Below are 272,195 nucleotides of genomic sequence, written 5' to 3'. Positions count from 1 at the left end.
ATTCAGGTAAATTGTATTCTACTTTTAAACCATTTTCTTTCATTTAGACATGAACATCTTTTCAACATATAAGCGTTATTTTTAGCACAACTTTACATATTCAGTCACCTTTAGACTTGACCCTAACCATGAACTTCTTGATCCTTTGCAGACCTGTGCCCCGTCTCGGTCAGGATCCTAACACAGAGGTGGAGTTGGAACTGGAGTTCAATGCGACCTCCACTGTACCTGTCCCCAAGGGCAGTGACATTGTTGATACATTGAAAGAGGCTGTGACCAATGCAAACTCTACCTTCAACTTCTCTGTGGATCTGAACTCCATCACTGTGATAAGTAAGCAAACCCAATCAATAGGTGCTCCAAAATGATCCATTGACATGTAACGTTCAGTTGTGGCAACTTTGAAGTTAAATCACGCTGCTGAATTGATCAAACAATTGCAGCTACATCAGCAACATTTCATTGTCCTCCCCCCAACAGCCCACGTTATCAAGTTGTACACACTAGCACATCACCAGTACAGTTTAAACACACTTTGCAATTGGAGCACCTTTCAAATTCTAAAAGAGTGTAATTTTGTATTATTTTCAGATGCCCCTGCAACAACAACTGTTCCTGCTACAATTGCCATAACAACGGCACCTCCTCCAGTAGTGGAATTACAAGTCACCTTGCAGCAAGTCTTTGTACCAGCCTTGACTGACCCTCAAAGCACAGAATTCAAAACACTATCATATACCATTACCACAATTGTAAGTCCTCGAAATCCAGATATGACCATTCATTTGTGTCTTTGTTGATGTGGTTATTGACTTTACCTAAGGTTCAAGTGACAATGACTTCGGGCTTAAAGAGCGTTGAGCTATGGGAATAAGGGATTGTTAAAAAAAATGGCCTAATAATGTTATATATATTCTGTTTGGAAAATCTCTCATACTATCTGATAGTTTATTAAAGGTGTCTCTTCTCTCCCCTACTCCTTACAGTGTGACACAATCTTCCGACAAAGATATGGGCTTAGTTACGTTCACACGACTGTTACTCAATTCAGGTAAAATTGTATTCTACTTTTAAACCATTTTCTTTCATTTAGATATGAACGTCTTTTCAACATATAAGCGTTATTTTTAGCACAACTTTACATATTCAGTCACCTTTAGACTTGACCCTAACCATTAACTTCTTGATCCTTTGCAGACCTGTGCCCCGTCTCGGTCAGGATCCTAACACAGAGGTGGAGTTGGAACTGGAGTTCAATGCGACCTCCACTATACCTGTCCCCAAGGGCAGTGACATTGTTGATACATTGAAAGAGGCTGTGACCAATCCAAACTCTACCTTCAACTTCTCTGTGGATCTGAACTCCATCACTGTGATAAGTAAGCAAACCCAATCAATAGGTGCTCCAAAATGATCCATTGACATGTAACGTTCAGTTGTGGCAACTTTGAAGTTAAATCACGCTGCGGAATTGATCAAACAATTGCAGCTACATCCGCAACATTTCACTGTCCTCCCGCCAACAGCTCACGTTATCAAGTTGTACACACTAGCATATCACCAGTACAGTTTAAACACACTTTGCAATTGGAGCACCTTTCAAATTCTAAAAGAGTGTAATTTTGTATTATTTTCAGATGCCCCTGCAACAACAACTGTTCCTGCTACAATTGCCATAACAACGGCACCTCCTCCAGTAGTGGAATTACAAGTCACCTTGCAGCAAGTTTTTGTACCAGCCTTGACTGACCCTCAAAGCACAGAATTCAAAACACTATCATATACCATTACCACAATTGTAAGTCCTCGAAATCCAGATATGACCATTCATTTGTGTCTTTGTTGATGTGGTTATTGACTTTACCTAAAGTTCAAGTGACAATGACTTTAGGCTTAAAGAGCGTTGAGCTATGGGAATAAGGGATTGTTCAAAAAAATGGCCTAATAATGTTATATATATTCTGTTTGGAAAATCTCTCATACTATCTGATAGTTTATTAAAGGTGTCTCTTCTCTCCCCTACTCCTTACAGTGTGACACAATCTTCCGACAAAGATATGGGCTTAGTTACATTCAGACGACTGTTACTCAATTCAGGTAAAATTGTATTCTACTTTTAAACCATTTTCTTTCATTTAGATATGAACGTCTTTTCAACATATGAGCGTTATTTTTAGCACAACTTTACATATTCAGTCACCTTTAGACTTGACCCTAACCATTAACTTCTTGATCCTTTGCAGACCTGTGCCCCGTCTCGGTCAGGATCCTAACACAGAGGTGGAGTTGGAACTGGAGTTCAATGCGACCTCCACTATACCTGTCCCCAAGGGCAGTGACATTGTTGATACATTGAAAGAGGCTGTGACCAATCCAAACTCTACCTTCAACTTCTCTGTGGATCTGAACTCCATCACTGTGATAAGTAAGCAAACCCAATCAATAGGTGCTCCAAAATTATCCATTGACATGTAACGTTCAGTTTTGGCACATTTGAAGTTAAATCACGCTGCGGAATTGATCAAACAATTGCAGCTACATCAGCAACATTTCATTGTCCTCCCCCCAATAGCCCACGTTATCAAGTTGTACACACTAGCATATCACCAGTACAGTTTAAGCACACGTTGCAATTGGAGCACCTTTCAAATTCTAAAAGAGTTTAATTTTTTTTGAATTTCAGATGCCCCTGCAACAACAACTGTTCCTGCTACAATTGCCATAACAACGGCACCTCCTCCAGTAGTGGAATTACAAGTCACCTTGCAGCAAGTCTTTGTACCAGCCTTGACTGACCCTCAAAGCACAGAATTCAAAACACTATCATATACCATTACCACAATTGTAAGTCCTCGAAATCCAGATATGACCATTCATTTGTGTCTTTGTTGATGTGGTTATTGACTTTACCTAAGGTTCAAGTGACAATGACTTCGGGCTTAAAGAGCGTTGAGCTATGGGAATAAGTGATTGTTAAAAAAAATGGCCTAATAATGTTATATATATTCTGTTTGGAAAATCTCTCATACTATCTGATAGTTTATTAAAGGTGTCTCTTCTCTCCCCTACTCCTTACAGTGTGACACAATCTTCCGACAAAGATATGGGCTTAGTTACGTTCAGACGACTGTTACACAATTCAGGTAAAATTGAATTCTACTTTTAAACCATTTTCTTTCATTTAGACATGAACATCTTTTCAACATATAAGCGTTATTTTTAGCACAACTTTACATATTCAGTCACCTTTAGACTTGACCCTAACCATTAACTTCTTGATCCTTTGCAGACCTGTGCCCCGTCTCGGTCAGGATCCTAACACAGAGGTGGAATTGGAACTGGAGTTCAATGCGACCTCCACTGTACCTGTCCCCAAGGGCAGTGACATTGTTGATACATTGAAAGAGGCTGTGACCAATGCAAACTCTACCTTCAACTTCTCTGTGGATCTGAACTCCATCACTGTGATAAGTAAGCAAACCCAATCAATAGGTGCTCCAAAATTATCCATTGACATGTAACGTTCAGTTGTGGCAACTTTGAAGTTAAATCACGCTGCGGAATTGATCAAACAATTGCAGCTACATCAGCAACATTTCATTGTCCTCCCCCCAACAGCCCACGTTATCAAGTTGTACACACTAGCACATCACCAGTACAGTTTAAACACACTTTGCAATTGGAGCACCTTTCAAATTCTAAAAGAGTGTAATTTTGTATTATTTTCAGATGCCCCTGCAACAACAACTGTTCCTGCTACAATTGCCATAACAACGGCACCTCCTCCAGTAGTGGAATTACAAGTCACCTTGCAGCAAGTCTTTGTACCAGCCTTGACTGACCCTCAAAGCACAGAATTCAAAACACTATCATATACCATTACCACAATTGTAAGTCCTCGAAATCCAGATATGACCATTCATTTGTGTCTTTGTTGATGTGGTTATTGACTTTACCTAAAGTTCAAGTGACAATGACTTTAGGCTTAAAGAGCGTTGAGCTATGGGAATAAGGGATTGTTCAAAAAAATGGCCTAATAATGTTATATATATTCTGTTTGGAAAATCTCTCATACTATCTGATAGTTTATTAAAGGTGTCTCTTCTCTCCCCTACTCCTTACAGTGTGACACAATCTTCCGACAAAGATATGGGCTTAGTTACGTTCAGACGACTGTTACTCAATTCAGGTAAAATTGTATTCTACTTTTAAACCATTTTCTTTCATTTAGATATGAACGTCTTTTCAACATATGAGCGTTATTTTTAGCACAACTTTACATATTCAGTCACCTTTAGACTTGACCCTAACCATTAACTTCTTGATCCTTTGCAGACCTGTGCCCCGTCTCGGTCAGGATCCTAACACAGAGGTGGAGTTGGAACTGGAGTTCAATGCGACCTCCACTATACCTGTCCCCAAGGGCAGTGACATTGTTGATACATTGAAAGAGGCTGTGACCAATCCAAACTCTACCTTCAACTTCTCTGTGGATCTGAACTCCATCACTGTGATAAGTAAGCAAACCCAATCAATAGGTGCTCCAAAATTATCCATTGACATGTAACGTTCAGTTTTGGCACATTTGAAGTTAAATCACGCTGCGGAATTGATCAAACAATTGCAGCTACATCAGCAACATTTCATTGTCCTCCCCCCAATAGCCCACGTTATCAAGTTGTACACACTAGCATATCACCAGTACAGTTTAAGCACACGTTGCAATTGGAGCACCTTTCAAATTCTAAAAGAGTTTAATTTTTTTTGAATTTCAGATGCCCCTGCAACAACAACTGTTCCTGCTACAATTGCCATAACAACGGCACCTCCTCCAGTAGTGGAATTACAAGTCACCTTGCAGCAAGTCTTTGTACCAGCCTTGACTGACCCTCAAAGCACAGAATTCAAAACACTATCATATACCATTACCACAATTGTAAGTCCTCGAAATCCAGATATGACCATTCATTTGTGTCTTTGTTGATGTGGTTATTGACTTTACCTAAGGTTCAAGTGACAATGACTTCGGGCTTAAAGAGCGTTGAGCTATGGGAATAAGTGATTGTTAAAAAAAATGGCCTAATAATGTTATATATATATTCTGTTTGGAAAATCTCTCATACTATCTGATAGTTTATTAAAGGTGTCTCTTCTCTCCCCTACTCCTTACAGTGTGACACAATCTTCCGACAAAGATATGGGCTTAGTTACGTTCAGACGACTGTTACTCAATTCAGGTAAAATTGAATTCTACTTTTAAACCATTTTCTTTCATTTAGACATGAACATCTTTTCAACATATAAGCGTTATTTTTAGCACAACTTTACATATTCAGTCACCTTTAGACTTGACCCTAACCATTAACTTCTTGATCCTTTGCAGACCTGTGCCCCGTCTCGGTCAGGATCCTAACACAGAGGTGGAGTTGGAACTGGAGTTCAATGCGACCTCCACTGTACCTGTCCCCAAGGGCAGTGACATTGTTGATACATTGAAAGAGGCTGTGACCAATGCAAACTCTACCTTCAACTTCTCTGTGGATCTGAACTCCATCACTGTGATAAGTAAGCAAACCCAATCAATAGGTGCTCCAAAATGATCCATTGACATGTAACGTTCAGTTGTGGCAACTTTGAAGTTAAATCACGCTGCTGAATTGATCAAACAATTGCAGCTACATCAGCAACATTTCATTGTCCTCCCCCCAACAGCCCACGTTATCAAGTTGTACACACTAGCACATCACCAGTACAGTTTAAACACACTTTGCAATTGGAGCACCTTTCAAATTCTAAAAGAGTGTAATTTTGTATTATTTTCAGATGCCCCTGCAACAACAACTGTTCCTGCTACAATTGCCATAACAACGGCACCTCCTCCAGTAGTGGAATTACAAGTCACCTTGCAGCAAGTCTTTGTACCAGCCTTGACTGACCCTCAAAGCACAGAATTCAAAACACTATCATATACCATTACCACAATTGTAAGTCCTCGAAATCCAGATATGACCATTAATTTGTGTCTTTGTTGATGTGGTTATTGACTTTACCTAAGGTTCAAGTGACAATGACTTCGGGCTTAAAGAGCGTTGAGCTATGGGAATAAGTGATTGTTAAAAAAAATGGCCTAATAATGTTATATATATTCTGTTTGGAAAATCTCTCATACTATCTGATAGTTTATTAAAGGTGTCTCTTCTCTCCCCTACTCCTTACAGTGTGACACAATCTTCCGACAAAGATATGGGCTTAGTTACGTTCAGACGACTGTTACACAATTCAGGTAAAATTGAATTCTACTTTTAAACCATTTTCTTTCATTTAGACATGAACATCTTTTCAACATATAAGCGTTATTTTTAGCACAACTTTACATATTCAGTCACCTTTAGACTTGACCCTAACCATTAACTTCTTGATCCTTTGCAGACCTGTGCCCCGTCTCGGTCAGGATCCTAACACAGAGGTGGAATTGGAACTGGAGTTCAATGCGACCTCCACTGTACCTGTCCCCAAGGGCAGTGACATTGTTGATACATTGAAAGAGGCTGTGACCAATGCAAACTCTACCTTCAACTTCTCTGTGGATCTGAACTCCATCACTGTGATAAGTAAGCAAACCCAATCAATAGGTGCTCCAAAATTATCCATTGACATGTAACGTTCAGTTGTGGCAACTTTGAAGTTAAATCACGCTGCGGAATTGATCAAACAATTGCAGCTACATCAGCAACATTTCATTGTCCTCCCCCCAACAGCCCACGTTATCAAGTTGTACACACTAGCACATCACCAGTACAGTTTAAACACACTTTGCAATTGGAGCACCTTTCAAATTCTAAAAGAGTGTAATTTTGTATTATTTTCAGATGCCCCTGCAACAACAACTGTTCCTGCTACAATTGCCATAACAACGGCACCTCCTCCAGTAGTGGAATTACAAGTCACCTTGCAGCAAGTCTTTGTACCAGCCTTGACTGACCCTCAAAGCACAGAATTCAAAACACTATCATATACCATTACCACAATTGTAAGTCCTCGAAATCCAGATATGACCATTCATTTGTGTCTTTGTTGATGTGGTTATTGACTTTACCTAAGGTTCAAGTGACAATGACTTCGGGCTTAAAGAGCGTTGAGCTATGGGAATAAGGGATTGTTAAAAAAAATGGCCTAATAATGTTATATATATTCTGTTTGGAAAATCTCTCATACTATCTGATAGTCAATTAAAGGTGTCTCTTCTCTCCCCTACTCCTTACAGTGTGACACAATCTTCCGACAAAGATATGGGATGAGTTACGTTCAGACGACTGTTACTCAATTCAGGTAAAATTGTATTCTACTTTTAAACCATTTTCTTTCATTTAGACATGAACATCTTTTCAACATATAAGCGTTATTTTTAGCACAACTTTACATATTCAGTCACCTTTAGACTTGACCCTAACCATTAACTTCTTGATCCTTTGCAGACCTGTGCCCCGTCTCGGTCAGGATCCTAACACAGAGGTGGAGTTGGAACTGGAGTTCAATGCGACCTCCACTGTACCTGTCCCCAAGGGCAGTGACATTGTTGATACATTGAAAGAGGCTGTGACCAATGCAAACTCTACCTTCAACTTCTCTGTGGATCTGAACTCCATCACTGTGATAAGTAAGCAAACCCAATCAATAGGTGCTCCAAAATGATCCATTGACATGTAACGTTCAGTTGTGGCAACTTTGAAGTTAAATCACGCTGCTGAATTGATCAAACAATTGCAGCTACATCAGCAACATTTCATTGTCCTCCCCCCAACAGCCCACGTTATCAAGTTGTACACACTAGCACATCACCAGTACAGTTTAAACACACTTTGCAATTGGAGCACCTTTCAAATTCTAAAAGAGTGTAATTTTGTATTATTTTCAGATGCCCCTGCAACAACAACTGTTCCTGCTACAATTGCCATAACAACGGCACCTCCTCCAGTAGTGGAATTACAAGTCACCTTGCAGCAAGTCTTTGTACCAGCCTTGACTGACCCTCAAAGCACAGAATTCAAAACACTATCAGATACCATTACCACAATTGTAAGTCCTCGAAATCCAGATATGACCATTCATTTGTGTCTTTGTTGATGTGGTTATTGACTTTACCTAAGGTTCAAGTGACAATGACTTCGGGTTTAAAGAGCGTTGAGCTATGGGAATAAGGGATTGTTAAAAAAAATGGCCTAATAATGTTATATATATTCTGTTTGGAAAATCTCTCATACTATCTGATAGTCAATTAAAGGTGTCTCTTCTCTCCCCTACTCCTTACAGTGTGACACAATCTTCCGACAAAGATATGGGATGAGTTACGTTCAGACGACTGTTACTCAATTCAGGTAAAATTGTATTCTACTTTTAAACCATTTTCTTTCATTTAGACATGAACATCTTTTCAACATATAAGCGTTATTTTTAGCACAACTTTACATATTCAGTCACCTTTAGACTTGACCCTAACCATTAACTTCTTGATCCTTTGCAGACCTGTGCCCCGTCTCGGTCAGGATCCTAACACAGAGGTGGAGTTGGAACTGGAGTTCAATGCGACCTCCACTGTACCTGTCCCCAAGGGCAGTGACATTGTTGATACATTGAAAGAGGCTGTGACCAATGCAAACTCTACCTTCAACTTCTCTGTGGATCTGAACTCCATCACTGTGATAAGTAAGCAAACCCAATCAATAGGTGCTCCAAAATGATCCATTGACATGTAACGTTCAGTTGTGGCAACTTCGAAGTTAAATCACGCTGCTGAATTGATCAAACAATTGCAGCTACATCAGCAACATTTCATTGTCCTCCCCCCAACAGCCCACGTTATCAAGTTGTACACACTAGCACATCACCAGTACAGTTTAAACACACTTTGCAATTGGAGCACCTTTCAAATTCTAAAAGAGTGTAATTTTGTATTATTTTCAGATGCCCCTGCAACAACAACTGTTCCTGCTACAATTACCATAACAACGGCACCTCCTCCAGTAGTGGAATTACAAGTCACCTTGCAGCAAGTCTTTGTACCAGCCTTGACTGACCCTCAAAGCACAGAATTCAAAACACTATCATATACCATTACCACAATTGTAAGTCCTCGAAATCCAGATATGACCATTCATTTGTGTCTTTGTTGATGTGGTTATTGACTTTACCTAAAGTTCAAGTGACAATGACTTTAGGCTTAAAGAGCGTTGAGCTATGGGAATAAGAGATTGTTAAAAAAAATGGCCTAATAATGTTATATATATTCTGTTTGGAAAATCTCTCATACTATCTGATAGTTTATTAAAGGTGTCTCTTCTCTCCCCTACTCCTTACAGTGTGACACAATCTTCCGACAAAGATATGGGCTTAGTTACGTTCACACGACTGTTACACAATTCAGGTAAAATTGTATTCTACTTTTAAACCATTTTCTTTCATTTAGATATGAATGTCTTTTCAACATATGAGCGTTATTTTTAGCACAACTTTACATATTCAGTCACCTTTAGACTTGACCCTAACCATTAACTTCTTGATCCTTTGCAGACCTGTGCCCCGTCTCGGTCAGGATCCTAACACAGAGGTGGAGTTGGAACTGGAGTTCAATGCGACCTCCACTATACCTGTCCCCAAGGGCAGTGACATTGTTGATACATTGAAAGAGGCTGTGACCAATCCAAACTCTACCTTCAACTTCTCTGTGGATCTGAACTCCATCACTGTGATAAGTAAGCAAACCCAATCAATAGGTGCTCCAAAATTATCCATTGACATGTAACGTTCAGTTGTGGCAACTTTGAAGTTAAATCACGCTGCTGAATTGATCAAACAATTGCAGCTACATCAGCAACATTTCATTGTCCTCCCCCCAACAGCCCACGTTATCAAGTTGTACACACTAGCACATCACCAGTACAGTTTAAACACACTTTGCAATTGGAGCACCTTTCAAATTCTAAAAGAGTGTAATTTTGTATTATTTTCAGATGCCCCTGCAACAACAACTGTTCCTGCTACAATTGCCATAACAACGGCACCTCCTCCAGTAGTGGAATTACAAGTCACCTTGCAGCAAGTCTTTGTACCAGCCTTGACTGACCCTCAAAGCACAGAATTCAAAACACTATCATATACCATTACCACAATTGTAAGTCCTCGAAATCCAGATATGACCATTCATTTGTGTCTTTGTTGATGTGGTTATTGACTTTACCTAAGGTTCAAGTGACAATGACTTCGGGCTTAAAGAGCGTTGAGCTATGGGAATAAGGGATTGTTAAAAAAAATGGCCTAATAATGTTATATATATTCTGTTTGGAAAATCTCTCATACTATCTGATAGTCAATTAAAGGTGTCTCTTCTCTCCCCTACTCCTTACAGTGTGACACAATCTTCCGACAAAGATATGGGATGAGTTACGTTCAGACGACTGTTACTCAATTCAGGTAAAATTGTATTCTACTTTTAAACCATTTTCTTTCATTTAGACATGAACATCTTTTCAACGTATAAGCGTTATTTTTAGCACAACTTTACATATTCAGTCACCTTTAGACTTGACCCTAACCATTAACTTCTTGATCCTTTGCAGACCTGTGCCCCGTCTCGGTCAGGATCCTAACACAGAGGTGGAGTTGGAACTGGAGTTCAATGCGACCTCCACTGTACCTGTCCCCAAGGGCAGTGACATTGTTGATACATTGAAAGAGGCTGTGACCAATGCAAACTCTACCTTCAACTTCTCTGTGGATCTGAACTCCATCACTGTGATAAGTAAGCAAACCCAATCAATAGGTGCTCCAAAATTATCCATTGACATGTAACGTTCAGTTGTGGCAACTTTGAAGTTAAATCACGCTGCTGAATTGATCAAACAATTGCAGCTACATCAGCAACATTTCATTGTCCTCCCCCCAACAGCCCACGTTATCAAGTTGTACACACTAGCACATCACCAGTACAGTTTAAACACACTTTGCAATTGGAGCACCTTTCAAATTCTAAAAGAGTGTAATTTTGTATTATTTTCAGATGCCCCTGCAACAACAACTGTTCCTTCTACAATTGCCATAACAACGGCACCTCCTCCAGTAGTGGAATTACAAGTCACCTTGCAGCAAGTCTTTGTACCAGCCTTGACTGACCCTCAAAGCACAGAATTCAAAACACTATCAGATACCATTACCACAATTGTAAGTCCTCGAAATCCAGATATGACCATTCATTTGTGTCTTTGTTGATGTGGTTATTGACTTTACCTAAGGTTCAAGTGACAATGACTTCGGGCTTAATTAAAGAGCGTTGAGCTATGGGAATAAGGGATTGTTAAAAAAAATGGCCTAATAATGTTATATATATTCTGTTTGGAAAATCTCTCATACTATCTGATAGTCAATTAAAGGTGTCTCTTCTCTCCCCTACTCCTTACAGTGTGACACAATCTTCCGACAAAGATATGGGATGAGTTACGTTCAGACGACTGTTACTCAATTCAGGTAAAATTGTATTCTACTTTTAAACCATTTTCTTTCATTTAGACATGAACATCTTTTCAACATATAAGCGTTATTTTTAGCACAACTTTACATATTCAGTCACCTTTAGACTTGACCCTAACCATTAACTTCTTGATCCTTTGCAGACCTGTGCCCCGTCTCGGTCAGGATCCTAACACAGAGGTGGAGTTGGAACTGGAGTTCAATGCGACCTCCACTGTACCTGTCCCCAAGGGCAGTGACATTGTTGATACATTGAAAGAGGCTGTGACCAATGCAAACTCTACCTTCAACTTCTCTGTGGATCTGAACTCCATCACTGTGATAAGTAAGCAAACCCAATCAATAGGTGCTCCAAAATTATCCATTGACATGTAACGTTCAGTTGTGGCAACTTTGAAGTTAAATCACGCTGCTGAATTGATCAAACAATTGCAGCTACATCAGCAACATTTCATTGTCCTCCCCCCAACAGCCCACGTTATCAAGTTGTACACACTAGCACATCACCAGTACAGTTTAAACACACTTTGCAATTGGAGCACCTTTCAAATTCTAAAAGAGTGTAATTTTGTATTATTTTCAGATGCCCCTGCAACAACAACTGTTCCTGCTACAATTGCCATAACAACGGCACCTCCTCCAGTAGTGGAATTACAAGTCACCTTGCAGCAAGTCTTTGTACCAGCCTTGACTGACCCTCAAAGCACAGAATTCAAAACACTATCATATACCATTACCACAATTGTAAGTCCTCGAAATCCAGATATGACCATTCATTTGTGTCTTTGTTGATGTGGTTATTGACTTTACCTAAAGTTCAAGTGACAATGACTTTAGGCTTAAAGAGCGTTGAGCTATGGGAATAAGGGATTGTTAAAAAAAATGGCCTAATAATGTTATATATATTCTGTTTGGAAAATCTCTCATACTATCTGATAGTTTATTAAAGGTGTCTCTTCTCTCCCCTACTCCTTACAGTGTGACACAATCTTCCGACAAAGATATGGGCTTAGTTACGTTCAGACGACTGTTACTCAATTCAGGTAAAATTGTATTCTACTTTTAAACCATTTTCTTTCATTTAGATATGAACATCTTTTCAACATATGAGCGTTATTTTTAGCACAACTTTACATATTCAGTCACCTTTAGACTTGACCCTAACCATTAACTTCTTGATCCTTTGCAGACCTGTGCCCCGTCTCGGTCAGGATCCTAACACAGAGGTGGAGTTGGAACTGGAGTTCAATGCGACCTCCACTATACCTGTCCCCAAGGGCAGTGACATTGTTGATACATTGAAAGAGGCTGTGACCAATCCAAACTCTACCTTCAACTTCTCTGTGGATCTGAACTCCATCACTGTGATAAGTAAGCAAACCCAATCAATAGGTGCTCCAAAATTATCCATTGACATGTAACGTTCAGTTGTGGCAACTTTGAAGTTAAATCACGCTGCTGAATTGATCAAACAATTGCAGCTACATCAGCAACATTTCATTGTCCATCCCCCAACAGCCCACGTTATCAAGTTGTACACACTAGCACATCACCAGTACAGTTTAAACACACTTTGCAATTGGAGCACCTTTCAAATTCTAAAAGAGTGTAATTTTGTATTATTTTCAGATGCCCCTGCAACAACAACTGTTCCTGCTACAATTGCCATAACAACGGCACCTCCTCCAGTAGTGGAATTACAAGTCACCTTGCAGCAAGTCTTTGTACCAGCCTTGACTGACCCTCAAAGCACAGAATTCAAAACACTATCATATACCATTACCACAATTGTAAGTCCTTGAAATCCAGATATGACCATTCATTTGTGTCTTTGTTGATGTGGTTATTGACTTTACCTAAAGTTCAAGTGACAATGACTTTAGGCTTAAAGAGCGTTGAGCTATGGGAATAAGGGATTGTTAAAAAAAATGGCCTAATAATGTTATATATATTCTGTTTGGAAAATCTCTCATACTATCTGATAGTTTATTAAAGGTGTCTCTTCTCTCCCCTACTCCTTACAGTGTGACACAATCTTCCGACAAAGATATGGGCTTAGTTACGTTCAGACGACTGTTACTCAATTCAGGTAAAATTGTATTCTACTTTTAAACCATTTTCTTTCATTTAGATATGAACGTCTTTTCAACATATGAGCGTTATTTTTAGCACAACTTTACATATTCAGTCACCTTTAGACTTGACCCTAACCATTAACTTCTTGATCCTTTGCAGACCTGTGCCCCGTCTCGGTCAGGATCCTAACACAGAGGTGGAGTTGGAACTGGAGTTCAATGCGACCTCCACTATACCTGTCCCCAAGGGCAGTGACATTGTTGATACATTGAAAGAGGCTGTGACCAATCCAAACTCTACCTTCAACTTCTCTGTGGATCTGAACTCCATCACTGTGATAAGTAAGCAAACCCAATCAATAGGTGCTCCAAAATTATCCATTGACATGTAACGTTCAGTTGTGGCAACTTTGAAGTTAAATCACGCTGCTGAATTGATCAAACAATTGCAGCTACATCAGCAACATTTCATTGTCCATCCCCCAACAGCCCACGTTATCAAGTTGTACACACTAGCACATCACCAGTACAGTTTAAACACACTTTGCAATTGGAGCACCTTTCAAATTCTAAAAGAGTGTAATTTTGTATTATTTTCAGATGCCCCTGCAACAACAACTGTTCCTGCTACAATTGCCATAACAACGGCACCTCCTCCAGTAGTGGAATTACAAGTCACCTTGCAGCAAGTCTTTGTACCAGCCTTGACTGACCCTCAAAGCACAGAATTCAAAACACTATCATATACCATTACCACAATTGTAAGTCCTCGAAATCCAGATATGACCATTCATTTGTGTCTTTGTTGATGTGGTTATTGACTTTACCTAAAGTTCAAGTGACAATGACTTTAGGCTTAAAGAGCGTTGAGCTATGGGAATAAGGGATTGTTAAAAAAAATGGCCTAATAATGTTATATATATTCTGTTTGGAAAATCTCTCATACTATCTGATAGTTTATTAAAGGTGTCTCTTCTCTCCCCTACTCCTTACAGTGTGACACAATCTTCCGACAAAGATATGGGCTTAGTTACGTTCAGACGACTGTTACTCAATTCAGGTAAAATTGTATTCTACTTTTAAACCATTTCTTTCATTTAGATATGAACGTCTTTTCAACATATGAGCGTTATTTTTAGCACAACTTTACATATTCAGTCACCTTTAGACTTGACCCTAACCATTAACTTCTTGATCCTTTGCAGACCTGTGCCCCGTCTCGGTCAGGATCCTAACACAGAGGTGGAGTTGGAACTGGAGTTCAATGCGACCTCCACTATACCTGTCCCCAAGGGCAGTGACATTGTTGATACATTGAAAGAGGCTGTGACCAATCCAAACTCTACCTTCAACTTCTCTGTGGATCTGAACTCCATCACTGTGATAAGTAAGCAAACCCAATCAATAGGTGCTCCAAAATTATCCATTGACATGTAACGTTCAGTTGTGGCAACTTTGAAGTTAAATCACGCTGCGGAATTGATCAAACAATTGCAGCTACATCCGCAACATTTCACTGTCCTCCCCCCAACAGCCCACGTTATCAAGTTGTACACACTAGCATATCACCAGTACAGTTTAAACACACTTTGCAATTGGAGCACCTTTCAAATTCTAAAAGAGTGTAATTTTGTATTATTTTCAGATGCCCCTGCAACAACAACTGTTCCTGCTACAATTGCCATAACAACGGCACCTCCTCCAGTAGTGGAATTACAAGTCACCTTGCAGCAAGTCTTTGTACCAGCCTTGACTGACCCTCAAAGCACAGAATTCAAAACACTATCATATACCATTACCACAATTGTAAGTCCTCGAAATCCAGATATGACCATTCATTTGTGTCTTTGTTGATGTGGTTATTGACTTTACCTAAAGTTCAAGTGACAATGACTTTAGGCTTAAAGAGCGTTGAGCTATGGGAATAAGGGATTGTTAAAAAAAATGGCCTAATAATGTTATATATATTCTGTTTGGAAAATCTCTCATACTATCTGATAGTTTATTAAAGGTGTCTCTTCTCTCCCCTACTCCTTACAGTGTGACACAATCTTCCGACAAAGATATGGGCTTAGTTACGTTCAGACGACTGTTACTCAATTCAGGTAAAATTGTATTCTACTTTTAAACCATTTTCTTTCATTTAGATATGAACGTCTTTTCAACATATGAGCGTTATTTTTAGCACAACTTTACATTTTCAGTCACCTTTAGACTTGACCCTAACCATTAACTTCTTGATCCTTTGCAGACCTGTGCCCCGTCTCGGTCAGGATCCTAACACAGAGGTGGAGTTGGAACTGGAGTTCAATGCGACCTCCACTATACCTGTCCCCAAGGGCAGTGACATTGTTGATATATTGAAAGAGGCTGTGACCAATCCAAACTCTACCTTCAACTTCTCTGTGGATCTGAACTCCATCACTGTGATAAGTAAGCAAACCCAATCAATAGGTGCTCCAAAATGATCCATTGACATGTAACGTTCAGTTGTGGCAACTTTGAAGTTAAATCACGCTGCGGAATTGATCAAACAATTGCAGCTACATCCGCAACATTTCACTGTCCTCCCCCCAACAGCCCACGTTATCAAGTTGTACACACTAGCATATCACCAGTACAGTTTAAACACACTTTGCAATTGGAGCACCTTTCAAATTCTAAAAGAGTGTAATTTTGTATTATTTTCAGATGCCCCTGCAACAACAACTGTTCCTGCTACAATTGCCATAACAACGGCACCTCCTCCAGTAGTGGAATTACAAGTCACCTTGCAGCAAGTCTTTGTACCAGCCTTGACTGACCCTCAAAGCACAGAATTCAAAACACTATCATATACCATTACCACAATTGTAAGTCCTCGAAATCCAGATATGACCATTCATTTGTGTCTTTGTTGATGTGGTTATTGACTTTACCAAAGGTTCAAGTGACAATGACTTCGGGCTTAAAGAGCGTTGAGCTATGGGAATAAGGGATTGTTAAAAAAATGGCCGAATAATGTTATATATATTCTGTTTGGAAAATCTCTCATACTATCTGATAGTTTATTAAAGGTGTCTCTTCTCTCCCCTACTCCTTACAGTGTGACACAATCTTCCGACAAAGATATGGGCTTAGTTACGTTCAGACGACTGTTACTCAATTCAGGTAAAATTGTATTCTACTTTTAAACCATTTTCTTTCATTTAGATATGAACGTCTTTTCAACATATGAGCGTTATTTTTAGCACAACTTTACATTTTCAGTCACCTTTAGACTTGACCCTAACCATTAACTTCTTGATCCTTTGCAGACCTGTGCCCCGTCTCGGTCAGGATCCTAACACAGAGGTGGAGTTGGAACTGGAGTTCAATGCGACCTCCACTATACCTGTCCCCAAGGGCAGTGACATTGTTGATACATTGAAAGAGGCTGTGACCAATCCAAACTCTACCTTCAACTTCTCTGTGGATCTGAACTCCATCACTGTGATAAGTAAGCAAACCCAATCAATAGGTGCTCCAAAATGATCCATTGACATGTAACGTTCAGTTGTGGCAACTTTGAAGTTAAATCACGCTGCGGAATTGATCAAACAATTGCAGCTACATCCGCAACATTTCACTGTCCTCCCGCCAACAGCCCACGTTATCAAGTTGTACACACTAGCATATCACCAGTACAGTTTAAACACACTTTGCAATTGGAGCACCTTTCAAATTCTAAAAGAGTGTAATTTTGTATTATTTTCAGATGCCCCTGCAACAACAACTGTTCCTGCTACAATTGCCATAACAACGGCACCTCCTCCAGTAGTGGAATTACAAGTCACCTTGCAGCAAGTCTTTGTACCAGCCTTGACTGACCCTCAAAGCACAGAATTCAAAACACTATCATATACCATTACCACAATTGTAAGTCCTCGAAATCCAGATATGACCATTCATTTGTGTCTTTGTTGATGTGGTTATTGACTTTACCTAAAGTTCAAGTGACAATGACTTTAGGCTTAAAGAGCGTTGAGCTATGGGAATAAGGGATTGTTAAAAAAAATGGCCTAATAATGTTATATATATTCTGTTTGGAAAATCTCTCATACTATCTGATAGTTTATTAAAGGTGTCTCTTCTCTCCCCTACTCCTTACAGTGTGACACAATCTTCCGACAAAGATATGGGCTTAGTTACGTTCAGACGACTGTTACTCAATTCAGGTAAAATTGTATTCTACTTTTAAACCATTTTCTTTCATTTAGATATGAACGTCTTTTCAACATATGAGCGTTATTTTTAGCACAACTTTACATATTCAGTCACCTTTAGACTTGACCCTAACCATTAACTTCTTGATCCTTTGCAGACCTGTGCCCCGTCTCGGTCAGGATCCTAACACAGAGGTGGAGTTGGAACTGGAGTTCAATGCGACCTCCACTATACCTGTCCCCAAGGGCAGTGACATTGTTGATACATTGAAAGAGGCTGTGACTAATCCAAACTCTACCTTCAACTTCTCCGTGGATCTGAACTCCATCACTGTGATAAGTAAGCAAACCCAATCAATAGGTGCTCCAAAATTATCCATTGACATGTAACGTTCAGTTGTGGCAACTTTGAAGTTAAATCACGCTGCGGAATTGATCAAACAATTGCAGCTACATCAGCAACATTTCACTGTCCTCCCCCCAACAGCCCACGTTATCAAGTTGTACACACTAGCATATCACCAGTACAGTTTAAACACACTTTGCAATTGGAGCACCTTTCAAATTCTAAAAGAGTGTAATTTTGTATTATTTTCAGATGCCCCTGCAACAACAACTGTTCCTGCTACAATTGCCATAACAACGGCACCTCCTCCAGTAGTGGAATTACAAGTCACCTTGCAGCAAGTCTTTGTACCAGCCTTGACTGACCCTCAAAGCACAGAATTCAAAACACTATCATATACCATTACCACAATTGTAAGTCCTCGAAATCCAGATATGACCATTCATTTGTGTCTTTGTTGATGTGGTTATTGACTTTACCAAAGGTTCAAGTGACAATGACTTCGGGCTTAAAGAGCGTTGAGCTATGGGAATAAGGGATTGTTAAAAAAATGGCCGAATAATGTTATATATATTCTGTTTGGAAAATCTCTCATACTATCTGATAGTTTATTAAAGGTGTCTCTTCTCTCCCCTACTCCTTACAGTGTGACACAATCTTCCGACAAAGATATGGGCTTAGTTACGTTCAGACGACTGTTACTCAATTCAGGTAAAATTGTATTCTACTTTTAAACCATTTTCTTTCATTTAGACATGAACGTCTTTTCAACATATAAGCGTTATTTTTAGCACAACTTTACATATTCAGTCACCTTTAGACTTGACCCTAACCATTAACTTCTTGATCCTTTGCAGACCTGTGCCCCGTCTCGGTCAGGATCCTAACACAGAGGTGGAGTTGGAACTGGAGTTCAATGCGACCTCCACTGTACCTGTCCCCAAGGGCAGTGACATTGTTGATACATTGAAAGAGGCTGTGACCAATCCAAACTCTACCTTCAACTTCTCTGTGGATCTGAACTCCATCACTGTGATAAGTAAGCAAACCCAATCAATAGGTGCTCCAAAATGATCCATTGACATGTAACGTTCAGTTGTTGCAACTTTGAAGTTAAATCACGCTGCTGAATTGATCAAACAATTGCAGCTACATCAGCAACATTTCACTGTCCTCCCCCCAACAGCCCACGTTATCAAGTTGTACACACTAGCATATCACCAGTACAGTTTAAACACACGTTGCAATTGAAGCACCTTTCGAAATCTAAAAGAGTGTAATTTTGTATTAATTTCAGATGCCCCTGCAACAACAACTGTTCCTGCTACAATTGCCATTACAACGGCACCTCCTCCAGTAGTGGAATTACAAGTCACCTTGCAGCAAGTCTTTGTACCAGCCTTGACTGACCCTCAAAGCACAGAATTCAAAACACTATCATATACCATTACCACAATTGTAAGTCCTCGAAATCCAGATATGACCATTCATTTGTGTCTTTGTTGATGTGGTTATTGACTTTACCTAAAGTTCAAGTGACAATGACTTTAGGCTTAAAGAGCGTTGAGCTATGGGATTAAGGGATTGTTAAAAAAAAAAAGAAGAATGTTATATATATTCTGTTTGGAAAATCTCTCATACTATCTGATAGTCTATTAAAGTTGTCTCTTCTCTCCCCTACTCCTTACAGTGTGACACAATCTTCCGACAAAGATATGGGCTTAGTTACGTTCAGACGACTGTTACTCAATTCAGGTAATATTGTATTCTACTTTTAAACCATTTTCTTTCATTTAGACATGAACATCTTTTGAACATATAAGCGTTATTTTTAGCACAACTTTACATATTCAGTCACCTTTAGACTTGACCCTAACCTATGAACTTTTTGATCCTTTTCAGACCTGTGCCCCGTCTCGGTCAGGATCCTAACACAGAGGTGGAGTTGGAACTGGAGTTCAATGCGACCTCCACTGTACCTGTCCCCAAGGGCAGTGACATTGTTGATACATTGAAAGAGGCTGTGACCAATCCAAACTCTACCTTCAACTTCTCTGTGGATCTGAACTCCATCACTGTGATAAGTAAGCAAACCCAATCAATAGGTGCTCCAAAATTATCCATTGACATGTAACGTTCAGTTGTGGCAACTTTGAAATTAAATCACGCTGCGGAATTTATAAAACAAGTGAGGCTACATCAGCAACATTTCACTGCCCCAACCACCCCCAACAGCCCACGTTATTAAGTAGTCCACCAAAATCGGTTGAAATTTCGTACAATGTATTCTTGGTTTGATCTCTAATTACATGCATTTTCCATTCACAGGGACCCCAAGCACAGCCACAGATGTCTCGACAAATACAACAGCTCCTCCTGTTGCAAAATCAACAGCAAGAGGAATCACAACCACTACTTCCATCTCAGTCGGTAGGTGATTTGTTGCGCAATCTGCACATATTATCAGAAAATAGTACTTTAAAGGCACACACTAGTACTTCACCAGTACAGTTTAAGCACAAGTTTCAATTGGAGCACATTTCAAATAGTAAAAGAGTGTTCTTTTTTTTTCAGGTGCCCCTGTAACTTCAACTGTTCCTGTTACCACAGTACCTGGTTCTGCCATCACAATACCAACTGGAGAACCTGCCACTGTTCCTGTTACTGGGACCCCAATTATAACCACAAATGTCACAACAAATACAATGGCTACTCCTATCATCATCATAACCGATAAGAACACAATGACTGCCCCTACCACCACAACTGCTGTGACCGCAACGACCACGCCATTCACCACAAGCGCTCCAACCACCACAAGCGCTCCGATCACCACAACCGTCGCAGCCACCATTACACTTACTACAATGACTGTGGAGTTCACTTCTAGAGAGACGTTTACCTCCGACCTATCAAACTCATCCTCTCAGCTCTTTCAAACTCGAGCATCACTGATTAAAACACAGGTGAGCCTCCTAATTGAATGAGAACACAAATATGTGAATGTCCCGATGAGAAGGGGAGATTACTGTAACATACACATTCAGACGTCTGTTGACATGTGAATTGTTTGTCTAAACTTAACCCGTTTTTGCCTTGCAGCTTGAACCTTTCTATCAATCAGCTTTCACATCATTCAACAGTTTGACAGTGACCAAATTCAGGTGATTTGTTTGCATTCAATTGATCATGTTGATTTTAATGAATTCAACCTTACAGACAAAATACCATATGTGCATTTTACTTAACATTGTGATAAACATGATTATTATTCAAAATGTAAAAACAAATGTTTAAAGATGCAGATGTTGACGATAATGTCCTTGTGACTTTTGAAGGATGCGGCTCAGAATGGTTGCAATGGTTCAATTGCAAGTCTTCTCTATGTAGCTTTAACATATTTTTCTCTCTTTCATTCATTCACAGAAATGGATCAATCATCAACACTATGAATTTAGCATTTAGATCTTCTGTCCTCAATTCCACGAAGATTGGGACCATTTTAATAAATTCTGCACAGAAAATCACAGCTTTCAACATTGACACCACCACAATTAAGTTCAATGGCACAGGTAAATCCTTATCTGTTAAATGTATATTTTGCAATCCATTATCTAGAGGTTGACTGCTATATTTTCTGACTATAATTTTCCCTTAACCTTTCTGGGACCGGGGGCAGTACTGAGAAGTTTGGATGAATGAGGTGCCCAATGTAAACTGCCTGTTGCTCAGGCCCAGAAGCTAGGATGTGCATATAATTGGTAGAGTTGGATAGAAAACACTCTAAAGTTTCCAAAACTGTTAAAATAATAACAGAATTGATATGGCAGGCAAAAATCTGAGGAAAATCCATCCAGGAAGTGGCATTTTTTTTAATTGAGTGTTTTTCCATTGAAAGCGTATCCACCATTTAAACGGATGGGACCTAGATTGCAGTTCCTATGGCTTCCACTACATGTCAACAGTCTTTAGACATTGTTTCAGGCTTTTATTCTGAAAAATGAGTAAGAATGACAACATTTTCTGAGTGGTCGCTAGAATGAACAAGAGCTTTTTGCTCGACTGGGAGCGCGCCCTCCGTTCTTTTTCCTTTGTATTGAATACTCTATTGTCCGGTTGAAATATTATGGATTATAAAGACAATAGACAACCTGAGGATTAATAAAAAACAACGTTTGACATGTTTCGACAAACTTTACCGGTACTATTTGGATCTATTCGTCTGCCTGTTGTGACCGCCTTTGAGCCAGTGGATTACTGAACAAAACATGCCAACAAAACAGAGTTTTTTGGATATAAAGAGGGCCTTTATCGGAACAAAACAAACATTTATTGTGTAACATGGAGTCTTGTGAGTGCAACCATATGAAGATCATCAAAGGAAAGTGATTAATTTTATCGCTATTTCTCACTTTCGCGACTAATCTACTTGGCTGGAAAATGTTTGTATGTTTTTGTAAGCGTGGCGCTGTCCTCAGATAATCACATGATATGCTTTCGCCGTAAAGCCTTTTTAAAATCTGACACAGCGGCTGGATTAACAAGAACTTAAGCTTTATTTTGATGTATTACACTTGTGATTTTATGAAAGTTAAATATTTATAATACTGTAGTTTGAATTTGGCGCTCTGCAATTTCACCAGATGTTGTCGAGGTGTCCCGCTAGCGGCACGCCTTTCCCAAACTTAATAACTATCATATTGCAAGTACACAAAAGTACTTTTTCTACCTAGTCATATGGTCATACCATGGATCATTTAGCTAATTGATTTTGAATTTTAGGATCCCTTTGGGTATAATTATTATACACAAATTATTTGATAAAATGTTGAATCTGGCCTTGACTTCTATTGCCCATAGAAACGCATTGAGTAACACATTCATAAATGGCAAAAAGACACACAAAAACGAAATAATGAGGAGTAAGGTTTTGAAGTGTCATATGAGTTTGTAGCCCAAACGGTTCAGACGCTACAGACAGAAGTTGGCACATCAGCATTACAGATTTCAGACGAGTCCCGTGGGGTCAAACCGTTCAGCATTTCCGTGAGTTTCCGCGAGAAGACCAATTTTCAGGATGTCTCATGGTCTGACAAACACTGCTGTAGCTCAGCCACCTTCCACCGCTAATGCGGAAGGCCAACATAAGCGAATGCGGTGGATTGGCACAAATCTCTAGCTTAAACTGATGGATTTTGATGGGGATTTTTTTTATGATGTTACTTATATTGACGAACGGCTGCCTCAGTAGACTCTTAAGGATTAATAATAAGAGATCATTTTAATTTTATTTCAGGTGGTCCTACATCTGCTGTTCTTACTATAACTGCTGTGGCTGGCACAACCATCACACAACCAACTGGAGAACCTGCCACTGTTCCTGTGACTGGGCCTGCAACTACAACAACGTATGTGGCCCTCACAGGGGTCCCAGATACATCCACAGGTGCCACAACAATTACAACGGCTACTCCTGTCATCGCAACCGTTGTCACAGCTGCTCCAACCACTACAACTGCTGCTGCCACCACGACCTCTGTGGCCACAATTACACTCACTACAGTGTCTGTGGAGTTCACGTCCAAAGGAGAGACATTTATCTCCGACCTATCAACCTCATCCTCTCAGGCCTTTCAAACTCGAGCATCACTGATTAAAACACAGGTGAGCCTCCTGAAGGAATGAGAAGAACACAAATGTGGGAAGGTCCTGATGAGGGGTAGAATACAGTAATAAACACCTCTCAGTTTACTTTTATTATGATAGCTAAATACTGCACAATTTTAAAACTTTCCCCCCAATCCCCGCTTCCCCAAAACACGTGTAAATATTTGACTGTAAATTGAGCCTTCGTGTATTATACTTATGCTAATATTATACTCTACAGAGCAATTTACTTTAGGTTTGTATTCTTATCTTTTATTATTTCTTATTGTTATTACATGTCGAGAAGGAACCTGCACGTACGCATTTCGTTGGACATTGTATACCATGTGTATCCCCTACATACGACTAGTATATATGGAATAGCGAGTGGTTCAGCGGTCTAAGGCACTGCATCTCAGTGCTAGAGGTGTAACTACAGACCCTGGTTCGATTCCAGGCTGTATCACAACCGGACTTGATTGGGTGTCCCATAGGGCGGCGCACAATTGGCCCAGTGTCGTTAGGGTTTGGGCGGGTAGGCCATCATTGTAAATAAGAATTTGTTCTTAACTGACTTGCTTAGTTAAATGAAGGTTAAAACATTTTTACTTGAAACTTGTTTGTCTAAACTTTACATGTTTTTTGCCTTGCAGCTTGAACCTTTCTATCAATCAGCTTTCACATCATTCAACAGTTTGACAGTAATACAATTCAGGTGAATTGTTTGCGTTCAATTGATTATGTTGATTTTAATTAATTGAATTCTACAGCCAAAGAACCGTATACTGATTTCATGAAAATGTATATAAACATGCTACATCATAAATAAAAAAACTCATAGTATTCCTTTTTAAAATAAAGAAATATTTCATTATGAAAATATATTGTAGTTCTATATTGCAAGGCTCAACTGTCATTAAAACAATCTCTCATTCGTTCCCAGAAATGGATCAATCATTAACACCATGAATTTAGCATTTAGCTCCTCTGCTGTGCCAAATTCCAAGGAAATTGACACCGTTTTGATAAAGGCTGCACATTACATCACAGCTTTCAACATCAACCCCACGTCAGTTACTGTCAATGGTGAAGGTAAAAAAATATTGTCCATGCTTTATGGTAAATTCATATTTTGTATGCCATTATCTAGAGGTTCTATATGGTGGAAAACAAGGTTATTGTAGCAGTAACTGAATTTGTATTTGTATTTATTATGGATCCCCATCAGCAGCTACTCTTCCTGGTGTCCAGCAAAATTAAGGCAGTTTATACAATTTTAAAAACATTACAATATATTCACAGATTTCACAACACACTGTGTGTCCTCAGGCCCCTACTCCAACACTACCACATATCTACAGTACTAAATCCATGTGTATGTGTGTGTGTAAATATTTAACAGTAAATATGTACAGGCCTTATTCACAATAATCATGTAGCAGGTTGGCAAATACATATTTCCCTTTCATGTTCATTTTCTCTCTCTTTATCTATGCAGTTGTGACCTCAAGTGGAATAAGCAGCAAAACCAGTCTCTTCACTGCCTCCTGTCTGGTGGTGTTGTCGCTGCTGCTGTCAAGCTAGTCTCAGCAGCAAGCAGCAGTATGAAATATATTAACTTTGAATGTATTTACCTCATGCCCCCCACTCCCATCATATATAATGGCAACCTATTTAATCAGTATTTGTTAAACTAAATTGATTCTCATTATAGTTATAGTTATTATACTCATTATTCAAATTGAAATAAACCTATTCTAATCAATTGGAGCTTTTTACTGTGGTATATTTACTTTGTCTTACATTACATTGAAAAGTTTATTTTCCAACAAAATGAGGATTAGCATATTATAATTGAATGTCTTTAATGATTTAGAAGTGCATCCCAGTCATTTTGTACTCATTTGATGTGTGGCCCCAGTGGCAGAAAATGTAATGAAATTTAAGAGTTGACGTTCTTCCATGATCAGATATTCTTTGGTTCTTCTGCATATTGTACACTATGCGTTTTATAAATGTCTAATGATGTCACATGCACAGTGACGATTTTATTATCTAAATTATGGTGGGGCAAACAAACAAAAAAATATTTAGATGCTTGCCAGCAAAGCCACTAAACAACACAACACTAAACAATGCATGAATTGCACTGTAACGGTGACAAACTGTGCCCACACACTGTTAGGGCCTACATAAAACTGTCCCAACAGCAGTCCCAACGCCTTACCACTGCTACACCTGGCTATCGGCGGCGAAACAGTTCATTCAGCCTCATTTACTGCCTTTCAAAAAAACATAGCAGAGATGGCTGACTTGCTTGGTTTCTACTGACAATTGAGATGTACAAACTAAGGGGACGACGAGTGGATAAGAGGCAATCCGTCATTTTGATTATGACATTAATGAGAGCACTAGGACGAGCGTAGTCAATATAACAATTTGTTCAGCACTTTTGAAATGTACAGCAACAGAATTCAGAACATGGGCCGTTCTTACAGTATTCTCCCTGTACACAAAGTCAGAACCATAGGATAAATAGAGGGCATATAAGCAGATAATGAAAGCTCTTACAATATTCGATGATTACCTTTCTCTAAAACAGGTTATAGGCTACATGTGCACCAAGTCAGAACAGTAGACAAAATTAGGAGGGGAAACTGGACCAAATTATTAGGGTGAGGCACATGGGCTACTAACAACTTACTACACAACATACACTTAGTATTATTTTCTTAGCTACAGTATACATATCTCCCTGGCATAACCTAGTGTTTAGAGCATTAGGCCAGTAACCGGAAGGTTGCTGGATCACATCCCCAAGCTGACAAGGTAAAAATCTGTTGTTCTGCCCCTGAGCAAGGCAGTTAACCCACTGTTCACCTGGCACCGTGGATATTAATTAAGGCAGCCCCCCGCACCTCTTTAATTAAGAGGGTTTGGGTTAAATATGGAAGACACATTTCAGTTGAATACATTCAGTTGGACAACTGACTAGGTATCCTCCTTTCCCCATATTACATAATTTATGCAGCAGCATACAATACATGTTTGGACTCACCTTGTTGTGCTGTGCTCACTTGAACAGGAAGGTGACGCGGCAGTCCTTCGTGGGAAAACATTTTCATCAAACTTTGTCATCAAAGTCTGGCATTCTCTGGATTTATGGTGCTTTCTAGATAACTGGGAACTCTGAAAAAAACAAGATTGAATCATGATGATGTCAGTGATCTTCAGGTCGGAGCTCTAGAAAGAGGCTCGAGTTCCCGACATGCAATTCCAAGTTGGATGACCGTTCAAAACGTATTCTTCCAATCTGAGCTCATTTTTTTTTTCAGAGTTCCCAGTTGTCTTGAACTCACTGAAATCAGATTTCCCAGTTCAGAGTTTTCTGTTGTTTTGAGCGAGGCAGAAGTAACGCTGGATTGACACCAGGGCCAATTTTGAATGTTTATCCTTTTAAGCTTGGAAAAGAGACCCTTAAACCCAGACTTGGGAGGGAAGGCTAGTAACTGCATATTGGCTATGCTTGAATTTGCCCTGGCAATGTTGTTGCGTCTTATGGTCAGTCTGAAGGGAGGGAGGAAGAGGAGCAGCAGTGAGGCTGCCTCTCAGCCGACTCACTCTCCCTCCGCTCTCCCTCTAGTGGGCAATCCTGGCTCTTTTCAATGAGCCCGCTCGTTCGGCTCAGCTCACCAAAAAGAGCTGGCTCTTTTGGCTCCCAAATGGCTCTTTAAAAAATATATGTTTTGTATTTTTTAAGTCAAACATTTTGCGATAGTTTGACTATGATTGGTGTTAAAGCAATTCTAATTAAATTATTAAATGAAATCATACTCTACATTAACCACAATGTATTTAAAAAAGCATTGGTTTGTTATGAAAAAGAATGCTATTAAACATTTGCATTTAAAGTATAACTTCTTAATGTATATAAACAAAGTGCATATAAATCTAACCATTCAACAATAATACAATCTAAACAGCATAATAGAATATTGCACCATATCAAAGAAAAATAAATAACAATTTGGAAAACTGCAGCATGCTGACAAATTTAAATAAATGTAAAAAAAAGGATGCTATTACACATGTGCATTGAAAGTATAACTGGGGCTGTCCCTCCCTGCTGCTGAGGTTATTCTTTGAAGAGCCTCATCAATCGCATTGGCATCACTGAAGGCTAACTTCATAAACCTGGGGTCAAGTGCAGCAGTTTCTGATAGCACGTGATTATATTCCAGAGAACAGTAACTTACTAGTTCAGGTTCATGTTTTGTCTACTGATACTACATTCTCATCTACTGCTCATATACATACAGATGAAGTCGGAACTTTACATACAGCTAAGCCAAATACATTTAAACTCCGTTTTTCACAATTCCTGACATTTAATCCTTGTAAAAATTCCCTGTCTTAGGTCAGTTAGGATCACCACTTCATTTTAATAATGTGAAATGTCAGAATAATAGTAGAGAGAATGATTTATTTCAACTTTTCTTTCATCACATTCCTAGTGGGTCAGAAGTTTACATACTCAATTAGTATTTGGTAGCATTGTCCTTAAATTGTTTAACTTGGGTCAAACGTTTCGGGTAGCCTTCCACAAGCTTCCCACAATAAGTTGGGTGAATTTTGGCCCATTCCTCCTGACAGAGCTGGTGTAACTGAGACAGGTTTGTAGGCCTCCTTGCTCGCACATGCTTTTTTGGTTCTGCCCACAAATGTTCTATAGGATTGAGGTCAGGGCTTTGTAATGGCCACTCCAATACCTTGACTTTGTTGTCCTTAAGCCATTTTGCCACAATTTTAGAAGTATGCTTGGGGTCATTGTCCATTTGGAAGACCCATTTGAGACCAAGCTTTAACTTCCTGACTGATGTCTTGATATGTTGCTTCAATATATCCACATCATTTTCCTCCCTCATGAAGCCATCTATTTTGTGAAGTGCACCAGTCCCTCCTGCAGCAAAGCACCCCCACAACATGATGCTGCCACCCCCGTGCTTCACGGTTGGGATGGTGTTCTTCAGCTTGCAAGCATCCCCCTTTTTCCTCCAAACAAAACGATGGTCATTATGGCCAAACAGTTCTATTTTTGTTTCATCAGACCTGAGGACATTTCTCCAAAAAGTACAATCTTTGTCCCCATGTGCAGTTGCAAACCGTAGTCTGGCTTTTTTATGGCGGTTTTGGAGCAGTGGCTTCTTCCTTGCTGAGCGGCTTTTCAGGTTATGTAGATATAGGACTCGTTTTACTGTGGATATAGATACTTTTGTACCTGTTTCCTCCAGTATCTTCACAAGGTCCTTTGCTGTTGTTCTGGGATTGATTTGCACTTTTCACACCAAAGTACGTTCATCTCTAGGAGACAGAACGCATCTCCTTCCTGAGCGGTATGACGGCTGCGTGGTCCCATGGTGTTTATACTTGCGTACTATTGTTTGTACAGATGAACGTGGTACCTTCAGGCATTTTAAAATTGCTCCCAAGAGTGAACCAGACTTGTGGAGGTCTACAGTCTTGGCTAATTTCTTTTCATTATCCCATGATGTCAAGCAAAGAGGCACTGAGTTTGAAGGTAGGCCTTGAAATACATCCACAGATACACCTCCAGTTGACTGAATGATGTCAACTAGCCTATCAGAAGCTTCTAAAGCTTCCAAGCTGTTTAAAGACACAGTCAACTTAGTGTATGTAAACTTCTGACCCACTGGAATTGTGATATAGTGAATTATAAGTGAAATAATCTGTCTGTAAACAATTGTTGGAAAAATTACTTGTGTCATGCACGAAATAGATGTCATAAATGACATGCCAAAACTAAAGTTTGTTGACAAAAAATGTGTGGATTGGTTGAAAAACAAGTTTTAATGACTCCAACCTAAGTGTATGTAAACTTCTGACTTCAACTGTATATTATACTGGATTAAATAATGATGTAATAACTGCTTATTGTACCACTCTCCACTGATATCCACAGTGACCTGCTCAAAGGGTTCCAGGACTCTGTACACCTCCTCCAACACCTCCCATTCCTCTTGGGTCAGAGCATCAACAGGTGCATTGACAATGGCCTGGGTAGAGATGATGGCATCCTTTGACTCAAGAAACCGCTTCAACATATAAAATGTTGAATTCCACCTTGTAGTGCAGTCTTGTTAGGTCTCAGCTCAGGCATCCCCATCTGGTGTTGTGTAGACTTTAGTTTTTCAGCACCTACTGTGCTCCTGTGGAAGTATTCCACAGCTGCTTTCATTTTGTCCACAGTGGGCTTCATCACCTTCATCACCATTTCTTACAATCAGGTTGATTGTGTGGGCAAGACATGGATGATGGGTCCATTTTAACATTTTCATGGCTTTGGTTATGTTATTAGCATTGTCACTGACACAACAGACCACTTGCCATTCTCTGGCCACTCTCACAGTTCCTCTGCCAAGTTCTCTGAGGTGTGTCTGTCGCTGAACTCAAAGCAGTCCAGAAGACAGCTAGACATCAAAGAATGTCTTCAGTGAAGTGACATGTAACCAACATGTAAGAAGTGGTTACCCTTGATGTCCAGCAGTCAGTGGTAAGGCAAACTGCAGTAGCTTTTTGGACTCTTTCCCACACTGAAGCCTGTGTGCTCTAGTACAGTTGTGGAATAAGTGATTTTGAAAGGGTTTTCCTGCATGGAATTGTGTACATTGGATTTAGACTATTGTTATTTCTAAAACCTCTGTCCTCCACCATCGAAAATGGCTGGAAATTGGTGGCAATAATTTTAGGCAATGCAATATCAATTTGGCCTTGTTTCGCTACAGACATAGACTTTGGCATAAACTGGTCCAGAGAAGACTGCGTAGCTGTGGGTCGCGGAGTAGGTCTACTTGACTGAGTGGCTCCACCACTATCACTAGCAGGCCCGCTAGTTTCTCGAAGCTCCGCTAAAGCTAGCTTCACAGTTGGGTGCACAGTTCACATATGCCGGTGTAGGTTGTGCATAGAACCAGCTTTATATGATATTTTGTTTTGCCAAATTCTACACTGTGCAATAACATTGTCTACATTATTAAAATGCATCCAAATGCTACTTTGCTTCCAACTCATTTTCCAGCTGTTGTTTTCACAGCTGTCCTTCCTCTCTCTCCTTGGCTGCTAAGTGTGTGACTGTGAGTGAGTTGGCTCGGCCCTCCCTCACGCATCTTTGGTTCATTGGTTGACACTGCGTGTCTGATTGACAGGAACAACAGGTGAGGCTGTTAGTCTGAGCAGACAGTCAGAACGAATGTGTGTGCGCTTGAGCATTTAGGCCTATATTATTTAATGTATTTTTTCGTTCTTTGAATTAGTTAATTCTATTCATTTAAATATTTTGATTATTCATATATTAATTATTATATATTTTTAAAAATAGATTTGGCTCTTCTGATATGCGAGACGGCTCCCAACGTGTACCTACAAGAGCCAGCTCTTATGGATGGTGGCAGAATTGAGTAGCTTGGATGACTGATGTGCCCAGAGTAAACTGCCTGCTACTCACTCCCAGAAACTAAGATATGCATATTATTAGATTTGGATAGAAAACACTCTGAAGTTTCGAAAACTGTTTGAATGATGTCTGTGAGTATAACAGAACTCATATGGCAGGCAAAAACCTGAGACAAAATCCAAACAGGAAGTGGTCTGTAGGACTTCAATTAATTCCCTATTCAAACTACAGTGTCTGTGGGGTCATGTTGCACTTCCTAAGGCTTCCACTAGATGTCAACAGTCTTTAGAACCTTGTTTGAGGCTTAAACTGTAAAGTGATTATGAATAAGAGCTACTGGAGTCAGAACGCTGCCAGCAGGACATGAGGGCTCACATGAGAGGTACCTCAGTTCCATAGCATTTTTTGAAGGATTTCTCCGGTTGAAACTTTATTGCGGATTTACAATAAAAACATCCTAAAGATTGATTCTATACATCATTTGACATGTTTCTACGAACTGTAATTGACATTTTTGAGTTTTCGTCTGACATGCGTGTCCTGAATTTGGATTTGTGAACTGAAGGCGCGAACAAAAAGGAGGTATTTGGACATAAAGAATGGACTTTATCGAACATAACAAACATTTATTGTGGACCTGGGATACCTGGGAGTGCATTCTGATGAAGATCATCAAAGGTAAGTGAATATTTATAATGCTATTTCTGACTATTGTTGACTCCAACATGGCGGATATATTGTATGGCATGTTTTTGTGTCTGAGCGCCGTACTCAGATTATTGCTTTTTCGGTAAAGCTTTTTTGAAATCTGACACAGTGGCTGCATTAAGGAGAAGTTTATCTAAAGTTCCATGTATAACACTTGTATTTTCATGAACATTTATGATGAGTATTTCTGTAAATTGATGTGGCTCTCTGCAAAATCACCGGATGTTTTTGGAGGCAAAAGATTACTGAACATAATGCGCCAATGTAAACTAAGATTTTTGGATATACATGTGAACTTTATCGAACAAAACATACATGTATTGTGTAACATGAAGTCCTATGAGTGTCATCTGATGAAGATCATCAAAGGTTAGTGATTAATTTTCCCTCTATTTCTGCTTTTTGTGACTCCTCTCTTTGGCTGGAAAAGGGCTGTGTTTTTGTGTGTTGGCGTTGACCTAACATAATCATATGTTTTGCTTTCGCCGTAAAGCCTTTTTGAAATCAGACACTGTGGCTGGATAAATAAGAAGTAAAGCTTTAAAATGGTGTATAATACTTGTATGTTTGAGGAATTTTAATTATGAGATTTTTGTTGTTTTGAATTTGCCGCCCTGCACTTTCACTGGCTGTCGTCATATCGATCCTGCTAACGGGATCAAGCCATAACAGGTTTAAGAGCCGACTCGTTCGCGAACGACTCATCACTATTTCCCTGATGGTGAAACTCAAGTCGAAGTGATTTATTTCTGCCTCATGCACCAATTAATGTTGTTACTCCAATAACCAGAGAAAGTGAAATATTCACCGATATTAAAAAAAGACACACGTCGCTAATAGTAACAAGGCAAGCTTAACGGAACACTTTCATTGCAGCTGCAGTGCTGGTTGTGCAGTAGTACATTTTGACGGTGCTGAATAACAACGTAAACATTAACTTACTCGTAAAAACAGCTGTATTCCTTGTCTCCCTATAGTCATGTTTTTAAAAGCTTTCAAATCTCACAGTAGCAACTTTACTGTGCGTTCAATTTGTTTTTACAGTCTGTGGCACGAGGAAATTGTATAAACACGGTGATCTGAGCTATCTGATTGGCCAGCGGTAGTCCCATAGGTGCACTTGATTTGCTCTCTGGGCCTGCCTGGTAGGCGGAGTTCTACCTTCAGACACATGAAATGGTTAAAAATGGTAAGACTTTGCTTCCTGGCGCTAGGGTTGCTGCATCAAGGGCACCTACAGTACAGGCAAAAGCGCGAAACGATTGAAAAAAAATAGGGACGAAAAGCTTTATCATTGGGTTTTTTACAGACATGTTTGGTGATTGACAGGAATGCCTCGACCGGATTGTGGCCACTGGTTTAGAATACAGAGAACTTGATTATATTACTCCATGGGCCAGCAGGCCACATTTCACACATTTGTCCACTTTGGGGTGGCAAAGTTTAACCTTTTACTGCAGTGGGCTAAACCAGGGTCACATAAAGTGTTTTTTGGTAGTCTTAAACAAATCTACTTTGAAACAAAAGTATAAGGTTATGGGCTTAAAAAAAGAAAACACCTGTATCATGTCAGATATAGAGTTGAAATGGATTCTATTTTGAGTTTGCATCCCAATATTACACTTGATAGACATCACAGAAGACTGAAACATGAAACATGAAACATTTCATATTAATTATGAAAAATATGAAAAACGTTCCACCCATGAGGCCACTAGCTCAATTGGCTGCAGGAAGGGCTACTGATGATTTTCATTAAGGTCCATGAAAGGAGTTTCCATGGGCAAGCAGCCGTACACAAGCCTAAGATCACCATGTGCAATGACAAGCATCGGCTAGAGTGGTATAAAGCTTGCCGTCATTGGACTCTGGAGCAGTGGAAACGCGTTCTCTGGAGTGACGAATCACGCTTTACCATTTGGCAGTCTGACGGACTAATCTGGATTTGGCCGATGCCAGGAGAACGCTACCTGCCGGAATGCATAGTGCCAACTGTAAAGTTTTGTGGAGGAGGAATAATGGTCTGGGGATGTTTTTCATGGTTGGGGCTAGGCCCCTTAGTTCCATTGAAGGGAAAACTTAACGCTTCAGCATACAATGACATTCTAGATGATTCTGTGCTTCCAACTTTGTGGCAACAGTTTGGGGAATGCCCTTTCCTGTTTCAGCATGACAATGGCCCCATGCAAAAAGCGAGGTCCATACAGAAATGGTTTGTCGAGATCGGTGTGGAAGAACTTGACTGGCCTGCACAAAGGCCTGACCTCAACCCCATCGAACACATTTGGGATGAATTGGAACGCCGACTGCGAGCCAGGCCTAATCACCCTACATCAGTGCCGCTCCTTACTAATGCTCGTGGCTGAATGGAAGCAAGTCCCCGCAACAATGTTCCAACATCTAGTGGAAAGCCTTCCCAGATTAGTGGAAGCTGTTATAGCAGCAATGGGTTGACCAACTCCATATTAATGGCAATGATTTTGGAATGAGATGTTTAACGACCAGGTGTCCACATACTTTTGGTCATGTAGTGTATGCAACTTAAACCCATAGTGTCTGCCATGATGAACCCCTTCTACATTTTTCCCTTAACTATGTTTTTTCATACTGTTGCAGCTCAAGTGAAAAAAAAGTAATCCGATGAACCAGGAATTTGTTCAATGGAAGAAAAAAGCAGAATTCCTCCAGCCTCGAGTGAAGACCTGAAGGCATTTCTGGAGCAGCAACTGGGCGAGATGACTGCAGAAAAAAAGGTAGGTGACGTTATTCCAAATTTGGAAGTCTGTTTAATTGCATATATTATATTTTGGTTTATGAGTTCTCTAAAAATAAGCTATGAGGAAAAAACTTACATTTCTTCAGTCACTATATAAAATACCAACAAGACAAAACTATTCAGGTCTATAGCACAATCTCCCACTAACGATATGCCCGCATTCAGCAATTCCTCATACCATGAGTCCAGGACAAACCACGAAACACGATGGTTCGTCCATATTACTTTTGCATGCGAGAAGCAGTAGCACATTTTGAAACATTGCTGACGAGTGGTGACATTTTAGGCGAGTGGTGACCTCAGGAGGCTGAAGAAATTTGGCTTGTCACCCAAAACCCTGACAAACTTTTACAGATGCACAATTGAGAGCATCCTGTCGGGCTGTATCACAGCCTGCAATGGCAACTGCACCTCCCTCAACCGCAAGGCTCTCCAGAGGGTGGTGCGGTATGCATAACGCATCACCGGGGGCAAACTACCTGCCATCTAGGACACCTACAGCACCCGATGTCACAGGAAGGTCAAAAAGATCATCAAGGACAACAACCACCCGAGCCACTGCCTGTTCACACCACTATCATCCAGAAAGGTGAGGTCAGTACAGGTGTATCAAAGCTGGGACCGAGAGATTGAGAAACAGCTTCTATCTCAAGGCCATCAGACTGCTAAACAGCAATCATTAACTCAGAGAAGCTGCTGCCTACATTAAGACCCAATCACTGGACAGTTTAATAAATGGATCACTAGTCACTTTTTAAACAATGCCACTCTAAATAATGCCACTTTAATAATGTTTACAAACAGTTGAAGTCGGAAGTTTACATACACTTGGAGTCATTAAAACTAGTTTTTCAACCACTCCACAAATTTCTTGTTAACAAACGATAGTTTTGACCAGTCGGTTAGGACATCTACTTTGTGCATGACACAAGTTGTTTTTCCAACAATTGTTTACAGACAGATTGTTTCACTTATAATTCACTGTATCACAATTCCAGTGGGTCAGAAGTTTACATACACTAAATTGACTGTGCCTTTTAACAGCTTGGAAAATTACAGAAGATGATGTCATGGCTTTAGAAGCTTCTGATAGGCTAATTGACATCATTTGAGTCAATTGGAGGTGTACTTGTGGATGTATTTCAAGGCCTACCTTCAAACTCAGTGCCTCTTTGCTTGACATCATGGGAAAATCAAAAGAAATTAGCCAAGACCTCAGAAAAAAATTGTAGACCTCCACAAGTCTGGTTCATCATTGGGAGCAATTTCCAAAGGCCTGAAGGTACCACATTCATCTGCACAAGCAATGGTACGCAAGTACAAACACCATAGGACCACGAAGTCGTCATTCCACTCAAGAAAGAGATGCGTTCTGTCTCCTAGAGATTAACCTACTTTGGTGTGAAAAGTGCAAATCAATCCCAGAACAACAGCAAAAGACCTTGTGAAGATGCTGGAGAAAACAGGTACAAAGTATCTATTTCCACATGAAAACGAGTCCAATATTGACCTAACCTGAAAGGCCGCTCAGCAAGGAATTAGCCACTGCTCCAAAACCGCCATAAAAAAGCCAGACTACAGTCTGCAACTGCACATGGGGGCAAAGATTGTACTTTTTGGAGAAATGTCCTTTGGTCTGATGAAACAAAAATAGAACTGTTTGGCCATAATGACCATCATTATGTTTGGAATTAAGAGGGGGAGGTTTGCAAGCTGAAGAACACCATCCCAACCGTGAAGCACGGGTGTGGCAGCATCATGTTGTGGGGGTGCTTTGCTGCAGGAGGGACTGGTGCACTTCACAAAATAGATCGCATCATGAGGGAGGAAAATTATGTGAATATATTGAAGCAACATCTCAAGATATCAGTCAGAAAGTTAAAGCTTGGTCGCAAAAGGGTCTTCCAAATGGACAATGACCTCAAGCATACTTCCAAAGTTGTGGCAAAATGGCTTAAAGACAAGAAAGTCAAGGTATTGGAGTGACCATCACAAAGCCCTGACCTCAATCCTATAGAAAATTTGTGGGCAGAACTGAAAAAGCGTGTGCGAGCAAGGAGGCCTACAAACCTGACTCAGTTACACCAGCTCTGTCAGGAGGAATGGGCCAAAATTCACCCAACTTATTGTTGGAAGCTTGTGGAAGGCTACCCGAAACATTTGACCCAAGTTAAACAATTTAAAGGCAATGCTACCAAATACTAATTGAGTGTATGTTTTTATTTTTAATTTTACCTTAATTGTACAGGTTTTCTCATTGAGATAACATCTCTTTTCCAAGAGAGACCTGGTCCAATAGCAGCAGGGGGAACAACGTTTCAGACAAAACAACTTACATACACTGACACAACATTAAACAAAACTATAAACACACATACAGTACTTCAAAAACATGTTACGTTAAAAACACGAAAGACTTGACTTAAAACAGCTGTCCTAAAGACAATTACACTCTTCAATGATATATACATCGATCAAGTGTTTAAACTCATCCAACAAAACTAGATCATCAAATTTTAAAATGTTTAGGAGAGAATTCCAGGACCACGGAGCTAAGTAACTAAAACTATTTCTACCACGACCTGTTCTGATTTTTGGTACTGTTAGAAGCAAATGAGAACAGGACGGTAAATGATATTTATTTACCGACCTGACTAATTAAGAACAGAGATAAAATGGCATTTTACCCAATATGGCCTTATAAATCAGTGTATACCAGTGTTTAAGCCTATGCAAGGTCAACGACGACCAGCCAACAGCGCTGTAGAGATCACAATAATGTGTTCGACATTTTTGATTTGTAATGAACCTGAGGGCTGCATGTTACACTGAATCAAGTGCTCTCAGGGTAGTGGCGGCGGCTGCATATATATAACATCACTAAAATCTAAAACCGCCAGTGATGTACATCGTACCAGCTCCTTCCTGGCCTCCAAAGAAAAACAAGCCTTATGCCGGTAATAAAAACCTATTCTCAGCTTGAGCTTCCTAATCAAGTCCTCTACATGCAGAGTGAAGCTCAGCTTATCATCAACCCACACACCCAAATATTTGTACACTTTAACTTGCTCTATAGTATGTCCAGCCAATGTAGCAATGACATGATTAGTAACATGCCTGGCATTTGAAAATACCATGCATTTTGTTTTACCCAAATTTAGAATCAGCTTTAAATCATACAGATTCTGTTGTAAGCTAAAGATAAACTACTACCACTTGAATAAAGAACAGTATTATCTGCATAAAAATGAACATGTAAACTTCTGACCCACTGGGAATGTGATGAATGAAATAAAAGCTGAAATAAATCATTCTCTCTTATTATTGTGACATTTCACATTCTTAAAATAAAGTGGTGATCCTAACTGACCTAAGACAGGGAATTTTTACTAGGATTAAATGTTAGGAATTGTGAAATACTGAGTTTAAATGTATTTGGCTAAGGTGTATGTAAACTGCCGACTTCAATTGTATCTTACATTACTCATATCACATGTATATACTGTATTTTATACCATCTACTGCACCTTGCCTATGCCGCTCGGCCATTGCTCATCCATATACTTATATGTACATATTTTCATTCACCCATTTAGATTTGTGTGTATTAGGTAGTTATTGGGAAATTGTTAGATTACTTGTTAGATTTGTGTGTATTAGGTAGTTGTTGGGAATTGTTCGATTACTTGTTAGATATTACTGCACTGTTGGAACTAGAAGCACTAGCATTTCGCTACACTCACATTAACATTGCTAATCATGTGTATGCGACCAATAAAACTTGATTTGATTTTGATTTGATTTTGATACATGGAAAATGTGCCTTGCTTTTTTTATTCTGATTTTCTATTTCTTCAGCGTGCAACATCAAAGACGTTGTCACCAGATACCAGCAGCTGCTGAACCTGAAGAAGAGGAGCTACAATATGACAGTGGCTTTCCGAAAGGCGGTTGTGTCCAGGAACAAACGCAGTGGCCGCCACCACTCCCATTGCTGAGCTCTTCATAGCAGACAGATAGGTGTGTCCTTTCTGTAAACTCACAGATCTGGCAACATTATACACAGAAAAGACAGTGGGTCAAGTAAAGGTCACAGAGATGAAGAGAAAGAGGGAGTTACTTATCTTCCAACTAAGATAAGCGGGCAAACATGTTTTCCTTGTTTCAGGACAACAGTACCTATTTAATGGTACTAAAAAAAATCATATATTTACAATTTTGTCAAATTATGGTATCGGGATACTACTGATGTTTTGGTATATCATGCAACACTTCTGTACACATGCCCCCTGAAAAGTGTTGCGGAGGCACACACACTTCTCAAGAGCAAATTTACAGTAGTGTTGCACGATATACTTTGTGTTGGTTGAATTAAACTACCTTGGTGCTGCAATGTCTCTCTCACACACTCTCTCCTCGGGTAACTGCCCGAATTGCACTCGCAGCCTTATGTCATTAGGCCAAAAATGTTGATATATAATGTTGTGATTTTTGTTCATTAAAATATAGATTTTAACATTATGCCTCTGATGTGTTTCTTCATCACCAACAAATAAGACAAGTTTAAGCATAGTGATTGTTTGTTTGTTTCCCTCTTGATTTATTTCTCCAGGTGCTCCAGTGTCAAAAGGCCATTTCAGTCATCCCAACAACAGTTGGACATTTGAATGTGTTGAGTGATTATTGCATAGGAACTTATTTCAACAGTATTTCACTTTATTGCATAGTCCCAATGCATATCTGTTGAGTGATTATTGCATACGAACTTAATGAAACAGTCTTTCACTTTATTTAGATTGTCCCAATGCAAATCTACAGAGGATTACTTGTCACGTCCTGACCAGTAAAAGAGGTTGTTTGTTATTGTAGTTTGGTCAGGGCGTGGCAGGGGGTGTTTGTTTTATGTGTTTCGGGGGTTTTGGTATATGTTCTATGTTAGTATATTTCTATGTCCGTGTCTAGTTTTTCTATTTCTATGTTTAGGGTTTTTGTTTGACCTTCAATTGGAGGCAGCTGTTTCTTGTTGCCTCTGATTGGAGGTCCTATTTAGGGTTAGGGTTAGGGTTTTTCAGCTTGTGTTTGTGGGTGGTTGTTTTCAGTCTAGTGTTTTGTACCTGACGGAACTGTTAAGCTGTCGTTTGGTTCTTGTTTTGTTTACGTGTTCAATAAAAGTTAAAAATGAGCACTCAACCCGCTGCGCCTTGGTCTACTCCCTTCGACGGCCGTTACATTACTGGAGTGTTAGTGAATGCACTGAACATGCATATCAGTTGATACATATTTGAATGTGAAGTATATAGTCTGTAGACCATCAACTAAAATCAACTGTTGTTTCACTTTATTTGGATAGTCCAAAAGCATATCTACAGATAGAACAATAGAATGAACTTGTTACTGATACACAGTTGAGATGCTGCTGATAATCTCCTGTTTGTTTGTTAATCATCTATAGTCCCGTGTGGCTCAGTTGGTAGAGCATGGTGTTTGCAACGCCAGGGTTGTGGGTTCAATTCCCACGGAGGACCAGTATGGGGAAAAAAAATGTATGAAATGTATTCACTACTGTAAGTCGCTCTGGATAAGAGCCTCTGCTAAATGACTAAAATGTAAATGTAAAAAAAATAGCTGGGTCGTGGCATTGTAAAAGCGAGGGGATATACTGTTGAAATATGACTTACAGGCTACAGATATAGTGTTGAAATTCTGCTGATAGTTTACAGAGGGATTGTAGAGCATCTATAGACTACCTTGATGAAAATGTTGAGATGCTACTGAAAGTCTAAAGATATGTTGATGAAATGCTGCTGATAGTCTAACTGTAGATGAACTACAGACATGCAGTTGACATATTACTGATAGTCTGTAGAGCATCTACAGATGGACTATCCAAATAAAGTGTTACCTTGTGTTAACATCAATACATTTGATGTGAAACCTGCCCCCTGTATGAAATCCTACAGGAATGCATTACATCCAGCAAAGAGGTACAGGTAACCCATTTTTGCTAAACGTCTTCACAATGAGTGCACCAAATTTGACATGAAGCTAGAAATATGGCCGCCAACCAGCTCCATTGGTTTTAATTGGATTGGTATGACATTGCTACAACTCTTCCAATAATGGTGGAATATGCCAAATGATAACTCAAATAGGATTATAGTTATGCAGGTAACATAACCAACTTAGCCAGGTTTGTAAAATACATCTTTGTAAAATATTAGCAAAAATCTTCACAACTTTTGCCAAAAACACATCCTAATTGTTTTTGGTCAGTATTTGTATCACTCATTTATATATTTTATTTAAAAAATGGATCGATAATATTCCTAAAGGGATATTCCTGGTAGCAATTATAATGATATACAATACTATGCCATGTTGTTAAATATAGAATCTACGTCTTGAATCCTGTCATATACACGCATTCCAACATAAAAGTATAACAAAACACCTGACAAGAGCATTAACTTACATAGCTGGTGAAGAGTATAAAAGCCTTAGGTTAGCAGCCTTTATCGATGGTGGCAAGTTACACTATGAAAAAATGGTATATTGTAGTGAAATATGCATTGGTTGTTAAAATTACATGATGCACACCAGTAGTCATCAGTGTTGCATTCACTTGTGGTGAATGCTGCAGGCATTGATGTCTTGAAATGCCTGCAAGGGAAAGGAAAAATGTATTCATTTTACCCCTCAAGCTATGGACTGGGGTCATCGTGACTCGAGAGGCATATTTCTTAATCATAGCCCAAAGGTGGTTTATTAAATTCTTCAAATTCTTCATGACTTTGTCAATCAACTTGTTCTGTGTTTCTGTATCAATATGGACTTATAAAAAGTTCAAGTGGCAACGGCAGTGGTAGTAACGGCTGCAGTAGCGGCACTACAGTTATGGTAGTGGCGGCAGCAGTTGTGGTGGCAGCGGCTGCTGTTGTAGTGGCTGCTGCAGTTACAGTGTGGTGGCATGGGCTGTCGTAGTGCCGGTTACAGTTGCGGTGGCGGCTGCTGTTGCTGTGGTGGCAGGGGCTGTCATAGTGGTGGCTGTAGTTTTGCTGGCAGCAACTGCAGTGGTGGTTGCAGCAACTGTTGTCTTAGTGGCGGCTGCAGTTGTGGTGGCGGCTGCAGTTGTGGTGGCGGCTGCAGTTGGGGTGGCACCGACTGTCGTAGTGGCGGCTCCAATTGGGGTGGCAGCGGCTGTCATAGTTAGCGACTGCTGTTGTGGTGGCAGAGGTTGCTGTTGATGTAGCGGCTGAAGTTATGGTGGCTGTGGCTGTCATAGTGGCAACTGCTGTTGTGGTGGCAGAGGGTGCTGTTGTTGTAGCAGGGGCTGTCATAGTGGCGTCTGTAGTTTTGTTGGCAGCAACTGCAGTTGTGGTTGCAGCGGCTGTTATCTTAGTGGCAGCTGCAGTTATGGTGGCAAGGGCTGTCGTAGCGGTAGCAGCTGTTGTCATAGTGGCAGCTGCAGTTCAGTTACCAGCTGCAGCTGTGGTGGCAGTAGCTTTCATAGTGGCAGCTGCAGTTATGGTGGCAAGGGTTGTCGAAGTGGCAATTGTCGTGGTAGCGGCTGAAGTTGTGTGGCAGGGCCTGTCGTAGTGGTGGTTGCAGTTGTGGTGGCAGCTGGAGTTGTAGTGGCAGCGGCTGCTGCAGTTACAGTGTGGTGGCATGGGCTGTCGTAGTGGCGGCTCCAGTTGCGGTGGCGGCTGCTGTTGCTGCTGTGGTGGCAGGGGCTGTCATAGTAGCGGCTATAGTTATGTTGGCAGCTGTAGTTGTGGTTGCCTCAGTTGTGGTTGCAGCGGCTGCTGTAATACTGGCAGCTGCAGTTGGGATGGCACCGACTATCGTAGTGGTGGATCCAATTGTGGTGACATGGCCTGTCATAGAGGTGGCTGCAGTTGTGGTGGCAGCGGCTGTCATAGTTAGCGACTGTTGTTGTAGCCGCTGAAGGTGTGGTGGCAGGGGCTGTCGTAGTGGCGACTGCTGTTGTGCTGGAGGATGCTGCTGTTGTAGCAGTTGAAGTTGTGGTGGCAGGGGCTGCCGTAGTGGCAGTTGTGGCGTTTACATTTGTGGTAGTGAATGCAGTTCTGGTGACAGCAGATGTGGTGGCATCAGCTGCTGTCATAGCGGAAGCTGCAATTGGGATGGCAGCGGCTGTGAAGTGGTGGTTCCAGTGGTGGCAGGGAATGTCATAGTTGCGTATGCGGTTGTGGTGGCAGGGGTTGTCGTAGTGGTGTCTGCATTTGTGGTGGTAGTGGCTGTTGTCGTAGTGGCAGCAGCAGTTGTGGTAGCTGTGGCTGATGTTATGGAAGTGGCTAAAGTTGTGGTGTCAGGGATTGCCATAGTGGTGGCTGCACTTGTGATTGCAGTGGCTGCTGTTGTGGTAGCGGCTAAAGTTGTGGTGGCCTGGGTTGTCTTAGTGGTGTCTGCATTTGTGGTGGCAGGGGCTGTCGTCATGTGTCCTTAGTTACAGTGGCAGTGGCTGCAGTAGTGGTGGCAGTGGATGTTGTCATGGCGGCAGCTGCAGTTGTGGTGGCAGCTGCGGTGGCAGTTGCACTTGTGGCTGAAGTTGTGGAAGCGGCTAAAGTTGTGGTGGCAGGGGTTGCCTTAGTGGTGTCTGCATTTGTGGTGGTAGAAGCTGTTGTCATAGTGGCAGATGCAGTTGTAGTGGCAGAGGCTGTCATCATAGTGGCAGCTGCTGTTGTGGTAGCAGCTGCACTTGTGATTGCAGTGGCTGCTGTTGTGGTGGTAGTGTCTGCAGTTGTGGTGGCAGGGGCTGTTGTAGTGGCGTCCTTAGTTACGGTGGCAAGGGCTGCAGTAGTGGTGTAAGCGTGTGTTGTCGTGGCGGTAGGTGCAGTTGTGGTGGCAGCGACTGTCATCGTAGGGGCAGCTGCAGATGTGGTAGCAGGTGATGTCTTGGTGGTGTCTGCTATTGTGATGGTCGTGGCTGTTGTCATAGTGGTAGCTGCTGTTGTGGTAGCAGCTGCACTTGTGATTGCAGTGGCTGCTGTTGTGGTAGTAGCTAAAGTTGTTGTGGCCTGGGTTGTCTTAGTGGTGTCTGCAGTTGTGGTGGCAGGGGCTGTCATAGTGGGGTCCTTAGTTATAGTGGCAGGGGCTGTAGTGGTGTAAGCTGCAGTTGTGGTGGCAGTGGCTGTCGTCATATGGGCAGCTGCAGTTGTGTTGGCAGCTGCACCTGTGGTTGCAGTGGCTGATGTTGTAGCTGCTAAAGTTGTGGTGGCCAGGGTTGTCTTGGTGGTGTCTGTAGTTGTGGTGGTAGCGGGTGTTGTCGTAGTGGCAGCTATAGTTGAGGTGTCTGTGACTGCCGTAGTGGCGGCTGAAGTTGTGGTTGCAGTTACTGCTCTTGTGGTACCAGCTAGAGTTGTGGTGGCAGTGGCTGACGTAGTGACGTCTGCAGTTACGGTGGCAAGGGCTACAATAGTGGTGGCAGCGGCTGCTGTCGTGGTTGCAGCTGCAGTTGTGGTGGCAGAGACTTGTGTTGTAGTAGCAAGGGCAGTTGTGTTAGCAGTCGAAGTGGCAGAAGCTGTTGTGGTAGCAGTCGTATTGGCGGCCTCAGTTCTGGTTGCAGATACTGTTCCTGTGGTACCACCTGGAGTTGTGGGGGCAGAGGCTGCTGTAGTGGAAGCTGCAGTATTGGTAATTGTAGTAATGGCATCTGCAGTTGTGGTGGCTGGGTCTGTCGTTATTGCAGCTGCTGTTGTGGTAGCAGCTGCACTTGTGGTTGCAGTTGCTGCTGTTGTGGTAGCGGATAAAGTTGTGGTTGCAGATGCTGCTCTTGTGGTACCAGCTGGAGTTGTGGTGGCAGCGGCTCCTGTTGTGGTGGCTGCTGTAGTTGTAGTGGCATCTACAGTTGTGCTGGCAACTGCTGTTGCTATGGTGGTAGAGGCTGTCGTAGTGGAAGCTGCATTTGTGGTAGGAGTCGTAGTGGTGTCTGCATTTGTGCTGGCAGGTTCTGTCGTTATTGCAGCTGCTGTTGTGGTGGCAGCTGCACTTGTGGTTGCAGTGGCTGCTGTTGTGGTGGCATGATTTGTCTTAGTGGTGTCTCCAGTTGTGGTGGCAGGGGCTGTCATAGTGGTGTCTACAGTTACAGTGGCAGGGGCTGCAGTAGTGGTGGCAGTGGCTGCTGTTGTGGTGGCAGGGGTTGTCTTAGCGGTGTCTGCAGTTGTGGTGGTAGCGGCTGTTATCGTAGTGGCAGCTGCAGTTGAAGCTGCTGCTCTTGTGGTACCAGCTGGAGTTGTGCTGGCAGTTGCTACTGTTGTAGTGGCTGCTGTAGTTGAAGTGGCGGCTACAGTTGTGGTGGTGGCGGCTGCTGTTGCTGTGGCTGCAGGGGCTGTCATATATGTGGCTGCAGTTGTGGTGGCAGGGGCTGTCGTAGGGATGTCTGCAGTTACGGTGGCAGGGGCTGCAGTAGTGGTAGCAGAGGCTGCTGTCGAGGTGGCAGGGGTTGTCTTATTGGTGTCTGAAGTTGTGGTGGTAGCGGCTGTTATCATAGTGGCAGCTGCAGTTGATGTAGCAGCTGCACTTGTGGTTGCAATGGCTGCTGTTCTTGTAGCGGCTAAAGAGTTGGTGGCATGGGCTGTCTTAGTGGTGTCTCCAGTTGTGGTGGCAGGAGCTGTCATAGTGATGTCCTTACTTATGGTGGCAGGGGCTGCAGTAGTGGTGTCAGCTGCAGTTGTGGTGGTAGCGGCTGTTGTCATAGGGGCAGCTGCAGTTGTGGTAGCATATGCACTTGTATTTGCAGTGGCTGCTGTTGTGGTAGCGGCTAAAGTTGTGGTGGCAGGGGGTGTTGTCGAAGTGGCAGCTGTTGTAGTGGCGGCTGCAGTTGTGGTTGCAGCTCTTGTGGTACCAGCTGGAGTTGTGGTGGCAGTTGCTAATGTTGTAGAGGCTGCTGTAGTTGTAGTGGCGGCTACAGTTGTGCTGGCGACTGCTGTTGCTATGGTGGCAGAGGCTATTGTGGCAGAAGCTATTGTAGTGGAAGCTGCAGTTGTGGTAGTAGTTGTAGTGGTGTCTACAGTTGTGGTGGCAGGGTCTGTCGTAATTGCAGCTGCAGTTGTGGTGGCAGGGGCTGTCGTCTTAGTGGCAGCTGCTGTTGTGTTAGCAGTCGTAGTGGCAGCTGCTGTTGTTGTTGCAGATGCTGCTCTTGTGGTACCAGCTGAAGTTGTGGCGGCAGCGGCTGCTGTTGTGGTGGCAGCGGCTGCTGTTGTGGTGGCAGTCGTTGTGGTGGCTGCTGTTGTGGTTGCAGATGCTGCTCTTGTGGTACCAGCTGGAGTTGTGGTGGCAGAGGCTGCTGTAGTCGTAGTGGCTGCTGTAGTCGTAGTGGCATCTACAGTTGTGCTGGCGGCTGCTGTTACGGGAGAGACTGTCGTAGTGGAAGCTAAAGTTGTGGTAGTAGTCGTATTGGTGTCTGCAGTTGTGGTGGCAGGGTCTGTTGTAATTTCAGCTGCAGTTGTGGTGGCAGGGATTGTCGTAGTGGCGTCTGCATTTGTGGTGGCAGTGGCTGTCGTAGTGGCGTCTGCATTTGTGGTGGCAGTGGCTGTCGTAGTGATAGCAGTGGCTGCTGTCGTGATGGCAGGAGTTTTCTTAGTGGTGTCTGCAGTTGTGGTGGTAGTGGCAGCTGCAGTTGTGGTTACAGCTGCTGCTCTTGTGGGACCAGCTGGAGTTGTGGTGGCAGTTGCTACTGTTGTAGTGGCTGCTGTAGTTGAAGTGGCGGCTGCAGTTGTGGTGGCGGCTGCTGTTGCTGTGGTGGCAGGGGCTGTCGTATATGTGGCTGCAGTTGTGGTGGCAGGGGTTGTCGTATATGTGGCTGCAGTTGTGGTGGCAGGGGCTGTCGTATATGTGGCTGCAGTTGTGGTGGCAGGTGCTGTCGTAGGGACGTCTGCAGTTACGGTGGCAGGGGCTGCAGTAGTGGTGGCAGCGGCTGTTGTCGTGGTGGCAGCTGCAGTTGTGGTGGAAGCGGCTGTTGTGACAGCAGTCGTAATGGCGGCTGCAGTAGTGGTAGCAGTCGTGGTGGTGGCAAATGCAGTTGTGGTTGCAGATGCTGCTCTTGTGGTACCAGCTGGAGTTGTGCTGGCAGCGGCTGCACTTGTAGTGGCTGCTGTAGGTGTAGTGACATCTACAGTTGTGCGGGCGACTGCTGTTGCTATGGTGGCAGAGGCTGTCGTAGTGGAAGCTGCAGTTGTGGTAGGAGTCGTGGTGGTATCTGCAGTTGTGCTGGCAGCGACTGTCGTCTTAGTATCAGCTGCAGTTGTGGTGGCAGCTGCACTTGTGGTTGCAGTGGCTGCTGTTGTGGTAGCGGATAAAGTTGTGGTGGCATGGGTTGTCTTTGTGGTGTCTCCAGTTGTGGTGGCAGGGGCTGTCATAGTGGTGTCTACAGTTACAGTGGCAGGGGCTGCAGTAGTGGTGGCAGTGGCTGCTGTCGTGGTGGCAGGGGTTGTCTTAGCGGTGTCTGCAGTTGTGGTGGTAGCGGCTGTTGTCGTAGTGGCAGCTGCAGTTGTAGTTGAAGCTGCTGCTCTTGTGGTATCAGCTGCAGTTGTGGTGGCAGTTGCTACTGTTGTAGTGGCTGCTGTAGTTGTAGTGGCGGCTACAGTTGTGCTGGCTACTGCTGTTGCTATGGTGGCAGAGGCTATTGTAGTGGAAGCTGCAGTTGTGGTAGTAGTTGTAGTGGTGTCTACAGTTGTGGTGGCAGGGTCTGTCGTAATTGCAGCTGCAGTTGTGGTGGCAGGGGCTGTCGTCGTAGTGGCAGCTGCTGTTGTGTTAGCAGTCGTAGTGGCAGCTACTGTTGTTGCAGATGCTGCTCTTGTGGTACCAGCATAGGTTGTGGTGGCAGCGGCTGCTGTTGTGGTGGCAGCGGCTGCTGTTGTGGTGGCTGCTGTAGTCGTAGTGGCGGCTACAGTTGTGCTGGTGGCGGTTGTTGCTGTGGTGGCAGAGGCCGACGTAGTGGAAGCTGCAGTAGTAGTAGTAGTCGCATTGGTGTCTGCAGTTGTGGTGGCAGAGACTGTCGTAGTGGAAGCTAAAGATGTGGTAGTAGTCGTATTGGTGTCTGCAGTTGTGGTGGCAGGGTCTGTTGTAATTTCAGCTGCAGTCGTAGTGGCGTCTACAGTTATGGTGGCAGGGGCTGCGGTAGTGGTGGCAGCGGCTGTTGTGGTGGCAGATGTCTCAGTGGTGTCTGCAGTTGTAGTGGCAGTGGCTGTTGTCGTAGTGGCAGCTGCAGTTGTGTTAGCAGTCGAAGTGGCAGCTGCTGTTGTGCTAGCAGTCGTAGTGGCAGCTGCTGTTGTGCTAGCAGTCGTAGTGGCAGCTGCTGTTGTGCTTGCAGATGCTGCTCTTGTGGTACCAGCTGGAGTTGTGGTGGCAGCGGCTGCTGTAGTCGTAGTGGCTGCTGTAGTCGTAGTGGCGTCTACAGTTGTGCCTGCTGTTGCTGTGGTGGCAGAGACTGTCGTAGTGGAAGCTAAAGTTGTGGTAGTAGTCGTATTGGTGTCTGCAGTTGTGGTGGCAGGGTCTGTTGTAATTTCAGCTGCAGTCGTAGTGGCGTCTACAGTTATGGTGGCAGGGGCTGCGGTAGTGGTGGCAGCGGCTGTTGTGGTGGCAGATGTTGTCTCAGTGGTGTCTGCAGTTGTAGTGGCAGTGGCTGTTGTCGTAGTGGCAGCTGCAGTTGTGTTAGCAGTCGAAGTGGCAGCTGCTGTTGTGCTAGCAGTCGTAGTGGCAGCTGCTGTTGTGCTAGCAGTCGTAGTGGCAGCTGCTGTTGTGCTTGCAGATGCTGCTCTTGTGGTACCAGCTGGAGTTGTGGTGGCAGCGGCTGCTGTAGTCGTAGTGGCTGCTGTAGTCGTAGTGGCGTCTACAGTTGTGCCTGCTGTTGCTGTGGTGGCAGAGACTGTCGTAGTGGAAGCTAAAGTTGTGGTAGTAGTCGTATTGGTGTCTGCAGTTGTGGTGGCAGGGTCTGTTGTAATTTCAGCTGCAGTCGTAGTGGCGTCTACAGTTATGGTGGCAGGGGCTGCGGTAGTGGTGGCAGCGGCTGTTGTGGTGGCAGATGTCTCAGTGGTGTCTGCAGTTGTAGTGGCAGTGGCTGTTGTCGTAGTGGCAGCTGCAGTTGTGTTAGCAGTCGAAGTGGCAGCTGCTGTTGTGCTAGCAGTCGAAGTGGCAGCTGCTGTTGTGCTAGCAGTCGAAGTGGCAGCTGCTGTTGTGGTTGCAGATGCTGCTCTTGTGGTACCAGCTGGAGTTGTGGTGGCAGCGGCTGCTGTAGTCGTAGTGGCTGCTGTAGTCGTAGTGGCGTCTACAGTTGTGCTGGCGGCTGCGGTGGCAGAGACTGTCGTAGTGGAAGCTAAAGTTGTGGTAGTAGTCGTATTGGTGTCTGCAGTTGTGGTGGCAGGGTCTGTTGTAATTTCAGCTGCAGTCGTAGTGGCGTCTACAGTTATGGTGGCAGGGGCTGCGGTAGTGGTGGCAGCGGCTGTTGTGGTGGCAGATGTTGTCTCAGTGGTGTCTGCAGTTGTAGTGGCAGTGGCTGTTGTCGTAGTGGCAGCTGCAGTTGTGTTAGCAGTCGAAGTGGCAGCTGCTGTTGTGCTAGCACTCGAAGTGGCAGCTGCTGTTGTGCTAGCAGTCGTAGTGGCAGCTGCTGTTGTGCTAGCAGTCGTAGTGGCAGCTGCTGTTGTGGTTGCAGATGCTGCTCTTGTGGTACCAGCTGGAGTTGTGGTGGCAGCGGCTGCTGTAGTCGTAGTGGCTGCTGTAGTCGTAGTGGCGTCTACAGTTGTGCCTGCTGTTGCTGTGGTGGCAGAGACTGTCGTAGTGGAAGCTAAAGTTGTGGTAGTAGTCGTATTGGTGTCTGCAGTTGTGGTGGCAGGGTCTGTTGTAATTTCAGCTGCAGTCGTAGTGGCGTCTACAGTTATGGTGGCAGGGGCTGCGGTAGTGGTGGCAGCGGCTGTTGTGGTGGCAGATGTTGTCTCAGTGGTGTCTGCAGTTGTAGTGGCAGTGGCTGTTGTCATAGTGGCAGCTGCAGTTGTGTTAGCAGTCGAAGTGGCAGCTGCTGTTGTGCTAGCAGTCGTAGTGGCAGCTGCTGTTGTGCTAGCAGTCGTAGTGGCAGCTGCTGTTGTGGTTGCAGATGCTGCTCTTGTGGTACCAGCTGGAGTTGTGGTGGCAGCGGCTGCTGTAGTCGTAGTGGCTGCTGTAGTCGTAGTGGCGTCTACAGTTGTGCTGGCGGCTGCTGTGGTGGCAGAGACTGTCGTAGTGGAAGCTAAAGTTGTGGTAGTAGTCGTATTGGTGTGTGCAGTTGTGGTGGCAGGGTCTGTTGTAATTTCAGCTGCAGTCGTAGTGGCGTCTACAGTTATGGTGGCAGGGGCTGCGGTAGTGGTGGCAGCGGCTGTTGTGGTGGCAGATGTTGTCTCAGTGGTGTCTGCAGTTGTAGTGGCAGTGGCTGCTGTAGTCGTAGTGGCGTCTACAGTTGTGCTGGCGGCTGCTGTGGTGGCAGAGACTGCTGTTGTGCTAGCAGTCGTAGTGGCAGCTGCTGTTGTGGTTGCAGATGCTGCTCTTGTGGTACCAGCTGGAGTTGTGGTGGCAGCGGCTGCTGTAGTCGTAGTGGCTGCTGTAGTCGTAGTGGCGTCTACAGTTGTGCTGGCGGCTGCTGTGGTGGCAGAGACTGTCGTAGTGGAAGCTAAAGTTGTGGTAGTAGTCGTATTGGTGTCTGCAGTTGTGGTGGCAGGGTCTGTTGTAATTTCAGCTGCAGTCGTAGTGGCGTCTACAGTTATGGTGGCAGGGGCTGCGGTAGTGGTGGCAGCGGCTGTTGTGGTGGCAGATGTTGTCTCAGTGGTGTCTGCAGTTGTAGTGGCAGTGGCTGCTGTAGTCGTAGTGGCGTCTACAGTTGTGCTGGCGGCTGCTGTGGTGGCAGAGACTGCTGTTGTGCTAGCAGTCGTAGTGGCAGCTGCTGTTGTGGTTGCAGATGCTGCTCTTGTGGTACCAGCTGGAGTTGTGGTGGCAGCGGCTGCTGTAGTCGTAGTGGCTGCTGTAGTCGTAGTGGCGTCTACAGTTGTGCTGGCGGCTGCTGTGGTGGCAGAGACTGTCGTAGTGGAAGCTAAAGTTGTGGTAGTAGTCGTATTGGTGTCTGCAGTTGTGGTGGCAGGGTCTGTTGTAATTTCAGCTGCAGTCGTAGTGGCGTCTACAGTTATGGTGGCAGGGGCTGCGGTAGTGGTGGCAGCGGCTGTTGTGGTGGCAGATGTTGTCTCAGTGGTGTCTGCAGTTGTAGTGGCAGTGGCTGTTGTTGTAGTGGCAGCTGCAGTTGTGTTAGCAGTCGAAGTGGCAGCTGCTGTTGTGCTAGCAGTCGTAGTGGCAGCTGCTGTTGTGGTTGCAGATGCTGCTCTTGTGGTACCAGCTGGAGTTGTGGTGGCAGCGGCTGCTGTAGTCGTAGTGGCTGCTGTAGTCGTAGTGGCGTCTACAGTTGTGCCTGCTGTTGCTGTGGTGGCAGAGACTGTCGTAGTGGAAGCTAAAGTTGTGGTAGTAGTCGTATTGGTGTCTGCAGTTGTGGTGGCAGGGTCTGTTGTAATTTCAGCTGCAGTCGTAGTGGCGTCTACAGTTATGGTGGCAGGGGCTGCGGTAGTGGTGGCAGCGGCTGTTGTGGTGGCAGATGTTGTCTCAGTGGTGTCTGCAGTTGTAGTGGCAGTGGCTGTTGTCGTAGTGGCAGCTGCAGTTGTGTTAGCAGTCGAAGTGGCAGCTGCTGTTGTGCTAGCAGTCGTAGTGGCAGCTGCTGTTGTGCTAGCGGTCGTAGTGGCAGCTGCTGTTGTGCTAGCAGTCGTAGTGGCAGCTGCTGTTGTGCTTGCAGATGCTGCTCTTGTGGTACCAGCTGGAGTTGTGGTGGCAGCGGCTGCTGTAGTCGTAGTGGCTGCTGTAGTCGTAGTGGCGTCTACAGTTGTGACTGCTGTTGCTGTGGTGGCAGGGTCTGTTGTAATTTCAGCTGCAGTCATAGTGGCGTCTACAGTTATGGTGGCAGGGGCTGCGGTAGTGGTGGCAGCGGCTGTTGTGGTGGCAGATGTTGTCTCAGTGGTGTCTGCAGTTGTAGTGGCAGTGGCTGTTGTCGTAGTGGCAGCTGCAGTTGTGTTAGCAGTCGAAGTGGCAGCTGCTGTTGTGCTAGCAGTCGTAGTGGCAGCTGCTGTTGTGCTAGCAGTCGTAGTGGCAGCTGCTGTTGTGCTTGCAGATGCTGCTCTTGTGGTACCAGCTGGAGTTGTGGTGGCAGCGGCTGCTGTAGTCGTAGTGGCTGCTGTAGTCGTAGTGGCGTCTACAGTTGTGCCTGCTGTTGCTGTGGTGGCAGTGACTGTCGTAGTGGAAGCTAAAGTTGTGGTAGTAGTCGTATTGGTGTCTGCAGTTGTGGTGGCAGGGTCTGTTGTAATTTCAGCTGCAGTCGTAGTGGCGTCTACAGTTATGGTGGCAGGGGCTGCGGTAGTGGTGGCAGCGGCTGTTGTGGTGGCAGATGTTGTCTCAGTGGTGTCTGCAGTTGTAGTGGCTGTCTCAGTGGTGTCTGCAGTTGTAGTGGCAGTGGCTGTTGTCGTAGTGGCAGCTGCAGTTGCGGCTGCCGTAGTGGCTGGAGTTGTTGATTCTTTACAAGGAATAAAAGCTCCAGTAGGAATGAATGGGAAGCCCCACAAGCAAAAAGCTCCTAGTGGGGTGGATGCTACAGATGTTGAAGGAACATTGGTGATGACTGGGGTCTGATCTATCATATAGGGTGCAGTGGGAATATTTGGGAATCCCCATAAATCCCCAAAAGGTTCGTCTACATTTCTTGACTTGAAAGGCTGAGGGAAACACGATACCATTGTGGTGGACAACTCTCCAGCAGAGTTCTGATAAACCAGTTGAAGCGAGAGACTGCCATACTGTGGAAGAAGAAATCATTTAAGGGCAACTGCAATCACCAGCACAAGTTCAATTGTATTTATTTTTACGTCTAAAATGTTCAACCGTTGCAACAACGAATCATATGTGCATTTTAGTCCATTTTCAGACAATCCAATACTTACATTTCAGAGCATGATCATTTTTTTATCAGTTTCTATGCAATATTGATAAATGACGCCCCAGGACTTTCTTACCTCCATATTTGATTGGGAAAATTTGACAAACAAGGCATTGAGACTTTTCCACTGAGTTACACTGTATCCATCATGAACGTGCAACAACGCCTCTGGACCTGCAAAACAGCATATCAATCAATATCAGAGCCAACTTTTTAAAATAAAGGATTTAACATGATATTGTAGTTCAGCCTGGTAAGTTATAGTAAGGCACAGCCTTTAAAAAAAACTTCCAGTTTCCATTTCAGTGTTCAAAGGTTTGAAAGTAGACGTAAGCAATATGGTGATGGCACCACCTAACCTTCCAATAGGTCAAGTGTTGCTGCTACCATGTTGCATCCACCTAAGCCAGCGATTCCCAAACTTGGTCCTCGGGACCCCAAGGCGTGCACGTTTTGGTTTTTGCCATAACACTACACAGCTGATTCAAATGATCAAAGCTTGATGATTAGTTGATTATTTGAATCAGCTGTGTAGTGCTAGGGCCGAGTTTAGGAAACCCTGACGTAAGCAGTCTTTTCAGATCTGTGAGCACAAAGGATGAGTTTACACAGGCAGTCTAATTCTGATTTTTTTGTTTTATTATTCTTTTGGCCAATCACATCAGGTCTTTTGCCAATAAAAATATCAGAGTGGGGCTGTCTGTGGTCAAAACAAAGTAATCAACAATCCACACCATGACTTGCTAGTTATCTACTACATGACATAGCAATGCATTTTTTTATCAATCCTTTGCTCCAATATGTGAAACATGTCCTCAGATTAGTATAGACATCAAATAACTACATTAATAATCCGTTCTTACCAAGCACCTTCACATCTATCAGCATTCCAGCAGGTAGTTTAACAGTCATGTCTGTTTTCCCACAGGTGACTTGGGGCAGCCACAATGTTGGTGGAACAGAGGTAGGGGAGGTGGAGATGGGAGTCTGACAAGTTGCCGTGCCAGACACATTCCTCATGAGAAGGCGGTCAAAGTAATGGACTTTCACAGAGTGCTGATGGACGCCACCCTGGATCTACAGAGAGCATGATAATGAGTCCATATGGGAAAAAATTATTTAAAAAAAATATATATATATACATACATTACCGTTCAACAGTTTGGGTTCACTTAAAAATGTCCATGTTTTTGAAAGAAAAGCAGATTTTTTTGTCCATTAAAATAACATAAAATTGATCAGAAATACAGTGTACACATTGGTAATGTTGTAAATGACTATTGTAACTGGAAACAGCTGATTTATAATGGAATATCTACATAGGCGTACAGAGGCCCATTATCAGCAACCATCACTCCTGTGTTCCAATGGCATGTTGTGTTAGCTAATCCAAGTTTATAATTTTAAAAGGCTAATTGATCATTAGAAAACCCTTTTGTAATTATGTTAGCACAGCTGAAAACTGTTGTTCTGATTAAAGAAGCAATAAAACTGGCCTTTAGACTAGTTGAGTATCTGGAGCATCAGCATTTGTGGGTTCGATTACAGGCTCAAAATAGCCAGAAACAAAGACCTTTTTTCTAAACTCATCAGTCTATTCTTGTTCTGAGAAATGAAGGCTATTCCATGTGAGAAATTGCATAAGAAACTGAAGATCTCGTACAACGCTGTGTACTACTCCGTTCACAGAACAGTGCAAACTAGCTCTAACCAGAATAGAAAGAGGAGTGGGAGGCCCCAGTGTACAACTGAGCAAGAGGACAAGTACACAGTGTCTAGTTTGAGAAACAGATGGCTCACATCCTCAACTGGCAGCTTCACTAAATTGTACTCGCAAAACATAGGTCTCAACGTCAACAGTAAAGAGGTGACTCCGGGATGCTGACAGCCTCTGTCACCACAATTAAAGAATGTATTTGAGTATATTTTTACATGTATGTTTCAATATATTTGCTAGATTTTAAAATGTATTTGGAAATGTGTTCTAAAATAAATTCCAACATGTATTTAAATGTATTTTTAAGCAATATATTTTTAGGTCAAATCAGTGATCATGGTTGATACGCATAAACAATTACTTCATAATACATCAGTGCATTATCACCTACAACATATTTGGCTTGACAGCAAATACACTTGATAGCCATTTTTCTCAGTTTCACTGTTTGCCTAGTTACTGCTCTTAGTTTTTGTATGGCAGAGCGGGTAACTGAAGTCAAAACATGTTGGAACAAAGCCATAGTGCAGTAACTTAACTTACTGCTGTTGCCTTGATTTTACTTGGATTTTGTAGTTACTGCAAATTTCACACAACATTTTCTCTGAAACTAAACATAATTGAACCAGGACACGTTGTCACAAGATAAAACAGATATTAAAAAGCCTGATTTCAGTCTTTACTCAATTTTGTCTAAAGTGTAGTTACTGCATTTTGCCTTTGTAGGGCAGTATTGTGGGGCATTGCACGATGCATGTTTTTTGTTTAAATCGATAACTCAAATAAAATAATTATAAAAACATTATTTAATTAAGCTGAAGAGAGGCACTTACTACAATCATTTTTAATTTACCACTTGAGATAGGAAAATGTGTTGTATATGTTGTCTTCATGATGTTTTTTTTCTCACCTTCACAATTGAAATTATATCACTGCCAAAGTTTTGGCTTGGTGGCCAAAATGTTTTCTCTCCATTGATACATTCAGAAGCCGAATTAGGAACCACTTTGGCCACCCTGTAGATTACATTTTATAGCCATACATTTCTGTAATATTGTCAGGCATTACATGTATTTGAGCAAAGATGCAAATGCACAGTGCCTTCAGAAAGTATTCACATCTCTTGACTTTTTCCGAATTTTGTTGTGTTAAAGTTTTTGTCAACGATCTACACAAAATATTTGAATGTGAAAGTGGAAGAAAAATTTGAAGACTTGTACATTTTTGGGGGGAAAAATAAAACACTAATATGATTTAATCTTGATTTAATCTGTAGCATCGAAGGTCAGCATTGTAGCATGATTGCAATGTACTTTCACCGAGACTGCATTCATGGAAATGCTGCATATGTCCGCTCAATCGAAAATGACCATTTCAATCACGCTACAACGCTACGGATTGACTCCATCCCCTAGTGTTGTTCACTGAACTCTGCCTTGTTGAGGATGAGCTTGTAAGTAAGCATTTCACTGTATGGTTTACAGCTGTTGTATTCTGTCATGTGACAAATCAACTTTTATTTGATTAGTGACAGAGAGACATACATTATTTGAGCCGCGCTGAGAATTTGAAAAGTATGAAGCCAATGGTCCAATATTGTAGAAAACAGCTGTGGAAATGCGGACATGTTTTGGACTGATAAGCACTTTGGGCTACATACTCCACCCTATGCACCAGTCAGAAGCTAAACGTGGAAAGATGACACCAACTCGAAATCTGCCATCCCCATTATTATGATCATTCCATGACTTCAAGACTAGTGACAATCTTAAATAGGGTGTAGGTAATAACAACGTACCCAGTGGGTCAGGTCGCAGCCCCAGTAGGACATCTTCAAAAGCAGCCAAGGCCCATGTATCAACTCAACATGGTGGCATTGCTCTGGAAGGTGCATCAATGGAATGGGTGTCATTTCATCTATGAAGGGAAATGTAGACAACACAGTACAGTTTGAGGTTGTAGCCAGTGAGATGGCAACAGGGTCACACAATTCTGTACTAAAAGCCCAATCTGTAATTTTAACTGCCTGAGCAGGCCACTTTTGTGACATACGGGCTGGGGGGAAAATGTAATCACTCAGATTCTTCTGCAGAGATATGGATGAAAGTGTAAACAGTCCATGAAGGCAACAGTTTTAAATATAGTTTGTAGCTATTCACATTGTTTACAAAGACTAAGAAAAAATGGCCTTAGATATTGGGTTATGATGGTGAAAGACATTGTAAACTCATAATCCATTTCTAAACTTTAGTCTTCAAGAATAAACATATATGGCTATGTACTATGATGCTTTCCTAACTAACATACTGCTTGACTAGCTGATTGCAAGCAGGGGTCACAACTGTAAGGCAAATTGAGATTCTGTATAACCAAACATTGAAGGTCCTAGAAAGAAACGGCTACTAGCATTAGCTTTTATCACTGAGCTTGGATAATTATTACAACATTTCAGATGCATGCCTCCATTTTAAGAGACTGAATGACGGTGCTTCTACACTAATAATTTATTAAACAAAACATAGCGTCAGGACGACAAGATCCATTACTAAATGTGCCTAGTGCCTTTCAGGCAGAAAAAATTCAGATTGTTTGCTTTTTCAGATTCCCACTTTTAGAATACCCTATATGGAACCCTGCACCTTGTGTATTCTACTATTCTAACTCTCAACAGTAAGTGGATCCCACTCACCAGAGGTCTGGACCTCAGTGTCCTCATACTGTATGTAGCTACGCCCCTGTCTGTATCCACTAGCAGTCTTCTTATATCCAGCACCATTACACTTCAATATTGTGTGAGTTACTGATTGTATACTGTCCCTTCTAATACATTATACTGTAGAGAACAGCGACAGCCTCTACGGTGATTCCTCATGAAAACAAGACCAAAAATGTCCATGATTTTAAGGGAATTTCACACAAAAAAATTATCCATAGAATGGTCCTTTGGAGGATGGATTGTTGACATATTTGACATTTGCTTCTAAAAGCATAATTGAGAAATAACTAATTGAAGTTGGAATATTTGTAAAATGAATAACAATAATTCAATAACAGTTTTCACCTTTAAAACTCCGTAATGGTTCATCTGAATGAGTACAGATGAGTTACAAATATAAGGAGTGCTGTGATTGGTTACATTGCCTACTGTGTCAATTTGTCTGTATGAAATGGGCCATAACTTTAAAACTATAGAGATGCCACTCTGGAATATTTATATGCCGGTAGTAAAGTATATTATGTTCAACAATATATTGAACAATTAGCTGAATCAAAAATGGCGTCTTTCTACATTCATGTTTATATTCCTAAATTAATGTAAGAAAATTGTTTTTGAAATCGAAATACTACATTACACATCCTGCAAATCACCAGCAGAAAGCGACCATTTTGAATCAATTTTCACATTCACTGTTGGTAATGCTTGAAAATGGGATCATAACCCTAAAACTAGCCGAGATCCCTCTCTGGAACTGTATATGCCTGTAGAACATATTATGTTCAACAATTGAAAAATTATCAAAATACTACTCATATTACAGAGTAAGCGGTAAAGCTTCAAGGTATTAAGCAATTAAAAATGTTTCTAGTCAATAAAAGGATTGATTGCTTCAACAGTTTTGACTTACCTTTTACCAAATAGAGCTCAGCCTGCCAAATGATTGAAAACCGGATGGAGAGATGTGCATGGCCACAATGATACAAAGGTTGGTTGACATGAAACTGCCTTCCACTTTCAGGACTTTTCGGAAAAACTAAAACATGACAAAATAAAATAATTATTTACATCAGGCAAGACATTATTTGAAAAGGTATATGAGAAATGAATGCTACATTTTCTATGAAAGGAAGCAGCCTGCTAATAACCATCATAGTGAAATGTAAACACTTAAATGTAAACCCTTGTTGGAAAATATAGATTTGTAAAAAATTGTATTGTGTCTGACGGGGAAATGGATTTTAATTAGGAGGTTGCTCCTTTTCATTGTTTGAGAGCTGATACAAATATAGATTTGGTAAATATTAAGATTAATGTGAGATGAAAACCCATGCTTTGTCCAGACTTTAAATTATATGTCTGGGCTAGGCGACTATGCAAAAAACTACGTTTGAAACCATACATAACTTAAAACGGACAACTTTGTGTAGTTCAAACCTTAAATTGGACACATTCTCTCCGCACAAGATCAAGGAATGTAGGTCAAATATAGGCCTAACTTACTCAATAGACGGCGTAGCCTAGCCTACTTTATAATGCAATGGCATTTGCCGGCACGTTCTTACCTTTGAGGTATTTCCAAACACGTGGGTCAATGGCCATTTCACTTCCCAGGTCATTCGAGGGCACAGAGGCTTCAGCATTAGAATCAGGAACATCAAATGCCAGACCTTTATCGGCAAAACCTTGGTTGACTTCACCCGCATTAAAGTAGCCTTTTCCAGTGTTGAGCTGGGCTGGTGTTAGACCAATATAAACCCAAGCCAACAATAAAAGTCCCTTTAATGATATGTTTGAGCTCCACAACATTTTTGCAAGGAACTGGAGAATAAGTTGGCACGTAGTAAGAATTTCTAGCTGAACAAGAGAAGAGCAATTGCAGATATAGTCAATCAAAAATATATCCGGTTTATTACAAGTTGCAACAGGCAGACACCTGCAGAGAAAATGTTTAACTGGCCTCTTGGAAACAGGCCCTTTATATCCTAATCAGACAGCACCAAATGTTCTGTAAACACCAGCCCGAGAGGCTTGTATAAAGTCCCAACAAAAAGGCAGTGACTTTGTCAGCTGCTACAGAATCACACAGTGTTCACAGAACGCTATCAATACAATACAGCAGTGAATAATCAGTGTGTCTTCGTTCCATGTACTTGGACTTCCAGTCTGGCATCAATCACTATCAACAGATAATCTGTAACACAATAATCTGTAACTTTTAGTGTCATGTCTAGTGACCATCGACCCACACCTTAAGTGTCACAAATAGAACACTGTAAATCATGTGTATTTAAGAAAGGGAAAAATATATAAATATGCTCAACATTGTATTAATTGTTCTAAATTGAATATGAACTTTAGTGATCTTAGATTTCCCCATTACAAAGCTATCATTGGAAAGGAAAAGGTGTAATGCTCTCTAACCATTAAAAATGCATTATTTTATTCAAGCAAAGTTTAAAGTTTGACATTTAAGCCTTTATCAATGGTCTTCATCAGAACAATGACAGATAGGGAATGGACAAGTACATATATAGTGCCTTTCAGAAAGTTTTCATACCCCTTGACTTATTCCACATTTTGTTGTGTTCCAGCCTGAATTCCAAATAGATTAACTATATATTTTTCTTACCCATCTTCACACAACACCACAATGACAATGAAAACACATTTTTAGAAATGTTTGCTAATTTATTGAAAATTAAATAGAGAAATTTCTAATTTACATAAATTATTCACACTCCTGAGTCAATACATGTTAGAAACAGCTTTGGCAATGATTACAGCTGTGAGTCTCTCTGGGTAAGTCTCTATCACAATATTTGCACATTATTTTTTTAATTCTTCAAGCTCTGTCAATTGGGTTGTTGATCATTGCTAGACAGCCATTTTCAAGTCTTGCCATAGATTTTCAAGCCAATTTAATTCAAAACTGTAATTAGGCCACTCAGGAACATTTAATGTCGTCTTGGTAAGCAACTCTAGTGTATATTTGGCCTTGTGTTTTAGGTTATTGTCCTGCTGAAAGGTGAATTTGTCTCTCAGTGTCTGTTGGAAAGCAGACTGAACTAGGTTTTCCTTTAGGGGTTTGCCTGTGCTTAGCTCTATTCCATTTATTTTTATTACAAAAATACTCCCTAGTCCATGCCGATGACAAGCATACCCATAACATGATGCAGCCACCACCATGCTTGTAAATATGAATAGTGGTACTCAGTGATGTGTTTGTAATGTTTGTATTCTGTACAGGCTTCCTTACTTTCACTTTGCCATTTAGGTTAGTACTGTGGAGTAACTACAATGTTGTTGAAACATCCTCAGTTTTCTCCTATCACAGCCATTTAACTCTGTAACTGTTTTGAAGTCACAATTAGCCTCATGTTGAAATCCCTAGGTTGTTTCCCTCCTCTCCAGCAACTGAGTAAGGAAGGATGCCTGTATCTTTGTACTAGCTGGGTGTATTGATACATCATCCAATGTGTAATTAATAACTTCACCATGCTCAAAGGGATATTTAATGTCTGCTTTTATAATTTTACCCATCTACCAATAGGTGCCCTTTGTTGCGAGGCATTGGAAAACCTCCCTGGTCTTTGTAGTTGAATCTGTGTTTGAAATTCACTGCTCGACTGAGGAACCTCCCAGGTAATTGTATGTGTGGGGTACAGAGATGAGGTAGTCTTTCAAAAATCATGTGAACAATATTATTGCACACAGTGAGTTCATTCAATTTATTATGTGACTTGTTAAGCAAATTCTTACTACTGAACTTTTTTAGGCTTGCCATAAGATAGGGGTTGAATACTTATTGACTCAAGGTAAAAATCTGTCGTTCTGCCACTGAGCAAGGCAGTTAACCCATTGTTCCCCGGGAGCCTAAGATGTGGATGTCGATTACGGCAGCCCCCATCACCTCTATGATTCAGAGGGGTTGGGTTAAATGCGGAAGGCACAGTTCTGTTCAAGGTATTCAGTTGTACAACTGACTAGGTATCCCCATTTCCCTTTAAAGACAATACAGATTTAAATTTTTTATTAATGTGTAAAAATATCTAAAAACATAATTCCACTTTGATATTATGGGTTATTGTGTATAGGCCAGTAACACAAAATCTCAGTTGAATCCATGTTAAATTAAGGCTGTAACACAACAAAATGTGAAAAAAGTCAAGGGGTGTGAATACTTTCTGAAGGCACTGTAGGTTATAGGGCAGAAAATTACGGAGAAAAATATCTTGCACTTGTGGTGCCAATGGGCACATTCGAGTGGATACATTTCGACCATTGTTGGTCACATCTTTCAAAGTCTGTTGCATTAGGAGGATTACATTTTTCAACATGCACCTACAGTACATGTCGACTGCATGAACTTCAAAAAACAATGTGATCAAAGGTCATAACGTTATTGATTAAATCACCTTCAAGTCGCTGCACTTGCTACTCACCGGCTGCACCATGCAGCCATCACCTCACTAGTGGGAGACACTATTTGTCAACCAATCATTACGGTGCTTTTGTTTCAACCACGCAAACATGTCCAAAGACGTGACTGAAACCAGAACCAACTTTGCCATGATATGATAGTTTGAGGCTCTCTCTCACAAATTAATAGTACAATGTACATTGCATTCACAAATTATTCAGATGTAACAGACATTTTTTTTAAATCCTCAACAATCTAGACACAATACCCCATAATGACAAAGGGAAAACAGGTTTTTATAAATCTTTGCAAATGTATTAAAATAAAAAAACAGAAACACCTTTTTTACATAAGTATTCAGACCCTTTGCTATGAGACTTGAAATTGAGGTCAGGTGCATCCTGTTTCCATTGATCATCCTTCAGATGTTTCTACAACTTGATTGGAGTCCACCTGTGGTAAATTCAATTGATTGGACATGATTTGGAAAGGTACAGACATGTCTATATAAGGTCCCACAGTTGACAATGCATGTCAGAGCAAAAAGCAAGCCATGAGGTCAAAGGAATTGTCTGTAGAGCTCCGAGACATGATTGTGTTGAAGCACAGATCTGGGGAAGGGTACCACAACATTTCTGCAGCATTGAAGGTCCCCAAGAACTCAGTGGCTTCCATTATTCTTAAATGGATGAAGTTTGGAACCACCAAGACTCTTCCTAGATCTGGCCGCCCGGCCAAACTGAGAAATCGGGGGAGAAGGGTCATGGTCAGGGAGGTGAAAATGAACCCGATAATCACTCTGACAGAGCTCCAGAGTTTCTCTGTGGAGATGGGAGAACCTTCCAGAAGGACAACCATCTCTGCAGCACTCCACCAATCAGGCTAATCCATTTTAAAATAAGGCTGTAACATAACAAAATGTGCAAAAAGTCAAGGGGTCTGAATACTTTTCGAAGGCAGTGTAGATGGATTTCAGAATTAACCTGGAAGAATCCATTGAAGGGTTTAGGTAAACTGTCTGGGAGGTATTTGTAAATGAAAATGCATAATTGACGTACAATGTCGTTAAATAGACAATGACGTCAACTTACCAACATTACGATCAGGAATACAACTTTCCCGAAGCGGATCCTCTGTTTGGACCACCACCCAGGACAATGGACCTAATCCTAGAAGCCGACCCAAAACAACGGTGTCGCAGAAGGGTCAGATGGAGCGGCCTCCTGGTCAGGCTCCGTAGACGTGTACATCGCCGTCCGCTCCCAGGAATACTACTCGCCAATGTCCAGTCTCTTGACAACAAGGTAGATGAAATTCAAGGAAGGGTTGCCTTCCAAAGAGAAATCAGAGATTGTAACATTCTCTGTTTCACGGAAACATTGCTCTCTCTGGATATGTTGTCGGAATCGGTTCAGCCACCGGGCTTATCCATGCATCGCGCCGACAGATATAAACTCCTCTCTGGGAAGAGGAAGGGCGGGATGTATGCTTCATCATTAACGACTCATGGTGTAATCATAACAACATACAGGAACTCAAGTCCTTCTGCTCACCCGACCTAGAATTCCTTACAATAAAATGCGGCCAAATTATCTCCCAAGAGAATTCTCGTCAGTTATCATCACAGCGGTGTACATTCTCCCTCAAGCAGACACCAAGAGAGCCCTCAAGGAACTTCACTGGACTCTATGTAAACTGGAAACCATATATCCTGAGGCTGCATTTTTTGTAGCTGCGGATTTTAACTAAGTAAATTTGAGAACAAGGCTACCTAAATTCTATCAGCATATTGATTGCACTACACGCGGGTGTAATACACTCGTTCACTGCTACTCTAACTTCTGCGATGCATAAAAAGCCTTCCCCCGCCCTCCCTTCGGGAAATCCGACCACGATGCCAACTTGCTCCTACCGTCTTATAGGCAGAAACTCAAACTGGATGTACCAGTGACAAGAACATTCAACGCTGGTCTGACCAATCGGAAGCCACGCTTCAAGATTGTTTTGATCAGGCAGGCTGGGATATGTTCCAGTCAGCCTCAGGTAACAACATCGATCTATATGCTGACTCAGTGAGTGAGTTTATAAAGAAGTGCATTGGAGATGTTGTACCCACTGTGACTATTAAAACCTACCCTACCAGAAACCGTGGATGGATGGCGGAATTCACGCAAAACTGAAAGCGTGAACCACTGCATTTAACCATGAAAAGAGGTCTGGGAATATGGCTGAATATAAACAGTATAGTTACTCCCACCGCAAGGCAATCAAACAAGCGAAATGCCGGTACAGGGACAAAGTGGAGTCGCAATTCAATGGATCAGACACGAGACATATGTGGCAGGGTCTACAGGAAATCACGGACTCCAAAAAGAAAACCAGCCACGTCACGGACACCGACGTCACGCTTTCAGACAAACTAAACACCTTCTTTGCCCGCTTTGAGGACAATACAGTGCCACCTTCGCGGCCCACTACCAAGGACTGCACACCCCCCCCCATTTTCCTTCTCTGTGGCCGACATGAGTAAAACATTTAAACGTGTTAACACTTGCAAGGCTGCTGGCCCAGACGGCATCCCTAGCCTCATCCTCAGAGCATGCGCAGACCAACTGGCTGGTGTGTTTATGGACATATTAAATTGCTCCCTATCCCAGTCTGCTGTCCCCACATGTTTCAAGATGGCCGCCATTGTTCCTGTACCCAAGAAGGCAAAGATAACTGAACTAAATGACTACCGCCCCATAGCACTCACTTCTGCCATCATGAAGTGCTTTGAGAGACTAGTCAAGGATCATATCACCTCCACCTTACCGCCCACCCTAGACCCACTTCAGTTTGCATACCGCCCCAACAGGTCCACAGATGGGCCCCACAAGGGTGCGTGCTCAGCCCCTCCTGTACTCCATGTTCACCCACGACTGCGTGGCCAGACGACACAACAGTAGTGGGCTTGATTACCAACAACGACGAGACAGCCTACAGGGAGGAGGTGAGGGCACTTGGAGTGTGGTGTCAGGAAAACAACCTCTCACTCAACACCAACAAAACAAAGGAGATGATCGTGGACTTCAGGAAACAGCAGAGGGAGGACCCCCTATCCACATCGAAGAGACAGCCATAGAAAAGGTAGAATGTTTTAAGTTCCTCGGCGTACACATTACAGACAAGCTGAAATGGTCCACCCACACAGACAATGTGGTGAAGAGGCGCAACAGCGCAACAGCGCCTCTTCAATCTCAGGAGGATGAAGAAATTTGGCTTGTCACCCAAAACCCTGACAAACATTTACAGATGCACAATCAAGAGCATCCTGTCGGGCTCTATCACAGCCTGGTATGGCAACTGCACCTCCCTCAACCGCAAGGCTCTCCAGAGGGTGGTGCGGTCTGCACAACGCATCACCAGGGGCAAACTACCTGCCCTCCATGACACCTATAGCACCCGATGTCACAGGAAGGCCAAAAAGATCAAAGGACATCAACCACCCAAGCCACTGCTTGCTCACACTGCTACCATCCAGAAGGCGAGGTCAGTACAGGTGCATCAAATCTGGGACCGAGACAGGCCATCAGACTGCTAATCAGCAATCACTAACTCAGAGAGGCTGCTGCCTACATTGAGACCCAATCAATGCCACTTTAATAAATGGATCACTAGTCACTTTAAACAATGCCACTTTAATCATGTTTACATATCTTACATTACTCATATCATATGTATATACTGTATTTTATACCATCAATTGCACCTTGCCTATGCCGCTCGGCCATCGCTCATCCATATATTTATATGTATTCATTCACCCCTTTAGATTTGTGTGTATTAGGTAGCTGTTGGGAAATTGTTAGATTACTTGTTAGGTATTACTGCACTGTCGGACCTAGAAGCACAGGCATTTTGCTACACTCGCATTAACATCTGCTAACCATTTGTATGTGATCAATAACATTTGATATGTACTGGCCCAGACAATATTACAGTAAATGAGATATGGGTAAATTCGTTGTTTTACATTTAAAAGATAAATTGTTTATCTGGAACAATTCAGAAAATTTGTCCGTGCCTGAGTTGGCTTCATTAATTGGTGAATCAAAATTCTAGTGTGATAAAATCAAATTGGTATCATCAGCAAAGAGAATGGGATGTACGGTAGAAGACACAGCAGCAAGGTCATTGATATAGATTAGGAATAAGAAAGATCAAATTATCAAACCTTGTTGGACACCACAGGATATCTTGTCCCTGGTAAATACACAGACGTTTGCATAAACAAATTGTTCTCTATCATAAACATAACTATATAACCAATTATATGTATAATCATGAATACCGTAATAATGCAATTTAGAAAGTAATATTTCATGATCAACAGTGTCAAACACTTTGGATAAATGTAAAAAGATGCCAAGAGCGCATTCATTTTTGTTAAGGGCAGTAAATATTTTCTCCACAAGTTGCAAATAGCCATATCTGTGGAGTAGTTTTTACAAAAATCATATTGGTGCTCATATAGAATACAGTGTTGATTTAAATGTTTCAACATTCTCTTAAACCCCAATTTGTCTATGATTTTAGAAAAATATGGTAGTACAGATATTGGGCAATAATTTGGATCACCAGATTTATAGAGGGGGATAACTTTGGCAATTTTCAAATCTTTAGGAACAATACCAGTTTGCATAGATTTGGTGAAGATATACGTTATAGGCTCAGTGATCGAGGAAGACCCTGAATTCACCAGAGGCACCAATCTCATCATGACCTGCTGCTGATATCTTTAAGTAAACAATTACCTCCATTACATTAGGAATTTCAAACTGAAACAGAGAAGGGGAATGTCCCTTGATGTAATCCAAGAGATTTCTATCAGTTTTAAAAATGTTCTTTGACAGATAGAAACCCACATTCACAACAAACAAAAACAATTCACATGAAATAACATCAGGATCACTATAGGTCTTATTTCCAACAATACATTGAGATGGGATAGTTGTAGATGCCTTTTTCTTGTTCAACAGTTGATTGATGATTTTCCATGTTGACTTCATATTATTTAAGGATTATTGGAATTTGTTAGTAAAATATATTGTTGGGGATATCCAAACTAGGGGGTGGGATGTTGTGAACGGTGAGTCTTTGTGGAAATTTCTCATTGACAGACACGCAAACCTTTGAAATTCAAGCCTGACTCTACCAACAGGCCCAAGCCCAACCCGAGCCCTACATTAAAGACACATGATTTAACACGAAGGCGTGAATTCTAACTTGATATATGCATGTGAATAACTCGCATATACAGTACCAGTCAAAAGTTGACACACCTGCTCATTCCAGGGTTTATCTTTATTTTTACTATTTTCTACATTGTAGAATAATAGTGAAGACATCAAAACTATGAAATAACACATATGGAATCATGTAGTAACCAAAAAACAGCTAAAACGCACTTTGCACACTCTTGACATTCTCTCATCCAGCTTCAAGAGGAAGTCACCTGGAATGCGTTTAAATTAACAGGTGTGCCTTGTTAAAAGTTAATTTGTGGAATTTAATTCCTTCTTAATGCGTTTGAGCCAATCAGTTGTGCTGTGACAAGGTAGGGGTGGTATACAGGCGGGTCAGCAGGTAGCCCAGTGGCTAGAGCATTGGGCCAGTAACCGAAAGGTTTCTGGATCGAATCCCCAAGCTGATGAGGTAAATATCTGTCGTTCTGCCCCTGAACAAGGCAGGTAACTCACTGTTCCCAGGTAAGCTGTCACTGTAAATAAGAATTTGTTCTTAACTCGCCTAGTTAAATAAAGGTTAAAAAATACAGAAGATAGCCCTATTTGGTAAAAGGTCAGTCAATCCGGAAAATGTAAAGGACTTTGAAAGTTTCTTAAAATGCAGTCGCAAAAACCATAATGAGGACTGCCACAGGAAAGGAAGACCCAGAGTTACAGTTGAAGTTGTATGTAAACTTCCGACTTCAACTGTAACTCTGGGTCTTCCTTAGCCAAATACATTTAATCCTCGTAAAAATTCCCTGTTTTAGGTCAGTTAAGATCACCACTTTATTTTAAGAATGTGAAATGTCAGAATAATAGTAGAGAGAATGATTTATTTCAGCTTTTATTTCTTTCATCACATTCCCAGTGGGTCAGAAGTTTACATACACTCAATTAGTATTTGGTAGCATTGCCTTTAAATTGTTTATCTTTGATCAAACGTTTTGGGTAGCCTTCCACAAGCTTCCCACAATAAATTGGGTGAATTTTGGCCCATTCCTCCTGACAGAGCTGGTGTAACTGAGTCAGGATTGTAGGCCTCCTTGCTCGCACACACTTTTTCAGTTCTGCCCACAAATTTTCTGTGGAATTGAGGTCAGGGCTTTGTGATGGCCACTCCAATACCTTGACTTTGTTGTCCTTAAGCCATTTTGCCACAACTTTGGAAGTATGCTTGGAGTCATTGTCCATTTGGAAGACCCATTTGCGACCAAGCTCTAACTTCCTGACTGATGTCTTGAGATGTTGCTTCAATATATCCACATCATTTCCATCCTCATGATGCCATCTATGTTGTGAAGTGCACCAGTCCCTCCTGCAGCAAAGCACCCCCACAACATGATGCTGCCACCCCCATGCTTCACGGTTGGGATGGTGTTCTTCGGCTTGCAAGCATCCCCCTTTTTCCTCCAAACATAACGATGGTCATTATGGCCAAACAGTTCTATTTTTGTTTCATCAGACCAGAGGACATTTCTCCAAAAAGTACAATCTTTGTCCCCATGTGCAGTTGCAAATTGTAGTCTGACTTTTTGATGGCGGTTTTGGAGTAGTGGCTTCTTCCTTGCTGAGCGGCCTTTCAGGTTATGTCGGACTCGTTTTACTGTGGATATAGATAATTTTGTACCTGTTTCCTTCAGCATCTTCACAATGTCCTTTGCTGTTGTTCTGGTATTGATTTCCACTTTTCGCACCGAAGTACGTTCATCTCTAGAAGACAGAACGCGTCTCCTTCCTGAGCGGTATGACGGCTGCGTGGTCCCATGGTATTTATACTTGCAAACTATTGTTTGTACAGATGAACGCGGTACCTTCAGGCGTTTGGAAATTGCTCCCAAAGAATGAACCAGACTTGTGAAGGTCTACAATTTCTCTTCTGAAGTCTTGGCTCATTTCTTTAGATTTTCCCATGATGTCAAGCACTGAGTTTGAAGGTAGGCCTTGAAATACATCCACAGGTACACCTCCAATTGACTCAAATGATGTCAATTAACCTATCAGTAGCTTCTAAAGCCATGACATCATTTCTGGAATTTTCCAAGCTGTTTAAAGGCACAGTCAACTTAGTGTATGTAAACTTCTGACCCACTGGAATTGTGATACAGTGAATTATAAGTGAAATAATCTGTCTGTAAACAATTGTTGAAAAAGTACTTGCGTCATGCACACAGTAGATGTCCTAAGTTACTTGCCAAAACTATAGTTTGGTAACAAGAAATTTGTGGAGTGGTTGAAAAACGAGTTTTAATGACTCCAACCTAAGTGTATGTAAACTTCTGACTTCAACTGTATTTACACCGAGGAACTTAAATCTTTCCACCTTCTCCACTGCTGTCCCGTCGATGTGGATAGGGGGTGCTCCCTTTGCTGTTTCCTGAAGTCCACAATGATCTCCTTTGTTTTGCTGACATTGAGAGGTTATTTTCCTGACACCACACTCCGAGGGCCCTGACCTCCTCCCTGTAGTCTTGTCGTTGTTGGTAATCAAGCCTACCACTGTAGTGTCGTCTGCAAACTTGATGATTGAGTTGGAGGCGTTCATGGCCACGCAGTCATGGTTGAACAGGGAGAACAGGAGAGGTCTGAGAACGCACCCTTGTGGGTGTTTCCTACCTTTACCACCTGGGGGCGGCCCGTCAGGAAATCCAAGACCCAGTTGCACAGGGCGGGGTCGAGACCCAGGGTCTCAAGCTTAATGAGTTTGGCGGGAACTATGGTGTTGAATGATGAGCTGTAGTCAATGAACAGCATTCTTACATAGGTATTCCTCTTGTCCAGATGGTATAGGGCAGTGTGATGGCGATTGCATCGTCTGTGGACCTATTGGGGTGGTAAGCAAATTGGAGTGGCTCTAGGGTAACAGGTAGGGTGGAGGTGATATGATCCTTGACTAGTCTCTCAAAGCACTTCATGATGACAAAAGTGAGTGCTACGGGGCGATAGTCATTTAGTTCAGTTACCTTAAAATAAAATGAAAAATAACCTTCGCTTTTTTGGCAACAGGAACAATGGTGGCCATCTTGAAAAGTGGGGACAGCAGACTGGGATAGGGATTGATTTATTATGTAAACACACCAGCCAGCTGGTCTGCGCATTCTCTAAGGATGCGGCTAGGGGTGCCGTCTGGGCCGGCAGCCCTGCGAGGGTTAACGTTTAAATGTTTTACTCACGTCGGCCACGGAGAAGGAGATCCCACAGCATTTGGTAGTGGGCCATGTCAGTAGCACTATTGTCCTCAAAGAAGTTTAATTTGTCTGTGAGCAAGACGTCGATGTCTGCGACGGGGCTGGTTTTCTTCTTGTAATCCGCGATTGTCACGCAATGGGCATTAGACCGGTGGAAATCTGTCCTTTGGTCTGATGAGTCCAAATTTGAGAATTTTGGTTCCAACCGCCGTGTCTTTGTGAGACACAGAGTGAAGCATGGAGGTGGTGTGATGGTGCTTTGCTGGTGTTACTGTCAGTGATTTATTTAGAATTCAAGGCACACTTAACCAGCATGGCTTTCTCAGCATTCTGCAGCGATACATCATCCCATCTGGTTTGCGCTTAGTGGGACAATCATTTGTTTTTCAACAGGACAATGACCAAAAACACACCTCCAAGCTGTGTAAGGGCTATTTGACCAAGGAGAGTGATGGAGTGCTGTTTCAGATGACCTGGCCTCCACAATCAGCCGACCACAACCCAATTGAGATGGTCTGGGATGAGTTGGACCGCAGAGTGAAGGAAAAGCTGCCAACAAGTGCTCAGCATATGTGAGAACACCTTCAACACTGTTGGAAAAGCATTCCAGGTGAAGCTGGTTGAGAAAATACCAAGAGTGTAAAGCTATCATAAAAGCAAAGATTGGCTTCATTGAATATAAAATATTAACACTTTTTTGGTTACTCCCGGATTCCATGCGTTATTTCATAGTTGTGATGTCTTTATTACTCTACAATAGAGAAAATAAAGAACAACCCTTGAACGAGGTGTGTCCAAACTTTGGTACTGTAGATATGCACCTACGATCTTAAGTTAAGATTCAGGGTAAAGTGCCTAGGACCAGTCACTTGACTGATGTCCTTCAGTTCTGCCAAGTGATGCGCAGCCATTGGATCGGTACAGCAAGGATGAAACATTCAGAGCCAGGACGAAGCGTTCCCACACAAACACATGCAAGACACACCCTCGACATGAACAACTGAGTGGACACATACGGGTAGTAGTACCAAAACATGGCACATGACAGACAGATATTCATACGATCCCTCAACTCAATCGCATAGTATGACTGACATTTCTATGTTCAGACCAATCAACATATGTCATTCATAATGGCTGAAAACCAACATGATATACAGTATAAAGACATGTAGCACATCAAGACCGATTAAGTTTTTGAAAATGATCAATGAAGATGACTATTCCTCTAAGTGAGCTTAACATTATTGTATGATAGTTATTAGTTGGATAACATGAAAATACATTTTACTTGTGTTAATTGTTTTATGCATGCATCTCTTTGTATGATTTTTTTTTTTTAAATGGTCTAATAAACAAATCAAAAGATGGCTGGCACTCAAGCCAGAGATGGGTCAATTCAATCAAAAAGTCTACACAACAATGAATTGCACTCTAGAGGAGAAACTAACATAGTTAGACGATAGTTTTGTATGACAGTAAAAATCATGGTCTTTATTCAACATCAAAAGTCATTACAATGGAACAAGACAAACAGTGGTTATACACAGTGAGTTTCCAGTTAAAACATTGAGTTAATTATTGGTGTTTTAGTTTAATCCCCTACTAAAAATGTATCGGTTTTTCATCACACTGATCAGATCCCCCACCCATTTTCTATAATTTTCATGGTACTGGCAAGGTGATAGCCATTGATTCTTTTAACCCAAGAACTTCACCATAAACCTGTCAAACTAAAAAGGCTGTTGATACAGGCAGTCCAAACCTAATATTTTTCACACTCATTTGTATTTTGACCAATAAGCTCGGAAAAAGAGCTAATATGAAAAGATCTGTTATGATTGGTCAGAAGAACAATTAGTGGAAAAAACAGAATTGGGCTGCCTATGTAAACACAGCCAAATAATTAGTGTCATACAAGTGCAGCATTGTCTTGTGATAGTGGCTATTGTTTAAGTGGGATAAAACAAAATATCAGGCACAAACACAAATACCTAAGGAATAGGAAAAACACCACCCAATGTGGTTTTGGTCCCAACCTGTATTGGTGTAAGTAGGCAAAATGAGGGATATAGGAGGACAGAAAGATAGTTACATTCTGTACCCTATTCACTAACCCTTTTTGGTGTTAACTAGTCAGAAAGGATTGAATAGGCCTAAGCAATGTGGAAATGGCCCATCACTCTGATAGCGGAGCGTACTCCATCTTGTTTACCCCTTTCAGATCTGTGAACATTCAGTTAGGGGAAGGTGCTAGCGAACAAAAAGAACCAGGCCAGAGTATACAACAGCAGGACAGGAGTAAATAGTCTGATGTAGTAAATGGCTGGTAAAAAGAAAAAATGCTCAGTTTCCCCCTTTTTCTAATGGGCTATAATGGATGAGTGGCCTAACCATGTTCTTGTTAACTTGGCAATAAATCCTTAAAGGCAGTCATGCTAGCACCATTCAAACAAGGAGAAGTTAGAATAATTGACCACACAAGCAAGGAGAAGATAGAAAAAACCACACAAGTACGACAGAGTTCCCCTATTAAACACCATTCCGATGGATAAAGGCAAGAGCTTCCGCAAGATGTCACATTGAAGAACACCTAAAGTTTAACAAGAACAATCAATGCTGTTGAGAATAAAGGTGTCATTGTAAATAGTGGTTTTGGCACCCTCCACTACAGCAGAGTGGGGAGAAATGAGACTGAACGAGAGAGAGGCGGAAAGCGAAGGTCGGCAGAGGAAGGTGGTTTTTCGGAGAGTCCATCTGGGGGTTCTTAGAAGCTGTTGAGGTCCTGCAAAGTCTGGTCCAGGGTGGCATGGATCTTGAGGTTCTCCTCCTTGGCATTGGCCAGTCTCTCTAGAGAGAGAGAGAGATAGAGAGGTTCATATTAACACATCTGGATTCACAGGGGAACACACCAAACATCCCTAGGTTCCACTTTAATGGAGGTCTCTGTCATAAAGGCTAAAGAACACTGCCATAATCAGCCGTTGAGCGCTTATAACTGGCTTTACCCCCAATAATTAAGCCAGTTTTCTAACCGTCCTGATGGTTTCTTATTGTGATGTGGTTATTACGTAGCCCAATATGACTGAGGTTTTGAGTAGATTTACCCTAAAAACAATATAACTGGACATGTCTAAAAATGGGAAATCTTCAGTGGTAGGGTTGCAAAGGGAGGGTATATTACTGGAAACTTTCGAAGTTAAGCAGTAAATTGGTAACTTTCCTGTTTTTTTTGGGGGGGGGGGGGGGGGGATATCAAATGATATCTAATTGCCTTTGAGTACTTCAGATTATCACAGGTGTGTAATTCTGGGCCTCTGGCCTTTTCACATTTAAAATACATTTTTAAATACAAAACAGAACGAAGCTGTACAACATCCTAAATTTAAACCATCAACTAAGTGAATACCATTGGTGTTTAATATGAGGGTTTCAGCTTGTTGTAAATGTTGATGCCAAACTGCTGGCAGTTTACTTTTTTTATAGTTCGAAGACTTGCAGAGTTAATTAATCAAAAATGTCATTTCAATTAGACCATTATCTTGAACCATAACTGGTTCCACTAACTGGTCTTTTGACCAATCACATCTTTACACATCATATATTTTTCAAAGCTGATCTGAAAAATACCAATTAGTTCTAAAAAGATCAGAATTTGGGCTGTCTGTGTAAACAGCCTAACACCGTACCCAAACCGGTCGCGGGCGTGCGCCATCGTGTGAGAATTGATTTTGTCCCCCCACATCAAACGCGATCACGACACGCAGGTTGAAATATCAAAACAAACTCAACCAATTATATTAATTTGGGGACAGGTCGAAAAGCATTAAACATTAATGGCAATTTAGCTAGCTAGCTTGCAGTTGCTAGCTAATTTGTCCTGGGATAAACGTTGAGTTGTTATTTTAGGTCCTCTACGACAATTAATGCACACATAAACCGGTCAACCGAATCGTTTCTAGTCATCTCTCCTCTTTTCAGGCTTTTTCTTTGGACTTTATATGGCGATTGGCATCTGATAGTATTACCATGAGGACGACCGACCTCAGTTCATGTTTCAATCACCCACGTGGGTAAAACCAATGAGGAGATGGCACGTGGGTGTCTGCTTCTATAAACCAGAGATGGGCGAGGCAGGACTGCAGCACGTTCTGTGCCACAAATAGAAACAACTTCTATTTTAGCACCTGGCAACACAGACGCTCGTTGGCGCACGCAAGCAGTGTGGGTGCAATGATTGCATGTAGACACGCATGTTATTCAACGCCTACGCACATGACGCAACCGGTGTGGTCAGCATGTAAGAAGTCTCAAAAACAGCATTCACAGTGGGTCCCCAGGATACATACAGTGGGGGGGAAAAGTATTTGATCCCCTGCTGATTTTGTACATTTGCCCACTGACAAAGAAAGGCTCAGTCTAATTTTAATGGTAGGTTTATTTGAACAGTGAGAGACAGAATAACAAAAATATCCAGAAAAACTCATGTCAGAAATGTTATAAATTGATTTGCATTTTAATGAGGGAAATAAGTATTTGACCCCCTCTTAAATCAGAAAGATTTCTAGCTCCCAGGTGTCTTTTATACAGGTAATGAGCTGAGATTAGGAGCACACTCTTAAAGGGAGTGCTCCTAACCACAGCTTGTTACCTGTAAAAAAGACCTGTCCACAGAAGCAATCAATCAGATTCCAATCTCTCCACCATGGCCAAGACCAAAGAGCTCTCCAAGGATGTCAGGGACAAGATTGTAGACCTACACAAGGCTGGAATGGGCTACAAGACCATCGCCAAGCAGCTTGGTGAAAAGGTGACAACAGTTGGTGTGATTATTCGCAAATGGAAGAAACGCAAAAGAACTGTCAATCTCCCTCGGCCTGGGGCTCCATGCAAGATCACCTCGTAGAGTTGCAATGATCATGAGAACGGTGAGGAATCAGCCCAGAACTACCCGGGAGGATCTTGTCAATGATTTCAAGGCAGCTGGGACCATAGTCACCAAGAAAACAATTGGTAACACACTATGCCGTGAAGGACTGAAATCCTGCAGCGCCTGCAAGGTCCCCCTGCTCAAGAATACATATACATGCCCGTCTGAAGTTTGCCAATGAACATCTGAATGACTCAGAGGACAACTGGGTGTAAGTGTTGTGGTCAGATGAGACCAAAATGGAGCTCTTTGACATCAACTCAACTCCGTGTTTGGAGGAGGAGGAATGCTGCCTATGACCCCAAGGACACCATCTCCACAGTCAAACATGGAGGTGGAAACATTATGCTTTGGGGGTGTTTTTCCTGCTAAGGGGACAGGACAACTTCACCGCATCAAAGGGATGATGGACCGGGCCATGTACCATCAAATCTTGGGTGAGAACCTCCTTCCCTCAGCCAGGGCATTGAAAATAGGTCGTGGATGGGTATTCCAGCATGACAATGACCCAAAACACACGGCCAAGGCAACAAAGGAGTGGCTCAAGAAGAAGCACATTAAGGTCCTGGAGTGGAGGGAGCTGAAGGTTAGAGTTGCCAAACGTCAGCCTCGAAACCTTAATGACTTGGAGAAGATCTGCAAAGAGGAGTGGGACAAAATCCCTCCTGAGATGTGTGCAAACCTGGTGGCCAACTACAAGAAACATCTGACCTCTGATTGCCAACAAGGGTTTTGCCACCAAGTACTAAGTCATGTTTTGCAGAGGGGTCAAATACTTATTTCCCTCATTAAAATGCAAATCATTTTATAACATTTTTGACATGCGTTTTTTTCTGGATGTTTTTGTTGTTATTCTGTCTCTCACTGTTCAAATAAACCTACTATTAAAAGTATAGACTGAATTTCTTTGTAAGTGGGCAAACGTACAAAATCAGCAGGGGTTCAAATACTTTCCCCCCCACTGTATTGAGCAACACTGCTACAAAGTGTAGACAGTCAAGTGGATGTGAGATGGCAAAGTACTGGAGCATAGTAATACTACTAAATAAAATACCAAATAAGCAAAGAGTGCAGAAAAGGTCATTTACCTGAGGATGGAGTAGTTGGAAGACAAAAAGATGGCCACAGGAGGGCAGATTTACTCAGTTAGCCACGAGGGCAGTGTTTCCCAAACTGTCCTTTGGACCCCAAGGGGTGCACGTTTAGTTTTTTGCCCTAGCACTACATATTATTTTAAATAAATAGTAAATAAATAGTCAACTAATCATCAAGCTAGTGTTAATTTTTGCACTCTTTTTTGGGGTGGGGGATTTTGTCTAGTCTTAGTCACATTTGTAAGTTGAATAATGATTTAGTCTAGTTATAAAAATGACTACTAAAATGGCCCACTGTTTTCAACTAAATTCCCTTTCATTTTAGTCACAATTTGTATTGACTCATTAACCTATAGTAAACAAATTACACACACACACAGCCTTGTCCTACCACATTTTTGCTGCATAACATTGTCATTTATGCTGTTGGGAAGAGAATACAAAACATAAGAATAATATATTAGAATTATCTGGCCATGTAAATTCCAAATTGAGCCTACATAGATACTGCACATTACAAAACAGAGGGAGGGGGGGGGGCACAATCACCAGATGGTGCTTCAAAGTAGTATCTGTTGTGTCATTGCCATCAACGTTCTACAGACGCCGCAGCCATATTGATTTCCAAAAGTAGAACGAGGGGTAATGACTATTTTGCCCAGGGCTCGAGTCCTGGTCCAAGTGCTCAAGACTGAGTGACTGGGTCCATATTAACTCAAAATAAAGTTATTTACCCAGTCAGCCTATAGCAGGACTCTCCAACCCTGTTCCTGGAGAGCTACCATCCTGTACGTTATCTAGCGCACCTGATTCTAAGAATTAGCTGGTTGATAAGCTGAATAAGGTTCGTTACAACTTGAGTTGGAGTGAAACTTACAGGAGGGTAGCTCTCCAGGAACAGGGTTGGAGAGCCCTGGCCTATAGCGTACTGGCAAGAGGAATTTAGACAAATTGTTTGCTATCCCTTTTCCTTTCTGTGCCAATGTAATGTTCCCATATAGGCTACTGGTAATGTTACGTTCTTCAACTTTGCAGATAGAAATTCCATGAAGAGCGCCAACATTATTCCTTATTCAACGTGCCAGAGAGGCATGTTTGTTCTAAATAGCATATTTCTATCTGAACGTTCTGTCCTGCTGAACGCGGCCCAGGGCGTTAGCTATAGCTAGCTAATGAGGTAATCTCACTGAACAAGGTGTAGTCAAATGTTTAACGGTTCGGTCCGCAAGTAGCCTAGTTCTAGAGCAGCCCGCGATATGCTTTTTATGAATGCAAAATGTGGCCTGCACAATAGAAAGAAAAACATTGCGCAAGTATTATTGTCATGTCTACTGAAATAGAATCAAGCCGTATTCTCTGAGGAAAAAAAGAGGGACTTGGCTACAGAACCTGTATATGAAATGCAGTGGGAAATGTGGGCAGGTTGAACAAGACTACAATTTAAAAAGACCACCTACTTTTCTACAGCCTACTCAAGGGAGAGAAACAGACTTTCACTATTAAACTCAATGCTGCCATTGTTTTTAAATTTTGTAAAGCAGTGTTTCATAACCAGGCAAATGATCGCTAACTAGAAGGCTAGTTGTGACTGGTTAGCTAAGGTGAAGCAAGAGAGTCGCCTGCACAATGTGTATGACTCGTCCTTCCCACTGCTGAACAGAATTGCGCTGCGCATCTGTGCTGCTAATATTATTTGAAAAGCTCTCAATCCAGTCCACTTAGATTTTATTCACAGAGAATTGTGTCTCGTATCGTTTTAGTCAACTGAAATTAAAGGATTCTGGGTCTATTTAGACAGTTATAGTCTCGTCAATTGCCAGTGAAAAGTAGGTGTGATGAATATTTTAATCACTATTTTTGTAGACAGAAATTAACACAGCATCAAGCTTTGATTCAGCTGTGTAGTGCTAAGGCAACAACCAAAACATGCACCACTTGGGGTCCCCAGGAAGGAGTTTGGGAAACTCTGCACTAGAGACTGAGACAAGGCCTATTACATTAAGTGGTCACTATCTGGAGGAATACTAGGACTGGGCAATATTTTGAATATATTCAAATGTATGTTTCAGCGCGATAGTCCAAATGCGTGTATCACAAAAATTAACTATACACTGTTTTATTAGCGTTTATGTCCACTTATTCTAATGTCTTTATGGCCTCATTTCCCTCGCTGATTCAGTGGTGTGCGCCTTCCCATTTACACACACCAAGCCCCTCCCCCTGCCACTCACAAAGATGAGATCACTTCTTCATCTGACAAGCGGCCCAGTGATTTAATAGAGTCACTAAACCTTCAGTCTGAATCGAGTCCAAAATCCCCTGTGCTCGAGTCCAAATGTAAGTCACCAAGGGTTGAGTCAAGTCCCTATGTCTACAATTTTGGAACGGACCGCATACGACGCTCGGTCGCTCTGTGTAGGGTGTGTATGGCTCTTAAAGCAAGCATTGTAGAACGTTGCAGAAAGACAAAAAGACAGAACTGACCCCTATTCGGAGGCATGTTCGTTCTACATAAAGTTTCAATATAAATATTTCACAATCTTGTGCCCAGTTGAACACGTCCTACAATAGAATCCCTGAGAAAAGTGAATAGAGAGCAGTCTCTTGGAGTAATGTTTTTCTTCAACCACTACATCCTTAAGTTGACGTAAATTCACTTAAAATACAAATCTGATTAAAGTTTTTTTTAAATCTACATAAAAATAAATTATGTAGCTGCTGCTCAGTGATCCGCTGAAGCTTCCCCCTTGATCAGCAACGATCGCCCTTGTCTGTTGTAGCCTACAAAACTTCATGTTATACACAAAGGACATGGTTGACATTTACGAACTATTGCATTCCATGCTTCAGTAGGCTACTAATCATAAATACGATTTTTCAGGGGGGTTATGGAGGAGCTACACTAATTACGCATGCGCAAACGCAGTAATTTCACCTGCTATACCAGAGACGTAAACAGATGTGCACGTGGATGCAGAATCAGTAGCATGCAGTCTCTCCTGCCAGAAATGTATTGACTTTGGGTGCAACCCTCCCATGTGTAACCCTCCCATTGTTGGAGCGGAGACAAGATATCTTGTCATTATATACAGTATCTGACTAAAAATATCTGTATTGGGATTTGCTGGTGTCATACAGCAGTGTGCTTCTCAACTTTGAGAAGCATCCTCTGCCTCAAAAGATAATACAGGCAGATCTGCAACTGCCTTTCCGTTCATCTGGTTTGAATGTGTAATAGTTTCTAAAAAGCAATTAGGAAGTCTACAGTTTTGTTTATATAGTCGTTTTTCATACAGGTAGGCCTACAGCTATAGTATTGATGTAGCCTACTATTATTTCTATTACATTTTCATACTATGAAGCTTAGTGAATGTTTTTAAATTGTCAAAAAAGGATGTATACCAATTGAGGCAAACCTAATTTTACATTGCTGATAGAGCAGCAGTGCAAGATCTACACTTGGACCAATCAGTTGAAGTTTAAGGGGACAATTACTTTTTCCACACAGGAAAATTGGGTGTTGCATAACATTGTTAATAAAATTGTGTTATTTGTAAACTCAGGTTCTTTATCTAATATTAGGTGTTGCTTGTAGATCTGCTAACATTCAGTATCAAAAATAGAGAAAAATCAGTAAGGGAGCAAATACTTCACGGCACTGTAAATACACTGCTCAAAAAAATAAAAAGGAAACACTTAAACACAATGTAACTCCAATTCAATCACACTTCTGTGAAATCAAACTGTCCACTTAGGAAGCAACACTGATTGACAATACATTTCACATGCTGTTGTGCAAATGGAATAGACAACAGGTGGAAATTATAGGCAATTAGCAAGACACTCACAATAAAGGAGTGGTTCTGCAGGTGGTGACCACAGACCACTTCAGTTCCTATGCTTCCTGGCTGATGTTTTGGTCACTTTTGAATGCTGGCGGTGCTTTCACTCTAGTGGTAGCATGAGACGGAGTCTACAACCCACACAAATGGCTCAGATAGTGCAGCTCATCCAGGATGGCACATCAATGCGAGCTGTGGCAAGAAGGTTTGCTGTGTCTGTTAGCGTAGTGTCCAGAGCATGGAGGCGCTAACAGGAGACAGGCCAGTACATCAGGAGACGTGGAGGAGGCCGTAGGAGGGCAACAACCCAGCAGCAGGACCGCTACCTCCGCCTTTGTGCAAGGAGGAGCACTGCCAGAGCCCTGCAAAATGACCTCCAGCAGGCCACAAATGTGCATGTGTCTGCTCAAACGGTCAGAAACAGACTCCATGAGGGTGGTATGAGGGCCCGACGTCCACAGGTGGGGGTTGTGCTTACAGCCCAACACCGTGCAGGACGTTTGGCATTTGCCAGAGAATACCAAGATTGGCAAATTCGCCACTGGCGCCCTGTGCTCTTCACAGATGAAAGCAGGTTCACACTGAGCACGTGACAGACGTGACAGAGTCTGGAGACGCCGTGGAGAACGTTCTGCTGCAACATCCTCCAGCATGACCGGTTTGGCGGTGGGTCAGTCATGGTGTGGGGTGGCATTTCTTTGGGGGGCCGCACATGTGCTCGCCAGAGGTAGCCTGACTGCCATTAGGTACTGAGATGAGATCCTCAGACCCCTTGTGAGACCCTATGCTGGTGCGGTTGGCCCTGGGTTCCTCCTAATGCAAGACAATGCTAGACCTCATGTGGCTGGAGTGTGTCAGCAGTTCCTGCAAGAGGAAGGCATTTATGCTATGGACTGGCCTGCCCGTTCCCCAGACCTGAATCCAATTGAGCACATCTGGGACATCATGTCTCGCTCCATCCACCAACGCCACGTTGCACCACAGACTGTCCAGGAGTTGGCGGATGCTTTAGTCCAGGTCTGGGAGGAGATCCCTCAGGAGACCATCCGCCACCTCATCAGGAGCATGCCCAGGCGTTGTAGGGAGGTCATACAGGCACGTGGAGGCCACACACACTACTGAGCCTCATTTTGACTTGTTTTAAGAACATTACATCAAAGTTGGATCAGCCTGTAGTGTGGTTTTCCACTTTAATTTTGAGTGTGACTCCAAATCCAGACCTCCATGGGTTGATAAGTTGGATTTCCATTGATATTTTTGTGTGATTTTGTTGTCAGCACATTCAACTATGTAAAGAAAAAAGTATTTAATAAGATTATTTCATTCATTCAGATCTAGGATGTGTTGTTGAAGTGTTCCCTTTATTTTTCTGAGCAGTATATTTTCAGCCTAGAACGTCACCACATGCCAGCATGCCATCGTTTACTGAAAAACAGAAACGGCTGGAAAGTTAATGCTCATCTCAGTCGTGAAAAGGAGTGTGTCCACTTGGCCGCCTGAGCAAATTCAAATACGGGGTGCAAACTTATATTTTACCAGAAAATGATCATAATCCAATGGATAATTTCACAATGTTCACTTATATGAGCTAGTCGGTATAAAAACAAGATAGATATGAACATTTTATAAAATGGTACAATAGCATTTCGCAAAATTGCTCCCCCCGTCACCAAGTTTGGTTTTGACCACAAGTTTTACTTCACTACATGCACCACTGCTTTAATTGGTGTAACGTTAACAAGAAACCACAAGTGTCTATCCAGATAATGAAAAGGCACCAGCGAAATAAAATTCAAGGAACATCATTGCAGGTAATTTGCGGCGCGCATGATCGTCAGCAAAGTCATTGAAGCCTATCATTTCACTTCCCAAGTTAGAACCACCTTACTTGACTTCGCTGTACTGCAGCTGAAGCCTTGCTGCAGCCTACCTACCAAAAAGGTTGCACTGTGTCCATTACAAAGTAGAAAAACAGATAAGCCATCTTTCAATAGTCAGCCATATTACCAGAGCCTCGTCACACTCTAACTAAACTAAGCAACAAAAAAAACGTCCCTTTTTCAGGACCGTCTTTTAAAGAAAATTCCTAAAAATGCAAACAGATCTTCATTGTAAAAGGCTTTAAACACTGTTGCCCATGCTTGTTCAATGAACCATAAACAATTAATGAACATGCACCTGTGGAACGGTCATTAAAACACTAACCGCTTACAGACGGTAGGCAATTAAGGTCACAGTTATGAAAACTTAGGACACGAGGCCTTTCTACGGACTCTGAAAAACACCAAGATAAGATGCCCAGGGTCCCTGCTCATCTGCGTGAACATGCCTTAGGCATGCTGCAAGGAGGCATGAGGACTGCAGATGTGACCAGGGCAATAAAAAGCAATGTCCGTACTGTGAGACGCTACAGGGAGACAGGACAGACAACTGGTCGTCCTCGCAGTGGAAGACCACGTGTAACACCAGCACAGGATCGGTACATCCGAACATCACACCTGCGGGACAGGTACAGGATGGCAACAACCGCCCGATTTACACCAGGAACGCACAATCCCTCCATCAGTGCTCAGACAGTCCGCAATAGGCTGAGAGAGGCTGGACTGAGGGCTTTTATGCCTGTTGTCTGGTGAGGACCTGCCTTACATCACCGGCAACAACGTCCACAAACCCACCGTCGCTGGACCACAGGACAGGCAAAAAGTGCTCTTCACTGACGAGTCACGGTTTTGTCTCACCAGAGGTGATGGTCGGATTCACGTTTATCGTCGAAAGAATGAGCGTTACACCGAGGCCTGTACTCTGGAGTGGGATCAATTTGGAGGCGGAGGGTCCGTCAGTCTGGGGCGGTGTGTCACAGCATCGTCGGACTGAGCTTGTTGTCATTGCAGGCAATGTCAACGGTGTGCGTTACAGGGAAGACATCCTCCTACCTCATGTAGTACCCTTCCTGCAGGCTCATCCTGACATGACACTCCAGCATGACAATGCCAACAGCCATACTGCTCGTTCTGTGCATGATATCCTACAAGATAGGAATTTCAGTGTTCTGCCATAGCCAGCGAAGAGACCGGATCTCAATCCCATTGAGCACATCTGGGACCTGTTGGATCAGAGGGTGAGACCTAGGGCCATTCCCCCCAGAAATGTCCGGGAACTTGCAGGTGCCTTGGTGGAAGAGTGGGGTAACATCTCACAGCAAGAACTGGCAAATCTGGTGCAGTCTATGAGGAGATGTACTGCAGTACTTAATGCAGCTGGTGGCCGCACCAGATACAGACTAACTTTTGATTGACACCCCCTTCGTTCAGATACACATTATTTCATTTCTGTTAGTTACATGTCTGTGGAACTAGTTCAGTTTGTCTGTTGAATCTTATGGTCATACAAATATTTACATTAAGTTTGCTTTAAGTAAACGCAGCTGACAGTGAGGATGTTTCTTTTTTTTGCTGAGTTAATTTCCATGGCGGAGTCTGGGCTGCAATTTATGGAAGATGGCAAAACTTGAGATAGATGGTGAAGTCAAAGATAGGCTATTTATTTCCATCTGTGGCAAAGTGTTCCCTAAATCAATGCTTAAGAAAAATAAATCCAGCTCCAAACCAGCCAGAGCTAGCTGGCTAATCTTTCAAATATGTAGTAAAAAAAAAAGAAAAAAAAAAGTAGATATTAGCTAGCTACACTGAAGAAAAAAAAACTGCAACATGTAAAAGTGTTGGCCACAAAATAAAAGATCCCAGAAATGTTCCATACGCACAAAAAGCTTCTCAAATGAAGTTCCCAAATTTGTTTAGATCCCTGTTAGTGAGCATTTCTCCTTTGCCAAAATACTCCATTCACCTTACAGGTGTGGCACATCAAGAAGCTGATTAAAAAGCATGAAAAAGCATCTCGAGCTGATGCCCGAGAATGGAATGTTTATTTCTCTATCATAAGCAAACGCCGTTTTAGAGAATTTGTTAGTACGTCCAACCGGCCTTACAACCGCAGCCCAGGACCTCCACATGCGGGATCGTCCGAGACCAGCCACCCGGACAGCTGATGAAACTGTGGGTTTGCACAACAGGTCATCTGCCCGCTCGTCGTCCTCACCAGGGTCTTGTCCTGACTGCAGTTCGTCGTCATAGCCAACTTCAGTGGGCAAATACTCACCTTCGTTGGCCACTGGCACACTGGAGAAGTGTGCTCTTCACAGATGGTAGACCACATGTATGGCATCGTATGGGTGAGCAGTTTGCTGAAGTCAACATTGTTAACAGAGTGCCCCATGGTGGGGTTATGGTATGGGCAAGCATAAGCTACGGACAACGAAAACAATGGTATTTTACCAATGACAATTTGAATGCACTGAGATACCTTGACGAGATCCTGAGGCCCATTTCCGTGCCATTCATCTGCCACCATCACTTCAGATTTCAGCATAATGCACAGCCCATGTCGCAAGGATCTGTACACAATACATGTATTCCCAGTCATGTGAAATCTATAGATTATTGAATTTATTTCAATTGACTGATTTCTTTATATCAACTGTAACGCAGAAATCTTAGAAACTAATGCATGTACAGTCAAAGCTTAAATGTTTTTGGCTAAGGTGTATGTAAACTCAGTTTCACAATTCCTGACATTTAATCCTAGTAAAAATTCCCTGTCTTAGGGCAGTTAGGATCACCACTATTTCAAGAATGTGAAATGTCAGAATAATAGTAGAGAGAATGATATATTTCAGCTTTTATTTCTCTCATTACATTCCCAGTGGGTCAGAAGTTCACATACCAAATACTAATTGAGTGTAGCATTGCTTTTAAATTGTTTAACTTGGGTCAAACGTTTTGGGTAGCCTTCGACAACCCTCCCACAATAAGTTAGGAGGAATGGGCCAAAATTCACCTGACAGAGCGGGTGTAACTGAGTCAGGTTTATAGGCCTCCTTGCTCACAAATGCTTTTCCAGTTCTGCCCACAAACGTTCTATAGGATTGAGGTCAGAGCTTTGTGATGGCCACTCCAATACCTTGACTTTGTTGTCCTTAAGACATTTTACAACAACTTTGGATGTGTGCTTGGGGTCATTGTCCATTTGGAAGACCCATTTGCAACCAAGCTTTAACTTCCTGACTGATGTCTTAAGATGTTGCTTCAATATATTCACATATTTTCCTTCCTCATGAAGCCATCTCTTTCGTGAAGTGCAGCAAAGCACCCCCACAACATGATGCTGCCACCCGTGCTTCACGGTTGGGATGGTGTTCTTCAGCTTGCAAGCCTCCCCCTTTTTTCTCCAAACATAACGATGGTCATTATGGCCAAACAGTTCTGTTTCATCAGACCAGACGACATTTCTCCAAAAAGTACGATATTTGTCCCCATGTGCAGTTGCAAACCGTAGTCTGGCTTTTTGATGTGGTTTTGGAGCAGTGGCTTCTTCCTTCCTTGATCTGGAATTGATTTGCACTTCTCGCACCAAAGTGGTTTCATCTCTAGGGGACAGAACGCGTCTCCTTCCTGAGCGGTATGACGGCTGTGTGGTCCCATGGGTGTTTATACTTGCGTACTATTGTTTGTACAGATGAATGCGGTACCTTCAGGCGTTTGGAAATTGCTCCCAAGGATGAACCAGACCTGTTGAGGTCTTAAAAAAAAAAAAAATGGAGGTATTGGCTGATTTTCTTTTGATTTTCCCATGATGTCAAGCAAAGAGGCACTGAGTTTGAAGGTAGGCCTTGAAATACATCCACAGGTACATCTCCAATTGACTCAAATGTCAATTAGCCTATTAGAAGCTTCTAAAGCCATGACATCGTTTCCTGGAATTTTCCGAGCGGTTTAAAAAAAGGCACAGTCAACTTAGTATATGTAAACTTCTAACTCACTGGAATTGTGAAATGATCTGTCTGTAAACAATTGTTCGAAAAAGTACTTAGGACATCTACTTTGTGCATGACACAGACTTGCCAAAACTATAGTTTGTTAACAAGAAGTGTGGAGTGGTTAAAAAAAAAACACATTTTAATGACTCCAACCTAAGTGTACGTAAACCTCCGACTTCAACTGTACATATTCACAAATTGGTGTGGGAATTTCCACGTGGAGTTGATTACCAACAAATAGTTAGGGTGCTGACAGCTGCCAGTGTAGCTAACATGCTAATCTTATCTACACTGAACAAAAATATTAACGTAACATAAGTAGCCTTCGTTATTCTTCGGAGGAGGAACCTAAATGTGCATGTCCTTTCTAGGATAGAAAATTACATTGAAATAGTGTCTGCAACTTCCTCTGGGGGAGTGGGGGTAATGTGGCTAATGTGCTAGCTATTTGGTTAATATGTCTAAAAACTAGTTAGACAACCTGTCAGTTGACTGTTAGCTAGTCAAGGACTGGTTTTGAAAGTTGGATCTTTTTAATCAGTCTTTAAAAGTGTACTTACATTTAAACTAATTGGGTTGTTTAGCAAACATGTTCTTGTGACTCCTGTTTTAATACAAAACCAGACCATATTTGATGAAATATGCTAATTAGTTAGCATGACAAGCAACTGATTTTGCTTTGGCAACACCGGCAATCACCCATGCATGCCAATAAAACAGGGATTATCAACTAGATTCAGCTGCAGGCCATTTCTCGAGCGGATGTTCGGGGGCCGGAACATCATAAAAATAAAATTTGGGCTGCAAATTGACCGCAAGAAGCCTAAGCAGATATAAACTCAGCAAAAAAAGAAAAGTACTCACTGTCAACTGCGTTTATTTTCAGAAAACTTAACATGTGTAAATATTTGTTTGAACATAAAAGATTCAACAACTGAGACAAACTGAACAAGTTCCACAGACATGTGACTAACAAATGGAATAATGTGTCCCTGAACAAAAGGGGGGGTGGGTGTCAAAATCAAAAGTCAGTATCTGGTGTGGCCACCAGCTGCATTAAGAACGGCAATTAATCTCCTCATGGACTGCACCAGATATGCCCGTTCTTGCTATGAGATGTTACCGCACTCTTCCACCAAGGTACCTACAAGTTCCGGGACATTCCTGGGGGGGGGGGGGGGGGGGGGAATTGGCCCTAGCCCTCACCCACCGATTCAACAGGTCCCAGATGTGCTCAATGGGATTGAGATCCGGGCTTGTCGCTGGCCATGGCAGAACACTGACATTCCTGTCTTGCAAGAACTCACACACAGAATGATCAGTATGGCTAGTGGCATTGTCATGCTGTAGGGTCATGTCAGGATGAGCCTGCAGGAAGGGTACCACATGAGGTAGGAGGATGTCTTCCCTGTAACGCAGAGCGTTGAGATTGCCTGCAATGACAAAAAGCTCAATCCGATGATGCTGTGACACACCGCCCCAGACCGTGACGGACCCTCCACCTCCAAATTGATCCCGCTCCAGAGTACAGGCCTCGGTGTAACGCTCATTCCTTCGACGATGGCGAGACAAAACCACGTCTCGACAGTGAAGAGCACTTTTTGCCAGTCCTGTCAGGTCCAGCGACGGTGGGTTTGTGCCCATAGGCGACGTTGTTGCCGGTGATGTCTGGTGAGGACCTGCCTTACAACAGGCCTACAAGCCCTCAGTCCAGCCTCTCAGCCTATTGCAGACAGTCTGAGCACTGGAGGGATTGTGCGTTCCTGGTGTAACTCAGGCAGTTGTTGCCATCCTGTACCTGTCCCGCAGGTGTGATGTTCAGATGTACCAATCCTGTGCAGATGTTGAAACATGTGGTCTTCCACTGCGAGGACGATCAGCTGTCCGTGCTCTCTCCCTGTAGCGCTGTCTTAGGCGTCTCATAGTACGGACATTGCAATTTATTACCCTGGCCACATCTGCAGTCCTCATGCCTTCTTGCAGCATGCCTAAGGCACGTTCACGCAGATGAGCAGGGACCCAGGCATCTTTATTTTTTTATCTTTTTTTTTATTTTTAGAGTCAGTAGAAAGGCCTCTTTAGTATCCTAAGTTTTCATAACTGTGACCTTAATTGCCTACCATCTGTAAGCGGTTAGTGTCTTAACGACCGTTCCACAGGTGCATGTTCATTAATTGTTAATTGTACAAGCATGGGCAGTGTTTAAACCCTTTACAATGATCTGTTTAGTTATTTGGATTTTTACAAATTAGCTTTGAAAGACAGGGTCCTGAAAAAGGGACGTTTCTTTTTATGCCGAGTTTGTGTAACTAAAACAATAATTTCAAACCTTGATTATATATTTGGGAATATTGTCCTGCATAGGGTGCCGTCTTTTGGATGGGACATAAATTTCAATCCCATGGTGCTCATTGTAAGAGTAGTGTGTTCACCCCAGTGTCACGGCTACATTTCCAACCTGGCCACATTCCATCATGACCACCTAATCATCCCCCTCATTCCTAATTGGCATATATCACTCCTCACCCCTCCACCTGATAGTTTATGTGTGTTGAGCACAAAATTGGTTGCCATGCAACACTTGAAGTGGGTGCTACACATTTCCCCTTACTATGTCAAGTACCTCAGCTGGTAGAGAAGTGCTATAAAAATCCAATGAATTATATATTTGTTGTATATGATCACGTCTCCATGTGTGGGAATATTTAGGAACAGATTTCCAAAATTAAACACACTTGCAGCTGATTTCCTGGTGTTTTTACCATCTTATGTCCAACAATGAAAATTCTGAAAACTGGGGGGGGGCACTCTAAAACAGACACTAAAAGGGGAAGATATTCACATTGAAATGACTTTATTAAATTACTCTTTAATCACATTCATATCTCATAAGCTGTACTGCTAATCAGCTCTGTATTGTGAATTGCTGAAGTGCACCATTGTGACACATCGTTGTACATGTGAACAAAACCTATCCATTACTTGACCTCATGTTCGAATGAACTTGTTGCGAGTGGCACTAGATGAGTAAATAACCAAAATACAGATGGCACATGTTTAATGAAGTCTTCTGCTTTTCCCTTAAAGTATGTTCTTAATTCTAGTGCTGGCATGATGCTAAACCCCATCGTGGAGGCACCATCCCCTCTGCTCATTAAATCAAATAAAATGTACAATTTCTACCAAGAGTATTTGTGGAAAAACAATGTGCACATGGTAAGAGAACCAGAAACAATTGTGTTTGTTGTCGTCACTTTGAAGCTACCCTAGCTAGCACAGGCCAAAAGAGAATAAAGTAGTCGTGGACAGGTTTTTCCTCCTCCCTTTTAAATGTTTATAGAGAATCACATGTACAGAGTGTAGATAAAGTAGAGAACAGGGTGAAGGCAGAAAAGAGAAAATAGCAATACAACAAGTACAGGCTTGAGCACAGTGCATACAGTGACCCAAAGATACAACAATGACTGTTGCCCAAAAGGAGGGGGAAAAGAGGTGAGGGGAGGGAGGGAAAGATGAGGGTCACAAAGAGTAATGAGAGAGAGTAAGGCAAAAGAAACAGGACAATAGAGTGAAAAGTACAAAAAGGGAACAGATTTAACCACGTAAGGAATGAGTGAATATTGACAGAAGGGAGGGAGAGCGAAAACTGCACAACCGAGATGGATGTTCAGAAGGACTGAGACAAAATTCTTGAAACCACAACGGGAGAGCTTCCCGACAGTTATCTGAAAACAGAGGGGTTGAGAAACCGTGACTACAGATTCTGAGAATCATTACATTGTTACGATTAGTAGGCATTGGGTATCACACTCTTTTCTTGTGGACGTTTAGTGTATTGTTGATACGCAAAATTGCAAGCATTCAGTTACTGAGCTATTAGACTTCATGAACCACCCTTTAATGTCACACCACTCACATCACACTGTTATTAGGTCACAAAAATACATTTTAGTATAAATACAGTCTTGGTTGACAGGTTTTGTAGCATTACTCAAGCTTTGCTTTTTGCATGATCTAGTTTGTCACGGGTCTGCCAGCGCTTAATTTTTAACAAATGATATGCGATGTTGGGTGACGTGTTAGAGCCAGGTGTTTCCTGGACACCTGATTTCCGTGCAGTGTTAGGGGAATATTAGATTTGCAGTTAAGCACCCCCCCCCCCCAGTCCCTGCACGACAACCACACACACAGTAAGCCTGTAGTTACATGGAAGTCATGTCATTGAGAGCGTGGTCCAACTCCTCACTAATGGCCTTGTACTTCAGTTTCTGTGCGTATAGCTCATCTGTTCAAAGAGGCCAAAGAGTGAAGGGATACATTTTTTTTAAAGAATAGGAAGATGTGTATAAAGAAAGGAGAGTGAGGGAAAGAGATGATGTATGCTAATAGTATGATGAAGCCAGAACAGGACTTTTCCTGTAGACAGTGCAGTGGGAAATACAGGAGTTTTAAACAAAGTGGCTGGATCCTACCTTCCAGATCATCGATGGTCTTTTCCAGCTTGGCCACAGACCTCTCAGCAAACTCAGCACGAGTCTCAGCCTAAGAGAAGTCAAAGCAAAGGATTCAATCAAGATACTAGACAACCTAGACTAAACATGTTAACTTGGGACTACGAAAGGAATCGAACCAAACTAATATCACTTTCTGAAAAAATAAAGGTGACTAGACTAAACAAATGCAATGCACAAGACAAACTACAAAACGAGACATCCAGATAAATAACTGATCGAAAACAAAAAATACCCACCTCCGATCCATTAACGACTATCAAACAAATCTCCTTGAGGAATTGAACATTATGAATATTTTCCTCCCCCCCCCCCCATCGTCGCCCCGAGACGCCACACTAGACACTATAAGGGGACGTCATAGACCGACAACGCATGAACTTAGATGGACTTCCCTGAATTTTGCTTGTGTTAGTGTCAACCATGTGCAATTATATCTACCAAATTAAGGAGGCTTTTCCCCATTCTCTACATCAGGGTTCCCCAACTGGTGACCCGAGGGTCAAGATTTTATTTTAACGCTGGACATAAGACAAAAAAAAAAAAACAGCAAATCAGTGCCAAGCAATTTTTGTGTCTGAAATCTGTTCCAAAGTATTCCCACATAGAGATATACAGTATAGATCGTATACAAACGTAAGCAAGGTTTGAAATGATCGTTTTAGTCAGGATTTATATCTGTTGGGGCTTCTTGCGGTCAATTTGCAGTCTACAAATTTGTAATAATGTTTCCGACCCCCTGACCATTCACTCCAAAAATAATAATATCAGCCCGTGTGTGAATCTAGTGATGATGCCTGCTCTACAGGTTATCCACTTACCTCTTTGAGCTTGTCAGTCAGGATCTTAATCTCTTCCTCATACTTGTCCTCCTTCTGGGAGTACTGTAATAGAAGATAGGATTGTCAGTTTAAAGTGCATGTAGAGCACACAGACAAAAACATAAAACACCACCTCAATCTCATGTCAAAGACCAGTTTATCGATGCTGCAATAGGATTCTTAACATGCCATTATAATGCATGCCAATTTAGTTCAATAAAAATACGAATATCAAGGACAACCCCTGTGAAGTCAACAGTGCACGTGTGACTTGCTTGCTTAGATTGCAATGTCTCAATTGCCCAATCACTGATTGCAAACAGAAATATACCGAAATAAAATGGATAAGGCAAATAAAATCCACATAATACATTAAATTGAAGCATTTCTATGCAAAACATTTATTTTGCCAAATTTCTGAATATTTTTCCCCATAGGACAGGCCACTGGTAAAACATAACAGAAGAATACCAGAACACTATAGTCCATAAAAGATGGAAGTAGAATACCACTTATTTAACCTTTATTCCACTGAAACAGCTTTACTTGTAGGGATGTTTACTGTGCATCTGCTCTGAGCACACCTGGACTTGCATATGCAAGAATGTAGAGGGAACAATCATAAACCTGGGTTGTGTTCATTAAGTCAAACAATGGAAAACTTCTTCAAATGTTTTGCAACCAAAAACAAGTCCCAGTAGTCTCCTGTTTTTAGCATTTTCTTCTGGTTGGTGCCTAATGAACAGACCTGGAAGAAGTGTTCATTTGTATTCCACTGCTGGGTCAATGGAAGATAACAATTACAAAGGGGGTGCAAAGGAACAATTCATTATGGCCCCATTGCCTCTTCAACATAAGAGTAACATTACATTTCATCTATATGTTATATTAGACCAAACACTAAACTTAGTATGGGGATGTTTGTCCATGTAGGCCTTTGGTCCAATCAGAAATATGGAAATTAAATGAACTCCATGCCTCATGCAAGTGTGACCTTTCTAGAAATGATAAACATAGGCTGTAAAAGGCACTGACGACAAGACTGGATGTCTTGAAGAGGTAGGGGGTATTCAAGCCTAGAATGGGGGTAAATGCCAAAAGGCAATTAACTACACAGACCAATTAACCCAAGGGTAACTGCCTGGGGTATATGGATAGGTAGTACACACAGCCAATGTTGTTCAAGGCAGCGTCAATACAGAACCTTTGGTGAATACAGCAGCTGCACTCAAATGCACATGCTGCTCACACAGATCCAGAATATATATCTATCAACTGAAACACGTACAAACATTTGTCAACACATTACTTACTAAAATCGCATCCGCAGATAGTCACAAAAAAAACATGCCCACACACAGGTAACATGCTGGTTTAATCTGAGGTTCACACAACCAGGTAAAATATCAACACACACACTACCTTCTCCGCCTGGGCCTCCAGGGACTTAAGGTTATTGGTGACGTTTTTCAGCTCCTCCTCCAGTTCAGCACATTTACTGGATTTGAGGGGAGGGTCGCCATTGAGTTTGTTTCAAGAGAACAAGGAGAGATGGCACAGAGGGTGACGAGGGCGGAGCATTGTAAAAAAAGGAAGGAAAGAGCAGCAGTGTGAAAACATCAGCAATATGGTTTAAGATAACGAGGGCGAGAGATGACAGAAATAGAGTTGGCGGTGTGGCATAGATACAGTAGTTAGGGAACACGAAGAACGAGTGCCTTATGACAGAGAAAGGGCAGAGAAAAGGCATGAGGCTAACCACAGACCGCGGCGGTCACAGACCCTTGACACTACCATATCTCCATATTAAAAAGTGAGCCCACATGTCACAACAGGAAATCAGTTTAAGCAACATCCCTAACGTAAGACGAGCTATACGTGTAATGGTCACGGTCATTAGAACGGCATGCTTTAAGCTGGAGAGGTCCTTATGAGGGCATTAAAAAAAAAGTCAGTAGTGCATGCTCCAGTTCTCATGAGTCAATTCTGAGTTGTGTTCAGTAGGGCACACCTTAGCAAAATGTTTTGCAACAGAAAACTAAAGTGTTTCTTACTGGATGAGTCAAGATGGCATCTCCCATTTCACCCAGTTTCAATCCTACTAAACATGACCCTGAACTCTCCCATCGACTTTACAGCAGTAGGATGTCAATTAATACACACTGGATTTCATGCAAACAGGATGAGAAAAGAGTCGGGAAGGGAAAGGGAGGCAAGGTAGAGACTGACAAGGAAAGAGAAGGCAAGGTTGAAGTTGGCAAGTCCTGGAGTTATCCCAAGACCACCACCTGTTTGTCCGGAGGCTACGCGTCTGATTACTTCTTTCGCCTCCTCACACGCACAAAACACTTTCCCTGTCCAGCTATTGAGATAAATAGTTCCAACACTATCCATAAATCTCAAACCTGATGTTCCACCAACGGTAGATTACACTAAAGCACATCATAGTCAGTTGAGCATGAACACACACTCATACATCTTACACACCCTAAAGTATAGGCATATTCACCAAACACACACACACAGAGTAGGGTGTCCAATCAAAAAATATTTTGACCAATGGGTACATTTATTTTAATTGTGTTGATAATCCTCTAATCCCCCCCACCCCAGGGGGGGGGGGGGGAAAGAGTACAAAAATAAGGAAAATAGCACTGCGTCAGCTAGGCTGGATTCTGTGCAAGAATTAGCCTACTGGCTACCTGACAGGCTCCCTTTGCCATTGAGCTTGTCATCCTTCTCAAATCCATAGGACACAAAAACAATAGAGGTAAAATGGATAGAGTGAGACATGACATGTATTTTTACTTTTTAGTTTTCGCTTTTCATATTCATAAATGCCTGTTATTTATTTTAGAAGATTTCTCACAAAAAAAGAAGCATATCACTGAACTGTCAACGGAGCACTGAGTGTATACCAAGCTTTATATTTTCAAAGATTAGTACATTTAATTCAGCTCGTGTCATGCTAGTTTTGCATATTGTGACCTGCGGAAACAACTTTGAAGACAACCACAAAATGTAGAATCTTCAAACGTTATGAGAAACCTGTACTCCATGTCAACAGAGCTCGGGGCTTATTATCAGATGTATTAGGTAAAGAAATCTGACTTATTGGAGAAAGACCCCATTGAATGACTCAGAACATGAGGCAGTGAAGTTATCACCAAAGCGTGTTTCCATCCACTCTGGGCTGAGTGGGTGGACACCCTACACCCTCCTTTTTAGCGTACACACACTGAAGTGTAGGCATTTGCGCCATACATATTCACACCACAGACACACACAAACGCACTCTCTACCTGGTCTTCAGAGGCCTGCAGGGACTTCAGAGATTGGTCGAAACCCCTCAGCTCCTCCTCCAGGGCCCTGGCTTTGCTGTTAGTGCATGGAGGGGGCGGAATCACGCATAAACATGCGGAGCGGGGGAGTATGGAGGGGTCATGCGTGGAATTTAGGTCGGACCCCCAGAAACATGCACAGAGACAGACAGAGGGAGGTCAATTTTTCATTAGGATACAGAACCATTGTTATGCAAACACTTGTTTATTCTCATGGCTGTGGGAACAGGGAGGATGGGGCCGGCTTGGGATGATACCGGCAGTGGGAAAGGTGTAATGCAGAACCGGATCAAACGCTTTCAAAAACTTGAGCTGTGCTTGATTTCGTTGGAATGATAAAATGGAACCATTGGAATAGTCCCAAATGTGCAAACTAAGCAGTATTTTTATTTTAATATAGCTTCAAGCAGCCATGGCAGGGTTCAAGCTATGGCCCCACCATCAGGACAGATTGCAATACGATTTGCAACATCTGTACTCCTTACCATGCTTATCACATATCAGAACTCAACATCAAACAAATTATGCACTATGCTTTTGATGCATCTTGGACAATTTGTAATAATGTTGACTACTTCAAAATGCCTTCTCCAGAATCGCTGGCACCAAATTTGGTATATAGCATCTATGGACGCACATCTTCAAAATGCTATGTTTTCCAAGACTCTCGCTCAAACAACATGGCCGCTATAAGCCAATAAGCTTGCATGAATGTTTTTTCCTGTCCAACAGTGCCGCCATGTGGCCAAAGAGAACCATACTCTGCAGGTTAGCTAGACTCAAATCCCTGAGCATGTGCCAAATTTCATCAGATCAAGAGCAATAAATAAGTTCCCTTTTATATGTGTGGCCGATTTGAACGTGTTTGCATATGTTGAGTCTTGACAGTGTTATGAACATGTGTGTCAAGTTGTTACAATACAAGTAATCACATCTGCTTTACAATATATGCATTTATGTGCCAGGTCAAGCCCACTTGAATGTTTATTGCTCAGTATGTTTGAGATGCTACCCACACTAGCTCAAATGGAGTGAGGGGCGTGACCTTTAAAAGTTTGCATCTTCCATAACTTGTTATAGCGCCATAATGTGGCCGATTGCATGGCACTGCATGACATTGTGTGGCCCAGCTTTGCCGCTTGAACCTCTAACAATGCATTTGACTCTGGCCTGGTATAATTATGATGTAGACAGGGAATTGTTTAAATATAGTTCACAAATATAATCTACGTGAAAATTCACAATGCATGTGTGCGTTCTGCATGAGTAGTAGTTGTGTGACAACAGTATGTTTAGGACAACAGGGCTACAACGCAGTACATGTTAAATGTTATATAGTATTCTGTGTAGTAGGTGTGTGTACATTCCTTAGAGGGAAAAGGTCAGTATATCTAAATCATTTGACAGAATAATCTTTGGCCGCGTGGAACAGGGGTTAACGTACCACCAGCGTAGTTCTGTGTATACGTGTATGTGTGTGTGTGTGTGTTACTATTCTGCAGTTCAATCATGTGGCAACTCACGCCTCAGCAAGCTCTGCCCTCTCCTCTGTGCGCTCGTGATCCCCCTCGATGATCAGCAGCTTACGAGCCACCTGTAGAGAGACACAGGATTATTTACTGCCAGCTGCAGACGGAAACACTTGCTCACAAGATTGGCGCAGATGGTGTACAGGTGATATATGTGTGTGGAGAGACGCCCATTTTGGATATAAATTGTGTACATATAGGCCAAAACTGTACTAGTGAGCTTACAGCCTTGTGTGAGAGGAAAGGTATGTGATGTCCTCATCGAGACACAGAAGTGGATGAGGTTATTACCTCATTGTGTCCGTGTGTGCTTATGAGGTAGTACTGAAGTGGCATGGCGTGTGTGTACACGACCGTACCAATTTTAACACAGTATTGTATTACCTAACATTCCATTTTCCCAGAAATGTTGTGCAACTATCCAAGGCTAGTTGAGGCACAGCAGGCAGTTCTGTTCATTCTGAGGAGAACTCTGCCGTGTGTGATATCCTCACCTCCTCGTACTTGCGGTCAGCCTCCTCAGCAATGTGCTTGGCCTCTTTCAGCTGGATCTCCTGTAGCTCCATCTTCTCCTCATCCTTCAGGGCCCGGTTCTCAATCACCTTCATGCCCCTGGAACCAACACAGGCACACATATTGTATTGTGTAGGGATTCATTTGGCCTATCCTAACGTGAGAGCCTGCCATTTTGTGGTAAAAGGCCAATACTGGATATTAGACTTTGGATATTTGTCAAACTAAACACTCTTAATATTTCACACTGTCAGCAGCATGTGACACTACATTTCACAGTCTGGGAGGGACAATGGAGGGAGAAACTCAACGGTGTGTCAAAGAAAACACATCCAATCAATTAACATTATTGGCTGGGCCAATAATGACTCATGTGGAGCGATAGCGAGACAAAACACACAATCGTCAAAGATACTGGTAACTAACCTAAGATTTATCATCGGCGTCATTTACAACCGGAGCAAATGAAGCACAACAGGGAGAACAAGCAAGGTGGGAAGAGCCAAGCAAGAGCTAGTGAAATCCTATTGGCGCGTTTAAGCAAGCATTCACATATTTCCGTTAGGGAATAGTCTGAAGTGCACAATAACTCAATTCGCCCTTGCAGTCATACACTTTTTTTTCTTCTTTTAAAAAAAAAATAAAAAATTAGTTCACTCTGTCTAACGTATTTTAGTTTCGGGTACAGAAAACGATATTTCAATGAAAAAAATTGTCGGCCAAGTTTCACGTAGCTACATATTCTCCCACTTCCCGCCACTGGACTTCATATCACCATATTTGAGGGCAAGTTTTAAACAGATTTACACCCCCTGTGATGTGTCTGGGTTTCCCCTTTTGTCTGTGCCATCGTTGCCATGTGCTTTCACTTCCTGACCAACAACGATGATAAACTGACATGGTTAAGACCATAACGACCGAGGCCAAGACCCCTTTTCTCAATATGTTGTCTTACTTCACGGAGCCAATGTTAAAAAGTTACGCTTCCATTGCAGCATAGAGCATTTTATTATAATAATAAATAATTTAGTGGGTGCTTATATTTGTCCCATTTCACACATGCACAAGTGTATGTAAATGAACGCATATGACACTTACGTAAGCCATTCCCAACAGTTGACCAGGCTATGTTAGAGATACAATTCGGACTTTGTTGACTTAGAGAAAGCCCTGGTTGTACATAATGTGGGCAAGACTAAATACATGTTGTAGCATGCTAGCAGACACAGACTTCAAGTCATTACGCTAGCACTAGCTTGTGAAACTACCTCTAACTTTCTTCATACTGGACATAGACATAAAATGGTATCCACAAAGTATCCCTTTAAAACGGTGGTGTTTGGAGCATTAGTGTGTAGGCCTCTTTTCCCTTTTTGTTAATGTGTCCCACTGACCTCTCACTTTCGTCCGCAGCCTTCTCTGCCTCCTCCAGTTTCTGCAGAGCAGTGGCCAGTCGCTCCTGGGCCCTGTCCAACTCCTCCTCAACCAGCTGGATACGCCGGTTCAGGGAAGCAACCTCAGCCTCAGCCTGAATCAGGGGGGAGAGTTGGGCTAAATGTCAGTATACTGCCCAACTTGAAATGGAATTTACCCCAACCCTGCTCTGAACATAAAGTACATAATTGTTTGTATATGCCATCTTATAGGATTTATATAGTGCTTTTTCTAGTGCTCAAAGCACTTAACATTGCATCATATCACACCCCGTTCACCGATGTATGAGGCTAGACAATGTTCCAGTCAGATGGTCATTCATTCACTTTGATTTTCTCAACACAGCCATCCAGTACATGTGTCATGTTCAGTGCAGCACAACACTGCAACCATTCAATATCTGTTACCTTGTATTCTCCAATGAAAATATATTGTGGGGGAAATACAATCTGCATAAATGTTATCCTACCAATTTCTTGTTAGTTTTCATGGTTAACCTTCATTGAATAGAGGTCACTAGACTGGCTATAACAATTTGCCAGTGTACCCAGGTATACAGAGATGACAGGAGAAAAGAGATGGCCATCGATGGACAGATGAGAGAGGGGAGAGACATCGACACGCATTAAATAAAGACTAGCAATATCAAGCTTTACCTGGGGAGGCAGGTAAAGCGTTCTTTTCAAAAGCAATTACTTTTGCATGTGAAAACACAGAATCCAACTCATTACTACAAGTGCTTAATAATTACATCACTTTCGTTTTGAACAGACTTTGCCATCTGCAAAAACGGGGGCTTGGCTCACATCCAGAAGGCAAACTGATTCCAAAACTAATGCCCGGTTCACCCTGGGCATTAAATCAAATCCCCTCAGTATCTTTCTGTTGAAGTACCTGTCAAGTGAAAATCTCACTTAAATGCTCATATTCCGTTAACTCACAACCAAATAATGTTGTTGACTCATCCTATACTCGTGGCCAAAGCATAAATGTAAAAATCTCTACCTCAAACTTGTATCACGGTCACGTTTTTGTAACCGCCACGGAGACCCCTTGCAAATTTATTTTAGTTTTTAAAAGGCAAAATACGTGCATTTTATTTAAATAAATGAGGAAATAAAAGTATTTTATTTTTCTACATTTTTTTAGCATTTAGTCCTTCCCCCCATCCCTGGCTGGGTAAAGTAACAGAAGAATGTTGGTTACCACTGTCCGAGTAACTTCCGGTCGTACCTATATCGAATTGGCAAATCCCATGTCAATAGGCTCCTTGTAGGGCGGAGGTGTAAATGCATGAATCATGACCCAGTCGTATGCTACATTGTTTCTTTTTCAAGTGCACCATCAACGCACTTCGTAGATCGAAACCATGTAGACCTATCGACGTGCACATCTTGTCGAAAAGCCTAAACGAATGTTGATTCATGAATATACTTTTTACCTGTTCTCTTGATGTTTTGTCCACCTCAACCTGTCTCTGGAGAATTACTGCTCTTTCTTCGGCTTCATCTGCCTGTTGCTGTAAAACTTTAATCTTTCGCTTAACCGCGTCGATGCTGTTGTTTCCAGACATTGTCTTGTTTGCGAGCGTAGGCTAAGCCTAGTTAGTTTTTCTTCTCTAAAACGTTTCTTCGAACTTCGACTTCAGCTCGAGTTGTCCTGAAATGAAAAAAAAAGCAGCAACGCCCCACCAAGAAGGGAAAACGTTGATTGTAGTAGATTAGTGGCGTGAAAATACGTTCTTCCTCCTAACAGCAGTGACTCAATAACGCACTAAATTTCACACAGGTCTAACCTACTTTCGTAAAATGTTTTCAAATTAGCCTAACCCCGTGTTAGATGGTTTAGATAGCTCTCCTGCTGCTATAATCAGCTAAGATTTTTTTTTCTACAGACGTGGCAAGTAAGCAAACCTAATTCATTGGCTTCCGCTTTCGAAAATGGGGGGGGATTTCTTTCAATTGCGCGCGGTTCTAACTTAATATCATTCAAACAAACGAATTCAAAATTGCCTTGACAAGCGTTGTGCGGGTCCAGTCTCTCCCTCCCTGACTCCAAATCACTATGCCGGCTCGGTTTCCCTTCTCTTTCCTTTTCAACCCACTTCCGGCTTGCGCCACACCCAGTGTAGTGTAGACAATTGACTGGAATGCTGATCCAGAGTCTGCCCCTACACCTAGTTGGTCCCAAGACGAAAAGCAAAAATGATCGCCTGTCAGCGCATTGAGCACGATGTCTCTTCCACAGGAAGGCACTCCCTGTTATACGTGTCCTGATCAGGTAAAGTGACGTACAATTTATAAAATCACTCGCATTCCAAGCCACTCCCGGGGTAGCATATGAGAAAGTCCATATATGGGGGTATATTTGGGAAACTTCAGCTTTTATTAACAGAAACCAACCTAGGCTGTAGGTAGTGTGCGTGTATGATTATTTCCCCAGTATTTTATCTAAATTGATTTCGTTATTTGTTTGTGTCTGTTCGTGTATGGTTTAAACGTTTGACATAGCCATCATTCTGTCTCTGAGCTGCTATGTCACACTGTATCTATACCCTGTCTAGTCTAATTTAAGTGGAATGCAATTTTCACCTGCATGAGAATGTAATCTCTACATCACGATGTAGTAAACGTTGTACGTGTGTGTATGCCTTCTATCTACAGGCTATTTTGTATTGTATGCCTACTTGTTCATCGTGTGTGACTACAGTATGTGCTTGGTACATGTACATTTTTTTTGCTTGTCATCACATCGTACCTGAAACCTGTTTCAAAGCCCTCCAGACACAGAATATGACGGTTTCTTAATTCCTTCATGTTTCACAACAACTGGATGATGCCGAGACATGCACCAGAACACACACAAATCAAGTCACTACTTGTGAACCATTTATGTGAATTCAGTGTGATATAAAACAATAACATTCGTTTTGTCTTGTAAAATGTTGGTTTAACGATGCGTTAAAATACAATACATATTTTTCTATGAAAATATTGGTTACATTGTTTTGCCACGCCAAGCCTGTGCAGCAGGTCTAGATATTTAAATTATGCCCGAAATAATATTTTCTTGTGAGATGAAATAAGTATTTCGAATGGAATTGAACTCGTTCGTTTCAGTGAATAAACACAGCTGTGAATGCGACTGTTTCAAACAGGGGGGGGGAGACTGTTTCAAACAGCCTTGAGATGCAGAGTATTGAGAAATCCTGCTGTAGTCATCATTTCCTGGCCCTCCCTTCTTCTCTCAATCCACCGTCAATACCAGGATTATGTTTACTAGGGCACACACCTGAAAATTTATTGCAACAGAAAAAGAAAATAAGCGTTTCTTATTGGTCAAATCCAGGTAGTCCCCTCCTCGATTTCTTCCGTTTGGTGCCTAACGAACGTTTGTTGTTCCCTCGTGAATGGTTTCAGTAAGTGGCTCGATTGTCCACTTCCAGTTGTTACCGCCAAGTGTCGCTCCAGCCAGCTATATGCGTTGAGTATCTGTTGCTGCCCATTGATTCTGCATTGCTATGCCCAGTTTATCAATTTATAATTGTATAAATAGGTCGAATTAGACGTTTGTTTATAAGTCTATTAAAAAAATATACAAATTTGGCTACATCTTGGCTATTTCAGGATTTTATATAATGACTGAAATTAAGACATAAAATGTAAATGACGTGAAGAATGATGTGCTTTGGCCGAAAAAGGGCAAAAAATGTGTGCCAAAACGCAGTGTGACTGCAATACTGTGGCAAATCGCTGGGCTCTTCCGAAGCCAAATTTTTGCTACTTCTATGCTAAAATGGTCAGTTAGCACTTAGCAAGGGATTATTAGTTAGCATGAGTTATGCAAAAATCTGTAAACTGTTAGCAGGAGTTGTAATACTGAAATAGGGTGTAGTGGTAGCCTACATGGTAAAATGTGTTAGCTTTTAGTAGAAGCTGGATGCTAAACAATGGGTGTTTCTCAATATGCATACTAACGTCCTCCACATTGTCATGCTCCAAGTGCATTCTCTTGAGTAGGTTCTTGTGCGGACGAGAGTGTGGAGAATGCATAATTAAGTGATAATGCCAGAGAAGCCAGTGTTTGGAGGATATATTGGTACGGGTGTTGTTTGTCGAGGGCCGGCAAACCGTGCCAATATATCCTCCAAACACCAGCTTCGAGGGCATTATCACTTTTATACAACGGGTTACCAACATATTCAAATAATGATTGACATATTTTAATTGAGAACGTTATTTTGATAAATTTATTCATACTATTTCATCCTTCCACAAGATATAGTCCGGACACAAATCTAGGGTTCCAACCCAAGCCGGCTGGTGATTCGTTCTATCGGTTCGGAAGCCAGAGACCAAGTCGTTCAGTCTTTTGGATGCAACCCAGGTCGTTCGTTCTAAATGTTCCATTGCCATATTGCCTGATCACCTGGCATATAAAATGTGCTCTCTCGTCAGGACACTGTTGTTCAGAGGAGCTAGCCAACAACAAAGCTAACACGATCACTTCAAACTGAAGCTGGAAAGACTTCCAACTAGCTGCACGTAGTTTTCTTTGACCTGTTTTCTATTGATAGTTCTTTGTATATATCCATAAAAATTATGCTGATTCATGATTTCGACTGGCTGAGAAAAGCTGCCTACCTGTCTGTCTCATCCTGACACATTCATTACTATGGGACAGCTGGAGAATTTGAATTATTGAAACAATGTTGCAAATGTCGGAGAGAGAGACAGCAAAGTTTATACAAAACTCGGCTGTTGAAAAATAAGAGTCTAAAAGAAATGTGAGATGAATATCTATATGCTTTTTATAGTGGAGATCAAGTTTATAAATTGCCTGGCTGTGCTGATGAGACAGTGGATTGCGCAGTCAGATGGAACAGAGTAAATATGCATTTTAAACTCATAGATTTAGCCGGTGGTCATTTGTGGAATAGACACGGGCTGGATTGCGGTTTTAACCAATCAGCATTCAGGATTAAACCCACCCATTGTATAAAACATTACATTTGAGAAGCACTCGCACTCCCCCTACTGTATTACCTCATGCTTCACCTCCCCATTCACTGAACCTTCTTCCAGCCAGGACAATGGCAACAATAGATGAAACAAGATATACACAAAGCAAACGTTTTACTTCATAATTATCAGCTAGCTATATGTGAATCGTAATAATGTAGCTAACAAGTTAGTTTAACAGGAGAAAATGACCTAAAACTAATGTTATGCAAGGTATATGTACATTTGTCATAGGTAGCTACCAATCCTTTGTGGCTAGCTAGCTATCCTATTGACTTACTTGGGACTTACCCATTCACTGAACCGTCTTCCAGCAAGGACAATCAAAATAGAGTCTTAACAAGATATACACAAAGCAACCGTTTTACTTCATAAATCTCAGCTAACTATATGCGAATCGTAATAATGTAGCTAACCAAATAGTTTAACAGGCAAAATTGACCTAAAACGAATATTATGCAAGATAATGTTAATTCTTCGTGGGTACCTAGCTAACAATTATTCGTGGCTATCTGGCTAGATAACAGTAGTAGCTAGCCAGTTAGCCCTATTGACTTAAAATGGGCTCGCGATCTATGGTCTGTAGGCAGGTAAAAATGTCTAAATTAATTCGAGAAGTGCCCTCTGTGCTCCATTTACCATACTTTGATTTGGACTCATACTCTGACCCTCCCGTGCTCCAATTTGCGTGCTTGGAGCACGGTAGTATGCATTTTAAGAAACACCCTTTGCCTTCAGCAGGTGTTGAATGCACATTTGTTTTAGCCATTAGCCGCTGGTTAAGTAGCGCTGCTGAAGGAGCGGAGCTTAGAGAGCTCCTTAATGTGTGAAGATTGAGTTGCTCTTTACCCTCTTGCTGAAAACTGTGTGCCTGTGATTTAGTGCGTAAGGAGCTAGGCATACCCAGGCAGTCATAAAACTGTCCTTTAGCATGTCTTGTTATGACACTAATCACAAGCATGTGGAGAGAGGCAGACGGGCCACGTAGGTCAAGGAAAGGTTTATCCCAACGACTTAGAACTCTTGACTCCTCTGAGACTTAATGACACTGGAAAAGACACACACACCAATAGAGGCTGCTGAGGGGAGGACAGCTCATAATAATGGCTGGAATGGAGTGGTATCAACCTCATGGAAACCACATCTTTGATGTTTGATACCATTCCATTGACTCCATTCCAGTCATTATTATCAGCTGTCCTACCTTCAGCAGCCTCCACTGACACACACACAAATACACACATTGCACACTCAAAAGGACCACACACACACACACACACACACACACACACACACACACAGAAAGAGCGAGCAGAGCAACATTTGGAGAGATCTGGTTACACTTTAGGGACAAATGTCCTTCACTAATCTCTTTGGCACTATCGCTTCACACTAATCTAGTTGTCTCTATGGAACAAGTATTATATTCTGGCGGAGATATTTAGGACATACCCAGGTAGAGGGGAAAGAAAGTGGGGGCCCATATAATATAGAAATACATGTTATTAAGAAAGGAATAAGGTAGACCTTAAAGGTAAATCCATATTAATTAAGAAGAGAAGTAATTGGATGAAAGGGTTATGTACACTTAACCAGACCACTCGCACTAAATTCTTCCTCTGCTTTGTTGTTCGCTACATACAGTACTTTAGTCTGAGGATGACATCATTGGAGTAATTTCTGGTGATAGGGCACAAGTAGTATTGTACAAAACAAAGTTTTCAGTGATTGGATCTTCTATAACCAACCAGAGTATCAAAGCCAATGACACATTTTCAAACCACCACTTTCCAACTGATGTTCTTACTCTGGCCCAAGCCATCGATTTCTGGACCAATGAGATGGCCCCAAATGTGTTCGCATTCGGTGTAGGGTTGGGGAGGTACTCAGATCCAAACTCATTACAGAGAAGAAACTAGCGTTAGTGGGCGTGGCGTAGCGTTTGGCTGGAACAAGGAGTTTGGGTAACCAGGAAAAAGTACACTCCCCTCGGTATGTATTTGGACAGTGAAGCTAAAATGTTGAATTTAACTCTATTCTCCAGAATTTCAGCTTTGAGATCAAATGTTTTATGAAGCAACAGTACAGAATATTTTATTTGAGAGTATTTTCATACATATCTGTTTTACCGTTTAAAAATGAAGCACTTTATGTATCTGGTCCCACCCTTGTGAAGTCATAGGTATTTGGATAAATTCACTTATGTATCAAAGCGGTCAAAAGTATAGAATTTGGTCCCATGTTTCTTGCACACAATGACTACATCAAGTTTTGTGACTCTACAAACTTGTTGTATGCATTTGCAGTTTGTTTTGGGTTATGTTTTGCCCAATAGTAACTGAATGGTGAATGGAGTCATTTTCTTTCTAATTGAGTAGATAAGATGTTTCTGAACACCTAAATTAATCCTGATAATTCCATGATTAAGAAAAATCATGATTTAATCATGAATAATGATAAGTGAGATGCCGTTCAGACGCTACAACAAAAAATGCTAACCTCTCACCATTACCAAGAAGGGGAGGTTAGCATATTTGGGGAGGTATTCATGAATTTGGGGGCATGAACATCATTACTCATGATTAACTGTAATCAAGGTAGCATCCACATTAATGTAGAAGTGTTCAGAAACATCTTCAATTCTTGTTTACAATCAAATTTACCATTCAGTTCCTTTTGGGGCAAAACATACTGTAATCCGAAACACAACCAAAACAAACTGAAAATGCATCCAACAAGTTTTTAGAGTCACAAGCTTGATGGAGTCATTGCGTGCTAGGAATATGGGTCCAAATACTACACTTTTGACTACTTTTAATACACTATGAGTGAAATTTGTCCAAACACTTATTCAAATGGGGGGGACTAGATATATAAAGTGCTTTCATTTCTAAATGGCAAATGTATGAAAATTCTCTAAAATAAAAGGTGACATTCTGTACTGTCGCCTCATAGGAAACATTTGAACTCAAATCAAAATGCTGGAGTATAGAGCCAAATGAAAATATGGCGCTTCATTGTCCAAATACATACGGAGGGGAGTGTATCCAGTATATAAAGTTTAATATTTTTTTGTTTGTTTAGTAAGTCTGTCCCATTGGCTTCTATGAGACAGCTGTACATCCCCCTCCTCTGGTATTTCTGTTATGCCCCATTCTGTCCCCCTTTCAGACCACTAAACCCCACCCCACCCCCTCAATGGAAATAACCTTGTGGTCATGGCCTTTGTATCCCCTATACACTCCTCATATAGGATTGCTCATGAGAAGAGATTATTTTACATAGGTCTCTGGTCCCCTTTCATACGAATATACCGTATATTCACACATATGCACAAGGACAAGACAGAGAGGTGTATTCAAAGAAAGGTGTCTTCAGAGGTATATGCAAAAGAAAATGCATGCACGCGCGCACACACACACACAATACGGATTTGAAGCTTGCAAAGATGAAAAACACACACATGATTTTACCACATAACTGTACAGACAGTGGAGGGCAGACAGACCACACAAGAGCACATAACACCCGTAATGACCTTGGCCTGTTATAAACCATACAAATCATTGGGTAATCATCACTCCAAGGCACCACACAATACCTATTTACTGTAAAACACACACACACGCACACAAACCTAAGCCGCTCTGGTATTTCAACATGGTCACTCCATGCATTCTCTCTATTGAGAGAAACGATTGTGATGACAGCTGCTGTTTGTTCTATATCTAAAGTCCGGAGAAAAGTACTTCATTACAGTCAACTAGGGGAAATACAGAGAGAGAGAGAGAGAGAAATAGAGAATTACTGAGACCTAAGTTGTTGGAGAAAAAGATACCTAAACCACAAGAAGAGTAAAGAAATACGAAGGGGGAGGGGACTAGGATGAGATTGCCAATCCAAGAATAGAGAGTGGCAACCCAAGTATAGTCTTGGCCGCGGTAGCCTCAAGGTTAGAGAGGCGGGTCGGTAACAGGAGGTTTGCGGGTTCGAATCCCAGTGCTGACTTGAAAAAGTGAGCTGGCAACTGGAGAATTGCAGGCATCAATAACTCACATGCCATCTACAGTTACTGTGCCCTTGAGCAAAGCCCTTAAATCCAAAACTACTCCTGGGGTTCTGCTCTGTTGCTGACCCTGTGCTGCTCCCAGCCTGCTGTGTAGGTTGGGTACTGTCACAGCAAAAATAACATCTGTGCAAATGGACAATAAGGGTCTATTATATTCTATTCCATTCTTTGGGGAGCGTTCAGATAGTAAAGCCTGTGTGCACAATCCAAAATGCGAATGAAAACCAAACCTTTGAATTGTATCTTAGCTTCCTAGCACTAGAGTTAACCCTTAACTCCAGCGGGTTACTGCTCGAAATAAACTGCCAACAAAGGGGACTAAAAGTGTCAGTCAAACTGTCACTAAATTATCATCCCAGAAACAGGCATGGCCCTGTGGTTTTCACATACTCCTTGGCCAAACTAAAGCAGGCCTTTTTTGGCAATGTATGGGTAAAGGCTCTATGGCTCGTGAATCCAAATGTCATGTGTTGTTCAGAAAGTCTGAATGGTTATATTATCTGTTGCTCAAAAAGTCTTTGGAGTTGGTTAGAGTCTTGTGTTTCTATCGCTTGTACCACAACAGCAACTATTTCCAGTGAACGTCATTCCTGTTCCTTTGGACCCACAGGGTCTGCAAGCTTTTGTTTTAGCTCAGCACCAACACTCCTGATTCAACTCAAGGGCTTATTGATTAGTTAAATCAGGTGTGTTAGTGCTGGGCTGGAACAAAAGCCTGCACACCCTGTGGGTCCCCAAGACCAGACTTGACGAATGCTACTCTAGTAAGAATATCAATGTTTATTGTCCCTAAAATGGTAGCATGATTGGTGGGATAGTCATAGCTCGATTGGATGATATCATGGTCAGAATATGGGGATGAAACAGCAGTAGCAGTGGATGTGTGATCAGAGCGAATGAAAGAAATGGGTGCTAGGGGAGACACAAGGCACCAGGTTTAACCTCCTGTGGTCTAAACTTGTCTAACCCTGTAAGAGCAGATTGTGTTTTCATAGCACAAGTGTGCTTGCTTTGTCATACACTATGTAATATGAGCAGGTATGAGGCTTCTGGTACCTTCAAGCTTGGTAAATCCTTAATGGGTCTCCTGCACAGAACCTGCATCGCTCTGGGTTCAAAGCTCTTATCTCTAACCTATTATAACTTTGGGACTTTCTAAGGCATCTAGCTAGACCTATTCTACACCCTCTGCTGTTGATGATGATCATTGGACCAATTTCACCACCGTCTTCAATCTTCACATCGTTTCCAAAGCAACCCCAGCATCCAGGCCATGGCACCAATGTGACCGGCCTGGTGTCACACAAAGATCATCCCTGCTACTCAAGACCATGTAACGTAACAAATAGCCAAGGCATCAGTTCTTGGAGCTAACACAAGTTGGTAGATGTTGCACCTAACCACTGGTCACGGGTCAGCTACTGTATTTTATCGTCCTCCTAATACTTAAGGTTAGGAAAAGTGGGTTGGGTAATCTGATATTAGACCTGTAAGACCTTGGAAGAACACAACACACTTACATCTGCGGCCTTCTTGTCCGCAACCTCCAACTTCTCCTGGGCATCCTTCAAGGCCTCAGAGTATTTGTCCAGCTCATCCTCAGTCCCCTTCAGCTTCTTCTGCATCTGCAGCAACTCATCCTCATGCTGAGAGAGAGAGAGAGCAAGAGTGAGAGAAGGAAGTAGAGAGGGAGGGAGGGCAAGAAGAGGAAAGAGAGATGGCAAAAGGGTGGGTGAGATTTGTACACTCTTTTCACACTATGGTGTGGACCTGAATCATACTGTGCTGACTCTATTTCCTTTTCACCTTGACCTTTCCAGCACTGTTCCAGCAACTACGGTGGATACATTACCAGGCCAGCACAGTAAAGCTCGGCTTAATAGTGTGAAAATAGTATTCATTAACTGATAGCCTCATAGCCTTGTCCATCTCCATTCATAAAGGCATCATGACTGTCACCCAGGCCTGGGTTCAAATAGTATTTGTCTTCTTTCAAATATTTTTTGCGCTTGAGCCTTCGTGGCGTGGCAAATGGACCGGTTTGACACTTTTGGGACTATTCCATTGGCTCCATTGTGCCAGGCAATCTAGGAAAATATTTGAAAGAAAACAAATACTATTTGAACCCATGTCTGCAGCCACCTCACCTGTCCTCTTGTCACAAGTAACCTAAAGCCTGGTGGACATGCCTGCCATGGTTCCACTTCAATGACATCTAGATATAAATACTTGCTCTGGATGGTAACATCCCCCAACAATCACTCAGTGAAAGGATCCGCCATCGTATTCCATCCTAGTGTCTTGCCCTTCGCAATTTCTCTGTGGAGAGATCACTAGCTAAACCATCCCAGCCTTGACTGACAGCCTGTCTGGCCTCGCTAATGAGAGAAATACGTCTAACGTTTCTCTCAAGTTGTCTAGGCATGGTTTAGAATTTTCCAGTTGTCATTTTTTGGGGGACAGATGTCACTTTGGACTCAGTTGTTAAGTCTTGTCAAATCTGTCCTATTCTTAACCGTATTCTAACCTCTAGTATTTATAGTAATGTCATGAACTTGTTACCTTATTTTCAAGAAGAATAAAATGAATGTAAAACAAAACCCTTCAAAATAAAATATTGAAAATAATAAATAAAATATAATTAAATCTGTTACAAACACATCTAGAAAAGCAGGTGAGATGATTCCTTCACCAACCAGTATATTACAATATCAGTAAAAAATGTCACATCTATTTGACCAATTACTTTCTAATTCTATCGTTTAACGATGACCGGCCTAGGAGTTGTAACGGAGTTGTATCTAAGCAGACCATTTCCAATCACACAGCAACATTATGGAAACCAATAAGCCATTTCACCTTTCTAGACTTCCACCCCCGTCATCACAACATTTTCTGGGGGTTAATTGGATTTCCAGTTGTACAGACAATTCAGTGCTCTGGTCAAAATAAGTTCAATATATAGGGACTAGGATGCCATGTGTGACACACCCACACATCTTTTTCTGGTCACTAAAAAATACATCTGAAAAGTCCTTAAAGTCCGCACAATAGGTATACAACCTGACCATGACGTAGACTGCAACCAGTTTTGCTCCCTGGGGTAGTAGTAACCTATAGTTGCCTATTTGACTGCCCAAGGTGCCCATGTCCCCATCTATGATAGAGGATCCCCCCACTCTCTGTGATGTGGTTGGCCCACCTGCTTGCTTCTCTCCTCGGCTGCCTTCTTGTCGGTATCGGCCTGTTCTGCCGCGTCCAGAGCGTTCTCCTTATCCAGCTTCAACATAAGCATCTTCTTCTTGACTGCCTCCATTTTTATGAAGGTCTTTTGGGCTTTTTGACCGAGAAAAGGGGGGAAAAGAGGGATAAAGGGTGCAGGACAGTCCTGTCAACTCAGTGGAATAGGAGAGACAGAGAGAGAAGGAGGGAGGGAGAAAGAGCAGAAGAGAGACCAAACTCTGGGATAGAAAGAGAACATATATATCCCAGAGTAGATGACCACACCCACCAACATGCCCCTCCCATTCTATCCTTCTGGCTCCACCCAACTCAATCCTTTAAAGGTCAATTCTTTAAATTGATCTACTGAGCCTTCCTCTCTTTAATAAAGCAAAGTAGGATGATCTTACCTTGATGTTGCGTTGTTCTCCCTAATGGTTAAGGTCAGGTTTGGAGAACGCATGCTGATTCTAGATCTGTGCATACGGACAACTTCTACCGGCAGATAGAAAGCCTGTTCTCATCCATTTCCTTCTGTCTTCCTGTGTCAGCTGTCATAAATGTAATTTATTCTTTGACATAATTGACATATATTGTGTGTTTCCTGTTGTGTGGTCTTTTACTAATAAAAACAAAGGTGGTGGGAGAGAGAGAGAAGGACAATGAGCGGGGCATAGAGGATTAGGCAGATGCTGTCATAAAACAAAAGAGACGGTTCTATTTCTGTCCTCCACACATGCACACCGCACACACACAGGGTTCAAATTACAGAGGTGTCTATGAGTTCAGGGTAGTGTGGGGAGTGGGCACTCCCATAATACATCAGGAATCCCCCATACCATAGCTCTGGGCACCATTTAAATATTAGCTTCAGGGTTTGAAATGACAACATTGGCAAAAAAACAACAGTAGTAATTTTCCTTATTATTCATCCAAACTACAACATTACATATTGGGTTCCTTACCCTATAAGGAGTCTATCGACAAGGTAAGGCAGCAATCTATCCTTTAGTTTTTACTAGCCGCTGTCTCCAAACACTAACTTTTGTGCATTTTTGTCCAAAAACCAATACAAGTTAATGTCCCCGATATAAGCATTCTTTGCATTTGATGTCCAAATCATCTTAAAAAGTAACTTTGAGGTAGACAATTAATTTGAGACACTTTGCGATCATTTGGACATGAAATGCTAAACATGCTAACAAGGAGAAAGCACATCATTTCAACAGCTTACGCCAAAGATTCATGGCATAGTAAATATTAAGAGGTCATAAACTTATACTACTTCATAACTCTTTTACAACAGCAACACCTACTCATGAGCCTGACACCACTCCTGCAAACTCCAATTCTCTTAAACATCAACTTGACAGACAAAGATACAGAGTGACTGAAAGAGAGACGTCTAGCAATTTTACGTTAGGTTAAAGCAAGGTACAAAAGTCAACAGCACTTAAGATCCGATTCAATCAGCCGACATCCGACATCCGCATAGCTGATGTTTTGATGGTGCCGGAACTGCGAGTTGTCAAATCCACAAGCAGCTCCCAGCATTATACCTAAAGCAGACATTGCCATTGGCTGCACGGACTCGCATTAAATTAAATCCCATGCAGCCTTGTTTACAAGTTCGAACACTGGTATGTGAGATGTAACCTACACCTCGATTAGGCTGATAGAAATCCTCATTATTTTGTTTAATGATTTTCAATATGAACCTTGTTATTCCTATATAGCCTACACTTTCTCGTTCTGAACTTCTAACGTGAGTGGGACGGGTGTGGCTTCGTGACAATGATCAAGAGCAGCTGCTCACCGATTTGACAGCTCCAATGAAGTTACACCTCTGACACCCCGCCAAAACATAAGCTATGCGAGTGTCGGCTATCGCCAGTTAGCGCTTGATCTGATTGAATCTAGGCCTTAGTTTTGGAGGTCAGATCCAAGGTTTCATGTACTCTTCTAATAGTTACCACAGTTGTTAAATGTAAGAACAATTTAAGCCAGTTTGGTTGTACTGTGACCTTCCTAAAATGTTAAGAATACCATAAATCAGGCAATTATTTAAGCGCGAGAGAAAAATAAAGAGAGAGACATGTAGAAAGGGAAAGAGAGGGAGATAGCTTGAAGGGGCCACAGTACAGCTTCCCGGTAACCCCACTCCCCCTGCTTCTCTCCCAGACCACCAGAGCTTGTCGGGGCTTACAGTGCCATGGCATCCCCAATGTTGGTAAATTCCAATGATGAATGGGGTGCAGGCGGGCCATAGAGAGGCGCCCACTATGCCAACTATGTCCCCCAATGGGGATATTTATACATGTTACTTGGCTGACATTGTCCCCAGCATTAGGGAGGGAGGGATAGAGAGAAACAAAAAGAGATGGAGAAGGGAGTGAGATATACTGTATATAGCTAGAGAGAAAGAGAGAGGTAGTGGACAAGAGTAAGAGGGTTAGAGAAGGGAGAGAATACAAGTCATGTGGTCGACAGTGTCCAGGTTTAGACTGTGGAAGGAAGGAAGGGAGAAAGAGAAACGAAGAGATGGCTAAGAGAGTGAGATAGAACCTGTCCGTTAACAACTCCTCATGGAGATGAGACAATTGGACAGGTGGGTAGGGACTAAGGGCTGTTTCTGGATGGAGCCATAGAGTGAGAGAGAAAAAGAGAGGTAGTGGAAAAGAGAGTAAGAGAGATGGACAAAGACGGGCGGTGGAATTCATTTAAAAAAATGGCATAGAGAGAGGAAGTTAAAAAGGGTAAAGGGAAAAGAGAAATGGTGAAGAAGGTGAGAGAGTTAAGTGTGTTGGGGTTTGATAGATTTGACCTGTTTCGGTAGAGGCATCAAGTCACCGTGAGGGGTTTAGGGGGAGGTATTTGGGGAAGCGGTGTCAGCCTACATTAGATAGATATAGAGTGTGAGACAGTGGGATACATGACCTAAGGCCCTCCAAAAAACAGCTGCGTTTTACCACCGAATTGGATTGACGTACTACGGGGATCGTCATAGTCTGATATGAGCTTTGTTAGCCACAGCTAATTGAGTGATTGTCTGTACAATGTGCCAGTTTATAGCAGAGCTAGATTCGATTACCAGAATGCAGTGGTAATGCTTCAGGTAAGAGCAACTGTTGGTAACACTTCCTTTGGACCTTTTTATCACAAGGTCTACCTAACACTGTCATAATAATGACATACAGATGTCATAAACAGTCATGACCGCTTATGACAACTGTTACAAACCTTTTTTAGGTTTACCTAGGCATTAATTCCAAATAGGATAGGGATAATGCCAACAAACTTACCATAATAACGGTTTGTGTCAGGACCATGATAAATTGTGGAAATAAGTCTTCATAACTACACCACCTGTTGTTTTGACAGAGGGCTCAAGTGAGGTGGACCACAACTATCTGTAGTAAGAGCACAAATCAAGAAGACCCTTTTTACACCAGCACAGAACTTGTCAAAACGAGTGGATATATGCCATTGATACATAAATATGACAATATAATTTTGATAACAACTTGAAAGGCAACATTTGGATTTGACATTCATATCTTTAGTATGGGCTTCTATAAACATAAATTGAATATAGTACAGTCAAATAAAGACAGACACAAAATCATTGCCCATGTCATTTTTAGCCAGATTGATACACACTATGCAAGCCAGCAAAATATGGTACATGAGTCAAATTAAGATGACAAGAAATTACAAGAATAAAGAAAGCCTCAATTAAAGCATTTTAGTTTCAAAAGAATTTAAAGGCAAATATAATGGTTGCTCAGCTGTCCGTTGTTCAAAAACAGTCCCCGATGTCATTGGTTTAGTCCTTAATAGAGAAGACTCCGTTTTATAATTCGATGTTGGCAAAAAGTTGTTGATTTCCCCTATCTCTCAATGCATCTCAAAATGGATTACATGGCGTATTGTCTTAGTTCCACCTTCCAATGTCTGTTTTTTTTACTGTTTCTTTTATATAGTCTATCAAGTCCACTAGAGTTAAACTTGGAAACTACATTGCTTATGCTGTAGTGATCCATACAGGGATTAGGTTTATTTTGTCCATTTAGGTAAAACTTTATTTTATGCTCCCTTATTGCCAAGTATTTACTTTGTAACTACATGGTAATAGCATCATTCTTTCTGGTAATTACTTGAAATTAATTATTAACAATTGTCACTTTCTGGTATTTATGATGAAGAATCCCCAAGTAATATACACAGAGTGCACAAATCATTAGGAACACCTTCCTAATATTGAGTTGCACCCCTTTTGCCCTCAGAACAGCCTCAATGCGTTGGGGGATGAACTCTGCAAGGTGTCGAAAGCGTTTCCACAGGGATGCTGGCCCATGTTGACTCCACTGCTTCTAATAGTTGTCAAGTTGGCTGGATGTCCTTTGGGTGGTGGAACATTCTTGATACGCTCGGGAAACTGTTGAGTGTGAAAAACCCAGCAGCGTTGCAGTTCTTGACACACTCAAATCAGTGCGCCTGGCAACTCCTACCATACACGTTCAAAGGCACTTAAATATTTTGTCTTGCCCATTCCCTCTCTGAATGGCACAGATACACAATCCATTTCTCAAGGCTTAAAAATCCTTCTTTAACCCATCTCGTCCCCTACATCTACACTGATTGAAGTGCATTTAACAGAAGACATCAATAAGGGATCATAGCTTTCACCTGGATTCACCTGTTCCTGTTTTTTACACTCAGTGTATACACTACCGTTCAAAAGTTTGGGGTCACTTAGAAATGTCCTTGTTTTTGAAAGAAAAGCACATGTTTTGTCCATTAAAATAACATCAAATTGTTCAGAAATACAGTGTAGACATTGTTAATGTTGTAAATGACTATTGTAGCTGTAAACGGCTGATTTTTAATGGAATATCTACATAGGCGTACAGAGGCCCATTATCAGCAACCATCACTCCTGTGTTCCAATGGTACGTTGTGTTTACTAATCCAAGTTTATCAGTTTGAGAAACAGATGCCTCACAAGTCCTCAACTGGCAGCTTCATTAAATAGTACACGCAAAACACCAGTCTCAACATCAACAGTGAAGAGGCGACTCCGGGATGCTGGCCTTCTAGGCAGAGTTCCTCTGTCCAATCTCTGTGTTCTTTTGCCCATCTTAATATTTTATTTTTATTGGCCAGTCTGAGATATGGCTTTTTCTTTGTAACTCTGCCTAGAAGGCCAGCATCCCAGAGTCACTTCTTCACTGTTGACGTTGAGACTGGTGTTTTGGGGATACTATTTAATGAAGCTGCCAGTTGAGGACTTGTGAGGCGTCTGTTTCACAAACTAGACACTCTAATGTACTTGTCCTCTTGCTCAGTTGTGCACCGGGGCCTCCCACTCCTCTTTCTATTCTGGTTAGAGCCAGTTTGCACTAGTCTATGAAGGGAGTAGTACACAGTGTTGTACAAGATCTTCAGTTTCTTAGCAATTTCTCGCATGGAATAGCCTTCACTTCTCAGAACAAGAGTAGACTGACGAGTTTCAGAAGAAAGTTCTTTGTTTCTGGCCATTTTGAGCCTGTAATTGAACCCACAAATGCTGATGCTCCAGATACTCAACTAGTCTAAAGTAGGCCAGTTGTATTGCTTCTTTAAGCAGAACAACAGTTTTCAGCTCTGCTAACATAATTCGAAAAGGGTTTTCTAATGATCAATTAGCCTTTAAAAATGATTAACTTGGATTAGCTAACACAACGTGCCATTGGAACACAGGAGGGATGGTTGCTGATAATGGGCCTCTGTACATCTATGTAGATATTCCATTAAAAATCAGCCATTTCCAGCTACAATAGTCATTTACAACATTAACAATGTCTACACAGTATTTCCGATCAATTTGATGTTATTTTAAATTGACAAATTTAGCTTTTCTTTCAAAAACAAGGACATTTCTAAGTGACCCCAAACTTTGGTAAGGTAGTGTATGTGCCATGAAGCGAGTTACATTACTTTGAGCATTTAAAGTATATGTATGCGATCCCTGCAGGAAATGAACCACAAACCAGTGGGTAAGTAAGTGTCACGTCCTGGCCAGTATATAAGGTTAATTGTTTTGTAGTTTGGTCAGGGCGTGACAGAGGGTATTTGTTTTATGTGGTTCAGGGTGGTGTGTTTTGTTAAAAGGGTGTTTGTTTTAGTAATTCCGGGTGTTGGTTTATGTTTAGGTATTTCTATGGGGAGTCTAGTGAATGTATGTCTATGTTTGGTTAATTGGGGTTGGGACTCTCAGTTGAAGGCAGGTGTGGTCTATCTGCCTTTGATTGAGAGTCTCATATAGTAGGGTGTGTTTGTGTTTGGGATTTGGTGGGTGATTGTGCTGTGTTGAGCCTAGGCTTTGCCAGACTGTTTTGTTGTTCGTTCGTTTTCGTGTTTTGGAGTGTTCTTTTGATAGTTAAATAAAAGTCAAAATGAGCATACACGTACCTGCTGCGTATTGGTCTACCTTTTCTGATGACGATTTCGCACTATCGTCAGAAGACGAAGACAACCGTGACAGTAAGTAAGTAATTTTGGAATAATAATTGTCATTATGCTGTTGCCATGTGGTTTCTAAGTAAAAACTTGGTAATTAGGGGACAGAAATACAGTGCTACCTCATTCTTACAGTCACTCTAATGTTTGGCCTGTGTCATGAGAGGTCTTAACTTACCTGCTTAAATAAGGAAGAAAGAATAAATAAACAAATCATTAGCATCATAAACAGCGTTGAGAATTAGATAATCCTAATTATGGAAATGTAAAGGACTCAAATATGTGTATGTGAGCATGTATGACTGTGTGTGTCTGTGGTGTGTGTCTGTGGTGTGTGTTTGTGGTGTGTCTGTGGTGTGTGTTTGTGCATATCCATGTGTCTCAGCACAAGCTGCTATATATATCCACATCCAACATCCTAATGCAAAGAAGCAGCTACCCAACCATCATTAATGCAGTGTCCCATTCACTTAGACAAAACCCATCAGGTTTGGTTATCCATTCACTGCTTTTTATATTTGCTGTCCATTTCCTGCATATTCTTCTTTGGAAAATCATCATTGCATAACTCCCTTCCTGTTATTCACGCCACTTTAATAGGTCCTCATTAGTCCAGCATCGATTCCAAAAGGGAGCAGTATAAATCCAAATAATCCCAAGCGAGAAACACAAAAGAATAGCGTAGTCACATATTGCCGCTGGTCGTGTACTGTAAAGCAAAAGCCACGAAACAAATATATATATTTGAAAATTAATATGATACTTCCTTTTAAGTGTAAAAAGAGGAAGACTATTTCAAGTTCAGTTCTGATGTTCTCTTCGGCCTATTTTTGAGAGTAGGGGAGCAGTGTGACACGTCAGGCTCTCGTGGTGGTTCTGCTGTGGCTTCACTCTCCTCTGGAATGTCCTGAAGATCTGAGTAAAGAGACAATTTGCAAATAAACAATTTATATCAAAGCAAACACCATGGCCTTTATTATGATGCCAGAGATGGTGGTTAATGACAGATTCTTTCGAATAGTGACAAACAGGTTATTTTCATGCAAACTTGGAGGGTACTGTAGTCTTTTGTTTCATTGGGCTAGAAATCATTGGTGTAGTGCATTCCTTTACTGGGATCTCTCTCGCTCTTTCTCTCTCAACAGGGAGTAGAATGATGGCGCTCAGTACTAGCCCTGGAAAGACATCTCCACCCACACACAAACACTGAGAGAAGCAGAGGGATGAGTTGTTCGCATGCACACACAGAGAGAGAACATGAGGTGAGAAGGGCAGCGATGGTGTGTGTGTTCCAGAAAGAGACAATTTGTGCCTCATCACAAAATCGATGTGTTATATAAAACTGTGTGTGGGCTTGCATTAGCATTATGGAGAGGAAAGAAGTAAGCCTATCTCTGCTAAAGTACATTTCAATATAATTATACTACAGGGGGATATCCCCTGTTGGGAATTGTGTATTTCTTTATATTTCGTATTTTGCTGCTTTTTGCTGTTTGAATTAATCACGAAAAAACAGGCCTTATTTTAGGGCATTTTCAACCTGCCAGCTCCTATTAGTTAACACCATGGCACCAACTCGCCTTCCGAACGTTCTATTCCCAGTCTATTGTTCTACGTCACAATGCCTGCTTTGCTATTGTTGGCCCACGCTGCTGGTAGTTAAAATGTAAACAACAAAAAGTAACTAATGGAACTCTGAGGTTGTCCCATTGTTTCCTATTGGGAAATATAGGTATGTCTGTCTATTTTGCCAAATATCTCACAATGTGTACATTTAGATTTTTTCAAACTGGACACCATTTTAATCATGAGAATCTCCTCTTTCTAATTATGTAAGGCTGAGCAGCGTACTCTGTTGTCATCAAACGCTACCCCGAAATGCCGTTTGCCCTTGGAACGCTGAGCTCCCCCATTGTTTTCCTATGGAGAGGCATGCTGGTATATTTCACCAAATATCTCGCAATGTGTATATTTTGATTTTCTCAAGTTGGACACCATTTTAAATCAGGATAATCTCCTCTTTGTAATTACATAAGGTTGGGTAGCGTACTCTGCTGTCATCGATCGCCAGACCAGAAATAGTCAAAAGTTGCAATTTCTTCCCTACTTCCTCATTATGCAGACGTAAGCACACTTGGCACCATCGAGGTGCGAATGTTTACTTTCTACACAAGTTGTTATTTTTCAGTTTCATCCCAAGAACAGATTGTGGTGGTAAAATAAAAAGGGATACATTTTTTGGCGCCAAGCTCTGCGAACGTTCGATTCCATTCATTTGCTATGGGCTCGCGCAAGTGTTCCAGCTTAGCCAACGTTCTTTTGCCATTTTTTAGCCTTGGGTGAATTTTGACTTGTTCTATTGTCCAGCCTACAACAAGTGCAGCTGAAAATTCACTCATCAAAACCACTGCTACAGTTGCTGGCGATCATGGCAATGCAGTGACTAGCCCACAGAGTTTGGCTAGCCTAGTCTCTGTCAACGGTGAAGCTAGCAGAGCCCCCTCCCAGTACCGCCACCAGCCTCCTTGCCGCCACCCAGCTAAGCAGCAGCTGCTAGCAATGCTAAATCACACGGGCCAGAGCCACTTACATCCAGAGGAGCAACCCCAGATGACCTTGGGGTTGAGAAGCCCAACCAGGTGACATTAGGTAAGTTTCCAGTAAGATTGTATTCAGGGAAGAAGCTGTCTTTTGGTACGAATTCAGTACAAACTGTTGCAGCCTTTTGTTTCTCATGATGAAATTTCGGTCCAGCGCGTCATCAGATTCAACATTTACCATTAAAGGGTTCTGTGATTGGAAGCATGCTTTACAGAGAGATAAAGGACTGAACGGACATGCCACCTCGAAAGAACACTTAATGTGAGGCTATGGAGGGAGAGAAATACGTAAAGAGACAGGGCAGGAAATATCAACACTGGTTGACACGGATCTGCTTGCACGTCATCGATATTACCTGGGCTCTATTGTTGACATTATTGCATTTCTAGCAGTTAACTTCTCTAGGGTAGGGGGCAGTATTTTGACGTCTGGATGAAAGGCGTGCCAAAATTAAACTGCCTGCTACTCAGACTCAGAAGGTAGGATATGCATATTATTAGTAGATTTGGATATAAAACACTCTGAAGTTTCTAAAACTGTTTGAATGATGTCTGAGAGTATAACAGAACTCATATGGCAGGCAAAACCCTGAGAAAAATCCAACCAGGAAGTGGAAAATCTGAGGTTGTAGTTTTTTTCAAGTGATTGCCTTTACAGTATACAGTGACTTAGGGTTCATTTTGCACTTCCTAAGGCTTCCACTAGATGTCAACAGTCTTTAGAAAGTTGTTTGAGGCTTCTATGGTGAACAGAGAGCGAACAAAGGAAGTTGGAAGTTGTTGACTCAGGTAAGGACATGACTTCATTGGCGCGACTTCACGTGAGAGGGAGCTGTGTTCCATTACATTTTTCAAGACATTGGAATCGTCCGGTTGGAATATTATTTAAGTTTTATGTTAAAAAGGCCCTAAAGATTGATGCTATACATCATTTGACATGTTTCTACGAACGTAAATAGAAGGTTTTTTTGACTCTTCGTCGTGAAATTTTCTGCGCGCTTCCTACATTTGGAGTAGCTTACTGAACGCGCAAACAACAAGGAGGTATTTGGACATAAATTATGGATTTTATCGAACAAAACAACATTTATTGTGGACCTAGGATTCTTGGGAGTGCATTCTGATGAAGATCATCAAAGGTAAGTGAATATTTATAATGCTATTTATGATTTTAGATGACTCCAAAATGGCGGGTATCTGTATTGCCTGCTGTTGTTTTCTGAGCGCTGTACTCAGATTATTGCAAAGTGTGCTTTCCCCGTGAAGCTTTTTTGAAATCTGTCACAGCGGTTGCATTAAGGAGATATTTATCTATAATTCTTTGAATAACAGTTTAATATTTTATCAACGTTTATGATGAGTATTTCTATAAATTGATGTGCTCATTCACCGGAAGTTTTTGAAGGAAAAACATTTCAGAATATTACGGGCCAATGTAAAATGGGGTTTTTGGATATAAATATGAACTTTATCGAGCAAAACATACATGTATTGTGTAACATGAAGTCCTGAGTGCCATCTGATGAAGATCATCAAAGGTTAGTGCTTAATCTTAGCTGTATTTCTGGTTTTTGTGACGCCTCTTCTTGCTTGGAAAATAGCTGTGTGGCTTTTCTTGTTTAGGTGGTGTCCTAACATAATCTAATGTTTTGCTTTCGCCGTAAAGCCTTTTTGAAATCGGACAATGTGGTTGGATTAACAAGAGTCTTATCTATAAAATGGTGTATAACACTTGTATGTGTGAGAAATTTGAATTGTGAGATTTTGGTGGTTTTGAATTTGCCGCCCTGCTATTTCACTGGCTGTTGAATAGTGTGTCCTGCAGGTGGGACGGCCACCTCCCACATACCCAAGAGAGATGAATCAAATCACTCTGAGAAGAGATCACAATGCATTTAAAAGCATGACAGAGGAAGGCAGTGGGTGGTTCTTGTCATTGTTTGAGTATACCCTCCAAAAAGACCAAGAGTTGGCCAAGATAGCATCAACCCTCCCAAGTGGCGCAGTTGCTAGCTGTGCCATTAGAGATCCTGGTTTGAGTCCAGGCTCTGTCGCAGCCGGCCTTGACCGGGAGACCCATGGGGCGGCTCACAATTGGCCCAGCGTCGTCCAGGTTAGGGGAGGGCGGCAGGGATGTCCTTGCCCCATCGCGCTCTAGGGACTCCTGTGACGGGCCGGGCGCATGCACGCTGACACGGTCGCCAGGTGTACGGTGTTTCCTCCAGGTTAAGCGGGCATTGTGTCAAGAAGCAGTGCGGCTTGGTTGGGTAGTGTTTCGGAGGACTCATGGCTCTCAACCTTCGCCTCTCCCGAGTCCGTATAGGAGTTGCAGCGATGAGACAAGACTGTAACTACCAACTGGAAACCACAAAATTTGGGAGAAGAAGGGGTAAAAGTAAAAAAAATAAAATAAGGTAGCACCAACCATTCCCCATAACGCAACCTACACGAGCCACGACGCCCAGAACGACTTAATAAAACAAACGAGAAACTTAGTAACAAAGCATATTGTCGGGGAAGTGGACAGAACGAGGGACCTACTAACAGGCTATGAAAACTTTTCAATTGTATTTCGGTTTGTAGATGGAAACTATGAAATAAAAGAGCCTTCTGACCATAGCCACTGCAGATGCAGGTGATGCCAACACTCTCACAGAAACTGTTACCTCAGAACTGACCAAGGCTGGACTCAGAACTGACAAAATCCTCTGTCAAGTCTACAACAGAGCCTCTGATGTCGGGGAAGCAAGGGGGAGTGCAGAAACGTCTACAGGAGAAATTGGGTTGAGACATACCTTATGTTCATTGCTTTAACCACCATTTTCATCTGGTGGTGGTCCATGCCATGACAGCAGAGATTTTTTTTAACATTTGTAACCTTTACAAATACTTAAGAAAGTCCACTGTTGGAGTTCATTACAAGGGGGAAACACAAACGCCTGCTGAACCAGCCACTGTACAAGTTATCCTTAAGTCCTCCAAGGATATATCCCAGTAGCTGACGCAGGTTGAAAACTAACAAGCTTTTCCTACAGATGTGAAAGTCAAGGAAGTGGGGTTGCTGCGCACCATATCGAGCCCAGCTTCAGATTTATCGCTCTCATGGTAACCAAGATTCTGTTACTTTTTGACCCACCAAACAAAATGCTCCAGTCAGAATAGATGGATCTCGTAACAGCCGTCCAACTGGTGAACAATGCATCAGAGTGTGTTGACGGTCGGGATGGAGGCAGGATAACTAAGGGCTTTATTAATACACTAACGGTAACGACTTATTCTCTTACCTAATTTCAATAAGTACCGCCTTGTAACCAACATCGCAGAAGTCGTGTTAGAAAAAGGACCGTAGTTTACATAGCTAGGTAGCTAGTCTACTGGGGCCGGTTGCACCAGTGGGTCGTAAGTGGGTCGTAACTACCCCCGACGTAAAATGTGCTCTACGCCGGACCTAAAAATGATACCTGTTGCACCACCTGGGCGTAAGCCCTTTATGAGCTACGCCTTGGCATAGATTCTTCGCCTAGTAGCTAGCAGGCGGAGCGCACCAAAGTGTGTCGACTCGCGAACATTCTCGATGGTAACACGATTCTTCTTAGAAACACTATTCAAAAACTGCAATAACGGAGCATGGCGTGTCTTTGTCTATCGGTTTCACAACCAGTGGGCCTTTAGACGGGAACAAATAATAATATATCGGAGCAACACTCTGGATATGTATACAGATGGGGAGTGTATCGTGAGGTTCCACTATAGCAGTTCTGATCAGTTTGAAATAATCGATGAGCTTTCACCGGCGCTGTCCCCGGCTTTGCAAACTCTGATTGCGCTTCGGTTCTATGCCAAAGGTTCATTTCAAAACAGTGGAGGACAGGATAAATGTCAGCAGATCCACAGTCTACGGGATACCAGGCATCATCGGATGTTATTGACGGGTCTCATGTCAGGATACAGACCCCTTCTGACCATGAATCAGATATGTCAACAGATAAGAATTTCACTCCATCAACGTACAGCTTGCCTGCAATGACGGGATAAAGATTACAGACGTGGTGGCCTGGGTCTACCCACGATGCACGGCTCCTACTAGAGAGCGCACTCCAGCGGGAGTTTGTAGAGGTTAGACTTTGTGGCATCCTGCTGGGGGACAGTGGCTACCCACTAAAAAGGTGGCTGATGACACCAATGTTGGCACCCAGGACAGACCAGGAGCGGGGGTTCAACAATGCTCATGCTGAGGTGAGGTGCCTTATTGAGTGCTGCATAGGGGTGCTGAAGCACAGGTTTGTAGCCTACTTTTTCATTAGGCTATGAAATGCACCAAATAACATAAGATGACTGTATTACCACACCGTTTTATTGCATTGTGCTCTCACTAGGATCCACTGCCTACATGGAGAGATAAGAATGGCACCAGAGAGGACCTGCACCATTGTTGCTGCCACAGTGGTATTGCAGAATAGCTGCGTGAAGAAGAGGCTGCCCCATCCCATGACTGAGCCAGGGCACAGGAAAACCATAGGGAACCTGCTGGTCCAGACAACATCAAAGGTCGACTGGTCCGGAATCAAATCATCGATCAAATGTAGCCAATCGGTCTAGGTTAAATGAGAGGCGTAGAAACTTATAACCAGCATAGCCAATCAATAAATATATACGTTGTAATGATCAAATGTAGCCAATCGGTCTAGGTTAAATGAGAGGCGTAGAAACTTATAACCAGCATAGCCAATCAATAAATATATACGTTGTAATGATTAAAAAGCATATCTTCCTTTCCTTCCTTCAGTCTTGAAAGTCTTACAGGCAGTATTTACAAATGCAAATACTACACTTAAAATGATTGTAAATCAAATAGGCCTATTCAATGTACAATTTCTTATTATTGCTCCCGCTCGCGCTAAAATGAACTGCTGCTGTTGTTGCTCAAGGAACCTAATTTCCAAATGTAATTTATTTTTCTCAAGCTCTAATTTGTATTTTTTTCCACTCAGTTTCTAAGTCTCCATCTCTACTCTCTCTATCTCATTCTCTATGAGCATCAGCTGCATCTCATTTAGCTGCTCTTGTGTTGGCACTGACGCACCCTGCTCTCCCACATACATTTTAAAAATACAGTTTACTATAGAATAAATACTACAGTACTTACTATAGAATTCTGTAATAAACTATAGTATACTGTAAAATACTATACTACACATCGATCAGAATTGTGTAGTATACTGTAGAATACTATAGTAAATGCTACAGTATTAACAACAACAAAAAACACTTATAGATACTTGTTTCTTTTTTAATGGGGGAGGGGAATGGGCAGGGTATATGCACATTAAATGTTGTAGTATTTACAATAATATATATATACACACACACTACCGGTCAAAAGTTTTAGAACACCTACTCAAGGGTTTTTCTTTATTTTTACTATTTTCTATATTGTAGAATAATAGTGAAGACATCAAAACTATGAAATAACACATATGGAATCATGTAGTAACTAAAAAAGTGTTAAACAAATAAAAATATATTTTATATTTGAGATTCTTCAAATAGCCACCATTTCCCTTGATGACAGCTTTGCACACTCTTGGCATTGTCCAATCAACTAGTTAGCTAGCTTGATAAATAGTGCTGACAATTCCATTTGGGCTAGCTAGCTAAATTATACAGCCAACATTTTGTCTATATTGATGCTGTTTACAATAACCAAACAGTTGGATAAACAAATCAGTTGTGAAGCCATGAGATGTATGACAGGATTTGATGTTGCTTGCAATATCAATGTTGTTTGAGTTGCTTTGTGTAGAGGCAAATTTGCTTGAGATAATGTTGCTTGACATAGGCGTTTTCAAAGACCCGTCAGTCAAGGTAAGCTCAGCCTACTAGCTCCCCGCCCACTCAGTCGGTCTTTTCAGACTTCCTGGTAGTTTGACATGAGAAAAGGGACTTTTTCTAAATTTTTTTGCATTTTTTATCAGAAAGAATATTATTGGTGATGTTTTAGTCATTTAAAGGGCTATTTAATATTCTGGTGCATTGTCTACTCATTGTTTACAGTCGTGGCCAAAAGCTTTGAGAATGACACAAATATTAATTTTCACAAAGTCTGCTGCCTCAGTTTGTGTAATGGCAATTTGCATATACTCCAGAATGTTATGAAGAGTGATCAGATGAATTGCAATTAATTGCAAAGTCCCCCTTTGCCATGCAAATGAACAGAATCCCCAAAAAACATTTCCACTGCATTTCAGCCCTGCCACAAAAAGACCAGCTGACATCATGTCAGTGATTCTCCCGTTAACACAGATGTGAGTGTTGACGAGGACAAGGCTGGAGATCACTCTGTCATGCTGATTGAGTTCGAATAACAGACTGGAAGCTTCAAAAGAAGGGTGGTGCTTGGAATCATTGTTCTTCCTCTGTCAATCATGGTTACCTGTAAGGAAACAGGTGCCGTCATCATTGCTTTGCACAAAAAGGGCTTCACAGGCAAGGATATTGCTGCCAATAAGATTGCACCTAGATCAACCATTTATCGGATCATCAAGAACTTCAAGGAGAGCGGTTCAATTGTTGTGAAGAAGGCTTCAGGGCGCCCAAGAATGTCCAGCAAGCGCCAGAACTGTCTCCTAAAGTTGATTCAGCTGGGGGATCGGGGCACCACCAGTACAGAGCTTGCTAAGGAATGGCAGCAGGCAGGTGTGAGTGCATCTGCATGCACAGTGAGTTGAAGACTTTTGGAGGATGGCCTGGTGTCAAGAAGGGCAGCAAAAAAGCCGCTTCTCTCCAGGAAAAACATCAGGAACAGACTACTGATATTCTGCAAAAGGTACAGGTATTGGACTGCTGAGGACAGGGGTAAAGTCATTTTCTCTAATGAATCCCCTTTCCGATTGTTTGGGGCATCCGGAAAAAAGCTTGTCCGGAGAAGACAAGGTGAGCGCTACCATCAGTCCTGTGTCATGCCAACAGTAAAGCATCCTGAGACCATTCATGTGTGGGGTTGCTTCTCAGCCAAGGGAGTGGGCTCACTCACAATTTTGCCTAAGAACACAGCCATGAATAAAGAATGGTACCAACACATCCTCCGAGAGCAACTTCTCCCAACCATCCAGGAACAGTTTGGTGACGAACAATGCCTTTTCCAGCATGATGGAGCATCTTGCCATAAGGCAAAAGTGATAACTAAGTGGCTCGGGGAACAAAACATAGATATTTTGGGTCCATGGCCAGGAAACTCCCCAGACCTTAATCCCATTGAGAACTTGTGGTCAATCCTCAAGAGGCGGGTGGACAAACAAAACCCCACAAATTCTGACAAACTCCAAGCATTGATTATGCAAGAATGGGCTGCCATCAGTCAGGATGTAGCCCAGAAGTTAATTGACAGCATGCCAGGGTGGATTGCAGAGGTCTTGAAAAAGAAGGGTCAACATTGCAAATCTTGACTCTTTGCATTAACTTCATGTAATTGTCAATAAAAGCCTTTGACACTTATGAAATGCTTGTAATTATACTTCAGTATTCCATAGTAACATCTGACACAAATATCTAAAGACACTGAATCAGCAAACTTTGTGGAAATTAATATTTGTGTCATTCTCAACTTTTGGCCACGACTGTACACTTGGAAGTGTTGTTTACTAAGACTCTTTACACACCATGGGGACTCTCCGAGCGCGGTGATGCTTTGGCCTCCTCCTCCTCCTCATCTGACGTCACCTCCACCTCCAAGTCACTGCCATCATGATGCCCTTCCGAATGCTCGATTGACTCCTGGCTGGCCAATTGGGTGTCTGCGTTGGTTTCACTTGCTCTGCGAAGGGGTGGAGCCTAGGCAAGATGACAAGTGGAACGATACACCAGATCAATTGTGACACCTACTGACACCTTTCTTTCTATATTTGGCTAATATATAACCTACAGTGCCTTCAGAAAGTATTCAGACCCCTTGACTTCTTCCACATTTTGTTGTGTTACAGCCTGAATGAAACATGTATTAAATTGAGATGTTAATAAAAATTCATAAAAAATGAAAACTTTAAATGTTTTCAATAAGTATTAAACCCCTTTGGTATGGCATACCTAAATACGTTCGGGAGTAAAAATGTTCTGAATAATAGTGATTTTGAATGACTACCCCACACATACAATTATCTGTAAGGTCTCTCAGTCGAGCAGTGAATTTCAAACACAGATTCAACCACAAAGACCAGGGAGGTTTTCCAATGCCTCGCAAAGAAGAGCACCTATTGGTAGATGGATAAAAAAAGAAATATTCCTTTGAGCATGGTGAAGTTATTAATTACACTTTGGATAGTGTATCAATACATAGATACAGGCGTCCTTCCTAACTCAGTTAGGAAGCCGCTCAGGGATTTCACCATGAGGCCAATGATGACTTTAAAACAGTTAGAGTTTATTGGCTATCATAGAAGAAAACTGAGGATGGATCAACAACATTGTAGTTACTCCAAAATACTAAGCTAAATGACAGTGTGAAAAGGAAGCCTCTATAGAATAACAAATATTCAAAAACATGGATCCTGTTTACAATAAGGCACTAAAGTAAAATTGCAAAAAATGTGGCAAAGAAATTAACTTTATGTCCTGCATACAAAGCATTATGCTTTGCATTATGTTTGAGTACCACCCTTCATATTTTCAGGCATGGTGGTGGCTGCATCATGTTATGGGTATGCTTGTGATTATTATTATTTGACCCTGCTGGTCATCTGTGAACGTTTGAACATCTTGGCCATGTACTGTTATAATCGCCACCCGGCACAGCCAGAAGAGGATTGGCCACCCCTTAGAGCCTGGTTCCTCTCTAGGTTTCTTTCTAGGTTCCTGCCTTTTTAGGGAGTTTTTCCTAGCCACCGTGCTTCTACATCTGAATTGCTTGCTGTTTGGGGTTTTAGGCTGGGCTTCTGTATAGCACTTTGTGACATCGGCTAAAAAGGGCTTTATAAATACATTTGATTGATTGTCATTGGCAAGGGCTAGGGAGTTTTTTAGGATAAAAATAAATGGAATAGAGCTAATTTTAGGCAAAATCCTAGAGGAAAACCTGGTTCAGCCTGCTTTCCAACAGACACTGGGAGACAATTTCACCTTTCAGCAGGACAATAACATAAAACACAAGGCCAAATATACACTGGAGTTGCTTACCAAGATGACATTGAATGTTCCTGTGTCGCCGAGTTACAGTTTCGACTTAAATATATCTTGCAAGTCTTGAAAATGGCTGTCTAGCAATGATCAACAACCAACTTGACAGAGCTTGAATAATTTTTTAAAGAATAATGTGCAAATATTGTACAATCCAGGTGTGCAAAGCACTTAAAAACGTACCCAAAAAAAGACACTTAGCTGTAATCGTTTCCAAAGGTGATTCTATTGACTCAGGGGTGTGAATACTTATGTAAATGAGATATTTCATTTTCAATAAATTAGCTAAACTTTGTCATTATGGGCAATTGTGTGGTGAGAAAAAAATGGGTGAGAAAAATGATCTATTTGATCCATTTTGAATTCAGGCTGTAACACAACAAAATGTAGAATAAGTCAAGGGGTATGAATACTTTCTGAAGGCATTTACTCAACTCAGATGATTGAGAGCATATTCCCATGATCAGATTCTCATCTACAACAATGACCTTGGTAAAAAAAATCAGTGCACCCCCTATAGTTAAGCTAAGTGCAACTACCCAGTGTCAGAGTTGGTGTCTCAACATACTGTTGCGAGTTGGAATAGTAAAAAACAAGGTGCAATTTAGAAATTTGGTTGTGCATCAGCAGTTTTTCCGTTGTCAGTCACTGATAGTCAGTCAATTAGCCCATGTCAGCTAAATTTTTTTAGATTGCTAAGTTAGTTTAGCACCCAGCTATGTAAACTTGTTATCATGGTCGAATGGGCTGTGGGGCCCCCCATTGATTTTGTTAGTCAGTCTCACTCAGATATATTAAAAACTGCAAACATTTCTCCCACCCTCGGCCCCATGGCAAAATGTGTTGAATTGCAGCAAATTAACTCAGATGTATTTCCATCTCCAAGGTCAAGAGGAGGGTCACTAAAATGTTTTGCTCACAATGTGTGTGTGTGTGTGTGGGGGGGGGGGATGTGGATACACAGACCCGCGAGCAACTGCAGCCCTTCATGATGAGATCAGATTTTGTTTGTGGCCCCCCCACCCCCATCAAAGTTGCCCATACCTGCTCTGAGCCTGCAGTTCCCACACTGTCCATCATGGTGGCACTGTGGGCCTTCATGTCGCGGACCTGCCTCTCCAGCTGGGCGCGGGCCTTTTCGCTATCCCTCAGACGGCCCTCGGTACCCCGCAGCCTACTGAGCTCCTCCTGCAGGAGGCTGTGCTGCCTCTGGAGCAGGGCCAGCTCTCCGATGGCCGCCCCCGTGCTGGCCTCAGCCATGCCCGCGTCACGTGACAGGGAGCGCCAGACCCGTCCGGTGGGTGTGGTCGGGGCATCGACTGGTGGGCCTTCAGAGCGCAGGCAGAGCTCCAGGATGGAGTCCTGCTTGATTACGGTGCCCTGGGAGAAGGAGAATAAGTTAGAAGGGAATGGAGTGCGATATGAGGAGACTGATCTAGTGGTAGCATTGCTGACTCCATATCATTGGGGCGGCAGGGTAGCCTAGTGCTTAGAGCGTTGGACTAGTAACCAAAAGGTTGCACGATTGAATCCCCGAGCTGACAAGAAGAAAAAAAAATTGGTCGTTCTGCCTCTGAACAAGGCAGTTAACCCACTGTTCCTAGGCCGTCATTGAAAATAAGAATTTGTTCTTAATTGACTTGCTTAGTTAAATAAAGGTAAAATAAAATAAAAATGTGACGGGAGTATCTCCAGGCCATCAGACTGTTAAAGAGTCACCACTAGCTGGCCTCCGCCCAGTACCCTGCCCTGAACCTTAGTCACTGTTCTAGCCAGCTACCACCCAGTACTCTACCCTGCATATATATATATATATATATATATATATATACTGTATTCTAGTCATGGCTCATCCTTTAACTTCTTTTTTTTATTTTCTGGAATATATGTGTATAGTTTTTTTATTGCTAGGTATTACTGCACTGTTGGAGCAGTAATTGCACCTGCAATAACAACCGCAAATCTGTGTACGCAACCAATAAACTTTTATTTTTGTTTGATCCACAGGAATGAAGGCACATAGAGGGCAAGCTATAGATAGGAATACATTTATAGATGGGTACAATGAGACACATCCACTGACCTGGAGGGCATGAAGGTAGGCACTAAGGTTGACCAACCTCTGATACGCTTCCTGAAAAACATACACCATCAGTACATACAAGAAATATGTCAATGCCATTAAGAGCATATACAGTGCCTTCGGGAAGAATTCAGGCCCCTTGACTTTTTCCACACTTTGTTACCTTACAGCCTTATTCTAAAATGGATTTATTTTTTATCTACACACAATACCCCATAATGACAAAGCGATATACCTTATTTACATAAGTATTCAGACCCTTTGGTAAAATACTCGAAATTGAGCTCAGGTGCATCCTGTTTCCATTGATCATCCTTGAGATGTTTCTACAACTTGATTGGAGTCCACCTGTGGTAAATTCAATTGATTGAACATGATTTGGAAAGGCACACACCTGTCTATGTAAGGTCCCACTTTGACAGTGCATGTCAGAGCAAAAACCAAGCCATGAGGTCGAAGGAATTGTCCGTAGAGCTCCGAGACAGGATTGTGTCAAGGCACAGATCTGGGGAAAGGTACCAAAAAAAATGTAAGCAGCATTGAAAATCCCCAAGAACACAGTGGCCTCCATCATTCCTCAACAGAAGTTTGGAACCACCCAGATTCTTCCTAGAGCTGGCCACCTGGCCAAACTGAGCAATCGGGGGAGAAGGGGCCTTGGTCAGGGAGGTGACCATGAACCCAATGGTCACTCTGACAGAGCTCCAGAGTTCCTCTCTGGAGATGGGGGAACATTCCAGAAGGACAACCATCATTGCAGCACTCCACCAATCAGGCCTTTATGGTAAAGTGGCCAGACGGAAGCCAATCCTCAGTAAAAGGCACATGATAGGACGCTTGGAGTTTGCCAAAAGGCACCCAAAGACTCTCAGACCATGAGAAACATGATTCTCTGGTCTGATGAAACCAACATTGAACTTGGCCTAAATGCCAAGCGTCACGTCTAGAGGAAACCTGGCACCATCCCTACGGTGAAGCATGGTGGTGGCAGCATCATGCTGTGGGGATGTTTTTCAGCAGCAGGGACTGGGAGACTAGTCAGGATCGAGGCAAAGATGAACGGAGCAAAGTACAGAGAGATCCTTGTTGAAAACCTGCTCTAGAGTGCTCAGGACCTCAGACTGGGGCGAAGGTTCACCTTCCAACAGGACAACGACTCTAAGCACACAGCCAAGTCTCTGAATGTCCTTGAGTGGCCCAGCCAGAGGCCGGATTTGAACCCGATCAAAAATCTCTGGAGAGACCTGAAAATAACTGTGCAGCAACGGTCCCCATCCTACCTGACAGAGCTTGAGAGGATCTGCAGAGGATCTGCAGAGAAGAATGGGAGAAGCTCTTCAAATACAGGTGTGCTGTAATCGCTGCCAAAGGTGCTTCAACAAAGTACAGAGTAAAGGGTCTGAATACTTTTGTAAATGTGATATCAGTTCTTTATTTTAATACATTTGCAAACATTTCTAAAAACCTGTTTTTGCTTTATCATTATGGGGTATCGTGTGTAAATTGATGAGGGGGGAAAAATGTAATACATTTTAGAATAAGGATGTAATGTAACAAAATGTGGGAAAAGTCAAGGGGTCTGAATACTATCCGAATGCACTGTACCAACACCTTGCTCTATCTCATAGGCTATACAGACAGGCACACGCAGACATCTACACAACACAGACACACAACCCCTCGCCATCTCGCCAAATATTTCAATGGGTTCTCTGTTAGCTAGTTAGACATGTATGGATAAAGTGACAGTAGTTCATTATGAGATAGTGTGCATTCACCACTGTACCTCAGTTGAGGGCCTATCTCCAGCCTGATTCCCATTCCGGTCCTGGGAAATTTGAAATATTATTATCTTAATCAACGCTTAAATGTCGAAACAAAATGTATTCACAAAGCAATATCAGATGAATTGGTATAAGAAAAATGTAATAAAAGAAACACCAATTAATGCCACAGAGCTAAACTGGTAAGTGTTTCATGCAAAAATAATAATACTTTAAACTTTGCAAAATATCTGTATGATCCTCATATCACTTTGTTTCTGTATATTGAGATTCAAAATGCCATTAAAATAAGCAAATTACTCACTGATTGACTGTAGCATAGCATTGCTTCATATCACATTACAAATTCCATTCCTTTGGTGGAGGTGAAAAATGTTTGCTAACTACTTTCCAACTTTTGCAATTTATGAATATTTCTCTAAGGAAACCAGTAGGGTTCTATTGTGAAACATCCCTATAATTATAATGACATTTCAGAATAGAGTTGTCAAACAGGCTTCAGAAAAGAATGGTGATTGGAAAAATTTATGTTGCCATGGATACTCCATGGCACTGTCTGAAACAGAGCTGTCAAGCTATAAAAACTCAGAGTGGAAGACTCATGAATAACGGACGCCTTCACTTGAAACTTCAAACATAAGGTCATATTCATTAAGTACCAAACAGAAATCAGACTGAAACAGGGAGGAACTACATGGACAATTGTTGTTTTCCATTGCAAATGCCCTAATGCAGTGGTTCACAAACTTTTTCACTCGGGCCAGGGCTCTAGACTAACTTTTTCAGTTGACAGCACCAGCACATGATTTGGTCGCACAAATGATGACCTGACCTGTGTTCCATAATGTACACGCATTCCATACAGAACCAGGCTAATGATGATCTTTTAAAGTAGCATGCCGTTGAGGGCTTGACATTCAGGCAAATTTGCCCGTGGCACACCAGTGCCAACTGAAAGCTACTGGCTCGAATGAAATGAATACTGGCCCGGGAAAGCAGATGATGCACACATCATTTACATTTTATATTTCATTTTCAGGCTGAGTAAGTAGTCTATAGCCTGTAATGACCTACCCTGCATTCACAAAATTACATTTTACATTGATTGTTTGGAGGAGAAACAAATCTACCCTTTGCGAAATCTCAAAAAGGGTGTTGTTGTCAGCGATTTTGAACAGTCACTCTACAGTTATTGGACCCTATAAAATCAATTGTATCTTTTGGAAAATTCTGTTTTCCCGGTTAGATTTTTCCCGATTTTCATTCTCAAAATCACACTTATTTTTTAATAGAAACAATGCTTAAACCACATCAGGAGACCACTCTGGGAACAATTATAATTTGGAGGGTGTAGTTGCTCTTTCATTCAATTGCACACCTAGCAAGAGACTTGTGTTTGGCGAGCTTTGTTTTTGTACTGTACAATGTACAGTGTAGGCTACATGTGATGGCAGAGTTTGCAAAACAAATGCCCAGCAATTGATACAAATCAGCATGATATATTTCTGCCAGGGTGTAGTTTCCCTTTAATTCCACTGTGCACCTATCAAGAGACCGTTGTGTTTGGCTAGCGGTGTTTTTGTACTGTACAATGTATAGTGTAGTTTTGATGTGATGGCAGAGTTTGCAAAACAAATGCCCCACGATTGATACAAATCATCATGATATCATTCTGCCAGGTAGGTCTACTTTGCAGTCTTTAATTGGAAAGTTTTTTGGGGAAAACCTTAAGAAAGTTTAATTCAAACAGTGCATGATGACTGATTTGTGCATTGCGAAGATTCAACCAAGACTTCGGACCAAACCTTTTGAATACCTGGTCAGCATATCAATTGTTGCATACCGATTACTGATTGAATAAATATTAATAAAAATAAAAGCTAATTGTGAACCAAAAAACTAACATGACCAGCTACATTTATTTCACTGGCACCAAAGTGACCAATAAAAAATGGGTGTCTCACTGCTACTTCAAAGGGTCCCCCGCACGTCACGTCTATTCCTATGGGCACAACCACAGTTCACGACACAAACTGTCCACACCCATCTTGTTAGCAGAGATAACAATTTGCAGGTTTAAAGTTTATTTCCTGCAATTCTATACATTTTGCCATGTCTTATTTGTGTTTATATGATATCGGTTACTCAAACATTACAATAAAATCAATATGCTAAAAAACCTAGCCAAAAAACGTTAGCTGACATGAACTAGTTGATCTGGACATTTCTGACAAGTTATAAATAGTATCTCTCTAATGTCTGCAATGACTGACTCCCTGCCCTTGTCGACCCCTCGCACCCTTACATTTGTGAACCACTGCTCTAATGAACATGACCCAGCTTTAAGCGATCATAAGCCTATTTTAAAAATGACTAGAACTTCTAATCTATCTTCAATATTTGTTTATTTGGGTTGACCAGTATGTTGGCAGGGATGTTGTCTACACCCATTTTGTCTTATGACAGACCTGGGGCTGTTGCCACCAGACATAAATCAATCTTAGACTAAAAGAAGCTGGATGATGACATGACACTGTAAAATGGCCAGCTAACCATGAACTTCAGTCTGCAATGTTACTGGCAAAATTAACCTTCATAACTGGATTCATTTATCTCTGTGGTGCCACTCGTATGACTAATCAGGGCCATAACCTCATAAGCACTAAAATATCACTGTGGACATCCTCTTAAAATATCAACGATGGCACAAACCCCTATTTCTATTTAGGGCACCTTCAGAGTGTAATATGGAATTGAACCCTGCCAATAAAAAGTATATGGTAAATATTGTATAACAATCACTATCACAACTAATTTCCATTTGATCAGTTAGTTGAAGCATGGTGCTACCAACACAGGGGCTGTTGGTTTGAATCCTACTACACCGGCTCTGATGCTCGTCGGATGTGGCAGAGCTTGCAAACTATTACGGATCACAAATGGAAACCCAGGAGTGCGCTGTCCAGTGATGCAAGCTTACCAGACGAGCTAAATACCTTCTATGCTCGCTTCGAGGCTAGCAACCCGAACCATGCATGAGAGCACCAGCTGTGTGATCTCGCCCTCCGTAGCAGCGCGAGAGGACCCTGGGATCAAACACCTCCCTCTGCAACTGTATCCTGGACTTCCTGACGGGCCGCCCCCAGGTGGTGAGGGTAGGCAACAACACATCTGTCACGGTGACCCTCAACGCGGGGGCCCCTCAGGGGTGCGTGCTTAGTCCCCTCATGTACTCCCTGTTCACCTTCACCCAGAACTGCATGGCCGTGCACAACCTCAACATCATCATTAAGTCTGCCAACACGACGGTAGTACGCCTGATCACCTGGCAGTGTGGTTCCAGGAAAACAACCTCTCCCTCAGTGTCAGCAAGACAAAGGAGCTGATCGTGGACTACAGAAAACGGAGGGGCGAGCACTCCCCCATCCACATCAACGGAGCTGTAGTGGAGCAGGTTGAGAGCTTCAAGTTCCTCGGTATCCACATCACTAAGGAATCGTCATCACACACCAACACAGACGTGAAGAGGGTACAACGACGTCTCTTGAAAAGAGTCGGCATGGGCCCTCAAAAAGTTCTACAGCTGCACCATTGAGAGCATCTTGACTGGCTGCTGCTTGGCATCCCACTTCAAGGCCAAAGGGTAGTGCGTAAGGCCCAGTACATCACTGGGGCCTAGCTCCCTGCCATCCAGGATCTCTATACTAGGCGGTGTCAGAGGAAGGCCCAAAACTGTCAAAGACTCCAGCCACCCAAGTCATAGACAGTTCTCTCTGCTACTGCACGACATGCAGTACCGATGTCTCGAACCAACAGGACCCTGAACAGCTTCTACCCTTAAGCCATAAGACTGCTAAATAGTTAACCAATAGCTACCCAGGCATTGATCGTTTTTGCATGAACTCTTTTGACTCATCACATACTCTGCTGTTACTGTTTATCTATCCTGTTGCCTAGTTACTTTATCCCTACCTACATGTACAGTACCAGTCAAAAGTTTAGACACACCTACTCATTCAAGGGTTTTTCTTTATTTTTACTATTTTCTACATTGTATAATAATAGCGAAGACATCAAAACTATGAAATAACACATATGGAATCATGTAGTAACCAGAAAAGTGTTAAAAAAATATACTCTATATTTTAGGTTCTTCAAAGTAGCACGCTTTGCCTTGATGACAGCTTTGCACACTCTTGGCATTCTTTCAACCAGCTTCACCTGGAATGCTTTTCCAACAGTCTTGAAGAAGTTCCCACATATGCTGAGCACTTGTTGGTTGCTTTCCTTCACTCTGCAGTCCAACTCATCCCAAACCATCTCAATTGGGTTGAGGTCGGGTGATTGTGGAGGCCAGGTCATCTGATGCAGCAAACCATCCCTCTCCTTCTTGGTCAAACAGCCCTTACACAGCCTGGAGGTGTGTTGGGTCATTTTCCTGTTGAAAAACAAATGATAGTCCCACTAAGCGCAAACCAGATGGGATGGCGTATCGCTGCAGAATGCGGTGGTAAACATGCTGGTTAAGTGTGCCTTGAATTCTAAATAAACCACAGACAGTGTCACCAGCAAAGCACCCCAACACCATCATACCACCTCCTCCATGCTACACGGTGGGAACCACACATCAGAGATCATCCGTTCACCTGCTCTGCATCTCACAAAGACATGGAGGTTGGAACCAAAAATCAGTCATCAGACCAAAGGACAATATTTACACCGGTCTAATGTCCATTGCTCGTGTTTGTTAGCCCAAGCAAGTCTCTTCTTCTTATTGGTGTCCTTTAGTAGTGGTTTCTTTGCAGCAATTCGACCATGAAGGCCAGATTCACGCAGTCTCCTCTGAACAGTTGATGTTGAGATGTGTCTGTTACTTGAACTATGTGAAGCATTTATTTGGGCTGCAATCTGAGGTGCAGTTAACTCTAATGAACTTATCCTCTGCAGCAGAGGTAACTCTGGGTCTTCCTTTCCTGTGTCCTCATGCGAGCAAGTTTCATCATAGCGACTGCACTTGAAGAAACTTTGAAAGTTCATGTCTTAAAGCAATGATGGACTGTTGTTTCTCTTTGCTTATTTGAGCTGTTCTTGCCATATTAAAGACTTGGTCTTTTAGCAAATAGGGCTATCCTCTGTATACCACTCCTATGTTGTCACAACACAACTGATTGGCTCAAACGCATTAAGGAAAGAAATTCCACAAATTTACTTTTAACAAGGCACACCTGTTAATTGAAATGCATTCCAGGTGACGACCTCATGAAGCTGGTTAAGAGAATGCCAAGAGTTTGCAAAGCTGTCATCAAGGCAAAGGGTGGCTACTTTGAAGAATCTCAAATATAAAATATATTTAGATTTGTTTAACACTTTTTTGGTTTCTACATGATTTCATATGTGTTATTTCATAGTTTTGATGTCTTCACTATTAATCTACAATGTAGAAAATAGTAAAAAATAAAGAAAAACCCTGGAATGAGTAGGTGTGTCCAAACCTTTGACTGGTACTGTACATATCTACCTCAATTACCTCATACCCCTGCACATCGACTCGGTACTGGTATATATCATTACTCATTGTGTATTTATTCCTCGTGTTATAATTTTTCTATTATTTCAATGTTTTTCTCTCTGTACAGTTGGAAAGAGCCCATAAGTAAGCATTTCACTCTTAGTCTACACCTTGATTTGATTCCCTTACATGAACCATGCTCACAATGAGCAATCTTGCCGGCGTCCTGAAGACTTCTGTTATCTTCCCGAGCTAAGGACTTGGCTTTACTGTAGCTCAGCGCATGACTTTAGCTTGGCTTTGTGGCGCATTGGAGACCTTGGTTCTAAGCCTGGTCGACCACAGTAAATGACCATATTATTATTATTATTAGGACCTCACCTTTGCTGCTGGGGACCTGTGCGTTCCATTGACAACCACCTCCTGACCATCTACAAACAAACACAACGGTCACTCAATGATCATTAGTCACAGTGCTACGGAGTCTAGAATACTATACAACTTGTCAATCAATGGCACAAAGGAGTCACTCACTGATCACTAGCGCCCCTGTGTGGTTCGGGTGACCGTTGAAACTGCAGGGCAGAGGCATTTCAAAGGTGGAGCCCAGTAGTAGCTCACTCAGCCTATCCACTGGGAGACACAAAGACAGACAACACATCATCTGTGCCTTAACAAAATGTATGGTGCATTCATTTTAACTCACCTACGACACAGAGTGGGTTGAGCTTTTACATTTTAGACCATTCCATTGGTCGTAAAGTGAACTCTACGCCCACCCGGGGCACCGCCCATAAGGAAAAGATATAGAAAGATGTTCTACCTGGAACTTCTAAGTAATACATATGGCAGCAAATACACAAACAAGATTAATTTAAAAAAAACATGAACATTTAAATAAGAATCTTGTAAGGCAGAAAAAGATTATTTGTACAATAATATAACAAATAATATAATAAGTATCTGGTAATATATTTATATCTCAACAATCATTCTCTTGATAGCACATTGGTAGTAGTCAGTGACAAATATCAAAGCTAAGCAGGGCTGGGCTTGGTTAAAATCCTGGATTGGAGAGTAAAGGGATATCTTTAGATAAATCAACTGTCCAGTAGGAGGTGCTGCCCAGCCTATTGTTTTCTTACCATGGAAACTCATTCTTGAAAATGTATCTACAAATATTGTATTTTTCTGATAGTAATTGTCATGGTTTTTATAAGTTGACTTATAGAACAAAATTGAAACTTATAAGGAGAGCATTTATTTTGTAGAGGTAACATTATCAGACATACACTTTTCTTATAACATTAATTGATGACTCATACTGTTAAATTCATTTATTTTGTCTCAAATATGTCGTACCATTTCTATGTGGGAAAATGACCACCATCATGTATTCGGCTGGGGGTCCACAAGGAGAGGTTTGAGAATCATTGACATAAGTCGGAAGTCAGAAGTTTACATACACCTTAGCCAAATACATTTAAACTCAGTTTTTCACAATTCCTGACATTCCTCGTAAAATTCCCTGTCTTAGGTCAGTTAGGATCATCACTTTATTTTAAGAATATGAAATGTCAGAATAAAAGTAGAGAGAATGATTTATTGCAGCTTTAATTTTTTTCCATCACAGTCCCAGTGGGTCAGAAGTAAACATACACTCAATTAGTATTTGGGTACATTGCCTTTACATTTTTTAACTTGGATCAAACGTTTCTGGTAGCCTTCCACACGCTTCCCACAATAAGTTGGGTGAATTTTGACCCATTCCTCCTGACAGAGCTGGTGTAACTGAGTCAGGTTTGTAGGCCTCCTTGCTCGCACACACTTTTTCAGTTCTGCCCACACATTTTCTATAGGATTGAGGTCAGGGCTTTGTGATGGCCACTCCAATACCTTGACTTTGTTGTCCTTAAGCCATTTTTCCACAACTTTGGAAGTATACTTGTGGTCATTGTCCATTTGGAAGACCCATTTGCAACCAAGCTTTAACTTCCTGACTGATGTCTTGAGATGTTGCTTCAATATATCCACATTATTTTCCTTCCAGCATGATGCCATCTATTTTGTGAAGTGCACCAGTCCCTCCTGCAGCAAAGCACCCCCACAACATGATGCACCCACTCCCGTGCTTCACGGTTGGGATGGTGTTCTTCGGCTTGCAAGCCTCCCCCTTTTTCCTCCAAACATAACGATGGTCATTATGGCCAAACAGTTCTATTTTTGTTTCATCAGACCAGAGGACATTTCTCCAAAAAGTACGATCTTTTTCCCCATGTGCAGTTGCAAACCGTAGTTTGGCTTTTTTATGGCGGTTTTGGACCAGTGGCTTCTTCCTTGCTGAGCGGCCTTTCAGGTTATCTCGTCATAGGACTCGTTTTACTGTGGATATAAATAATTTTGTACCTGTATCCTCCACCATCTTCACAAGGTCCTTTTCTGTTGTTCTGGGATTGATTTGCACTTTTCGCACCAAAGTACGTTTATCTCTAGGACACAGAACGCGTCTCCTTCCTGAGCGGTATGATGGCTGCGTGGTGTTTATACTTGCGTACTATTGTTTGTACAGATGAACGTAGTACTGTCAGGCATTTGGAAATTGCTCCAAATGATGAAGCAGACTTGTGGAGGTCTACAATTATTTCTCTACGGTCTTGGCTGATTTCTTTTGATTTTCCCATGATGTCAAGCAGAGGCACTGAGTTGACAGTAGGCCTTGAAATACATCCACAGGTACACCTCCAATTGACTCAAATTATGTCAATTAGCCTATCAGAAGCTTCTAAAGCCAATTGGAATTTTCCAAGCTGTTAAAAGGCACAGTCAACTTAGTGTATGTAAACTTCTGACCCACTGGAATTGTGATATCGTGAATTATAAGTGAAATAATCTGTAAACAATTGTTGGAAAAATGACTTGTGTCATGCACAAAGTAGATGTCCTAACCGACTTGCCAAAACTATAGTTAACAAGACATTTGTGGAGTGGTTGAAAAACGAGTTTTAATGAGTCCAAACTAAGGTTATGTAAACTTTCGACTACAGCTGTACACCACTGACATATAAGGTAAAACATAACATCTTACCAGATACTTATTAGATTATTTGTAAAAAACTTTTTTTAAGTAATCTTCTCCTGCCATACAAGATTCTTATGAGATTTGTATGATTGTTTTCCACATGGGCGGGCAAGCTAAAACAAATGTACGCTGTCAGAATCCAGACTCAATGGAAAGAAAGCACCCCATGACATTTCACATGCATTTAGCACTTTCTATGGCATAGTGCTCAAGGAATGGCATTCCATGAGAGAAACATTAGTCTAGGGGTTGACAGCCACTTCAAATTTACCATTGGATATTCATAAACATACACATGATACCCATTGAAGACATTGCCATCTTCACTGTATGTAGGGAGGGAACTGGACAACTGTACACGTCAATCAATGTCTGGGTGATGATGAGTTGATAGTTTGCCGTTTGTGTAAATGTAAATGTAGCTCGAAGGCTTTTAAAAATAAGTTCTAATCTATAATTGTAGAGACAGTACACAATTAAAATGTCTCTTTGACTGTTCCATGAAGGAAACTTTGAAGTCAGTCGTCTAAAATGTATGGCATGTTTGGCAACTTCACCACCACCTGGCAGCCATTTTGTGGCAACACATTGCACATGCATCCGTAGAATAGTGAGTAAAGGAATAGCGACAGTTGATGCTTAGACTAAGTGCATTGCCAAGTACAACTGAAAACATGCCAAGGCATTTCATAGCTGCCATAATTCAACTTTGAAGTATCGTTGCAGTCAGTTAAGTGGAAGCACAGTAGCAGTTGCGTTTCTGCATTTAAACAGGCTATTTGCGCTTCTCCATCTTTATCTCCTGTCTGCTTATTTTCCTCTCTAGTCTTGCTCTCCTCTCTGTTTCAACATCTCCCTATACCGCTCTCATCACCCTCTTTATATTTTCCTGTTTCTCCTCTCTTCCAGTCTAACCCTCTCTAAATCTGCTTAAAGGCCCAGTGCACTCAAAATTCTGTTTTTTCTGTGTTCTGTATCATATTGTACAACAGCTGATGAAACTAAAACTGTAAAAGTGTGAACAAATTTGATCAGTGTTATTTCTTGATAGTTGCTAGTTGAAAATACAATTTACATCAGGTTTTGCATGGGTGGAGTTGTGGCTTGCCTGGTAACATCACCAGGCGATATAAGTTAAGATAACAATAACAAAGAGAGTTCCAAACCTCTCTGCCAACAGCTAGTCTTCAGGTTCATATGCTTCCTATTTGGACCCTCCAATTAGGTAGATCCACAGACCACTCCCAGACAGTCCTAGCAAAACTTTTGCTTGATAATTTGTTATTTTTGCTAAAAAGCAACTTTTGTTTTTATAGAAAACTGTTAGGTAGTGAATTGTTACCCAGAAACTATTTGATATTGAGACCAAAAACTGCTGCACTGGTCCTTTAACAACTCTCTTGCGCTCTACCACTCTTGCTCTCCCTTGCCCTAACTCTATATCGCCCCCCTCTCCCTCACTCTGCTCCCACCCCCTCTCCTTGCCCCCCCACTCCCTCCCTCCACCAACCCCTCACCCTCTGCGATGGCATCAGTGAGCAATCTCTCGCCGAGTGGCGCATGGGGCGTGTCGGCCCGGAACAGGTTCCGGGAGTTGGGGCCCCCCGGGAGCATGACCTCCTGACCCCCCGTCACCTCAGCCAGGTCCGAGAACAAGGTGACCCGCTCCTGGAGCAGCTCCAGCACCTCCCGGTCCTTCTGCTGGATGTCCGCTGGAAGGAGAGATGAAAGTGGAAAGAGGAAGATGGGAGGATAGGGAAGGGTGGGGGGGATGGAGGAGGGGGGAGAAAGAAAGAGATGGAGTAGGGATAAAGAAGGAAAGAGCAGAGAGAAAGCGGGAAGGAAAGGGAGAAAGAGAGGGGGAGGGAAAAAGGAGGGGGAGAGGGAAAGACTGACTTGATGCTCTTCCTAAAGACCTCTTGACTTAACAGTGGGGGCAATCATATTCACACATTGTTCAGTTGGATGTAGGCTATAAGTGAGAGATCGAGAAAAGGAAGAAGGGAGATAGAAAAGAGGGAGAGACAAAGGGAGAGAAAAACAAAAGAAGAAGTGCAGGAATAGAAGGTACAAGTGAGCAAGAAAGATGAGAGTCCAAGAGAGTGAAATTGAGAGACAGAAAAGCTGTGATAGAAAGATAGAGTTTGACAAGCTCCTCCACTGGGATTGAGTAGGAGGCAGGCTTCACACTTGTCCTCCTACACACAGAGTGAGAATTGCACGTTGTACTGTAGGCCCCATGTAGAGAGAGGGAGAGATAGAGAGGGGGGTGAAGAGGAAAGGGAGAGAGAGAAAGGGAGAGGTGGAGAGAGAGCGAGAGATAAGAGAGCTTGAAAGGGAGACGTGTAGATAGAGAAAGGAAGGAATGGAGATGGTCAAAGGGGTTGATAGAGAAAGAACAATGGAGAGGGGTAGAAAGGAAGACAGATAGACAGAGGGTCATGTAGAGACGAAGTGAAACAGAGTTCTTATGTGCAAACGAGTGTGTTTATACCTACATCAGATCGAATCAAAGTGTATTGGCCACGTACACAGATTTGCAGGTGTTATAGCAGGTAGAGCAAAATGCTTATGTTACTAGTTCCAACAGTGCAGTAGAATACAACACAAATACACAAATAATAAAAAATCTAAACAAGAAATCAAGAAATTATCCAGAATATGAAACAAAGGGTTCAGGTCTGGGAAGTCGAATTTGTGGTGATTTTTATAGGCGATCTAATGTCCAGAAGTTCTTATTGGAAATTATACCATAAACGTCCTGAGCAAATGAAGTAAGAATTAGGGCCGCCGTATATGTCGGCGCAATCTTGCCATCCCTACGTTACATATAGATCGGTATGAGTGTGTGTTCATTGCTGACCTTTCAGTCGTCTCAGAAGGGCCTTGTCTTCAGTCTCTATGAGTGGGAACTCTTCCCTGGAAGGACAACTGCAGAGACAGAAAAGATAGTGAGTATATGAGCAGTTTGTGTGTGTCTCTGTGTGTGTATGTGTGTTTATGTATATACCTGCTGACAGTGTGCTGTATGATGCGTATCCAGGTGTTCTTGTCATCTTTTGAGGCAGCATGGACCTCGTACATCTCCGGAGGGGAGGAGTCACTGATGAGGAAGAGCCCTCGCTCCTGATTGGCTATCTCCCTAATCATGAGGTTCTGCAGGGAGAGGACCGGAGACTTGTCCTGAAAAGAGAAAGAGGGAGAGAAAGAAGGGGAGTTGCTATATTACCTGACCTTCCATATATTATATTCAATTGTGACGAAACAAGTCTCTCCATATTCAAGTGTTTTTTGTTTGGTGTGTGTGTGTGTGTGTGTGTGTGTGTGCTTACTAGACAAGGGAAGATGAACCTCTGGTCTTTTTCCTGTAGGAACACTAGGATGTCTGTCATCAGCAGGACCTGCACATCTAAACACACACACACACGCATGCCCACACACACACAAAATAAAAACTTCCTTTAAAACATGAGTAAGCAACACGTTTTGAGGATAGTTCCATCCCCTACAGTGCCTTCAGAAAGTATTCACAACCCTTGACTTTTTTCCAATTTTGTTGTGTTATAGCCTGAATTTAAAATGGATTAAATTGAGATATTTTGTCACTGGCCTACACACAATAAATACCCCATTATGTCAAAGTGGAATTATGTTTTTCCAAAGAAAAAGGAAAAGCTGAAATGTCTTGAGTCAATAAGTATTCAACCCCTTTGTTATGGCAAGCCTAAATAAGTTCAGGAGTAAACATTTGCTTAACAATTCACATAATAAATTGCATGGACTCACTCTGTGTACAATAATAGTGTTATCATGTTTGAGTGACTACCCCACACATACAATTATCTCTAAGGTCCCTCAGTCAAGCAGTTAATTTCAAGTACAGATTCAACCAAAAATACCAGGGAGGTTTTCCAATGACTCGCAAAGAAGGGCACCTATTGGTAGATGGGGGAAAAAAAGAAAAAGAAAAAGCAGACACTGAATTTCCCTTTGAGCATGGTGAATTTAGTAATTAGACTTTGGATGGTGTATCAATACACCCAGTCACTATAAAGATACAGGCGTCCTTCCTAACTCAGTTGCCGGAGACGAAGGAAACCACTCAGGGATTTCACCATGAGGCCAATGGTTTAAACAGCTACACAGTTACAGAGTATTATGGCTGTGATAGGAGAAAACTGAGGATGGATCAACAACATTGTAGTTACTCCACAATACTAACCTAATTGACAGAGTGAAAAGAAAGAAGCCTGTACATAATAAAAAATATAGCAACACATGCATCTAGTTTGCAACAAGGCACTAAAGTAATACTGCAACAAATGTGGAAAAGAAATTAACTCTTTGTCCTGAATACAAAGTGTTATGTTTGAGGCAAATCCAATACAACACATTACTGAGCACCACTTTCCATATTTTCAAGCATAGTGGTGGCTGCATCATGTTACGGGTATGCTTGTAATCATTAAGACTGGAGAGTTTTTCAGGATAAAAATGAAACAACGGAGCTGAGCACTGGCAAAATCATGGAGGAAAACCTGGTTCAGTCTGGGAGATGAATTTACCTTTCAGCAGGACAATAACCTAAAACACAAGGCCAAATCTTCACTGGAGTTGCTTACCAAGAAGACAGTGAATGTTCTGAGTTACAGTTTTGACTTAAATCTACTTGAAAATATATGGTAAGACCTGACAATGGTTGTCTAGCAATGATCAACAACCAATTTGACAGAGCTTGAAGAATTTTGAAAAGAATAAATGGGCAAATGTTGCACAATCCAGGTGTGCAAAGCTCTTAGAGACAGAAAGACTCACAGCTGTAATCGCTGCCAAAGGTGCTTCTACAAAGTATTGACTCAGGGGTGTGAATACTTATGTAAATGAGATATTGCTGTATTCAATTTTCAATAAATTAGCAAACATTTCTAAAAACATGTTTTCACTTTGTCATTATGGGGTATTGTGTGTAGATGGGCGAGAAAGAAAAGATATTTAATCCATTTTGAATTCAGGTTGTAACACAACAAAATGTGGAATAAGTCAAGGGCTATGAATACTTTCTGAAGGCACTGTACAAACTTACTTGACAAATTAAGCTAGTGGAGGCTGGTTACCATGTGTTTGATACTGTTCCATTCAAGTCATTACAACGTCCCTGTCCTCAGCCTCCACTGACACACACAGACCCTTCCACTCACACACACACACACGCACCTTTCAGCCTGGATCCAGGGGTCTTCCAGAGCAGCGTTCCCTCATGGATGAGTCTCCTGCGGAGCAACTCCCCTCCCCTGAACAGGCCCCCGTCCCTCACCTTGGCCTCGACCCGTGGGTCCAGCCTGGCCCGGATCTCCTGCAGCCGATGAGTCCGCTCCAGCTCCATCACCTGGACAGCAGGGTCATGTTCATTAGGCACTGATTGGAAGCAAACGGACTGAGAATCACCCATTTCCGTGCTCTAATGAACACAACCGTGGTTCACAATAGTGTTAGTGTGCAATACATTTTCTGCGCTGTGTTTATAGATAAAGTGTGGGAAGTCAAAATGGTGTCCTTTATTTCAGTCTGACTAACAGGTGCTGGTTCATGTCAGAATTGATCTCAGTGATAAGTTGAGTAAATCAAACTATAAATGGATGAATAAAGCACCTGCTGGTCCACTGAGCTGAGTAGCTCCCTGATCTGGGTCAGAGACTGGGTCAGACAGGAGGCCTCCTCTTCATTGTCTGGGGGGGGGGGAGAATATAAGGTGGACAGACATATCATTAGTAGTGCTGATTTTTACCATGCTCCATCATTAACTTTAAAGACCCTGTGCTTTTAGTTAGTTCTGAGGAACTATGATATAAAAAGCTGGCATAGTTCGGCTACATTCTTTTACACCCCACGTAACTGTTTGCTGCCCCCAACAATATATTTCAGTCTAAAGTGAGGATGACTTTGATATATCACCCTTGCCCCTGCTTTCGTATCAACGGGGTGTTTTTCTCACCCTTGGTGTTGTCAAGGATACGCTGGATGAGGACAGGGTACTTGGTGATGCGTTGAGTGACCAACAGGATGCACTCCTGGACGCCATGGCGACGCAACAGGTGACCCCGACACACCCGCTGAACAGAGAGCGAGGAAGAGAGGGTGAACGAGAGATGAGAGGGTGAACGAGAGATGAGAGGTGAACGAGACATAAGGGAGAGAGAGAGAAAGATAGAGTTAGTGTGAAAGGAAGCAGGAAAGCGTGTGAGAGAGAAAGGAGAAGGAGAGTGAAAGAGAGGGTATAAGAGCGAAAGAGCAGAAGGGAAGAAATGAATATGTACAAGACAAAAAGAGTTGAGAACAGACAGGAAAAGCGGCAAACACAAGAGGGATGGTTGGAAAAAAACGAATATCTGTTTTTTGTAATGCAATCAAGAGCAAATCCTATTTTTAACCGAAATTCTGGAGACGTCACTCGATACGAATGATACACCTTCAAAACTAGCTCGAAGAGCTTTAAATCTAAACGAAAGATAAAACATACAATTTACAATAGAAAAATATCAAATAACACATGATATTGTACAGAGTATAAATGATTCATTGGATAGGTGCCAGTAACAAAAGGCAAGGTTAGCAAAGTAAATGGTAATGCAACTCCAACTCCTCACAGTTCAGAACACTCATTACCAGTAAACACACATCTTTCTATGTGCCCCCTCTCTCTGCTAAGGAAAGTGAAACGACCAAATATTATCGCAAGTAAGACCTTAGTAACGGTGACAAAAATGTGGGTTTAATAAAAAATTACGAAAACACAAAAGCGCTCCCTCTGTCGTGCACTCTACTCCCCCACTCCCCTTTCAATCTGAATTCAAGGTTTTTTATTGACAGGAAATACATTCTGTGAATAGTTCCAAAGCATTCCAAAAAGCATTGTTTTAGAAGTAAAAAATTGCATTAAGTCTCATCACTCATTCTATCCGTCTTGTTTTTCCCTTCTCCCTCTCTGTCTTACCCGTATGAAGTACTGGAACCTCTTGTCTCTAGCCAGCAACTCCTTGTACAGCTTGACAGCCTTCAGGTGGCGGCTGCAGAACTCAGCGTAGGTCTTTCTCATCTCGTCAGCACACTGGCCCGAGAACTGAGAGAAACAATCAGTCCGTCAATCAAATCAAATATATTTAAAGTACCCTGGCCTAGACACCAAAGTCCAATCAGAAGCAGGGTGGCTAGGATCAACTCCCTAGAAGGAAGAAACCTCGAGAGGAACCAGGGGAGGACCATACTCCTCTGGCTGTACAGTGTAGTTAAGATTACATATGACCATCAAGGCCAGATAGTTTCTCAGGTCTACAAAGAATGAATGACCCATTAGGATGGGTGGGCGGCAGGTAGCCTAGTGGTTAGAGCGTTAGGCCAGTAACCCGAAAGGTTAGAATCCCCGAGCTGACAAGGTAAAAATCTGTCGTTATGCCCCTGAACAACCCACTGTTCCTAGGCCATCATTGTAAATAAGAATTTGTTCTTAACTGACTTGCCTAGTTAAATAAAGGTTTAATAAAAAAATAGATTTTTTTTTATTACATTTTTTTTATTTCACCTTTATTTAACCAGGTAGGCTAGTTGAGAACAAGTTCTCATTTACAAGTTCAAGTTCTCATACAAGTTCTCATACAACAACACAGAGTTACACATGGAATAAACAAACATACAGTCAATAATACAGTAGAAAAAAAGGAAGTATATATAGTGTGTGCAAATGAGGTAAGATAAGGGAGGTAAGGCAATAAAATAGGCCATAGTGGCGAGGTAATTTCGATATAGCAATTAAACACTGGAGTGGTAGATGTGCAGAAGATGAATGTGCAAGTAGAGATACTGGGGTGCAAAGGAGCAAAATAAATAAATAAATAAATACAGTATGGGGATGAGGTAGTTGGATGGGCTATTTACAGATGGGCTATGTACAGGTGCAATGATCTGTGAGCTGCTCTGACAGCTGGTGCTTGAAGTTAGTGAGGGAGATAAGAGTCTCCAGCTTCAGCGATTTTTGCAGTTGGTTCCAGTCATTGGCAGCAGAGAACTGGAAGGAAAGGCAGTTAAAGGAGGAATTGGCTTTGGGGAGACCAGTGAAATATACCTGCTGGAGCGTGTGCTGCAGGTAGGTGCTGCTATGGTGACCAAAGAAACTGAGATACGGCGGGGCTTTACCTAGCAAAGACTTGCAGATGACCTGGAGCCAGTGGGTTTGGCGACGAGTATGAAGCGAGGGCCAGATTTAATTTTGGATTGGAGATGCTTAACGTGGGTCTGGAAGGAGAGTTTACAGTCTAACCAGACACCTAGGTATTTGTAGTTAGTTAGCAGTGTCCAAAGAAGGGCCAGAAGTATACATAATGGTGTCGTCTGCGTAGAGGTGAATCAGAGAATCACCAGCAGCAAGAGCGACATCACTGATGTATACAGAGAAGAGAGTCGGCCCGAGAATTGAACCCTGTGGCACCACCATAGAGACTGCCAGAGGTCTGGACAACAGGCCTCCGATTTGACACACTGAACTCTATCAGAGAAGTAGTTGGTGAACCAGGCAAGGCAGTCATTTGAGAAACCAAGGCTGTTGAGTCTGCCGATAAGAATGTGGTGATTGACAGAGTCGAAAGCCTTGGCCAGATCGATGAATATGGCTGCACAGTATTGTCTTTTATCGATGGCAGTTATGATATCATTTAGGACCTTGAGCGTGGCTGACCATCTCGGAAACCAGATTGCATAGCGGAGAAGGTACAGTGGGATTCGAAATGGTCGGTGATATGTTTGTTAACTTGGCTTTCGAAGACACTTAGAAAGGCAATGTAGGATAGATATAGGATGGTAAATGTATACATCACATAAGGCAGTTGGTATAATGTCCATGTCTGTCTACCACCTGTACCTGTTCCAGCAGCACATCTCCCAGCTGGTGGATAGTGAAGTTGTAGGTGCTGCCAGTCTGCAGGCTGTGGTTGCGCCGTGTGAGCAGCTGTGCCAGGAAGCGGACATGGATGCCAGTGAGGCGGTCCAGGCAGGGGAAGATGGCGTGCACCACGCCCGGCTCCAGCTGCACCTCCTCCAGCATGCCCTGGCGGAACACTCGCTCCATAATGCGAAGCGTCCGCACGTGGTGCAGCTCTGTCTGGATCAGCTCTGCGAAAGACAAAAAAACGCAAAGAAAGAGTCAATCATGTAACATAGGGATAAAATAAAATTGCCCATCTAGTGAAGGAAATTCACATTTTGCTCTGTTCATCACCTGACAGAAACACATCACCTGACAGAAACACACACATATGAACATTTGGGAGGAGGCACAGGGTCAGCTGCACCCCTGGAGCTATGTCGGGGTTAAGTGCCTTGCTCAAGGGCACAACAGTAGTGGATGGTGGCCATGATCTGAAACAAGCAGCCTCTGCAATTGCCACTTTTTCCATCGCCCAGCCCATGACCTTTTCACCACAAAGGGAAAGAGGTTCAAGACGTACAGTGCATGTCACCGCTCTCACCATAGATGACGTCCTGCCTCTTGATGATGTCTTTGCGATGCGTCTGCAGGTAGCCCGAGTCCACTGCCATGCTCCATGAGTCCGCCTCAAAATCCCGCCCCTCAATCTCCATTTCCTCCAGCATGGAGGCGTAGTACACTTCTCCTGAGAGAGTAAAACATTAATCCAGTGTAAACAACAAATGGCCACTAATTGTCTTAAAATCTCTCCTGACAATGAATATATATTCATGCTTTTTCATATAAACGTTTTCAATGTAGACATGATGACATGACAGTTGCCAATATCTCTTTTACCCTCTACCCAAAATCCCTGAGGCTTTCCCTATGTAATGGATGCAACCTTGTCCCAGACCCAAAGACTTGCATAAGCTACACAATCTGTATGCCTAGGCTTAAGATCAGTAGCAAATACATAACACAAATGTCCCACGTTTAATCCCAGGAAGGTACAACCACATCCCTGGGTCTTACCCTCGTCGTTGAGCGACTCCATGGACATAGCTCTGTTCCTGAAGTTGAGCGAGTCTGTGGACTGGGACAGGATCCTGCGCAGCCCCAAGGGAGAGTCATCATTCAGGTTCCTATACAGAGGCATGGACGAGGACACACATGCCAGGACAAAAACACAAATATACATATATACACATATACACATGCACCAATAAACATGTATAATATACACATGCCATATGCATATGCAGTAAACACAAACATGCACACAGAAACCATCCACATCTGTATGAGTACACAGAAAACAACAAAAGTACAAACGGCGATATCGATACAGTATATATACAGTATATATATATATATATATATATATATATATATATATTATACATACACACACACACACACACTGAACAAAAATATAAACGCAACATGCAACAATTTCTACAATTTTACCGAGTTACAGTTAATATAAGGATATCAGTCAATTGAAATACATTTGTTAGGCCCTAATCTATAGATTTCACATGACTGGACATTGGCGCAGCTATGAGTTGCCCTGGGAGGGTGTATGCCCACCCACTTGGGAGCCAGGTACACCCACTGGGGAGCCAGGCCCAGCCAGTCAGAATGAGTTTTAGCCCACAAAAGGGCTTTATTAGAGACAGAAATACTCCTCAAATTAACATTCAATTCTCTGGCAACAGCTCTGGTGGACATTCCTGCAGTCAGTATGCCAATTGCACGCTCCCTCAAAACTTGAGACATCTGTGGCATTGTGTTGGGTGACAAAATTCCACATTATAGAGTGGCCTTTAATTTTCCCCAGCACAAGATGCTCCTGTGTAATGATGATGCTGTTTAATCAGTTTCTTGATAAGCCACACCTGTCAGGTGGATGGATTATCTTGGCAAATGGGAAATGTTCACTAACAGGGACGTAAACAGATTTGTGTACTACATTTGAGAGAAATAAGCTTTGTGTGCATAAGGAACATTTCTGGGATCTTTTATTTCAGCACATTAAACATGGGACCAACACTTTACATGTTGCGTATAGGCACACCTACTCATTCTAGTTTAAAAAAAAATAATTTTTACTATTTTCTACATTGTAGAATAATAGTGACGACATCAAAACTATGAAAAAACACATACGAAATAATTTAGTAACCAAAAAAGTGTTAAAAAAAATCAAAATATATTTTAGATTTTTCAAAGTATCCACTCTTTGCCTTGATGACAGCTTTGCACACTCTTGGCATTCTTTCATCCAGCTTCATTAGGAATGTTTTTCCAACAGTCTTGAAGGAGTTCCCACATATGCTGAGCACTTGTTGGCTGCTTTTCCTTCACTCTGCGATGCAACTCATCCCAAACCATCTCAATTGTGTTAAGGACGGGTGATTGTGGAGGCCAGGTCATCTGATGCAGCAATCCATCACATTCCTTCTTGGTCAAATAGCCTTGGATGTGTGTTTTGGGTCATTGCCCTGTTGAAAAACAAAATATAGTCCTACTAAGCACAAACCAGATGGGATGGCATATCGCTGCATAATGAATGCTGTGTTAGCCATCCTGGTTAAGTGTGCCTTGAATTCTAAATAAAATCACTGACAGTGTCACCAGCAAAGCCCCCCCACACCATCACACCTCCTCCTCCATGCTTCACAGTGGGAACCACACATGCGGAGATCATCCGTTCACCTACTCTGCGTTTCACAAAGACATGGCGGTTGGAACCAAAAATCTCAAATTTGAACTCATTAGACCAAAGGACAGATTTCATTGCTCGTGTTTCTTGGCCCAAGCAAGTCTCTTCTTATTGTTGTCCTTTAGTAGTGGTTTCTTTGCAGAAATTCGACCATGAAGGCCTTATTCACGCAGTCTCCTCTGAACAGTTGATGGTGAGATGTGTGTTATTTGAACTCTGTGAGCATTTATTTGGGCTGCAATCAGAGGTGCAGTTAATTATAATGAAATTATCCTCTGCAGCAGAGGTCATTCTGGGTCTTTCCTATGGTGGTCCTCATGAGAGCCAGTTTCATCATAGCGCTTGATGGTTTTTCAACTGCACTTTAAGAAATGTTCAAAGTTCTTGAAATGTTCCGCATTGACTGACCTTCATGTCTTAAAGTAATGATGGACTGTCGTTTCTCTTTGCTTATTTGAGCTGTTTTTGCCATAATATGGACTTGGTCTTTTACCAAATAGGGCTATCCTTTGTATATCACCCCTACCTTGTCACAACACAACTGATTGGCTCAAAAGCATTAAGAAGGAATGAAATTCCACAAAACAACTTTTAACAAGGCACACTTATTAATTGAAATGCATTCCAGGTGACTACCTCATGAAGCTGGTTGAGAGAATGCCAAAAGGGTACAAAGCTGTCATCAAGGCAAAGGGTGGCTACTTTGAAGAATCTCAAATATAAAATATATTTAGATTTGTTTAACACTTTTTTGCTTACGACATGATTCCTTATGTGTAGGTTAATAGTTTTGATGTCTTCACTATTATTCTACAATGTAGAAAATCGTAAAAATAAGGAAAAACCCTGGAATGAGTAGGTGTCCAAACTTTAGACTGGTACTGTATATATATTAATTAGTGAGTGGGACTTTCATTTCTACTATGAAAAGTGTATATGTGGCATGATGTCACTATTAATGTCAATGACAAGTTTGACTGTGGTTTCCCTTGTAACCTCCCCCTTTTTGTGCTTTGGCCAATGAGCAGGCGGTGGCAGGGCTCACCCTGCAATGTTATTGGTGGAGACGCTCTTGGAGAGAGAAAGGCCGGAGCGTCCACGGCGCGAGCCCAGCAGGGATTGGCGGAGATTGTCAGAGTGGTAGATGGCGGAGCTGGGGCGTTCCCTCATCATGGGGGCTAACGAGGAGTAGATAAAATTGGAGTAGGAGGAAGAAGAGGAGGGAATAGAGGAGGAAGGAAAAGAGGAGGAGGAATATAGTGGAATATTGTAAAAGGGAAGCTCTTATAATGAAAAAGCAGTCTCCACAGATACTTTTGCTCAATTGCGAAACTGACATTGCTATTACATTCTAGCCCAATAGTGAAAAATAAGTTTTCCTTTGCATATGTAATAAAGAATTTGAAGTACGTAGCATGCATGTGCGTGTTTGCAGGTACTGACTTTTGGTACGAAGGGTCACGTTCTGCAGAGCTGAGTTGTTCCTCATGAGAGCCATCTTCTGTTGCTGTGGTTACATAGAGTACAGTTCAATATCATATACCACATATTATTACATGCTTGTATACAGTGCCTTCAGAGCGTATTCACACCACATCACTTTTTCCAAATGTTGTTGTGTTACAGCCTGCATTTAAAATGGATTAAATGGAGATTGTGTGTCACTGGCCTACACACAATACTCCATAATGTCTATTGGTTGGAGTCATTATAAATCATTTTTCAACTACTACACACATTTCTTGTTAACAAACTATAGATTTAGCAAGACGGTTAGGACATCTACTTTGTGCATGACAAGTCATTTTTCAAACAATTGCTTACAGACAGATTATTTCACTTATAATTCACTGTATCACAATTTCAGTGGGTCAGAGGTTTACATACACTAAGTTGACTGTGCCTTTAAACAGCTTGGAAAATTCCAAAAAATGATGTCATGGATTTAGAAGTTTCTTATAGGCTAATTGACATAATTTGAGTCAATTGGAGGTGTACCTGTGGATGTATTTCAAGGCCGACCTTCAAACTCTGTGTCTCTTTGCTTTACATCATGGGAAAATCAAAGGAAATCAGCCAAGACCTCAGAAAAAACATTGTAGACCTCCACAAGTCTGGTTCATCCTTGGGAGCAATTTCCAAACGCCTGAAGGTACCATGTTCATCTGTACAAACAATAGTACGCAAGTATAAACACCATGGGACCACGCAGCCGTCATAACGCTCAAGAAGGAGACGCGTTCTGTCTCCTAGAGATGAATGTACTTTGGTGCGAAAAGTGCAAATCAATCCCAGAACAACAGCAAAGGACCTTATGAAGATGCTGGAGGAAACAGCTACAAATGTGTCTATATCCACAGTAAAACAAGCCCTATATCGACATAACCTGCTCAGCAAGGAAGAAGCCACTGCTCCAAAATCGGCATAAAAAAGCCAGACTACGGTTTGCAACTGCACACGGGGACAAAGATTGTACTTTTTGGAGAAATGTCCTCTGGTCTGATGAAACAAAAACAGAACTGTTTGGCCATAATGACCATCATTATGTTTGGAGGAAAAAGGGGGAGGCTTGCAAGCTGAAGAACACCATCCCAACCGTGAGGCATGGAGGTGGCAGCATCATGTTGTTGGGGTACTTTCCTGCAGGAGGGACTGGTGCACTTCACAAAATAGATGGCTTCATGAGGAAGGAAAATTATGTGGATATATTGAAGCAACATCTCAAGACATCAGTCAGGAAGTTAAAGCTTGGTCGCAAATGGATCTTCCAAATGGACAATGACCACAAGCATACTTCCAAAGTTGTGGCAAAATGGCTTAAGGACAACAAAGTCAAGGTATTGGAGTGGCCATCACAAAGCCTTGCAATCAATCCTGTAGAAAATGTGTGGGCAGAACTGAAAAAGCGTGTGCGAGCAGCTCTGTCAGGAGGAATGGGCCAGAATTCACCCAACTTATTGTGGGGAATCTTGTGGAAGGCTACCCGAAACGTTTGACCCAAGTTAAACAATTTAAAGGCAATGCTACCAAATACTAATCGAGTGTATGTAAATTTCCGACCCACTGGGAATGTGTGTCAAATAATGTGAAATAAAAGCTGAAATAAATCATTCTCTCTACTATTATTCTGACATTTCACATTCTTAAAATAAAGTGGTGATCCTAACTGACCTAAGACAGGGAATTAAATGTCAGGAATTGTGAAAAACTGAGTTTAAATGTATTTGGCTAAGGTGTATGTAATCTTCCGACTTCAACTGTATATATATGCACTACATGACCAAAAGTATGTGGATACCCGCTCGTCGAACATCTCATTCTAAAATCATGGGCATTAATATGGAGTTGGTCCCCCTTTGCTGCTATAACAGCCTCCACTCTTCTGGGAAGGCTTTCCACTAGATGTTAGAACATTGCTGTGGGGACTTGCTTCCATTTAGCCACAAGAGCATTAGTGAGGTGGGACACTGATGTTGGGCGATTAGGCCTGGCTTGCAGTCAGATTCAATTCATCCCAAAGGTGTTTGACTCCGCTGTCCTGGCGTCGTGAGGGAGCTTGTTCCACCATTGGGGTGCCAGAGCAGCGAACAGTTTTGACTGGGCTGAGCGGGAACTGTGCTTCCTCAGAGGTAGGGAGGCGAGCAGGCCAGAGGTGGATGAACGCAGTGCCCTAGTTTGGGTGTAGGGCCTGATCAGAGCCTGAAGGTACGGAGGTGCCGTTCCCCTCACAGCTCCGTAGGCAAGCACCATGGACTTGTAGCGGATGCGAGCTTCAACTGGAAGCTCGCAACTGGAAGAAACATGACAATGCCTTCCCTAAACTATTGCCACTAAGTTGGAAGCACAGAATCGTCTAAAATATCATTGTATGCTGTGCAGCAATGCTCCCCATCCAATCTGACATAGCTTGAGACGATCTGCAAAGAATAGGAGAAACTCCCCAAATACAGGTGTGCCAAGCTTGTAGTGTCATACCCAAGAAGACTCGAGGCTGTAATTACCGCTAAAAGGTGCTTCCACAAAGTACTGAGTAAAGCGTCGGAATACTTATGTAAATGTGATTTCATTATTTGATATTTAATAAATTAGAAAAAAATTCTAATAACCTGTTTTTGCTTCATCATTATGGGGTATTGTGTGTAGATTGATGAGGGGGGAAAAAACTATTTAATCAGTTTTAGAATAAGGCTGTAACGCATTCTAAAATACTTTCCAAATGCCCTGTATATAAATCCTCTGTTATCTCTTACCCTCTGTTTCATTTTGGCACAGTTTGGCAACGTGTCTCGACAGCGGTTGTGGATGGTTACACTGCAGGCTGTGAGAAAAAGAAAACACACACGTGACTCACTCTTTCAAACATTTTCTCTCTCTCTCACACTCTGAATGTCCCCCCTATCCTATATGTATCTTTCTGTCTCTCTCAACTTGTTCCTCTATTTTATGTGTCAACCTTCATCGAATATGGAGAAACTTTTAATGTATGGTGAGGATCTCCCTCTCTCTTCCCACTTCTCCCACCTGCTTCGTTTGTGGCCATCGTTTCACATTTCACTTCCTGTGCAGGGTTTGTGAACAGGAAGTTAGGGTTTAGACACAACTGGCGGAGGGGAGAAGAGACCCAAGGGTGTTTCAGAACCCTCTAACCCAGTTCCACTGGTCCTCCACCGCCCGCCCTTAACACTTCTCTGACCCAAATCTAGACATAAAGCCTACTTAAATTTGTAGGCTTACAATAAGAAAGCAATCCTGACTCCCTGTTGCAGTAAAAACATTTTTTTAGAGAGATCTTTTAAGACAATTGTTTGAGTGAACACTGAATTTATTTGCTTTTACTTATTCACCGGTTTGATTTGGTGCAGTGAAATCAAGCCAAACTAAATATGGTGAGTAAGTGTACTAGCATTAAAGGTATTGACCCTGAACTACATTTTGCATATTTCATAATTTAGTATTAGGAAAATGAACAACGCCATGAAACAGTGACCTTTAACCTTTAACACCCCCTCAAAATAGGAAGAACCTGCAAGGTACATAGTTAGCGCCTGGCTATGTTAGCGGTTACCGCCTGCCACAGATACAGATGGGCTGTCAGAGCAGAGTCTGGTGCAGGCCAGCACAGGGTGCACAGTTCTGACAGAACACCAGGGCTATTATCTGCACAGGGGCATGGAGTCCTGACAACACAGGAACTGTTTGTTATTTGTAACCAACCCTCTCTGTCTGGAAAACTGAATCAGGTTTGGTTGAGAAATGAAGAAATGCTACCCAGCAGAAAAAGTGAAGTATAAAGGCATAACAGGAAAGGGAGTGTGTGTGTGTGTGTGTGTGTGTGTGTGTGTGTGACACGTGCAGGACTGTGTCTATATTTGTGTGTGAAATGTTTTGCCTGTGCACATGACTGACACACACCGTGGCAAGTTTTGCATAACTTAATGTGTATATTTGTGTGTGAACTGTGTGTCAAAATGTATTCCTATAATGTAAATATTTCAAAATAAATACTCAGCATAAGACACAAACCAAAACGTATTCCAGCACAATCTATTCTAAGTTAAATCAAATGTAATGAAAACACATTGGGCTGCAGCTCCTTCTCGGCCAATTTGGCTGTGAGGATGGAGAGGTGTTTTTGAGTGGGTGTGAAGCTCACCATCCCCAACTCTCACCCATTATCTGACTGCATGTAGATCAATGTCCATAATGTAACTATTTTAAATGGAATTGATAGTCACATTGTAGTTCATTACTGTGTTGTAGGTTATTTGGAGAGTTAACAGGTTGATTTGCTTGTATAGGAATGGTATAAATAGCGTAGATTGTTCCTTTTGGTAGTGCCTCAATATTCTGCCACTATAGAGTGATATGAAGATCTATGTCCTGATAAATGATGCTGCATTTTTGTAAATCGTCTTAGGGTTTTAGGGAGGTACAGGGTGTGGTACGTTTTTGAGATGCTCTTTTGGTTTGCTGAGGTACACATGCTGTGTAGCTCAGGCCTGTATCTGAAGGATCTGGTGGGTAGGCAAGGCTTACTGGGACAGTTAAGGGCCACTATAGGGGTGCTGTGTGTGTGGTAGTAGTTGTATTAATTTGTAGTAGTAGTAGTATTTGTAGTAGCACTCACTGGGGCAGCTGAGGGCCTCCTTGGCAGTGATGCTCTTGTTGCATGCTGAACAAAGGGTGGTCCCCGACACGGTGAGGGAGGTGAAGAGATGCCCGTTGCTGTAGCGCGCCTCCCTGTCCCGCGCCTCCTTCTCCCTCTCCCTCATGCGCTCCTTCTCCTTATTCTGGGAGGAAAAGAAAAAAGGAGGAGAGAAGCAGAATGCACTGATGACATACAATGGCACCTTTGACATAAGGTGGACAGGTTAAAGAGTTTGAATTGGGTGTCAGAACTTCCCTTAATCCTCCTACTCTTCTGCTTTTAAAAAGAGGCCTTTTACATTCCATCAGTACCTTAAAGAAACATGTTGGTGGAAAGCGTACAACTCGTGACAATAGCAAATGGAAGCAAAATCTAAGTGTTACCAGTAGCCCTCTTAGGTGTCAAAATTAGATGTGAGAATGATAAACGCTAAAGAGGGAGTCGTCCCCCCCCCCCGGATCCGTCACACACCCCATTGTTATCATCGTAATGTTCCATCATTAAAACGTTCCATCACTAATAAGGATTTCCTAATGCAATGTCCACAATCATCTTGTAACCATAGCTACCTTGACCAGGCAGGCAATAGTCGCCCTAACAACTAACTTAATAGCTGATACTACCTCCAACTAAAAACTCCAGTGTGTTCCTGTCACAGAAGCATGAGCAATGTTCAGTGTCTTTGGGAACCAGTCTGATGAAGTAGAACTTTATGCAACATAAATTGCTGTCTTGTTGGGAACTAAAAGCAGTTGCCGCCACATTGAACCTGTACATTTTCCTGTGTTGGGATTGCTTGTTCAAGCAGAAACAGGTATACGGTAGCAGTGAAGGGTTAACAATGTATTTCCATTCTTTTAGAGTTGTGCCAAGTAATGTATTTTTGTCTGTGTCAGGGGAGGGTCAGCCTTATGTCTGTTGCCATGTTGACATCCTGCACAGGAAGTAGACAGGGAAGGCTTCCTCTTTCGGGGCTAAAGTGGGCAGGGTGAGCTGTTACTAGGGCAACAGCGGCAAAAGAGGGAGGGCACCACAAAACAGCATTTGTGCAGTTTTTCATTTGAGGTCAAAAGTTTTTCTGTTTTCAGTATGAAATAATTGAGGATAAAGGTGAGAGTTAGAGACTTGATTCTCTGTGTGTGAGATCAGCACGTGTGGGTAGGTCTCAAAACCAAATGTCACTATAAAAGTAAGAGGATTTATAAAACCGGTCAGAATTTTTTGACAGCGATCACCAGCAGAGGACGTTAATATGAGAGAAAGAGATGACTCCCAGCACTTTACACAACATAGACCTAGAATGCAACACAATAGATGTCTGTGTTTTCACTGTCTTTCTACACCTTCTCACTCACTACCCCATCATTGCCTTATGTCTCTTTCTCTGTTTCCGCTGTTTTTCTACAGAAAGCTGATACTGAGAAGCAAATTGGAGAACGCCTTGTGATGATCACATGAACTTTGCAATAAAAGAGGAACCCAAGCTAGACAGATTGACTCTAGTTTGCCAAGTCATAATTCAAATATAAATATTTCTGAATGGTAAATGTCTAGACAATGACCTTCATGGTGTTTTCCACCATCTCATAGTCCACACAGCACTAACACACCTGATAAATTGTCTGGTTGATAAAGCAAGACTTAATAAGTAGATTATTCGTCACATCAGGTTGAATTGTATGTTTGTGCTTGGCTGGAAAGAAAATGTGGGTTGTGGAGACAGGAGTTGAGAAACACTTCTCTGAATCTATCCGGGACTACTTATACAGTATAGTGACGTCCAAAAGTTAACATTTGCCAATATTACCTTTACATTTTGGCATCATCACCTCAGTGGTGACCCATTGACATTCAGGGTTGACTGATATTCTGGACCAGGTCTTAAAACCTATACATCTGTACTGTCCCTAAATTTTGGTCAATGTTTGTGTACCTGTTATTTTGATGCAGCAATGCAAAGCAGTAACATTTTTACAGGGAAAAGATAATAAATATACCAATGAAGTTTATAATTTGTTATTTCTGATGTGTCAGAGGCAAAGCTCTCTCTCTCTATATATATACACAGCTTAGTGCTGTATAATTGGCTTAGACGCTAAAGTGAGCAATACATCAGGGAGTGAAAGAATAGATGGGGTGAGATAGAGATATAGAAGGTGTCATTAAAAGGTGTCAGGACGATAACACTGAGAAAGACATGGGAATATGGACAGAGTCTATAGGGGGGATTCATTTTATAGTCTTCCACCTGTTTACTTCACTGAGTCACTGATAAAGCAACGGCAAACACACACAACAAAGTTTCATACCTCTTATACAGTGTGTTTCCTAGAATGTCCATGCTTTCTGTGTGTTGGTATGTGTGCTGGTATGTGTATTGACATCAAATGTGTGTGTATGTGAGCACGCTCCAGATTAAGGACTGCTGTGTGGATTGAGGTGGCCCTGTAGCCTGGTTTCTTTTCTCTGGAGGGATGCTGGGCAAAGCAGAGCCTGAGGTGGATTCAAGTTTAGTCTCCCTGATCGACATACCATACAGAGGGACAAGAAGAAAACGGGGTGTCAGTCTAATATTGGCCTGTGTGTGTGTGTGTGTGTGTGTGTGTGTGTGTGTGTGTGTGTGTGTGTGAATCCCTCCAACCTGACACACAACTCTGGAATGCACCAGAGTCATTGCTCTCTATGGAAGTCGTATATCCTCCATCTCTCCCTCTCTGTATCTCACACAATATCTTTCTCCATCCCCCTCTCTCACTCTTTATTTCTAACTCTCAAGCTTTGTCCTTCGCCCTCGGTCCTCTCGTTCGAACACATTCACGCCTACACACATTCTCCTACACAGTTTCCCATGTGTGCTATAGATTGCAATAGCTCCCTCCCACCTCACTCCTGTACTGTAGGAAGTATTCCTATTGCGTTTGGTTAAGTTCAACACAACCATACATACCGGTAGCAATACCGATCAAAATAATAACATAAGGAAGCACAGTGACGATGATGTTTTTTACTCTGGTCACTAATTGTACTTGGGAAGTTACTATTTAAAAAGGTGTAAAATGCAGACATCACTCCTCCATTTCCTAATAGTTTGTCTAATTTCAGTTTACGTGACAAAACAAGCAGACATTTTGTAGAGAATCATTGTACTATCTAAACCGCTGTCAAATATCTTTTCCATAACCATAAATATTGCTTTTTCAGCTGGTGTACAAAACCGAAAGTAAAAGATGCAAAAAACGAAACATAGAAGAGATCTAGAGCTTCTTAGAATGGCTTTCAATGAGAATGACAGATCTATAAATCTCTGTGAATTTGGTCAGGTCGCCCTAAAAGTTACATATTGCAGCTTTAATCAGGGTTCGAACTACAAGGGTGTGTAGGAGTGCTGGGGACTACCATAGCAAATAAGGGCACCCAAGCTTTAAAAAACATCAAGAGTGGGGGGTTGTAATAAGCATTTCAGTAAAAATATTGACTTTGATATACTAGGGCAGTATTTCTTAACCTTTATTTATCCTTGCCTGGTGCAAAGAAATCAAAAGAATACTCCCATTTAGTGCAAACACCACCCATATAGCACTCCAGGCAGGCTCTGTGAAACACTACAAGTATTTAAGAGAAAACAAATACTATTTAAACTCAGGTCTGATTAGTGTAGTGGAGTGAATGTGTAACATGAACCAAGGACACCAGCAAAATGACTCGAAGCATGGTCTCCTGCATGTGCTGAACATGCAAAACTTCTAACTGTCCAGTTTGTTGTAGTGTGTGAGTGACACATAGATTTGTTGGCACTGGCCCCAATACTATGTTTAATAAATATGCAATAACCATACATGCATACATACTATGTTTAATAAATGTGCAATAAGCATACATGCATACATGCACACACGCACACACACCCCCCACCGTAGGAAAGTGATGTTCATATGGCGCTGGCAAGCCAAGGTTTTTCTCAGCCAACCGCCATTCACTGTGCCAGAGAAAGCAGATAATATCACACCAACAGAGTGTCATTTCTATGGCAACCGATGCTATAGTCAAACACACACACACACAAGCTGCATGTACTCCTCCCTTACATACAAGATCACTACATTAACAAAACGAAGGGCACATGCAGTCCTCACTCCCTGAAACCAGCACACATGCAAGCATGTGCACGGGCACACACACAATCAGTCTAATTGGGAGGCAAAATGGTACACACAACATGTCATATTTTAATATTGCAGGCTTGCATGGTAATAGCATGATGCACTGTTGTTTTGTTGTTGTAGCCTATGTATGATGTATAACGTTTACATGTAATTCTGAAATAAAACAAAAATACTGTACAGGTACATGCTTCTTCCAATCAGAAATATTACACTAAAGGTATATACTTATTTTAGGGGTGTCTCATAGGTCTATATATAGCCTACATGGAAAACTGCAAATATGGAAACAACTGTTAGTTCCAATGACTATGTTTGGTCTCCAGAATGTGGCAACACTTCCGGGTACCGATGCAACCCCCCCCCCTCCCCAAAAAAATTACTTTCTCTAAAAAAAAAATGCTCTAACTCAGACCCCTAGTCTCGAGTATTTTGGGGAATCATGACCAAACAGAAAAAGGTGATGAACAGTATAGGCTTCCACAGACCAATTGTCACCATAAGAGCAGGATCATTGCCAAGCGCGCCGCTTGCTTTTGTAAAGTATCTCCATATTGCGCAAACTTCCTAAAAAAATGCCTACGTGCTTCTGCAATGACGATCGCAATCTAAACGTTATCATTATAACCAATATAAGATAATGTCACCAATCCTAAAATTACATCCACAAGTTTCAAGTTTTAGTCATATGTACAGATGCGCTTGAAACATTTACTTTTTACGCATTTCACTTTTGTCCGAAGTTTGCCAGTAGCACACGGTATCAGTAATAATAAGCCTCCAAATACATCCACTCACCCGTAAATTAATATCTCTCATTCTCTCTTGTCGAATTTTCGACAGATCCGCGACTCTGGACATGGTGAGAATCGAGACCCTTCCTCTCCAGTACGATAAATAAATCCTTTTAAAGACAAAGCGCGTGTGGCTGTCAAGCAGGAACTTCAAATATCTGCCTGTTTTGTTTGCCCTGAGAGGTTAACGCTAAAGCAGTTATATGATTATATGGCTAGGGTAAAAGGGCTGTGTTGTAGCCAAACTGTAACACCCTTACAAAATAGCGCGTTCAACTTCTCTGTATCCCTAGTCCAACGGCAATGGCACTGATGCTGCGTAAGAGGTGGCTTTCTCATACAGGAAATTCTGTCGTTTTTTTGCACTTCAGATGATAAGATATTACGCCTACTGGAGGAGGTTTCAAGGTTTCAGAATCAGAACATCTTTAAATTCTGTGGTACCAGTCACTGCTAGCACAGAGAGAAAATAGATGGAAGTAAATCAAGAAGTGTTTAGTTTTTTCTGGTACTATTCTGGTATTATGGCGAGAGAGGGAAAAGTCACTGTATGTACACTGAACAAAAATATGAACGCAACATGTAAAGTGTTGGTCCTATGAGCTGAAATAAGACACACAAAAAGCTTATTACTCTCAAATTTGGTGAACAAATTTGTTTACATGCCTGCTAGTAGGCATTTCTAATTTGCCAATATTATCCATCCACCAGATATGTGTGGCATAAACATTTTTAAAACAGCATTATCATTACAAAGGTGCACCTTGTGCTGGGGACAATAAAAGGCCACTTTAAAATTGATGGTTTTGTCAAACAACACAATGCCACATATGTGTCAAGTTGAGGGAGAGTGCAATTGGAATGCTGACTGCAGGAATGTCCACCAGAGCTGTTGTCAGATAATTTAAATTTCTCTAGCATAAGCTGCCCCCAGTGTCGTTTTAGAGAATTTGGCAGTTCATCCAACCGGACTCACAACTGCAGACCACCTGTAACCATGCCAGCCCAGGACCTCCACATACATACAGTGCATTCTGGAAATATTCAGACCCCTCAAATTTTTCCACATTTTGTTACATTACAGCCTTCTTCTAAAATGGATTAGTCCCCCCCTCCTAAATCTACACACAATACCCTATAATGATAAAGCAAAAACAGGTTTTTAGAAATTTTAGCAAATTTATTACAAATAAACAGAAATATCATATTTACATAAGTATTCAGACCCTTTACTTAGTACTTTGTTGAAGCACCTTTGGCAGTGACTATAGCCTCGAGTCTTCTTGGGTATGACACTACAAGCTTGGCACACCTGTATTTGTGGAGTTTCTCCCATTGTTCTCTGCAGATTGTCTCAAGCTGGATGGGGAGGGTCGCTGTACAGCTATTTTCAAAAAATAAATATTATACATTTGCAAAAATGTCAAAAAACATGTTTTCACTTTGTCATGATGGGTGCAGATTGATGGCATTTTTTAAAAATGTTTGAATACATTTTATAATAAGGCTGTGATGTAACAAAATGTGTAAAAGGGGAAAGGGTCTGAATACTTTCCGAATGCACTGTACATACATATACAGTACCAGTCAAAAGTTGACACCTACTCATTTAAGGGTTCTTCATTTTTACTATTTTCTACATTGTAGAATAATAGTGAAGACATACAAAAATATGAAAAAACACAACCAACAAAGTATATATATTTTAGATTCTTCAAAGTATCCACCCTTTGCCTTGATGACAGCTTTGCACACTCTTGGCAATTCTCTCAACCAGCTTCATGAGGTATTCACATGGAATGCATTTCAATTAACAGTTTAATTAGTGTGCTTGTGTAATCATTAGTGGAATTTATTTCCTTCTTAATGCCTTTGAGCCAATCAGTTGTGTTGTGACAAGGTAGGGGTGGTATACAGAAGACAGCCCTATTTGGTAAAATACCACATGTCTGAGGCCGGTAACTCTTAATGAACTTATCCTCTGCGCCCGAGGTAACTCTGGGTCTTCCTTTCCTGTGGCGGTGCTCATGAGAGCCAGTTTCATCATAGCACTTGATGGTTTTTGCGACTACACTTGAAGAAACTTTCAAAGTTCTTCATTTTACGAATTTACTGACCTTCATGTCTTAAAGTAATGATGGACTGCTGTTTCTCTTTGCTATTTGACCTGTTCTTGCCATACTATGGACTTAGTCTTTTACAAAATATACCACCCCAGTATACCACCCCTACCTTGTCACAACACAACTGACTGGCTCAAACACATTAAGAAGGAAAGAAACAATAAAATAACAGTAGCGAGGCCATATGCAGAGGGTACCGGTACAGATGTGCGGGGACACAGGTTAGTCGAGGAAATTATGATAATATATACATGTAGGTAGAGGTAAAGTGACTACGCATGGATAATAAACAGAAAGTATCAGCAGCGTAAAAATGGGGGTGGGGGGTAGCCATTTGATTACCTGTTCAGGAGTCTTATGGCTAGCTGTTAAGAAGCCTTTTGGACCTAGACTTGGCGCTCCGGTACCGCTTGCTGTGCGGTGGAAGAAGTCTATGACTAGGGTGGCTGGAGTCTTTGGCAATTTTTAAGGCCTTCCTCTGACACCGCCTCGTATAGAGGTCCTGGATGGCAGGAAGTTTGGCCCCAGTGATGTACTGGGCCGTTCCCTTTGTAGTGCCTTGCAGTCAGAGGCCGAGCAGTTGTCAAACCAGGCGGTGATGTAACCAGTCAGGATGTTCTCGATGGTGCAGCTGTAGAACTTTTTGAGGATCTGAGGACCCATGCCAAATCTTTTTAGTTTCTTGAGGGGGAATAAGCGTTGTCGTGCCCTCTTCACGACTGTCTTGGTGTGCTTGGAACATGATAATTTGTTGGTGATGTAGACACCAAGGAACTTGAAGGTCTCAACCTGCTCCACTACAGCCCCGTGGATGAGAATGGGGGCATGCTCTGTCCTACTTTTTCTGTAGTCCACAATCATCTCATTTGACTTGATCACGTTGAGGGAGAGGTTGTTATTCTGGCACTGACCTCCTTCCTGTAGGCTGTCTTATCGTTGTCGGTGATCAGTTCCAGAGTCCTTAGCTTAGTGATGAGCATTGAAGGCACTATGCTGCTGAACGCTGAGCTGTAGGTGGGAAAGGGCAGTGTGGAGTGCAATAGAGATTTCATCAACTGTGGATCTGTTGTGGCAGTATGAAAATTGGAGTGGGTCTATAGTTTCTTGGATAATGGTGTTCATGTGAGCCATGACCAGCCTTTCAAAGCACTTCATGGCTACAGACGTGAGTGCTACGGGTCGATAGTCATTTAGGCAGGTTACCTTGGTGTTCTTGGGCACAGGGACTATGGTGGTCTGCTTGAAACATGTAGGTATTACACACTAGGTCAGGGATATGTTGAAAAATGTCACTGAAGACACATGCCAGTCTGTCAGCGCATGCTCAGAGTACACGTCCTGGTAATCCGTCTGGCCCTGCGGCCTTGTGAATGTTGACCTGATTAAAGGTCTTACCCACATCGGCTACAGAGAGCGTGATCACACAGTCATCCGGAACAGCTGATGCTCTCATGCATGTTTCAGTGTTGCTTGCCTCGAAGCGAGCATAGAAGTTATTTAGCTCGTCTGGTAGGCTTGTGTCACTGGGCAGCTCGCGGCTATACTTCCCTTTGTAGTCTGTAATAGTTTGCAAGCCCTGCAACATCCAATGAGCGTCAGAGCTGGTGTAGCACGATTCATTCGTATTCCTTTATTGACGCTTTGCCTGTTTGGATGGTTTTTCGGAGGGCATAGCGGGATTTCTTATAGGCGTCCGTGTTAGAGTCCCGCTCCTTGAAAGCGTCAACTCTACCGTTTAGCTCAGTGCGGATGTTGCCTGTACTCCGTGGCTTCTGGTTAGGGTATATACGTACGGTCACTGTGGTGACGACGTCATCGATGCACTTATTGATGAAGCCAATGATTGATGTGGTGTATTCCTCAATGCCATCGGAAGAATCCCGGAACATATTCCAGTCTGTGCTAGCAAAACAGCCCTGTAGCTTAGCATCTGCGTCATCTGACCACTTCCTTATTGAGCGAGTCACTGGTACTTCCTGCTTTAGTTTTTGCTTGTAAGCAGGAATCAGAGTTATGGTCAGATTTGCCAAATGGAGGGTGAGGGAGAGTTTTGTACGCATCTCTGTGTGTGGAGTAAAGGTGGTCTAGAGTTTTTTTCCTCTGGTGCACATGTAACATGTTGGTAGAAATGAGGTAAAACGGATTTAAGTTTCCCCGCATTAAAGTCCCCGGCCACTAGGAGCGCTGCCTCTGGATGAGCATTTTACTTGTTTGCTTATGGCCTTATACAGCTCTTTGAGTGCTGTCTTAGTGCCAGCATCGGTTTGTGGTGGTAAATAGACATCTACGAAAACTATAGATGAAAACTCTTGGTACATAGTGTGGCTTACAGCTTATCATGTGACACTCTACCTCAGGCTAGCAAAACCTTGAGACTTCCTTAATATTAGATTTCGTGCACCAGCTGTTATTTACAGAAAGACACAGACCGCTAACCCTTGTCTTACCGGAGGCAGCGGTTCCATCTTGCCGATGGACCGAAAACCCAGCCAGCTGTATGTTATCCATGTCGTCGTTCAGCCATGACTCGGTGAAACATAAGATATTACAGTTTTTAATGTCCCGTTGGTAGGATAGTCTTGATAGGAGCTCATCCATTTTATTATCCAATGATTGCACGTTGGCTAATAGGAGTGATGGTAGAGGCGGATCTCCTCCAGCACCATTCTTTCTAGTCACAAATGTAATCAAATAAGATGACAGAAATTTCACATGTAATACAGTAACTGAAGAGCTTTGCAAAAGAAAAATGTATGATCAATTTATACAGAGGGACTACTTCTAATGAGGCCAAGACAACTGAAGACATAGGCTATGCTATAATCAATGCCTTGTCAATTGATATGGACCTGTTATGAGTTGTAAATGCATTGCATCCAATCAAAACAGTGCTGAAAATATCTAGTTGACCACACACGGGTAAACTATTGCTCAAAATGTATTATAAGTGATTAGATGACTTTGGAAGTTTCAGTATAAAACAATACGATCCATGCCTTCAATTGCATTAGCCTACTTTATTCCAATATTTTCATCATTCAGTGACATTGATTTCCATAGTAATTATTTATGGATCCATCCAGTTGTGGTTAATAAGTGCATGCTTAGTGGAGGGCTATGCGAAGAGATGGACAAAGTGACATGCCTCTCAAAGTTTATAACTGCCAGGAGGATGATAACAGCCTAGTAAACGGTCCTGTTTACACTCTTAGAAAAAAGGCGCTATCTAGAACCTAAAAGGGTTCTTCGGCTATCCACACAATAAACTTTTTGGTTCCAGGTAGAAACCTTGTGGGTTCTATCTTGAACACTTTCCACAGTGGGTTCTACATGGAACCAAAAAGGGTTCTCCGATGGGTACAGTCAAATAACCCCTTTGAAACCCTTTTTTCTAAGAGTGTACATTTAAATTTTAGTCATTTAGCAGACGCTCTTATCCAGAGCAACATACAGTAGTGAATACATTAAAAAAAAATTTTTTTTATTTTTTTTCATACTGGCCCCCCGTGGGAATCGAACCCACAACCCTGGCGTTGCAAACACCATGCTCTACCAACTGAGCCACAGGGAAGGCTAGCAACCATCAAGAGCAAAGAGCATGCCAATTGCGCCTCAGCATTACGGCTACGTTCATACTAAGCCATAAGCAGAACTTTACCACAATCAAGACTAGGTCGGTTGGCGGAAATAAAAGTACAGGCTTTGTTGCCGACAACACCTTTCATTCAGATATAAAGAAAAGTAGTCAAAAAGTTGGCGGAAACATCTTGGTTTGAAAGGTGTATTTGACTCCCTCTCTCAGTCTCTCTCTACATCAGACTTCCATCTCGGTGTGCAAAATTTGGCACATGACATCTTAATGACAAAACGTTCTGGTTGGAAACTGGTTTGGTGATTGAGAAGACCAACTCCTTTCTGTTACAAAGAAGTACAGACGTCTTTTTCATGATGAGAGGAAGACGTCATACTTTTGTTGTTATGGTCAGATTACATTTTTTAAAGGAGTTCCCCCAAGCCCCTGCTCCCCCTCCAAGAAACTGACATCGCCTGTAGGTGAAAGTAGATGAAAAACAGGGTATCCCTGCTACGTCTTTATCTTAGGGAGTGAAGAGTCCTCTAGACTTGAGGACATTTCAATTGGCTGCAGCAGTCTCTACTAGGGGCCCCTTGTTGGTTTCACAAGTCCTACTGTAAATATCAGCCCCTTGGAGGACGCATGGATTGAACCCCAGTATCCGGGGTCATACCCATACATGTGTCAAGAGACGGGAGGGTTACCGCTCACCCACGGGCTCTGTACTTTTGCCGTTTAAAAGGTTTTATCTTAGGGAGTCTGCGTGGGAGTGAAAGGGTCCTCTTGATTTTGAAGGGCCTGTTAATGGGCGGTGGCAGACACTGACAGAGAGACAAAGTGACATGTTTGACTATGCTGCCTCTATCAGTCCTCTCCCTCCACAGCTCTGGTGAATTTTGGTCGGCTTGAGACCAGAGCGTTGCCGTGGGTTACCGTTCCACTGCAGAGCCGCACCGCTTTGTGGAGAAATGTGTGTGTGTGTGTGTCAGTGTCGGTGGCTGTGTGTGAGAACCAATGTAAGTACATGTATATTTTATGTGTGTGTGCGTGTATTTTGAGTCAGCAGCGCGTAGGTGTCTCCATGCACAGATATGCTCCTGCGCCGGTGAGATAATGACCAGGTGCTGAGAGCCTTCACCCACAAACCCTGTCATTCAGCCCAGCACAGGGAGACTGTGTGTGTGAGAATGTGTTTCATAGTGTGATTATGTAGCAACAGGAGAGAGAGCACTCATATTGTGAGTAGCTTGTTTGAATTAGACTTCAATTGTTCTCCGTTGCAATCCAGAAAAATGACAGAACATAGGAGAGGGAGGCTACAGGAGAGAGGGGGCAGAGGGGTGGACGACTGTACCTACAAAACATGAGTAGATGGTGCACTGACTCATTCTGACACCCACATTGTAACCCCACCCACCCACACAGTGAATTCATACACAATACTTTCCCCTCTCTCAAACACAGGTTTATGGACACAACACATGGATGCATAAACACACACGTGCACCAGTGGAGGCTCCTCAGAGGAGGAAGGGGAGGACCAGTGAATTGCATAAAAGTTGTAAAACAGTTTTAAAAAACATTTTTGGATAAAACTATACAACACTGAACCAAAATCTAAACGCAACATGTAAAGTGTTGGTCCCATTTTTCATGAGCTGAAATAAAAAAGTGTTCCATAGGCACAAAAAAAGTATTTCTCTCAAATTTGGTGTACAAATGTGTTTACATCCCTGTTAGTGAGCATTTCTCTTTTGCCAAGACAATCCATCCACCTGCCAGGTGTAGCATATCAAGAAGCTGATTAAAGAGCATGATAATTACACAAGTGCACCTTGTGCTGGGGACAATAAAAGGCCACTCTTAAATGTGCAGTATTGTCCACAACACAATGCCACAAATGTCTCAAGTTGAGTGTCAGGTTCTGAACAAACAGTAAAAACTCACAGACAACTTGTAAAACTTCAAACCAAGTTTATTCACCGACTGGGTCAAACAGCTGCAAAGTCAAAGACATGATTACACAAGCACATATATTTACACCCTCCTAGGCGGAGTCATCTCCTTGCACATCTAGACAGCCAATACATCTCTGTTGCTAGTCAGGAACTTAATTGGTTACTCTCACTGGTGTAGTCATGGCCCTGCCTCATGGTAGAACCTTTGTGGGCATGGAAGTATAGGTGTGTGTGTGTGTGTGTGTAAGTAATAGGACTGCTCCTTCTCACTTCATCTGACCTCGGGCCAAATTCCTCACCGTGGCATTGAGGTGGTGGGAGAAGGCGGCACAGGGATGCAGCTTAAGGTCAAGGGCAGAACGTTGGGACAGGACAGGACAGCCCCCACTCAGACATCCAAAGCATTGGCCTCCACCACGAACTGACGGGAAGGGTCCGGATGACGGATGAACCAGGATCGGAGCCGTGGTGAAGCGTTGTTTAAGGTCCCGGAACGCCCGGTCAGCGGCCGTGGACCACGTGAACAGAACCTTGGTAGAGGTGAGGGCAGACAGGGGGGAGGCCAGGGTGCTGTAACCCTGGATAAAGAGGCGATAAAAGTTGGCGAACTCCAGGAAGCATTGCAGCTGCACCCTGGACGTAGGCTGAGGCCAATCCAACACTGCTTTCACCTTCTCGGGATCTATCAGGACACTCCCAGCAGACACTTTGTAGTCCAGAAAGGGAATGGTGGAGCGATGGAACTTGAACTTTTCTGCATTAACGAACAACAGGTTCTCCAGAAGGCACTGGAGAACCTGCCAGACAAGGAGCACATGTTCTTGGGGGAACGGGGGAAGACGAGGATGTCATCAAGGTAGACGAAGACGAACCGTTTCAGCATGTTGCGGAAAACATCGTTCACCAGAGCCTGGAACATGACAGGGGCGTTGGTGAGGCCAAAGGGCATGACCAGATATTCGTAGCGGCCGCTGGCCGTGTTGAGGAGGACCCCTCTCGTATCCGCACCAGGTGGTAGGCATTTTGTAGATCCAGCTTAGAGAAGATTGTGGCCCCCTGGAGCGGCTTGAAGGCCGAGGAAATGAGTGGTAGCGGATAACGGTTCTTCACTGTGATGTCATTGAGTCTCCGGTAGTCAACGCACGAGCGCAGGGTCTTGTCCTTCTTCTCCGCGAATAATAACCCCACGCCAGCGGGAGAGGAGGAGGGATGGATAACTCCTGTAGGTAGGGAGTCCCCAATGTATTTCTCCATAGCTTTGGTCTCTGGTCACGATAGCGAGTACAGATGTCCCCAGGGCGGCGTGGTACTAGGGAGAAGATAAGTCCAAAACCAGGTCATGGTGCTCAGCCAATGGTGCTCAGCCAACGTTTGGACCCTCTCCATCAGCCCACGAAGCAACTCCTCGTGCCTACCAATGGAGGCTCCTTGGGAGGAGATGGCGTTGCACAGCAACACAAAGCAAATAAACAGTGACCACCTATCACATTACAAAGGAACATCTTCTAAAGATAAACTCAAACAAACATCGGCAGCTACTAAACAGTATTAGGATATCACTGGAGCGGTTGGTGAAGACCTTAGTTGCATTATATAGTGTATGTTAGTGTTAATGTGCATGTATTTGGCTTATGAGACCATGAAATGATGGCCCCCACTTTGTACCTTAACAAAATACTTCTACTGACCGCACACACACACACATGATCCTCCCAAACAAGTCACGCAGGTGTCACAATTTGACTCCAAATGAGGCATAATTAGTAGACACTCAATTTAAGTAATCAGCAGATTTGATTAGCATGTCCCAGATGTTGACTCGCTCTTATGAAAAAACACACACACACCATCTGTTCTCCCCCTCCCCATGCTGTGCTACCAATGCTTTTCATTAGGGGCTACTGCTGTACTAAAGTGGGTGTGATGAAGTGCTAGGGGCCTCCAGGAAAGACAGTGTTGTGTTTATTAGGCATCAAACCGAGGAGGGATTACATGGACTTGTCCAATAAGAAACACACATTTTGGTTTTCCATTACAAAACATTTTCCATTGAAAACAAAGACTCAACTACTGTACTGCAACTGAGGGAACAGCAACTAGGGTAAGCGTGGCTTGACTGATCCATGAGTATTTTAATGTCTTCAATCAATAGCTATGTAGTGCTTATAAAGACTTCATGAATGCTCTATAAAGCCTTTATTAGTTTACTTTCGTGGGACCTCTAGGTCTCAAGCACTGTTAGGCGTTACTTCCACTTGTGGAGGATCAACTGAAGTGGCAGTCAGAGGTGACAAAGCTTAGTGTGGAAGGCTTCCGGAATCAACATGGGCCACAGGGGATGTCCTTTGAAACAGATTGTCCTCTGTAGGAGGCATTGCCATTGAATGGATGGAATGGAAACCCCCTTGGCAATGAGAGAGGCGTCAGACCCCAGACTGAAAGTCCTGCCCTTCTGACTACATGATATATACTTTTACTTCTTCACCAGGAAACCCAGTTTACTACCAGAAAATGACTTATTTTCCAGCTGGGAAATTTCCTTTTCAGGAATTCATCAACAACCAGATAAATGGCAATGAACATTCACTCTATTGTGACTTTTAGTGATAACAACCTATACAACCTGCCCAGCATGTCACGAAAGATGTCATAATGAAGTCACTAGATCCACCTGCTTTTTCTAGCCTAACTTAGCTTTAACTTGAAATGATCTAGGCCGGCTAATTAGAGCACGCTTACAGGTCTCCTCTGTACTTCTAGAATATTTAATGAAAATCTGTGAGGCAGCAGGTTTCATTTCAGTTTTAGTCTGGTTTGTAGCTTACCCTACTAAGGGAGCAGACAGATGGAGTAAAACATTAAGGTTATCTTCAAAGCCCATATTAATAGAAATCAGGAAGTCATGAAGAGAGTTGAAGCAGTAGAAACATACTGTACCACTTATTCATTTACGATGTGAACACATTAAATGTACTTCGAGTCACACTTGCACATTATGAACTTCTGTTCCTATTCCTTCATAATAGTGTCAAAATCAGTCCGGACCCATTTAAAAAAGTCCCTCCAGGCTTGTCAGTTTTCTATCACAAGCTTGTGGTGATGTCATGTCTCAGTGCTCAGCTGATCAGGCCCCTGATTCTTGACCTAAATGTATCTGTAAGAAAGAACCAGTCTTTTAAACATACAGGCAGTTTGTGTGACTGGTTTGAACCGGTCTTTAACATAATCACAATGTTATACAGAACCAGCCTGGAAGAAAGGGCTCATCTGCTGTAGCCTGTAGGCATGCAGACTGGGTAAGCAGACTTCTGATAACCAGGCATGTCAGACAGAAACCAGCCTTTAAAAGATCCATCACGACTCCGAAGACAATGTCAATTGGCTAGGCTCCATATCAATATAGTAGTCCTATTTATCTAGACCCCGACATGGATAGTATTCATAGGCTACTTAGTTTAAAAAGAATATGGTGTATACAACATTCTCCGGGGTCGAGGCATATTTTGATTTTTTTACTCATATTCCAATGGAACATGTGTTACGGTGCGTTGCCATGGTATGTTCTCATGGCTTCTAGTCAGTTTATGCTGGATCATTGTCATTATCTAGAGCAGGTATTCCCAAACTGGGTTACGCACAATGCCGTCGGGGGTACGCCAAATAAAAATGAGATTCACTTTAATTTTTTTCTCTCTCTCTCGCTCTCTTCTTCTTCACATTTTCAAACAGTCCATTTATATTTTCCAATGGGGCTATACATTTGGGTTGAGTCCCCCCCCCCACCCCCACCCCCTCCTCGCCTCGCCTGAGTAGCCTCGTTTCACTGCCAAAAATATAATTAAACCATCTAGTGTTCAGCGAAATAACAACACAACGTCAAATACAGGTAACCTGGTCAAATAATTAACATCCAATCACATTAACCGTTATGCTCTCACGAGAATTCCACTAACGGTCCGTATGTTGCCAAACATAGGTGCTGCTCATTCCGTTTGCTCAAAAATGGATCAATGGTTAAAAAAAGTAAGGACCAAGTCCATAGAGACTCATACCAGCTCTACTGGTAGTACTGCTACCACCAGCAGTACTACACCTGCACCTGTCGACGACACAAGTTGTTCTGCTTCCACGAGCACATCCAAAGCTAGCATCAGTAGTTCTACATTTGTTGTTAGCCCAGCTAGCATGGACACTGCCAGTTGTGAATCTGATGCAGCCAAAGAGCTACTGCCCCCTTACCCGGGAAAGCACCGAACAGACAGGGACGTTGGACCATCGAAGAGGTGCAAATATGATGAGAACTACATTGATTTGGGGTTCACTTATATTGGGAATAGTGCCTTTCTTCAGCCACAGTGTGTTATATGACCCTTCTGGCCCTTCTTTGGACACTCTTAACTAACCTCCAGACGAGCTTCAATGCCATACAACTCTCCTTCCATGGCCTCCAACAGCTCTTAAATGCAAGTAAAACTAAATGCATGCTATTCAACCGATCGCTGCCCACACCTGCCCGCCCATCCAGCATCACTACTCTGGACGGTTCTGACTTGTAATTGTCCACATATTCTAAATACCTAGGTGTCTGGTTAGACTGTAAACTCTCCTTCCAGACTCATATTAAGTATCTCCAATCCAAAATCAAATCTAGAATCAGCTTCGCAATAAAGCATCTTTCACTCACGCTGCCAAACATATCCTTGTAAAACTGACTATCCTACCGATCCTTGACTTCAGCGAGGTCATTTACAAAATAGCCTCCAACACTCTACTCAGCAAATTGGATGCAGTCTATCACAGTGCCATCCGTTTTGTCACCAAAGCCCCATATACTACCCTCACTGCGACCTGTATGCTCTTGTTGGCTGGCCCTCGCTTCATATTCGTCGCCAAACCCATTGGCTCCAGGTCTTCTATAAGTCTTTGCTAGGTAAAGCTCCGCCTTATCTCAGCTCACTGGTCACCATATCAGCACCCACCCGTAGCACGCGCTCCAGCAAGTATATTTCACTGGTCACCCCCAAAGCCAATTCCTCCTGTGGCTGCCTTTCCTTCCAGTTCTCTGCTGCCAATGACTGGAACAAACTGCAAAAATCACTGAAGCTGGAGACTCATATCTCCATCACTGACTTTAAGCATCAGCTGTCAGAGCAGCTCACAGATCATTGCACCTGTACATAGCCCATCTGTAAATAGCCCATCTAACTACCTCATCCCCATATTGTTATTTCTTTTCTTGCTCCTTTGCACCCCAGTATCTCTACTTGCACATTCAACTTCTGCACATCTATCGCTCCAGTGTTTAGCATTTAAATTGTAATTACTCTGCCACTACGGCCTATTTATTGCCTTACCTCCCTAATCTTACCTCATTTGCACACACTGTATATAGATTTTTCTGTTGTGTTATTGACTGTACGTTTGTTTATTCCATGTGAAACTCTGTGGTGTTGTTTGTGTCGCACTGCTTTGCTTTATCTCGCAGTTGTAAATGAGAACTAGTTCTCAACTGGCCTACCTGGTTAAATAAAGGCGGGTTAAAAATATGTGCAAAAGTACTCTCTTACAACTTGATGAAACCTTCACTCTTCCGCAGACGTTTAGAAACCAAACATGCCAATTTGAAAAATAAGCCACGTGAGTTTTTTGAGCAAGAATTAAGATTACTTTCGAGTAGTAAGACATAAAAGCAACAAATACCATTAATAAGAAGGGGCTAGAAGCGTCTTATATGGTGAGCTACCGAGTGGCTAGGACAAGCAAGCCCCATGCTTATTTCTTCCTGCTGCTGCGGATATGGCTGGGACAACATAGGGGGAAAAGGCCAAAAAAAACTATACAGACAATACAATACAAACAACACTGTTTCACGACACAGTGACATGGCAGGAGATGTTTTGAAACAATTACTGCTTTGCATACAAGCCAGTGAATTCTTTGCGTTACAGCTGGATGAGTCAGACTTCGCAGGCCTGGCACAGCTCCTGATATATGTCCGTTACATTTAGCGGGGGGTCAATTAAGGAAGACATCCTCTTCTGCAAACCAGGACAACGGGAGAGGATATTTTTTAAATGCTGGATAGCTTTGTGACGTCAAATGGACTTTGGTGGTGGAGATGTGTTGGTATCTGTACTGATGGGGCAAAAGCCATGACAGGGAGACATAGTGGAGTGGTAACACACATGCAAGAAGTTGCTCCCGATGCCACTTGGGTGTACTGCAGCATCCACCGAGAGGCTCTTGCTGCCAAGGGAATGCCTGACATCTTGAAAGACGTTTGACACTACAGTGAAAATGGTTAAAACTTTGTTAAAGCAAGGCCCTGAACTCTCGTGTATTTTCTACACTATGCAATGATATGGGTAGCGACCATGTAATGCTTTTACAACATACAGAAGTGTGCTGGTAATCAAGGGGCAAAGTATTGACACATATTTTTTAATTGAGAGACGAGCTTAAAGTTTTTAATGACCATAATTTTCACTTGTCTGACCGCTTGCATGATGACAAGTTTCTCACAAGACTGGCCTATCTGGGTGATGTTTTTTCCTTGCCTGAATGATCTGAATCTAGGATTACAGGGACTCTCCGCAACTATATTTAATGTGCGGGACAAAATTGAGGCTATGATTAAGAAGTTGGAGCTCTTCTCAGTCTGCATTATCAAGGACAATACAGGCCTTTCCATCATTGTATGATTTTTTGTGTGCCAATGAACGCAAGCTTACGGACAATGTAAAATGTGATATAGCGAAGCACCTCAGTGAGTTGGGTGCGCAATTACGCAGGTACTTTCCCGAAACAGCTGGAGTCGTTATCTCTTTCATGCCCTGCCTCCAGTCCACTTACCGATATCTGAACAAAAGAGCCTCATCAAAACTGCAACAAGCGGTACTGTGAAAATTAAATACAAATCAGAAGCCACTGCCAGATTTCTGGATTGGGCTACGCTCAGAGTATCCTGCCTTGGAAAATCGCTCTGTTAAAAAGACACTGATGCCCTTCGCAACCACGTACCTATGTGAGAGTGGATTCTCGGCCCCACTAGCATGAAAACTAAATACAGGCACAGACTGTGTGTGGAAAATGATTTAAGACTCTTTCCAATACGACCCAACATTGCAGAGTTATGTGCATCATTTCAAGCACACCTTTCTCATTAACCTGTTGTGAGTTATTCACAATTTTTTATTAACAAATGTATATGTAAGATGGCTCAATAAAGAGAAAAATTATTGATTATTATTTGTGCCCTGGTCCTATAAGAGCTCTTTGTCACTTCCCATGAGCTGGGTTGTGACAAAAACTCACACTCATTCTTATGTGTAATAAATGTATCGTATAGTGTGTGTGGCAGGCTTACAATGATGGCAAAGAAGAACATTTGAGAGTGTGCTGACCCTGGTGCTAGACGGGGTACACAGCTGGAGGTTGAATGTTCGAAGGGGTACGGGACTATAAAAAGTTTGGGAACCACTGAGCTAGAGGGATAGAAAGTTATTGCTTCAAGGTATTTGTACCTGAAAAAACATGATCTAAGTGATTGATGGTTGGTATTCAGCAGTCATAAAAGTATGCCTTATTTACTTTGAAGAACTACGAAAATAGTGATTTGGTCAGACAGCAGCTCTGAGATGAGGAAATTAAGTCAAAGTAATATACACATCAACTGAAATGTTTGATTAAAGTAGGCCTGAAGTAATGTGAATAAATGATGGTTAATAAGTGATACACAGTAATGGGCAGTCAACTACCATCATGGGACTTGTATTAATCGTTTTATTCTGTGTTGTTACAGAATTCAACCAGATTCTGACAATGCATGTTGCGTTGTAGTGGCAGGAAGGTTGACAGTGAGGAAGGGAGAGAAAAGCTGACTGCAAAGCTCTACTGAGCTCACAAGGCAATAAAGTGATTTACTCTGCCCTCTGCTGGACATAACTGTTACAAACACTCTCCCGATAGTACATTGTCAAGTACAAGTAATATTTCAGGGAATTTAACATATGTAATAAACAAGACCTTTGAAATTATTTGCCAATCCTTAAAAATATTTTTTTTCCATTGTAATGTTTTGCTGGTCTTGTTATTACTCGATGTAAGCGGTCAGTCATTGCAAGTGAATGACCAGTCCATTTCATAGTATACTACATAGTTATAAAGACCATGGACAAAGTCCACTGTAACCAACAGAAGGCAATAAGCAAAAAGCCTCCACTCTGTCCAAGGAGTATCCACCCTGTGTGATAAGTACAGTGCAGTCGGAAAGTATTCAGACCCCTTGACTTTTTCCACATTTTGTTACAGCCTTATTCTAAAATTATTTAAATTGTATTTTTTTCCTCAAATCTACACACAATAACCCATAATAAGCAAAAACAGTATTTTAGAAATTGTTACAAATGTATTAAACTGAAATATCACATTTACATAAGTATTCAGACCTTTTACTCAGTACTTGTTTGGGGGGCAGCAGGTAGCCTAGTGGTTAGAGCGTTGGGACAGTAACAGAAAGGTTTCTGGATCGAATCCCTGAGCTGACAAGAAAAAAAAAATATATATATATATATGTCTTTCTGCCCTTGAACAAGGCAGTTAACCCACTGTTCCCCGGTAGGTCTTGTAAATAAGAATTTGTTCTTAACTGACTTGCCTAGTTAAATAAAATAAATACTTTGTTGAAGCAGTGATTACAGCCTCGAGTCTTCTTGGGTATGAAGCTACAAGCTTGGCACACCTGTATTTGGGGAGTTTCTCCCATTCTTCTCTGCAGATCCTCTAAAGAGTTGGATGGGGAGCGTTGCAGCACAGTAATTTTCAGGTCCACTCCTCAAGCCACTCCTGCATTATCTTGGCTGTGTGCTTAGGGTCGTTATCCTGTTGGAAGGTGAACTCTCGCCCCAGTTTGACGTCCTGAGCTCTCTGCAGCAGGTTTTTATCAAGGATCTCTCTGTACTTTGCTCCATTCATCTTTCCCTCGATCCTGACTAGTCCCAGTGCCTGTCATTGAAAAACATCCACCACGCTTCGCCGTAGGGATGATGCCAGGTTTCCTCCAGACGTAATGCGTGGCATTCAGGCCAAAGAGTTCAATCTTGGTTTCATCAGACCAGATAATCTTGTTTCTCATGGTCTGAGAGTCCTTTAGGTGCCTTTTGGCAAACTCCAAGTGGGCTGTCATGTGTCTTTTACTGAGCAGTGGCTTCCGTCTGGCCACTCTACCATAAAGGCATGATTGGTGGAGTGCGGCAGAGATGGTTGTCCTTCTGGAAGGTTCTCCCATCTCCACAGAGGAACTCTGGAGCTCTGTCAGAGGAACCATAGGGTTCTTGGTCACCTCCCTGACCAAGGCCCTTCTCCTCCGATTGCTCAGTTTGGCCAGGCGGCCAGCTCTAGGAAGAGTCTTGGTGGTTCCAAACTTCTTCCATTAAAGAATGATGGAGGCCACTATGTTCAATGCATTTTCTGGTATCCTTCCCCAGATCTGTGCCTTGACACAATCCTGAGTCAGAGCTCTAGGGGACAATTCCTTCGACCTCATGGCTTGGTTTTTGCTTTAACATGCACTGTCAACTGCGGGACCTTTCCAAATCATGTCCAATCAATTACATTTACAACAGGTGGACTCCAATCAAGTTGTAGAAACATCAAGGATGATCAATGGAAACAGGATGCACCTGAGCTCAATTTCGGGTATCATAGCAAAGAGTCTGAATAGTTATGTAAATGACTTTTTATTTTTTTTTAAATTGCAAAAACATCTAAAAACCTATTTTCACTTTGTGGGGTAGTGTGTGTGTAGACTGATGGGGGGGAGGGGGGGACAATTTAATGCATTTTATAATAAAGCTGTGACATAAAATGTGGAAAAAGTCACTGGGTCTGAATACTTTCCAAATGCACTGTTCACAACCCTCTAGGCCTCTAAGCCCTTAGGTTTACTATAATGGGCAAAATTATGCAGTTATCACAATGCTGTGTCTGACTATTCATTAATGTGAAGACTGTTGTATTATCAAATCAATTCTCTGTACTTATTACGTGATTAAACTAACCATGTAAACTTTACCTAGGAAGTTGGGGCACCACGGGAAAATGTTTATAGTCTTTATTTTTCATATTTTATCGATTAGTCATTCTCATCTGAATGTTGCAAACCCTTGGATATCTGCACGATGTCACAACTTCCGCCGAAGTTGGTCCCTCTCCTTGTTCGGGCGGCGTTCGGCGGTCGTCGTCACCGGTTTTCTAGTTGCCACCGATCCACGTTTTCTTTTTCCATTTGTTTTGTCTTCATTGTACACACCTGTTTTCCATTTCTTAATTATTGTTCCCTATTCAACCCTCTGGTTTCCCCATTGGTTTTGTGCATGTTTGTTCCGTGTTAAGCTGTTGCATATGTTTGTGAGCTGAGTTTGTTTCCCTACGTGGAATATTTTGTTGTTTTGTTGAGTAAAGACCTTTATTACTCATTCTCGGTGTCCTGCGCCTGACTCCGTCCCACCTGCTGCACACTGACTCTTGACACAGGAACCGTACTCTCCATAATGAATCAGCGATATACAAATTGGCTAAATTATTTATTTACTAACTAACTAAAATCACAGAAATACATAAACAAACAATACAGTTATTGGTTACTAACACAATGCATCGATAAGTCCCAAGTGGGCTAAACCGCTATGACGGCTTGGTAGACAATGGAAAGGAGTGGGGACGGATAAAGAGCGGGAAAGACAAAATGGATTCACTACACACAGTTGACAATTATATTAATTGAAATGCTAATCCTTTGCACATGAATGGCCGCTCATTCAAAAATAATTGCAATGTATTTATTTACGCCCTTATGTCGTTGTTGTCTTCTCTGTTGGAATCGCCGGTCTGTCTGCTGGAGAGTCAGCTCATCAGAGAGTCTCTGATTAACATCCCCAGAAGTCACAATGTCTTTCGTGGTTGTGGCTTTCTCAGCGGCTCTGGATAGTGTCTGTCGTAATGGATACGTCAGGCATACAGATGGTTGTTGCATAGAATAGTTGCTTCTGCGGTTGTCGGTATTCTCGTACTAGATTTACGTAATTTCCAGCTGCAGACGACTAGTAATTCTATGTCTAGGATTTGCTCTTATTCTGTAGTGATCGATAGTCTTAGAGTTGAACCATTTCCAGCCGTGTAGCCAACACTACACGCTGTATGGTATCCTGGGCCTATAGAGTTGTAGTTGTTAACCATATCAACATGTAGCGTCAGCTCCATGTTTTCTAGTCTAATGTACATTTCGCAAGGAGTGGGTTTTATACTCACTGAGAAAAGTGCAGTCCATGACGCCGACGTAATGTCTATGCTCACTTCGCAGTGGCCACTGACTTGGTTAACTTTATATGAAAACCCATATTTTCTCATTTAGAAGGTTAACATCACATTACATCTTTTCACAAATAGTTCCACGTTTAATCATATACGTTTCACAATATTTAGATGTAAACCCCATAATTAAGTGTACACAACCAAAGACACAGTAATGACTGTTTCCTGTCCTTCATGAGATCACCAAATGAAACACACTCATCATGACTGTCCCTTAAGTGTCCACAGACCACTCTCACATTCTCAAAAATATAAATATTGTTTAATTATTCAAAACTTTTGATGTCCAAGGATGTCTCTGTGTTCCACAGTTTGCATTCCAAACTCACACACTACAGAGCATAGATGCAGCGTGTTTTATGACCGCCATAAAACAGCCGACTTCCCGCTCTTCCCCTCTACGAGAACGAGCACGCTGTAGAGCGGACCCACTGTAACCTGATCCTTCAGATCGTCACAGGAGAGTTATGACAACTTATGGCTAGTTAGGAGACAAAATGATTCCGTTATCACTAGCTATTGACTGAAGGCAAAAAACTAAAATATATACAGACCTTTGACACGTTTATTACTCTCCATTCCATTTTAGTCATGAGTCAACACACCTTGTTCAAAAGGTAAAATCTTTCTGGTCGCCATTCAATATGATCAGCAACACCACACAGTGTCGTTGTCATAATGATATTACCCTATTGAGAAGAGACCTTAGATAAATAATGAGTCGTAGATCTCGTGTGCTGTGGGTTGGTCGGTCGGTTGAGGCCACCGCATTTGGCACATGCACATGTCTTCGAGGGATGAAATCCTAATCTTCTACACCGTTTCTCCTCTATCAGTCTGCCCTTCATTCATACCCGTCGCTGTCAATAAAATATGATTTACTCTACTGCAGAAAGCAGGCCTCTCCTACCTTGCGGTTGCCGGCCATCTTGCGTAGGAAACTGAAGGTGCGCACAAAAGGGCCGCCTGTCACCTCCTCCTGGGCCCGGTCTCTCGTGATCTCCGTCCAGCTTCCCTCTCTCCCCCAGAGCAGAAGACCCAGGTCCCTATCCACACTGAGGGAGAGGAGAACATTAAAGAGAAGAGGGAAAAGGACAGGAAAGTTTGACAAAGAAAAGAGAGAGACAACATGAAAGTTTGAGAGGACACGAGGATGACAAGAAAGGGAAGAATTACAGAGAGGAAAGAGGAACAGAAGACATGAAAGATTTAGATAGATGATTAGAGGAAGGAGCAGGACAGTAAAGGGAATGATAAAAGAGAAGAGAGGAAGTGAGAAACATAGAGAGGTAGAGAAAGAAAGGAGTGCCAGATTGCATATTATCACTGCAGGCCGCTTTTAGCATTGAATGTGAACGGTCATTTAATAACAACATGGGACATGCAACTATAAAATGCACCATGACTTCCATGATAACAGGAAACACAGCCAGAATTGAGACTGCGGTACGAGAGACAAACAGGTCTAGCATGGTTATGGCTGTTTGCTAAAGGAAACAGATCCAAAATGGCGACCTCCTTTGCATGAAAGGAAAAACGGGGAGAAAGGCAACTCACCTCTGCGTGGATCCTCCAAGTTGACCGTAGGGTAAAGTCTCTGGAACACACAGATCAGAAGACACTCACCACTGACACCTTTCTAAACACTCTCCACAGCTTACAGCTCAATAACAGCTATGCCAAGAACAAGGCAGAAATAAAAAGATTTTAAAAAATAAAATAAAAAAGTAGGTAAATGTCCCATTCACCTGATGCTCATTCAAGGGCTTCACTGCTATTTATAACCAAGAATAAACTAGCCAAGCGCAAATAGTAAGTTATTATGAGAGTGAAAGAGACACAGATAGTAGCCTATAGGCTACTAAGTTTGATAACACGGATTAGACGAGAGGGATAGGGAGAGAATGATAGAAGAAATTACAGTAAAACAGTTGGTCATCCAAGCAGTGTGTCAAAATGGAGGAATTGAAGTGGAGGAGACTAGTAGAGAGCGAGAGAGGAGAGATGGGAGAGGTAGCAGTAGAAATGGAGGCTCTGCTATGAAGCTGGTACTGGGGATAACAGGACCAGAGCCCAGACAGAACAAACACAGGAAGAGCGCTTCCGCATTGCTGCACATACACACAGAGATGGAGGCACACACAGAGATGGAGGCACACACACACACAAACCCTCAGAGAAACACTGACACACATTGACAAACACAAACCCTTAAGAAATAAAGACTGAAGCTTACACATGCACTGAAAAACAAAAAGACACACACCAACTGAGAAACATACTGTACACATAAACAGTGAAAACCAGACACTCAGATACTGAGTAAAAACCTGACAAACATACATGCAGAAACTGACAATCATTGACAAACAAAAACAAGCATGCATTTAGTGCAAATTAGAATACCCAATTATGATAATTAAATACACCCACATAAATATGTACAAAAATTATCCAACCTTTGTAAACAAAACAAGAAGGCACAATGAGACAGGGCATTTACACACAAACACATGTACTTTCACTCCGTCTATTAAACGCATGCACGCACACACTGCTATTCACTGACACTGACGTACTGTCCAACTTGAGCCCGATTCAGAGCAAAACAAAGACTGACAAAGTGTGCGTGTGACTAGATACAATACAGATCGCATAAAAAAGGCAAGAAAGATGCTTTGCAGTCAGAGCAGTGTTTGGGAAGAGTAAGGAGTTTATCGACTTACTAACATCTAGAGATGGCTACAAGGATACATTCTGCCCAGCAAACAGTTAAACCATCTACTTTAGAACTTCAAGTAACATTCCTTGGCTGCAGTCCAGTTCTCTACCCTTCTCCACTAAGTCTCCTCATTATGTGCTGAATTTAAAAGGAATGGACGAGGGTACGCTTTAGGGTGTAAGGATACAGAATAGGATCACAGGCAGCCTATGTGACACCTTCAACCATTTGAACTTGTCTGACCCCGGGTTGTGTTCATTAAGGCACACAACAGAAAACATTTTGGAACAGGAAACAAAAATCTGTGTTTCTTATTGGACAGTTCCAGGTAGTCCCTCCCCGTTTCAGTCCATTTTCTTCGTTTGGTGCGTAATAAACACGATCCAGGCATGTAGCGTAGGCTTACCGTAGCAGTTGGAGCGTGGTCGGGGGGCCGTGCTGGGAGGGTTGCTGCGATGCACCACACTGAGGGTTGGGGCCGACGCACTGCAGCCCTGCAGCTGGTTGGACTGTTCCTATTTTAATTAAGCACATATTACACAAAATTAACGATTAGCATTGAACTGCTCCTGTGAACGAACAAGAAGTTGTACTTCAGGTTTTAGTGGAGGGTGAATCCACGTAAACAGCATTTACTCACCTTTTTATTAAGTAAATAATGTTTACGCACCTATCACGCTAAATTAACGTTGACGGCATTTACGTTACTTACTATTCATCTCAATGTTCACCATTGACGAACCTTAGCTACACTACATCAAATCAAATTTTATTGGTCACATACACATGGTTAGCAGATGTTATTGCGAGTGTAGCGAAATGCTTGTGCTTCTAGTTCAGTCAGTGCAGCAATATCTAACAATTCCACAACATATACCTAAAACACACAAATCTAAGTAAAGGAATGGAATAATATCTAAATATACTGCTCAAAAAAATAAAGGGAACATTTAAACAACACATCCTAGATCTGAATGAAAGAAATAATCTTATTAAATACTTTTTTCTTTACATAGTTGAATGTGCTGACAACAAAATCACACAAAAATAATCAATGAAAATCCAATTTATCAACCCATGGAGGTCTGGATTTGGAGTCACACTCAAAATTAAAGTGGAAAACCACACTACAGGCTGATCCAACTTTGATGTAATGTCCTTAAAACAAGTCAAAATGAGGCTCAGTAGTGTGTGTGGCCTCCACGTGCCTGTATGACCTCCCTACAATGCCTGGGCATGCTCCTGATGAGGTGGCGGATGGTCTCCTGTGGGATCTCCTCCCAGACCTGGACTAAAGCATCCGCCAACTCCTGGACAGTCTGTGGTGCAACGTGGAATTGGTGGATGGAGCGAGACATGATGTCCCAGATGTGCTCAATTGGATTCAGGTCTGGGGAACGGGCGGGCCAGTCCATAGCATAAATGCCTTCCTCTTGCAGGAACTGCTGACACACTCCAGCCACATGAGGTCTAGCATTGTCTTGCATTAGGAGGAACCCAGGGCCAACCGCACCAGCATATGGTCTCACAAGGGGTCTGAGGATCTCATCTTGGTACCTAATGGCAGTCAGGCTACCTCTGGCGAGCACATGGAGGGCTGTGCGGCCCCCCAAAAAAATGCCACCCCACACCATGACTGACCCACTGCCAAACCGGTCATGCTGGAGGATGTTGCAGGCAGCAGAACGTTCTCCACGGCGTCTCCAGACTCTGTCACGTGCTCAGTGTGAACCTGCTTTCATCTGTGAAGAGCACAGGGCGCCAGTGGCGAATTTGCCAATCTTGGTGTTCTTTGGCAAATGCCAAACGTCCTGCACGGTGTTGGGCTGTAAGCACAACCCCCACCTGTGGACGTCGGGCCCTCATACCACCCTCATGGAGTCTGTTTCTGACCATTTGAGCAGACACATGCACATTTGTGGCCTGCTGGAGGTCATTTTGCAGGGCTCTGGCAGTGCTTCTCCTGCTCCTCCTTGCACAAAGGCGGAGGTAGCGGTCCTGCTGCTGGGCTGTTGCCCTCCTACGGCCTCCTCCACGTCTCCTGATGTACTGGCCTGTCTCCTGGTAGCGCCTCCATGCTCTGGACACTACGCTGACAGACACAGCAAATTGTCTTGCTAATTGCCTATAATTTCCACCTGTTGTCTATTCCATTTGCACAACAGCATGTGGAATTTATTGTCAATCAGTGTTGCTTCCTAAGTGGACAGTTTGATTTCACAGAAGTGTGATTGACTTGGAGTTACATTGTGTTGTTTAAGTGAGAGTTTGAGCAGTGTATATGGATGAGCAATGACAGAGCGGCATAGGCTAAGATGCAATAGAGAGTATAGAATACAGTATAGATATGAGATGAGTATGCAAGATATGTGAACATAATTAAAGTGGCATTACTAAAGTGACAAGTGTTCCATTTATTAAAGTGGCCAATGATATCAAGTCTGTGTGTAGACAGCAGCCTCTCTGTGCTAGTGATGGCTGTTTAACAGTCTGATGGCCTTGAGATAGAAGCTGTTTTTCAGTCTCTCGGTCCCAGCTTTGATACACCTGTACTGACCTCGCCTTCTGGTTGGTAGCGGGGTGAACAGGCAGTGGCTCGGGGGGTTGTCCTTGATGATCTTTTTGGCCTTCCTGTGACGTCGGGTGCTGTAGGTGTCCTGGAGGGCAGGTAGTTTGCCCCCGGGGAGGAGTTGTGCAGACCGCACCACCCTCTGGAGAGCCCTGCGGTTGTAGGCGGGGCAGTTGCCGTACCAGGCAGTGATACAGCCCGACAGGATGCTCTCAATTGTGCATCTAAAAGTTTGTGAGGGTTTTAGGTGACAAGCCACATTTCTTCAGCTTCCCGAGGTTGAAGAGGCGCTGTTACGCTTTCACCACACTATCTGTGTGGTTGGTCCATTTCAGTTTGTCTGTGATGTGTACGCTGAGAAACCAAAAACGTTCCACCTTCTCCATTGCTGTCCCGTCGATGTGGATAGGGGGCTGTTCCCTCTGCTGTTTCCTGAAGTCAACAATCATCTTTGAGTGAGGTTATTTTCCTGACACCACACAGAGCCCTCACCTCCTCCCTGTAGGCTGTCTCGTCGTTGTTTGTAATCAAACCTACTACTGTAGTGTCGTCTGCAAACTTGATGATTGAGTTGGAGGCGTGCATGGCCACGCAGTCATGGGTGAACAGGGAGTACAGGAGGGGGCTGAGCACGCACCCTTGTGGGGCCCCAGTGTTGAGGATCAGCGAAGTGGAGATGTTTCCTACCATCACCACCCGGGGCAGGCCGTCAGGAATTCCAGGACCCAATTGCACAGGGCGGGGTTGAGACCCAGGGTCTCAAGCTTAATGATGAGCTTGGGGGGTACTATGGTGTTGAATGCTGAGCTGTAGTCAATGAACAGCATTCTTACATAGGTATTCCTCTTGTCCAGATGGGATAGGGCTGTGTGCAGTGTGATGGCGATTACATCGTCTGTGGACCTATTGGGGCGGTAAGCAAATTGAAGTGGGTCTAGAGTGACAGGTAAGGTGGAGGTGATACATATGATCCTCAAAGTCTCTCAAAGCACTTCATGATGAGAGTGAGTGCTACGGGGCAATAGTCATTTAGTTCAGTTACGGATGAGGCAAGGGATACCATCTGGGCCAGCAGCCTTGCGAGGGTTAACACGTTTAAATGACTTACTCACATTGGCCACAGAGAAGGAGAGCCCACAGTCCTTGGTAGCAGGCCGCGTCGGTGGCACTGTATTATCCTCAAAGCAGGCAAAGGTGTTTAGTTTGTCTGGAAGCAAGACGGTGTCCGTGACATGGCTGGTTTTCCTTTTGTAGTCTGTGATTGTCTGTAGACTCTGCCACATACGTCATGTCTCAGCCGTTGAATTGCGACTCCACTTAGTCCCGATACTGACACTTTGCTTGTTTGATTGCCTTGCGGAGGGAATAACTACACTGTTTGTATTCGGCATAGTCCCAGTCACCTTTCCATGGTTAAATGTGGTGGTTCATGCTTTCAGTTTTGCGCCAATGCTGCCATCGATCCATGGTTTCTGGTTAGTGTAGGTTTTAATATAGTCACAGTGGGTAAAACATATCCTATACTCTTCCTTATAAACTCACTCACCGAATCAGCGTATACGTCAATATTATTCTCTGAGGCTACCCGGAACATAGCTCATTCCACAACTTTCATAGCATTGAAAGTCTACGGTTTTATCAATACATGCATCTTCATTCAGACTGAATGAAAGCCTGCTAGTCCAATCCCACGACCAGGGCTCGCTGATTCACAGGCTCACCTCCAATACGGAGTAGTGCTGCGGGTCGGACCCTGCCTCCTCCTCCGTGAGGGAAGACAAGGAGCCCTCCTGAGTGATGGGGTTCCTCCCCACTCGCCGGACGCCCAGTGCCGCTCCCAGAACCTTCTCCATCTCCAGGTTCTCCAGACTCACACTAAGGGAAGAATCAGTTCAATTTAACTTTATTTATCCCTTAGATAGGCATTGTCAGTTTACAAATATCAAAATCCTCCATAAATACATACGAACACTTCCCAATAAAATACATCCCCTGCAACAATATTAGTAGAATAGAAGTAGAGAGATCAGAGAGAAAAGGAAAATATTTCTAACCAACTTTGACCCCTACACTTCTGAATAAAGTATCCACACACATACACACTCCCATTCACTAGTTACCACTCACTATAGTTGCAGATGAGAGATTGTTTCCATAACTCCTGGTAGGTATCAAGGCAATGAGGGTTGACTGACACTGTCCCACACAGCTGTGTGTGTTGTGGTTGTAACACTGTCTGACTGGACATGTCATTCTGTGTGTGTGTGTGTGTGTGTGTGTGTGTGTGTGTGTGTGTGTGTGTGTGTGTGTGTGTGTGTGTGTGTGTGTGTGTGTTTGAGGGGAGGGGAGGGGAGGGGAGGGGAAGAGATGTCCAAGGATGGCAGTGCCAGTACAATGGCCACTCTCAGGGTGGTGTGTGTGTGTCAGAGAGAGGGAGGGTGCCCGTACCAGTTTGAGTTTGAATGCATGTGCTTATATGTGTGTGAATCTGGACACTGTGGAAACACTGAACACTGCTCATTCTCTTCCCAAGACAGGGCCGTTATTGGATAAACCACTGTTTAACCAACCCTTCAGTTTTTACCAGTCATATCAACAAGATTTCATCAAGGTTTGTGCCACATAATGATTGACTTTGTACCTACCGCCCACAGAAATGTGCTATTGTCAGGTCAATCACGTGGTAAATGAGGTGAAAAAGAGGCTGGAGTGAGAGACGTATAGTCAGTCTCCTAAACTAAAAAGGTATTAAAGCATTTTTGGATTTTTCTCAAAAGAGAGAATAAAAGAGCGTGAAAGAAGGACAGTGAGTAGGAGGTTAACTATCAGTGAGCAGTCCCTCCAGGATTCCGCAATCGTACAAAAAGAGGGCTCGCAATTTCCACCAATCACTGCACCACATAATATGGTTCAATCAAGCCAGTGAATCGCCACACGTCAACAAATTTTCCCCCTCGTCAGTGCATTTTCGCAACAACTTTGATACAATCATTGCATATTGCCAAAGAAAAAGTCGAAATTGATGCAGCAAAATCAAGCATTTTTACCCTGAAATATCACAAAAAAATTACAGCGCAATACTGGAGGGACTGCTTGAAATTCACGTGAATACGGCTTTCAAATAAATCATGATGTTGATAGAATTATAGATCAAATTTTTTTTTCTACCCCTTTTCGTGATATCTAATTGGTGGTTACAGTCTTGTCCCATTGCTGAAACTCCCCTACGGAAGAGGAGGCGAAGGTCGAGAGCCATGCATCCTCCGAAAAGACCCTGCCTAGCCGCACTGCTTCTTGACACACTGCTTGCTTAACCCGGAAGCCAGCCGCATCAATGTGTCGGAGGAAACACCGTCCAGCTGGCAACCAAAGTCAGATTACTGGCACCCGGCCTGCCACAAGGAGTCGCTAAAGCGCGATGGGACAAGGACATCCTGGCCGACCAAACCCTCCCCTAAGCCGGACGACGCTGGGCCAATTGTACGCCAAATAAGTCTCCCGGTCACGGCCAGCTGTGACACAGCATGGGATCGAACCCGGGTCTGTAATGGATGTTGATAGATTTGACTGTAGATTTGGGTGTCAACATGTGATTTAAGAGGGTGTGGATGAGAGTGTCTTAACTTACTATAATGTAGTTATGTGGTGGGACTGGGTACGGTGACAGTAAAACATTTCCATTGCTTCTGTATAATAGATTGTAAAGAAAGATTGTACTGTAAATGGCTAAAATGTAAACATAAGGATTCCCATATAGAATTGTATGTTTAGGGCACCCCCTACCTGTGGTTGTCGCTGGGCTCCGTCCCCTGCTGCTGCACTGTCAGCACAGCCACGGGCTCCCAGCTATGCCTCCTCCAGGGGTCCAGGTGGGTGAGGTGACGAGTGGCTGGAGAACGCAGGGTCACCCCTCCGGAACCTCCAATCCCCTTCACCCCAGGGCCTGGGGAGCATGGTGGGGAGGGGTACGGGGAACAGGGGGGGGCGGGTGGTGTGGTGGAGGAAAAGGCCGGGAAAGCTGGTGGGTGGGCATAGAGGGAGGAGGGAGGGGTGGTCGGCATCTAGATGAGGGGTTAAAGTAAGAGAGGGATACAGTGAGAACTCATACTGTTCACTAGGGTTGGGCGATGTCAATCTCCATAGGAGGAATGTGGACAGGTTATTGGCCATGTGGTTTTTAACATCATTTCTTTCTTTATAAGCTTAAACTTGTCATTTTCTATAGGCTATTGATATTGTTTGTTCTCTCTCATTATTAGTTCCCTGGCTACCTTAGGGGCTATTGAAATAACAGATTTCCATTCATTCTTTGATCGAGAGAAAGCCATGCATAAAATGATGAAGTGTAGCCCTCAGTCATTCATATACTGAACGGAGACTGAATGGAATATAGGCCAATTTTTTTTTAAGTTAAACAAGCCTAAACCCCATGCATCTGACAGAGAGAAACAAGATTTTCTGACTGGACATTTAGCGTTGCTTTGGTGGAATTCTCCGCTCAGTCTATTGAAATAGACTATAGCAAATAGGCAAATTACTCTGAATATCACTTGTGTGCTGCCCTGCAATACGATGACACTCGTTTCTTCTTTACTGCGGGCACTAGTCAAGTTCAAATAGGCTAAACTACCGTCTGTCACCATCGACGATGGTTATCAATCATCATCATCAATAGACCATGCTATCGTAATGTCACCCAACCCTCTGTGCACTACAACATTTTCAGACACAGAAAAAGACAGATAGTTGTACCCTGTGGATCAGGTTTCTCAGGGCCCATACTCCAGAGGAGAATAGTTCACTGCTCCCCCACAGGTCAAAGGATGTCATGATCAATTCAAACTTCCACCTTGACTGGCCCTAGGACAACAAAAATAAAAAATAAATGGATATGAGTGACTAATATTATACATATAACCACTACAGAGGATAAAAGGTAATACTTAACAGTGACTGGCTGTTAACATGTCAGAAGCAAACCTGTTGGGGCATTATGCACATACAAAGCTCTCCCTCACCTTCCATTTGGCAAATCTGACCATAAAAAAACTATCCTCCCAATTCCTGCTTACAAAGAAAAACACAAAAGTAAGGAAGTACCAGCTCAATACGGAAGTGGTCTGATTAAGTGGATGCTAAGCAACAGGACTGTTTCGCAGGCACAGACTGGAACATGTTCCGTGATTCATCCGATAACATTGATGAATCACCCGCTTCATTAATAAGTGCATTGACGACATCGTCCCCACAGTGTCTGTACGTACGTATCATAACCAGAAGCCCTGGATTACAGGCGACATCAGCACTGAGTTTAAGGCTAGAGCTGCCGCTTTCAAGGAGCAGGACACTAATCTGAACGCTTGTCTAATCCAGATGCTTATAAGAAATCCCGCTACAACCTCGACGAGCCATCAAACAGTAAAAATGCTAATACAGGAATAAGATCAAATCCTACTACGCCGGATGTGTCAGGGCTTGCAAACTATCAGAGATTACAAAAGGGAACCCCAACTGCGAGCAGTCCAGTGATGTGAGCCTACCAGACGAGCTAAATTCCTTCGATGCTCACTTCGAGGCAAGCAACACTGAACCATGCAAAAGAGCACAATCTCTCGCTTGCTCTCTCTGTAGCTGATGTGAGCAAGGCCTTTAAACAAGTTAAACTTCACAAGGCCGCGGGGCCAGACCGATTACCAGGACGCGTACTCAGAGCTTGCGCTTACCAGCTAGCAAGTGTGTTCACTGACATTTTCAACCTCTCACTGACCCAGTCTAATACCTACATGTTTCAAGCAGACCACCATAGTCCCTGTGCCCAAGAACACTAAGGTAACCTGCCTAAATGATTACCGACCCGCAACACTCACATCTGTAGCCATGAAATGCTTTGAAAGGCTGGTCATGGCTCATATCAACACCATCATCTCAGACACTCTGGACTCACTCCAATTCACATACCTCCCCAACAGATCCCCAGATGACGCAATCTCGATTGCACTCCACACTGCCCTCTCCCACCTGGACAAGAGGAACACCTACGTAAGAAAGCTGTTCAGCATTCAACACCATAGTGCCCAAGCTCATCACTAAGCTCAGGACCCTGGGACTGAACACCTCCGCCTGCAACTGGATCCTTGACTTCCTGACGGCTGCCCCCAGGTGGTGAGGGTTGGCAATAACTCAGCCGCCACGCTAACCCTCAACATGGGGCCCCTCAGGGGTGTGTGCTTAGTCCCCTCCTGTACTCCCTGTTCACCCAGGACTGCGTGGTCATGCACGACTCCAACAGCATCATCAAGTTTGATGACGACATCGTGGTTGGCCTGATCACCGATGTGACAGCCTATAGGGAGGTCAGTGACCCTATCAGTGTGGTACCAGGACAACAACCTCTCCCTCAATGTCAGCAAGACAAAGGAGCTGATCGTGTGCTACAGTAAACAGAGGGCCGAGCACACCCCATCCACATCGACGGGGCTATAATTGAGCAGGTCGTGAGCTTCCTCAGGTGTCCACAACACTGAGGAATTATCATGGTCCACACTAGGGATGGGCATTTGAAATATTTTGACTGTTCGAGTATTTGCATATTATTTTCCAGTACTCAAATATTTTTTGAACACAAGGTCCACACTGGAAAAATGTCAACAGTGTGCAACAATGCCCAATTATTTTTTTTACCTTTACAGGTGAATCCTAATTGCATCATATACACTACTGTTCAAAAGTATGGGTTCACTTAGAAATGTCCTTGTTTTGAAAGAAAATCACATTTTATGACAGCAAATTGATCAGAAATACAGTGTAGACATTGCTAATGTTGTAAATGACTATTGTAGCTGGAAACGGCTGATTTTCTATGGAATATCTACATAGGCGTACAGAGGCCCATTATCAGCAACCATCACTCCTGTGTTCCAATGGCACGTTGTGTTAGCTAATCCAAGTTTATCATTTTAAAATGGCTAATTGATCATTAGAAAACCCTTTTCGAATTATGTTAGTGCAGCTGAAAACTGTTGTTCTGGAACGCATAATCCCTCCATCAGTGCTCAGACTGTCTGCAATAGGCTGAGAGAGGCTGGACTGAGGGCTTGTAGGCCTGTTGTAAGGCAGGTCCTAACCAGACATCACCGGCAACAACGTCGCCTATGGGCACAAACCCACCGTCGCTGGACCAGACAGGACTGGCAAAAAGTGCTCTTCACTGACGAGCCGCGGTTTTGTCTCACCAGGGGTGATGGTCGGATTCGTGTTTATCGTCGAAGGAATGAGCATTACACAGAGGCCTGTACTCTGGAGCGGGATCGATTTGGAGGTGGAGGGTCTGTCATGTTCTGGGGCGGTGTGTCACAGCATCATCGGACTGAGCTTGTCATTGCAGGCAATCTCAACGCTGTGCGTTACAGGGAAGACATCCTCCTCCCTCATGTGGTACCCTTCCTGCAGGCTCATCCTGACATGACAATTCCACCAGCCATACTGCTCATTCTGTGCACGATTTCCTGCAAGACAGGAATGTCAGTGTTCTGCCATGGCCAGCGAAGAGTCTGGATCTCAATCCCATTGAGCACGTCTGGGACCTGTTGGATCGGAGGGTGAGGGCCATTCCCCCCAGAAATGTCTGGGAACTTGCCTTGGTGGAAGAGCGGGGTAATATTTCACAGCAAGAACTGGCAAAATCTGGTGCAGTCCATGAGGAGGAGATGCACTGCAGTACTTAATGCAGCTGGTGGCCACACCAGATACTATTACTTTCGATTGACCCCCGCCACCCACATTATTCCATTTATGTTAGTCACATATCTGTGGAACTTGTTCAGTTTAATGTCTCAGTTGTTGAATCTTGTTATGTTTATACAAATATTTACACATGTTATTAAGTTTGCTGAAAATAAATGCAGTTGACAGTGACAGGACGTTTCTTTTTTTGCTGAGTTTGAGCAAAAAATATTAAACTTTATTTGGAATGGCAATGAGATTTATCACTTAGCTAAATAGTTGGGAAGAGATTTTTAACTCCAAACCTCATGCAACCGCAAAATGTCGGATAAAGCATATACTGTACAGGACTTCTTGATAGAAATACTCTTTCAAAATGAAGAGGCAAGTGGAAAAATGTTTTCAAATACTTGTTTTTCCCATGGGCTATTAGCAGGACAATAGACACGATGTGGTCCCAAAAACACCTCTCTGACATAAGGTCCAGCATATCTCTTGATGATGTCATTGAATGTCTCTGTTTAAGTAGTATTTTAGCATTTTGAAACTTTGTGCAAGGCAATTGATCAGCATTAATATCTTTGTGGATGGGGCCTCTCAAGTGGTGCAGCGGTCTAAGACACTGCATCACAGTGCAATCTGCATTGCTACAGATGCTGGTTCGTTACATGTGCCGGCCGTACCGGGAGATCCATGAGGTGACGCACAATTGGCCCAACGTCATCCGGGTTAGGGGAGGGTTTGGCCGGCGGGGTTGTCCTTGTCACAAATTAATAGGCACGGTGGGCTTTTGGTTTCTCTTCCTCTAAAAAGATAAATAAATCATTCTAAATAACAAACTGCCTTTATTTACAAATTAGTAAGAATGTCTCACCCCATGTTCAATGGCCTTTTTACCTTTATTCAGATTTCAAATAACCGAAAGTGAGCCATTTGTAAACAAAATCTCCAAAATATTTATATATTTTTTAAACAAGCCATAGAAAGTTTAATCCACCAGAAAATACAAAAAATATTGGGGTTAAACTCAAATCTACAAATTGATTAAAAAAATGTATCAATTGGAACTTTTAACAAGTGGAAGGGGGAAAACGTATTATTATTATTAACCCTGCATTATAATTATATAAAAGCCCCTTAGATATTCTGTGATTTTGACATGCGGACTCATCCAGCGATGGTATTGTTTCCTTAGCAAGGGAGGATATTTCTCCACCTGGGCGGACTGTGAGAGGATCACGCACAAACGCAATGATATCCTTGGGCATGCTGTGGTCTTCAAAACCTGGTGGATAAAGTTGTCCCTCAGCTGATTTGGGACAAGCTGATGAGGTGATAAAATGATGGACAAGGTGATGAGGTGATGAAATCTTCCATCCTCTCTGTGACAATGCTGCGGCCTGTCGTTTCTTCAGTGTGCTGAAGTGCAGTAGCCTTCCAGATGACAAGTCCAAATCGAACAACTCAAGCTTCCTAGTAAAGGCCTCAAATTTCTCCACCAAGTCTAGGACTGTTTCCCTCTTCCTTGTAACTGCAGATTTAACCCGTTTAAGCTACAGAATGTCCCTTTATTTAACTAGGGAAGTCAGTTAAGAACAAATGACAGCCTACCAGGGAACAGTGGGTTAACTTCCTTGTTCAGGGGCATTGGGAAAAGATGGAGAAATGAACGCATATCTCTGCACATTATTCTCTCAAACTTTGACTTTCATTATCCACATTTCTTCTTGATACTTTTTGCAAGCAAGCGACATTTTATCTAGCTATCAAGCAAATTGTTCTGAACAATTGTTGACGTTAAAAAAAAGTAGTGTAGCCTACAGTAGGCTACGTATACCTGTTTTTCCCCACCAATCAACGCAGAAATAGACAATAATAATTGAATAGAGACAAAGATATTATGAGCGTAATCAGATGAAATTGTCACTGAATTTATTATGTCGTGTGAAACATGTAAAATTTGTAGTGTAGGCCAATTAATTGTGCTAATATTATATACTTACTATGTTCTGGCCCGCCGACTATTGTCTCAGAAAAATGTTTTGAGCCCGAGGCCAAACCTACAGTTGAAGTCGGAGGTTTACATAAACTTAGGTTGGAGTCATTAAAACTTGTTTTTCAACCACTCCACACATTTCTTGTTAACAAACTATAGTTTTGGCAAGTCGGTTAGGACATCTACTTTGTGCAAGACACAAGTAATTTTTCCAACAATTGTTTACAGACAGATTATTTCACTGTATCAAAATTCCAGTGGGTCAGAAGTTCATACACCAAGTTGACTGTGCCTTTAAACAGCTTGGAAAATTCCCAAAAATGATGTCATGGCTTTAGAAGCTTCTGATAGGCTAATTGACATCATTTGAGTCAATTGGAGGTGTACTTGTGGACGGATTTCAAGATCTAGCTTCAAACTCAGTGCCTCTTTGCTTGACATATTACAAAAATCAAAAGAAAAGATCTCAGAAAAGAAAATTGTAGACCTCCACAAGTCTGGTTCATCCTTGGGAGCAATTTCCAAACACCTGAAGGTAGCACGTTCATCTGTACAAACAATAGTACGCAAGTATAAACAACATGGGACCATGCAGCCATCATACCACTCAGGAAGGAGACGCGTTCTCTCTCCTAGAGATGAACGTACTGTGGTGCGAAAAGTGCAAATCAATCCCAGAAAACAGCAAAGGACATTGTGAAGATGCTGGAGGAAACAGGTACAACAGTATCTATAGCCACAGTAAAACGAGTCCTATATCGACATAACCTAAAAGGCAGCTCAGCAAGGAAGAAGCCACTGCTCCAAAGCCGCTATAAAAAAGCCAGACTACGGTTTGCAACTGCACATGAGGACAAAGATCGTACTTTTTGGAGAAATGTCCTCTGGTCTGATGAAACAAAAATAGAACTTGTTTGGCCATAATTACCATCGTTATGTTTGGAGGAAAAAGGGGGATGCTTGCAAGCCGAAGAACACCATCCCAACCGTGAAGCACGGGGTGGCAGCATCATGTTGTGGGGGTGCTTTGCTGCAGGAGGGACTGGTGCACTTCACAACATAGATGGCATCATGAGGAGGGAAGATTATGTGGATGTATTGAAGCAACATCAAGACATCAGTCAGGAAGTTAAAGCTTGGTCGCAAATGGGTCTTACAAATGAACAATGACCCCAAGCATACTTCCAAAGTTGTGGCAAAATGGCTTAAGGACAACAAAGTCAAGGTATTGGAGTGGCCATCACAAAGCCCTGACCTCAATCCTATAGAACATTTGTGGGCAGAACTGAAAAAGCGTGTACGAGAAAGGAGGCCCACAAACCTGACTCAGTTACACCAGCTGTGTCAGGAGGAATGGGCCAAAATTCACCCAACTTATTGTGGGAAGCTTGTGGAAGGCTACCCGAAACGTTTGACCCAAGTCAAACAATTTAAAGGCAATGCTACCAAATACTAATTGAGTGTATGTAAACTTCTGACCCACTGGGAATGTGATGAAAGAAATAAAAGCTGAAATAAATCACTCTACTATTATTCTGACGTTTCACATTCTTAAAATAAAGTAGTGATCCTAACTGACCTGAGACAGGGAATTTTTAACAGGATTAAATGGAATTGTGAAAAACTGAGTTTAAATGTATTTGGCTAAGGTGGATGTAAACGTCTGACTTCAACTGTAGTTGACGAACCCTAGTATACCTTACAGAGCCTTTCCATAAGTCCACTCAAGTTTCTTCAACTGTCTTCTGATGGTGCTTAGAGCGATGTTGTGCTGTGATGCCAGCAGATTCCAGACTGCATTTGTCAACCGCTCATCATCTTCAACCATCAGTGAGTCGATGGCTTGAATAGTCTCGCTGGAAATGGAATACAATGTGCAGCATACATTAAAGACCAGCAGTCAATTTATTTAAGCATTATTATTAGCATTATTAGGCCTACTTTACAGTATTGTAGCCTACTGTACCTGTTCATTTTCCTGGGTTTTCGCGTTCGGCGTAACACAGGCGAATAGCACTGTCCGTGACCATAATCCCCAATTCTAACAGTATTTTACCGACATGTTTAATTATTCAAGGCTCCTTTCTCTTCTCTGTGCTGGAGTTATTTTAAGAATACTTACTGGAACACCCAAAGTCATCCAATTGTTTTACTAGGATTTGAAGCAATAGGCTACCCGGGTGTGGTCAACTACTTCAGCACCGTTTCACGCTGCTCTGAGACAAGTATGGGGACTGGTCTTGATAAATCAATTAGATTTTTATTTTTCACTAAATCTGCTATATCAGCAGACCTCGACATAAGCACAGGGTTATACCATGCAATCACACAGTGGGCAAACACTTCTGAGATAAGGTAGATTAGCTTTGGATGGCACCACACCCAATAGCACAAGGAACAACACTTTCACAAACTTCTGACACTCAGATTTGTACAACCCTTTCATGGCTATGAAAACAAGCATAACTTCCCTTAGCCTTTGTGTTCTAAAAAGAATGACCTCAAGGTTTACTTAAAAACATAGTATTCAACATCAAAAAGTTATGATAACACCAACAAAATCAACAGAAAATTAAGTAGATTCCACAACCTTAACAACACTACCAGAACATTAATACAATGACACTAACTAAAAACATACACCTCACAACATTATCCATTATACTGCCATAACATAACCCTCTCACAGTCCTTGAATAACATTTGTAATCCCATTACAACACGAGCACCATTCACGTCAATCACATCATTCTTTTCAACACTTTCACAACCAATACAAAACTCAATATCAACATTTGATTTACCAGTATAGTTGTCATCAAAATGTAGGCTATACTTCATCACTTTCTTTTTTGCAACCTCAATCCCACAGGTGTTTTTCTTCCCTCTCCCACCTCATTCCTTTCTCCTTATTCCTCCCTCTATTCTTCGATTTAAAGCCGTAATGGATATCAAGTTGCGTAATGCTGTGTTTTGGCCCCATTTTCTTTTTCATTTACCAAATACACAGACAGTCCTTCAAATGAGTCACGAGTATAAACCTGTATAATAACGATAAGTCTGCAGGATATCTTCTTTCACTAAAAGGTATTAATTGATTGCATTGTAGGTGAAGGGCAGGAGACCGGTTAACAAAGGATTTTTAACCCTTGAGACAATTGAGACATGGGTTGTGTATGTGTCCCAATCATGGGGTGAATTGGCAAGTCAAAAGATTTAAGTGCATTTGAACGGGGTATGGTAGGTGCCAAACGCACTGGGTTGAGTGTGTCAAAAACTGCGACACTGCTGGGTTAATCAAGCTCAACAGTTTCCCGTGTGTATCAAGAATGGTCCACCACCCAAAGGACATCCAGCCAACTTGACAACTGTGGGAAGCATTGGAGTCAACATGGGCCAGCATCGCTGTGGAACGCTTTCAACACCTTGTAGAGTCCATGCCTCAACAAATTGAGGCTGTTCTGATGGCAAAAGGGGGTGCAACTCAATATTTGGAAGGTGTTCCTAATGTTTTGTACACTCAGTGTATATTTCCCAGTCTTCCTCGAACAATACTCTCCATCATATCCAATTGTCATATCCCTGCTCTCTCCCGCCCTATCCTTGTTCAGGCCCATAGAGCAAACATGGAAAACAATGGGGAGTTGGATGGGTCAGCAACTACGTCAGCGTTAAACTCTGAGTCAATGAACGTGTGTGTCCGCACACGTTTGTGTATGTAACAGAGTGAAAAGTCTGCAAGTATACTGGACATGTCTAGGAGTACGTCAATATTTATCTGAAAGTTTATTCACACATGGGGCAACAGCCGACAAGAGAAAGAAAGATGGTGTGTACAGTAATATGTCCATTAAGAATGTAGGTGCATGACACAGTGACAGGACATAAAGCTCTGAGCAGTGTTCAGCAAACACAAGTTTGAATAGTTTCTTTGGGCAACCAAAGCATCAAAACACAAGTAAATATAGTTGGCCACTCAAGTTTGAAAGACATGTTCTTAAGTCCTTCTATTCAATAAAATGATGTCTATTCAATACATTGAGTAAATGTTCTATTTTCCTTATTCCTCGTTAGCCCACTATTTACCTGGTAGCCTCTTCAAAATTACATGGTAAAATTATAATTACATAATAATAGTATTAATAACAAATCAGCTTTTGGTTTCTTGAGGATTCATTAAAACAAGCACCGTGCTCCATTCAATACCAGGTTAAATTCTGATACAAGTCCAAAAAATAAAAAATAAATAAAAGTACCCACTGTTACCACATTATTTATTGGTTTGAGTACTTTGAAAACTCTAAATTACTTTATCCTACTCTTATGCACTAGCCACCTACTACTACTAGCCTTGGTGCAGACCCCAACACTGCAGCTCTATGAAATAAAGGCACAATCGCACTGACATGGTTGCATCCAACTTCTTTAACCGACATAGCTGCCGACTACACTTGTCATCACATGCTGCAGTTTTGGCCCCTATAGAATTAACAGTGGGCAAGAAGACAGACAACTGCACCTCTTACCTTCTCTCAGTCTGTCCTGCCAGTCTTTTTACTCTCTCTGTCCCTCAGTCTTCCTACATTATCTTTCCATCCCCCCCCATCTCATGTCACTCGCTCATCCCCACACTATAAACACCCGCTTCCCTCCCTCCCCCGCTCTCCCCTTTTTTTGTCTCCTACTCTTTCTGCCTATTCATGGGGGTGAAGTGAATGAAGACACCAGGAGCTTCTTTTGAGAGTATCCCTGGAGGGCATTTGGTACAGAGGTAACTTAATGTAGCCTGGTCCCAGATCTGTTTATGCTGTATACCATGACAACGACCATAGGAGTTGGCAAGACAGCACAAACAGATATGCAATTAGCCAGGCTACAGTTTATGTTCTAATGCGAAGGTCGATTGTCAGAAAATGTCAAAGCAGGGGCTGAATTACAAATCGACTCGAGAGCGCTAACGGTTGACTGATATTCTTTACGCCTATGGGGGTGCTAATGTTAATATTTCAACATTCATGGTGCTTCCCTAATTTATCTTGGGAGTGCTAAAGGCACTGGCCTAATTCATTCCCTGTGTTATTCTGGAAATAAAACAAAGACGGTTGAAGTTAGGAAAATAGATTAGCCATTTTTACATCCAAAGTGACAAAATGCTACCACACAACATTGCTCTTATTCTCCTCTTCTCTTTCCCCATAATCTTCCATAACTTCACCTTTTATCCACCTCTCACAGATGGACCTGCATCAGAAGTCCTAAGTACAGCAACAGTCAAAAGTTTGGACACACCTACTCATTCAATGGTTTTTCTTTACAGTGTTCTACATTGTAGAATAGTGAAGACATCAAAACTATGCAATAACACATGGAATCATGTAGGAACCAAAAAAAAGTGTTAAACAAATCAAAATATATTTTCTATTTGAGATTCTTCAAAGTAGCCACCCCTTGCCTTGACAGCTTTGACACGATTGGCATTCTCTCAACCAGCTTCATGAGGTAGTCACCTGGGATGCATTTCAATTAACAGGTGTGCCTTGTTAAAAGGGAATTTGTGGAATTTATTTCCTTCTTAATGCGTTTGAGCCAATCAGTTGTGTTGTGACAAGGTAGGGGTGGTATACAGAAGATAGCCCTATTTGGTAAAAGACCATGTCCATATTATGGCAAGAATAGCTCAAATAAGCCAATAGAAACGACAGTCCATCATTACTTTAAAACATGAAGGTCAGTCAATCCAGATAATTAAGAACTTTGAACGTTTCTTCAAGTGCAGTCGCAAAAACCATCAAGCGCTATGATGAAACTGGCTTTCATGAGGACCGCCACAGGAAAGGAAGACACAGAGTTACCTCTGCTGCCGAGGATTAATTCATTAGAGTTACCAGCCTCAGAAATTGCAGCCCAAATAAATGCTTCACAGAGTTCAAGTAACAGACATATCTCAACATCAACTGTTCAGAGAAGACTGCGTGAATCAGGCCTTCATGGTCGAATTGCTGCAAAGAAACTACTACTAAGAAGGACACCAATAAGAAGAAGAGATTTGCTTGGGCCAAGAAACACAAGCAATGGACATTAGACAGGTGTAAATCTGTCCTTTTAGTCTGATGAGTCCAAATTTGAGAAAGTTCAACGGATGATCCCCGCATGCGTGGTTCCCACCGTGAAGCATGGAGGTGGTGGTGTGATGGTGTGGGGGTGCTTTGCCGGTGACACTGTCGTTGATTTATTTAGAATTCAAGGAACACCTGCATTGCATGGCTACCACAGCATTCTGCCACAATACGCCATCCCATCTGGTTTGTGCTTAGTGGGACTATCATTTGTTTTTCAACAGGACAATGACCCAACACACCTCCAAGCTGTGTAAGGACTATTTGACCAAGGAGAGTGATGGAGTGCTGCATCAGATGACCTGGCCCCCACAATCACCCGGCATCAACACAATTGAGATGGTTTGGGATGAGTTGGACCGCAGAGGGAAGGAAAAGCTGCTAACAAGTGCTCAGCATATGTGGGAACTCCTTCAGGACTGTTGGAAAAGCATTCCTCATGAAACTGGTTGAGAGAATACCAAGAGTGTGCAAAGCTGTCATCAAGGCATAGGGTGGCTACTTTGAAGAATATAAAATATATTTTGATTTGTTTCAAACTTTTTGTGTTACTACATGATTCCATGTGTTATTACATAGTTTTGATGTCTTCACTATTATTCTACAATGTGGAAAAGAGTAAAAAATAAAGAAAAACCCTACAATGAGTAGGTGTGTCCAAACTTTTGACTGGTACTGTACATTCTTAACTGAACATTGAGTGTGACCATCTACTGATTGTCCTCTATTGGGACCCCTGGGGGAAAGATGGCTAAAGGGTCTTGAATTCTCTTTACCTCCCTATGACTTCAATCATTCATTAGCTAATCTCCTTAGGATGGAAATAAGGACAGTCAGACACAAGGGCTGCTACAAGTGTTGCTGCCTATACACTACTAGGTCAAAGTCTGAGTCATGCACATTTTTTAAACCCCTTATTTTTGCTCCCACAATTCTGAATCTGCAAAAGGAAGGTACTTTACAGTTCTCTGTGTAAATGGGGTATGAGTCTAAGAGCAGAGTCAAGTTATTGCTGTAAAACTAGCAGTCTAGCCTCATGTATTCCTAATGATGAAATACCTACTTAAGCTCATCTTTGTAGTGCTATGTTTTACTGGTGTTGAGCAAGGTGTTCTGAACAGGTGGACAGCCTCATAACTTCCTGTACTTTATGTCTCCAGCAAATATGGTTTATTGTCCCCCATGATGAAATCGGGGCAGGGACTGTGGATTTGTCTCCATCTGTCCGTTATACCCAGTTTACATCGTGACGTATTTCATTTACACCGTGCATCATCTTCAAGGAGTCTTGCCCCGCTACTGAACAGACAAGTGTAGTGTTTGTAACGCAAGAGGAAAGCCTAACATTCAGAGATTACATTTATTTTGGGAGAATGCAAAATATGGCCTTTTCATTCAAGACAGGATAAATATATTGTTTCAGATGATAATAGAACATGTTTTGTTTAGTTACTTTTCCCCTCAACTGGTTTTCAAACTTTATAGCAAGTCAAGCTAGCTTGCACTGCAGAGTAGCTAGCTAGCTAAAAGCTAGGCTGAAAATACCATAGAAGCTAGAGACCTCCACCTAATAATTAGCACAAAAAACAAGTGTCATTACCATCTCAATAAACTTAAAATCGGAGGCAACAGTCATAGTATAATTGGCTTAGCAGCCAATGTGTATTATTTAACATCACTCACTTATAGGAATGGGTCATTTTTTTAGAAGCTGCTAGCTATCCCATAAAGCCAAAACCACATATTTTCATCTTCTGCATTCTTCGACGGCTTAAAAGTATTTAAAAGTATGTAGCATCCGTCTCGCAAGAGTGTTGCGTTTCCACTCCATTGTAGACCTCCCCATTGAAATGCATGTCATCCAGTGAAACGTAAGAGTGCTTATGGGTAATGTGCATTCAAATTGCCATCGATAAAATATAATTGTGTTCGTTGTCTGCAGTTTATGCCTGCCCATATCATAACCCCACCATGGGGGTACTCTGTTCACAACTTTGACATTTAGCAAACCGCTCGCCCACACAACGCCATACATGTGGTCTGCGGTTGTGACGCAGGTTGAACGTACTGACAAATTCTCTAAAAGACAATGTTGGAGGCAGCTTATGGTAGAGAACATTTAAATCTTTGGTTTTGCAACAGCTCTGGTAGACATTCCTGCAGTCAGCACGCCAATTGAACACTCCCTCTGAACTTGAGACATCTGTGGCATTGTGTTGTGTGACCAAACTGCATATTTTAGAATGGCCTTTTATTGTCACCAGCACAAGTTGCACCTGTGTAATGATCATGCTCTTTAATCAGCTTCTTGATATGCTACACCTGTCAGGTGGTGGATTATCTTGGCAAAGGAGAAATTCTCACTAACAGGGGTGTAAACAAATGTGTGAGAAATACGTGTGTATTGAACATTTCCGGGATCTTTTATTTCAGCTTATTAAACCAACACTTACATATTGCGTTTATATTTTTGTTCGGCATAACACGGAACCCAAACCGCATCGTGCATACATTTATTTTGTCCCCCTAAACCAAACGCGATCACGACACGCAGGTTAAAATATCAAAACAAACTCTGAACCAATTACATTAATTTGGGGACAGGTCGAAAAGCATTAAACCTTTATGGCAATTTAACCAGCTTGCACTTGCTAGCTAATTTGTCCTATTTAGCTAGCTTGCTGTTGCTAGCTAATTTATCCTGGGATATAAACATTGATATGTTATTTTACCTGAAATGCACAAGGTCCTCTACTCCGACAATTAATCCACACATAAATCCAAGATGGCGTAGCAATCAGACGTCTTTGACCTGTCGTGTCCCTTGTATATATCTTTTTCTTCGCATATCTTTTAAAAATATTTTCCTAAACCTCAACTTCGAAATACACTCCTGCAACCCACCTCACCCAATGTGGCGTGGATCAGTTTTTTTCCTAAAGTATTTATATTTACTTCGGATCTGGAATCCCTCAACTGAAGCTAGCCAGCTAACTACCTACCAGCTATCAGTCAGCAAACCATTGCTAGCGGTCATCAGCTAACCTTTAACTCGGAGAGCTCTCGCCAGTTCGAACAACGTGACGCAAACCAGAGCATAACGGACAAATTATAATTTTTTCCCCCATATCCCCAGATTCCTACCGCAAACTCTCAACATTTTCATCTGGATCTTCGCAACTAGCTAACTGCAATCCCGGGTGACTACTCCTGGCTAGCGTTTCCATCCCGGAGTAAGCACCAATTAGCCTGAAGCTAGCCCGGCCATTGCTCCTGTGCTACCACCGAAGCCCACTCCTGGGCTACAATACCCGGAACCCTTCTACTGCCGATACGGGGCACGGAACCCCGCCGATCCTCTACGACTGGAATACAGACATAATCTGCCCGAGGATTCCACGAGGATTCCACGACTGGTCTATCGACGTCACCGCACGAAGAGGCAAAAACAGACCTACCCCCATCAAGAGGTCCCCCAAAGGCTAACTTGCTAGCCCCGGTCTGTTAACTACTAGCTTGCTTGCCCCGGTCTGCTAACTGCTAGCCCCGGTCTGCCAACTGCTTGCTTGCTAACCCGGTCTGCTAACTGCTAGCTTGCCAGCCCCGGTCTGCTAACTTGTTTAGCCCCGGCCTACTAACTGTTAGCTTGTTAGCATCGGCCTGCTAACTGTCTGAATCGCCGTGTCCCCAGTCAGCCCAACCACTCACTGGACCCATATGTTCACTTGGCTATGCATGCCTCTCTCTAATATCAATATGCCACGTCCATTACTGTCCTGGTTTGTGATTACTGTCTTATCTCACTGTAGAGCCTCTAGCCCTGCTCAATATGCCTTAACCAACCATGTTGTTCCACCTCCTACATATGCGATGACATCACCTGGTTTAAACATCTCTAGAGACTATATCTCTCTAATCATTACTCAATGCCTAGATTTACCTCCAATGTACTCACATCCTACCTTACCTTTGTCTGTACACTATGCCTTGAATCTATGCTATCGTGCCCAGAAACCTGCTCCTTTTACGCTCTGTTCCAAACGTGCTAGACGGCCAGGTCGTATAGCCTTTAGCCGTACCCTTATCCTACTTCTCCTCTGTTCCTCTGGTGATGTGGAGGTTAATCCAGGTTCTGCAGTGCCTAGCTCCACTCTCACTCCCCAGGTGCTCTCATTTGTTGACTTCTGTAACCGTAAAAGCCTTGGTTTCATGCATGTTAAGCATGTTCCAGTTTCGGTCACCTAGTAGCACGAGCTCAGAAGATAGATGGGGGCAATCAATTCACATATGGTATTGAGGGCACAGCTGGGGCAGAGGGAGGTCTATAGCAAGCGAGAGACTTGTTTCTGGAAAGGTGGATTTTTAGAAGTAGAAGCTCGAATTGTTTGGGTACAGACTTGGATAGTAATACAGAACTCTGCAGGCTATCTTTGCAGTAGATTGCAACACCGCCCCCTTTGGCATTTCTATCTTGGCGGAAAATGTTATAGTTAGCGATAGAGATTTCAGGGTTTTGGGTGGTTTTCCTAAGCCAGGATTCAGACATGGCTAAGACATCCGGGTTGGCAGAGTGTGCTAAAGCAGTGAGTAAAACAAACTTAGGGAGTAGGCTTCTAATGTTAACACCCCGACCATCCTACAATCTAAGCTTGATGCCCTCAATCTCACACAAATTATCAATGAACCAACCAGGTACAACCCCAAACCCGTAAACACGGGCACCCTCATAGATGTCATCCTAACTAACTCACCCTTCAAATACACCTCTGCTGTTTTCAATGAAGATCTCAGCGATCACTGCCTCATTGCCTGCATCCGTAATGGGTCTGCAACCAAACAACCACCCCTCATCACTGTCAAACGCTCCCAAAAACACTTCTGCGAGCAGGCCTTTCTAATCGACCTGGCCCGGGGTATCCTGGAATGACATTGACCTCATCCCGTCAGTAGATGATGCCTGGCTATTCTATAAAAGTGCCTTCCTCACCATCTTAAATAAGCATGCCCCACTCTAAAAAAATTGAACTAGGAATAGATATAGTCCTTGGTTCACTCCAGACCTGTCTGCCCTTGACCAGCACAAAAACATCATGTGGCGTTCTGCATTAGCATCGAATAGCCCCTGTGATATGCAACTTTTCAGGGAAGTTAGGAACAAATATAAACAGTCAGTTAGAAAAGCTAAGGCTAGCTTTTTCAAACAGAAATTTGCATCCTGTAGTACTAACTCAAAAAGGTTCTGGGAAACTGTAAAGTCCATGGAGAATAAGAGCACCTCTTCCCAGCTGCCCACTGCTCTGAGGCTAGGAAACACTGATACCACCGATAAATCCACTATAATTGAGAATTTCAATAAGCATTTCTCTACGGCTGGCCATGCTTTCCACCTGGCTACCCCTACCCCGGTCAACTGCCCGGCCCACTCCACAGCAACCCGCCATTGCCCCCACCATTTCTCCTTCACCCAAATCCAGATAGCTGATGTTCTGAAAGAGCTGCAAAATCTGGACCCATACAAATCAGCCGGGCTAGACAATCTGGACCCTTTCTTTCTAAAATGATCTGCCGAAATTGTTGCAACCCCTATTACTAGCCTGTTCAACCTCTCTTTCGTATCGTCTGAGATTCCCAAAGATTGGAAAGCTGCCGCGGTCATCCCCCTCTTCAAAGGGGGTGACACTCTAGACCCAAACTGCTACAGACCTATATCTATCCTACCCTGTCTTTCTAAGGTCTTTGAAAGCCAAGTAAACAAACAGATTACCGACCATTTCGAATCCCACCGTACCTTCTCCGCTATGCAATCTGGTTTCAGAGCTGGTCATGGGTGCACCTCAGCCACGCTCAAGGTCCTAAATGACATCATAACCGCCATCGATAAGAGACATTACTGTGCAGCCGTATTCATCGACCTGGCCAAGGCTTTCGACTCTGTCAATCACCACATTCTTATTGGCAGACTCGACAGCCTTGGTTTCTCAAATGATTGCCTCACCTGGTTTACCAACTACTTCTCTGATAGAGTTCAGTGTGTCAAATCGGAGGGCCTGTTGTCCGGACCTCTGGCAGTCTCTATGGGTGTGCCACAGGGTTCAATTCTCGGGCCGACTCTCTTCTCTGTATACATCAATGATGTTGCTCTTGCTGCTGGTGATTCTCTGATCCACCTCTACGCAGACGACACCATTCTGTATACTTCTGGCCCCTCTTTGGACACTGTGTTAACTAACCTCCAGACAAGCTTCAATGTCATACAACTCTCCTTCCGTGGCCTCCAACTGCTCTTAAAACGCAAGTAAAACTAAATGCATGCTATTCAATCGATCACTGCCCGCACCTGCTCGCCCGTCCAGCATCACTACTCTGGACAGCTCTGACTTAGAATACGTGGACAACTACAAATGCCTGGGTGTCTGGTTAGACTGTAAACTCTCCTTCCAGACTCACATTAAGCATCTCCCAAACAAAATTAAATCTAGAATCGGCTTCCTATATCGCAACAAAGCATTCTTCACTCATGCTGCCAAACATACTCTCGTAAAACTGACCATCCTACCGATCCTCGACTTCGGTGATGTCATCTATAAAATTGCCTCCAACACTCTACTCAACAAACTGGATGCAGTCGATCACAGTGCCATCTATTTTGTCACCAAAGCTCCATACACTACCCACCATTGCGACCTGTACGCACTTGTTGGTTGGCCCTTGCTTCATACTCGTCGCCAAACCCACTGGCTACAGGTTATCTACAAGTCTCTGCTAGGTAAAGCCCTGCCTTATCTCAGCTCACTGGTCACCAGAGCAGCACCCACTTGTAGCACGCGCTCCAGCAGGTATATCTCACTGGTCACCCCCAAAGCCAATTCCTCCCTTGGTCGTCTTTCCTTCCAGTTCTCTGCTGCCAATGATTGGAATGAACTGCAAAAATCTCTGAAGCTGGAGACTCATATCTCCCTCACTAGCTTTAAGCACCAGCTGTCAGAGCAGCTCACAGATCACTGCACCTGTACATAGCCCATCTTTAAACAGCCCATCTATCTACCTACCTCATATTGTATTCATTTTCTTACTCCTTTGCACCCCAGTATCTCTACTTGCACATTCATCTTCTGCACATCTACCATTCCAGTGTTTAATTGCTATATTGTAATTACTTCGCCACCATGGCCTATTTATTGCCTTAACTTACCTTATTTGCACTCACTGTATCTAGATTTTTTGTTTTCTTTTGTTCTATTGTAATATTGACTGTATGTTTTGTTTATTCCATGTGTAACTCTGTGTTGTTGTATGTGTTGAATTGCTATGCTTTATCTTGGCCAGGTCGCAGTTGCAAATGAGAACTTGTTCTCAACTAGCCTACCTGGTTAAATAAAGGTGAAATACATTTTTTTTATAAAACGGTCAACCAAATCGTTTCTAGTCATCTCTCCTAGGCTTTTTCTTCTCTTGATGTTATATTGCGATTGGCAACTATCATAAATTAGGTGCATTACCGCCACAAACCTCGTTTGTCTTTCAGTCACCCACATGGGTATAACCAATGAGGAGATGGCACGTGGGTACCTGCTTCTATAAACCAATGAGGAGATGGGAGAAGCAGGACTTGCAGCACGATCTGCATCAGAAATAGAACTGACTTCTATTTTAGCCCTTGGCAACACAGATGCTAGTTGGCACGCACGAGCAGTGTGGGTGCAATAATTTAATAATATAGATTTCTAAATTTATTTTGCAATGCGAGCAGTGTAGTCAGCCTGTACGTTTGGAGATATTTCACTTAGTATAAACAACCTGCACGGTTTGCTCTGAATGGTTAAAACATTGCCATTTTATAGACCTCTAAATTGAGAGGTAAGCAAGTCGTAGTATATTGCATACAATGTAGTTATTAGGCTACAGTATAATTGTATGTAAGATAATAACGCCACAATGTGGTCATGAAAACGTTGGTTATACCAACGCAAATGTGAATAAAATTAGACTAATTAACGTTTTTGATGGAAGATGCTCGCATCTAACTCCGCGAAACATTCGCTCACTGAAATACAACTGGACTACTGCTTTAGTTGATTAAATAATTTGGGGGCATATAAACGTTTTTCGTAGTGATATTTTGAATAAGAAGTTCTGTCGGCGATTTTTACCTTTCTTCTTGGGTTTGAACCAATCCGCTTCTGCACGAGGAACCAATAAATAGTTCCAGAGAAAAGAAACCTATTCCAAGCGGTCCGAAAGGAAACGAGCTTAAAAACACCAACTCGACTGCTTCTTGAGAACGTTTTGCAGGTCGTATGCTTACACGAAGTCTACTGTCATTTGCTTGTTGTCCCGTCTCAGGAGTGTTGCCAAAGACTTTCTTGTTATGTTGCCCCTTGGTTTTCAAACGAGAACCGTAACTCCCCCCTCTCGACTCAAACGCACTAATGCACCTTTTATTCGACGAGTTTATTACACATCATTGGGTAATTAAAAAAAGAGAACGCTTTTGGAATTTTGCTAATCAATAAATCAATAAAACATAAATGCAACTTTATTTGTATTTCAATTTACGGCTTGATTACAGATTGATATGATTGCACCTTGAAATATTGTTCTATTGTTCATGTTTTGTTTTTGTGTCGACTCTTTAATAGTAGCCTATTTAAAACATGATATTATAGATTCAAATGTTATTCCAAAATGCTTTATCGCTCACAGAAGTGTATTCCTATAGGCCTAGACTACTTTAGTATACGCCTAGACATTTCATGAGACTATTTATTATATCAACTAATTTCAAATTGATAATGGACCACATTAGGCTATTTATTAATTAACTCGTTTTTTTCTGTATTGTTAATCTCACGTCAAATCATTGATGGCCCAATCCATGTATTCGTTTCTGTGCTTTATGGTTTGCTCCTGCAGAGGGCGACAAGACTGTAGGGAACCGGTTGGAAGCGCTCATCAGAAAGGTCGTTTTTTAATATACAAATTAATCTATTTTAATGGGAAAATCCTCAAAATAGTGTAGAGCTTCAATAATGGGTTATTACACAATGGTCACGCTCCTATTTACCCAAACACTTTTTTGAGATGGATGCTACTTAATAACAGCAGTCAGAACACCAATGACACATTGCAGAGGTAAACTAGTGCCGAGCTGCAAAGCTCTGGTCCAAGTTAGAACATTAAGATCTAATTAAAAAGAATGGCCTGCCCTATTTTTCTATTCCCTATGATTTGAAAAGTTTGCAAGGGGCATGATTCCAAAATGTATTCACAAAACCTGTTGACAACAATGTTATTTAAAAAAAATTTAAAACACACTTAACACAGACAGTCGTTAGGTATTATGATATAGGTTATGATAAAATAAAACAAAAACATGTACATTCTTAAACTTCTTTGAGAAACAGAAAACAAAAATAGTTCTCACAAAAATACAATTCATCGACCAACATGTCACATTATTTGTCATGCATTACTGTATGATCGTGTCAGTAATGCTACTGGTTCAGTAGAGCATGGAGTGTTCAAAGTATTCACTGTATGCAGGAAGTCAGTATTGGATTCGTAGAAACACAGAACTAGAATTCCTTCTTCATCCTATTTCTATGAGTAGAACCTTTAAAAGTTGATTTGCTGTGCTATTTATACTGGTTAGTTACCTTAAAACATTTGTCGATCATGCATGTACAATACGAGAACACTTGGTAATCATGTTTAGGACACTACGATATAGATATTGTATAGCATTATATTGTATAATTGTATTACACTGTATATAACATAATATATTCTTATTTGGTAATTTAATGGAAGCTTAATAAAATTGTCAAAAACACATTTGGAAGACTAAAACCTACTAAATTCTGAAGTTTCCGTTCAATTTCCATCCACCCTTTTAGGGGAAAAATACTAGATGTACAGACATGCCTCAGGTTTAAACACCCTACATGGTGCAATCCAGTACTATACATCCCCAAATCAGTAACTTCACCATAAGAACAATATTGTCACCGCCTGCTATCAGTTGACCTTTACAACTGCAAAAGCACCATAAAAACATGCAATAAACCACAGTAATACTGAGCAAAGCTCGAAAAACAAGTCATGCTTGGTTTTCTTGTGTTTTACCCCATCAAGCCTTATATGACTTCTCACTCACAGAATCCATCACACACTTGTATTTGTGCTCTTAGTAGAACTACCTTCACCACTTTCAATCCACCTGAAGTGCATTGAGCCTAAAACTAAGCCTTGACAGGCCTTTTGGGAAATAGTTTGACAGGCAAGAATTGTTCTGTAGATTCCATTCCACTTCATCAGGGAAAAGTCTCATGTAGGGACATAGAGCCTGAAAATTCCTTCTTGTGTGCCCAGCGCTTGTGTCAGCCTGTGTCTTGGTCTTACCCTCCCTCGAGGTCTGGTAAAGGGGGAAGGCAAATACTGTAGGCCTGGTTGGGTCACGGTTACGGGAAGTGTGCACTGCAGCTTGATGCATTGTCTTCCCCCTGGTGGTCGAGTCTATGAACTGCTGCTAAGTCGCCGGCGAATGAGAGATGATGGCTTGGTCTCTGTGTCCTCCTGGTCACTCTCACACTGTCTCTGATGACGAGGAGAGATATAGCAGGTTAGTTCTCTTTTACCTGACTCACACTATAGGGCAGACACAAATCATAGTGTGCTGGCTCGGTTATTTTCTTTGACATTGTTCTTTCCAGAATGGTTCCAGCAACTATGGTGCATGTACAACATTGCTTGTATTTGAATACAGTCAAGTTCTTTGCAATGTTTTATGTTTAGAATACAATTTTTGCAATTAATAGCATTTTTAGCAATAGAGGTTGAAATAGGGGGCACTCTTTATTAAAATAATGTAATAGGTTTCGTTCAAGTGTAACTCTTAGTTAAACTGTCATGGCAGCCTTACTCACTAGTTCCTCGTCCGCCAGTGCACTAGTCTTACATAGCATCTTCAGTCGATGCAGCCGGTTACACACCCATACCATGTTATATGACATCTAGAGAGAGAAAGAAAACAAGAAAGAAAGAAAGAAAGCAAGCAGAGGAAAGGAGATATGAAAAGAGAAAGAAAGGAGGAGGATGTCGAGGGGACGGGAACATGAGAGTCAGATGTTATAGACAGAAAAAGACAGTGTTATTTGACACTACGATGTATACACCCTGCTTCTCAATGTACACTGAAGAAAAATAAATGCAACATGCAACCATTTCAAAGATTTTACCGAGTTACAGTTCATATAATGAAATCAGTCAATTGGGGAAAGGGGGATACCTAGTCAGCATTGAAAATCCCCACAGTGGCCTCCCTGATTCTTAAATGGAAGAAGTTTGGAACCACCGAGACTCTGCCTTGAGCTGGCCGCCCTGCATAACTGAGCAATCGAGGGAGAAGGGCCTTGGTCAGGGAGGTGACCAAGAACACGATGGGGACTCTGACAAAGCTCTGTAGAGATGGGAGAACCTTCCAGGACAACCATCCCTGCAGCACTCCACCAATCAGGCTTTTATGGTAGAGTGGCCAGACGGAAGCCACTCCTCAGTAAAAGGGTCATGACAGCCTGCTTGGAGTTTGCCAAAAGGCACCTAAAGCACTCTCAGACCATGAGAAACAATATTCTCTGGTCTGATGAACCCAAGATTGAACTCTTTGCATCCAGTCTGGAGGAAACCTGGCACCATCCCTACGGTATAGATATTACTTCAACCCTCACCCCACCCCCTCCCCTTGCCCCCACTCTTCTGCGGACATGACAACTCCCCCCACCCCCCAATATTATTAGCACTCAGTAACGACATAGCAAAATACCTAGCGCTGCTAATGACGTAGCTAACTATATAGTGCTGCTATGGTCAAAACTAGCGCTGCTAATGACGTAGCTAACTATATAGTGCTGTTATGGTCATAACTAGCGCTGCTAATGACGTAGCTAGCTATATGGTGCTGCTATGGTCATAACTAGCGCTGCTAATGACGTAGCTAACTATATAGTGCTGTTATGGTCATAACTAGCGCTGCTAATGACGTAGCTAGCTATATGGTGCTGCTATGGTCATAACTAGCGTTGCTAATGACGTAGCTAACTAGCGTTGTTAGCTAGGTTTGCTAACGATTTAGCTAACTTGCTACCGCTGCTAACTACGTAGCTAAATAGATGGCGCTGCTAACGTCTTAACTACGTTGTTAGCGATTCTAACTACGTAGCTAACTAGCTAGTGCTGTTCATTTGAACAAATATCACAGGCAAAAATATTTCTAAACTCCTTAACAAATTTGCGGCCTGAAATATTTTGATGGTCTTTGAAATATTTTGCTGGCGTTTCAAATATTTTGCCGCTTTTCACAAAACTTAACAGCATGAAATATTTCTCTGGCCGAAATATTGAATAGACCGAAATATTTTGCAGCTTTTGCCCAAACTTCAGCCTGAAATATTTTGCAGCCTACTAAACTATTTTGACGCCTTTTAGCAAAATCCGCAGCCTATTATTTTGAAAGCTGGTTTGCCCATTAGGGAGTAGACTTGAAAAGGGCCATTCGAACAAAACGTTGCCGCTTCACATTCATGTCCTATTTGTTAATTTAGCTCTAGAAGACACGCATTGACTCTGTAGCAATGACCTCAGTTTGATTTCACTATCTGTTTAACAAAACACATGCACATTTTCAAGATTTGAGCTTCATTCAGTGGCATAATAATATGTGATATGGCATAAAATGATATGATATAAATAGGCCATATATCCTATTCACCTTCCATTTCCTCTTGGCATTGAACTTCTTAAAGTTCTTCATGTTGATGGAAGAGCGATTCCTGTTGGCCACCTGTTTCCGTGTCAAAGGCTAAAAGAGAGGGAGAGATAATAAGTGAAGGAGATAAAATTAATCAATGTCGAGATTAAAAACAAATACACATATTAAACGTGCATTATACCGCAGCCTTGTTGAATACTCATTTCTGATTGATTAGAAGGGAATTCTAGAATGGACATTAAAACCAGATAACGGGACACCTTGCATTCGTGAAGCAATAAGCGCCTACACATGCAAACTACTTGCTACAAAGTTACAGAAACCAAATCCAACAACCACACAAACGCAGGTCCAACGAGGAAAAAAAATAGCTACTATTGATTTGTTTTTGCAGATATATTTTTTGGAGCATCTGATGTAACGTGGTGAGTGATGAATATGAATTTCTCTGGTCCCTACTGTTGCAGTCATGACGCAAGTGCTATCAAATACTCCCACGTTTATAGTTTGACCAGCTGTTTTCAGCAACTGATATATTTTAATTTGCTTGTCATATTGGCAGGTTTGCTAGCAACAAACTATTTAGCTAGCTTCTAGCCTAGTGTTTGATATGCAATGCAATCTCCTCGTAATTAACAGTGTTGAGTGTCCTGACGAGAAGGCAAACTTTTCTAGCTATGCCAGGCAAAATTGGACATTATCAGCTCATTGTTATGGATGCATCCAAATAAATGTCAATAGAAAACAGCTACTGCAGAGGTCGTGACTGTGTTAGCCGTTGGATAAGAACGTTGCCATGGAACATAAAGAACGAACGACTGGGTCGCGTGTCTATCCACCGGTAAATGTGTGCTTATGGTATTGTTTTCTTTGGCAACTGTGGTATAAGCGGGATAAATGCCAACGTTCTGTACTTTACCTCTGCTCCGCCTCGTCCATTATTTCCAAGCTAATGTACAGAACGTCAGTGTTTATCCTTTCCATATTTAACAGTTTGTATGGAGCAAAGCCTTGTGCTGCTGACTCTCACCTTGATCCAGGGGTGCTGTAGACACTCCTGAGCTGTAATTCTCTCACTACACATAGACAGACCGACAGAGAGACAATAAGATCAGTGCACACACAGACACCACAGGCGGTCAGACAAAAGGTCATCTATTAATTTGATACGCGAGTTCATATTCTATCAATGGCGTCTGAAATAGAAAGCTGTTCATTCTCAGCTGTCGTTCTCTCACTACACAGAGACAGACATGTAACCACAGAAAGTTAGACAAAGGGTGATCTATTCATACAATATACAGTTCCTATTCTATCAATAGAGGCTGAAAAGAAAGTATAGTGGCTGAAAAAAACCTAGTATAGTCCATTTAAAATAGGTGCAAAGTCACAAAATAAGTGATGCTTTCACTATTCCAGTCACGTTCCATATTTGTCTTGACATCATAATAGGCCAAATTACCCATGACCAATGCATTATTTACTTCTGATCTTTCACTAAGAGCTTCTGGATGAAGTCTTTGGCCATGGCGCTGGTCATGCTGAAGTGGTGGTCGTCAAACTTATAGTTCAGGGCTATGATGTTCCTCAGCGTCTCCTCGTCCGTGTCCCCTTGGAACGGGGACATACCACTCAGTCTGGAAAAATAAAGGGGAGTCAGAGGAAAGAAGGTTGCTGTTACTATTGCCCAATTCCAAGTCAACAGAGAGGAAGATGGCGCTATTGCCACATTGTTAATACCTATCTGATTAACTCTGGAAATAGCAATGCTGGGTGATTTGAAAAGTCATAGTCAATCGATCAATAATATAATAATACTTATAGCAAAAATTTGTATCTTTAATTTACAATCTGTTGAAACAATGAGAATAGAAAGGTTCAGACCTTTTGTGAAACATCACAGCACAGTTGAAACATATATGGCAAACAGAAATCAAAACTGGATGGTGTTCAGAGATGGATAGGAGGGCTTGAGGGTAGCTGAAGAATGGGACTAAAAACAAACAAAAGATAGCTATTGTAAAATACACTGTGTCCGTAAAATGTATATAGTATGTATAAGCTAGAAGTGGAAGCCTAAGTGTTGTTGTCCATTAGTTTAATCCAATTAGGGGAGGGGTGGTAGAGTTAGGAGAAAATAGTAAAGAAAGACAAAATGATATAAACTCAGCAAAAAAAGAAACGTCCTCTCATTGTCAACTGTGTTTATTTTCAGCAAACTTAACATGTGTAAATATTTGTATGAACATAACAAGATTCAACAACTGAGACATGAACTGAACAAGTTCCACAGACGTGACTAACATAAATGGAATAATGTGTCCCTGAACAAAGGGGGGTCAAAATCAAAGTAACATTCAATATCTCGTGTGGCCACCAGCTGAATCCTGTGACACACCGCCCCAGACCCTCCACGTCCAAATCGATCCCGCTCCAGTGTAACGCTCATTCCTTCGACGATAATCGCGAATCCGACCATCACCCCTGGTGAGAAAAACCGCAACTCGTCAGTGAAGAGCACTTTTTGCCAGTCCTGTCTGGTCCAGCGACGGTGGGTTTGTGCCCATAGGCGACGTTGTTGCTGGTGATGTCTGGTTAGGACCTGCCTTACAAAAGGCCTACAAGCCCTCAGTCCAGCCTCTCTCAGCTTATTGCGGACAGTCTGAGCACTGATGGAGGGATTGTGCGTTCCTGGTGTAACTCGGGCAGTTGTTGTTGCCATCCTGTACCTGTCCCGCAGGTGTGATGTTCGGATGTACCGATCCTGTGCAGGTGTTGTTACACGTGGTCTACCACTGCGAGGACGATCAGCTGTCCGTCCGTCTTAGGCATCTCACATTACGGACATTGCAATTTATTGCCCTGGCCACATCTGCAGTCCTCATGCCTACCTTGCAGCATGCCTAAGGCACGTTCACGCAGATGAGCAGGGACCCTTGGCATCTTTCTTTTGGTGTTTTTCAGAGTCAGTAGAAAGGCCTCTTTAGTGTCCAAAGTTTTCATAACTGTGACCTTCATTGCCTACCGCCTGTAAGCTGTTAGTGTCTTAACGACCGTTCCACAGGTGCATGTTCATTAACTGTTTATGGCTCATTGAACAAGCATGGGAAACAGTGTTTAAACCCTTTACAATGAAGATCTGTGAAGTTATTTGGATTTTTACAAATGATCTTTGAAAGACAGGGTCCTGAAAATGGGCCGTTTCTTTTTTTGCAGAGTTTACATATACACACAAAAATATATAGGGGATTGGAAATGATGCAGACAATTACATTGATGGAAGTCACAATCTATCTGCAATATTAATGCTTATCTATCCCCACTCCCCACCACAAAAAATAAATAAATAATAATAATCATTAAAAATGAAGGGTTATGGTAGGTCATGGGTTGATTTGGAATTGGGCATATGTGTGAATCCAAACGTACAGTAGCACCCCCCTTTTCTCCCCCAACTTACAGTATGTAGGTGATCACTCCGATGCTCCTATAGGGGGAGGCCAACACAAACAAAGAAAAAACGTTGTTGTTGTTATTTTGCTCACAGAGGCCTAGAGAGACTCAGTTATTATCTCATTAGCTTAACTTTATTCCAAAGGATGTAGACATTAGAGCTGTTGTGGTGAGTAGTTTTTTAATGCTTGCTTTTGTATTTCTAAAAGCACTATAATCAGCTGTCTCTGGGCAGTTTCCTGTTTAAGGTTCTGGTGGAGAGGCATGACACGTCGAAAACATAAGCCTGTCTGTTTGTCCCTAAAATAAACCTCAAAGATAAACACAGCCATCTGAATGCTCCTTTACTTTTCGGGGATAGTCACAATGTGAAGTGTCCTGGGGTAATTATTGTTCATTGTTCTTTTTTTAAGTCCCTCAGTTTTGAGCACCATTTATTAACATTGTGCTGGAGCGTGTCTGGGTACACTCATATTCTACTGTACTACAATCAAATCCAACCCTTTAGACTCCGACCAGTTCATTTCTGAGTAAAAAAACACCGTATTTGATTTGATTTAGTCGAAACCCACTAGAGAATCAGATTGTGATACAGTGTTTTAACAGATAGGGTGTACCTAATGCATTTAACCAGAAACAGTCACACTGTTTAGGGAATGCGTGCCTACACATGTCCAAACGCATCCCAGGGGCTTATTCATCAAGATGGAAGGGGGTCATTTTAGGTGTCTGTATATGTTGTAAGAGAGGGCAGTACACACACTCACCACATGTCGACAGCTGTGCTCAGAGGTTCGTAGTTGATCACTTCAGGGGCTGAGAGAGAGCGAGAGAGGAAGGCAGTTAACCCCCAACAACAACAACTGCTCCCTGGGTGCTGATGACGTCAATTAAGGCAGCCCCATGCACCTCTCTGATTCAGAGGGGTTGTGTTAAATGAGGTGGAATGCATTCAGTTGTGCAACTGATTAGGTATCCCCTTTCCCTTGTATTTACTGAAATGCTGTACCGCTATACTGCTTTATCTACAAATTCTACAAATTGTATTTCATGCCAATAAAGCAATCGGAGAAACTTGTCATAAATGCAGCTACATGCATAGACAAGCCCAGAAGGCCTGTCAGACTTCACACTGCCTGAAGGAACAATTTCACATTTTTAAGAATGCAAACTGAACACTGCATTCATCAGAAAAACATGAATAGAAGTTCCTACAAGTCAAACAACTCCAGTGGCTTTGAGATAACTTCCTCCACCAGTCGCATTGTATTATTTAAACCTACCGTACTGTAGCTGCTACTGGTGGGAAAACACATTTCAATTCCAAACAGGAAGAGCTTTGGAACCATGCCAACCTTATCATGCTGGCCAAATCTGTGTTGAAGCAGCTAGTTTGACAACAGCTCTTTGTCTTGGGGCAAACTACCTGTTGTTTCAAAATCTAATAGGATTTTAAAGATATTTTTGCTTTGTTATGCATTTTTGCTTTATGATATACTGTTTTACTAAATATGTAGATTTTAAATATGTACAATATAATTATTATATTGATAAGAGGTTTCTTAAATTATCTGAGTTGGAGGTGTATTTTAGTTATGACTGAAATAGCGACTATCCTACATCCTCCAAATCACTTCCTGTTTCAACTGGATTTGCAACCCCCCTAGTTTATCATAACACCATCAACCCAGATCATGACACTGCACTTCTTTCACTGTCTCCATGGAAAACCCTGGACCTGGAAATACGCGCCAACTTCCACAGAACACAGTAGGGATTGCATTACAAAGGGCCTGTTCCAATTCTTTAATAATTCATCTGTTGTGAAGGGTCATAACACTCCTACAGTCTTCTAATTGTCTCCAATTACCCTAGACCGCGCCCCTTTCCATCACACCTGTTTCCAGGCCTAAATTACGCCACTTTTGTCTTTTTCCACCCCTTTCAGGTTATATTTAAGTGGCATGCTCCTTCCTACACACTAGAATAGTTTGCTTGGTGATGTCACGAGGTGGCTCCATCCTGTCATTGTGCTTGATATGATTAAGTAAGTGCCTTATATTGTAGGAGAAATGTTAACCATGTATATTATGCTGCCTGAACTTGTTATGTTGTATCCTTTATATCCCTGCTATGCTAATAGCCCTTTTGTGTTTAGTCCTGGCAGCCTCCTTAGTTTGTAGTTATATGTTAAGCTCATTCCCTATAAGTTACCTGGCACTACTTTGTCACGTCAGCAGCTTTATGTTGTGTTCCTAATGTTTCCCTTTTGAATCTCCCTTCTAGACCACTACATCCAATCCTATCTCCAAGGCCTTACAAGCCACATCCTAAAGCACAAGCCCTACCTCTGTTCCAAAAAACACTCCCCCATGTGCCTCTGTTCGTTCCTGTGTTTGAACTTTGTTTAATAAATACCCCTAAACCTGGATTCTGGTTCCATCTCCTGATTCTCATTCTGACTGAAGCACCATGGTGGCAGAAACCATCCTGAACCTAGCTTACAGTTTGTCCTAGTCTTTTTCTAAAGTATCCATCCTCCCTCCCTCCCTCAATCAGTGGTGGGACAATTGGATATAACAAAAGCGATGCTTTCAAGAATCCAGTACTCAAGAATCCAGTCATGTCAGGAAGTGCTTCACAGCAAAAGATGAGGAAGGATGCCTTTACATGGTATTTAAACTGGGCCTAACACATATGAAATGACTGTACTACTCACGAATATACTGGGGGGTGCCACTCATGCACTTGTACTCCTCCCCTGGCTGGAAGCGGTGGGCCAGCCCAAAGTCGATGATCTTAATGTCAGTGTTTGGCGCCATCTTGGCTGACAGCATGATGTTTTCCGGCTGATTGGGGAAGGGGAGTAAACATGTTACATGCAAAATGAGGTCAATCTGACCATAATGGTCAATTGCATGCTGACCGACCGGCACGCAAACAGCATGTTCATCAACACTAGTGAACAGGCACACTCTGTTTAGTGGCACCTGTGGATACAAACACGACCATGTGCGGTAAGCGTGCGGCATTGGCATTTCTGCTAATAAGTAGCAGTATCAGCATGTTTGTCTTATGTGGTTTTGGGATGGATGAATACAGATATGCTCTTTTCACTTCAAGTACTTATGCCTAAAAGCCTAGGATTTTGGATTTAATAAATGGACAGGCTTTGATGTGTTACTATTTTCATGCATACTACTACATTAGCAGTGTTATTGGGGAGGTAAGAGGTTAGATATAAATCACTACCACAGACTATTGCAGCACTGGATTTCTAAATGTCATATGGAGTGAGTAACAAACTAAAGATATGTAAAATCAACAAACTAGCATAATTTACCTTTAGGTCAAAATGGCCTATTTGTTTGCTGTGCATAAAGCCCACACCCAGTAGTATCTGCTTCATAAACTCGATGGCTTCGCTCTCTGTCAGGTTCTCCTTCTCAGCAATGAAGTCAAACAGCTCTCCTCCACTAATACTGAAAGAGGAAGGAGGAAAATAAATGGAGAGAAGTGTTAGAACTTAACTCTACTACATAATTCAGCCACTTCATGGAATCAATGACTTGCCCTGCATGTATGACCTGGGTTCAAATAGTATTGTTTTCTCTTTCCTCCCTTCCCTCCACTCACAGCTCCAGCACCAGCACCACCTCGGCCCGGCTCTCGAACACATCCTTTAGGGCCATGATGTTGGGATGCTGCAGGGCCTGCAGGACCTCCACCTCCCGCTCCACGTTCTTCCTCTCCATGCCCAGCCGGCTGCTGGCGCACTTCCTAATCTTCAGGAACTTCCCAGCCCAGTGAGCCCCCGTGGCCCGCTCGCGCACCTCCCGCACCTGCCCAAAGTGGCCACTGGGGTGGCGACAGAGTGCAACAATGTATTTACTTGTTTGGAAACATCTTGAAATGGGTAGGTACTACCTGAGTTTGTCCAATAAAAATATGTTCCTCCTGAACACAACACAGATTTATTTATGTAGCTGTTCTGCAATGTAATTTGTGATGTTGAAAAGCAACAAGACTTAGACATGAGTAGTTTCTTTCTATTCACAATTCGGTCCGTTTCTTTATTATTTCAATTGCTTACGTTGAATTTTAGTTAACATTGACCTATGCAACAAGACAGCATATGCAAAATAGACCTTGAAAAGCAACTGAATTCAGAGTTATAATACCTTCCTCACTTAAACAGCCTCATACAAGAATACCTTTTATAATGACCATCCTTACCTCCCAAGTACTTCTCCAATTTCATAGAGGTCTTCCACATTATCAAGCTTATTAAAGACTGCCATACTGATCTTCTCCTGTTTCACCTCACTGTATGTTACTGGTGGTTCACATCCATGTGCTGCATGGTGCTTTCAACTATGTCTTCACAAGGTCAGGACCTGAACAAAGAGAGAAAGAAAGCAATTAATATCACAGTTCTAAGGAAAATGTGATAGCATGCAGGGGTATTCAACTCTTACCCTATTAGGTCTAGAGCCTGTTGGTTTTCTGTTCTACCTGACAATTAATTGTGCACACCTGGTGTCCCAGGTCTAAATCAGTCCCTGATTAGAGGGGAACAATTAAAAAATGCAGTGGAACTAGCTTTGAGGTCCAGAGTTGAGTTTGAGGTGCATAGGGGCTGAATTGAATCCGGACTTTTTCAAATTATTATTATTACTATTATGGACCCCATTAGCTAATCGTTCTGGGGTCCAAACACAAGGCACATCCCACAAAAAACACCACTACATATTTACAACACAAAACCAATATTGACATGTGCACCTGCAACTCAAATGTTCAGACATATCTTCAGTTGAGGCTAATGGATGATTTTAGCTCAATCCAATCTGAAATATCTGAAATTAGGATTCTGCTCATAATAAGAAGAAGGCTCTATAGAGCTCGCCAGCTTGTAGTTCTAAAACACGGAAATGAGCTACCTCTTGTTCGTTCAGGCATCCCTATGGGAAAAATTAATGGCGAAAGAATAGGGTTCTGGAATAAACGCAGAAAATAAGGTCTGAGGTTAACACAGGTTTAGGAGATCTTATATGTTTTGTTATATGAGATAATAGCTGTCAGTTAACATGACCGTTATTAATTATGAAGCCTTTGTGTTTTTTTAAATTACATAAATTCTTCAAAATTCACAAGAAGTTACGCTAGTTGATCTCATAGAACAAAACGTACAAGGTCTCCTAAGCCTGTGTTCACAGCATTTATACAAAACTTCTACAAAAATGCCTTTCATTTTCTCCATAGGCTTTGTCCAACAAACCATGGCGGATTTAGTGCTTACAAAAAGACCCCATTACTGTTTCTATCTATTGCAGCACAAAAAACCACAAACAGTGATAGAACAATGACTCAACAGAACAATGACTCAATGAGGGTCATTCCATTTGATGTCAATCACTTTTTTAACAAAACATTCTATATGCATTTGCCCATGGTAGAAGTGGTCAGTTTCAACATGAATGCCAAAACAGTTAGGAGATTGAGGTGCTCAAAGTTGACCCATTTTGCATACCCACCCTACCCAGTGGTGGAAAAAGTACCCAATAGTCATACTTGAGTAAAAGTAAAGATACCTTAATAGAAGATTGCTCAAGTAAAAGTAAAAGTCTAAAAGTATTTGGTTTTAAATATACTTAAGTATCAAAAGTAAATGTAACTGCTAAAATATACTTAAGTATTGAAAGTAAAAGTAAAAGTATAAATAATTTCTAATTCCTTATATTAAGCAAACTAGATGGCATTATTTTCTTGTTTTTTAATTTACGGATAGCCAGATAGGTGCATGAATTTGACCATTTTCCTGTCCTGCTAAGCATTTAAAATATAACGAGTACTTTGGGGTTTCAGAGAAAATGTATGGAGTAAAAAGTACATTATTTTCTTTAGGAATGTAGTGAAGTAAAAGTTGTCAAAAATATGAATAGTAAAATACAGATACCCAAAAAAAACTACTTAAGTAATACTTTCAAAGTATTTTTACCTAAGTACTTTACACCACTGACCCTACCATGAGACATCCATATCTTCATCACTGGAAAAGATACACGGCTGAGTTTGATCATTTAAAAGCTTTCAAACAGGGTGTCCAACTATTTTATAATTTCGTATATAAAAAATGTTTAGTAAAAATGTTTCCTTTTTTAACATTTAACGTTAATTTTATTTTTTCTTTTTCACATATGTTGTAGCTTAGACCTTATTTTACATAATCTGAGGTGTTTGTGTTGTGCCCGCCTTCGGTTGAGACAGGGTGGGTGTCATGTTTTGGCTGATATATGTACTAAAATGGGGATACAATAGACATTTTAACTTTCAAATAGTAGCACAAAGATGGTGGAAGATCAACAGATCAGAAAATGTGACTTGAATGGGAATCAATGGTTGGAACCGAACCAAAAAAGAACGAAAGTGATCGCTAGTGTTCCGGAACAGAACGGTTATTTTCAAATCTTGAGAACCGTTTAATAATGTTATTTTTAGTTTAAAAAAATATTCCTAATTTCTAGAGTATAATTCTGTAATTCAGTGACATTATAATGCTAGTAATAGCATAAACACATTCCAATTCACGTCATGATGTTCAGTGCTTCAAGGCAAGCACACTCCATGTCCACCACTCTCTCTTGCTCTCTTTTTGGGCTTGCCTGTTTTGCATGATATTTTGGCATTAATACGTGTCACATATCAGTTTGCAAACAATGTAAAACATATATATCATTGAGTTAATAAAGCGGCATACAAACATGGTCTCTTTTTTGTTTTCTTGAGTAAGAGAACTCCAAAATGCAGGTGTTTCAGCCTAGCTCAGTGCATTCTGTGGTGGTGGGGCAAGCCAGCAGAAAATATGGAGCGTTACACTATGATTGGCTCAGTGTTCTGTCACTCATGGAGACACTACGTCACCTCCAAGTCTAAGGGTAGACTTCGAAAATGTTAGCCCATTGGGTGCTGCCATAGAGTTACATTAGAAGTGCCCATCCAAGAAGGCTCAAGGTCATCGGCCACAGATAAAATGACATCAATCACGTTATATCTACAGTAACTTTGACTGGACTGATCATGTCAACATCATACTTTCAAAATCTTAGTGAGCAGTCATCATCATGAATCAAGTCGACAATCTACTAGCAAATCCTTTTAATCTTTGTCATATGAAGAGAAATAATGAAGAGATATTATAGATTAAACGTATCGGTGCTCATTGGCCATTGGACATAAACATTACACAACAAGTTGGAAATCGCAAGATCAACAATGAGTGGTTTGGAAGGAATCAGTGGCTAACTGTAAGTTCAAGACAACTGGAAACTTGGGAAAACGAGCTACGACTGGGACAATACATTTTGAACTTTCATCCAACTCGGAATTGTAAATCAGGAACTCTGGCCTCTTTCTAGAGCTACGACTGAAGATCACTGACGTCATCATGATTCAACCTCTTTTTTTACAGAATTCCAAGTTGTCTTGAAAGCACCATAAATCCAAAGAATGCCAGACTTTGATGATAAAATTTGCCAACGAAGGACCACTGCGCTACCTTCCTGTTCCAAGTGAGCACAGCACAACAAAGTGAGTCCAAAAATGTATTGTATGCTGCTGCATAAATTATGTAATATGCCAGGGAGACATGTATATACTGTAGCTAAGGAAGTAATATGTTGTGTAGTAAGCTGTTAGTAGCCCATGTGCCTCACCCTAATAATTTGGTCTATTTTCACCTCTTAATTTTCACCTACTGTTCTGACTTGGTGGTGCACATGTAGCCTATAACCTGTTTTTGAGAAATGTAATAATCTAATATTGTAAGAGCTTTCATTGTCTGTTTATATGCCCCCTTTATTTATCCTACGGTTCTGACCTGGTGTACAGGGAGAACACTGTAAGAATGGCCCATGTTCTGAATTTTGTCGCTGTACATTTCAAAAGTGCTGAACAAATTGTTATATTGACGACGTCCGTCCTAGCTCGCTCATTAATGTCTTAATCGAAATTACGGATTGCCTCTTATCCGCTTGTCGTCCCCTTATGCCATAGTTTGTACATCTCAATTGTCAGTAGAAAGCACATTTGTTTAAGCAAGTAATCCATATCAGCTATGTTTTTTAAAAAGGCAGTAAATGAGAATGAATAAACTGTTTCGCTACCAGACAAGGCTCCGCTGATAGCCAGGTGTAGCAGTGGTAAGGTGTTGGGAATGCTGTTGGGACAGCTTTATGTACGCCCTAAGAGTTTGAGGGCACTGTTTGTCACCGTTATAGTGCAATCAATGTATTGTTTAGTATTGTGTTGTGGCTTTGCTGGCATGTATCCCACATTTTTCACTTTTTTTGTCCCAACCAAGATTTACATGCTAAAATCGCCACTGATCTAGACATTCTCACATTTCTTTTAGACTAACATTTAGTTTTCAACAGTGGCGATTTGTATAAACCTAGCTGTCTGTCTCTCTGACATTTGCAACATTGTTTCAATATTCAAATTCAATCTCGAACTGTCCCATAGTAATGAACGTGTAGGGGTCGGGATGAGGAATAGAGGCAGGCAGCGTTTCTCCGCCAGTCGAAATCATGAATCAGTATCATTTTTATGGATATATTCAAAGAAATGTAAATTGAAAAAAGGTCAAATAAAACAAAGAACAGCTAGTTTGCAGTCTTTCCAGCTTCAGTTTGAAGTTATTGTGTTAGTTGTGTTGTTGGCTAGCTCCTCTGAACAACAGTGTTCTAACAAGGGATAACATTTTCTATGCCAGGTGAAATTGTGCCTCATTAGCTCATTGTTATGGATGTATCCAAATAAATATCACAACAAAACAGCTTAAACAAATGCAGCTACTGTTGTTATTCTGTCTGCACTGTTTGATGTCACTGTAAATTAGCCGTAGTTGGCTAGCTAGCAAGCAAGGGATAAGAACGTTGCCAGCCAGTATGGCAATGGAACATTTAGAACAAACAGATACAGAACAAAAAGACTGAACGACTGGGTCGTGTCTCTGGCAACTGAACCAACAGAACGAACGACCAGCCGGGCTTGGGTAGCAACCCTAGATTTGTTTAGGGACTATATCTTGTGGAAGGATGAAATAGTATGAATAAATTCATCAAAATAATGTTTTTAATGAATATATGTCAATCATTATTTGAATATGTTGGTAACCCGGTGTATAAATGTGATAATTCCCTCGAAGCCGGTGTTTGGACTTAATCTCGAGCCTAACAACACCCATGCCAATATATCCCCCAAACACCAGCTTCTCGGGCATTATCACTTAATTAAATGGTATCAAACTACACAATTTATCTTTACCAGTGATAAAGACATGGATGTCTTGTGGTATGGTGGAGTATGCAAAATGGGTAAACTTTTAGCACCTCCATCTCGTAAATGTTTTGTCAGTTCTGACCACTTCTACTATGGGCAAATATGTATGGGAAGTTAAGTTCAAATCAAAAAAGTTATTGAAATCAAATGGAATGACCCATAAGCCTTTATTAGCAGTGAACGCGGAGGGACTGAAGAGCGAGACAGTGTTTTGAAGAGCAAGTTCACAGAGTATTACTCTGCCTCTACCCACAGTATGAAATCAAACGTGATTAAAATAACAGGCTAAAACCCTCAGAAAGCCTCAAGTGTCAAAGTACATCAGCCCATGCATCAGTGAGTGTTTTTTTTCCCCCCTTAGTCATGTAATGCGGCCCTTTTGAATATTCTCAATGGGGATTGGTGATCAGTTTTGAAAGGATTACTGATGTTAATTGCAGGGAAGAATTATCCTTGTCGGCGTCCAGTCGTGCCTAATATAATGAACCAAATACAGGGAGGGTGAAAGAGAGGGAAAGAGAGAGAAAGAGAGAAATGCTGACAATGAGAGAAAAGCATGTTGTCTCCAAAAACCAGCATCATAAAGACAGACACAGACAGACAGACAGACAGACAGACAGACAGACAGACAGACAGACAGACAGACAGACAGACAGACAGCAAATATGGTGTGAGGGAGGGAGGCAGAAAGAGACAGAGAAAGAGATAAAAGAGAGCGAGAGAAAGGGAGTGAGGACAAGAGGGGTCAACTTCAACGGTCTGCAATCATATAGAGGTAATGTACATGCGCCAAATACAACTGGTGTAGACTTAAATGTGTCTATTTGTGACAGCATCTGAGTGTTTGTGAGTCTTCCTGTATATATACTAACTACAGAACACAATAATATCTTTCACTCTCAGACTCTGTCTGACAGTTTTTATGTGCATGTCCCCTCCCCTGCTAAAAATCATTCTCAGATATTGTTCACGCCCATGTGTTACAGTAAATTCTATCCCAGCCTCTCCCAAGAAGACATTCCCGAGACTGACCTCATGATCCACCCCCAGCTTCCCACCCCAATACCGTGAAGTCAACAGCACGACAACATCCTGAGAACAACTGCGTTGATTCAAGAACCAACTCCCCCGCAACTCCAAAACCACCCCTTCCCCAAATTACACTACAGTGGAACAATGGCCCTTGTCTATGAACGGTGTACTATGTCAAGAGGTCTGATAAGCGGCTAAAAGTGAGGCCTCGCTCCTAAATGTGGGACAAAATAGACAGACAGACCGTGGCTTTACTGTCTTATCTAGGACACTCTATTCTGAAGAGTAAGTGTGAAGAAGCGGTTATTTATGGGTGCCACCAGCAAACTGGTGTGTGTGTGTGTGTGTGTGTGTGTGTGTGTGTGTGTGTGTGTGTGTGTGTGTGTGTGTGTGTGTGTGTGTGTGTGTGTGTGTGTGTGTGTGTCTGGCTGACTAGGAGCCCCATAAAACAAAAAATGCCTTGTTATCATTCATCTATCCTCACAAGAGATGAGTCAGAGATAGACAGTACAGTTCAGTTCTGATGAAAATATGCCATCATCATGGAGTGTAGAGAGACTGATCTGTTCTGAGATAACTACTGCTCAACCCACTTGACTTCAGTGTGGGCACAAGCCATGGACCTGTACCATGTAAACAGAGTGCATTCTATTTTGCCAGGAGCAGGGCTCAAATTTGCAACCTTCTGTACAACAACACACACCACTCGAAACCCACTGTATTAGCCAACTGAGCAAGAGACTAGTCTGGCACATCCATGAGCAACAATTGACGTTCAGCATGTCACCAATGTACTCCAGCCAACATGCTACGGGGCAGGAGTGTTTCACATCCGATTCCCGTTTAGATGGAGCATTTGGCTTGTTTCGGCTGCCGGAGCCAATACACCTCTAAACAGAACATGTAAGGTCCTTGGACTATAATGAGTAACATTAGGCTCATTTAATCCATTACTGGGCTACTGCAGACCCTGACCACACTGGTGTGTCTAAGGTAATGTGATCTGTTCATTTTTCAACATTATGTTGAGTTTGGCCTTCCCCTGTGTGTGTTTGTGTGTAAATATAAAGTCGTTGACCAGCTAGTCATATGATAGCACTTGTAGAAAATACTAAATTGATCACCACATAGAGCAGAAGATTTAGAGAAGATTATGATCATGTGGACACCGCAATAATAATATGTGTAAGCTGAATCGTTTGGAATTAGGGAACTATGAAAGTCAATGGAGAGAAAGAGAAGTGAGGGTGCCTAAACGTTGTGCAAAAAAATATCATCAGAAACTCAGATGAACCAGTTAGGAAAAACAATCCCATAATTTACTCCAAAATAAATGGTGTGTAACGTGCCCAACTTTCTCATTTTAAAAATGCCAAACTTCAGATTCTGACAATCCATTACTACCATCAGAAAATAGCAGAACACAACCCGAAAATAAATGTTCTATTCCAAAAGGTATTGGACAGTTTTTCATCAAACTCAACTAGTCGGGAACGATCGAAAGATTGCAGCAGTGATGCGCAATGGTCTTTGAGCGAAAAGTGGGTGATGAGAGCGGCACATCGTTTATTATCATGAGGTTATAATTTATTGGGTAGCCTGGGTGGTTTACACACACACACACACACACACACACACACACACACACACACATATATATATACAAGCATAAATCAGAGAAAACACAAAAACAAAATGCGTCGAGAAGATCGTCAGGAGAAACACTCACCCAACTGAATGCCAGACCAGGCTCTTTTGCAAACTGAAACAAATAAGTGTTTGTTCTTCTAATGCGTTGCAATGAATTTTTCTCGATGACAAGTAGTAGGGCAACTAGTCAACGACGTAGCAAACTTCCATGTGCATGTGTAGATAGGCCTACAGTCAGAGTGCTTTACAGTTAACCGTGGAATGCGGAAAAGTTCATCTTATTTCTGCCCCTCCTTCGGTTTATGCGTATCTTCGTTGGGAGTGCTTGCTGCCTAGATGCAAACCTGCTATGACTAGGTTGTCACTAGTTACCACAGTCACAAAGACAACATTGGCAATCATAACAATTAATGAAAACAAAAAGGTTTTGGTATAATGTTAGCAGTGGGGGTAGGTTTAAAATCAAAGTTTTAAGAAGAGACATTTTAGAAATAGGCGGGGTTTGGCCATAATTATGACTTTGTAGCTGTGGTCTCCAATGATAACGACACTACGGAGTTCCTCATTGTAGTCATGAATTGCTCAAGGAAACAACGCAGGCGCGCGCACACACGCAGATATTATATACAAAATATATGGATTTGAAACTCTAACAATGAATATGTTATGATGACTACTGGAATGTGGTACTTGTACAATACAGACAACGCATTCCTATTCTATTAACACACTAATCTGAGTCTGAAGTTTAGTTGTAAATTGTAACAGTGGGAGATATCACGAACAATGTCCCTAAGGAACATCAGGAGAACATCAGCTAGACAAAAATGAACAACGTTCAACCCTATGCAGCAGTGTTGTAGTACTCGAACCGGTCTCGGTCTTTTATAGACATGATTGCGCAGTGGCGAACCTATCGGACATAGGTCTTCAGTGTGTGACAGGTTCGTGATTCTGGAAGGACAGCAACGGTAATACCAGCGCACTCGTGTAGGAGAGTGCCCTTTTTGTAAAACACGACGGGCCAATGGTGTAGTGGAAGCTATGCTGGTATATACCGTATACCCACTTTTTCCCCCCAGTGGGTATTGCGTATACTCAGTTCTTAATCCCCACGGATGCTTATTAAAGTAGTGTAGTGGAGGTATACGATTTATCAATTATGTAGTACAATAGTGAAATCATACACAAAGTAGCCTACACAATCGCAAATCACGTGAAATGTGTTCACATGCGCGATGCACACAGCCTAGTTTCAGCAGAATATAATATGTAGGCAGCAAGCGCGCGCAGCTCTCAACTGGTTTTGGCATGGAGCAGTTTACAGAAGAATGACATCGGTAGCCAGTAGGTAGGACATTTCAATTTATGATATCTACCAGTAAATGCTAACTAAGGCAACAATAAGTATGTAAACCAGGTACTGAAAAAGTTTCGTCTGAAGTCTTGGTTAGTTGGCTATTTGTGATGTGCAATTCAGTCATCATGAGCTGTTTGCATCAGGGCATACAGTAGGCATGAGTGGGCCTTCGTGGATACACAGGCACACCCACTGGGGAGCCAGGCCCACCCAATCAGATTGAGGAAAAACAAAACAATTATACATTATTATTACAAAAAACACAGTTCCACTCACCAGCTGATGATAATTTGAAACAATCCTTTCCTTCAGCCAATGACCAAAAGCACACTTTTTGGCCTCATGGGTGGAATGTTATTAATATTTTTTATCATAAATAATAAAGACGATTTTTTTTTCAGGCAAAAATCTGGTGTTTCTATGTCAAACAGTTTTGTTATATCTCAGTCTTCTGGGATGTATATAAATATTAATATTGGGATGCAAAAAAATAACTATCTGACATGGTACAGGTGTCTTTTTTAAGCCCTTAACCATGTGAGGTGTGTACTTTTGTTTCAAAGTAGATTTGTTAAAGACTACCTATAATCCCTCTGTGTGACCCTGATCTAGCCCACTGCAGTAAAAGGTTAACTTCTTATTGAAAGTTATTCTTGAAAAGGGAGAAGCTAAGAAATTAGCAACAACATCCTCTTCGATAACACCCGCTGCAGCTGCTGCAAACTAGTTTACAACAAAAGATAGCTAGCTAGACTGTGGGAAAAATACGGCTTGCTATTGCGAAATGACCTGTTTTGAAAAGAGAAAGATTTTTGTAAAAATGGTCCCACCCATTACAAGTCAAAATGTGATTGGTTGATTCCACTGTCACTCCAAAATGTTGCCCTAATACAGTGGAATGGCAGATTCCTTCTAACTAGCTTCTGATAGACTAGCCAATGGCTGATTTAGCTAGCCCCAGAGACGATCAAAGAAAAATTCAGATTGGACATTTTTTTCTATTCAGTGTTAACCCTTTCCTTTCCAACAACAACTGAAGAGATTAAATAAGAACATCATTGAAAATAGCATTCTAATTATTATTGTTATTATTTTATAAATCCTTAGCCCTTCTCTGAAGGCGTAGAAGGCCCGCATTGTTCTCCACTGTGTTTGGGTTAGTAATAATTTGTAGAGTAGCTCTATTTGTCCTCAGCATGCATTTTTTCACCATTCTGAATGTCAGACAAATCTATATGTTTACCTGAAATATGAACACAGAAATACTGGACATTTTGAACTTTTGTTATGGTGGTAATTTGACAAAATCACAATTATGTTTTTTCTGGTCTCAGTCTTGACTCGGTCTCAGACCCCTTGTTCCCCGCCCGGTCTCGGTCTTGCCCCCCCTCCAGTCTTGGTCTTGACTCGGACTCGATTTGCTCCGGTCTTGGTCTTGAATTGGTCTTGCTTTAGGTGGTTTCGAACACAACACTGCACTGTAGGCAAGTCTATCCTAGCTGCAAAACAGTGTTTTCCCTCATTAAAGCGGCTGAATCACTTTGGTTCTTTTCATGGTTATAAATATATTTCACTCAAAAAGTACCCTGGCTTACTATATGAGATAAGTCACAACAAACTTGTCAAAACACTGTTATGTTAGTTGTCGGTTCACTTTCATGTCAGCTGACATCATGGTATTTCATATATAATGCCAATTATAGCAGGTCCCACAAAGTGACACAGGAGGTATATCATTTAGGAAATGTCAGGTGTGTTTGCACATGATGTTAACTTTAGATGCACTCACACCAGCAAAGTACACAGATCATTACATAATCAACATTTGCGAGCTTTAAGTCAAAACTATTCACAAATCATTGTCATGTTCAGCATTGTGCTTGTCTGACAAGGCTAGAATGGAGTACCCATACTGCCATACACAAAGTCAGACCTGGTTTCAAGTAGAATTTAATATCTTTCAAATGTTTGAGCCTTCTTGGAGTGCCAGAATGGCGGGGTTTGCATTTTTGTGACTATTCCATTGGTCCCAATGTACCAAGCAAGCTCAACAATTTCTCAACAAAAGCTCAACAATTTCTCCTTTGGTTGCAGAGCATTTCCAGACCACTAAGGATTACATAGTACATTGATTACAGGAACTACTGAGACAATGATATACATGGTGAGACATTATCCTTGGCCATGTCATAAACTTTACAATTTTCTTATAGAGTAAAGACATCTTTCTGTAACGTTTGTGGTTGGAGTTTAGGCCTGTGATCAGATTTTTCTATTGCATTGGTGAAAATATGGATAACTAATTTAACAATATCAACAGCTACAATCATTATCTATGAACATCACAGTCCAGGGGACTATTTGGTGTTGTTCACTAAGATGATCTAGCAGACAGATTAACACCACAGTAGTATCTAATTGGGTTGGCAAGTACAGTATCAGTCAAAAGTTTGGACACAGCTACTCATTCTTGGGTTTTTCTTTATTTTTTACTATTTTCAACATTGTAGAATAATAGTGAAGAATCACACCTCCTCCTCCATGCTTCATGGTGGGAACCACACATGCGGAGGTCATCCGTTCACCTATTCTGCATCTCACAAAGACACGGCAGTTGGAACCAAAAATCTCAAATTTGGACTCATCAGACCAAAGGACAGATTTCCACCGGTCTAATGTCCATTGCTTGTGCTTCTTGGCCCAAGCAAGTCTCTTCTTATTATTGGTGTCCTTTAGTAGTGGTTTCTTTGTAGCAATTCGACCATGAAGGCCTGATTCACGCAGTCTCCTTTGAACAGTTGATGTTGAGATGTGTTGTTACTTGAACTCTGTGAAGCATTTATTTGGGCTGCAATCTGAGGTGCAGTTAACTCTAATGAATTTATCCTCTGCAGCAGAGGTAACTCTGAGTCTTCCTTTCCTGTGGTGGTCCTCATGAGAGCCAGTTTCATCATAGCGCTTGATGTTTTTTGCGACTGCACTTGAAGAAACGTTCAAAGTTCTTGAAATTTTCTGAATTGACTGGCCTTCATGTCTTAAAGTAATGATGGACTATCATTTTGTGGGGTGGCAGGTAGCTTAGTGGTTAGAGCGTTGGGCCAGTAACCGAAAGGTTGCTAGATCAAATCCCCGAGCTGACATGGTAAACATCTCTCGTTCTGCACCTGAACAAGGCAGCTAACCCACTGTTACTAGGCCATCATTGTAAATAAGAATTTGTTCTTAAATTACTTGCCTGGTTAAATACAATTGTTTTAATCTTTGCTTATTTGAGCTGTTCTTGCCATAATATGGACTTGGTCTTTTACCAAAAAGGGTTATCTTCTGTATACCACCCCTACCTTGTCACAACACAACTGATTGGTTCAAACGCATTAAGAAGGAAAGAAATTCCACAAATTAACAAGGCACACCTGTTAATTTAAATGCATTCCAGGTGACTACCTCATGAAGCTGGTTGAGAGAATGCCAAGAGTGTGCAAAGCTGTCATCAAGGCAAAGGTTGGCTACTTTGAAGAATCTCAAATATAAAATATATTTTGATTTGTTTAACACTTTTTTGGTTACTACATGATTCCATATGTGTTATTACATAGTTTGATGTCTTCACTATTATTCTACAATGCAGAAAATAGTAAAAAATAAAGAAAAACCCTTGAATGAGTAGGTTTTCCAAACTTTTGACGTACTGTATGAGGTGATGACTAATTGAGCCCAGCTGTCTGCTATGCCTCAACTTCACTACATTGGTGTCAGAAGTGGGATCTGTTATGATATGAGACATTAGATATGCCAGTAAAAAAGTATCTCCCATTACTTTCAAACCTTACATTTTTGATAATCAAACATAATTGAATCTGTGAAGATTAAAGGGGTAATCTGTAAGTAATCAACCCACCACTGTTAATTAAACAGTTATGGGTTGGGGTTGGAGAAATGTTACCACTCTCAAATTCATAGACAGAGCTATGAATATAAGGTCTGACCATCTATGACATTAACATTGAATTTCTGGTTCTCATGAGGCATTTATAAGTTATATTTTTCAATAACCAATGGGTATAGGCCTATATAAATAATTTAAAAGTAAAACAAAAATGGATGTATCAATCGCAGATTGCCCCTTTAATTTAGCCATACCCCAGTAGCCTACAGTACTGTATATCCATATTTCAATGTAGATAAAGGTTACAACTGAGCCATAGTCAGAGCCACTACACAGTGCATTGGTCAGTGTGATGTCATGTGAGTCAAGCCCCTGGGAGCAGTGCAGAGAACGGTATGTTCAAATCAACAACCTGGTCTCATAGACTAGACGTAACATAGTAAATGTAAATCCGGGACACTCAAATTAGTATGATTTGCAATGTTTGGTATGGTTACACAAGGCAAAAGGTTATTTAAGGCAAAAACAAAAGGTATAACGTGAACATCTAGCAACCCAAAGGTTGCGTGTTCGAATCTCATCACGGACAACTTAGCTAATTAGCAACTTTTCAACTACTTACTACTTTTTTGCTACTTTGCAACTACTTAGTATGTTAGCTAACCCTAACCCTTTTAGCTAACCATTCCCATAACCCTAACCTTAACCCTTTAACCTAACTCCTAACCTTAACCCTAACACCTAAACCCTAAGCCCTAGCCTAGCTAACGTTAGTATTAGCCACCTAGCTAACATTAGCCAAAACAAATAATAATTTGTTACATATCATACGTTTTGCGAATTCGTAACGTATTGTATGTTTTGCCAATTCATATCATAAGAATGATAATTTGTAACATATATAAAATTCGTAACATATCATACGAAATGGATGATGGACATCCACAAATTAATACATACCATACGAAACATAATACACCACACTAAATGGAGTATCTCGGATTAATATATAGAATAACACGAAATGTTCTGAGACCAGGTTGCAATCAGAGCTCACGATGCTCTTTGCTCCAGTGCACACGCACCCAATTCCCATTACTTCGAAGTAGTACCACTACACACAACACAACCAGATTTACATTAGGGTATCACATAAAAATAACTAGGATAGAGCATTTGATTATACAGTAGCCTATACATTATGAATATAAAAGCCCTCCCGCTCTCTCTCTCTCTCTCACTCACACACACACACACACACACACATTACTGGGAGAGAATAGCATGTCATACAAAACACGACCACCGGTATTTACAACTGTGTGAATTTAATTCTACAATAGACCCACCTGGATAAAAATAAATACCTGCAAAATATTGGAATCCTTTTCTCGGAATGTAGCCTATTATAAGCGTTCAGGCAACGTTGTTTCGTTTGAGTTGCGACATACCACAGCAATGCAACATTGTCTGATACCCCCGCTATCGTTCTGCTTTTCTGTATGAGTAAATAACGATACCGTCGTTTTACGCACCAAAGGCGGCTATGGAAAAAGAGCTCACCTGTTTTCGAAACTGTCCGCGTGGCTGCGCACGAAGACGTCACGAATCGTGCCAGTCCAACAGAGGTCCGAAATAGAGGCACGAAACCGCTGTCTCAAACAAGAAAATCGTTGAACAAGTGTGCGGTTTGTATAGACTATATTGAGTTGTACAGGCATGCTATGCAATTCGAAAAAAACTAACCTGACAACCACACTTCCTAGATATGAAGCAACTTGTCAAGTCGCCATATGGGCTATTATGTTTCAATGATCCTATGCTGTAACACACGACGATGGTGAGATATTGTCAGCCTGTGTGTGTGTGTGTGTGTGTGTGTGTGGTGGCTCCCTATTGTATGGCTATACACACTAATTCTTTGAAATTAGATCAACGACATTCATGGATTGATGATGATGATAATTAATGATGACCATGATGATATGCAATTGGCCTATGGTCGTTTGTTACACGATGTCATGTTTTTATCATGGCACGTGTGCTGTATCATCCCCAAAACATTCTCTTGGGATGTGTTTGGTTCTTGCGCCGCTCTGTGGAATTAAAATTGAACTGTTATTTATAAGTAGCCTAATCCTACTGTAGTTCTGCCCTAATCCTTTCTCTTTACCTTTAACATTAGAATAACCACAAGTCTATGGCATAATACTCCGATAAATACAAATTATTTTTTAAAAAATGCATGGAATACACCTGATTTAATAAATGTAGCAAATTATTATTGTGATTATTGTTTTTATACAGTAATACACAGTAAGTATACCTACACGGATGGAGCAGAACAGTTGTGGACATAATATGAGCTCTTAGGAAAAAGAACTGCTCTAAATGTTTCATAATAAGTAAGTGCTATGTCACATGACAAGTTGAGACAATGGCAGCTACAGTGTAACTTACTTGGATATTTGTAGGTGAAAGGAAGTGGAGAGAAATGTCACAGAATGCAATACAGTTACTGAGACAGAGAGAGTGGTGTGTGTGTGTGTGTGTGTGTGTGTGTGTGTGTGTGTGTGTGTGCGCACCTGTGCCTGTGCCTGCAGGTTTGTTTATGTAAAATAAATATTTGTGTGTTTCAAGAGAGATGGAGAGATTTTTGAGGCATGGGGAGACAGCGAGAACAGGAGAGATGTGAAGATACAAATATTAAGAAAACGAACGTGACAACAACAATGCAGCTGTGAGAAAGATAACAGGACATTTTCCTTAATTCCTGCTAACTTTTCATTATTCAGTATTGAGAGTGTATTTCAGTGTTAGTTGACCTTATGGTAAACCAATGAGAGCTACTTTGGTCATAGTTAAGCGTAGGCCCAATTTCAATCAATCACAGATACAGGAAATCGCACTGCGGGTTCACTCAGGGGCGAATCCTCAATCCTACCTTACACTTAAGTAAAATGTTTCCTATGTATTTTAAATTAAAGACAGATGGGGTTTCACATAACCAATGACAAAGTCTGCGAGAGGAACAACTTGTGGGGAGGGACAGTTTTAACGTGGTTCACAGAGCTATACATTCTGAGTCATCTCGTTTCCACAGTGCTATTTTCCATCATCTGCAATTTAATGAATTGAGTCCTCCTGAGTCTGTCAGACTAAGTTCAGCTCACTCTTTCATTTTCTCCAGTCCTCCTATCTCTGTTCTCATTTGTTAAGTTGCGGTCCCTCACTCTTCCTGTGTGTGTGTGTGTGTGTGTGTGTGTGTGTGTGTGTGTGTGTGTGTGTGTGTGTGTGTGTGTGTGTGTGTGTGTGTGTGTGTGTGTGTGTGTGTGTGTGTGTGTGTGTGTGTGTGTGTGTGTGTGTGCGTGCGTGGGTGGGGGCATGTGACTGCCACTTTGTTCTTTGTGCTACTTGTCTCTCAGTTCTCTAACTTGACAAATGCAAAATGTGCACCAAAAAGAGAGCGCTAGGTTACTTGTAGGCAACAGGGTAAAGGCTCAGCTCATGCAAGTTATTGTTTCTTTTGTGATGGACATGAACAGTTGTTATTTGTTTACAAAAAGATCTAAAATATCTATGCACAACTTAGGATATAATTATGTAATTAAGAAATTGGAAAGATTACATTTCCCCTCCCCCACCCACAACTTTTATAGTTTATCTCTATTATGTTTCCTCCTCCCCTCTCGCTACCTTCCTCTCTCTCTCTCTCTCTCTCTCTCTCTTTCTCTGTCTCTCTCTCTCTCAACACACACACACACACAGCAGTTGATGTAGAGGAGGAAAGAGATGTTCAGACATCCGTTAATACAGCCGTCTTGTGACAACCTATTTTAAATGTCATCATGGACTTTGACTACCAGCGCTTAAAAGGTCAGGCTTATACTTTTAACCATTTTATATTCAGTCAGAACCATGTAGGAACAATGTTTTCATTACTAACTCATTTAATATCATTGCTAATGTTTACCATTGCTTACATTGGTATTGCCGTTTGAGTCTTTATTAACAAACAATGTATAGTTTAGAAATATGTTTAAAAAGATCATGTCGATCTCACGGACTGTGAATCCTGGCCATAGCTCCATCTATGAATTTGAGAGTGGTTACATTTCCCCATCCCAATCACTCAGCATTATACAAAGCCAAGTGACGGGTCTGCTGTTGGGCTGAAAGAGTTAGAGAGACAGGTTTGTCTGCGCACCTGAAGCTTGTGTTAGCCCACTAAGCTAAAACCTACATGCATTAGCTGTGGGAGCTAAGGCCGGTCTCAGAAAAAGGTTACTCATCACACAAGAGTAGTTACCTGATTACCTTGGTTACAGTCCACCTTTTCTCCAATAAGATACCAACAGCTAATAGGCATCAACTGACCAAATCTCAGTGACACAAAAAAAATCTACAACTGTGCTTGTTATAAAATTGATTATTTGTGTGAATTCTACTAGGTGCATCCAATGCACTAATGTGAACATTGCATTATCTACGGTGTTATCTACAATACCTGAAGTTGATGCTAAAAGTGATCTGAATTGCTTGATAGTCAGAGAAAGTATGCAGTTTACACCGTTCTAACTTCCATTAATTGCTATGTTTTTTATGTTGTCTTGTGTCTCATGTGTTTTACTACAGTGCCTTCAGAAAGTATTCATACCCCTTGACTTATTCCACATTTTGTTGTGTTACAGTCTGAATTCAAAATTGATTAAATATGTTTTTGTTTCACACAATACCCCATCATGACAAAGTGAAAACATCAAATTCCCCATTAAAATCCGTAAATTTAGGCATTTTTTGCAAGGGCTCAATCCACCTATGTCGGGCTTCAGCATCTGTTGTGGAAGGTAACCGAGTTACTGCGGTGTTTGTCAGACCATGAGACAAATCGGTCTTCTCACGAAAACTCACAAAATTTGTTCTTAACTGACTTGCCTAGTTAAATAAAATAAAAAAATTACTGTACTGTTATTAAGCCCATAATATTTTGTTAGTTCATAATATTGTGTTTGTTAAATGTAAAAAATATGGTTTCTGTGGCCGTCACTTTTGTGATGGTTAATGGTTAACTTTATAGATTATTTTGTGTTGGTTTGCAGATGTTGAAATCCTCAAGCGAGAAGAGCGAATCAGCTGCCTGCCAATCCAACCCCAAAAGCCTGTACCACGCCAGCATTCTGCTCAAGACCCGCCCACCCGCCAGACTCCTCCAATCAAACCCAGGCGGAGCTTAAAGGTCCCCAAAACCCTTCGTGAGGAGGTGGTGTTACCAGCCAAACAAACCAATGGCCAGGAGAATGAGGTTATGGAATAAACATTTTACATTAGATTTACCAGATCAGTGGAAACTCTACTATTGGGTCAAAATCCTGAAATGTGCATGCTTTTCAATAGTGTTTTCTATGCATGTAGACACGACACAGACAAACATTTGTACAATTTCTACTGTATGTGAATGCTTGTTTTCTAAAATGCATGTCTGTGTATTTGTAGAGGACTTCCCGTAAGCCTCCAGTCAGATTGTCATGTGTGAAACCATCAGCCCCACTTTACACCATAAACCACATAGTGCAGTTAGAGACAGACAACTTCCTGTGGCTCGGCAAATAAAAAGGTCAATTTCATGGTGGGATAGAAACGTTAAAATAAAGACAACTGAAAGTAACCTCTCTACGTTCAGCGTTGCATGGGTCAGCCCAGTTTAGATTCTGTCTCTAGAGCCTTCTACAAGATCCTACCGGTTTGATGTGCATAAATGGGAAAGGATAGGTGAAATACTATGATGGGTTTATTTGAAGGTTTAAACCACACATACACATTATAGGCCTTGTTGTCCACTGGCCGCACAGTAACGTTGTAGCAGATGCCGGGGACTGTGGTGCCTTGCAGGTTTGTGACAGAGAGCACCGACTGGATGTGCTGCGGGTAGGGCCCGATGTCCAGGATGGCATGTAGGCCACTTTCATGTAGTTGACTGCACGCTGGAACGAAAAAGGCATGGATGAGCATATCAACTGTTTAAAATGTAACTGTCTTCTCTTGCTAAGGTAACTTCTGTGGGAACGTATCCAAGCTTACCTGTGTGAACAGCCGTGTTCTCCCTCTCCCACCCCCTCTCTCCCATCTCTTTCCTTCCCTCTTTCAGACAAGGTGGAGCTATACATATTGCTTATAGTTGGTAGGTGCTATTTCTGGACCAGGCCTTGTTCTCTCATACTCTGTCCTTTTCCCCCTTTTTGTTTTCTTTTCAGTATAGCCTTAAAATCTCCACAATAATGGAAAGATACCCGACAGCACAACAGAGAAACTATTGAATGTGCCTATACATCTCACAACCCTCTCTATCTATCTCCCTCTATCAGACAGTAGTGAAGAGGGTGCCTCCTGCTCTGACTCTGGGTGGCCCCGGGCCCCTGGAGCCCTTGTCCCCGTCCCTTCGGGCCCACACCCTGCTGTGGTTTGAGAGGACACAGCTTCCCCGCCTGTGTCGGCCTGGTCGTCCAATGCCCCGCTGGCTACACGGCTTCGCCACGCGCAGGTCAGACTGCAAGAACACAGAAACATATACTGGTATACATATCTGCAATAGAAAAAAGAAACATGGCGCATCCAGGGAAACAAGTGCATATGCAAAAAGACCGCAGACACACATGCACACACGTACAATCAAACACACATAAAACACACACATGCACATGACCACAGATGACCCGACAAATACAAAGGGACAAACATACTCATCTTGACCATTCACACTTTGAAAGCCTCAGATGGAGGAGAGATTCTCTCAGATTTAAATTGTGTCTTGTATATAAGATTGTCCACAGTATGGTCCTCAAGTACCTATGTAATTATACTGAACAAAAATATAAACAATTTCAAAGATTTTGCAGAGTTAGAGTTAATAAATTAAATAAGTCAATTGAAATTGTTAGGTTCTAAATGAACCTATTAAAACTCACGGCCGATTAGTAAAGCGTAAACCAAGTTTATTCACCCATTGGGTCATTACATCTGTATAAGACAAAAAAACATATTCACACAAGCACTGATATTTAATCCTTTTTCCTATGCTGAGTCTCCTCCTACACATCTGAACAGCCAATGCATCTCTGTTGCTAGACAGAACCTTAGTGATATCTGTTCTTCCTCACTTCCTCTGACCTGACCTCTGCCCCAAATTGCTCACTCCTCCCCAACTCACGGCTGTCATGGTGACTGGTACCAGACTGTGTCTTTTCTCCTCCCATACGATCCCTGATGGCTAACAATAACATATCCAGACAGAATTTGAACGTTATACATTCCTCTCTCTCTCCCTCAGTGACATGAATAAGTATATTTAATATTCTCAGAACCCAACAAAATACATTGATTAGGCCCTAATCTATGGATTTCACATGACTGGGCAGGGGCGCATCCAATCCAATCAGAATTTGTTTTTCCCCACAAAAAGGGGACAGAAATACTCCTCAGTTTCATCAGCTGTCCGGGTGGCAGGTCTCAGATGACCCCACAGATGAAGAAGCTGGATGTGTAGGTCCTTGGCTGGCGTGGTTACACATGGTCTGCGATGTGAGGCCGGTTGGACGTACTTCCAAATTCTTTAAAACAATGTTGAATTCTCTGGCAACAGCTCTGGTGGACATTCCTGCAGTCATCACAACATCACAAGCATTGTGTTGTGTGACAAAACTGCACATTTTAGAGTGGCCTTTTATTGATCCCAGCACAAGGTGCACCTGTGTAATGATCATACTGTTTAATCAGCTTCTTGATATGCCACACCTGTCAGGTGGATGGATTATCTTGACAAAGAATAAAATGCTCCCTACCTGGGATGTAAACAAATTTCTACGCAGAGTTTGAGGGAATGAAGCTTTTTGTGCATATAGAACATTTCTGGGATCTTTTAACACTTTACATGTTGCGTTTATATTTTTGTTTAGTGTACTTTAACTTGGTCAGGGATAACCATAACTATTCCACTAGAAGAAGTGAAACTGACTTCGCTCCTTTCAGATTTAAGAGTGGTATAGGGGAAGGAAACCTTTTTGTACTCAGCTGCCATTCTTTGGAATAGTCTTCCAAAGAACTTGAAATGCATAACCTCCATGGTCAGTTTCAAGGTCTCACTGAAAAGACTGCTAAATAAACTCAGCAAAAAAAGAAACGTCCTCTCACTGTCAACTGCGTTTATTTTCAGCAAACTTAACATGTGTAAATATGTGTATGAACATAACAAGATTCAACAACTGAGACATAAACTGAACAAGTTCCACAAACATGTGACTAATATAAATGGAATAATGTGTCCCTGAACAAAGGGGGGGTCAAAATCAAAAATAGTCCATATCTGGTGTGGCCACCAGCTGCGTTAAGTACTGCAGTGCATCTCCTCCTCATGGACTGCACCAGATTTGCCAGTTATTGCTGTGAGATGTTACCCCACTCTTCAACCAAGGCACCTGCAAGTTCCCGGACATTTCTGGGGGGAATGGCCCTAGCCCTCGCACTTCGATCCAACAGGTCCCAGACGTGCTCAATGGGATTGAGATCCGGACTCTTCGTTGGCCATGGCAGAACACTGACATTCCTGTCTTGCAGGAAATCACGCACAGAATGAGCAGTATGGCTGGTGGCATTGTCATGCTGGAGGGTCATGTCAGGATGAGCCTGCAAGAAGGGTGCCACATAAGGGAAGATGTCTTCCCTGTAACGCACAGCATTGAGATTGCCTGCAATGACAACAAGCTCAGTCCGATGTTGCTGTGACACACCGCCCCAGACCATGACAGACCCTTCACTTACCAAATCGATCCCGCTCCAGAGTACAGGCCTCAGTGTAATGCTCATTCCTTCAACGATAAACGCGAATCCGAGCATCACCCCTGGTGAGACAAAACTGAGACTCGTCAGTGAAGAGCACTTTTTGCCAGTCCTGTCTGGTCCAGCGACGGTGGGTTTGTGCCCATAGGCGACATTGTTGCTGGTGATGTCTGGTGAGGACCTGCCTTACAACAGGCCTACTTCCAGCCTCTCTCAGCCTATTGCAGACTGTCTGAGCACTGATGGAGTGATTTTGAATTCCTGGTGTAACTCGGGCAGTTGTTGTTGCCATCCTGTACCTGTCCCGCAGGTGTGATGTTCGGATGTACCGATCCTGTGCAGGTGTTGTTACACGTGGTCTGCCACTGCGAGGATGATCAGCTGTCCATCCTGTCTCCCTGTAGCGCTGTCTTAGGCGTCTCACAGTACAGACATTGCAATTTATTGCGCTGGCCACATCTGCAGTCCTCATGCCTCCTTGCAGCATGCCTAAGGCACGTTCACACAGATGAACAGGGACCCTGGGCATCTTTCTTTTCGTGTTTTTCAGAGTCAGTAAAAAGGCTTTGGATTTTTACGAATTATCTTTGAAAGACAGGGTCCTGAAAAAGGGACGTTTCTTTTTTTGCTGAGTTTAGTAGCAGGTCTCAAAAGTGAGCAGTAGACCAACAGTACGTGGGTGAGATTTGTTGTTGTTTTTAATGTTTTTAAAATTGTCTAATTCAATCAAATACACAGGTCATATTCATATTCACACACACACACAAATATTTCTCACTTAGAGAAACAGGTGCACATGCAATTGAATCCAAATCTGGGACTGCAGAATTCTCAAAAACCAGCATTTTGTACCTCCTCGTTTCGGCCCAGGTTTGAAGAACACTGTTCGAAAGCTAGATATGTAAACAAAATAGAAAATAGTTCAGAAAGACTACTCCTCAATGGAACCACTTTAGTGTTAAAGGCGCTGCATGGTCAATCCGGCATCTGCATTGACTGTGCAGCATTTACGGTGATACGACCTCTGCAGAAGTCAGGGCATTCATACTTCTTGCACTTCATGGAGCAGCGCAGAGCTCTTGCGAAGGAAGTTGTCAACAAAGTGAGTTTGTGTTTATACAGGACCTCCCACCCCCCACCTACTGTCAAGCAATCAAATCAATGCGGAGCTATACGGAGCCCTCCTCATTGTTACAGAATTTGGGAGGCGGACGGCAGTGTGGTACGGAGCTCAATTAGGCCTCTGCATGCCTCTGGAGGCACCGCAATTGCGTCACACCCTCCATACGGAGCCTCCGACCACATTTTCGGATCAAGTATAACTTGGCTTTTACTCAGCACTAGAGGGGAACGGATAAGGCGTGACACACACATCATGAGTCAAAGCTAACACATATAATTGTACACACATACATACATACGTGCTGTGTTTGTACAGCTTATGCAGTTTGTTAAAGATGAATTGTTCTCACTTTTCTCTGTGTGTGTGTGTGTCTCTCTCTTGACTGTTTGGATAGGGAGGCAGAGGAGCTTCTAAAGGACAAGCAGCAGGGCTGTTTCCTGCTCAGGCTCAGCGAGTCAAAGATTGGTTTTGTACTCTCGTACAGGTAAAGTCACAACAGACCACACACACACACACTTAAAGACATTTTTAGACAGACACACACTTTTCCCCCCAGAGGAAAGGATAGGTGCCGCCATTTCATCATAGAGGAAGAAGAGGGTGGCAGAGGGGCGTGTTACCTCATCGCTGGGGAGGAGAGTCGCCATAGCAGCCTGCAGGAGCTGGTCAGCTATTACACCCAGTATCCCGTGGGGCCCTTCAACGAGATTCTCACCACGCCCTGTGACGAGGTGCCGAGTACATATTCCACACCATGCCTTCTTCATAAGCGAAAGGGAAATAGTCATTGGCACCACCTAAACATCTAACAAACTTAAATTTTGTGGAAAACTATCCTTTTAGGTAAACTCAACTGCAACAGTTTGTTTCTCAATCGTTCTCCTTCTCTTTTACTCTCTCTCTCTCAGTCCAGTGAAGCTTGTGAGGGTACAGTTAAACTGGGGTTGCAGGATGAAGGTGGAGAGACAACGAAAGTGACCGAAAAGGAAGCCTCATCATATGCACCCTCGGCTCCTGCCGCTGTCCATGTCGAAGAGATATTGGCCAGCTCAGCCCCTACGAACGACTTGGCGCCAGAGTATGCTGTGGTGAAGAAGGTGCTAAAAAAGTCCCTTTCTCAATCAGAAAACCAGCTTGGCGAACTGTTGGTGGTGAGGAACTATTGTCAGTTTAACATTTGTAAGTTAAACAAACCCACAAAAAAGTCAATACTATTAATGGATTTACCGACTACATGACAAAACATTTTCCAGGTGAGAAATCTGATCCTCCCCGAAGATGTGACAGAACCTGACGTTAGCTGTGCAGGAGCATTTGGGGGGGGAGAGGACGCCTTCGACGCACTGTACGCCCGGGTCAACAAGCCACCAAGCATGCTTTCCCAGACAGATACATCTCCCTACGTCAATGTGGGCAATCCTCCAGGCCAGGAGGTGACAGCGTCCTCCGTCCCTCTCATGCACTGTGGGTCCACGGGGGACCCAAGCTACTGGAAGTTGGAGCCCCTGCACACCTACGAGGAAACCCCTCATCTGGTTCAACGTGAAGAAGAGACAAAGGAACACATCGACTTCTACGCCATGGGGCGCTGGCGGGATGCCGAGAGGAGTGCAGGTGGGCGAGGTGAAAGACAAGACTAGCGACTTGTCTTTCAGGGGTTGTATTGTTATTGGTCTGAGCAAGGCACGGCATGCCTGATTTGACCTGAAATTACACAATACACATTTTTGCATATCTAGAATGAACAATGAACATATATGACTGTATTCATGTATTACAATATATCTGCTCTCTTTTGTAGACCCCCAGCATCACCTCTACTCAGAGGTGAACCTAAGGACAAGAGAGGCCCCCAGTCACATCCCCCTTCCAGCCAGGACAGCCCCCAACCGGCCTTTACGACTGCCTCCCAGGCCCGTTAACTGCCCCCCTCAACAAGACAGAAGTGTGCAGGTATTGGAACACCAAACATACATTGTTGTGCATATATTATCTACTCCAGGGGTATCAAACCCTCCATGGAGGGTCTAGTGTCGTCTGCAAGTATTTGGTTTTTCCTTTCAATTAAGACCTAGACAACCAGGTAAAGGGAGTTCTTTACTAATTAGTGATCTTAATTCATCACTCAAGTACACTGGAGTGAAACCCCGCCCTCCGTTTGACACGCGATCTACACCATTTTGATAAGAGGTTGGCAATAAAGAAAATAATAGGCTAATGTAATTCTAAATAACTGATGTTAATCAGGCATTTTCAGTAATTGAGTAAAAATTACACATTGGTAGATAAGGTCGTTTGGAAATGTTAGATTAAAAATATACAGATTTTATATAAAAGTATTATGATAAGGTGTTTCATTTCTTTTTATCATGCATTTTTCTAGCAATGTGGAGATCCCATCTTGTCCTCTTCCCCATCCCGACCTGGAGTCTTTCTGACACCTTGTTCAGAACGACCTTTGACCAAAGACCCGAGCACCAGCATCTATGAACAGATCCCAGAGAGGCCAACCAGCTCAAGGCCTCCGCTGCCTCCACCCAACCCGACCACTCCTTACTAAGACCCTATCATACAACTCCTCTTATAAACAAAATAGTGACCACCTATCTACAATATAGCAAACTATAAACCCTAAACGCTCTTCACCAAAGACCCTCTTTGCTAATATTCAGAATTAAGCCTTACTGTACACTTGTATCAACTGATCAAGTTATCTTTTCTATTTAACGCAAGAAGCTAGAGACAGTCCTGAATGTCAATGTGTGCCAAAAATGCATATACAGAAGTTGTGCTCCATTTTGTGTCCCGATCTACCCTTGAAGTGTACACTTGCGCACTACCCCACAAAGATAGAGAAATGTGTAAATATACAAGAATCTCACTTTATAAAACTCAGCTTGTTTATTTCCCAAACAACACAAAGTCCCACCCAGAACCACCTGGGAAACTATACACTTTTTTTCTGTAGAAATGACTGAGGGTTTCAAAACAAATGAATTACAAAATAAAACAAAGGCAAAAAGTTCATGTCATTCTTGCATTGCAGCTGTAGTCTGACTTGGACACCTCTCTGTATATGTACTGTATGTAATGCATGTGCGTGTGTATGGAATAGAATAACCAGCAATGAAACCACTAGCCCATTCTCGCCATCATCGAACGCTACAGTCCACAAAGCTAATAATTCCACAATCAATCACAAGGAAGCACATCTTCCCAGATCACTCATATTACGTTGTTTTACCCCAATATGGGTAAGTATGCTATTACGGCCACTCCTCCCATCCTGAGTTACTAATACCCTTTTCACACTACTGAGCAGAGATGTACTGCACTAGTCTGGATGCACATCCAGCATGGTTACTGGAACTATGCTGGAAAGAAGAAAGTGACAAGAAAATATCTGAGCCAGCACAGTACGGTTTATGTCAGCACAATAGTGTGAAAAGGTACAAGTTCTTGAACCCAAACCCCGTGCCCCCCCCCCCCCCATTGCTAGTTCCACAGTGAAGAGTAGTATTCAGTTCTTCTTGGCCTTGGACGAGTCGTACTTCCTCTTGCTAGAGAACCACAGGAGCAGGGGGATGCCGATGGAGGGGAGGGTCATTACGCCAAAGGCGGCCCAGTCCAGCTGGAGGGAGAAAGAGAGAGGGGGGTGAGAGAAGAGGGAGATGTGTGGAGGTCACAGCCAATTAAAAGGCCTAGGTCAAATTTAGCAAGAAAACATTTGGAAAACAGGAAAATACTTCTAGAACTCGTCCATCATAAACATATTTTTGTTACAAAACCCTACTGAAGTGGGGTTCTATTTAAATTGTATACAAAATGGACAGAGTGGAGAATAAAACAAAATGAACCATGGTTGTTTGTAGTCTAGTTTGTTTGGGGTGGCTGCTAACTCGTTAGTAAACAGAGGCCCTGACAGTTATTTTCATGTGTCCCATCAATTGAGGATAGGACCGGCTTGGGCGGTATCCTGATTGTCATACTGGGTTATTCGGCAATACTGGCATTGAACACAAGGGTTGAGCTGTTTTCAAACACTACTGATAGCATTGCTAACCTTCGGATTACAGAGTAACAAATGCATGTAAAATCACAGAGAATGCTAACGAGCGCATTGTGAACATAAAGTAGTTTGACCCAAACTATACAAGTAACTCAAAAATGCTACTCAGTTTCCTGCACGAACAAAACAAATATTAGCCAGCAAGGCTCTTGATCCAGGACGGGATTCTCTGCTGTTAGCTTCTTCAAAAATCAAGCATTCGCTTGCTAACAACTTAGCCAACTAGCTACTAAATTAGCAAACCATATGCACAAGTGCAGATCATTTAGCACATTTTAGATTTTAGTTCTAAGATATCTAGACAGGAAACATTTAGTTGTGAATTCCATACTGTAAGTAGATCACCTTGCTGCATAACAGTGAGTGACTCACAAGGTTCCGGTCTCTCGTCGCTGTGTGCTCGTAAACAAACACCACGTGACCCCTGACTGGGGACTACAGTAAGCTTCATAATGTGACAGGCGAAATAAAGGCAACATTCTTTATCTCCTAACTATTGCACAAGTTACCTGACTGCAGGTATTTACTTAAAGTTATATTCAAAGAAATGGAATTCTAAGAACGACAACAAAGGTCTGGTTTCCTGGACTCAGACTGAGCCCATTTCTACACTAAAAAGAACTTCCAATAAAAGGTTCTCCATTGAGCATGATATTAAGACTATTAGCCATGTTCCCTCTAAGCTCCCAGGAACTGCCGCACAGAAGAAATATCAACCTGCTCAGAGAAGCATGAGATTAGAAAGTTCAGTTCAGAGTTTCCCCCCTTAGTTAACAATATCAACATTTCCCTTAACTGTGGGAATTGTGATCGAATCACTGCAATATTAGCCACTTTCAATGCAACATACCGAAACAAACTATGCAAGACTTAGTATGCAAAATTAACTATGCAAGAGATCTTGTAGGCAGAACACATCGGAATAGGATTCTATTACACTGACACAAGACTCAGCCTGGTCTGTGTCAGCCCGGTCTGTGTTGTACTCCACACAAACCAGTGTGGCATAGCCAATCAGAGCGGCAGTAGGTCTATATGCAAATAGACCATTGCCATATGGATCTATGCCATTCACTTTGAACTGCCTTTACAGCATGAGTGGTCGTGAGTAATGCGCTTGTTTTGCAATCAAAGAGAGCGCTGCATGTAGCCATGTGTGCACATTTGTTCATATCCTTTGCTAGTTAGTAAGTTATTAGCCCAGTTATAGATAATTTGTAGTGCGTCCTACAAGAGGACAAAACATGTACATTTCTAGACATCTTTGAAACAGAGTTGGGAAAAATAGCTTCTTTTTTTACTTAAAGGGTCAGTGTTGTATTTTGAGACAGGCTTGAATAACCTATGTAGCCAATAGGCAGAGGGTATCACAATTTGTCTGATTCTGTCATAATGGTATGGGAAAAACAATGCATTTTATTTTGTAAAGTTTTTTTTTGTTGCATCAAACACCACAACATTTTCAGTCACCTTGTCTGAAGGGCAAGTGGATAAAGTAATTAATGTCAAGCTCCGCATGTTCTAAAAACTGCTACTGTAGGCTGAATGATAGAACAGCTATTTCAATGTTAAAATGTTATGGGATGCATTTTCTCCATTGTTTTTGATGGTAGGCCTACATTATGGTTAAATAGCCACAGTAGCCTACTTGACCACCGTCTGAAACTAACTTAAAGCAGGTACAGCCTCAGTGTTCACAGTAAACGCAGGCTGGAAGTTGCACAGAATTTTCAATGTTCAAGTTAGAGCTCAGCAGACTTGAAATTTGCTCAGTTCCAGAAAAAAAATTGAGGGAACATTGACTATGAGTAAGCTTAATCGGTCCAGAAAATCAGCCCGGAGGGCATCAAGTTAAACTGTGGCTTCGTTAAGTAGTCGGACCCCTAGACTTTTTCCACATTGTTACATTACAGACATTCTAAAATGGATTCAATTGTTTTTCCTCATCAATCTACACACAATACCCCATAAAGACAAAGCAAAAAGAGGTTTAGACATTTTTGCAAATTTATTACAAACAAAAAACTGAAATATCACATTTACTTAAGTATTCAGATCCTTTACACAGTACTTTGTTGAACCACCTTTGGCAGCCTCAAGGCTTCTTGGGTATGACGCAACAAGCTTGGCACACCTGTATTTAATGAGTTTCTACCATTCTTCTCTGCAGATCCTCACAAGCGCTGTCAGGTTGGATGGAGAGCGTCGCTGCACTGCTATTTTCAGGTCTCTCCAGAGATGTTCAATTGGGTTCATGTCCGGGCCACTCAAGGACATTGAGACTTGACCTGAAGCCACTCCTGCGTTGTGTTGGCTGTGTGCTTAAGGCCATTGTCCTTTTGGAAGGTGAAACTTTGCCCCAGTCTGAGATCCTGAGCGCTCTGGTGCAGGTTTTTATCAAGGATCTCTTTGTACATCGCTCCGTTCATCTTTCCCTCAACCCTGTCTAGTCTGCCAGTCCTGGCCCTGAAAAACATCCCAACAGTATGCTGCCACCACCATGCTTCACCATGGGGATGGTGCCAGGTTTCCTCCAGACGTGATGCTAGGCATTCAAGCCAAAGAGTTCAATCTTGGTTTCATCAGTCCAGAGAATCTTTTAGGTCAGAGTCCTTTAGGTGACTTTTGGCAAACAAGCTGGCTGAGTGGCTTCCGTCTGGCCACTATACCATAAAGGCCTGATTGGTGGAGTGCTGCAGAGATGGATGTCCTTCTGGAAGGTTGTCCCATCACCACAGAGAAACTCTGGAGCTCTGTCAGAGGGACCATAGGGTTCTTGTTCAGCTCCCTGACCAAGGCCCTCCTTCCACAATTGCTCAGTTTGGCCAGCTCAAGGTAGAGTCTTGGTAGTTCCAAAATACTTCCATTTAAAAAAGATGGAGGCTACGGTGTTCTTGGGGACCTTCAATGCTGCAGAAATGTTTTGGTACCCTTCCCCGGATCTGTGCCTAGACACAATCCTGTCTCGGAGCTCTACCTTTGACCTCATGGCTTGGTTTTTGCTCTGACATTCACTTTCAAATGTGGGACCTTATAGACAGGTGTATAACTTTCCAAATCACATCCAATCAACAAAATTTACCACAGGTGGACTCCAATCAACTTGTAGAAAAATCTCAAGGATGATCAATGGAAACAGGATGCACCGGAGCTCAATTTCTAGTCTTATAGCAAAAGGTCTGAATACTTGTAAATAAAAGGTTCATTTTTAATACATTTGCAAAAACCTGAAAACCTGTTTTCGCTTTGTCATTAAGGGGTATTGTGCGTAGATTGATGAGGTAAAAATATAATTGAATCAATTTTAGAACAAGGCTGTAACGTAACAATGTGGAAAAGGTCAAGGGGTTGAATACTTCCGAATGCACTGTGTATGTGCATGTATATGTACAGTACCAGTCAAAAGTTTGGACACACCTACTCATCCAAAGGTTTCTTTATTTTTACTATTTTCTATTGTAGAATAATAGTGAAGACATTAAAACTATGAAATAACACACATGGAATCATGTAGTATCCCCAAAAAAAGTGTTAAATCAAAATATATTTTAAATTTGAGATTATTCAAAGTAGCCACCCTTTGCCTTGATGACAGCTTTGCACACGATTGGCATTCTCTTAACCAGCTTCATGAGATAGTCACCTGGAATGCATTTAAATTAACAGGTGTGCCTTGTTCAAAGTTAATTTGTGGAATTTCTTTCCTTCTTAATGCGTTTGAGCCTATTTTTATTTTACTAGGCAAATCAGTTAAGAACAAATCCTTATTTACAATGACTGCCTACCCCGGACGACACTGGGCCAATTGCGCGCCACCCTATGGGACTCCCAATCACAGCCGGTTGTAATACAGCCAGGAATCGAACCAGGGTCTGTAGTGACGACTCCAGCACTGAGATGCAGTGCCTTAGACCGCTGCGCCACTTGGGAGCCCAAAAGTTGTGTTGTGACAAGGTAGGGGAGGTATACAGAAGATAGCTCTATTTGGTAAAAGACCAAGTCCATATTATGGCAAGAACAGCTCAAATAAGCAAAGAGAAATGACACTGCATTACTTTATGATGGAACTGGCTCTCATGAGGACCGCCACAGGAACGGGAGACCCAGAGTTACCTCTGCTGCAAAGGATAAGTTCATTAGAGTTACCATCCCCGAAATTGCAGCCCAAATAAATTCTTCAGCGTTCAAGTAACAGACACATCTCAACATCAACTGTTCAGAGGAGAATGCGTGAATCAGGCCTTCATGGTCAAATTGGTGCAAAGAAACCACTACTAAAGGACACCAATAAGAAGACTTGCTTGGGCCAAGAAACACGAGCAATGGACATTAGACAAGTGGAAATCTGTTCTTTGGTCTGATGAGTCCAAATTTGTGAGAAGCAGAGTAGGTGAAGGGATTATCACCGCATGTGTGGTTCCCACCGTGAAACATGGAAGAGGTGTGATGGCGCTTTGCTGGTGACACTGTTGGTGATTTATTTAGAAGTCAAGGCACACTTAACCAGCATGGCTACCACAGCATTCTGCAGCGATACGCCATCCCATCTGCTTTGTGCTTAGTGGGACTATCATTTGTTTTTCAACAGAACAATGACCCGACCCAACACACCTCCAGGCTGTGTACGGGCTATTTGACCAAAGAGAGTGATGAGTGCTGCATCAGATTACCCGACATCAACCCAATTGAGATGGTTTGGGATGCGTTGGACCACAGAATGAAAGAAAAGCTGGTTGAGAGAATGCCAAGTGTGCAAAGCTGTCATCAAGGCAAAAAGGTGGCTACTTTTAAAAATCTCAAATATAAAATATATTTTGATTTGTTTAACTATTTTTGTGTTACTACAAGATACCATGCGTGTTATTTCATAGTTGATGTCTTTACTATTATTCTACAATGCAGAAAATAGTACAAATAAAGAAAAACCCTTGAATGAGTAGGTGCGTCCAAACTTTTGACTGGTACTTTTGTAAGAGGTCTTTGAGAGAAGTATACTATAACCATGCCAATGGTTTGAAAGGACGAATGATTTACATAGTGGGGGGAGAAACGCCTGTCAAACTCCCTCTGAGCCAAGATCCCGCCCTGTCCGGGGGCGCTGGTGTAGCCAACCTGCAGGAAGAAGACATAAGGTTTAATTTCCACAAAAGGTCATGAACATCACTACTCTGCATCAGTCTCTAGTTCAATTGACTAGAGGGAGTTTCCAATGACTTGAAATCAATAACAGGAAGTCTGCAATTGCATAAAAACAATTTTGCCAGTAAATCAACACCAGCCTAATAGTAGGCCAGTGTGTTAGGCTACATTCTGCACGTTAATGTAGCAGAGGAAAAGTTCCAGGCTGGAGAGAGCAGCGGAAAAAACAGTGAATCTGCATCAGACCTGAGTTCAAATACTTCAGCTCTGCTTGATTGAGCACGCCTTTTGCAATGGAACTAATACAAAAGCATAAAAAGTTCAAACCCTGACCACATGCCAGTGCTAAAGCAAACAATCAAAGTATTTGAAAGGTTTCAAATAGTATTTCAACCCAGTTCTGGGCCCATATTTATAAAGCATCTCAGAATAGGAGTGCTGATCTAGGATAAAGTCCACGGTGTCCATGCAATCTTTTTCATTATGACGTAAATGGGGAAAAACAAATCCTAGATCAGTATTCCTACTACGCTTGATGAATACAGGCCCTGATCTCCATAGAGGATTTTACTCTCCCTTACCACGACATGTCCTCCCTCCTGAGCCAGGTAGCTGACGGAGGCAGAGGTGAAGTTGAAGTATCCGGCCTTCAGGGGGCGCAGTACCACAGTATGAGAGACATTGCTGGCACTGGGTAGGGTTAAGGTACAAACAACAACTAGAGAAACTGATAAGACTTCAGGGTACAATGCGGGCTTCATTGAAAAAGATTGGTGCTTTGGAGCCATGAGGCCGTTGGGCTGAAACACATTTTAGGATTGTGTCTTTAAAGGATACGGGGCGATCCGGTCCCATTTCACATTCAGCATCCCGGAGACGATGCCAAAATCTTCAGGTGGGAAGGAGTCATCAGACAGCTCGACCTCTAGGGCAGCGCTGTGGAGCGGAGATCGAGTTAAGGTGGATTTTGAAACCGCACACGTCGGGATAAGGGTACAGAATTGGGCCTAAACCAATACATTTCTTTTCAGTACACAGACTGACATTCAATGCCTTGTATTGGCACAGCTTCACACACAATGTAGTTTTTCCATAATGTGGGGCTTCCATCAATGCCCCTGAGGCTGGGTTTCAACGTGCATTTTCAGTTTCCTTTTCTTCACAAACAATGACTGGAACTAGAATGGATGTGTTTCCACCATAATCCATGCAGTGTTGTAGCAATCAATTCAGACCATTGCTTTTGAAGGATATGAAGCCATTCAAGACTAGTGTAATATCAGGTATTATTTGACATAGGCTAGGGAGAGATGGATGTTGTAGTACAATACCTGGTTCCAACGTTGTAGATGTTGTACTGCAGTGTGAGGTCACGGCCTTCAACAGCGTAACGGTTCAACAGGGACTTGGAAGCCAACAGACGAGCCCCCTCCTCTCCTGTCCCCTGACCCAGCAGAGCCAGTAGAGCAAAAACGTACAGGGCCCTCATCTGCAACAGAGTAGAAAACTCAAGTGCCATTACATTACATAGTAGAAAAGTAGCGTGTGTATTTCAGTTTATTCAATGCATCTTTGATCCAAGACAAAAGTATACATTTTAAGAAAAATATGTACTGTATATTCCTTACGTAATATTTCATAATATTGCCAAACTCATTCACTTTGTATCAAGCAAAAACGAAGTGCCAACTAGCTATCTTAGTGACGATAACGTTACCGATGCCATTCTTGGCCAAAGCGACAGACAATATTTTATTCTCTCGTGTCAAAACTATACCGTTCTCAACATGGTACTATAGTAATGGATAATTCAATACATCTACTTAACGTTAGCTCGTGACGTGAACATAGATTATAGGCCAATCTACCACAATCTTGATAAAAAAATATAACAAACTCAATCAAAGAAAGTATACGTGTACATGTTGCCAACTTTGAGCTAGGCGCTATGGGATTTATTCTAGCATGGCTAGCGACCTATGTAACGTTAACTGACTACAGTAACTACATTAAGACCAGATGTTAAAATGAAAGATTACTGTTATCTAGCTTGAATTGACTATAAAAATACATGGTCAACCATTCTGCCAAACAATGTTAACCCGTTTGAAAAAAGTAACATTACGAGAAGATGCTAGTTAACGTTAGCAGCTAGATACAGTAGCTAACTAACGTTAGCTAGCAAGCAATTAGCCCCCAAAGCTTATGCTTACGTGTACTTGGTTAAAAACTGTGAAGACGACTGACAGTCAAGATTGTAGTCAACTTGCAAATTGTAGATTTAAAAATAATACGCGAATTGTTGACAAGGTATTAAAACGCGTGGTTTCCTCAGTCTGTTTGATACTAACAGAAGATAAAACGCTACAAACCACAATAGATAAAGCAGAATCTTACCTTCTTTCGTGTCACAAATCAGCAAGGAAAGAACGTCTCTTCTTCTGTGGATTTTTATTTGGGGGTTGGCAACCAACTTTAAGGCGCATTATTACCGCCACCAACTGGACTGGAGTGTCGTCTAGAGACAGTGAAGTTCTCAATTCTTCGCAATAATCTCGTCTCCCTAAGGAAACGAAATAAATAATTAAATAGCACATCCCCTGAAGATTTCCACAGCAGTTCACTTAATCCTGTCTCTTCAACCCCATTACTCCTCAAATCGAATAACAATCTCTCCCTTTCTCGCATATATTTCTGGCACTGAAATAGAAGATGTTCCACTGTCTCCAACTCCTCCTGACAATGATCACACCTCCCAGTCAGATGTTTCCCCACCACTTTCAATGTACTATTTAGCCTTGTGTCCCAGTCTCAGCCTTGTAACTACACTTTCTTCCCTTCTCTCTGTCTGAAGACCTCCCTGCCCCCACCTTTTCCTGGATTTTATACAGGTGTCTTCCCTTACTCTTCCTGTTCCACTACACTTGCCACTTATTTTTAACCACTGTTCAAATCAAATGTAATTTGTCACATGAGCCGAATACAATAGGTGTAGACCTTACAGTGAAATGCTTACTTACAAGCCCTTAACCAACAATGCAGTTAAGAAAAATAGATAAGTAAAAAAAATATATATACTGCTCAAAAAAATAAAGGGAACACTTAAACAACACAATGTAACTCCAAGTCAATCACACTTCTGTGAAATCAAACTGTCCACTTAGGAAGCAACACCGATTGACAATAAATTTCACATGCTGTTGTGCAAATGGAATAGACAACAGGTGGAAATTATAGGCAATTAGCAAGACACCCCCAATAAAGGAGTGGTTCTGCAGGTGGTGACCAAAGACCACTTCTCAATTCCTATGCTTCCTGGCTGATGTTTTGGTCACTTTTGAATGCTGGCGGTGCTTTCACTCTAGTGGTAGCATGAGACGGAGTCTACAACCAACACAAGTGGCTCAGGTAGTGCAGCTCATCCAGGATGGCACATCAATGCGAGCTGTGGCAAGAAGGTTTGCTGTGTTTGTTTGCGTAGTGTCCAGAGCGTGGAGGCGCTACCAGGAGACAGGCCAGTACATCAGGAGACGTGGAGGAGACCGTAGGAGGGCAACAACCCAGCAGCAGGATCGCTACCTCCGCCTTTGTGCAAGGAGGAGCAGGAGGAGCACTGCCAGAGCCCTGCAAAATGACCTCCAGCAGGCCACAAATGTGCATGTGTCTGCTCAAACGGTCAGAAACAGACTCCATGAGGGTGGTATGAGGGCCCGACATCCACAGGTGGGGGTTGTACTTACAGCCCAACACCGTGCAGGACGTTTGGCATTTGCCAGAGAACACCAAGATTGGCAAATTCGCCACTGGCGCCCTGTGCTCTTCACAGATGAAAGCAGGTTCTCACTGAGCACATGTGACAGACGTGACAGAGTCTGGAGACGCCATGGAGAACGTTCTGCTGCCTGCAACATCCTCCAGCATGACCGGTTTGGCGGTGGGTCAGTCATGGTGTGGGGTGGCATTTCTTTGGGGGGCCGCACAGCCCTCCATGTGCTCGCCAGAGGTAGCCTGACTGCCATTAGGTACCGAGATGAGATCCTCAGACCCCTTGTGAGTCCATATGCTGGTGCGGTTGGCCCTGGGTTCCTCCTAATGCAAGACAATGCTAGACCTCATGTGGCTGGAGTGTGTCAGCAGTTCCTGCAAGAGGAAGGCATTTATGCTATGGACTGGCCCGCCCGTTCCCCAGACCTGAATCCAATTGAGCACATCTGGGACATCATGTCTCGCTCCATCCACCAACGCCACGTTGCACCACAGACTGTCCAGGAGTTGGCGGATGCTTTAGTCCAGGTCTGGGAGGAGATTCCTCAGGAGACCATCCGCCACCTTATCAGGAGCATGCCCAGGCGTTGTAGGGAGGTCATACAGGCACGTGGAGGCCACACACACTACTGAGCCTCATTTTGACTTGTTTTAAGGACATTACATCAAAGTTGGATCAGCCTGTAGTGTGGTTTTCCACTTTAATTTTGAGTGTGACTCCAAATCCAGACCTCCATGGGTTGATAAATTGGATTTCTATTGATTATTTTTGTGTGATTTTGTTGTCAGCACATTCAACTATGTAAAGAAAAAAGTATTTAATAAGATTATTTCATTCATTCAGATCTAGGATGTGTTATTTTAGTGTTCCCTTTATTTTGAGCAGTGTATATACACACACACACACACGCACACACACACACACACACTACCAGTCAAACGTTTCAGAACGCCTACTCATTCAAGGGTTTTTCTTTATTTTATTTTTTTACTATTTTCTACATTGTAGAATAATAGTGAAGACATCAAAACTATGAAATTACACATATGGAATCATGTAGTATCCAAAAAGTGTTCTACAAATCAAAATATATTTAATATTTAAGATTCTTCAAATAGCCATCCTTTGCCTTGATGACAGCTTTGCACACTCTTGGCATTCTCTCAACCAGCTTCATGGAATGCATTTCAATTAACAGGTGTGCCTTCTTAAAAGTTAATTTCTGGAATTTCTTTCCTTCTTAATGCGTTTAAGCATCGTTACCCATCGCGCCACAAAAGCTGCGGCCTTTGCAACGCAAGGGGAACAACCACTTCAGGTCTCAGAGCGAGTGACGTCACTGATTGAAACGCTATTAGCGCGCAGAGAGAACAGCCTATGACTAGGGTGGCTGGAGTCTTTGACAATTTTTAGGGCCTTCCTTTGAAGCTTGGCCCCAGTGATGTACTGGGCCGTATGCACTACCCTCTGTAGTGCCTTGCGGTCGGAGGCCGAGCAGTTGCCATACCAGGCAGTGATGCAACCAGTCAGGATGCTCTCGATGGTGCAGCTGTAGAACTTTTTGAGGATCTGAGGACCCATGCCAAATCTTTTCAGTCTCCAGAGGAGGAATAGGGTCTGTCATGCCCTCTTCACGACTGTCTTGATGTGTTTGGACCATGAAAGTTTGTTGGTGATGTGGACACCAAGGAACTTGAAGCTCTCAACCTGCTCCACTACAGCCCCGTCGATGAGAATGGGGGCGTGATCAGTCCTCCTTTTCCTGTAGTCCACAATCATCTCCTTTGTCTTGATCACTTTGAGGGACAGGTTGTTATCCTGGCACCACAGTGCAGGACTCTGACCTCCTCCCTATAGGATGTCTCATTGTTGTCGGTGATCAGGCCTACCACTGTTGTGTCATTGGCAAACTTAGTGATGGTGTTGGAGTCGTGCCTGGCCATGCAGTCATGAGTGAACAGGGCGTGCAGGAGGGGACTGAGCACGCACCCCTGAGGGGCCCCCGTGTTGTTGGTCAGTGTGGCATATGTGTTGTTGCTAACCCTCACCACCTGTGGGCGTCCCATCAGGAATCCAGGATCCAGTTGCAGAGGGAGGTGTTCAGTCTCATGGTCCTTGGCTTAATGATGAGCTTGGAGGGCACTATGGTGTTGAATGCTGAGCTGTAGTCAAGGCTAGTTGAGAGCTCCATGAACACGATTATGCCTAACATTTTTAGAAGCATTAGACCAGAACCTTGATACTGTTTGACGTCTAAGTGTAACAGTGTAGGTTCCGTCCCTCTCTTCGCCCCAACCTGTTACACTTAGACGCCCCCACATCAACAACTGACACCCCACGAAGCATCGTTACCCATCGCGCCACAAAAGCCACGGCTCTTGCAACGCAAGGGGAAACCCTACTTCAAGTCTCAGAGCGAGTGACGTCACTGATTGAAATGCTATTAGCGCGCACCACCGCTAACTAACTAGCCATTTCACATCGGTTACACTCACCCCCCCTTTGACCTCCTCCTTTTCCGCAGCAACCAATGATCCGGGTCAACAGCATCAATGTAACAGTGTAGGTTCCGTCCCAACCTGGGCTCGAACCAGGGACCCTTGCACACATCAACAACTGACACCCACGAAGCATCGTTACCCATCGCGCCACAAAAGCTGCGGCCTTTGCAACGCAAGGGGAACAACCACTTCAGGTCTCAGAGCGAGTGACGTCACTGATTGAAACGCTATTAGCGCGCACCACCGCTAACTAACTAGCCATTTCACATCGGTTACACCCAACCAATTGTGCAATTTTGTAAATTACTTTTTGCGTTTTGTGTAACTTATTTTTTTACTTATTGTGTACATAATGTTGCTGCTAACATCTCTTATGACTGAAAATAACTTCTGGACATCAGAAAAGTGATTACTCACCACGGACTGGAAGAAACTTTTTCCTTTAACGAGTCCAACGAGAAGGATATCCTGCTTTCACTTGAACAGGCCCAGATCCACGCCTTTTATTTTGGAAAAGGGGACGCAGATCGGGGATCCTTCTGAGATGCCAGAGGCGAGCGAGTAAACTCCCAATGCCTTCCATTCTCCTTGCTAACGTGCAATCGTTAGAAAATATTATTGATGACCTACTATTAAGATTATCCTACCAACGGGACATTAAAAACTGTAACATCTTATGTTTCACCGAGACGTGGCTGAATGAAGAAACGGACAATATAGAGCTGGCTGGATTTTCCATGCACCGGCAGAACAGAGACGCTACCTCTGGTAAGACGAGGGGTGGGGGTGTGTGTCTTACTGTTAATAACAGCTGGTGTGCGATGTATAATATTATAATTTTTGTATTTTATTTTTGTATTTTTCTAATGTTTTTTTCTCATTTTTCTAATATTCTAATATTAAAGAAGTCTCGAGGTATTGCACGCCTGAGGTAGAGTACCTTATGATCAGTTGTCGACCACACTATCTACCAAGAGAGTTCTCATCTGTATTATTTGTAACCATATATTTACCACCACAAAGCGAAGCTGGCACTAAAACTGGTCTCAACCAACTCTATAAGGCCATAAGCAAAGAAGAAAATGCTCACCCAGAAGCGGCACTCCTAGTGGCCAGGGACTTTAATGCAGGCAAACTTAAATCAGCTTTACCAAATTTTTACCAGCATTTCACATGTGCAACCAGGGGGAGAAAAATCTAAGACCACCTTTACTCCACACACAGAGAAGCATACAAAGCTCTCCCCCTCCCTCCATTTGGCAAATCTGACCACAATTATATCCTCCTGATTCCTGCTTACAAGCAAAAACTAAAGCAGGAAGTACCAGTGACTCGCTCAATACGGAAGTGGTCAGATGATGCGGATGCTACACTACAGGACTGTTTTGCTAGCACAGCCTGGAATATGTTCCGGGATTCATCCAATGGCATTGAGGAATACACCACCTCAGTCATCGGCTTCATCAATAAGTGCATCGATGACGTCATCCCCACAGTGACTGTACGTACATATCCCAACCAGAAGCCATGGATTACAGGCAACATCAGCATCGAGCTAAAGGCTAGAGCTGCCGCTTTCAAGGAGCGGGAGACTAATCCGGACGCTTATAACAAATCCTGCTATGCCCTCAGACGAACCATCAAACAAGCAAAGCTTCAATACAGGATTAAGATTGAATCCTACTACACAGGCTCTGATGCTTGTCGGATGTGGCAGGGCTTGAAAACTATTACGGACTACAAAGGGAAACCCAGACGCGAGCTGTCCAGTGACACGAGCCTACCAGACGAGCTAAATGCCTTTTATCCTCGCTTCGAGGCAAGCAACACTGAAGCATGCACGAGAGCACCAGCTGTTCTGGATGACTGTGTGATAACGCTCTCGGTAGCCGATGTGAACAAAACCTTTAAACAGGTCAACATTCACAAAGCCGCGGGGCCAGACGGATTACCAGGACGTGACCTCAAAGCATGCGAGAACCAACTGTCAAGTGTCTTCACTGACATTTTCAACCTCTCCCTGACCGAGTCTGTAATACCTACATGTTTCAAGCAGACCACCATAGTCCCTGTGCCCAAGGAAGCGAAGGAAACCTGCCTAAATGACAACAGACCCGTGGCACTCACGTCGGTAGCCATGAAGTGCTTTGAAAGGCTGGTCATGGCTCACATTAACAGCATCCTCCCGGACACCGTAGACCCACTCCAATTTGCATACCGCCCCAACTGATCCACAGATGACGCAATCTCAATTGCACACCACACCACCCTTTCTCACCTGGACAAAAGGAACACCTATGTGAGAATGCTGTTCATCGACTACAGCTCAGCGTTCAACACCGTAGTGCCCACGAAGCTCATCACTAAGCTAAGGACTCTGGGAGTAAACACCTCCCTCTGCAACTGGATCCTGGACATCCTGACGGGCCGCCCCAGGTGGTAAGAGTAGGCAACAACACGTCTGCCACGCTGATCCTTAACACTGGGGCCCCTCAATGTGAGCAAGACAAAGGAGCTGATCTTGGACTACAGGAAAAGGCGGGCTGAATAGGCCCCCATTAACATCAACGAGGCTGTAGTGGAGCGGGTCGAGCATCTTGGTATGTTTGGGTATATATATATATATATATGTAATAATGACAATTACAACAATACTGAATGAACACTTTTATTTTAACTTAATATAATACATCAATAAAATCTATTTAGTCTCAAATAAATAAAGAAACACGCTCAATTTGGTTTAAATAATGCAAAAACACAGTGTTGGAGAAGAAAGTAAAAGTGCAATATGTGCCATGTAAAAAAGGTAACGTTTAAGTTCCTTGCTCAGAACATATGAAAGCTGGTGGTTCAATATTCCCAGTTCTTCAATATTCGCAGTTAAGAAGTTTTAGGTTGTAGTTATTATAGGAATTATGACGCATCGACTATTTCTCTCTGTACCATTTGTATTTCATATAAATTTGACTATTGGATGTTCTAATAGGCACTTTAGTATTGCCAGCCTAATCTCAGGAGTTGATAGGCTTGAAGTCATAAACACCGCTGTGCATTCAAGCATTGCTAAGAGCTACTGGCAAACGCAGTAAAGTTTGAATGAATTCTTACGAGCCTGCTGCTGCCTACCACTGCTCAGTCAGACTGCTCTATCAAATATCAAATCATAGACTTAATTATAATATAATAAACACAGAAATACGAGCCTTTGGTCATTAATATGGTAAAATCCGGGAACTATCATTTCGAAAACAAAACGTTAATTCTTTCAGTGAAATACGGAACCATTCCATATTTTATCGAACGGGTGGCAACCCTAAGTCTAAATATTGCTGTTACATTGCACAACCTTCAATGTTATGTCTTAACATTGTCATAATTATGTAAAATTCTGGCAAATTAGTTCGCAACGAGCCAGGCGGCCCAAACTGATGCATATACCTTGACTTAGCGTGCAATGAATGCAAGAGCAGTGACACAATTTCCTTAGTTAATATTTCCTGCTAACATGAATTTCTTTTAACTAAATATGCAGGTTTAAAAAAATATACTTCTGTGTACTGATTTTAAGAAAGGCATTGATGTTTATGGTTAGGTACATTCGTGCAATGATTGTGCTTTTGTTAAATCATCACCCGTTTGGCGAAGTAGGCTGTGATTCAATGAAAAATTAACAGGCACCGCATTGATTATATGCAACGCAGGACAAGCTAGTTAACCTAGTAATAGCATCAACAATGTGTAGTTAACTAGTGATTATGTGAAGATTGATTGTTTTTTATAAGATAAGTTTAATGCTAGCTAGCAACTTACCTTTGCTCCTTGCTGCACTCTCGTAACAGGTGGTCAGCCTGCCACGCAGTTTCCTCATGGAATGCAATGTAATCGGCCATAATCGGTACCAAAAAAAATGCTGATTACCGATTGCTATAAAAACTTGAAATCGGCCCTAATTAATCGATCGACCTCTAAAACATACCAAGACAGTCGTGAAGAGGGCACGACAAAACCTTTCCCCCCTCAGGAGACTGAAAAGATTTGGCATGGGCCCCCAGATCCTCAAAAGGTTCTACAGCTGCACCATCGAGAGCATCCTGGCCGGTTGCATCACCCCCTGGTATGGCAACTGCTCGGCATCTGACCGTAAGGCACTACAGAGGGTAGTGTGAATGGCCCAGTACATCACTGGGGCCAAGCTTTATGCCATCCAGGACCTATATAATAGGCGGTGTCAGAGGAAAGCCCATAAAATTGTCAGAGACTCCAGTCACCCAAGTTACAGACTGTTTTCTCTGCTAACGCACGGCAAGCGGTACCGGAGTGCCAAGTCTAGGACCAAAAGACTCCTCAACAGCTTCTACCCCCAAGCCATTAGACTGCTGATCAATTCATAAAAATTGCCACCGGACAATTTACATTGACCCCCCCCCCCCCCCCCCCGTACACAGCTGCTACTCGCTGTTTGTTTGTTACCTATGCATAGTCACTTTGCCCCTACGTGCATGTACAGATTACCTCAACTAGCCTGTACCCCTGCACACTGACTCGGTACCGGTGCCCCCTGTATATAGCCTCGTTATTGTTATTGTTATTGTGTTACTTTTTATTATTACTTTTTATTTTAGCCTACTTGGTAAATATTTTCTTCTTCTTGAACTGCACTGTTGGTTAAGGGCTTGTAAGTAAGCATTTCACGGTAAAGTCTGCACTTGTTGTATTTGGCACATGTGGCAAATAAAGTTTGATTTGATTAGATTTTTTTATTTTATTTGTTCAAATGAGCACAGCACAGCAACGGTGAGTCCAAAAACGTCTTGTATACTGCTGCATAAATTATGTAATATGCCAGGGAGATATGTACACTATACTGTAGCTAAGAAAATAATACTAAGTGTATGTTGTGTAGTAAGCTGTTAGTAGCCCATGTGCCTCACCCTAATAAGTTGGTCCAGTTTCCCCTCCTAATTTCGCCTACTGTTCTGACTTGGTGGTGCACATGTAGCCTATAGCCTGTTTTAGAGAAAGGTAATCATGAAATATTGTAAGAGCTTTCATTATCTGCTTATATGCCCCCACTATTTATCCTATGGTTCTGACTTGGTGTACAGGGAAAATACTGTAAGAATGGCCCATGTTCTGAATTCTGTTGCTGTACATTTCAAAAGTGCTATACAAATTGGTATATTGACTACGTTCGTCCTAGCGCTCTCATAAATGTCTTAATCGAAATTATGGATTGCCTCTCATCCGCAAGTCAGCCATATCAGCTATGTTTTTTTAAATGGCAGTAAATAAGGCTGAATGAATTGTTTCGCTGCCAGACAAGGTTCCGCTGATAGCCAGGTGTAGCAGTAGTAAGGATTCACTCCATGGTGCTGAAAAGAAAGCTCTGCCGTTGAGACAGCTTCATGTAGGCCCTAACAGTTTGTGAGCACTCTTTGTCACCATTATAGTGCAATTGATCTATTGCTTAGTGTTGTGTAACGGCTATGTTGAGTTTGCCCCACCAAGATTTACATGCTAAAATCACCACTGATTACAGTATCTTCAATGGGCTATTACAATGGAATGAAGTTGTACTGTTTAATATTTGTGTGCCACATAGTGGACTTGAACTTGACTCCATGTGTGTGGCCTGGCCTGTTTTTCAACTTGAACCTGTCTTCCCCTAAAATGATCTTAGTACTGTTCTGTGCTTAAAGTCACTGTGAATGAAAGATGCCATGCCCATTGTCCTGTCCCCTCACTTGAAACCACTTGTACAAGATATAGGCTAGTTACTTTAAGGCATTGAATTTGAATGTATTGTTGCAAATCTTCGCACTATCGCTCTGTGACAATTCACCCGATGTGTTAACTTGTATTTCTATTAGATACTTTGCATATTACAGTGATAGTACATCATTGTATGAATTATACTGTATTAAGTGTGTTTTATGAATAAACAAATGCAGTCACATTTTTCAACCTCTTTAACACTTTGTCGAACATCGACTCTGCTTCATTCCTCTCATATCTCCCACCCTTCTCTCTTCCCTCCATCAAGGCTCCTTCTCTCTTCTTTCTCTCCTAAACTCCCTCTGTCCCTCACTGCTTTCTTTCCCTTCTTTTCCAATCTCTTGCCTCTCACCCCTCCTCTCTCACTCATCTCTCTTCTCTCATTCAAGCTCCTTTACGCTGTCATCGTTCTCTCCTGCACTCCCTAATCTCTCTCTGCATCCCCTTTTACAGTCGTGCCCTCTCTCCCCTCCTCTATAACTTCTTCTCCCTTCCTTCCCTCAAGGCTCCTTTTCTCTCTTCTTTCTCTCCTACACCCCCATTTTCCTTCTCTGCTTTCTCTTTGCCTCTTTCTTTTTGTCTGTTTATAATGGAGTCAACAGCTTATGGAAGTGACCAGGGCCAGGGCCGCCGCCAGGGATTTTGGGCCCCATGAAAAGATTTCACATTGGGCCCCACCACCACAGGCCACACCAACCCTGCGCAATTGCTGTACCCACACACCACCAGAACCCAATCGACCCATTCAAAGCTTTAAATAACTCTACCTTTGCAGGCTTGCAACTCTCTTGTAGTCCAATATTTACTGTATGATATTTCCTGACAGTGAGCTGTGAAAATATAACATTGTGCAGACATGCATGCAACATTCTGCATACAGTGGAATTCACTATTTGATGCAAGACTGATACCCTATATAAGAAATGTGCTAAAGGCCATCTTTTACAGTCTAAATGTAATTTTAATGGGAAAATTCTTGAATGGAAAATTCTCTTAACATTAATGAATAACTTAAAATAAATAACTTAAATATACATTAACCTCTTCAATTAAAATAAATGTACATTATCATCTATAGACTGATATAACAAACAAAATAATAAAATCAGCAGCAGATTTTTGAACTAAGCATTACATACCAACTAGAAAATAAGTAGCTGTAAAAGTGGATATGGGAAATGGAAAACAAAATGGAAATGGAAATGAAAAGGCCTGATGCTGGCGCTAGAGGAAAGGTCAAGTGGTCACCAAATCAACAGGTTTCTTCCACTTGGGGTCTTCATTGTGCACAACAAATTTTATGGCAATCCAGCCGTTACTTTGAGATATATGTTGTTCTCAGTCTGTTCTCAGTTTTGTTTTCAGCCTGTGGGCATCATGTGTGCAGTGATCCAATATCAATAGCCATGCCATTTAACAGTTATCACTGGCCCTTGCTCCTTACTCACCAAGAGCCCAGCGCCGAGCCTTCTTGCTAGCAAAGTCACTGATCAAGTCTTTGAAGTCCAGCTTTCTAGCTAACTGACTTTCAATGGACCAGTGGCGGTTCTAGACCATTTCAACTGGGGGGGCCAAGCTGGGGCCAGTTGTACTGTTAGAGGGGCCAGTTACATTAGACGTTGTCCCCCCCCCCCCCCAGAACCGCTAGTGCAATGGACAGCATTGCAAGACTGCAAATCCTGTCCTGGGACATAGCGGACCTCAAATAGTTTTTTAAAATCAGTTTTAGCTTACTGAAAGCTCTCTCGCCACCAGCAACAGTCACTGTCACAGTGTGCAAAATATACGTAAAGCAACTGTCACGTTTGTATAAATGATTCGGGAGACAGACGCAGGAATGCAAAAAATTGGTTTTTATTTCACCCAAATTACGCTGTGCCGTGTAAAGGCACGGGGACGAAGAACAAACAAACACGTAACAAAACACAGGGTAGAAACCCAAAACAAAAGAGCGAGGAGTACATCGAATAAATAACACACGCGCACAATGATTAACCCACGGAACGAGACCCTTTCTTTGATCTTTCCTGTCTTTATTTTCTTTCCTTTCGTTTTTGAAAGCCAGATTTTTCTTTAGGGAGCTGAGACACCGGCACTCCTCACTGGCAATTCACTGCTAGCAAGTACCGTTAGCGCCTGGTTTTGGGGCAGGACCGATCCATTTCATGTAAATAGAGGGGGCAATACAGAGGCTCTCTTGACGTCTACTTTTTGCCAAAAACAAGAAAAGAAAAATAAACCGTTAGTTTTATCAGTACATTGTAAATAAAATATTATATTAATGACGATAGGTTAATCATTTAACCTATACGGCGCCCCTGGCCATGGCCAAGGGTGTTTAATGCAACCTCCGCTCATGGCAAAGGACCCTATAAACAGCTCCATTACCAATGGCTCGCAGCCAACTCCAACCCTATTGCGAGTTCCTCTCTACTGTCCTAAGTGCCTCTATAGCGGAGGTCATTTGGAATCATGGTCTTGTGATGAGGTAGACTTGTTTACGAGGTTGCCTTGTTTAAGACCAAATATCGCCCTCAGACATTGAGGATTTACTCGGCCTAATGGTTGGTTTGGTGACCGGGACACCTGGTTAAATTCCCACCGGTTACACCTCCCACTGACCCCCAAACACAGCCCTCACACATTGTATAGCTCTTTTTCCCCAATATTTTTCTGGGCAAGTGCCACAGCTTCTTCCTTCTTACTGTAACAGACTGATGTGGAGAGAGAGTGAGCTGTAACGTGGGATCGATCCATGGATCCTGCGGTGCAGAGGCAGCTCACATATACCATGCTACACTATTCCCCCTCTTTCTCAAAGCATCCTCACATTTGCTCCAAGCCCCAAATGCTTAAGGCCATCCCACCGCTGTCAATAATGTAACAGGCCGATGTGGATAGACAGTGAGCTGTAATGGGGGATTGATCCATGAATCCTTCCGTGCATAAATGTCAACAGCTCAAGCAGGGTCATGGTCTTCGATGGCAAGTCAGGCGAGTTCTTCAGTTCCTGGGCAAGCTCTCTGCCATCCAAGTCTGAGTGTTCTTTATAGCTCTGTCAGCTCCTCATTTGAGAGACTTTGGAAAGTTGACAGCACTCCAAACTTCTCTCCCACATTTTCCAATGGGGAAAATCTTTCCTGAAAGGCTGAGGTTGTAGCATCAACGACGGCATTGAAAGAATGTCCCCTCCAGCTTCTTCAGGGCATTAAGGCTCATCAAATGATTTGTATGAAAAGTGCCGTTTTGTGGACCTCAGCCTTTTTTGTTGTAGAACGGCCTCTACATTCATACCCTCGCAAATATCCTTGGCTGACGTTTGTGCAGTCGTAAAGCCTGTTGCCCTGTAGTTGCTGAGACCTCTCTCAGTCTTTCTGAGAAGACTGACTGCAACATCCACATGCATACTGGGAGACTATATCAGCTTGCTCACATGTTGGATCTGGCTCAAAATGTCATACCACACCACTGTACAGATGCTGAAGCAGTATGATCCCACCTCCTCTGACAAGGACTGGGCCTCAAACTTTATCACAGGGTCTTTGGTTTGATCCGTCACCTCAATCAGTGCCTCTCTCACTGCTGCTGCCTGATACCTCAGTGT

General features: G+C 42.3%; 7 protein-coding genes and 1 long non-coding RNA gene across 24 annotated transcripts; 3 read left to right on the top strand and 5 right to left on the bottom strand.

The window, feature by feature from the left end:
- Positions 1-21: 21 nt before the first annotated feature.
- Positions 22-25,536, top strand: LOC115173701 (mucin-17). Of its 2 annotated transcripts, XM_029732022.1 has the most exons (63): positions 22-333; positions 592-752; positions 987-1,051; positions 1,198-1,379; positions 1,638-1,798; positions 2,033-2,097; positions 2,244-2,425; positions 2,684-2,844; positions 3,079-3,143; positions 3,290-3,471; positions 3,730-3,890; positions 4,125-4,189; positions 4,336-4,517; positions 4,776-4,936; positions 5,173-5,237; positions 5,384-5,565; positions 5,824-5,984; positions 6,219-6,283; positions 6,430-6,611; positions 6,870-7,030; positions 7,265-7,329; positions 7,476-7,657; positions 7,916-8,076; positions 8,311-8,375; positions 8,522-8,703; positions 8,962-9,122; positions 10,403-10,467; positions 10,614-10,795; positions 11,054-11,214; positions 11,453-11,517; positions 11,664-11,845; positions 12,104-12,264; positions 12,499-12,563; positions 12,710-12,891; positions 13,150-13,310; positions 13,545-13,609; positions 13,756-13,937; positions 14,196-14,356; positions 14,591-14,655; positions 14,801-14,982; positions 15,241-15,401; positions 15,636-15,700; positions 15,847-16,028; positions 16,287-16,447; positions 16,681-16,745; positions 16,892-17,073; positions 17,332-17,492; positions 17,727-17,791; positions 17,938-18,119; positions 18,378-18,538; positions 18,772-18,836; positions 18,983-19,164; positions 19,423-19,583; positions 19,816-19,880; positions 20,028-20,209; positions 20,454-20,555; positions 20,700-21,091; positions 21,228-21,289; positions 21,552-21,697; positions 23,422-23,789; positions 24,425-24,486; positions 24,715-24,863; positions 25,270-25,536. In XM_029732022.1, the coding sequence occupies exons 1-63, from the start codon at positions 129-131 to the stop codon at positions 25,353-25,355; spliced, it is 8,916 nt and encodes a 2,971-aa protein (XP_029587882.1). In that variant the 5' UTR covers positions 22-128; the 3' UTR covers positions 25,356-25,536. The 2 variants fall into 2 exon arrangements, with proteins under 2 accessions (XP_029587882.1, XP_029587883.1); XM_029732023.1 differs by lacking the exons at positions 6,219-6,283; positions 6,430-6,611; positions 6,870-7,030.
- A 15,244-nt stretch (positions 25,537-40,780) lies between these two features.
- On the bottom strand, positions 40,781-47,210 carry LOC115173700 (mucin-19-like). Its single transcript, XM_029732021.1, has one exon. The coding sequence runs from the start codon at positions 47,098-47,100 to the stop codon at positions 43,177-43,179; it is 3,924 nt and encodes a 1,307-aa protein (XP_029587881.1). The 5' UTR covers positions 47,101-47,210; the 3' UTR covers positions 40,781-43,176.
- A 24,297-nt stretch (positions 47,211-71,507) lies between these two features.
- LOC115173696 (tropomyosin alpha-3 chain) lies at positions 71,508-110,476 on the bottom strand. Of its 8 annotated transcripts, none has more exons than XM_029732012.1 (10): positions 110,221-110,476; positions 108,539-108,664; positions 97,889-98,022; positions 96,476-96,593; positions 95,976-96,046; positions 94,414-94,489; positions 91,112-91,174; positions 90,252-90,321; positions 89,986-90,064; positions 88,617-89,504 (listed from the first exon to the last, which is right to left on the bottom strand). In XM_029732012.1, exons 1-10 carry the CDS (start codon positions 110,332-110,334, stop codon positions 89,501-89,503), a joined length of 855 nt encoding a protein of 284 aa, XP_029587872.1. In that variant the 5' UTR covers positions 110,335-110,476; the 3' UTR covers positions 88,617-89,500. The 8 variants fall into 8 exon arrangements, with proteins under 8 accessions (XP_029587871.1, XP_029587873.1, XP_029587876.1 ...); XM_029732014.1 differs by lacking the exon at positions 94,414-94,489 and adding an exon at positions 92,534-92,609; XM_029732011.1 differs by lacking the exons at positions 88,617-89,504; positions 89,986-90,064 and adding an exon at positions 71,508-72,891.
- LOC115173699 (uncharacterized) lies at positions 100,098-124,102 on the top strand. The gene is made up of 3 exons (XR_003871652.1): positions 100,098-100,208; positions 117,887-118,003; positions 123,718-124,102. It is a non-coding gene; the product is annotated as an uncharacterized LOC115173699 (long non-coding RNA).
- LOC115173692 (rho guanine nucleotide exchange factor 2) lies at positions 117,231-192,049 on the bottom strand. Of its 5 annotated transcripts, none has more exons than XM_029732001.1 (27): positions 191,847-192,049; positions 189,785-189,938; positions 185,901-186,009; positions 184,330-184,369; positions 183,683-183,827; positions 158,773-158,935; positions 156,896-156,963; positions 154,089-154,152; positions 153,691-153,823; positions 150,953-151,062; positions 150,480-150,623; positions 149,873-150,123; positions 147,956-148,081; positions 146,957-147,074; positions 146,614-146,690; positions 146,179-146,350; positions 144,297-144,373; positions 143,975-144,147; positions 143,828-143,895; positions 142,482-142,676; positions 138,420-138,518; positions 138,267-138,316; positions 132,379-132,420; positions 130,593-130,643; positions 129,554-129,889; positions 127,000-127,171; positions 117,231-117,656 (listed from the first exon to the last, which is right to left on the bottom strand). In XM_029732001.1, exons 2-27 carry the CDS (start codon positions 189,914-189,916, stop codon positions 117,532-117,534), a joined length of 3,240 nt encoding a protein of 1,079 aa, XP_029587861.1. In that variant the 5' UTR covers positions 189,917-189,938; positions 191,847-192,049; the 3' UTR covers positions 117,231-117,531. The 5 variants fall into 5 exon arrangements, with proteins under 5 accessions (XP_029587861.1, XP_029587858.1, XP_029587860.1 ...); XM_029731998.1 differs by lacking the exon at positions 191,847-192,049 and adding an exon at positions 190,191-190,256; XM_029732000.1 differs by lacking the exon at positions 191,847-192,049 and adding an exon at positions 190,191-190,256 and having other exon boundaries at positions 150,953-151,026.
- Positions 192,050-213,144: 21,095 nt separating this feature from the next.
- LOC115173694 (death-associated protein kinase 2) lies at positions 213,145-239,210 on the bottom strand. 4 transcript variants are annotated; one of them, XM_029732009.1, is made up of 12 exons: positions 238,950-239,210; positions 224,353-224,513; positions 223,753-223,974; positions 223,460-223,598; positions 222,836-222,965; positions 220,884-220,932; positions 220,124-220,150; positions 218,148-218,300; positions 217,694-217,739; positions 216,664-216,753; positions 214,823-214,909; positions 213,145-214,493 (listed from the first exon to the last, which is right to left on the bottom strand). In XM_029732009.1, exons 2-12 carry the CDS (start codon positions 224,415-224,417, stop codon positions 214,413-214,415), a joined length of 1,089 nt encoding a protein of 362 aa, XP_029587869.1. In that variant the 5' UTR covers positions 224,418-224,513; positions 238,950-239,210; the 3' UTR covers positions 213,145-214,412. The 4 variants fall into 4 exon arrangements, with proteins under 4 accessions (XP_029587869.1, XP_029587868.1, XP_029587867.1 ...); XM_029732008.1 differs by lacking the exon at positions 238,950-239,210 and adding an exon at positions 238,754-238,918; XM_029732007.1 differs by lacking the exon at positions 238,950-239,210 and adding an exon at positions 232,220-232,455.
- Positions 239,211-241,108: 1,898 nt separating this feature from the next.
- On the top strand, positions 241,109-250,360 carry si:ch73-109i22.2 (SH2 domain-containing protein 2A). The gene is made up of 9 exons (XM_029732006.1): positions 241,109-241,262; positions 242,486-242,688; positions 243,749-243,924; positions 247,733-247,822; positions 247,895-248,069; positions 248,247-248,489; positions 248,592-248,952; positions 249,140-249,291; positions 249,722-250,360. The coding sequence occupies exons 1-9, from the start codon at positions 241,235-241,237 to the stop codon at positions 249,896-249,898; spliced, it is 1,605 nt and encodes a 534-aa protein (XP_029587866.1). The 5' UTR covers positions 241,109-241,234; the 3' UTR covers positions 249,899-250,360.
- On the bottom strand, positions 250,225-259,017 carry LOC115173697 (translocon-associated protein subunit beta-like). 2 transcript variants are annotated; one of them, XM_029732019.1, is made up of 6 exons: positions 258,944-259,017; positions 257,878-258,035; positions 257,384-257,482; positions 257,128-257,236; positions 256,442-256,519; positions 250,225-250,969 (listed from the first exon to the last, which is right to left on the bottom strand). In XM_029732019.1, exons 2-6 carry the CDS (start codon positions 258,033-258,035, stop codon positions 250,859-250,861), a joined length of 555 nt encoding a protein of 184 aa, XP_029587879.1. In that variant the 5' UTR covers positions 258,944-259,017; the 3' UTR covers positions 250,225-250,858. The 2 variants fall into 2 exon arrangements, with proteins under 2 accessions (XP_029587879.1, XP_029587880.1); XM_029732020.1 differs by lacking the exon at positions 258,944-259,017 and adding an exon at positions 258,760-258,894.
- Positions 259,018-272,195: the final 13,178 nt, after the last annotated feature.

The sequence above is a fragment of the Salmo trutta genome, chromosome 34, assembly GCF_901001165.1.
Source record: "Salmo trutta chromosome 34, fSalTru1.1, whole genome shotgun sequence".
Taxonomy (NCBI): Eukaryota; Metazoa; Chordata; class Actinopteri; order Salmoniformes; family Salmonidae; genus Salmo; species Salmo trutta.
This window is presented reverse-complemented; position numbering and strand designations above follow the sequence as displayed.

Coding starts and splice junctions, on each gene's coding strand:
- LOC115173696 (XM_029732011.1), bottom strand. CDS start 110,334: ATGGAGGCAGTCAAGAAGAAGATGCTTATGTTGAAGCTGGATAAGGAG. Junction 96,594..97,888: donor GCTGCGGACGAAAGTGAGAG/GTCAGTGGGACA, acceptor TGTTGGTTCCAG/GGGCATGAAGGTGATTGAGA. Junction 91,175..94,413: donor TGCAGGCCTCTGAAGACCAG/GTAGAGAGTGCG, acceptor CTTCTATTACAG/TACTCCCAGAAGGAGGACAA.
- LOC115173700 (XM_029732021.1), bottom strand. CDS start 47,100: ATGACAGCCCCTGCCACCACAACTGGAGACACCACAAAGACAACCCAT.
- LOC115173694 (XM_029732009.1), bottom strand. CDS start 224,417: ATGGCAGTCTTTAATAAGCTTGATAATGTGGAAGACCTCTATGAAATT. Junction 217,740..218,147: donor CTCTTAGTGAAAGATCAGAA/GTAAATAATGCA, acceptor GTCTATGTGTAG/TGAGAGAATTACAGCTCAGG. Junction 216,754..217,693: donor TACAGCACCCCTGGATCAAG/GTGAGAGTCAGC, acceptor CCTCTCTTTTAG/CCTTTGACACGGAAACAGGT.
- LOC115173701 (XM_029732022.1), top strand. CDS start 129: ATGAACTTCTTGATCCTTTGCAGACCTGTGCCCCGTCTCGGTCAGGAT. Junction 4,937..5,172: donor CATATACCATTACCACAATT/GTAAGTCCTCGA, acceptor TACTCCTTACAG/TGTGACACAATCTTCCGACA. Junction 24,864..25,269: donor AGTTACTGTCAATGGTGAAG/GTAAAAAAATAT, acceptor TTATCTATGCAG/TTGTGACCTCAAGTGGAATA.
- si:ch73-109i22.2 (XM_029732006.1), top strand. CDS start 241,235: ATGGACTTTGACTACCAGCGCTTAAAAG. Junction 248,070..248,246: donor TCACCACGCCCTGTGACGAG/GTGCCGAGTACA, acceptor TCTCTCTCTCAG/TCCAGTGAAGCTTGTGAGGG. Junction 248,490..248,591: donor AGCTTGGCGAACTGTTGGTG/GTGAGGAACTAT, acceptor AACATTTTCCAG/GTGAGAAATCTGATCCTCCC.
- LOC115173692 (XM_029731998.1), bottom strand. CDS start 190,219: ATGGAAACAATCTCTCATCTGCAACTATA. Junction 129,890..130,592: donor CCTACCTTCATGCCCTCCAG/GTCAGTGGATGT, acceptor TCCTTCTCCCAG/GGCACCGTAATCAAGCAGGA. Junction 127,172..129,553: donor GAACTGCAGGCTCAGAGCAG/GTATGGGCAACT, acceptor CATCTTGCCTAG/GCTCCACCCCTTCGCAGAGC.
- LOC115173697 (XM_029732019.1), bottom strand. CDS start 258,035: ATGAGGGCCCTGTACGTTTTTGCTCTACTGGCTCTGCTGGGTCAGGGG. Junction 257,237..257,383: donor AAATGGGACCGGATCGCCCC/GTATCCTTTAAA, acceptor AACCCTACCCAG/TGCCAGCAATGTCTCTCATA. Junction 250,970..256,441: donor GGCGTTTCTCCCCCCACTAT/GTAAATCATTCG, acceptor TTCTCCCTCCAG/CTGGACTGGGCCGCCTTTGG.